Source organism: Anopheles marshallii, chromosome 2, assembly GCF_943734725.1.
Source record: "Anopheles marshallii chromosome 2, idAnoMarsDA_429_01, whole genome shotgun sequence".
NCBI lineage: Eukaryota > Metazoa > Arthropoda > Insecta > Diptera > Culicidae > Anopheles > Anopheles marshallii.
This window is the reverse complement of record NC_071326.1, coordinates 7548552-7832761: the sequence shown is the minus strand read 5'-3', so window position 1 is coordinate 7832761 and position 284210 is coordinate 7548552. Positions and strand designations below refer to the sequence as shown.

General features: G+C 44.2%; 29 protein-coding genes and 1 pseudogene across 30 annotated transcripts; 14 read left to right on the top strand and 16 right to left on the bottom strand.

The window, feature by feature from the left end:
• The first annotated feature begins 41714 nt into the window (after positions 1-41714).
• LOC128709073 (uncharacterized) lies at positions 41715-43449 on the top strand. Its single transcript, XM_053804058.1, has 2 exons — positions 41715-41861; positions 41926-43449. The coding sequence occupies exons 1-2, from the start codon at positions 41715-41717 to the stop codon at positions 43447-43449; spliced, it is 1671 nt and encodes a 556-aa protein (XP_053660033.1).
• Positions 43450-65543: 22094 nt separating this feature from the next.
• Positions 65544-66887, bottom strand: LOC128709161 (putative mediator of RNA polymerase II transcription subunit 26; annotated as a pseudogene).
• Positions 66888-67619: 732 nt separating this feature from the next.
• Positions 67620-70040, top strand: LOC128709881 (pseudouridine kinase-like). Its single transcript, XM_053804916.1, has 5 exons — positions 67620-67655; positions 67709-67853; positions 68057-68202; positions 68930-69044; positions 69919-70040. The coding sequence occupies exons 1-5, from the start codon at positions 67620-67622 to the stop codon at positions 70038-70040; spliced, it is 564 nt and encodes a 187-aa protein (XP_053660891.1).
• Positions 70041-70413: 373 nt separating this feature from the next.
• LOC128719847 (uncharacterized) lies at positions 70414-71528 on the bottom strand. The gene is made up of 4 exons (XM_053813486.1): positions 71486-71528; positions 71075-71283; positions 70774-70969; positions 70414-70697 (listed from the first exon to the last, which is right to left on the bottom strand). Exons 1-4 carry the CDS (start codon positions 71526-71528, stop codon positions 70414-70416), a joined length of 732 nt encoding a protein of 243 aa, XP_053669461.1.
• Positions 71529-73161: 1633 nt separating this feature from the next.
• On the bottom strand, positions 73162-81027 carry LOC128706764 (uncharacterized). Its single transcript, XM_053801707.1, has 4 exons — positions 80972-81027; positions 74437-74723; positions 73511-73638; positions 73162-73428 (listed from the first exon to the last, which is right to left on the bottom strand). The coding sequence occupies exons 1-4, from the start codon at positions 81025-81027 to the stop codon at positions 73162-73164; spliced, it is 738 nt and encodes a 245-aa protein (XP_053657682.1).
• A 1151-nt stretch (positions 81028-82178) lies between these two features.
• Positions 82179-83107, bottom strand: LOC128706924 (uncharacterized). The gene is made up of 2 exons (XM_053801866.1): positions 82969-83107; positions 82179-82720 (listed from the first exon to the last, which is right to left on the bottom strand). Exons 1-2 carry the CDS (start codon positions 83105-83107, stop codon positions 82179-82181), a joined length of 681 nt encoding a protein of 226 aa, XP_053657841.1.
• A 466-nt stretch (positions 83108-83573) lies between these two features.
• Positions 83574-84381, top strand: LOC128709246 (uncharacterized). Its single transcript, XM_053804234.1, has 2 exons — positions 83574-83883; positions 83963-84381. Exons 1-2 carry the CDS (start codon positions 83574-83576, stop codon positions 84379-84381), a joined length of 729 nt encoding a protein of 242 aa, XP_053660209.1.
• Positions 84382-84538: 157 nt separating this feature from the next.
• On the bottom strand, positions 84539-86134 carry LOC128709207 (uncharacterized). Its single transcript, XM_053804191.1, has 3 exons — positions 85268-86134; positions 85097-85193; positions 84539-85033 (listed from the first exon to the last, which is right to left on the bottom strand). The coding sequence occupies exons 1-3, from the start codon at positions 86011-86013 to the stop codon at positions 84539-84541; spliced, it is 1338 nt and encodes a 445-aa protein (XP_053660166.1). The 5' UTR covers positions 86014-86134.
• A 358-nt stretch (positions 86135-86492) lies between these two features.
• Positions 86493-87415, top strand: LOC128709204 (uncharacterized). Its single transcript, XM_053804188.1, has 3 exons — positions 86493-86811; positions 86876-86908; positions 86982-87415. Exons 1-3 carry the CDS (start codon positions 86493-86495, stop codon positions 87413-87415), a joined length of 786 nt encoding a protein of 261 aa, XP_053660163.1.
• A 348-nt stretch (positions 87416-87763) lies between these two features.
• On the top strand, positions 87764-88606 carry LOC128719623 (very-long-chain (3R)-3-hydroxyacyl-CoA dehydratase 2). The gene is made up of 3 exons (XM_053813251.1): positions 87764-87834; positions 87918-88038; positions 88106-88606. Exons 1-3 carry the CDS (start codon positions 87764-87766, stop codon positions 88604-88606), a joined length of 693 nt encoding a protein of 230 aa, XP_053669226.1.
• A 418-nt stretch (positions 88607-89024) lies between these two features.
• Positions 89025-89817, bottom strand: LOC128707911 (very-long-chain (3R)-3-hydroxyacyl-CoA dehydratase 2-like). Its single transcript, XM_053802868.1, has 2 exons — positions 89738-89817; positions 89025-89649 (listed from the first exon to the last, which is right to left on the bottom strand). Exons 1-2 carry the CDS (start codon positions 89815-89817, stop codon positions 89025-89027), a joined length of 705 nt encoding a protein of 234 aa, XP_053658843.1.
• A 643-nt stretch (positions 89818-90460) lies between these two features.
• LOC128709480 (60S ribosomal protein L30) lies at positions 90461-91257 on the bottom strand. The gene is made up of 3 exons (XM_053804483.1): positions 91237-91257; positions 91000-91145; positions 90461-90644 (listed from the first exon to the last, which is right to left on the bottom strand). Exons 1-3 carry the CDS (start codon positions 91255-91257, stop codon positions 90461-90463), a joined length of 351 nt encoding a protein of 116 aa, XP_053660458.1.
• Positions 91258-93009: 1752 nt separating this feature from the next.
• Positions 93010-98983, top strand: LOC128707049 (YTH domain-containing family protein). The gene is made up of 7 exons (XM_053801995.1): positions 93010-93030; positions 93121-93145; positions 95734-95861; positions 95946-97270; positions 97335-98080; positions 98150-98511; positions 98891-98983. Exons 1-7 carry the CDS (start codon positions 93010-93012, stop codon positions 98981-98983), a joined length of 2700 nt encoding a protein of 899 aa, XP_053657970.1.
• Positions 98984-105279: 6296 nt separating this feature from the next.
• On the bottom strand, positions 105280-112439 carry LOC128719439 (mucin-5AC-like). The gene is made up of 11 exons (XM_053813064.1): positions 112300-112439; positions 111173-111602; positions 110977-111109; positions 110731-110876; positions 110299-110448; positions 110040-110210; positions 109910-109974; positions 109769-109851; positions 108989-109193; positions 108423-108536; positions 105280-107542 (listed from the first exon to the last, which is right to left on the bottom strand). Exons 1-11 carry the CDS (start codon positions 112437-112439, stop codon positions 105280-105282), a joined length of 3900 nt encoding a protein of 1299 aa, XP_053669039.1.
• Positions 112440-114712: 2273 nt separating this feature from the next.
• Positions 114713-115349, top strand: LOC128707991 (NADH dehydrogenase [ubiquinone] 1 alpha subcomplex assembly factor 3). Its single transcript, XM_053802947.1, has 2 exons — positions 114713-114771; positions 114839-115349. The coding sequence occupies exons 1-2, from the start codon at positions 114713-114715 to the stop codon at positions 115347-115349; spliced, it is 570 nt and encodes a 189-aa protein (XP_053658922.1).
• A 1395-nt stretch (positions 115350-116744) lies between these two features.
• Positions 116745-119370, bottom strand: LOC128707826 (PHAF1 protein CG7083). Of its 2 annotated transcripts, XM_053802785.1 has the most exons (6): positions 119301-119370; positions 118212-118294; positions 117529-118136; positions 117227-117460; positions 116902-117138; positions 116745-116850 (listed from the first exon to the last, which is right to left on the bottom strand). In XM_053802785.1, the coding sequence occupies exons 1-6, from the start codon at positions 119368-119370 to the stop codon at positions 116745-116747; spliced, it is 1338 nt and encodes a 445-aa protein (XP_053658760.1). The 2 variants fall into 2 exon arrangements, with proteins under 2 accessions (XP_053658760.1, XP_053658759.1); XM_053802784.1 differs by having other exon boundaries at positions 116745-117138.
• Positions 119371-121201: 1831 nt separating this feature from the next.
• Positions 121202-126428, top strand: LOC128719844 (ubiquitin carboxyl-terminal hydrolase 20). Its single transcript, XM_053813482.1, has 6 exons — positions 121202-121267; positions 121867-124103; positions 124185-124455; positions 124537-124866; positions 124957-125620; positions 125743-126428. The coding sequence occupies exons 1-6, from the start codon at positions 121202-121204 to the stop codon at positions 126426-126428; spliced, it is 4254 nt and encodes a 1417-aa protein (XP_053669457.1).
• A 13633-nt stretch (positions 126429-140061) lies between these two features.
• LOC128707656 (influenza virus NS1A-binding protein homolog A-like) lies at positions 140062-149824 on the top strand. The gene is made up of 8 exons (XM_053802614.1): positions 140062-140101; positions 146423-146541; positions 146620-146703; positions 146785-146925; positions 147472-147810; positions 147880-148168; positions 148252-149014; positions 149098-149824. The coding sequence occupies exons 1-8, from the start codon at positions 140062-140064 to the stop codon at positions 149774-149776; spliced, it is 2454 nt and encodes an 817-aa protein (XP_053658589.1). The 3' UTR covers positions 149777-149824.
• A 2366-nt stretch (positions 149825-152190) lies between these two features.
• LOC128706769 (DNA repair protein complementing XP-C cells homolog) lies at positions 152191-155630 on the top strand. Its single transcript, XM_053801712.1, has 5 exons — positions 152191-152435; positions 152647-154078; positions 154142-155032; positions 155096-155264; positions 155338-155630. The coding sequence occupies exons 1-5, from the start codon at positions 152191-152193 to the stop codon at positions 155628-155630; spliced, it is 3030 nt and encodes a 1009-aa protein (XP_053657687.1).
• Positions 155631-155992: 362 nt separating this feature from the next.
• LOC128709875 (probable cytochrome P450 28d1) lies at positions 155993-159211 on the bottom strand. Its single transcript, XM_053804911.1, has 4 exons — positions 159024-159211; positions 157214-157457; positions 157032-157139; positions 155993-156967 (listed from the first exon to the last, which is right to left on the bottom strand). Exons 1-4 carry the CDS (start codon positions 159209-159211, stop codon positions 155993-155995), a joined length of 1515 nt encoding a protein of 504 aa, XP_053660886.1.
• LOC128709275 (malignant T-cell-amplified sequence 1 homolog) lies at positions 157852-158635 on the top strand. The gene is made up of 4 exons (XM_053804264.1): positions 157852-157862; positions 157928-158080; positions 158172-158474; positions 158554-158635. Exons 1-4 carry the CDS (start codon positions 157852-157854, stop codon positions 158633-158635), a joined length of 549 nt encoding a protein of 182 aa, XP_053660239.1.
• A 2468-nt stretch (positions 159212-161679) lies between the features above and the next one.
• Positions 161680-163425, bottom strand: LOC128709873 (probable cytochrome P450 28a5). The gene is made up of 4 exons (XM_053804909.1): positions 163241-163425; positions 162906-163152; positions 162200-162830; positions 161680-162119 (listed from the first exon to the last, which is right to left on the bottom strand). The coding sequence occupies exons 1-4, from the start codon at positions 163423-163425 to the stop codon at positions 161680-161682; spliced, it is 1503 nt and encodes a 500-aa protein (XP_053660884.1).
• A 1007-nt stretch (positions 163426-164432) lies between these two features.
• LOC128707995 (DNA repair protein complementing XP-C cells homolog) lies at positions 164433-168363 on the bottom strand. The gene is made up of 4 exons (XM_053802951.1): positions 168122-168363; positions 165506-168044; positions 164800-165433; positions 164433-164725 (listed from the first exon to the last, which is right to left on the bottom strand). Exons 1-4 carry the CDS (start codon positions 168361-168363, stop codon positions 164433-164435), a joined length of 3708 nt encoding a protein of 1235 aa, XP_053658926.1.
• A 4204-nt stretch (positions 168364-172567) lies between these two features.
• Positions 172568-176880, top strand: LOC128708152 (USP6 N-terminal-like protein). The gene is made up of 5 exons (XM_053803112.1): positions 172568-173518; positions 173590-173739; positions 173824-173994; positions 174067-174283; positions 176372-176880. The coding sequence occupies exons 1-5, from the start codon at positions 172568-172570 to the stop codon at positions 176878-176880; spliced, it is 1998 nt and encodes a 665-aa protein (XP_053659087.1).
• Positions 175492-176046, top strand: LOC128708153 (uncharacterized). Its single transcript, XM_053803114.1, has one exon. It carries the CDS (start codon positions 175492-175494, stop codon positions 176044-176046), a length of 555 nt encoding a protein of 184 aa, XP_053659089.1.
• Positions 176881-177193: 313 nt separating the features above from the next.
• Positions 177194-179713, bottom strand: LOC128707472 (EF-hand domain-containing family member C2-like). Its single transcript, XM_053802424.1, has 4 exons — positions 179660-179713; positions 179028-179569; positions 177475-178956; positions 177194-177407 (listed from the first exon to the last, which is right to left on the bottom strand). The coding sequence occupies exons 1-4, from the start codon at positions 179711-179713 to the stop codon at positions 177194-177196; spliced, it is 2292 nt and encodes a 763-aa protein (XP_053658399.1).
• Positions 179714-180495: 782 nt separating this feature from the next.
• LOC128719986 (thioredoxin, mitochondrial) lies at positions 180496-181046 on the bottom strand. The gene is made up of 2 exons (XM_053813631.1): positions 180927-181046; positions 180496-180786 (listed from the first exon to the last, which is right to left on the bottom strand). The coding sequence occupies exons 1-2, from the start codon at positions 181044-181046 to the stop codon at positions 180496-180498; spliced, it is 411 nt and encodes a 136-aa protein (XP_053669606.1).
• A 1446-nt stretch (positions 181047-182492) lies between these two features.
• On the top strand, positions 182493-184305 carry LOC128719860 (persulfide dioxygenase ETHE1, mitochondrial). Its single transcript, XM_053813499.1, has 5 exons — positions 182493-182738; positions 183394-183538; positions 183616-183982; positions 184061-184179; positions 184247-184305. The coding sequence occupies exons 1-5, from the start codon at positions 182493-182495 to the stop codon at positions 184303-184305; spliced, it is 936 nt and encodes a 311-aa protein (XP_053669474.1).
• Positions 184306-184783: 478 nt separating this feature from the next.
• LOC128707093 (tetratricopeptide repeat protein 1) lies at positions 184784-185738 on the bottom strand. Its single transcript, XM_053802040.1, has 2 exons — positions 185146-185738; positions 184784-185075 (listed from the first exon to the last, which is right to left on the bottom strand). The coding sequence occupies exons 1-2, from the start codon at positions 185736-185738 to the stop codon at positions 184784-184786; spliced, it is 885 nt and encodes a 294-aa protein (XP_053658015.1).
• A 10760-nt stretch (positions 185739-196498) lies between these two features.
• Positions 196499-277578, bottom strand: LOC128710211 (neuropeptide SIFamide receptor-like). The gene is made up of 8 exons (XM_053805256.1): positions 277402-277578; positions 269580-269853; positions 235272-235371; positions 198903-199185; positions 198393-198727; positions 198055-198323; positions 197494-197859; positions 196499-196737 (listed from the first exon to the last, which is right to left on the bottom strand). The coding sequence occupies exons 1-8, from the start codon at positions 277576-277578 to the stop codon at positions 196499-196501; spliced, it is 2043 nt and encodes a 680-aa protein (XP_053661231.1).
• Between the last annotated feature and the right edge of the window lie 6632 nt (positions 277579-284210).

Sequence of the window (284210 nt, the reverse complement as noted above, 5' to 3'; positions counted from 1 at the left end):
ACCTCTCTGCCGTCTGTGGCAGCATTTGGTGTTGGTTGGAACTATTTCCGCCATTTCGCTCATTTCACGCTCTCAAGTACGCTCTGATGGGTGTCGTCTGTCAGATTTCAAAGTGCTTTAAGATGGGAGTGTAAACGAAAACCAGAGAGGGTGGCACAACAAAAAACTGTTGCGACACCTAGACGCTGTAATTGTGACAGCTAAAGTCTTTTCAAATGGCACCCAGATGTTGGTGTGTGAAATCTGTGTTGGTTTTTTTGTTATTCGGAATCCAATTGTGTGACAACTTGGAATTTCATTACCGTTATACGAAGTTCCCTTGTAAATTTGACAATGAATGAAAATGTACAAGTTGTTTTGAGAATCACAATTATTATTTGCGATAATTGCAGGAATAGCTTTAGCAGCAGATTAAAAGAATTCGATTTCTATAAAGAAAAGTATTCCATTCATTTTACGAAAATGGTCCTCGTTGTTCGTTCAATATTTTATTTTATATGACTGTTACAGACTTTATGCTAAAGTTTAAACAAACCGTTAAATTCCATAGCGAACAGCACGTCTTCTTAAGTTTCACACTAGAATACACCCAACTGGCCGGTCGACCGAGTTCATTAAAATAATGTATTATTTGTACATGTTACGACCGTGCCGATTATGCAACGTACATAATAAAGGTCAACCATTCATCACCACGCCATCGTCCTTAGTCGTCGGCGCGGTTTATCAGTGCACTCCCGTTTCGTCCGGCCCCACCATATTGTTGCTCTTTGTTGACCCATTTGGCTAATAAACGATTTAACAATCCAAACAGGGGCACCCGGTAAAGATAAATACGCCATGATTAAAGTTACACAAAGCGAACTCAAAATTACATTTCGGTATTATCTGACCCGCAATCCGACTGCTTTCTTGGCGATAGAGCGCCAACTACGACTAGCCTCCCGAACCCACCCAGGGTCTCGCTTAGCTTGCATGGGCCGCTTTTTAGGCGCTTGATTAATGGCTCCTAGACACGGCAGCAGGAAGTAGGCGCAGGCTCTCGAGCCTTGGTACAAAAGCGGTATTATCACGAACGGTACATTTGTCACTGTTGGCGGTTGTGTGGCTTCCGTTTTGCCGACAATCTCTGGAGGAGGTCTGTCTAGGAATCTTGTCTGTTGCGTTGTGTGGCTTTTTTGTTTTGTTTAATCAGCATACTGTACTCCGCATTGAAGGCGGACGTTGTTTTACTGTAACATAATTTGTTCATTAACTGATAAGAAGGAAGAAAAATATATGCATCTGGTTTTGGTAGTTTTCCACATTAATTTGAAATATTACCGCATTTTTAAGAGTGATTAGTAACACAAAAGATATCATAAATTAACTATCAAATTATTCAACTGCTAGAACATGAGTTTTGGTTGAATTGCTTTAAAATTTGGTTAATTCGCTTTCAAATGTATGTCAAAATGAATGAATCAATTTATGTGAAATCCTCGCTGTATTGCGCAAACAGATTGACAGTAGCCAGATGAAGTCATACGATAAGGAAACACTAGCTTCACATGAAAAGGGCAGCGATTAAAGCACTTGAGTGCGATGGGAAATTAAACACCAATTACTTTGCCTTCCGTCCGTGGGATAAGCGGTGATCCCTATCGAAGTACCCAGGCGCTAATAAACGGTAAATCACGCAATTAGACGTCACTTTAGCCCCATGCGAATAATTGAAAATCTGTCACGCCGAGCCACCGTACTGCACTCGGCATTCTCCTCGGAGAATACTGCTTAATGTGCAATATTCGCATTTAATCGCTCGGCTGCAAGTGCTGCTGCTATTAGCTGCACGGGTACGGGTACAACATCACACAGCAGCAGCAGGCTGTCAATCGAAACGAAGGCGACCCGCCATTAGCCGCACTTTAAATTCCCTCGATTTGCAAGCAAATGCAACTCGCTTCTTGATGGTACGGACAGGATGTCCTTTTGGATGAAGTGTGTTTCCTGGCCCGGGTCACACACTCCGGTCACACACACCGATCTTTCCGTATGGTGCATAAGTGTCATTATTAAGTTATTTGGACCTTGGCCACCTTGGACCAACCAGAGCTTTGCCCATAAATAATTCAGTTATTTCCAACCGGCGCTACACTTGCGCCGAGCAAACTTGATGTGCCGGCCGTGTTGTGCAGTGCACCGGAGAGTAAACGTCAACGGTGTAGTATTTAAATGGTACCGTTTATGAAGGACTACTTCAGCATTATGTAAGTATGTATTCTCGGTTGGATGGGCTTTCCTCGGCCGTTCACGACGTGGGGAGACATTTAAATTTATCTAGACACATGACCTTTACGTAACATATTGCTTACTGTGCACAACGTTAAGTAAGGCAAATATTACACATTGCAACATGTCCGCATGCAGGCTTCAAAGTATCGATCTACAACATTTGCCTAAGCTTTCCGTTTATAGAATTCAATTTGCTTCGAGTGGAATAAAGCATTCATATAGCATTATTCCAACTTCCAGCTATCCTCAGCAATATTGTAGTTAGCCTTTTCGAAATGCAATTTCTTGCGCTTCCCTGTAGCGTAATCTGTACCATCCAGACGTCGTCAGCATTGTCAGGCGCGGGAACTTCAGGTCAGCTCATTCTTCCATGAATCTCGTTTGACTTCAAACCCCATCAGCGTATCTCAGGTTACTTCCCTGCCACAATGAAGCGAACCATGCTCTCAGCTCTGTAGCAGTCAATTAGTGTTGAAGTAGCTCCGGATATTTCCATTACCGGGCTACCAGCGGGTATCGTCCGGCACAGGTACTTAGAATTTTCACGGTCGATAGTCTCGCTGGAATCCACCGGTAGCTGTCCCTGTCGGGAAGCTTTACGTTACTCGCCGTGTGCTACCCCGTCAAGCCGAGTGGCAATAGCAACTGCTGCTTGTTAGCTAAGGTAGGTAAGAATTTGCCCCCGAAACGTTCGAAGTTGCTTACCTTTATTTCGGGCAAATGTTCCACGGTCAGGGCACCCACTCGCCGAGGAAGAGGAGATTTGGATAGGCCCCAACAGGCCCGGGCGTTACTCGCCACCGGATGCTACAGTCTGATGCTTCACAACCGATTAACATTATAATACGCTCAATTATCATACAAATTCAAGATATGCTGCTACCGGTGCTTCACGGTTCCGTTAGCACGCGTTAGTTCCGGTCGGATAGTCGTGTTCGTGGCGTTTGCCCGACGGCGTTTTCGTTTCGGGCAAGTGTGAATTGTTTCGTGTCTTGAGGATGCTCGTACCAAACACGAACCATAGCCATCCAAAAAGGGCACACCGAGGTGTGTGTGTGTTAACATCGTTGATCGGGATGATTGCGATAAGGCGGGGAGCTGTCAGTATTGCCATTTGCATTCTTCTAGCGCGTTTGGACGAGGAGCCAAAGGAGTGGACACATTTTTCGATTTTCCCTGATCGTGCCGAAAGGTTGTTTTGGGGAGGTTTTTGAATACATGCATTAGAGGACACAAAAAATAAGCTTTTAGTGGGATGTTGATTGTTTTATTAATATTAGCACTTGTTTACTAATTTCATTTAAATTATAATCGATGGAAATTGTTTTAACAACACTAACAATTTCCTACAATTCCGGCTGAAACATTTGAAAAAAGTACTTTATCTAGTTGATTTGCTCAGTCTTTATTTAACTTGGTATGTATTAGCGGAAATTCATTTAGAGTTATAATATACTTTATGAGAATCTGTTCGTATTTTCAAAAAACATTCAAAAGAAACAGCTGAATCACAATGGTAAACAAAGTCTTGACTATGCTAGATGAACTAATTACAAACAACTTTCCCATCCTAGCACCGTATGAGGCTTAATTCAAACAGCAGCATAATCCTACCTCGTACTTCATAGACACGATTTATGCCTCGCCCACCGACCCATACAGTGGAAGGTTATTTACGTCGGCTGTTTGTTATTCAAATACCCCAGCTATCATTATTGCTAATCCTCCTAACTAATTGCGCATGTTTGATAGTTGTAAAGCTGTAGATGGGTTCCAAGTATTCCAAAACCTGAATCGCTTTCGAGACCACTTTGACACGGAGCAAGAAACGGTCATAAATTTGAATTCGTTCATTACAGAGTTCAATTGAGCTTTGATGTTGGGATACCCGTCGAAGATTTCAAGGGCGTTTGCAATGCCCCTATCCCCAGGGCTGTAGAGATCCCGCGGGTCCAGTACCCTTGCTACGGTTTGCGCCGGCTACCAATGTAAGCAAATTTTCCATCGAATGAGCAACCCGAGGAGCCTGGTATAAAGGTATGAGCATGCCGGACGGTTCAACTAGCTGACTAGCGTTCCGCCCACACTCTATTCGAACATTTAGGTACGTTTTCGGGTCGTGCCAGGGGATACATTTGCTGCTAAAAGTTCTTGCACGACCTACGGCCTTCTCCCGAGTGTACAAACCCGGTGGTGACGCGAGAGGAGGCGCCGGAGGAGGACCTGTTAGACAAACTTCATTAATAATGCAACAGCCAATCTGTTCGGAATTTATGCCACTCGCTTGTGAACCTGGCGACCGTCCTGCTGAGTCCAAGGACTATCGCACTCCGCGGTATGGCAACGGTGCAAGAAGAGTTCCTGCTTGATGGGGCTCACTTTCACGAAGTATGATTCTGAAGGAATTTTAATTAGCGCCGCGATCGTTGCAACTTTCCACTATCGGAGATGATCTCTGGTGCGCGAACGGTAAAACTGATCGCTCGGAAGAAAGCTACCAAGATTCCGGAGCAAAACTCGACCACTGGCTATAATTGAGTTCGGTAAGAACGATATTCTTGCACCGAGACGATAAAGTATTGCAAGAAGCTCACTCCCGTCCCGAACCGTACACGTGACAACGTTCGCTGCACTTTTTATGGCTTGTTCCTGGAAATCATCGGTGACATCGGTAACAACAACTGCTATTTCATCCTACCTGCTTACTAGTTCCTACTTGCTGCTGATCGCTTCACGGCAACGAATGTGTGTTACCTGTGAAGCGATCCAGGAACATCTTTAGGAAGAAAAACACCCATAAAACGCCAACAGTCACACTGAGAGCACGGAGCGCAGCCTGACAATCCGCATGATACCGACGCAGGATAGAAAAGAAAGTTTTAATTAGATTTAGCAAATTTATTTCATTCAATTTTTGAAAGCTATCATCGCGTGGAGTGAAAATGTAGCGATAAGCTTTCCTGACGATGCGCTGTATCAGGTTCCCGTGCCTTGAAAGGAACACCTTCGAAACTCTTGGGATGTTTTCCGGGTCTTTCCTGGTTGCGATTCTTCTCGCTACCTAGTGAGGCCAGTTAATATTAGCCTTCCTCTCGCAACGGATAGGTAAACCTGCTCTCAACATGATGTTTTCGATTTGTGCTCTTTTTTGGCCAATTTTGCTTTCGTACAGAAGTTTATGGGCGGCAAATTTGGTGAAATTAAAGGATCATTCATTGAGTTTATGGCGCCAAGTCGTAAGATGTGATTTCGCACACGTGCCCATTGTGGGGCCACGCTCATCAGTAAGAAACTTAATTTGAACAAAGTTTTGCGTCGATTTGCAACAGACATCAGCCAGTTATCGGAGCTAAAAACACTTTGTGTAGAGAATTTTGTAAATTTGTTCGTACATTTTTTCTACAATTCTTGTCGATATTGAACAATTATCACACATGCCGTAGGCGTTATAATCTTAATGGCGCTCTTCAGTATTTAGACGGATGTCTATCCCAGCCTTTATTATTGTCATTCTGTTAGAATAAATGTTTTAAAAACTCTGGATAAAACAGATTATTCCGTTTTTTGCATGACAAAATAATAATCATAATGTTAATGTTCATTTGGCGTGTTTCTATATCTATTTTCATTAAGATCGTATCTCTTACATTTTTTTCCTGTTTTAATTTCTCATTCAAGGTAAGATGCCACGGTGGCCATGCGTACCGATGCTCACATGTCGCACGTAAGTAGTAACGCTTTGCATTTCAATCCATTTATGGTTTACATGCCATTTTTGGCTTATCAACGAAAACGTGCAAAGCCTTTAATTAAATTGTTCCCCACTTAGCTCGCAAATGCACGAAAAGCAGGGGGGGTGGGGCGAAAAAGAGAAAAAAAAACTCCAAGTAATCATTTTATACCACTCGCTCCGAGGAATCCATTCCATTTCCAGAGCACGGTGAACGCACTCGAGCTATGCTAAAAATGTCTCCATTAAATGAAACCAGCAACTGCTGCTAACCTCAAACGGTAGCGAACACCGTCTCGCAGGGAAAGAAAGCCCACCGGCTTGGCCGTGTGCTGGGCAAAGTGCTAAATTCGAACGAAAGTGTCCACCAGTCACTTCAGCAAACACCGAGTGTCGTGCTGTGAGGGGACATCCTACCAAAACCGAGCACTACTAGCTAGTACCCGTCGAGCCGAACGGACCGCTCTAGCCTACGGAAGCCATAGCTTACGATCATAAATCAGCAAGACAGAGAATTAATTTTACGCCAGCATTTTCCCCCCTATTCGCCTGTCCGCATACCCGCCCTTTTGTCCATGTCGATATCCGGACCGGATGTATCCGATTCCAGGCACAGGGCGGGGGATGCGAACGGTCGAAACTATTTGGGGAACGTGGCTCTCGGCGTTTCCTGGGACGTTTCACGAGGTGTTGGCTTAGTGTTGGTCCCCTTCCCAGAATCGATACGGTTGCCCGTACCACGATGTACGCGAGTGTGTGCATGTAAAGCGGTCTTGGTAATTTTACCACAAGCGTGACGAAGTAATTTGTCAGCTTAGCATAAATCTATCTGTTGCCGTGTCAGCCATGCGCGATCGTTATTTAACCTGTGTGGGAAGGAAAAAAGCCAGGCGGGTAGTGCATCACGTTTGGCGCCTTCAAACATTCCCGGATATAATTCTTAATCAACCGCCCATTTAGAGGGCGTTACTCACCCTGCGAAACAATAATTCCGAAAATCACTTCACAGATACAGCAAACAATCGAGATTCGGGGGTTTCGCCGTGCTGTAGGTGTGAAAATTGCATCTTAAACGTCAACCTTCACTCTGCTTAATTAACCTGCCAATGGGGCACAAGATGCAATTTACTGTTATGGTATTTTTTTGTCGATTAATCATTTTGACAGATTCCCGTGGAAGGAAGCATTCAGGCTGTCACTCGTCTGACCATCCTTCTACCTCGATCGCTTTTAAGCTAAATGGACCATTGAAGTAGACAGTTTTTTCGTCGCCTTCACCTTACCACCACACTCGCACACGTTACTTTTTCCTCCAGTCCCCGCAATGCAGGGCGAAGGTCGCGGTCGGGAATCATTAATCAATATTTAGTTTTCGTACACACCCGATTTAGCTTATCGCCGGGTGAGGCAGGTCAGCAAATGGAGGCAATATATCACGTTAGCTAACTTGATGACTTCCACTTTACGATCAGATTAGATTTCTGCCGGTGTGTTGGAACATTTCGTCGTGGTTTTGCTTCGTTTTGGCTCCGATTTTTTGTTCGAAGCATAGCATAAAAGTGAGCATAATTAATTGGCCAATTCTGGCACACGGGGTGTGGTTTACGGTGGAATGCATACGCATGGACGTATGCTCGGGAGCTATGGTTTGAATTTATTTGTTGTGTGTATCATTAAACAATCGAGCGCTCTGCGCTATTCTGCATTACAAACGAGCAAGATCACTAATTCTTGCTCACAAAAAAGGAGTTCCCGACAGAATTGAAATCGAAAAGGCATCAAGAGTTTTGACATTAGAAGGTAGTGTTGAGCATTTTGAGGAAAATTGCAAACTTATTTGAAATCTTCTGTTTCTTCGTCGAACTCTCCAAGTTTTCAACACGAGCTCTCGAACTTCTATAGTTTTTTATTCATGAAGAATGGCCAGGTCATATTGCTTGAATCGAATGGAATTCTAATCTAAAGTACAATTCACATTATTTTGGAGAAATTCCCTTCTCCGAACAGTGAAAGAGCGTTGTGGCCTAGTGTACTCGGCCAACTTTCGAGAGCTTTATACCTTTCCGTCCTACGGGGGACTTAGGATAACTCCCACAATCTCTCGACTCTTCTTTCAACCGTTAAAAACAAACAATATTGCTAGATTTTTTTCTCGAATAAAAATACAAGTAACTTAACCACAACAAAACAAAGCATAAAACGAATCAGTAATATGTTTAACATGGTTGTTCAACAACAGTTCCACACAAATTGTACGCAAGCTGGGTAGATTTATACCTACGTATAAATCACTTGACACTTCACGCTAGCTTTAATCTTAATCCTCGTGGCTCCGGCAAAAACGTGACTTGGGTCGTTAAAAATACTGTCTAGCGAAAGGATCAGAATTAATGAAGCAAGGCTCTAATTTGAGGTAAAGCTGTGACGGTCTGTGGTGGATGTCGTGAAATGATTGATTTTGTTTTTTTGCTGTTGTTCTCGTTCCTGCAGCTGAAACTTGATATTGCTTGGTAAATAGACTCATTTGATGTTTACTGCAGCTGCTTCATGTTACTAATTGCGCGCTGTTTTTATTCATTTACCATGCAAGCTAAACGAGTGACATCTATTTCAATTTCCGTGATAAATTTATTCACTGCAGCGATTTTCTTCATTTTCTGCCCTAGAGAGGCTCGTCCGGGTTGTGAAGGACGCTAAAAAAAATCTGTTTGACCACTTAAGCAAATTGTGTCTTCCACGAGCGGCGGTGGTAGACTTTGCAACGGAGGCCGTAATTGTTTGCACCTCGTGGTACATTGATATTCATTTTTATTCTCTACCTTGTCTGACCTCCGATGTCCAGCCCCGGTACAAGGGTGGAGGACCAATCTAACCACAGCCGAGAACCGGCACACCGTCTGCGCAAATACGCGCCGGACACGCGAAAGGATATTGCAATTAAGTTTTAATCAAGAAACATTACTCCAACTGTTGGCCGAACGTGCTCGAACGTAATTTTATCGGTTTTATACAGCAACCTTTCGCCCGTTGCACGTGCTGCACGCCGTCAACGCGGCCGTCGGTGGTTGTGGAAAGTGACAAACGAACGATGGCAGTCCTTCCGCTTCCTTTTTGCAAACCGGAACATTCCAACATCTGCTGACAATGTGTCATTTTGGCAGCAGATCGCACCAGAAATAAGGAACTGAACGACTGGACGCAACACTTGAGGCAGTATTGTGAGGTAAAATCAACAACTCACAGTGAAATAAGACACATTTTCTTTACATAAAGAGAGCGAAAACGATTCACACGCCAAACACGGCGTTTTACGCGGGTTTGCGTTTCTTTTTCGTGTTTTGTTTCCCATTTTTTCTGGCCACTCGTGAAAGGGACATTCTCGGAGAATTTGTCGATGGTCGAATTTCAATTATCATTTCCGACTAATTTATTACTTCCAGTGACGACAGGAAGAAGGGCCAAAGTTAGAAACTCAAACCCGACGACTCAGCGCCACAAAACGATCCTGTTGCCACCATCAACCCCCAAAGCCTGGGGGTTTTCACACAGCGCTCTTTTTTTTCTTCTTTCCTGGTTCCTTTTCCCCGCATCGTAAGGGTGCAAATGGTTAAAATTTCTCCACGTAAGAGGACAAACCGTGCGAACCCGGGAACGCACGGGGTACGGCTGTCGTCATCTTTTCCCCCGATAGCTAATTTTCTCATCAGTATTCACGCGTAAAAGCTGGCTTTTCATTTTATGCCCACCGGTTTTTGCCCATTTCGTTCATTTTTTGCCCTTTCTGTGTGTTGCTGCTACGGAAAGAAGGGCTATGCGAACATTATGTCCATTATTATGGGGCTGGGCTAGAATTTTTCCAACCACCGGCAGTACGGCGAGTCTGACCGGCGCGTCATTTGGGTAACATACGCGTGCGAAAAAGAAAGCACCATTAATATGGGGAGGTGGGAGGCGACCAGCATGTTCCAGTCTCCAGCCTTTCCACTGTGGATTTGAACAATCGAGCAAACGGATAGCGCACAGACGGAAAACAAAAACCTTCCCCGGTGATCCACAAGATGGATGTGTCCGAATGTGACAGTGCTAAGGAAAACTGCCTCGTTTCTTTTAGCCATTTTCCACCGTCCTCCTTTTATTTGTGTGTGTATGTTTTATTCTTTTTCGCGCCCAAAAGCTTCTTCGGGAAAGCGGCGTTTTTTTTTCCCTCCTTTAGGGTGGTGCTCATTTTTTTTCCTTGTGTTCTGCTCAAATGAAGCATATTTACAGGGCAGAAGGAAATATACGCGCTGGTACGTAAAGACGAAAATTAAGTCAAAAGTCAGTTTTTAGCCAGCAGGGAATTGTTAGGGAATTGCTCTTGGGTACGGGTGTTGTACGGGTTTTGGGTTTGTGCTGCCTTCACTTTCGTAAACGTCACTACGTGTCGTAACGTTTTGTGGATAAATTGGCAAAAGTTTGTCGAGAACCTAGCGGAACCAGAACAATCCGGCCCGAAAGCCGTTTTTCGTTCACTTTTGAAAACAATTTGTTGTGCTGTGTGTTTGTGCGCTTTTCTATTCAATGCCATTGTTTTGCGCGCTGTCTTTAAAATGGCATGAATGCACCAATTTTCTGTTTTGTTTCCCTATTTGCCACTGCCATTGTCCATTGTCTTTTCAAACGAAAACATTAGCTAGACAAATGAAATTGCTGGAATTGGTTTTAAATGGATCTTCGAAAGCTTAATTAAACAAACCCATTATTTATTTATCTAGAACTATGCTGTGCTGAAACACAGCAAAATTAAGTCGAATTTCTTCTGCCCACAGTCACGAATTCTAAGCAAATCGTTGTTTGTCAGTCACATTTCCTTCTATGGTGTGTGTCTAAGCAAATTCTCTATAAAAAATCGTTCAGTATTGTTGATTAATGATTGCAAAAATACCTTCAACAAATCAGCTTCCTTTTTAGTATTTAATTCCCAATCATATCTCCATCGTCGACACTCGAAGCCGTGCCGTGGTGTGCAGCTGAAACTACAATAACTCACCTGAAAGGAAAGGAAGAAAAGGCCAACATTACATTAAGCTCATTAAAGAAACATAAACTTGCGCGTTTCCTCATCGATTCGTACACGTTAGAAAACTTCATGGCGGCGCCGTTGACGGTACCAAAAACTCAATGGAAATATATCATCAAAAATTCTCCCATAACGCGACACAATCGCATTTTCATTGTTTGCATGCCATTTCCATGTGCAAGCAGCCCCAAACTGGTACGGAAAGCGGTACTGTGGATATACGAGTTTGCTATAGGGAAAAATCCTTCCGAAATACCCTTGTTTCCCGAGCACAAGCCTTAACTTGCTACCACATCGACGACACATTCCCCCGTTCCGACATGTCCCGAAGCGGAGACCGAGAACGTAGAAGCTGGGGGATTTACCGAATGGTATTCAAATTCAATTTCCCGCTTACATGCACATCAGCCCGTCGACATTGACTGGTTTCCGGCGGATCCATCGTTTGGCATCAACTTTCTCTCCCTCCCCTTCGCCGGACGGAGATGAAAAATCACTAATCGAAACACGAACTTGAACGTCATCTGTGTGTGTTAGTCTGCATGGGTCATAGGTGTGCGTACGTGTGTGTATTTTGATTTTTCCACCCTTTAGTGACTGCATCCTGTAGCCCTGTTGCCAGAGAATTGAAAATTTCAAAATGAGAAAATGGAAATAAAAACAACAAGCACACATGCATACGATTCCCCGTGATTTTGTGTCATTTGCATTCAAACAAAGGTCGTTTTATTTGGAATCGGTGACAGTTTTCAGCGAAACGTAACTGAGAAAAGAACTGTCGTTACGTTTATGTGATGATTGCATTTGCATGAATCTCACCTAGCGTATCGAGAGTGAACGTTAATATGTAAGACAGTGAAGAATACGAGACATGATTTTATTAAATATGGTAACATCGAGAATCATAATACGCGCAATCATCGTTTGGTTTTCAGACTGATTTGTTCATCATGTTCTGGGAAATGACATTATTGAATTTGTTTTATTTGATCTCCAATGTGCATTTTGTTTATTGTCAAGCACGATTTGCCAAGAATTGATGATGAATGGATTTTTGCCTCTAATGGCCGCAATGATTACCATGATATTTTCATGGAAATTCTTCAATAAATACTTCGGCACAGCTATTAGACATAACAGCAGATTGAAAAACTCGTACCAAAACCCGAGAAATCCCTCTGCATGATACAATGTGATTTAAAATCACCGTTCAATATTAGTATCATTGTTTGACGGATGCCGTCTTAAAGTTTAATTTTCTAATTTAAGCCATCAAAACACCCCACTCCGATGTAGCGTTGTTGTTGCATATTCGAATGGCCTGAAAGTTCGTGCTAAAGCAAACAATTAAATAATCATTAAGCCATGTCCAAGCTAAATCTCGTCTGTGTCTTTAATGCCGTTGTATTAAAATAAATCTTCGCAGAACCCAAATCAGGATCTCGGAGGGTGAGTGTTCCCTTAGTTCTGTCTTATAATTCCAATACAGCACCGGCTTATGATGTTATTGCTACGGTCCGCCGTTCGCGTAAATCGACGAATCAGATCCTTCAAATGCTTTCGCGCTCATACCATCATGGGCGGAAAATTTGATCGTTTTCACCAGGCCACAATCCCCAGCAAGTGGAAGGGGTGAATTTTCCATCCCGTCCAGTAACTGGAAACCAGCTGGCTACAACAATTAGGTTCATTCGCTCAGTTCATTATTCTGTGTCTCAATAATCCTTTTCCGACGCATCAGTGGGCGATTGAAAATGAGCAACCTTCCCGTGTTCGCGACGCCCCGGTGGACTGGTGGAACTGTCTCACATTCCATTTCATCCGCAGCTACGACCAATCCACCCACGACACCCACTAAAAAGTTGATTTGTCAACTTTTCTTTGCCATGGCTACATCATTGTCGCCTTGCCAACGCCGAATCGCTAGACGCGCTATTTATCTCACGTTGCGATGGTGTTGCATTCTGAGAAATATTCAATCAAAATGCGCACGTGTTATGCCTGCTGTGTATCGAACCGGTTGGGAGGGTTCGCTTTTGTTCGGTGGAAAATTGTGCTACTTTCGCTACCGGGAGCTACCGGGAGATGGTCTAGTACGTAGGTTGTACCCATGAGCTTTCAGGGGGGTTTGGGGGAACACGCGCGGGGGAATTGAAGTAGCTGAATTGGGGCAATGGGTTGGTCGGGCGGGTGCGGAAGACCGAGGCAGGGAAGGAGCGCAGAGTATCGTCACAAGGTCGTCACTCAGTGTACGCCATTCGAGTCGATGGTAATTTGATTCGTGAATAATGAATGTGGAAACGAATTCGGGAAAGGAAATGGGTAGAGCATAAACTCTAACGAGGGTCACACTGCGGGCACACTGGGCCAGATGTGTAGTAGTGTGCAGGACATAGCAAACATGGGACAGAAATGGAAGGGAATATCGGTTCGACGAATGGAAGGACGAAAAAAGTTTTGTAAGCTTGTTTTAAAGCAGTTCCTATCAGCTGATACGATCGACAGAATTATAATAAAAATGCAAAGTTCAATCTTGACACTCTTTACCTTTGTTCCACATGACCTTTGTTTTGTGATTTATAACAAGGTTTTACGTTTTATTTTTCTTTTTAAAATAAGGTATGCAATGTCACCAATAAGGCATATCAATTTTGACGTAAATGTCAAAATATGGAAATGAATATTTTTATTAAAGTATTATACAAGTAAAATTATTTTAGACAATCACTATGGGGGCAACAAATTATTCATAAACTTCACTTACATACACATTGACACATTGCAGTTCAGCTACAGACCGTTACATCTTATCAACTCTCAAGGGCACCCAGCTGAAAAGCTGTACTTTAAAAATTAAAGAAAAAATAAAGAACAACATTAAGCAAAATCCTTCCCTTTCTAATCGCGAAATGCCCATCTAAATAGTAGCTCATTTAAGCATAGCAAAGGCCGCAAACTCGTCAGCATTAAACCGGCTACAATGAGCTTTATCGAGAGCTTCTCATCGGTGGGGTATTTCCCCATTTCAACACAGTCGGCAAAAACCGAACTCCCCAAACGCGCTTGAAACCTTTGATCATGGTGGATCGACAACAAACACGCAGGGAAGAAAAATGCCACAATCTTTTCCGTTGTAATCCTGTACCGACTTTAGTAGAATAAAGCAGATCACAGGCGCGCTCGGTCGCTTTCGACTGCTGTCGGAATGAAAAATCGATTTCAATTAATTCCGCGCCGCAAACGTCATTAGGCCGCGAGAGTACCTACCGCGAGTGTTGTGACCGCTGCCCGTTCCGGCAAGGACGCAAAGTTAGCATCACGAAGCCAACGACGATTATGCCCGGTATTGATTTTCATTCTTCGTTTGCGCTGGTCCGCCAGCCCACGGTCATGGATAATCGGTGCTGGTTTGCCGTTTGAATGAATCGGCTCGTATAATTTCCTATTTCGTCGGTATTATTTCTGTCCGCTTCGTGATTTGAGTTCGAGTTCGATCATTGGTGTAATTGGGTGTCTTTAAATTACAGCACCAAAGATCAATGAAGCGTACTGTTGCTAAACCGTTTGCCCCCAGTGATTGACTGTTAATGAACCCGAAGAAGGGATGATCAATATAGTTCACTGCTTAGCAAATTTATGTATCATATCAATGGTGATATTAGGGTGCTCAATGTATACAAAACATAGAGCTGTTACGCTGTTGATCACAGAGTCCTGCGTTAAACATTTTCCATGCGGCCATTTTTTTTCTTTTTCCAACATCCGGATTGGGGGTAACATCAGGATGTTGAAAGGGAAAACCAAACTTTCCGTGCTTGAAGCATCTCACACCGTGAAATATTAAGCAGCAATTGATTATAAACATGAGCGCGAAGAACAAACATCTCTGCACCGCGAACGCGCCGGGTGCATTGGAAAGCTTCATAAATTATGCCAAACGAAAATGGTTCATTATAAACGAACGGAGCGGCAGCGTTCGCTACTTGCAAGGCATTAGCCTGTGTTGCGCGCGTACTAGAGTCTATTAAGGAGCAAATAAATATTGATCATCTCGCTATATTCTTCAACACCCGAGTACAAACAGAACCTGCTAATAAACAATGTGGTGTCTAAGGCAGAAAACCCCCGCTACCGTAACCCTAACTGTGGAAACCGTACTGCTGTTGGGGAGGTCTTATTTGAATTCATATGTTTGGGTTTTATTACGTGCAGTTATCGTAAACTGTTCATCGGCCAACTTCTAATAAAGAGTTGTCTATTTGAAATACTAATTTGACGCTTATTGCAGCATAGGAATATTTTAAGTTATCATGGTTTTAGTTTCTAGCGTGGAAAATATCTTCCTAATCAATGTTTGTTTTTCTGTACACCCTAACTATCACACAATTCCTATAAAATGAAAAAAAAAATCACTACTCTCGCTTACCCAAACGGATACAATCGTGGGTTGTTGGTTGTTGGAATATGTTTGCGTTTCCTGTTAGAAAATGCACTATCAACATATTCAACGCGCTACGCTCCCGTAAGCCTGGCACCAGCCGTGCTTTTCTTTCCGTATTTCCAGCACTAACAGCGGTTTGTACTTAGCTGACTATGGTCTGCTCACAGCTGGACGCGAACAACTACCGCACAGGAAGTTCGGTCGAATTATTCTGGAACCGCCGCCAGCTTCATCATCATCATCATCATCAATATTGACGGTTCCGGTGCCGGGCTCTGTGTGCCATTGGATTTATTTTTCACTAGACCGCGCACCGCTTCTTTTAACCACTTCCAAACGAGCGTCCACTGCCATGGAGACGCCTGGTCGCTTTCGTAAGTTGGTGGAGGCGCCTGGTAGCTCGTCGTTTGCTGATGGAGGCGCCTGGTGCCGTGTAATATTCGCAACACAATATTTTAACCGACAATTGTGATTGCTCTCAATTTGATTTCCTCGTTCGCCGATTGACGTCGCTTTTCTGTGTAGTTTTATCATCAGCACCGTAGCACCGTGGTTTGTTTCTGTTTTACTATTGTTTTTGCCCATTTTTTTTTGCTTCTTTTGCAGCCAGGTTTCATGTTTCACCACTAAATGGTGTGGCATAAATTTTCAGCAACCGCAATCCAGCACAAGCGCTCTCCAATGAACGAAAGTGTTGTGCAGTAGTTCAGCTGAGTGCACGTGCTCGTTGTGGTTGTGTATGAAAACATTTTCTTTTGAAGCGCAATCGAAGGTTGATTATTGGGCGCAACGCTCGCACTATCTTCTGCCGCATCGGGTGAATCGCGAATGGGTCATTTTTTTTTTCGATCCCGATCAAAACAGATCACGTAAGCGATGCAAACGGCGCATTTCGATGATGGCATAAATCTTCTGCCTCATTGAGTACGGCTTTGGCCGGTGCTGGAAGCGTATGTTTGACGCCCTGGGACATTCCCTAGCGCCTTTGCTGCATGGTGCCCTGGTGGAAGGCATCCACAGCAGCTTCGCCATAAAGACAAGGCTGCTAATGAAACGTGTCACGCCGAGGAGTCGATATAATAAATCAAACGAGAACGTGTCACCCCGAAAATGTAAACGCACTCACGTATCGAAAACACGTAGACACCATCTCACTGGTGCCATTCGAACAAAACCAACCAGGGTTGACGTTTTTCTTTCCATGTTTTCGTACGCTTGCCTCCCGCTAGGCATCTTTACTTAGCGCATTACCATTAGAGCCTTTTTTGTCTGCTAGAAAGTAGCCCGCTGACCAGTACATCGTAAAATAGGCAACACGATTCTGCCGAATGTTGTTGGCACAGCCAAGTCAAGCGGCACACACACAAAAAAGTAAAATCAGTATCATCCCATTTTGGTGCTGCTTCCACCTTTTTTCTTCTTGTCTAACTGGCAAAGGCTCACCGTACCGCTAAAACCTGCTGGAGCCAGTACTTTAACAAATCATACTGCGACACAATGATGTAACCAAATATCAAACAACATTTTCATCCCATGTTTTTTTTCCTCCGTGGCTTCATCCCGCTTTGCCTCTTTTAGCAAAATCTCCGCAGGCGGTTGTGTTGTTCGATTTTGTTATTTATTTATGCGAAAGATGTGAAGAGTTTGTTTTTGCCTTCTCGTTTTATTTTCGTTTCTTGTGTTTTTGTCCACTGCAGAAACTGTCCCTCAAGTGTAATGGCGTAACATCGGAGCGGAAAAAACGGTTTTGAAAATTTATGTTTCATTTTTACTTTTTTTAACTCAATTTATTTTATACCCACTTCAGTTGCGGGGAAAAGAGCTCAAAAGTGAAAAAGTTGAGTGCACATAATTATATTCAACTGGGATTGAGCGTCGAGCACCGCGGCAAGTAATGATGTACCAGTCGGTACAGTAATGTAATTTCTTTATATTTTTGTTACATGACAAAATATGTATTTTAGTTGTAAAAGGTCAACCGTGAACGTAAACATATTGTTCGTCGAAGCCGTTTTATTTCACGCACCATTTACTCGTTGGTTTATTTATTCAAACAGATTGACAGTGCGATCGCATTGATTGGGTGCTGTTTGAGCCATTGATTTATAAGATTCACCATTCTATCCTGCACGATACATTAATCAAAATGACAACGATTTTGTGCGTTTTGTTCCTTTGGAATCGAATGCAATCGCCTAATTGAATTGAAAATTGAGAATTTGTATTTCGAAGATCAATAAACATAATTGGATTCACAAAACTAGCTTTTTAACGTATTGTCTACATTTTCAACAAATGAAACTAACTGTAGCACAATGGCCCAAATGTTATCATGAAGGCAAAAATATTGGTTTAAAAATATGCGTCTGCTTATTTAACGTAAATTAGGCTAAAACATGCTTCTAATTGCTTACTGCTTGCAGGGTTATTAGTAGCTGGCAGTTACTGATCAGTGATAAAACTTCAAAGGAATATCAAAACATTAGCCCAACATTTTCAGTCTCCTTATAATCTGTGTCGAAATACTTCAAAGCAAATAGTGATTGATAAGATCCTTGCCCCAGAGGATTCGTGCCCCGGTACCGGAACAATGTGTAGACCACAAGAATCTGCTGTTCCGACCATCTGTTTGCATCATTCGGCTAGCTCCGCCGAAAGCAAGAGGGAAGCTACTGATCCAACCTTCCAACGCGATGGTGATGCGAGAAAAGCTTTGCGTAGACAATAATTAATCGTCAACCGAGATTGGAAGTAATTTATAATCATCCCCGCTTGCTGATGGTTCAGTTTCGCAGCAATCCAAAATTCCAAGCAGAAGGCTGAGCAACGAACTTCCTACCAGTGCGCTTTATTTGTCTTCATTAGCTCGATTCTGGGTTAGAGCGAGCAATGAGCTCACAGCTTCTTATCATGCGATTTAATGAAGCTAAAAATATTACCATATTTCGTGTGCTGCGTTAAGTAGGACGCTCTGCGTGCTTTCCTCTGATTAGGGTTAAGTGAAGTTTGCGCCACACGACGACGAAAACGCATTTTACTGGAGGTAAATGACTCGAAATTGCGATACATTGTTACTTCTTAGCATTAATTAGCGTGGGGAAATGAGGAATTTTATTGTTGTTATAAAGCAGTACCATGTCCTAGCCTATGAAAAAAGGTTCTCTGATCTTTCGTCTGTCAGTTCGTGATTCCATTTACGGACCAAAGAAATGATTAAAAAATTTTAAGTTGCAAATTCAGCAAAAGGTGTCACTAAAATGAACTGTTTATTGCAAGGCTCATTCATTTGAAAATGATGCTCAAACTGTCATATCTTTTACCACGATCATCACTATGTTCAACGTAGCACCGTATACGATACGTCTTATTCGAATTCTGTCATTTGCGTAAACAACCATTACTAAAAATCCACAAGCAAAGCCATTCGCTTCCGTATGCACACACACACATGCTGTACGTTTATAGACACCACGTGCAACCCATAAAACTTTGTTGTCGTCTACAGATACTTCCCCAAACATTCCAGCTCATCGTCACCCAAATAAACCCGATAGTAGGAAGCAGGGCATTCGCGAAATAGTTCTACCAATCACCCGCCACACCAAACCGACATTATTCCCCAGCATTCGAACCGCTGTGCTTCGCGATGGCGTCTGTTTTTGCCCTCGTTTGACGCAAAAATATAAATGTATTGTTATTTCGCAAATAAAATTTCCTGAATCGACGGTTGGCCGATGAATATCTTGGGGGGAGGGCACCGTTTCTATGGAGCGTAATAAATTTATCCCTGGCGATGTGCCAACGCACCCGCGTGTCAGCCTCATCGGTCAGTGACGCGTTTGGTAAGAAGCGTGAGATTGAGCTCATATTGGCATTTTGTTGATTTTGAGAATTTTTCGGTGGGGATTTTGGGCGCATAAACAAAAAAGATCTCAACTACCAACGTTGAACCGGTTCGACATTGTAGTTTGATTAAGAAGAGCTTTGCATTCTGGAATCGATTTATGGGAGATGGCACGAACAATAAAACGGTTCAAACTAGTTTCAAGGTATGAAATGTGTAGTTTTTAATTAAAAATTTAAGTGTTTGTTTTAGTAGTATGATAAAAATATCAATGACCAGCAAATGGTTGTTAACTTCACACGTGTTTTAGTATTTCTATGTTATATTTATGAGTTAGAAATGGAAAAGTTCTATCAACCGCTTCATAGCTAATGATGTATATATACGTCTATTATATCGATACCTAATGATCATTGCATCGAATGATCTACAACTTAACAATATACAATATCTTATTGGATGTCATTGTCTGGTGATCGTTAGGTCAAATAAGAATTACAAACGGTTTAAAAATTGAAAATTTTTAATTTCGACGCAATTATCATTTCAATGATAATTTTTAATTTGTTATTCAAACTTTATCACGTAAATTAAAAGTCATCATACAATATTTATATAAGTTCCAGTATCTTATGATTCATACTCCGATCTCTCTTGAGTTATCAAATTTCCATGCGTTCATTGGAGAGTAATTTTTCAGAGTTATTAATAACAATTAAGACTCTTTTCCCCAAAGCGCTTGTTTTGTGCCTTCGAGCTAAATGCTAGAAGGCATGAAAAAGTTACTAAAGCCTTGAATCATTATGACATTGATCGAATATTATGCCGGTCGGAAGGAGGCGACAGCAAAACAAAAAACACACCCAATTCATGCACGTGAAAGATTTTGTGCTCATGGCACAAAACATTAGCCTCATTAGGTGTGAAAGAAAAGAAACTCATTCGATTACATTTTTTTTCTGATATTATGTATTCAGCACCTTGGTACGAGAGATGGAAGAAACTGTCGCCAGAATCCGCATTTCAACTTTGTCCCGATTATCAATTCCCCCGGCGCACTGGAGAACGGACCCTCTTTCTCCTTTTGCTGGTAATCGTACTGCTGCTACCGGCGATAAAATGCCGGCCACAAAACTGTCCCTTTATACAACCCCCGTTCCCGTTTATTTTCCTCCCGACCGCACGGAACACGAACTGAATGAAATCTAATCTCAATCATCATTTAGAAACTCACCATCAAAAAGTCGGACGAGCCTTTTTGTTCCTTTCTTTATAACTCTACTTCCATGCCGCCATTATGCCTCACAACATAATGCAAGCATATCAAGGAACGAGGGATGGGCTGGGAAAGCGTAAGAAATTGACGACTTCTCGGAGAAAGGAAGAACGCAAAACTTGTTCCATGCTGCCGACATTCCGTTCCGATGTCTCCGGTTCGAACAAGACGCGGAACTGATACCTGGGGGATGGAAGTTGTCGATCGAACCATCTCAACAGTCTGTCAATTTCTTGCCCCAATGAACAAAAACCCGACCAATCCCCGACATTTTCCCGATGTGATGCGGGCTACGATCGGAAACCGACTGGAAGAAAGATATTGATGGGTCCTTTCGCTCTTTGTTGCTGGGTAAGTTTTCCCACCCATTCGACCCCATTCCAACAACAGTGGCAAATCATAATTTCGGAAGCAAAGAAAACCACACGAAAGTACCGACCAAAAAGAAAGACCTCAATGAACACAGTCGATAGCGTCGCTTCGAATGCGAACGGAAACGGCATTCGTGTACGCTATATAGAGACATCATGTCTTTTTACACTTGCTTGATGTTTGTTGTGTGCGCGAGTGTTGAATATTAACGCCCATTATAGTACTGCCTGCTCCTGTCGGACGTTCCCGCTTCTCTACACAAGGAAGTGATGGGTTTTTATTTTATTTCTACATTTACTCATTGTTTGGGTTTCATCGCGGGAAGGTTATACGTTTGAAAAACCCTGCTCTAAGTACATGCGGTGCTGCAGATGACATTGGACGAAATGTCTACGAATCGTTTTTTTTTTAAACGAGTCTAACAATTTTCCAGCCAAAAATAAACTTTTTCTCACACTGCTCTTTTCTGGAGCAATAAAAAAAATCTTCACACTACCCAAACAAAGCAAGATTAACGTACCGGAACGAAGGTGTACAGGCAGGTGGCCACTTTGCACCATGTACTATTAGCACGCAGCAGTAAAATACTCTCCCTTACCCTCGTTGTCCATGTTTTGGTATGTGCTTGAACGGTCAGGACACATCAGCAGTGAGAAAAAACGCAATGTGGTTTTGTCAAGAACCACTCGCATGAAGATAAGCTGAGGCTATTTTGAGGAGGTGAGGTAGAGCAGAAGATGATTGTAGGGGGGAAGGATGGCAGCAAAAGGAAATCATCACTCCCGCGCCTACCGTGGTTTTATTTTTGACACTTGACAGAACGAAACAGCACGCAAAACACCAAAAGTCCCCAACTGCTGATAAAGCTCTCGCTGAATGCTTCCTTCCGGTTTTATGGCCATCGGTTTTTATAAGGTGGATGTGTGTGTGTGATTGTTCAGACGTGCATGACAAGTTCAAAAGCTATGTGTACTTGGTGAAAGAACAGCCTGCTTGTTCTTTCCACTGGGTCTACAAACTTTTATTCATAATTTAGTACGGTCTGATGTTGTTTGAACTTACTTCACTAACACGGTGCAGAGCAAACAAAATGCGTTCACCACTTTACGCAGCGAGTTGGAATGTGGGCTATAAAAAAGAAGATACACCACACCCACACACACACGCATTGCTCTTCTTTTTTAAGACCAGAATCTTCTACGGAATGGGTTACGGATGCGGAGAGCGGGGGCACTGGAATGTTGCTCAACCCATAAACTAGTTTGCGGAACATCAAAACACTGATAAAATCTTGCCTGGAGGGTTCTTTCCTTGCCTTTTATTTTTGTTTCCCTTCTCTCCACAACGACGGCTGAGAGCAAACATTTCTTTGGGAAGCAAATTGATTTTCAGCCGTGTGCAACACTATCACACGCGCATAACATAATTTCCTCGCGTAAAAAAAAATTGTAACCATAATATTGCGAAACTTTGCCGTTTTTCCATGCTTCCGTCCCAGTGAGTGGCACTTCCCATCGTTTACCACCCTCTATTACTTTACCCAGCACGGAGCAGGAAGCACCAAATTTAAAAATTGATAAGACACTTTTTACTTGCGCGCACTCTCCGAAAAGCGGAACGTTAGCAACGTGAAAGGTACGCTCGACGTTTGGCACGCTTTTGCTCAATCAACTTACGACCGCGCGGAATCGTTAAACGAGGAGCGACAGTTAACAAACAAATGTACAAACAAAAAAGATTAGACAGGAGCCTCCCAACAATCCGACTTCCTCTTCTGTGGATGTGCTTCTTCACCCTCCGAAACGAAGAAAGCTCAGGTGCGCCCACAAGGCCTGATGCCCCTGCGGGCAGACCTCCTGTCCGAGCATGTCGGTAAATTGAAGCCGTTATTAGTGCGCGAAACAAACGCAACTGTTCCCGGCGCGGAGTGTATGTGTTGTGCGTTGTGAAATGAAAACCACTTGCTCTCGTTTTCCTTTTTGTGTCTTTGTTTTCAGCTTTCTGCCTTTGGGTTTGCGGGGAGGGCGATGCAACGTTGCTGTAAAATTACGTGCCAAATTGAGTGACTTTACGGATTGCGTTGCCCTTTGCTCGCTTCATCTGCTGCTCGTCGCTTGTCATCAGTACCCCGTTTGTGCGAATGTCTGAATGTTTACTTTCGTGCTTTGATCAAAAGTTTGAGAAGGGAAGGGCTTTTTTCGACTCTGTGCAGTGTGCACGAGAACAAAGAAGGTTCATGCTCTCCCCCCGTGCGCTCACGGTCGTGTTCGAGGAGGGACCGTCCTGATGATGCGCGAGAAATGATAGCGAAAGTTGGTAACACGCGGTCATGATTGGGCAAGGGTGTGTGGGGGAAGGGAGAAGGGAGGGGGGTCGGGTCGGTGTATTATTATTAACTTTCGCGCTTTTTCAGGGTGATGAAGCTTTACGATTGAATCTTGATGGCTGATGTCGTGATATCGTGTTGCATATGGATGGGTAATTGTGAGATGTGTTTCTTTTTCGTTACGACAAGGACAAAGTGCTGTACCTATAAAATGGCAACTTTCGTGCATCGATGATAATTTCGAGGCTGATAAAAAAACGCATTGTTTGATATGCATTTTTGCTACATTAGAAAACACTGTACGACGATGGTGATTGGAATGAAATTTTATCTTGGGTGAGAGAGCAAAAAGAAACGGTCTAACGATCGTTCTATTGTTTATCAAAATTTCCAATTTAGGTGATGTAATCAGAGGAATATATTTTCTTCTTCTATTTTTTTCTTGATTTTAATATAAGTTTGATTATTGCGGTTCAAACTGTGCAAGTCATGAAGGATACTAATATATATTCTTTGATAATAAAATTTGATTTTTTTATGTTTTATGGACGACCTAAAAGGACTTTACGGGCTGGGTTTTCCGGTGTCATTCTCATAACGTGACCAGCCCACCGGTACCTAGCGAGTCTAATCCGCTGTACGACAGTGAGTTTGCCGAACAGCTCATAGGAGCTCGTGATTATTGCGGCTCCTACATTGTTCCTCCACACATACGGGGCCAAAAATCCTTCTGAGCATCTTCCTCTCGAACGCGGCTAAGAAGGTTTCGCAGTTTTGGCCAAGTCAATGTCACAGAGGCGTTTTTGAGTACTGGAACTATAGAAGTTCTGTATAGTCCCAGCTTGTTTTATCGTGACAGGTGTTTTGAGTGGAGAAGTTTCTTCGGACTGTAGAAAAAAACTTGCACGAACTTACCAGCTTGCATAAATCATGTTACAAAGGCACTAAACCCGGCTAACTACAGATTATCAACTTTCGACAGATGTGAATGCGACAGAATAAAGCTTAACCCCTTCGATTGATTGAGGTATCCACCGACTGATAGACCTATTACACAGGGAAACTTCGCCAAACGATGAAAATTGCATTATCTCAATCCATTCACCACACATCAGTCACGCAGCTAAACACTCATCCTCGGGGCCGATGCCGACCAATATAATGCGATCAGCCAAGAATTTCGCCACCGACCGCAAATATCGCTAGCGGACTCTTCCGTCCACTGGTTGACCGTTCATCACACAAACAAACAAATCACTTTGGCCTTGCTTTGTGCTCAGGAAATGATCCGAAAGGTTGGGAAGAAGAGAACATGCTAAATCTTTTGCTCATCTCATCTATTCCCAAAACATTCGTTCAGAATTTAGTAGATATTTTAATCCGAAATGGATATTTGCGTCAGAATTACTTTCTAATAACACCTAGCAATTTAAAGTTGATTTTCGAGCTGTTATTTGATTAACTTTAATTTATTGCTTAAATGGGACCATTTTTGGGAAAAAGACGTACAAACACTGTACAAAAAACAAAACGTTTTCCTCTAGCCGGAGATCGATTTGATTGGATAGTATTCGATTAAAGTTGTGTGCAAAAACATAGCACAAAACAATCATACAATAACATAACCGTCAATCTTCTGGGAGTGCCGTATCACGCATGTGACAAACGATGCAAAAAGGTGACATTCGCCAAACAATTGACATGCATTCCCGCCCCCCACCATGTCAACACGGGCACCCGAAAGTTGTTTTGTTCTGTTTGTTTGCCGAACATATTTTATGAGGCTAGTTTTTCGTTCATTTTCAGAATCATGGAGAGATCAGGAAACAGTTTTGTTCACTGTATGATACACACGTGTTCGATTTATCACAAACAATTTGGACGATCATCGTGTTATTATGCTTCACTTTTTGTTCCCTTTTGTTCCAAATACTTCGTACTCGCCTGAACATTCCGGCGGTACACAGATTTTGATTGCTTTTCCTCGCTTTATCAACTAGAATGCTGGCCAGAAGTGTGACTGCAGAGTCATTTCGCCATATAGGACATTCCTTGGTAAACAGATTTGTTTGTGACGAGATAAAAATAATTATTTTTAGCTCGGCCGTTCAGTCAAAATGAAGAGGAACAGCCCCATTTCCAATTTCCGTCCGCAGCGTCGTTCATCTTTTTGACACTATTCGTGCAATTGGGGCAATTATTGCACAGCCCAACCCTATCGGACTCCATGTGACGGCCGAACACAAATTTCAGCACTTTTTAGCACTCTCCCTTGAGGATGGGATGGAATCAGGGCTTCGTTTATCTAGCATTCCATTCGCTACAGCAAAAGCAAACAGTAGAAAAGAAAACGTCCACACATCCACCATTTCATATGGCAAGTATTAGTAGTTCGCCCCATTGTTTACCCAATGTCCCAGCGGAACCTGCAAACGTCAAACATGTGAAGCATAAATTAAATCAACACAACACCATCAGCGCGAGAGAGAGAGAGATAGAAAGCGAGAATGGAAAGGACGGTAAGTGCTGAAGCTAGTCAGCAGAGGATAGAAGGGAACCAAAATGGTAGACAACAGGGCACAGATGACAGACAATGGTGACGATGATCGAGCGAAATACAAATGCGTCAGTCTTGTACCTCATCACATCTAATCCTTTCGGCCGAGCGGTCTCTAGCTGGCGAAGGGAAGCGCAACTTTTTGCGAGTGTAAGTGCTGGAGGTTACGGGATTAGTGAGCACACAGTACCATTGTGAGAGCAGATAACGCTGACGACGGTGATGAAGATTGCGATAATGATGATGTCACAGACCGCCGCGATGAGGCCGGCACGCGATGCATGGTGGCGGGAGATCAAGTTTCATGAAATGATGGATAAGTTGCCACCAGCAATAGCATATACGTAATAGCGTGGCCACTGAATAGAGCAGCGCTGGATAAACTGGAAAACACTAGCTTCATTCCAGGAAGTATCCGACCCAAAGTTTACTTTGTATCGGGCGTGCTACGGAATTAAATTAAAAATTTATATTCTTACTTCAGTGGTTGGTGCATTTTTTTTGGGCATTTTTTTGGTTATTGGGGCATTGCAATTGGGCTACAGAGTATAATTAATGTTAATAATCCAAATATGGAGCTTTCTATGCTCCAAAACAACGGCACAAACAATACATTTTAATGCAACCGTAATCTTCGTTTACAAATTTAGCAAATATGCAATCAAAATGTCTACCAAATCAACAAATTCTGATCAAAATCCACAGAAAGCTAAAACGTTCTTTCCCGTGTTCATAAACAAGTGAATAATAGAAAATCGGGTTTCCTTTCGAATTGCGGTTTTTATGTAAATATTCGCCTCTTCAAATCGCTTTTGTTGCGATGTTCCTTCCTTTCCTGTTTGTGGCGAGAAGCCGAAAAATCTCCGTACCCAAATTGACCAACCCTGCAGCATCTTTTTTGCTAACTCTCAAAACAACCATCAAAACTAGCCAACGATTCCAAAGTTCCATGAGTTTGACTGTGCTAAAAATAACCGTCCTACATTCTCGCTCCACCAGAACCCTCTTATCAAGCGAATAAAAGAAGAACCGAGAAGGTACTTTCCGCCGGTTACAAAGGCATTCGGTGATCCTTCGAGATGATTCGGTATCATTACCATGCGGCCCGACACCTTCCACGGCAGCACTCTGGTTCGAACTTTCGAATCCCAAGAACGGTACGGCAACTCATGCTCATGCCTTCGGCGCTGTCCGGAATCTCATTCTCCCATCAAACTGTAGCCCGGCACAGCGGCCTACTCGCTGTTGACCTTTTGCCGTTTTTCCAGGCAACATTGAAAGCGATGTTGCACCTAACCTCGTTACGCCATGAGATGAAGCTATCGATCCGGTCCGAGTCGTCCATGCTACTTCGCCCGAAAACGAAAACCCCTTTGTGTACATGTGAAACTCCCGGACGTTGGAGCAGTGTCTTTATGCTGTTGGTACCAACCAAAGCGTACTGGAGAGGCACACAGTCGTGTAAGGGTAAGGGTGGTCGATGGAACTCTTAAAGTCGTATGGTGGCGTGTGCTCTAGTACAGAGTCCCTTGAAACATGCCTAATCTTCGCCAGAACCTACGGCAATCGCAGCAAATTCGTCCCCGCTCCTATATCCAGTTGCCTGTGTGTTTTCACTACTTTTTTGTCCCTGCTGGATCATCAATGAGATGGGGTGGTTCGGCAACAACCTCATGGTCAATAACCGAAACTCTTCGATTGCGTCAATTGCGAATCAGAACCGGCTATTCTGTGGACTTCCATGCATGAAGCAAAATGGCATCAATAATGAACGTACTTTTCCGTACCGGACAATCTGAAAACCCGGCGCGGGAAAAAAAAGCTGCAAGAAATAGATAACCCATGGAAAAAATCCGTCCATTTTCGAACTCGTTTGGACACGGTGCCACCGTTTCCAGGATGTTTCTTTGTCGGGCAAGGAAGTTGCTTTGTGGGATTGTCGCATGTAGTTGCCTGAAGCGTTTGCAAAGCGTCTTTGTTGCGATCTTTCGAATTCGATTTACGGTTTTGCTTCTGCTGTTACGCTATCGGGGGATTATTTTTGTGTCTTTCTTTCTAACTCTACTCTCTGTCCCAATGTCGTTTCGGTCGCGTTTGCATTATTCATACCGAAACGGTGTAGTCGGTATGTCTCGTGCGCGAGATTGGTTCTGCGCTAATCAAGACGTACGATGGTGCCAGCGGTGGTTCGTATAGCGAAACGGGGGAGACATTTAACCAGCGTACATTGTTGATGCTGCTGTCTCTTTACTTTTGTCCGTAGACGATATTGCGAAGGTTATTACGAATCGTTCCAAATTAACTACACACATATAAAACCAACTAACTTCACCACGCTTTTGGGAGGTGAAATAGTGGTGTTTTCCCCAATTGGACCGCTACCCCCTCCCATGTGACCCCAAATTGTTGGTCCTACGCTGTGTGCGCAAAGACCTCGGTTAACCATTGGCTCTTGGCGGCTCACTTGAAACACTGCCGTTTGCTGAGAAATAAATAACTTCCCGGTCAACAATTCCCCCTGCGATGGAAGGGAACGTGTTGGCTGAGTATGAAAGATACGACTTTACCCGCGTGACTCCCGATGGGAATTTTTCTATGCTTGTTCCTATCCACTCTTTGCCCTGTCCTCAACCCGATACACACACACATTTCCCATCCCTTGTTCAATGGTTTACAGCGAACTGTTTTTCACCACCACCCAACCCGGAAAGAATGGAAGAAAAGTGCCACCTCATTAGCTGAGCAAAATTGGAAGATAAAAAGGAGCAGCAAACAAAAAAAAGGACGCTGACTTCCTTTTCGCCCATCCCAAAAAAAAGGTGGCATCACGGTAATTGGAATGGTAATAAAATATCCATCCGACGGAGGGACCTTCCGAGGAAAGCAGTTCCTGCTGCTGCCTGTCGGTTGTCTCGTAACGAAACGTGGCATAAATTTGGCCTGGGTGAGTGAAGCATTTTCTGAAGCTCTGGTGTTTCTGACAATAGTGTCGCTGGTTAGTTATTCTTATACCGTTCCCGCACAACGGTTCGTTTGGGTGGGGGCGAAACAAAAAATTATGCCAAGGACACACGCGCCAGGAAGATGAGATTGTTTTCGATTCGGGTGCGATTCACCGGGCCCACCATGACCTGACAATTTGGGTAGGATGCAACTGTTTATGGGGTCTATTTAATTTGTTTAATTGGTAATCATAAAGTGTACGGAATGCGGTAATTGTATAACAACAAACTATTCTTCACTCTCGTAAAGTAGCGTTGTGTGCTGTTGTTGCTGCTGAATTCAATTTAGTTCTGAACAAATGTTTTACACAGTACCAATAAATCGAACTTATTGGGTTTGTATTAAAATTTTTAAATCAAATCGCCGAAATATATGCAATTCGCATTACATATCAGGCATGTTAACGATATTCAACAGTAAAAGAAAGTTTATTGTTTAAATCCCTGTTATTTGCAAAGTACTTTCAATGAAACCTTTTTTCGTTATACTATATATAAATTTATTAAAACCTTCATGCTAGTCGACTTTTGTTGAAACTTATGAAACAAATAAACGAATTCACAGTGGAAACTTTACCCTACCTAAAGAAAATCGAATCGATGAGTGTAGTCAGTAGTCTGCAGCTGTAACGAAAGATAAGAATACTATTAGAACCAGAAACAGCACAAATGAATGATTTAGATCATGGTTGACAACAACAAGAAGGTGCAATTATTGTGCAAACGAAACGATGCTAAGCCACCTTCGTTGCAACTGCATTCTACGTAATCCCTGTGTGGGCTTTGTCTATTGATGTTTCCTCCAGTGTAACGTTTGGCTAACTTTATTCTCACCACCACCACCACCCATACCGGATGAAGCATCTGCACAGATACCGAACTTTGTACGGTGCGAGGGGGAAAAAACCACAACCACCAAAACCTTCCACGAGAAGCACCACAATGAACTATTGCACATAGAAGTTGGTGTGGCTTCCGGTTGGTGGTTCCTGCTTTTGTCGGAAAAGTGCAACCGTGTGGAGATTGATGCCGCACGTCATATTGTGCTTGCTTCCACATTCTATCCTAGGTTTGCGTGTCAAAATGATGAATCTATTTACTAACACAACGTACTGGGGCGGTACTGTGTTGGTGCGCTTTGGTGTGTCAGCTTTGCTAGCGTATGTTCATTCTCTCTCGAGGGTGAAATGAAGTTTTACCATGGAGAGATTCGACAAACCAGTCAACCATTTTTTTTCGTTTTTTGGCACGAAATAAAACATTTGAATTGTCGAATAAAAGTTGTTACAGAGCCATTAGTCCTCGAAAAGGCAGTGGTTAATCCATTACAACTGCCTGGAGAATAGAATTCAGGGACGATATAACTATTCCCTCGACGATTTGACACATATATCTACGTTGTTATGATTTACCAGTCTGTAGTACTGGCCGTAACGTGCGTTAAAGCGATCTTTTAACACATTGTACATTTTGAAAAATGATCCCCAAAACGAGAGATTACTTATGGACATCGACTATCGACAGAATTAGTTCATTGTTGTCAAGATTCATCTGTTGTCAAGTGCTTATTGTCTAATAATAAAACAGTACATATCTTTTTTTTTATTTTAATGATCTAACTAATGACGAATAAAAAAGATGCCTTGACCAACCTTTCATTTCACCGCATTGAATCGTACGTACTCAGCCGATACACAAAATATTATTTCCCAATAAATCAAACAAAGCTTCCGAAATGGTATGGAATTGGAATTTTTCAGGTATAAGTTTCACCAACTTCCACCTCTCCCATCACCTAATCCTCTTCACCGTCAATAGCACTCTTCATCGACTTTGTGTCCGAGAAATCCATTTTCCCGGGATTATTTTCTCATCCACATGACATTCTAAGGGATCTCCCCGATCGCCTGACTCACCTGGCTCTCCGTGCGTTAAACGCCCCGTCTCCATTGCACAGATGGAAACAATTTTTCCAACAATGTCCCACCAGAAGCACCAGCCGGGTATCCATTAAAAATATCCCAAAGCTTCATTGTGCCGGGCGTACCACCACGTCCCGAACGAGGGGGGATATCTATTACGCCCGCTGCAATTACCGTCGCGCAAAAACACAAACCCCCCTGTACCCCATGGTTTCACCGCTCGTGTCGTTTTCCGCCCGCTGAAGCGATTCAATTCCAAAATAATCCTCATGCTCACAAGCGTAACTCTCTTTTTCAATGGCTGGATTCTTTCCGCTCGCTTACACTGCGCCTTACCGGTTGGACTCACTCACTCGCCAAGGTTCACGGTGAATTCACTAGATTGATATCGGTTGGGGTGGGGTGTATCGATTGGGGAAAAAAAAAGAAATAGACAAACCCAAATCTCCCGCCTGCCAGAACACCGTGTGTACGCTAAGCCACAGTGTCACTGGTACAGTTTGACAACATACTCACGGTGCAGTATCCCAACACGCACACACACACACTGTTGAGAAGATTGTGCATAGTATGGGATAAAAAAGAATCATTTCATCACCCGGATCACATCAACCGTAAAAGGTGTGCGAATGTGCGGTTCCGGCAGTGTACAGCAATGGTACTGTGGGAAGGAGGTAGGATGGGGTAACCCATGTACACCTGTTTTTCTTTGGGGTGTGGAATGTTCTGAATTTTCCCCGCGCTGAAAAACGATCGAATGTGGACGACAACCGTGTGTGCGAGGTACGGATCTCGTGTACCTTTCGGGTGTAACTTGACCGACCGCGTGGAATCCCCACCGAGGGAAAATCGGCTCCACCCGGGTTGACTGGAACCGCAGACCCGCTTAACGGTATCACCAGTAGAATGCGCGGGTCTATCAGTTGATGAGTGTATTATTTTTAACCAGCTTCACGCAACGACTCGACAGACGTCTCTGCGGAACGTAGAGAGAGAGAGAGAGAGCGCGGAGGGGAACGGATCGGAAAAAGAAAGCGAAGCGAAGAAAAGGTACGCGTGTACGTGTGAGTGTGTGTGTGTGTGTGTGTGTTTGGGAAAGTCATCCGTCGCTGGTGTGGCTAGAGGTAAGAGGCCATGGAAAGAGTTTTATTTAGTGCTAAAAATAAAGTCTAATGGGGGTTTGATCTTTTTATAGGCCGTTTCTTCTAGTACCGTAGTGCGTCCATGTGCCGTGTACCGTACGGTCTTTACTTATCCATTTTCTTTTTTCTTTTTTTGCGATCCTTCCCGTCGTCTCCCGTTCTACAGACACCATTTCATTAGGGCTGGCGTCTCAAATGGGATAACAATTGATCGATATTTCCAGCGCGCCAAATAATCAATCGGAGTGAATATTTTTGGATGATTCCTCTTCCTCTGAGCTATTCGGTCTTCAAGTGAAATTTTGAAGAATTCGTACCCTTCATCAAGTGTCTGACAACTTTGGTTTTCCCGAATAACCCCACTGTTCTAGCAAACAACGGACCCAAATACGCCTTATGTCTTGCCAATTGAACTCGCGTACACGTTGCCGTTAGTGGACTAGATCGATGCTACTCTATCGATCGCAAATCGTGTCTGTGTAGTTCCGCAGATCCCTTTACCTAGCGAAGCACTTTCAAGCATCTTCACTCAAAGTTCACCACTTGAATTTTGTTCTTAGCCGTTTTGCGAGATTGAGGCCACGGAAGGTTAAATTACCGAAGGTTTGTCGTTATTTTTGCGCTGCAACGCAAAAACACAACTCCTTTGTATGATCCTGGGTGATAGGAGGGCAAGGGGGGGGGGGGGGGGGGAGAGATAGCGGACAAGATGAACTATTGAGATTGGAGCAAAATGTGAACGACGGGGGCGAAGATGCTCAGCTGATAAACACAGCGATGTTCGATGCCCGTGGTATAATGGATGGGTGACTCGCTCGCAAACCCTCCCCAAATACAGCATGGAAAGATGCCACTCATTTGCATCGGAACCGGGCGTGGCGGTTCTTACAATGCTCTTGCTCTTGGAAAGATAAGACATTGACTTTCATTGATTTATGCCACCCCGTGGTCTGCTGGGCGTTGAGTGTTACGGACGACGACGGTCACACGACCCCGTAGGGCGTTGGAGATGAGTGGGTACGATAAATATGCTAATATTACTACTTTCCAACACTTACTTATCACCGAGCGCGTTGAGGTTTTTTTCTATACATATTACTGAAAGGTAGCTGACTTGTCAAATGCTAGTGCTTTAAATTCTTGATAAATCGTGAACTTTTACTTACCGAACGGCAATCGTCCGGAATGTGATACAGTTTTTATGCTTCATGCTTTACTGCATGCTTCATTGAGGGAAATGGTTGAATAACTTTGGTTTTACTATTTGGAGTACATTTACATGCGCAAGAGTAGGATTTGAGCCACAAGGCAAATGATGTACAACCTCATACGAAGGGTCTCAAGCAAGAAATCCGTTTACCCCGTACAATGTTTATTGTCGAAGGATTAGATGTCTTTCCCTTCATATCCAAAACTTACGAAAGGCAAATGGAACAAACAGCCAGGAGAAGGCAAAACTAAGAGGCTTCATGTTTGTTCTTTGCATCATCACAGATATCATCTCGCACGGGAATTGTTAGACTCGGGTGCCTTCAACGGTATTGGCGAAAAAGGATTATTTTGAAGAAGATGAAGCATCGCACAGAAGGTTACATCTCTCTCTATGTTTGGTATACAGATAAATTGCACCTTCACCATTACGCTCTAGCAAGAATGACAGATGGTGACCGGATCTAAACGAAAGAGCTCGTAGTCGTAACAGCACGAACGACTGGTCCAATCGCGACAGGAAACCGACTTTTGATGAGGGACAACACTAAGCAAAAGGTCGCCCCGGTGTCATTCATAGTCTCGTTCCTTCTTCATATCCCTTTTTTTCGGAATGGAAGGAAAAATAGTGCAAAACCGTTCGGATGTTGTCTCGTGAGAAACAAAAGATCCACAGCCAGCCAACAGCAAACTAATTTGCTCGGGAATCTTTCACCCCGGTTGTCGACACCGTCCGGTTGAGGTGCTTTCTCTGTATCTGCCCACCGGTAGACTGTGGGCTTTCATCGGGTTTTCGTCTAAGGGACGGCACAGATTATCATAATAATGATGGGTGCTTTTTCCCCCGGAATGGATTTGTGCCCATCGAGCAGAGCGAAAATCAAAAACGAACAACTTCCACACGACACATCCGATCCGAGCTAACGATGACACCCTTGACAATGCTGATTTTGGGAAAGACACCGGGGTGATGATGAACGACGGACCGTGCCGTCCGAAGTGTCCTCTCCGTGGAAGTGCACTAACGAAGATGTTGTTGACAAACTCGTTCAGATTGTGCCGTGCCGTGGGTGTCTGGCAGACCCGCAGGCGGGTTGTGGGCAGCCATTCGATATATTTTCCGTAATGATTTTCGGTCTTCCAAAAACGGAAGCTTTGTGTCGTAAGAAAGGGCGATGTCTTGTCGAACTATTATCCACAAACAGCTCGCTAAGAACCCAAAGCCGGCCGGAAATGTTTCTATATTTGCTTCGGATCTGTAAGGAAAGCGAAAGCAACAAAAAAATATCGACATCCAGCAGGATGTCGAAACGGGTCGAGTCAGTTCCGATATGATTGTGTTTAACCTTTACGAACCGATCGCTTAGGAAACATTGGGTCCCATCGATGAGTTGCCGTTGGAAATTGATATTTCCGAAGGATTTTGTAGGCTTTTGGCTGGTTATTTTTGGAAGCACACGTAAACGTTCCCCAATAGTTGCGTGAAGGTGTGATGAAGACAGCTCCTTTCCCGAAGACATCGGTACCGCAGGACACCGTGCACTAAAAGCAGCTATCGTTACTGATCATTATCGAACTAGAATTATTACCGATTCGTAATCCTGCAATTAATTCCAGAAGCCGCACATGTTTACTACCATACGGCATTAAACGATCACATTGACCTGGTTTCAAACCGACCACATGCACGGTACAATAATAATCGTAATCATGATCATCACCATCATCATCATCATCAGCTTCCAGGCCACGTACACGTACAGTGGCCAAGCTGCTGTTTGCTCAGCTCACTGAATAAACTAATCGAATATGAACCCATCGCTGTCTCTGCTGGTGGGCACTATAAACCTTTGTAAATAAATTTACGATTGCAGCAAACTTTTATGCACCACATCGATGCAGCTTACGATGCGCTCTCTCGGTATCATTGACCGAGTGCCAAAAGTAATAACAACGGTGGTAATCAAATCAAACACCCGTACGCGTAGATTATTTACCGGCTAAAAGGCATGTGTATAGTACCTGTCGGAAAGAACTTTGAGTTTATAGAAAATACTTTCTAATTCGAAATCAAACATGTTTGAAATATTTTTTTTCCTGGGCTTTTATAAATTATGATTTGTCTTGAAACTTTCCAACTATTTTATTTTGATAAAGTTAAATAGGTATTGTAAACTGTTGCAAAACCAAGCATTACTCGACTTAATGTGCGTGTCAATTTTATAGTATGACATTTTAAAATGCAACTTACTCGATTTAAACCTGCCTCGAAGCTGTCTCTGACAAACAACAATCAATAAATCAATCAAAACCGCACCCCACAGTCCGACCGGAGCTTTAAACAAATGGTTTGTGTCGAATGGACGTAAGCGCTAGACACCAGCACACTGCTCCATGCTGTGCTGTCCTTCCGTCAAGTTTGCCCTTTGCCACGCGTCCTGCAGATTGTCATAATCCATCATCGTAAAAATATTGTGTAATAAACATAACCTGCTGCCACTTAATGGCTTACAGTTTCTTCCCGTGTTGGTTTCGCCGTTTTCCTGCCGGTTCTCGCGTTTCTCGCTTGGTCAAGCTCGAAAATATTCCGAAGTGTGCGCGACGCAACGCAACGAAGCGGTCGATTTCCAGCTAGCGCGGTTGTGTCCTGTTCAATTTGACGTTCGCAATCATCGATGGATGGATGCGCCCGCTTCCCCTTCGACCACCTGTGTACCGCGCGCAAACGTGCAGGTCACGACATCTTTTTCTAAGTCTGTTGGTTTTATTTTTGCTTCACTATTTCTCTACCCGCAGCAAATTGTGCTCGAGCGACAGCGCATTTTTTATGGCAGTCCGCTACCTAAGCCCATCATCGAAACGACTTGTTTAACGAAGGGGAAAAAGCTGTTCGATCTACTGATAAGCGATAGTGCCGATTGGTTGACAAGGAAAAACTACTATCTTCCCTTCTTTTAGCGCAATACGGAGTTGTGTTTTTTTCTTTAAATGTTCTCATGGTGACCTAACGAGCCACCTTGTTTTGGCTGGAGAATATTATTATCATAATTTTCTAATGTTCCTTTTTTGTCCATCTTCGTGTCGTTTTTTTGTTCTCTTGGTTATTCAATTACATCACTTCCAATGGGATGGGATGATGAGGAAACATTTAGAATCGACGTAACAAAGACGTGAAATTACATTGATTAACAACAAAAGAAACAAACTAATCGTTGAGATTGGAACGCAAATATAGCAGTCTTTTCGTGCACAAGTAAGAAAGTAGTATAGGTGCTTGAATTTGTTAAAGAGTAGGCGCCTCCATCAAAATGAGTATTCTACACCAGGCGTCTCCATCACAAAGCGTATGCGTTACCAGGCGCATACCTGAAACGTGTGCGTTACTAGGCGTCTCCATCGTTAGTCAGGTGTAAGCTATATTATAAACATTTTTTAACAGGTACAGAGTTGTGAAGTTAAGTTTTCTATAAGCTTTAAGAAGTGTTATTATTATCCGTCCCAACGGCGTAACGTAATTAGTTCAACGTATTTTCAAGCATATGTCTGCCATCCCGTTCGCCAGCAATCATAAAAAGTAGTAGTAATTATCCAGCAAGCCTGAGTAAACTGCACTAACTAAGGGTCACACCGCGAATCCACTCATAAAGTCTTTCATTCACTTAATCAATAACTTTGCGACATTGTGCAGCAATCCCAGCTGCTGCCGGTCACATGGAGCCATTTTCCCATATTATTTTCCAACCTGGGCGGCACAAAACTTGCTCCTACTAACAGGAGAAACTCTTTTGAAGTGCAACGTTGCAGTTGGTTCACTGTTGCCCACGCTCCTCAGTGCAGCGCACAGACAAAAATTGCGAAACTGTTTGCTTCTTGAACACTGCTGCAATCGTTCTTATGTCATCTTCTTGCCAAAGTTTCACCGAGAGTTTTTGCTATGTTTTTTGTTTTCTGGTAAACATTTCTCGTTTTTACTTCGTGCTATGATCTCTCTCACGGTGGAACCAATAAACTTTAGATTAATACCATTAGCTAAGGTCAGTTCTAAAGAGGCACGGTTGGAAGGAGAAAGCAACACTGAAGAACAGCTTTTGCTGCGTGCAACGAAGAAAATATGATAAACTGAATAGCTGGTGTGGCTCAGCAGGAAGTTGGATACTTTGTGTTTAGTTCATTCAACATACTTCACTGTTGCAACTGATTCAAATTGAAGTTTCTAGGCCATATAACTATTTCCCAATTATTTTGTTTATTTCTTGTTTCTGAACGAATATTGTAGAGTTACCATTTGTTACTAACTGTATTAAATATAATAGCTCTAAATGATGAAACAATTACACCAGCTTTTTAGTGTTCAGTTCATAATGAAATGTTCAACATAATTTATCGAAATGACAATCAATTTTCAGATATACTTTACGACTCTTTGCGATGATTCGATTTGATAAATGAATTAGATAAACACACAACTTTTCGATCCCGTACCCAAATTACGTCCATTAAAATGAATCCATCGATGGAGCGGTGTTTAGTGTATTACCATTAGCAAATGGTCGTTGATCTTGCATTGAAGAAACATTCGTTTTCAATCATGTCACGCTTTATAGGATCAATTTAATGAGCTACATAATAGCGATGGGATGATTAAATAAAACGAGTTTCAATTTAATGGTTCCCTGTTATCTTCAATCTGTTCCAGATCAATTCTGCTGTTTCATGATTCATTAACATGGTCTAAATAGTTCACAAAGTTAGTTCAGGGCTGGCAGTAAGAAAAAAAATGTACAAACAAAATGGCTTTTTTGGATATATTTAGCTTCAAGTTATATTAAAATAGTAATAACATCAACATCTCGTAAAGTGTGTGTATTCGCATCGTATCAGTATTCACACTGGGGCAGGGTACAGATTTGCTCCGAAAAATACAAATCACCTTATTACTGGGCCAATGCATACAGGCATCGTAAGCATCCCGACCACCATCCCAGCCAAATCACCACAACAAACATCAAGACAGATCGTTACGATACGTCCCGAGGCGGCATCCACAGTTTGACCTTGTTTCGACATCTCGCCCATCTAGCCCTCCAGTGGGGTAAGGCAGGACCAGCAGCGTACGACCGTCCCCATCCCCATTATCAATGTCTTTATCGTCCAATGCTGCCAAGTGCTTCATTTGCGCAGTACTGCCTTTTTGCAAGCGCAAAGCGAACCACGGGTGCATGCCCCAGAGGGGCATTGGTTGACCATCCAACAGCATTTTCCCGGTGGCAAACTGGAGCAACCACACCCCTTTCAGGAGGAGCAGTAGGTGGAGCATGATGGTAGATAATGACCGACGCGATTTAACCCCCGATAGCTTGCTGCTTTCCGACTGGCTGTTGTGTTGCGCTTTTGTTTCTTTTCATTTCACTATCAGCTGATCACAGTCGGTGTAAGTATCCGACCGCACGATCTAATCCGATGGGTGGAAACGATGCGAAGAGACTTCCATTTTTAGAAACATGTCCAAAAATTTCCGAACCCGAAACAACGGCCATCGCGGTCGGTAGAGGATGGACAGCGGGTACGAAATCAACGGAGCGTTACTGAAGCGCTATTCCTTTCGATTAACCACGCTGCCTTCGTGCTGGACATAGAGCAGATCACCGCCGAACCGCTGCTCACTGCTGGGGGTGCTTGGGATTTGTGAAGTTTTCGCATCAAAATCGCTTCCAATGCCACTTACAGCGCGCCCGTCAAGACACTTAAGTTGGCAAGATAATGAAAATGCTCAACGCGAAAGTTGTTGAGCATTGCCTGGCCGCGGCCAATCCCATACATGCACGCGTGTGTCGGTCTGCTAATTGTAACACGAAACTTAAGCAACCATATCTCAAGCTGCCTGCTCACTGTCCCTCACATCCAGCGCAGTGGAACGATGAAGATGTTGAACGTAAAGACGGTGCTTTGATATTGTATCCCAACAAAACATACCCTTGTGTGTGTGTGTGTGTGGAATGGGGATTTGTGGTTGGTTCGCTTTGAAAGGTGGAAAAGGTAGTGTTAAGTCGTGGATGGCGCATGAAACATCCCTTTAAAGTTCGCCCTACCGTTATCTTACGTAGGGATACACGATTAGTATCCCATTTCCGGTTCCATGAATGTTACACCATCTTTATCAAGCTGTTTTTTTTTTTTTTGCTTTGGTTTGCTTCCACAAGCGTTACCTGCGTTTTTGCGTGAAAAGTTCATATCGCTCCCAGAGACCCTTTGAAGAAAACCCCTTTTTCCAACATAATCCCCCAAAGATCCTTAACATATCTTCTTGGGGGTCTCGACGTAAATGTGTGTGCGTAGAACCCACATCGTACCGGTGTAAACCTTATTAGTGGACGAAGAAAATCACCTTTTTTGCTGGTTACGGTTGAGGAATCCTTTCGTTTTAGCGGTGTCGTTGAAGTTAACGGCTTCACAGGCGCGTGTACTGTTTCACGTTGTGTTCTTACACTGAACCATAGCCGTTCATCTGTCACGCACGCACAAAACCCACAATACAGTAGCGGGAACGATGCGGGTGTTGCCAACTTTTTTGGGGGGGGATTTTTGGTCGATAATTGTTGAATATTTGATTAGATTATTTTATTCACCTACACCACTCACTCTATCCTTCGCACGATGCTTTTTGCCAGGGTAACAAAGGGTGTGGCAAAGGGCGTTTACACTCTTCGGGCGTGTACCCTTTTACATCCGATCGTTACACTAATTACGCACTGCCCCCGAACAGCACAATCACTTCATTTCTTCATGACACAACACTCGCCACTCGGGCAGATGAGAATTGAGTAATTTTCCATTCGATCTATCAACGCCTACAAGCCATTTTTCGTCTGAAACAAATATTAAACATTCGACATATTACTCACAATTTAAATTTCTCAATTATTACAAGCACACACACACGCACACAGCCACGCCACTACACGCACGGAATAGCATTCAAAATAAAAGCACGCCTACCCTTTTCACGCGTTATCGTTTTGCGCGCATCAGTTGAACTCGGTGCTGCAAGTTTTCTTTCAACCACCTTCTCCTCAACCTCACCTCTCCCTCACCGCCTGCACCACCACATGCACACGCACACGAACTTCTTCACCATTTTTCCGGCTTTCCTATGTGGTTAATTTTGTTTTCATAATGAAAGGATGAAGCAATATTGCAACTTGCACTACCGAGCAATGTTGTTTGCCGTAATTTGTTAAGTATACGTGTGTATGTACATTTGGGTAATTTTAATCAGCTGATGGAAAACACTTCACTTCACGCACACATACACACGCGCCGCCAAGAGTTTCCACCCAATTCCTTGACTATTTTCGTTGAAATGTTTAAATCCATTCAGGGACGAGATGAAGTTAGTTGCAAAAATGTCACTTTCTCATCTCACAAGCGTGTGCAGATGTGTGAGTGTTTAGTTTTTTTTGCCTTCCTCTGCTGTGAGTAGATATTTTTTATCTCGTCCTTTTTTCACGACCGCTCGCGACCGCTCGACGACGAACCGAAACTGAACGTCACTGAAATCGAACTGATGATGGTGAGCTGCAACACGATTTGGTTCGCGTGCCACACCGTACGGCGCGCGCCAGTTCGTAACGCGAGCGAGATTCGCGATATCGTTACTCGGTCGGGTTCTCCCGCACTTTGCTCTAGTGAGACCGATGGGAGAAAGTAGTGAACTGCAGGAGACTATTCCGATTGCGCTACTATGAAACGGTGTGAGAATGTGGATGAGCGTATGAGAGCGATGTTGATTTGGTTCGCAACGTTTGACGCTCTCGCAGTTACATTTACTGCTCGAATATTTACTCTCACTCCGCAACAAAAACTGCTCGAAATTTAAGGATACCGGTGTTTTCTCCGGACGGCTTACCACTACTACCAAAAACCCCAAACAGATGAACAGGACAATTGGTAGGCAAGCAGAAGTTCCTCAACAAACGTACAGCGGCGGTCCAAGAACTGTTCCTTCTCTTCCCCTCTTGGACGGCGTGCTACTACACCGGGTGACTGCTGCCGAATTTTACACGCGTTTGTCTCCGTTCGCTGAAGTGGGTTGACCACTCGAGGGTAAGTGCCGTTGTCAGATTGCTTTCAAAACAATTGTTTGCCAAAGTGCTGGGAGGAAAATTGTCCAACCATTTGTGCTCTCTTGCTCTCCCACACCAAAGGGAGTTATCGTACTTCTTTTACCTTATGAATGTTTTTTCGTGGCAGAAGCACTTGTTTTTAAAGCACAATGGCAGACATTCTTTACGGCACAATAACTCAAACCGACGGAAATCGTTTGTGCCGTAGTGATGGCATACGGGCATGTTTTAAATTCAAAAGCTCAAGAAAACATTTTCACCCTAAAGCGCGCACTTAGCAGGCGGTGCGAATTACATACGCTCTTGCTGAACCCGAGCTCTAAGTAGGCTATATTTAGGTATTGTCTCGACCACGCAAAACAATCCCACACACACACAGACACAAAAACACGCACACCATAAATGCCTAATGCATCTGGCATCTGGTTTTGTCGGGAATGGGAAGACTTTCGGCAGTGTTTTCCCGGAAAAGGTTAACCTCCGCAAAAACGCGCTTGCTCGTGGATCAGCTTAAAACGTCCTGCGGAATATTTTTGGATCCCACCATACGCTCACCCAACATCCAAGAGACCAGAGCATTACAGGTAAGCGTCATGTTGCCCGCCCAACCCACAACCCACCTCACTGAGCATCCTTTTGGCAGCGCAGATCCTGCGAAAAATCGTTACCAGATCCCACCGACACATTATCCAGTACGTACCGGAATGGGCAGCCATACTCGAATGCTCGCTAGTACTGGTGCAGAACTATGTGGCTCATTTGCAGTTAAGGCCTAGTCCGCTTAAACGCTTCCAGCGGAAACCGTTTGCTAATGCGAAGATGCTTTTTCAGGCCGCCATCGATCTCCTAATACCGGAGCTCCTGAACGAAGTAATTGACACGATCCTGAGGTTCCTGCAAACAGAAAACCTCTGGCATGTGGAGTTCATCTGCGTGGAAATACTGTTGTCGGTGCTTGAGTGTCGGTCACCCTCAGCATTACTGCTGTCGAAGCTCATCGATCGTGTTGAACGCTTTCTGCAACTTTCCGACATCGCACAGGTACGGCACGTTCTTTCCGTACTGCAGAGCGTCATCATATCACAGCGCTGGGATCTGATCGAATATTCCGATCTGGCGAAGCTGCTCCGCTTCTACCACGCCAGCGTAATGATCGGGACAAGCCGGAACCAAATTTACGAACTCCGCCGTGGGTTCGAAAAGTGTCTCAAGAATCTCGTCCCACTCCTATCCGTAGCTGACCGGTGTGGGTTCTTCATCATGATGCTGCCACTCGTGTTCGACACCGACATGTCGGACGAGGCACGGATCGAGTTTGGTTCCACCGTAGAGCATGCCGCTTCCCACATGACGCTGTACGACCCCCGGAATCGATTGCTTGTATCCGAGGTGAGCTCGTACATCGTGGAGTATCTGCTACAGTGCATTGAATCCGAAGACGCCACCATATCCATACTCGCTTGTAAGGTACTGACCAAGTTACTCGACCGCGGCCAACACAACCCCGATCAGTTTCAATCACCCACCATCTTCCATATGGACACGTATTACGAGATTGTGTTGGCCACAGACTTCGGACCCCTGCAGCAGTTGCTCATGGAACAACGGGTACATCTAGAGCAAGCCTTACTCCAAACCATAGAGCGTCACAGTCAACGCAAGATGAACCTGGAGGTGTTCTATCAGTTGCTCTGCACACTACTCGTTGAAGCGCCGAGTGGATTCACCTCGTCCGCCATCTGCTGTCTGCTGCTCAAGGTGCAAAAGATGTTTCTGTACCATTCGATCGATTCGCAGCTACAGATATTGGACGAATCTCAGCACACCAACCGAATACATGCCACCATAATGGCAGTGATGACGCTGATCAACTGGATCCACCGGGCACGATCGATGAATGCGTACATTACACGCGTGCTGCACAACCGCTTCGATCACGCACCGAGCCTTAATCCACCGGTGCGTGAACAGTATCGACATGCGGCACATCACATTTCCTGGTACGACAGCAGGCTGTTCTTCGACACGCTCGAGATTCGGTACAGTCTGTGGAAATGCTTCCGCATCTCGGAGGAGAAAATTCCCAAACCCGTTCGGATGCGGTCTAGATCGTACGGTGATCCTCGGCGACGTCTCAACGATGGTGCGCTTAATGTGTTTGCTGGTATGTGAAGCCCGGTGGCGAAGGAATATTCAAAATTATCCGTGGAATTATTGGCATTTTGAGAGTTCTTATTTTGTAATGAAAGTTGTACTTGAATAATGTGCAAATGTCCAAACTATAAAACAGTGATTTTATTATGTTTGTTTGATGAAGGGCGATTACCAAACTGTTACGGAACACAACAATGAAGTGGCGTCAAACCAAACTTCAAACCACTTTCATCGGGGCAATACAATCCGTGAAATAACCGCACACAAATCGCACTGACAGCAGCAGTATCGATCCAATATGCCAACATCCTCCAATCCCCGCATCGTTAAGCCGCTTGTGTTCATCAATGCTGCTGGCATGTTCCAGCATGGGACAAACGAAGAGATTAAAAATCCCATCAACTTCAGCGCAGCACACGGAAATTGTAAAGCCCTCCGGTCCGGTACAGCTATTCGCCAACAGCGAGACGAAACAATACACCGAATGGAATCAAAAGTGCATAAAAGGACGGAATGCATCCAACCCAACGAAAGGAAGTGGGTCACTTGGAACCACGGAATCCAATGGGAATGAACAGCATTGTATAATAATCATCGAAGTCGGCCAAATTTTTGGGCAAACTAATCTTCACACCAGCCTGTGCTCCGAATGTGGTTTAATTATTTAAAGTAATATCTTTGTTAGCGATTTCTTACGCTAGTTGCATTTTCCTTTCCCAGTCATCGACACGTCGGTTCTGGCGGTCTCAATAATTCACACTAATACGATCTGATAGGATATTACGGATGAATCCGCACCAACGCTCCGGCTGTTCGATGATTGATGTGAAAGCAGGAGGCATTTTCACCTCGTCAAAGGGAAACCATCTTCCTTCCGAGGGAGGTTTATGTTTCATCCTGGTTGCCACATTTATCCTGTGCTACGGAGCAGTTACGAAAGCAGAAGCGATACAGTCCTTGAAGATTTTCATGTCGAATGGTTTGCAAAACTTTTCCACCCCACCAATAGGGAATGGGCACCCGAATGGCCGAACGTTCGCAGGATGTGTGTAAGAGGTTGTGAAATGACTGAGCATAAAATGCACGTCACTGGTCTGGGAAACGGTTTCGCCTTCGATCAAAACGAAGCACCAACCGGCGACGACCGGTGCACAGTGCAATGAGCATGAATCAATCAGTGTATGAATATTTCAGTATGGTATTTCATCGTCTCTCAAGTGAAGGCCGTGGTAACGATGCGGTGAGGTCAGTAAAACCTGGAACCAGGTGGGTGCATCGCGGACGGTACACGGTGGGGATACACTGTTTGTTCTGTCTTTCGGTTTGGATTTCTTATGCTTCGTTGCCGTTACCTGCTGCTTGATGAAAGCCAAATCGCTTGCCAATGCTGGGGGAAAATATACGATTCAAGCGTTGTTAAGAACAAATTGCTAGTTACAGTTCCATTGAGCTGCATTTCTAATGAGATGCAGTTGCAGTTAACGGAAGGCATTTGAAGCTTTTTACTGTCAGTGATAGATGGGAATTCAAAACAGTGGAAATCTGTCCGTGATAGTTGGGCTTTTCTTGACGTTTTTGTATATGAAGTGAAATTGTTCTTTTATTCCTTAACATTAAAGTACATCTGTACATCTTTCATCACAAAAAATATATATCTTTGCACAGCTAGACTTTACTTATAATATGTACAAATTTGTCCAAAAATCTGCCCCTTGTATGCAGTACAGTTCTAGATTTAAATATCATTCTACATTACTTTATTGCGCTAGGAATCTAAGCTAAGATGTTACGAAAGTTCAGGCTCTTGTGATATATTTTCCTCTTGATAATTGCGCACTCCATAAAATCGACTTTTAACTATCGATTTTCCATCATCATCATCGGGCCTGCAACGTTTCCGTGGAACACACAGACATACCGGGAACATGGTTTGGGTGCGCCCAACACAAATCGACCACCGATGTACTTTTCCCACGTTGTTTCTAGGGCAAAGTAACGAGCAAAAGGATTGATGGCAATCGACCAACAATTGCACTTTATCAGCAAGGGGTTGCTCAATGCATCACCAATTCCCATGCCATGGTTGGGCGCTTGTTGGTTTTTTGCTTCCGTTTGGCTACTAACAATTTACAGCCCTACTGGGCGATGCGTTTTACATACCCAGTGGTGGTGGTACTCCAGCCTAATGTGTATGGTTTGGTTGGTTTTGTGCTGCATTTTAAATCCGGCGGTGTTCTTTTACATCGAACATGAATGTGCCACGGGAGAAGTTTTGCCCCGTTTTGGGTTATGTTTTGCCTGAAAACCACACGAATGAAAGGTGAAACAGGCATCAACTGTGGTTAGTGGAATTAATAACAGAAGAACGGGGAACGAACAACATTCGTTTTGCATGTGATCGTTCATTCTTTTGTTATTCTAACTGAAAAATGTTCACTTTTCCGAGTATCCGAGGCTTATGTGTTGTGTACCTCCCTTCAACTGGAGAATAACATTCATGCAATTCAACCATGTTGTGAACTGCCAACCATTTTCGGTGCCATCAATCGTTTGTTTTTTTCTATCTATCATGTTCCTCCCTATTATTGCAAGGGGAACAGTGTTTTCGGGCACATTTAGTACCATCATTAATCATAGTGTCAACACACGATTCATGCGCCAAAACGGCACCGTAGTAAATGCATTCCTCCTGTGATCGCCGATGCACCGGGTGTGCTGCTCGGCGGTGATTCGCCAGGAGAGAAGGGTATTAATAAAATCACGGCGATGCTAATTAAATCGTTAGCTCGGTCACACAGCGCTGGCACGTCGGGCAGCATGGGAGAAGGAAGGTTGCGTCCAATTTGCTTACGATGGTTCACTAGTTCCCGCACTACTTCTTACCGATCGCTACCGATGCGACGACGAGTGCAGCTAGCCTGACTAACAAACGCTTCCCATATATTCTCGCACCCGATCGGTGCCATTGTGCTGCAATGGGGGAGATTTAGGGACTTTCGAAATTTCGGTTATAAATAAGAGCTCGTAACGGAGCTACCAGCTACGGGTACGGGACAAAAGGGTTTTATGCACCGTCCGTATGCTCGGTCGTATTGTGCGGCATCGAATGTTGTTTCGCTGCGACCATGTCAAGATAACATGTGCGAAGGTACGTGTGTTTTAGCACCTGATGAAGGCAGAACCGGATTAATACAGATTTGCGCCACAGCATAAAACACGCCGTTGTGCTGTGCAATAAATGATGCGGTATGTTTCAGCAATCAGACTAAATTCATTCCTTCCGATAACTTTTTAATTCAAATTTTAACACTTTCAACGAGCACAAAGTACTTCGATTTTGGCTGTCCAAGGAATCATTTGCTTCGATACTTTAGTTTAGTAATTAGTAATTTAAACTATTATTGGGTGAATTGTTGAATTTGCATGAATCTTTAAAGAAAGTGATTGCCACTGAATCTCTATTCCGAAGATATTTAAATCTCTGAACTATAAGAATTTTGAAAATACTCTATTTTATCCATTATATATTACAGGACAGAAAATGTCTTCAAACTAATGTGAATTATATCCTAGATTTAGTTCAGTTACCAGTTTTAAGCCATGTTGTGTGTAATGAACCTTTTGAATCATTCATATTAATGGTTGAAAAAAGTCACTTATATGAATCTTTAGAGAAGAATGATTCATATGAATCTTTTATAAAATCATTCGTATGAATCTTTTATGAATAGTAATTTGTATGAATTTTCTATGAAAACTCATTCATACTAATCTTATGCAAAGAGTCATTCGAATTATGAGTCGATGCTCAAAATATTCACAAATCCTTAAAGATTGATACATTCATTCATACTTATACATTCAAAGACCCATCCCCTCAAGGGTTAATGAATCCCCAAAGATAAATAAGTCCTCAACGATTCACGAATCGTCGAAATTTTTAGTTCATGATTCGTAGCTCACGTAGCGTTCGTTTATAATTTGTAGGGATTTGCAAGATCACAACACTTTAATAAGCGAACTAACTAACTAACTATACTGAGCTAGCTGTAATATTCTAACTTCAATCAGTCTCATCAGTATAATCATCTAATTGGCAATAAAACGTAATGAAAGCGTTAAACCACAAATAAAAACACACAATCTCTAAAAGACACCACACATTTAAACGATTCATTTAAGATTCAATTTGTACCACAAACAACTCGCTTCGTCCACGCACCGCTGGGCCGCTGTGGGTTTGACTTTTTTGTTGCTTCTCTGTAACAAAGCACACACACACACAAATATGCTGCGCAACATAGCAAAAGGCAAGCCCTCCCGTTGTGATCGTAATTAAGCTTGGTGTAAATATTTACCGGTTCGAGATTTTAGTGGCTTTTTCCCGTGGGATTGCGTTTTGGATTTACGCTTCTTTCTTTACGTGACTTTGTTACCCCCGTGTCCATTGCCACGTGTACCAACCCTCGCTGGTATCGTCATGATGTTGGCGTTTTCCCCAGCTCAAAACGCATGCTGTGCAGGATTGAGCGATAGCAGGTACATACAAACACACAGACACTCACCGCTTTACGATGATCCGATGAGACGTCAATCTCTCGATACCGTGGCGCGGACAAGGGCGTAAACTAAACACACGGACCGCCGGCGTGTGAAAACCTCCCCAAACCTTCATTACTACAGTACAGGTTTTCGTGTTTTTTTTTCATTATTTATCTGATTGCACACGAACTGGGTGTGCCTGTGTGTGCATGTACACCGGGCCAGAAGCAGAACGAACCAAACAAGCTAACGCAGGGAAAGTATTGCCATAACAACCATCCACGGACTACTCGATGGTGGTGTGAATGTCGGGCAGAGGAAAACGTGTACCAACACGATCGCCTGCAAAGGCAAGCGAGACGCCTGACACCGTTGCGTTCGTTTCATGGTTTTACTGCACCCTGTGCACAGTACCAATTTACACATTGTTGGTCAACTGGTTTCGTTCACGGTGGATGAAAAAAACTTTTTGCTCTCATTTTCTTTCCATTTAGTTTAATTTCTTCTCGATCCACCTCCGCGCTCCACCTCCGTGTCGGGCTGCTAATTTGTGTGCGGTTTCACTGTGTATCTTTTGCTGAATCGGGAAGAAAGGACGGAAAAAACACAAAACCTTCGCCCGATCCTGACTGCTGATTACGGCATTGGCAGAAGAAGACGTTTCGGGTTTTATAATACTGTCGTTACAACAAATTGTAAATTAATTCAACACAACCGCACATCGCCTCTCGCTTTCCACTAGTTTTCCGCCGCCAAAGTAAGCTATTTCCCGGCTGCGCGCCATCCATTGCCATGTCTCGCACGGTGAGGAAAAAGTGGACATGACAAACTTTTCCAACCGTCGATCGTTTCCGCATCATTCACTTCTGGGGTTGGGATGATGGTTGCTCTCGTTACTACCTTCCTTCTCGTGCCAGCTGGAATCAATGGATCAAGTTGGAAACCATTTTTATGAATGTTTCCCACACATACACTCCCATCACTTCCATCCTGGATGGAGACGCCTGGTGTGTCGTGTTTATGTTGTACTGTTTTCGTTCGTTTTTTTTTTTTTGTACTTCAATTTCCCGCTTCTTGTTACCCCATCGTTTACCCTCACCTCGCATGCTCGTCAATTGATGATGACCATACCAGTCTGGTGGTATGTACTTGTTCTTTTTTTACGAACCAAAATGAAAAAAAAAACCTTTACCAAACAAACGCAATCGAACGGGGAAGGCGGATGGTAAAAGTGTGTGCGGAAAAACGTGCTCGCCCAGCGGCGCATCGCGAACGTGTCAATAAATCAATCGAAGTGAAACGAAAATTACCGACCACCGGATGTTCGCCAGGCCAGGACGACCAACCAATTGCTGCACCTGGGTTTACTGTTTGGGTTTCGGTTGCCCTCAAAACTGTGATGGTTCAAACCACTTCGGGTCGGTTTCCGCTTGGTAAAATGTATCGATTTTTAGCTAATGAGAGCACTTTACGTGGCTTTGTAGTTGCAGCCGGTAGCATACGGGGTGTTTTTGCGTAGGGCGTCTGTATTAATTAGTCACATTTTTTTGTTCTTCTCTTTGCAAATGTCACCGATGTACGGTCGCTATGTATAATTCTGAATTGAAACTTTGAAAAACGTCAAGCGGTAAGTTAATTGTACATTTCCCCTTTTGCACCAAACTAAATGGACCATTTTAAGGTTCCAGTAACCCTCGCCCTTTTAAAGGTCACTGTATGGTGTGTTAAAAACATGCTCATGTACCAAAATAGCTACCACCTGCGTTTTGCCACAACTCACTCACTTACAAGCCCTTCCCCGTGCGCCTCCGTGCCGTTTCACTTCACTTGCGTTCGCTTACACACGAACGGTTCAATAACAATTTTTTGCACAACCCCATTTTATAGGTGGTCGGGAAACAAACACGTGGTTCACCTATCATGTCACATTGAACGCGTCAGTTCAGCCTCGCAGGACAGACATTTCACTTTTCCCCACAGCTCTATCCAACACAATCCCAACGGAGACAAACTCTGGAAATGAGCAGTTCGGCTTCGGATGGTGCAGTGTGTGGGGCATGTTGGTATTCTTGTTTTGAATTGACTATAACTTCTCGTTCGGTACCATGATTTGAAACTTGCCCATTCATCAACGAACTTCCTGTGAACCAAATTAAATGACAAGTGGTTTGATTTGTCTTATTTTGCAGCCGTCCATTTCTGTTGGTTCGTCTTATTGTTTTTGTTACTGTCTTTGTATTAGCATATCGTCGTGGAACTCTTTAACGAATGGCAAAAGAATTGTTCTGCTTCGCGGGATTTGTGCAAACAGCAAGCAAACTTCTTCGCGTATGCATCCAAACGTGAAATTGAAACCAGATTGTGCTATTCCAGCGTTGTTTTTATTTATTCATGCGTTTATATTCCCTTCTTTGTATCTTGTGCTTTACGCAGCACCGTGTTGTGACCATACAAAATGCAAAAATGAAATTGAAAACAGTTAACAGTAGTGAATCTTATTTGTGAGCCATAAACAAACAGTAACAAAGAGTGGTTGTTTTCTCAGCCCAATTTCGAACCCTATCGCAATAAAATCTTATTCCAAATTCGTTTTTTTCTTTTTATGATATCAATAACTCATTTTTGTAATTGTTCATTTAACTACGCAATATCTCACCGAAAAAAACCCTTCATGTAATTTAAATGAGCTATGCTTACGAGTGGTAAATGTCGGTTTAGTCACAATATTACAGCACATAACTTCCAAATTCATCTCACGTCTATGCTAAAAACCTGAATATAGCGAGAGATCGGAAAAACGAAGTGAGCGAAATTAAACTGCGTGTCTGTCGTTTCGGACAAAAGGAGAGAGAGTTAGTGAGCGAGTGAGTGATAGGAGTGGCACAACACAAACAGCTGTTCCACTGAAAACCGGTCTCTTCATTCTGCCACCATCTAGTTGTCTCTGCCGGTAGTGAGTTTTCCCGTGTATATGAGAAGTAAACTAGAGAAGTAGAGAAGTGCTTCTCATAAATATTATGAGAGTAAATGAGAGTGATTGTGCTGCCCCGCCGAATCCTTTCTCATGTGTTGTATGTGTGCGGTTGTATTGGGTTTCAATGATATGGGAATAATAAAGAGAAAGAGAGTGAGAGAAAAGCTGGAATGTTCCATGCAAAACCTTACCAACACAACCCGGCACGGATGATGATGATGGATGGAAGGGAAGGAATTTCATGGCCAAGGGCTTTGAAAACGGTGGCACCCGTGCGGTTCTCTATTATTGATTGAAAACCACAATATCCGTGTGTCCTACAGACGAATTCGAACGCAGCAGGCGATGAGTGAACTGAAATTTACGAGTTCGGAAGAAATTCGTCCAAATTCCGTTCCTCGCTGCGTAGCGCACACCAAAGTTTGTTGGCGACACAAAACGACGATTCCCTTCGCAATGGAGCACACGCAACAGGTGGTTTTCCGTGCTGTATCGAATGCGAAAGATATGCGACGCCGATGATTTTTCCTACCTAGAAATTGAGGGTTTTAAAGTAATTTAAAACTCATCGCTTTCATATTTAACGCTCATCGGCAGTTAATAAAAAGAATCAATTACATCGGCCGAAATGATGATTTGTTTATGACATCATGCATTGGTGCTGTGGGTCGAAATCAGGAGATCGGGTGGTTTGGAAATCATAATAATTAATTGTTTTATGCACCACTTACGCTTCCCGCATCTTCTTGAACAGTATCCAGTATCACAATACCCGACCATAAGTAAGCAATGTACTGTCTCACTGCGAAAGACAGCCTTTGTAGCCGTATACTGCCCAGAACTCTTGGCAAAGGAACGATGGCCACGGGAAGGGTAAGCCATCGACATAAAACGAAACATTCCCAAACTCATCAATAGCACCTGCCGCCACCCGGCAAACCAGGAATATTGTTGGGAACCCTCCATTTCTGGATGCATTCGCCACTCAATCATAGCGTAGCTCCCATTCCTCCCATCGCGGTATATAAATATATGGCACATAAAAGTGATGTAGGTCAAACAGGCAAGCTGATCCAATTACTTTAATGAACCATAAAAACTGCCCTGCCCCCCCTGCCCTGCTTTGTAGTGTTTATCACGAGAGTGTGTGGGAACCCTTAAACGGTACGAGCTAACATTTATCGCCGCCAACAAAACAGTTCCACTACCCGAATCAAATGCCCCTTCCCACCCGGCTGGCTGCTACCGTCCCGGGGATGTTCCTGGATGTGCTATAAAATACAGCCTGGACGTGTACTGCAGGCCGTCTGGAAGACATGTCGGCATGAGGTCAGGATGCTAATTTGAACATAAGACGGCACACAAACGGAATATTTTCCAACCACCGACACCCTTGGGGGAAAAGATTTTGGGAAGCGAAGACTATTGCCTAGAATGTGTACCAGTTGCTTGGCCTTTCTCCAACCAATCCGTTTGTCATTAGGGATTGGACATGGGAAAACAAACAAAATTCGGAAGAATTCCGGGGGATATCCTTTATTTTGGGTCCCAAGAGTTTATAACAGAAAATAGAAAATAATTATCCCCTTCACGATGCGGAGCTCGATCCAATCCTCCCATCCTTCTGTAGGAAACTTAATATTATATCCTATAAAAGGGGCATGAAAATAAATTGAAAAAGAAGGGGAGAGAGAGAGAGAGAGAAAAAGAGAAGAAACTTCCAATCCTTTTTTTTCGGAGCAGCCGTTGGGGGCTTTTTTCTGGAAGAGTACGGATTTCTTGAAGGACGTGTCCTTATTTTATTTATGGCACTAATTCATCGCATCGTTCAGCTGATTTGAGCTATTCGCTTTCCCAGCCCCAGTACAAAGAATCCGACTACAACAAAAATGCCTTTTCCCACGCACCCTTTCACACACACACACTTGACGAAACGAATCATCGGATTTAATCCTTCTGGCCACTGTTGGACCGGTCCAGCCAACCGGTCCCCATTCGACGGACGATAATGGGTGGTTTATTTATAGTAGCGCTCGGTTGCCTACTTTTGTTTGCTTTCCTTTTTTTTTTTGGTTTCCTCTTCTCCGCCCTGAACCTGGACAAGAAATTGGCCGATTACTTACATCGATATCCACACACACACACGCGCGCGCATGGATTCAAACCCATTAAATAATCGGATAGAATAGGGGGGACAAAAAACATCACCACAGCTCCAGGAATATCATCGAACCCCCGTAATACACAGTAATGGGGGATTGATTACTTTGAGTCAATTTTTGTTCGATCATGCTATTTGTGGAATGTGGTACATGCAGGTGCCGATGGGGACTTTTTCTCCGTTCCTTCACCGTACGTTGATTTGTTAGTAATTGATAGGATAGGTGGACATCGACGGACGCAGAGGGTTGTTTGTTTATTTCCCATACAGGTTTTTTCTGTCTTTAGAGGAGTTTTTCTTGCGATGGACATCAAAGTTGCAAGGATGTTTTACATATAATGAGGAGTATGTAGAGAGTCCTTTTAGGTGCACTGTACAACCACAAGACCATCATCCTGTGACGAAATCGTCCTTCTCAGGGAATGTGGCTGTAATTTGTTATTTTAAACATCTCGCTTCTCGCTTGGAATTACATTTAAATACACACTAATTGAAAGCGATTTTCAGTCGTGGATTGCATGCACCATTCTATGCCATTAGTGTATTTACCATCTCAAATTGCATCCTTAGCCAAAACCGCCTTTTGATCCGAACTGGGTGCTCCACCAACCAGCGACGAATACACAACTTTACTGCTCCCTTCTCAATAATTATCAGCACCGATGTTGGCACACAAGGCTCTTGCATTAACGATCTAAATTGAATTTTCCTTTTACATCCCGCCAGTACGAAAAGCGTTCTGGCGAAAAGAAAACATTTACGTTTTCCCATGAAACACTGATACACTGCCGCAAAAGCTTTTGGGAGCCCTGCTGCTGCTGCTGCTCCAAGCGGGAATTATCCTTGGATCTCGGACAATCGGTTGCATCCTTGAACTTGTGTTGCGGTCCACATTGGCCGACAGCCAACGTGTCCGTGCAGCGAGCGATAGTGCCGGTGCACACTTTTGGGAGCTTTGGGAAGTTGCAAGTGCACTCCGGCGATTGTCGGTGTCGGTGGGCATGGAATTATATATATTTTTCCTGCCGCACTTTACTGCCCGTGCTAGTGTAGACGGGAACTCGACAAGGCTAACACATACGGACGAGAAAAGTATGCAAATTAATTTTGCTTCAACATTTGTGAACCATCTTCCGATGGAAATCGCTTGGAAATGGTTTGTGCATGTTGATGCGAGTGGTTTTGGGGATGGGTAAAAATTTATCATAAATCAATATCACTTATTGTAAAAGCAAATCAGTGACCAGAAGCTGTTAGCAGAACGAGACACGTGTTTTTGTAGAATGGAAAGTTATGATACCTCTTCATTGATTAATTCTTTGTACTTTTTTAACCAAAATGATGTGTTTAATTTATATTAAAAACACTAATATTTCAAATTATCATTCACATTTTAAACCATTTTAAAACTTAGTCTCAAGATGCTATTCCCAAATCGTAATAAGCCTGTCACTCCATCATGAAGTTATCAATGTAGCAATTTAATCAGTAATGTAGCAATCAATAAATTTATTTAGGAGGCCTAATGTAATCTTTAAATCTGGGTAATGATTTAAAATAATTACGAATTACCATCCGGTGGAGCATTTTGCATTGTTACACTCAAGGTACCCAAGAATTTAAACAGCAAATAAAAGATTTCCCATGTACGTATCACATTAGATCATGAAGTGATTTTGCAGTACTTGTATCCTCTTTATGTCGACTAAGTAGACTGCTGTCAGATGTTCTAAACGCTCCCTGTACATGTTGGCCAACTGACAGCTGTCAACCGTCAAATGTTTGCTATTTGACACTATTCTCCCACGTTGTCGACTAATTAGTTGTGCACCGAAAACAAGTCGAAAAAGCGAAATAAATTTAATTAATCACCTAGTGAAACATCGTAACAGAGCTAATACCTTAAGGTCTAACGAAACTTATTTATGCTATGCGTTTGTTGTTGAATATTCGTCTAGAAACGTAATTGTTTAGCACTTATAATCAATACTTGAATTGTAGGAGTACCAACGGGCAGTCGCATGCTTGATAAAAACATTCAAAAAGATAAATTTATACACGATGCACCAAATGCTTTCACTAATCCCCGGTGCCAATATGTGCTACTATTCGCTGCAGATCGTTCCCGTTCCGCTTAACCTTAGTCAGTCAGCGCTGGAAAAACCATCCCTTTGTTAGCTTTATCTATTATCGTTAATGAGAAAACTTGTCCACCTCGGTACGTGCCCGTTATTGGTGCTCGCCTGCAAAACATAAATTGAGTAAAATACTAAATACGGTACGATGTGCCGTCACACCTTCCAACCCTGTTGTACGGCCTGTCACTTATCCAACGGTCCCTATCGGATCGGCATCTCGTTCAAGCATTTCACCATAAAATACTTTACAGACTATTTCTGAAGCGACAGTCCACAGCCCCTCCATGCATGGGTGTGTGTGTGTGTTGCTTTTCCTCAAAATGGCACACATTTTGCGGTAGATGCATCGTGGCACTGGGAAACTAAACAAAAAAAAGGGATGAATGGTGTCAGTAGACAGAGGATGATCCTGTGACGCAAGATGCAAACCCTGTTAGCCCGGGGTCCGCTTGACCTGCTGGCCATACCCGCGGAAAAGCGATGACATTTCGTGCCCTCCGTCAATCTTGCTGCCATTCTGTGCTGTCGGTTTACGCTCCTTCCAGTCACCGGTTGTCCTTCCCTAATGGTGGTCATTCGCCGGGCAGTTTCTGGTGGCTCCGGTGCGCACCAAAGAAAGGCAAAAAACAACCTCCATCATTCATCGATCCGTATCACCAGAGCCATCGCCATCGAACGCGTAGCTCCACGGTACCATGGCATGGTGCCAAACGCAAACGGGAGCTTTGCTGCTCGTGACTCCATCTTGATGCAACCTTCCTTCCCCGACCTCAAGGGGTTGTCGCGTTTGTGTGGCGATGCTCTCAACGGTCACGCAAGCGTTAGAGGATCACGCAGAAATGTCCAACATTCTTGACAAAGTTCGTTCTAATTTCCGGCCCATCACTCGTCTGGGCCTCCGCCCGGTCGATGCTATTCACTCAGCAACATGGTGCAACAACGGCCAACGTTCGTTCGTATCTTGTTTATTATATTGATTGATACTGTTTTGTTTGATTTTTATGTTCGTCTCTTACACACGATGGTATTTCCCCCTTCGTTCGGTGGGCAGTCTGTACGGTTTGACGTCTGGCTGTGGACACCTGGCCATCTCGTGGGATTATCGGCTGAAATGGATGCCGTTAGACATTCACACTGCACAAGAAAAAAACACCCAAGATGAGTCAACAATTCGTGATAAAATAGGATAAAAAATAACTCACGGTCTTCACATCGTGTTGCTAGCGAAGCGGACTCTTGTTTTTATTTTTGGAGACCGTTATTTTTCTCACGTCCTGGACCGCTCCCACTCACATCCTGATGAACGATTTACGAACGACCCGGTAATAGTTTGGCAGTTTGATAAATGACCGATCGGGGTTACTTTCTTTGCAGGGGACGATAATACCGGCACTGTCGCAAAAAAAAAACACATCACTCTCCTTCTCTCTTTTCAACAACAGCACGCCCCATTAAACACCTTGAGCACGGCTTACTTTGTGAACATGACCACAGGATGGACCTTTTTTTTTGGTTGATTATTTTAATGTCGCCGAACCGATTATCATTTCTATCTGTTCATTGAGCGCTCATTAAACAGAAAACAAGCCTCACATATGTTTCATTGTTTAACATGGAATGATACATCATTTTTCGATCCTTGTATCATTAATCATCCATTAAGATAATGATCAGTGAGTGTATTTCAAAATAGTTTATTCTGATGTAGAATACGTTCAATAATGCATCATCGCCAATTTCATTCACCGTGCTGGTAGCTCAGCTTGCAATGGTGAATTAATTTTCCCAGTAATTCTTACATCCGACGCAGACAAGCATTCGCTCCGTGCCTTATTCAAATGCCAATTCTGCTGGAGGGCTTGCGGAACAAATATAACTCTCATATCCTTTCAAAAGCTATCCTTCCGAAACTTCCTCAAAATCCTCCCTGCTCCATGTGTCCACTTACTCGGCAGTTTAAACTCATTCACCATTGAGCACCGTTGAACAGATCCGGACTGGTAAGAACAGAAACTGATCAAATTACAGCATAAATTACTTCCGCTCGTTGACAATTAGTGAAATGTGCGCTTGAAGTGATGGCGTCCCGGCCTATCGTCCCTGCTCAGCGCACAGCATCCATCCCTGTCCAGGAGGACTTTATGGACGGAAGGAGGGGAGCGAAAATGAGAGCGGGTGACGGAGAGTGAACATTTTGACGATTGGTCCGATTTGGCCCATTGCCAGCAGTGTGACGGTTGGGTTTATTTATGAAAAACTTCTAGAATGAGTTTCGCACATTTTCATTAAAATATAAACAACCGGCACGCGAGCTCTAGCTTACGGGGAAAAGGGCAAACGGAACAGCTGTACAAAAGTTTTACCGAAGCTTCGTTTTCCCTACGGAAGATAAAATGAGCGTAGCAACAGCAACGCCAACTACGACGAGTGGACTCGATAGCCAGACCCGTTGCAACTTGGACCGCATTTGTCCTTCATACGATGGTCGATGGGTCAGCTCACGGGACCGGACATTACTGCCGCCTTATGAGTTTACGAAAGTTTTTGCTCCGTTTTGCTCCGTGTCCGCTGTTTATGGCCCCGGGGAGGGAGGTCCGTGTGCAATTATTTCAAACGACTCCCAAGATTAATTTTCACCCCATAGACCCAGTCCGTTAACGAGCAGTTGACACTTTGACTAGTGAACGACCAGTACCATTCTCGGTTTAAAATGTGTTACATTTTATCACAAGCCTAGCAAAATGTGTGTGTGTGTGTCTTCTTGTTTCCGTTTGTCGATCTATTAAAACTTACTAGAATCTGCTAGAATATTGGTTGATTGGATTTCTAATTCGTCTCGTTTTACAACCATGGGAGGTGGCCTCCAAATATAGTCGAATTCACAGCTTGTGAAGCATTAGGCCAGATTATCAAATCGATAATCACATGATTTATGTGCCAGTCAGGCTAGAATACACGACTCAAACTCTTCTAATCGAGCTTGAAATTTCGTCTATATCTAGGCGAGACTATTTACAGGGTTTTTTAGATGACAGAACAACGCAAGGGCCTATCACAGACAGTTCATCACATGACATTTCAGCGGCCCTATGAAAAACACCGCAACTCCATCAAGCATTCTTAAATGCAAGCACATGATATCATAATGGCAGCGTACTTTATCATAAATTCGTACGGTATCAGCCAAGTACAATCCGACCAACAAACGCGCTCGAAATTTCGTTAGTTTTTTATTATAGTAGATACTTAAATTTCTAGTTAAGCATCTTCAAGTTAACGAATTAGCACATAAAACAATCATATAATCGCTTGAAAACTCATTAAACTACGTTATCTCTTTTGAAATCATGTAAATAATTATGCAAAATGCATTTAAAAGAGGTTAAAACTAAACTAATTTCTTCAGACACTAAAAGGAACCTTTAAAATCCCTAGGACATATATTTCAAAACATTTTATCTACGATGGTGGGAAGGGGTGTGAAGGATTAGCAACGGGACATATTGAAAGCCACAAGACTCGAATGTTTTATTAAAAAGATAGCAAAACATAATCTCATTTTCATACTCCACCAGGGAAGCAAAAAGGGCTGAGTTGAAAGTAATAAAAATCAAACTTCACAGCAGAACTAAAGCCAAAGACTTCCACCCAATACGTCAAGTTAATGGAAAACAATTCGTGCCGTTTCTTGGCATGGTTTTTTTATGTTATTACCCTCAAACCCGTTTTCCCCGTATCTGGACGATCGTAAAGAGCGGTATTGAAATCCCAGCTCCAAGAGTCTGCAGTCTGCATCATTAAAAGCAGTTTGCCAGCTCGTTTGACCCGGCGAAGCACGGCAACGGCCAACCTTACATACAAGCACACCACCCTCTCGTGGATGAAACGAAAAGCCTGTAGCCAGCTGTAAATGTTCGATATTTCACAACCACCCTGGACGGTATAGATGTTGTTGAGGGCATGTTTTTGTGTCCCATCGGATGCAACTCTGGGGGCGGACGACTTTCCTCGAACAGTTTTCGGCTGCTGTTAACGGCTGTATGCAATTTTGCCTCCATGTTTTTCCTTTCTGTTCATTTTCTTCCTTCTTTTGTACCTACAGAAACTGAGAAGAAAATCAATTTTTCATTTCATCATCCCTGTAGTTTACCATTTCCCGGTTTCCATGTCTTCAAACGTTTTTTTTTTTGCTTCTTGACGACAATTCCCTTTATCTACACGTTGCCAGTAGCAATGATCTAGTCGTCCTATTTTTTTCTTAACCATACTTATACGGCTTTTTACCCCTCAGACAAACACACACACACACTGGAAAGAACGGATGATTCATCTGTTTTCTTACGATCGTCCCCAGCTCTCCGGATGCAGGCCATGTTCGGATCTAACAGCCGAGTCAAGTTTTATGTTCCACACAAACGGTTCACATAGTAATCAATATTAATGCCACCGTATGTTTTATACATCATCGTGTTTTACCCATGCACTGGAAAAAGCGAAGGCCTGTGAAGCGTCCACACGATCACAGACGCGGAACGGCGTGGGCCGCCTGGGAAACTTGCAACCGTGTGTGGATTGATCAGCTCACCGGCCCGTTCCCCTTGGTGGACCTCGTACATTTTCCACCTGCAATAATACCCCCATCCCGGTTCGACAGATAAGGACGTGAGGCTGAAGAAGAAATAAAAAAAGGAACAGTCAAGTGCGCAAGTGGCAAAAAAAACTGGAAGAAAGTGATACTTATAAATCGTTTCCATCCTTTACGAGCGCGTGCCTTAGTGCTGGATGGATGGATTTTCCACCCGGTCCGGTTCTCTGCATAGTTTTGCATGCTCAAGCACGCCCGTCTTTAGTCCGTTTTGTGTTGCATCAGAGCTTTTTAATTCCCCCATCGTCGTCGTCACCCCCCGGAGCCACGTTCGCATACAACCGTTCACCATCTGGTATTTACTGGGCACTCCGTTTACTGGGCCAGAAAAACGACGACTTACCACGACGCACAGGACGGAAGTTGTCGTGTATTTCAATTACTGAAATTAGCACTATCGATGTTAACGAAGATAATGACGATAATGGTGTCGCGAATGAGAGACACTACGGTCGGTTGAAAATGGACGATGATATGCAATTTTCAACCGTCTCCCGGGGGTCTCGGCTGTCTCGTATTATCGCGAAGATCCGGACGGAAATTGAGCAAAACTGCCGAAGCAAAATGGCAAGCCAAGCCAGCCCGGACTGCATCGGTTGCGTCGGAATGGTCGAGCAGTGCAAGATAATGCCTTTTCGTAAATGATGCACTCATGTTTCCAAGTCCCGGGTGGGGTGATTGCATACAGCTTACTTTCCTTCTCTGGGTGGGTGTTTGCTATTTGATTCCAATTATAATAAATGAGCACAACACAATTTTTCTGTTTCAGGGTATAGATCTTATCAAATTAGCAAGATGTGCATGCAGAAAAGAATTAAGTCGTGTTTATTATTATACATGCCCAAGTATCAAAATCTCATACTAAGTGCTTCAGGCAATATTGATGAATTAAAGATCCAGCTTGAGATATCGTAGAATTATCTTAGAACCCAATATTGTCGAATTAAATATCCAGTTTGAAACACCATACCACGGGAAATCTGCGTCTCTTTACGATGCGTGGACGATCTTTAAGATTTTCAATTGAAAGATTTAATAAAACACACTGCCCAAGGGGAGAGCAATGTTAGCGCCTAGGAAGTCCTGGATCTCTAAACACCTTTAAGATTTTTCATTGCAAAATTTTACTAATATTTCTTACTGTTTTTTTTTAATAAAACACACTACCTATGTACGGAACAGCGCCGATACAGCGGAATAATTACATTTTCCCTTGCTAATCAAAACATCAAACACGGATCCTATTCATACTGGGCGATCCCTTATTTAAAAAAAAACGTACCTTTAATCCTTCCAATCCGCTTTTAAGCACTCAGATAGCACGGTAGAAGCTAGAAATGGGAACAGCCGTGCAATAACAACAGCGGAACAAAAAGAAGCTTTGAATAAAATTTCCTCCCCTCCAATGTGGAACAAGAGTTCGCGTTCGATGGAAGATTCGAAAATTACTACCAAACAAACGCGTCAGCGTGACGCGTTTCGCAGCTTTCCACGTGGTGGTATTAAACGTTAAAGCTCTGCGGTTCATGGCGGCAAAATCCCTCGTTGGTACACGTTCCATTAAGGCTAGCTTCGTTCGTGGCGAGTTCTTCGCCATGGTGCTTTATGTACACCGTGCTGCGTACGACACGTGTGTGTACACGTGGGGCCTTTTTTTGTTGTGTGTCTCTTCCTTCTTACCGCCAAGGATTTACGAAGCAGGGCGAACGAATTTCGAACTTTAATTTATGCGTAAAATCTATCCCCCATCCGTCTGGTGCAACCGGAAGCTTTGCACAGTACCGTAACCGTTAGTAACGACCTGCTCGATCCCGTCAATACAGCAGCTATGCGTGTCGAGTAAAAGGTGTTGGTAAAGTAATCTTCATCCATGGTCGGTACATTTTTTGTTTGTTTGGCCAAGGTGTCTATGTTACCCGCACGAATCTTTGCTTGCTTTGTTTGCTCGGGTATAAAATTTAAATCCTATCTGATAGCATCTTTTGAGTGCGTTTTATAAGGATGTTGATCACCCGACAACTCGCAATGTATTTTAGAACGTTTGTAACATTTTCTAAACATATTGCGAAGCTTTCACTTTGTAGAGTGTGTCTGTTTACTTAATATTTTCCATTCGATCGAATTGAGTCGTATTGTACTGTATTATAATATTTTTCAAGCATAACTATGCAATATTAATGTACTTACTTCTTTAAACTTTATAACCTTACCCTGACAACTAATGCACCACTACCACACCTTAACAGCTCCATTTTTATCATCTAAAATCCATTCATGCAGACACTCAAAGTGGAAAACATACTTCATCAAAGCTTATAATACTCGCACAAACCTTAGTAATGCACCCTGCCTCATATGCAACTCATCACAACTCACAGCATAATCTGTCGCTCTGAGCATTGGAAAGCTATCCCATACATTTACGCATATGCCGATCGTATGCAGTAGTGCATTTTTTACACATCTGCCAAAGATCGACAGTGAAATATTCAGCAGAAGGGCTGAAAAACTTTTCATTTATGAACACATCACCACATTGCTAGCACGCGAACGCAACGAGGGTGGCATAAAGTTGTTAGCGCCTAAGAACGGTGCTATAGAGCATCACTAGGCGTGTAGAAAAAAAAAACCCGTATGGGGCTGTGTTCATAGCAACACATCACCTAGCAACCGGAAAACAGTGCTCCGAGTGCCGTATCCTGTTTCTGCGTGCTAGCAACAACTGTCCCAGTATAGCATGTGATAGGATTTATTCATATTTGAGAGAGCTTTAGCGTTGGGGGTTGCATTGTTTAAAAGCTTCCCCCACGTACGCAGCAGTTTCCGTTGGAGGCATATGTTTGAGATGGTGAAATCGTGAGTTTTTCGTTAAATTATTGCAGTGTATAATATAAAAAAGCCAGTAGGTCACACAATACCACTTAAAAATGTACTCAAACTTCAGTTTCAAACAGTATACGCTTTATACTTTTTCCCAGTTTCCCTACAGAGTTTCATAATAAATTTTAAATACTCAAATAAAGTCACTTAATCGTGGCCGCAATTTCTGAAAACATAATAATTTTCCCACTAAACACAACGCATACGTTTAGGTAGATAACATTCATCATAAGAAATAATGCTTTGTTGTCCCAAGCACCCAACCTAAACATGCTGCTGTTTTGCCAGGAATTTTAATAACATTTCCCCAAAGCATACATGCCAAACATCTCAATACGTTGCTGGTGATGCGCACCCATATTCCGCAGCACAGAGCATGAAACACACAAGCGTCGCTGCGACCCATCGGATTGGACTCATTAGAACCTCGTGGGCAATGCGGCCATAATTTCAAGATGTCCGCATTTTCCCCATCCCGGCGCACGAAACAACAATTAAAGCCTACACTTGTGCCCGCGCGCCCAAGTTGGTAAAACGCGGGCACAAACAAAACATCCGGAACCAAGTATTTATGTACAATTTACTGGAGAGGATTTGCTCTCGGGTGAGGGCCGACTTACGGCTGCACTTTACAGCACAATTTATTTGTGTTTTTTTTTCTGTTTTACACCGTTCTGCTCCGGCAGAACTTCATTTCATCCGGCCGAACTGGACTGGTTTGTTGCAACTGTGGGGAGTTTACGGGGTTTGTTGCCTTTGTTCATTATGTGTACCATTTGTTTGGTCTTTGTTTCGTGCCTTTTATACACTCTTGTGATTCTGAAAACAAAAACTCCTCTTGTCAACATTCTTTTCTGCTTCTTTGCGGTATTTTTTGCTTGCATCTCTCGGAACAAATCCATTTAAGACATTTCGCAGCGTTCTTGTGTATTTATCCTGCTTGTTTGGTTATTAGCTTTGTTAATTTAATAATATTTCATGGTAGCTTTACTTTCTGCCATGAAAATGGAAAAGGGGTAAGCAAGTAAGCAAGCTTTTATGTACCTTAAACTCAAAAACGTCCATGTTCCCTTGCCTTTGTTTTCTCGACAAAGTGCTTTTCTAACATTTACCAAACCATGGTTCGAATATGCCTGGGATAATACTAACAACTTCACCTGCATTACTATTGAGATGCATGTTTTCCATTGTCTCCGGTCATCTTTTTGTGTTTGTGCTCATGCTTTTTCTGGTCTAATTTTCGGAACTTTAATAAATCATCCCTCGATTCCAGTGAAGGGTAAGGACTGGAAAAAGGATGGCAATAGTGAAAGGGCAACATACCAGCGACAGGGAACGAGTGCTCCGATATGTCCAAGCTTGTTTCAAGTGCTTGTGTAAGCGAAAACTAAAAATCCTACCAAATTCAAAGGTGCATTCGTTCGGTTCTGATTACACTGGCACAGCTGAAATCGAGTACACGATTGCGAACAAGTGCCTTCGCTTGTATGAAACACATAATCATGAACAATAATAAAGCTAACTTTTTGAATATGCAGATTTTTGCTTCGGAAGCTTTTGCCAAAGGGTTCATTTGCATGGCGAATAGTCGGTGCCCCTGTTACAACGGCTAGACGACGTGCTGGAATAATTTTCTGGTGAACTTTCGCACTATTGTGCTTAGCTACGATTTCAACTCGAAACAGCACCATTGAATGTGGCAAGGTTGAATTTGAATAGAATTTTATTTTTAATATTTTTGTCATATTATATCCATTATTACCTGTACTACATATGAACACTTGTATACGTGTTGAAAATTGTTAGAATGCTTCCATCGCATTATCGTCCTATTATTGCTAATTCGAATCAACTAAATAATTCGAATCAGGCGTTATTTTTGTATGAATTGTCTATTTTATTAGTTCTTTAATTTATTGACCTAAAAATAGATCTATAATTGGTAAAAGTATCTGATACAGAAAGACGACCTGGCTGTTTATAAAGTAACAAAAATAAATTATAGTTCCGTGTATAATACTACACTTTAATCTAGTATCGAGTATGTAGTTTAATTTTAGCTCGTATTGTCTTTAAGGAACCTTTTCAACCAAAGTTTGAAAATCCTGAAAAAGAACGCACTGGTGGCCCTCTCCTGTGTCACTCCCAGAAGAATATGTAAGACGAAATCAATCACAGTGTCATCAAAAACATTAACATCACTGTTTCCCCCCAACATCCGGCTGCCATTTTTTTTAAGACGAGCCATCTTACATGAACGTTTTAGCCACACATGCGAAAAGGATTTGTAGGATCAAAAACCCCATAACGGATTGATTGATTGTTTTGCGGGGTAGGCATGAAATTGGGAAGGCCATAAAGAACGTATTTTTTGTTGCCGAAAGTCTACCATCATGCAGCGAAAAACTGTACCAGCAAGCTTCTGCCACCATCGCAGGAAAATGCAACCCACAAACGCCACACGAAGTCAGTTGACGGTGTTCCCGGGTCGTTTTTAAAATTAACATAAGCATGACATCGGATCGACACTTCCGGGTCGGTGAACTCCCATTAGAATCGTTTAGGTGTAGTATGGAAAGTAAGGACGTACCCTCGACATGTGTAAAGAACAGCCTCTGCTACAGTAAAATCACATACGCTAAATATGACACAACAAAACTGCAACCAGCCATGGCCGTGCTCCGGGGAACACTAATGTCTTCTGCTAGGAACACAATTTTATTCTCGATCCCCATTGTTCCACTTCAGCTTTTTCGATCAACCTCACCGGTGTTAGTTGCGCTTTAAGGATTTACAGCTCGTACACGTGGGGTTCCTGCATCCGGTCGCCGTCGACGGTGTTTGCTGTTGTACGACTGGCATCGTGCAGTTTGCGTCTTGGACGATAATAAAAATCCGCAGTAACGATGTCGTTCACATGCAAAAGCACGAGTTGTTTGAAACACACACCGTCGGGTAGATGGGAAGAAAGGGAAAAGAATAAATCACCATGTCATGCCATTGATTGGTAACGAGAGGGGGGGAAGCGAAAGGGCACAAAACTCACCCTTGCCTCCCGCACTCAATGGAAAATGTTTAATTTTGCCTACCGAAGAAATACTGAGCTTCCGTCGTCGGTCCTTCCGGGTGAAGGGACGATTGCATGTGCACCGGATACGAGCTGGTGGGCGCTTCTTCATACGATTGCAATGGCTGTGCCTGTTGTCGGTGTGGTTGCTGTTTGTACGGTTGATGCGCACCGGAAAACCCACCAGGTGCAGCACTAGCAGCCACAAAGTCGGCCACGGTCTGCTGATAGTCTGGACGCTGCTGTACCTGCAACATCGATGGCTGGTGATGTTGTACGGTTTGCAGATATCCTGCCGGTGGTTGTTGGACCGAAGTTGTAAAGCCGGCCGGTGCGGCTTGTTGAGCTGTTTGCTGACCCATGGCCGTACCGCCGCCGACATACATGGGAGCCATCGGTGTTGCTACGTTTCCAAGTTGTCCTCGCTGCTGGGGCAAGTAAGTGTGTTGCGGTTGTTGGGGCATCGTTGTAGATGGTAGCATAATGCACCCTGCCGGATGTTGTTGAAGAAGATGCGGCTGCTGAGCTGGTAGTGCCTGGTACGATGGTTGTTGTTGCTGGTGGTACATTACTGCCGCAGGCTGCTGCATCTGCTGTTGGTGCATGGGCGTCTGCTGTCGATGGTGATGTCCATGTTGCATCGATGGTACTTTTCCCGCTAGTAACAAGGATATAACACTGAAATATCAATGCACCATCCAATCCCATCTCTTGGGAACGACAAAAATCACAACTAGTTTTTTTGTGGAAAACCCCATCCAAGGTATCCTTGGCAAAGCCTCCCGGATAAAATAATCAGATTAATTAACTCATCGGTCCACTTACCCTTCGATGGCATCGCTGCCGTTGTGGGCTTTGTGGAATTTTGTTTCATGATGAATTTAGAGTTGGGTTTTTTTCAGAAAGGAATTCACTGGGATATAAAAAAAACTAATGGATTGACGGTGTTCCGAATGTCACAAGCTTTCACCAATGTACGACCGAACGTAGCGAGATCTGATATTGCAATGTTCTCGTCTATACCGTGCTAAGCCTACTACGAAACGCATTCGTCGAAGTTTGTGATTGGTTGTGATGGTGGTGGTAGTCGCAGGTGCAAAGCCGATTTGTAGTTAAAAGGTGCAGGTTTTATTGAAAGCAAAGCTTTTTAGTAGAATATTTTATATTGTTACGGATAGGATAAAACTAACCATTTTTTAGGTAAAAGTTGCAAGGTCACAAGTTTGGAGTTCCTGATGATTCTGTAATTTCTCACCCCACCAAAACACATCTTCACAAGTCGTCAAATGTTGGTGCAAATCTCGGCTGGACCTTTTACCTTTAACTACTAAAATTACGTACTCAAATTAAAGTTCTCATATTAACTCATATAGTTCTCATATTAACTCATAACTTTACTCATATTATTAGGACCACCAATAGTTAGTCCTTTAAAAGTCTAAGTTTATATTAGAAAATTACTTGAATTACATGACTAACCCAAGTTCAACAATTACAACGTACTGTTCCATTTCTCGCAAACCATCATACACATCCCACTGTCCGGGACAGAATGGCAATTATTAAGACATTTATTTAGACGATTTATTTCCGTGACCTCTACAAGCTCCAAGGCTCCCACACAAGCATTGCTGGCACGACAAAAACATCATCATTCATGAAGATGGCGCTACTGTGCGCGTGTGTGTGTGTTAACATGCAGCAGTACGCTCGTGTGTGCCGAGACCACTTGTGGTCGAGTAGTGGTGTCACTTTTTTAAGGCCATTTCCAAACCTCGGAAATGATACAACCATTCTCGTGTTCGTTTGTCAAAGCTGTGTGTTCTAGCGCTCGCTATCTTCATATCTTTTCTCTCTTTCCTACCTCCAGCTCGATGGGGCCACGTACCATGCCAAACAGGACACATCGGCCGGCGGCGTGGCCCGGAACATCGCCGAAGGGATTTACAAAATTTATGGTAACGTTAATCTGATTTCGGCGGTTGGCAACGATCAAGTGAGTAGTGGCGTATCCAGTAGTAGCCTTCCGATGCTTAACGGCCAGAACAGACAAGGCAACAGCGTGTCATCCCAAAGACATCATCCTCAAAATAATAAAACTAATTGCACTTGCTATCTGACTGCTCTTGTCCGTTGCTGCGGGATTGTCTCGATTTCCCATGGTGTATCTGTAAAATCCTTGTTTTTTTCCGCCTCCAGAATGGTGTCCACATTCGAGGGCTTCTGCCAGAACATTGCGCATCATCGATTGTCACGCTTGGCAACTGCCCAACGGCCAGCTTTACGGTGTTGCTCGATCGGACGGGCGATTGTCGGGTGGTTGTGGGTGATATGGAGGCCCACCAAGCCATAACACCGGACTGGGTAAGTACTTTTCAGGGTCAATCGTATCATACGATGCAGGACATTTGTTTCAACCAGAACATCCGTTTGCATAATAACAGAAAAAAAAGGATACATTAATTTCACACGTCTTGTTAAAATTGGATCAATCAATCTAATCTAAAATAAAATCTGTGACCGTACAGGAAACTATCATTAATTATTCAATAGTACCCATTGCCTTCGGGGTTTGTGAACAAACGCAGGAAATCCATTTCGAAAATATCAATCAAAATCATTAAAATGCAACGACGTATTTCTGCTGGGTGAAGGAACTACACTACAAAACAAAAAATTGCATTCGAACCGAACTCGATGTCCCAATCAACCGCACCATTCTTCCAAGAGTGCATCATCCAGACTATTATTTACCTTTGTTAATATTTGCTTAATAATGCTCAACTTCGGTAATATTGCCGTACTTTCGCGGATCACGTGTTTGCTTTGTACATGCATTGAGATCAAATGCAATTTCAAACGAAAAAGGGCATATTCATTACATTGAAAATTAAACGCACTTTTCAAAGGATTCAAACGAATCGTTGGATTTAAGCGAAAAATAAAGATACGCTTGAAAGCTTCATAACATCGTCTTTGAAACATTATTACATTAAATGGTATTTGAAAACTACTTCACTTCACTTTACATTCACTAATTCATTTTTACCATTACTGTTTTTATTTCATGCACATTGTTTGATTAAACAAGATCAAATCACATACCAATTTGATACAGCAATCGCCGATGACTGTTATTGATGCAAATATTAGTGAAGCAGCTATGATAACCGTGTTTGAAGAATGTATTCGTTACAACAGACCAGGTGAGTGTCCCTACTTGTCTTCTTTATTTCTATTGTATTATAATCGATACATTATCCATTTTTTTTAATGTTGCTAATGTTGACTTCTTCTGATAAAGAGTCTGTTCAGATTTAATTGAACGTTCACAACACTTGGCTGTGGATCACATTCGGTGTGACAGTTTGGCAAGATATTGGACGAGTTGGCAGGAATTTTTGAAGCTTTTAATTAAATCTTTGGATCAAAGTAATTTCATACAAGGCTATTGATTCTTTGGTTGTATTGTAATACAGTTGTTCCTCATTGCTTAATCGCTATTAAACTTTTACGTGAACCATCGATGGAAAAACACCGTAATAACTCTTTCTTCTGTCGTATCGTTCTCATACTTTACCACCATGAAATGAAAAATCCACCTCGTAGTACATTTATTTATCAAAGTTTTATTACTTGAATACAACAATCATATTACCCTGGCTGTTGAACGTACACGTTCGATGTGCTGTGTTACAATTTAAATCGAGCATTTAGTTTCAATGCATGTGCGCGCATGAACAAAATTAAACTGAAACATTTATATCGCGAAACATTTACGTCTTCTTGTAACTGTGAATGGAATGTCGGTTATTTGTATTTTTTCTACTAAACTAAAGATATTAAAATTAAATTGGACGGAAAAAAGTCTACAGAGTTATAGAAAATTGAGATTGCTTGTCTTTACTACAAACGATATCCCTGTTAATTGTAGAAATAACCAAGAAAAGGGCAAACTGTTCACCCATACAGAATACTTTTTCGATTACGCCTAAGCAACTGCGAGCTGTTGCGTTTCTATATAACAAAAAATTGTAGTCAATAAAATGTAAAATCATCAAAAATTCCTAAACTCTACAGCGACGCGGATAGATCTACGGACGGACGGATATACCGATAGCTACGCTTACAAGCATACGTACTTCTACCTGTACGGGGTTGTGTTTAATTTAACGTATAATTACGAGTTACAGCTATATTAGACGATGCACAATTGTTTTTCTGTTTTCGTATTACATTGAGGCACTTTTTTCCTCTTCAGCGCAATTCATTAGGTGCTTCGAGTTTTGCGAAAAAGACATTTAATATAATAAGGCCACGCGCGTGTTCGATGATGCTTTGAAGTATACCAATTATTCGGGCACTTGTTGAGAGATTACTACATAAATCCAATATCGGTGTGCAACACATACGGAAGCGTCGCTATGTGCGATCCGGTGTATGGTTCAGTATTACAGAAATACACAGTGTATAAACGTTGATATGATGTTGTGGGGAACTCCGTTTTGCGTTTACCGGAGAGGTAGAATACAGATTGGATATGGGTGGATATGTAATTTACGAAGCCCGCATTGTTTAGATATAACCACCACTGTGCAGACTTCGGCTAGTATGGTGCGATGGATGATATCCCGGTTCGTGCATTTGCATCTGCATGACCAAATTCTTTGCCTCGCGACGCATTTCGTACGATTTGCGGGATTCCTTGTACAGCAGTAAAGAAGCGAGCGCCTGAATCATGAATGAAACCACGGCCAGCTCATATGACCACGAAAGCACATTGAATTTCGGGTACATCAGCCAATCGCGTCGGTATGCATTTCCACCAAAGACGGCCACAGCTAAGAATAAGAAAAAGGCTACAAAAGAGAAACCGAAAAGCTCCGATTATTGTGGAATCGATCGAAGTAGGCACAATAGAGATCCTAAACTCACATGATGATGCTATCCCGGTAAAGGAAATGCTGCTTAGCATCCACTCGTAACGCAACACAAACTTTAGTGGCCATCTTACAATCTCACAGGCCATGATAATCAGCGAGGTGAATGTGCACAGAAAGGAAATCGTTACAAATCCTTGCACCACCATCAACCATCCCGGCAGCAGGTACTCCCTGATGACGTAGTACTCCTAAACACACCGAAGAGCATAACGAAATTGTTAATTAGCAGGCCACGGCACAACATGTCATTAGCTTGCGATGGTTTGGGCACCGTCTCTCATTAGACCTCTTACCTCGCTGAAAATGTGATGGCAGCCGTTGAATTGCTTGGGAAACTGGTAGTACGGGTAGGTAAAGTCACGGAAGCAGTACTCCCACAGGCCCATGTTTTTGAAACTGCTGAATGACTCCGGATACGATACGATCCAATAGGGTGAGCAAAAGCTCATCAGTAAAAATACACCCGCGACGTACGACAATACTGCCCCGATTACCAATGCATCTATAAAAAGGAATGAGCAAAACGTTTTATGTACTTTCCGCTGAAACTTTTGTCATGTTGCACAAACAACGTCGGCCCAGCTATACACGGTGCATTTCATTTGTTTACAGTAGGCGTTGTATTGCATAGCGTAATGGGTCAAACCCAAAGTAGACACGCGAATTCCTTTGGATCAGTGCACCAATCGAAACGACATACTTACTGGATGCTTTGGGGTATTCATTCTTTTCTACCGTCGAAGACATCGCGGCAGAAGGCACTAGATTGTGGATTAAACAGGAATATGTGCAAAAAAGCTGGCTAAATTAAATAAAACACTGGACAACAGAACCACCCGACAAACACAACGAAAACCAAGCAATGAATGATCAACAGTGAGAAGCTCCTCCCTTTCGAGTGAGCAGTTTGGCTCACCGTTGGCTCACCTGCTGTCAGTGGAATGTATTGTCAAAACAAAAGCTACAGTGCAGCCAACTTGGCGACGTGTGTGGAAACATTTGCAAATTCAAATGTAACGTTTTCAAACAGCTATTGTTCAGGGGCTTTGAGTGTAATAGATAATACTACATTTATCGTTTGTGGTTTCTTATGTTAAAAAATAAATTATTCAACTTTTGATATTCTTTTGCAAACCGTAAAAAGTGAAAAAAAAACAATAATGCGTACACTTCCAAAAATGTTTTAAAAAATGGATCATGAAGCGATTAATTCATTTCGTTGTTGTATCTAAGCTGAGTTCAGTAAAGAGGTAATAAGCACATATCATATTTGTATAGAAGAAAAACAATTTGAAGTGTTTATATATATATATATATATATATATATATATATATCAATTTAATTATTCCGTCTTGAAACATTTTATTCTCAGTAAATTTGATTGTTTCTTAAAAACCGCTCTCCTGCCTGCCCTGAACACATTTTACATATTTTTGTTGCTTATTTCACACTGTCGAGCATGATGATTGTATAAAACATTGTGCAAGCTTTGTATATATAGCTCTAATCCACATTTTTCGTAAGGCTCGCTTCGTGATTCGTTGTAACATATAAAAATTTGATAATCATTAATTTAGAATTTTTTGTGTATGGTTAATGGAATGTCGATTTGAGCTGATATTATGGTTGTAAGCTGGAATTGTTGTGTACCAAGTCGGGCCAGGTATAACTGTTGGCAAGGCAGCATTTGGAAGCAATTTCCATGATTATGCCTGTGTCGGTGTAGATTATGAATGTGTGGATATGCTAACTTTTATCAAATGCAATCAAACTACAAACAACAAGGCAAGCATTCCACAGCAAGCACACCTTTTGTTCGTAGCTTTTATAATCTTTTTTACACATAAAAACCTTTTTTCCTACCTCGCTCTATTGGCAACCGTGATTCGAGCATAGAGTTGTTTAAAAAAAACTGTTAAAATAGAGATGTGTATAATACTAAAATTGGACGGACGAGTTCCATGAAACGTAAAATTAAGACATATACTACGAAAACATAGCTTTTCCTTAATAAAAAGTAGAAGACACTTGTATAGCATCGGCTTGGACGGTATGCTGATTGAGATTGCCCTACAACGACAGACTAATCTTTGCTAAACTAGTACATTTTCCATATCCTCTCACTAGGGACAGAAAACGCAAACCTTTTCCGCTTTTTCGTCAGCAGCTAAAGTCAAAACCGAACCGGTACCCCATTGTTAACTGTTGTACTTTGCGATGATGAATGCGATTGATCGATGGGATTATGGAATATGATTCGTTTTCGTTCGGGGGCACTTAGTTACGCTATGCGAAGCCGCAAGTCGTTTGTGCATCAAAGAGACTTTACAGATGTGCGTTTTTCCACTGCAGCCCTTAACGAAAGTGTGACCGCCCGCTTTAGGCCTTCGACTCGCTGTCCATCTGGAATTGCGTTTGTGATTCCTTCAGCTGTCGTCGTTTACGGGCCTGGACGTGTGCCTCGGTAAAGAACAGCGAGGACGAAACGGCACACGCAACAACACCGATGCAGGCTAGGATGAACGACCATCCGAACCAATTGTTCGCGTGTTCCGGCATCCACTTGTCCTTGTTGCCGAAGCAGGCAAATACGATCACACCAATGCTGCCGCAGATCGATGCCGCCAGCGTTATGTAACTGATTGCCTGTAACACAAACGGACAGAAAGATACCAGTTATTTCGCGTGTGAAGAGAATGTTAGGCCGGAAAATGGCCGGATACACTACCTTGATGAGTTTGACAAAGAACTTTTGATCCGGACCGGCACAAAGGAAGTACAGTAGCACCAACACCATCGCCAATATAACACCTATGGCACAGAGCGTGTAAAAGAACTGCGTGGCAACCATGAAAGCTGAAATGGAGAAACAATATGTCATTATACTAACTGCAAAGAACAACAAAAAACCCTTTCCAAAGCATGTTGTGCGTAGCAAGTTTAGTCGTAAATCATACAAACGTGCGCTATCCAAGTAGAGAAGTTTTGCTTCGGGAGATACATTGACAAGAATAGAGTACATTGGTAATAAAAAATATTTCAAGTTAAAAAAAAAGTATTGAAAAGTCTAAACAAGTCAAATAATTGCAAGACATTGCGTGTTTCACCACCAAACTGATAGTGGCATACAGTTCACGCCTCGTTCCATTCATTCATAGACCACACCAGCGATTGGGGTCGCTTGTGTAATGGAGAACAGAGCAGAACCTTCATGAAACCCTGCCAGAACAAAACAATACCGCGTGTGGTTAACCATTACAATAGGTTTTCTAAACCACAATTTAGAACGCCAGCCAATCGTTGGAGATACTTCACCATCCCGTGACACGCGTCCCTAAGGTTCGTGACGGGAGTTGTACAATTTCACGTACGAACACCTTTACCACTAGGATGTAAAAACTAAACACTAGCCTAGTAGAACACGAACATAACCCCACTTTAAACCATTCCTCATGTTGTGCAAAACGACACGGGAAATTGTACACACGTTGTGACTCATGAGACTGCCCATCGATGACAACATTCTAGTCAGCTAACCACGCGGAACCCGCTACCATTAATTAGTTCAATTAAAGCGTCGTTCAATGGTCGATCGAGTGCTCTCTGCTGCTGGAGTCACGCGCACCGATCGCGCTTCCCTTGTTTCCTACTTACGTGGGATGAGAAATCCGCGGATCTCGTCGTATCCGGTCGTGAACGGGTCGTACACCCAGCGGCAACCGACGAAAAAGCGACGCTGATAGTCATCGTTCACGTCTGGCAACGAACGGAAACAGTGCGTCCACAGGCCCAGCCGGTCCAGCTTGGCACCGGTAATGCGATAGTCGCTCACCAACCAGCTCGGTGTGGCAAACGCGACCAGTATCGTCACCAGTGCGACCACGAACACTCCAACACCGCAGTTGCCCGACAGGGAGCGTCGTTTCATGGTGGCTAAATCACTGCAAAAAAAAGGGAACGGGAAGAGAAATTCGCAACAGAGGCGGTTATTTATTAAATCACTATAAAAATCAATAGTCTAATGGAATGTACTACGGAAGCAGATGATGAGAAGCATTGAAGAAGCCACCATGGAAGCTTGTTTGTTGAGCAGCGAATGACGCTCGTCCACCGTGCTCAGTCGATTGTGGCCAAAACAGGTAGATTGAGCAGGTAATACCTTAAACAATAAGAACCTTAAACTACCACCCAGAAAAGAATCCCTTTTCGCGCTGTGTCGCTGCACTTCAAGTGCTTCAATTCCCTACCCTAACAGTTAAAGTTCGTGCAAAAATGTTTTCCCCGTCTTTCTTTTGGGGGAGCGACTTCCTGCAGAACGCGCTAACTACCGAACCGTAAACTCCGTCTAAAGAGCAACCTGTTGCCTTGCGATCGACACGCTAAAGGCAACGTTGTACAGCCCTTTGGTTTCACATGCACGTTCTGGAGCTGCACACACAAGTGAAAGTTTTCAATAATTGCTCACTTTTTTTGCCGAAGCCGGTATGTGAGGGGATGATAACACCTTAACCTAGCTGGAAGTCAAAAGCAAACGGTACGCTGAAGGGTGAAATAAACAGGACAGGGCAGTCGGCAAAAAGTTTGCCCCAAACAAGCGTACATTCAATTAAATGCAAACGTATACGAGTGTATCAGAAGCGAACAAGAACGCCGGACCGCAAAATCATTAAAGTAGAACAAATGGCCCATCCACTTACTCGCTGTCGCTCTCTATGTTTCTCTATTTGGTTCAATATCTTGGGGAGTTGAATTTGAATGTTGGCCAATTAAAGGATAAGCGTTGCAAAGGTCAGTGAAACAGAAAGGTATATTAGAAAGGAGGTTTAGATAACAGACTAGTGTTGGGTGAATCTGACTCAGATTCATGATTCTTTGAACTGATTGAAGAATCTGACTCTCTATTCCAAACATTGATGGATCCTCAAAGATTTACAAATCCACAGACTAAATCTTGAGGATTCTTGAATATTGAAGCTTTGAATCATTGAAGACTCTTTAATCTTTTGAGCGTCGATTCCTGATTTGAATGACTCCTCACTAAAGAGTTGCCTCTTTTCAAAAGATTCATTCAGCACAACACTCAAACCCTATAACTAGGCTGAAAGTTTACTACAACAATTAATCGGCAGATCATGTAATCTTCGTAATGACCCTTCACCCTCTATGTCTATGTTGAAATGTTTGATAAAGGAGCAAGATTTACAAGAAATACGACAATACTTTCCGAAGCTGCATAAGTTACAATTATCTTGAAGTTTGCACGTACTTCACTTTTGCCCCAGAAGTTTGTCCCCAAAAAGAACAGTGCCAAACGCGGTCCCGCTAATTCTAAAGACCCCCCCAGGACAAGGAACTACCTAACGAAGTGGTAGCGAAAAATACCTCTTGTCACGAACATGTTAACAACGCAAAAGAAAGAATGAACCCTCCCTGGATTCTTGGCTTCGAAAGTACCACAAATTGCTGCACTTTATCCAGTCGACCAGGGAGGAAAAGCACAACAAGAGTGAGTGTGAGGTCTCATTCTGCAGTATTGTCGCACTATAAATAAGCACAATTACTACCACCCTGGCGAAGTGTGGAAATGCAATGGCTGGGAAGGAAATGAGCTCACTGTGGCCGACGATCATTACGCTGAAGTGGTTATAGGGAAGCGTTTTAATAGCAGCAAGTGCAAGCGTTTAACAAATGCGTCTAGTAAATAGGAGCTTTGTAAGTGTGTCAAACAAGCAGATGAGTGTATTACAGAGGGGACATTTTTTGGGTTGGGATCATGAGTGGCATGCATTGTTTTGTTTTCTCCTGTACCGGACGAAACTGAATGTAAAGGAATGCAGCAGTTTACACCATGCAGGCAGCCTTTCAAGTACTCACAACGGTTGGGTATTGAAAACAGTCTCTGTTCTCGCTGTTTTACACCTTTTGCTGGAACCCCCTGGGCCGGGGTGGTCAGTTTACAACCCGGTGTGAAACTCTGAGAGCTAGCACGCTGCACGGCAAATCCTTGAGAGTGTCTTTGAGCGTATGTCTATGCTGCGCAGTACAAAACAAACGCTTATACTAACATTGGGCGGCACCTAAGGAAGGGGAGGAAATCGACGATACGGAGTTAGAGTTGTGCAACGCGACCAACAGAGACTGTTTTGTCCTTGTGGAGGAATGCTTCAAAATCTTGCTTCTATTGTCTTCTAATCACGATCACAATTAACGGCGACAATGCCATATGTGCGTGTGCAGACGTGTGAGACCGATCGTACGAGGATCACGAAGGAATGCCAAGCAAACACACGAAAAGCACGATCGTCCGGTGACACAACGCTGTTCCCGCCACAATAGAGCCAACCGCAAATGACGGTCGGTTCCATGGCCCGCCCGCAGACACTATTGTTTAATGCATCGCTGCATCCGTCCATGACACGGTTCAGCCGGCCGGTTCCTTCAAAGTGTTTAACTTCAGCAAAAGAAATAGCCTTATTTAATACATCAACACCTTCTTTCTCTCCGTTTCGCTTTGTACAGTTTTCTTCGAGCCCACGGATATGCGGATTGCGGCAAGACCATTCCACACCAAAATGGCCAACCTCGCCAAACGGGCGATCAAGTTCATCTCGCCCAACATACACGAGCTGGCCGAAATTGCCCGGGCGCTCCACTATCCCGGTCCGATTCCGACCAAATCCGTGCACGAGTACGGCACGGTCAGCGAGCTGCTGGCGGACATTGGACCGCTTGGGCTGTTTGTGGCTCGGACCATCGATCACGTGCTCGTTACGCTCGGCCAGTACGGAGTGGCGGTGTTTCGGCGTACCTCACCATCGGTTCCATTCTTCGATGCGGTGTCCCACCAGTATCAAACAGCGCCGGAAGATTCGGACGCCCAAGGACGCTTCTATCCCGGGCGCAACCACACCAAAATCGTCAACGTCTCCGGTGCGGGTGATAGTTTCACCAGTGGATTCATTGTGGCCGCACTGGCCGGATGTTCGGAGCCGGTATGCATGAATGTGGCACTCGAGGCGGCCGGGTGTGCACTGCAGGCGCGCGGTGCGGTTGCGAATCAATACTTTAGCCGAACGCATCCCTGCTGGGTGAATGAACAGGGAGCCCCATTTCAACCGCTCTAGACCAATAGGGTACAACATTCGGAGGTTTTTTGTTGACTAGACGAAGGAAAGACGATTCTATATTTTTACCGCACCAAAAGTGTACCAGACGAATCCATAATGAGGGGGTAGTAAGCATCTACAATATAATCTTAGTATAAGAAAAAATGAGTTTCCTCGCTTAGTAGCGACTTCGGTTTTGTGGAGGGGACTTTTAATGTGAACCGACCGTAGTTGGGAGGGACCGAAGTTGGGAGGGACCGTACATCGCAACCCAACATGCCAAACAATTCTGGAACCCTCTTCTCCAACGCTTGCACGGTTGAGACGGTTCTATGCGAGTGGGGCATTGTGTTTTGTTCTAGTGTTATGCAATGCCCTGAAACGAAAAAAAAACCGTATCCAAGTAATCACAGACGATAGTTTCCCACACTGCTTGCGGGTAGTGGTTGGCAGGCAGGTTACAAATTGCGAGATATATTTATGATCCGATGCTAGATAGAATGGCATCAGTGACATGATAACATTCAACGTGACAATCGCGAACAATCCATTAATTCCCAGTTAAATGCTTTGAATGATGTGAAGCAATTTAGGTTTTCCAACAAACAGTACATTTCGTTACTCAGTTACCAGAGGTGCATCAGGTTTAGCAGTACACAGATTACAAAATGGTACAAAATATGTTAATCTACTTGGAAATAAACAGAGGTTCCCCGTTAAAAGCAGCTTCCAGACAAACAAACCCCAACCAATGTTGCCACCAATTAGCTTAACAACTTTAAACGTTCTTCCGTAACTACGGTTACGTTTACTCGCCTCGTAAAGCAAACTATGACTCCTTCTCAACAACGGATCACCTTTATGCCTTTTTTGTGGTCACCATAACGACGTGACACATTTTGCTCACTGCAATGCTGATGAGGAACACAAAGCTTTCACAGTAACAAACCGGAGGCGACAGTTGAAGCGATCTTGAGTTGAAGAGATGCTTGAAATATTTCGCCAATAGAAAAAAACTTTTAACTCCGAGTGGAATCATTGACGGAGTGTCACATAGTAAAGAGCGATTTGCGTTAGTGTTTGTGCATAATGGATCTTTTGAGAACATTTGTTCGTATGTAATCTTCCATAAAAAGTAGGATTGGGTTAATCTTTGAACTTGATGATTGGATCTGAATCTCTATTCCAAAGATTCATCAATCCTCTAAGATTCATCTAAGATTTATTATCGAACAAGGGCTTGTCCGCCATCATTTCTCTTTGGACCTTCAAAGGACTTGATCCATCACTGCTCAGAGAACTCATGAATCTTTTGACAGTCGATTTCAATGACTCCTCGCTAAAGATTCCTATGATTGACTCTTCTCGAGTCATGATTCAGTCGATTCGAGTCGAGTCTAACGGACTTCAGGAATTCTTGGAGGTCTTGAGCGGAACGATACCAATGACCCATAATAGAGTTCGGATGTCCAATTTACTTGGAGATTCATGAATCTTCAAGCCCAAAATCATTCATTTCGATTCATGAATCGGACTTAGAATTCCGCCACGCTAATTTGAGCAATTAATCACTCTCGGCTTACACGGAAAAAGAGTTGCTTATGCTTTCTTTAACACACCGTGGTGGTGATCTCCAACAACCGCAAATAGACGGGCCACATCGGGGGCACCTGTGTTTAAAGTAACGCCAGGAACGGTATCCGCGTGTAATTTCGGGATGACCGTTCAAATAACAACTTTTGTTTTTCCCGCTACACCGGCCCAGGGCTGCTGCCCGAAGTGCCGGAGTGTCTCTGGACAAACAGTCGTCTGGCTCATCACTGTCGGTGTGCGGGGGTTTTCCCACAAAACGAGCGCTCTAAACTATTGGGCCAATGAGGGGCATTTGTTGGTAAACGGGGACCCGATGTTCGCTTCGAGGATCATCCCAACATGGTGAAGGTTTGTTTGCTTGTGGCAAATAAATCGCCCCATTTCAGGCTGTAGCAGAAGGAAAGTACACTTTGGCTGCAACCACCACAACGCAAGGCAGCCACTTCATCGTTGCCACTTGCTGCGATTGCCAACTGTTGCGCTTCCGTTTGCTTCACTGTGGGGCTAGGGATGGCACGGCCTCCTCCTAATGATGATGGGGAACATCTTCCTCGCAGCGATTCGATCGACGCCGGCCTATTAAAAGTACATTTGTCAGGTAATCGAACAGATGTACGATTCGATGATGATTGTGTGTGGCGATAACTATCAACGTGCTAACACCGGTACCACATTTCTTTGACTTGTATCAAACCCTCCAGAGCTTGGAGTGGAACTCCTCCTAATAGTGCCAGCCCCTCCCTGATTCTGATGGTGACGGAACAACGTTGGTACACTGTGACGACGGAACATTCCAAATCTTCGAACTCTCACAGTAGGCCTTGACCGAGAATGGTTGAACAACAGCGAAACAAGTCAGTCGTGAATCCTTCATTGCCGTAGAAGACGAGTTTACGATCGTACTGGATGAGAACGAAAGGGTTCTTTGCTAATTGGCTCAAAATGAGTCACACTCGACGGTGATCACGGCGACAAAACAGCACCTCGAATAACACCACACACGCTTTCCAGTCACACAGAAGCGTTCCATCGCCGATGCCTTTGGAACGTACGGAATCTTGGAGGGCAAGGCATTCCCGTATGTATGGCAACGACCCAGAACATCACACAAATGATTTGCTGCCTCCGGAACCAAACTAACCCACTGAACCGAAATGCACAAAACACGAAGACAGCGCCTACTATTGCTGGAACAGGTCACTCTCCGCTTCGTCCACGTCTTCTAGCTTCAATCCGCGCGCGCGTTAGTATCGTGTCACCGTACACCATACACTGTTGGTTTGGGGTGTTGGTTCCGCGTAACTGATGACTGCATCTATGAAGCCGAGATGGAAACGCACATTTCGTCTGTCTGGCCGAACTGCATAAACAGCAACACGGACGGTTCACACACTACGCACTGTTTTCACGCTAAACGCAGCACACCTCGCCCGATTGTTGGGATAATAAAGTAGCGGGTTTTTATCAAACACCCCTTGCGGACAACTTACACTGTGGTGGTGGTGGTCTTGGCACGCCCAGATAGAAGCTCCGAATTTTGTTGCATTACTTCGCCACACTGCGCGTGAGAATGAGAAGAAAATGCCGTCGTCGTTGTCGTCGTCGTCTTCGCAGCCGTATGCGAGTGCGTGAGTTAATACGCGCGTCGTTGTGAGATACAAACTGGCTGGAGTAAAAAAAAAAACCTGTCCGCGCCCGTATTCGTTTGCGGTGTTGGCTGTGTGTTTGTACAACGGGGGTTGAAAACCAGCAAGCGCTGACTGCTTGAAAGCGTGCGTGCGCGGGTGTGGAGAGTTGGGGGCAGCGAGGGAAGTTATGTTGCAACGCTACCACACACAACCAACGACGCTGCTTGCTTTGTTTCACCTTCTTCGGTGGTGAGAATGAACTATTATACACCTGAGCGGTGGAAAAGAAAACACCAACACATAAATGCGGGGTTCGGCATTTGTGTAGGGTGAGAAAGTGGAAAAGTGTGTGGAATTTTTATGACTGTGACAATAATTTCTATAAAATTGGAACAGGGTAAAAACTCTTCGTGAACTGAATAATAGTTCTGATAATTATTTTAAATGCCACCTGTTATATTTATTATTTCGGAGCAGAACGATTTAGCTTGAGAAACACTGCTCTGTGTAACCAAATACACCACTCTGTGTTAGGCAGTGGTCCTTGTTACATGCTTGTTAATAAGAAATTTTAAATTATTACTTTTAATTAATCTATTTTTTATTTCGTTATCAAAAAGTGACAGGTAAAATGTTACTGCACCCGATGTACAAATAAACGTTTTGATTCTTATCGCGTTTTGTGGTGTGGCGGTTACAGCAGGCACAGCAAATCCTCGACACACTAATGGACTCCTGTACAGTCTGCCGACTCGATAATGAACATTTAATGAGTCGGTCATGTACTGTATATGAAGCAAACGCTTCCATGCTTTATTCCCTATTTTGGACGGAATTCTTTTCTTCTTGAGATTGTTGTGCTAATGTTACTGTTCCACTTTTTGTGACATTGCGGTGAAAAGTTTTGTTTCCCTCACTTAAAACTTGAATTATTTGAGTTATGTGGGTGTAAAAAAAATCTTTCCTAAAGCTACTCTCTTATAAGGCAATTGGTTCATTCCGAGCAAGATGAGTATGTGTGTGGAGTGCAACTCCTCCTGCGGAATGTGGAATGTCGATATGTCTACCTCTAGATATCGGTATGGCCTCCGCGATATTTACGCTCGTCCATCGTGTACGCGGCGGCCATTTCCGTGTTGGCAATGTTGTTCAGCCTCCGGTATGTGGCACGGCGGGCCTCCACGATGAACAGTATGCCGGCCGGGAACAGCGCAAACGTGCCGACGACACCCAACGCGAATGACCACCCCATATCGTTGTGCTCCCAGTTTGGCATCCAATCACGGCTATCACCATAGCAACCGAAAGTCGCGACCGCTATCAAACCGCAAAATGCAGACAACAGCAGCACCGTACCGTTTGTGAGCAGCAGCATGATGTAGCGATCGTTGTCCCGGGAGCAGCTCAGGTACATCAGCGTCATGATCACGCCCATCAGGAGCAGCGTGAAGCAGAGCGTGAAGAAGAACTGTACTGCTATGAAGAACCCGGGCAGAATGTAGTCATGGATGATGTAGTACTCCTCCTCGAATATCCACATGCATCCATTGAACGGGTAGTCATACCATCGGTGAATATCTTGAAAGTTTCTAAGGCACAGCTCCCAGAGTCCTGAAACGCAAGGCAAGCATTAGTTAATCCGCTCCACCGTAAACAATAACAGCATTATAGTTGTGCGCCAAGTGTTTGTTTACACAGTTCTTCTATTCCACAATCCACCCAAACCCCTCTCGCCGTACTACGTCCTCCACCGTTACCATCAATGAACAGGCGTTGCAATTGATGACACACCCCAAATGGAACTCCCGTGTAGACTTGGGAACCTTCACGGAATCGCAACGAAAGATTCGCGCCCTTACCTAGGTTGGTGAACTTTGGATGCTTAAGTTTGCCATCTGTTTGTAACCAGTAGGGCGAGCAGAACGCGATCAGAATAAACAAAAATGCAAAAGCCGTAAATCCGATGGCAAACTTTCCCGTTCTTGTGCTTGCGCCCATTTTGACGTTTCTGTGCAGACTGAATCAAGCTGCATGAATGGAAGCGTTGGATTGCAGGTCCATGGAATGGGCAACGGATGGGTGATGTTGTTCCATTTACAAACCCCTTGTTCATTATTGAGTGCTTTCACTATGTTTTTTTCTAAAACTGACGTTAATCCTGCCTTTTCTTGATAGGATTGTACAAATGGATTTATTACCCTTTTGTAGAGTTTTCGTATTTTATTACTTCTGTTCAAATTTGCTTAAAACTCAACACGCGTCCACAACCCAGCTGTGTGTGTATATACACCTTATGTGCTGCTCGAATGCCCCTGCAGCAAAAGTAGGCGATTTGACAGCGGCCCAAAGCACCAACACCAACAATTAAATAGCGCTTCTTTGTAAACAAACGAATGGTTCAAGTGCGTCGCTTTGCTGGAGTGCATTTGCTGAAGCTACATTTACCACACTTGACCGCGGTAAAATGGCACGTAGAAATGTATGGACCATGGAGGAAACGCGTGAGCTACTTTCCATCATCAAGGAGCTGGATTTGATGAAGCTTTTCGGCGAAGAGCGCAACAGCAAGCTGTACCAAACTGCGGAGAATCATATGAAGCAGCGAGGATTCTTCTATAAGGACGCTTTCCAGATTGAGCACAAATGGAAAAATCTCAAGCGGACGTATCACAAAACGAAGCGAGAAAACTACCTGACGGAGTCGTGTGAATTTTACGAAGAACTTGACGAACTTATGGCCTTGAAACCAGCGAGTTCCAAAACAAAAGGTAAGCGCCGAGGACAGCTTCATAACTCGCATTAGATATAATTGGCCGAGCTCTCCCTTATCTTCACTCTCTCGTCCCATCACAGAAGTCAGCGATCGACCGAAACGACCGAGAGCCGTGTTGGAAAACTTTGACCTTCTGCTAACCAAGCTCGCCAAGGTGGAACGTGAAAACAATGACGAATTCTTCAAAAAACAAAAAGATCTCGTAGACTACGAGTTTGATCTGTACACGCATGACGAGCGGCAGTACACGACCAAAGTATCCCAGATGCTTAATCGAAACATGAACGATTTCTGTGCCAAAGCGAATCAGATTCTGCTCCAGGAAGGAATCGTGGAGAAGATTGTCGACGAGGAGGAGGAAGCAAATCTTGGAGAGTCGAAGTCTATAGAAGAATTGACCACCACCGAGCAGCTGGTGGTGTTGGATGAACAACCGGTCGTGAAGAAGGAGATTGTGAAAGAATTTTACCAAACGTGGCGAGAAGAAGAACCGTTTTAAAGGACTTGGCGAATAGAATAGAGCCTTCGATGAAAACATGTAACGCGAACATATGCGTAATGCACTCAATTTATTCTATTTTTTGTTTGTAGTTTAACAAATTCGTCATGCTCTTCGGCTTACAATATTCATAGATAGTTCGGGAAATGGTTAGTAATTAATTTGTCCCTCCGCTGATGAAATATACCTGGTTGTATTCAATCGACCGGAAAAGCACGTATTTCGATTGCAGGTGTTCCTTGAGCGCATCCCTTACGGTCTCTCCCTCGACCGTGGTCGTATAGTTCGTGCTGGTCGAACCATCCGGTTGTGGATACTTTCCGCCCAATTCTAGCAGCGATTCCTTCCACTCTTCCAAATATGGTGTTTGGTTCTTTTCGAGAATGTTATGCAAGATGCAGCAGGTAAGCAGAATCTGCGGCACAAAGTTGATATCGATGTCGATTTTCCGTTGCAGTATGCGGAACCGTACCCGAAGCTTTTCGAACGCTTCATCCACGAATATGCGTGCTTTGTTTAGATGTTCGTTGAACGTTTCTTCTTCGGTCGTTTGCGGTGTCACGTAAGCGTGTTGCAGCCAAGGAAGCAACGGGTAGGAGGATTCGGACACGATGAACGACTTTATTGTGGTGCCATTGACACTCTGAGTAGGCTGTGAAGACAGCAACGAGTACAATCAATCATGCTGAAGAGTTGAGAGCAAAGCGTATCTTACCAATTCTGCACCTTCAAAGTGTTGGTACAGGCCAGAATCGCTCAACACGACACTGTCCTCTGTTGCACCGACATGTCCACATGTAATGTGCCTAAAACTAGTAAAACAACATAAAAAAAACATGAGACCTTGTTCTTCGCCCTGAGGCTCGGCCTTCTTTGATTAGCATACCAATGATTGTTATCGACGACCGCTTGCAGAATCAAAGAAGGCCATTTCCTTCCGTTGAGATAATTTTTAGAATCAGCCAGCGAGGGCGTAATGGGAATGTGTATACGACCCATCGCACCAATAATCAACGGAATGTCGCTCTTCTCCTCAAATGCTTTACCGATATCGCCCATCTCATCGTGGTCGGGCAGATAGATCTCCGTGTCCATGGCGTTCTTTACTATCGATTTGCAAAACTGATGGACACAGTTCTTGACCGTCGCTTTGTGCACGCCAAATAGGTTTCCGATGGTGGCGTAATCGGCACCGGTCGTCAGCTTGTACAACCCGATTCCAATCTTTTTCTCGGCACTACAAGACTGGGCCGCCAGCAATGGATGCGGTGCCAGATCTTGGTTAAGCATCTCCACCAAGGTATCGAACATTCCACGATCCATACGGAAATGTTGCAACAGCTCCTGATCGTTGTTGTCATGCTGGAACAGTTCGCGGAACCATCGATCGTTGCGGGTCAACTTCCAGATCTTACGCGTCGGTATGCTGTCCAGCAGTTCCGTCTCCAGCTTGCTGCTCCATTCTTTCCGATGGGCCTCACCGTTGCGTTTCAGCTGGTAGCGTAGCCGCTGGAGGAAAATCTTGGACCGCTTCTTCCTGTTCGCATCGTACTGTTTGAACAGCTCCGCCTGTTTTGTTGCGAACGTTAGGAACAGATTCTCCACCACTTGCCGTTTATGAGCTGGGTCCATAGTTTTCCAAACCAAATTACCCCGTATAAACGTACACCGGATTGGTCTGCCGAGTTGGGTTGATGAAAGGACGCGCACTTCGAGCAGGGCTCTTAACTTCCCCGATGAGGTGACTGGGTGAAACGTCACACGCACAACCAATCTCACCACAGCACTTTCTGCAGCGAAATGGTAAGCTTGAAATGCTATGGGCTACGTAAAACTTGCATCAATCGGTACAAAATAAAACTTTCGACTGCGACAGAGCATATTCTGTGCCTAAATCAAATGACGACCGTGTAAGCAAGAGATTCGAAGAGAAAAGGTCTGTATATACAGAAACACAGGCAAGATTCGTAGATGGTGTATCGAAGTGGTGAATATGGATGTCAAACGTTGACAACCCCTGCACAAACCAAACCACAACAAATCACCAACAGTAGGTCGGGAATGGCGTCGGGACCCGTTTGTAAACAGTAGCTAAGGAAAAAGGACCAACAATGGCTCGCCGAAATGTCTGGAGCGGAGAAGAAACGATGGAACTGCTGGAGATAATCAAGGAACAGAACTTTATGAATCTGTTCGCAACGGCTAGCCGTGGCCAGAAAGACTACGATGTGTACCGGATGATAGAAGAGGAACTACAGAAGAACGGCTTTCATGGGAAGGACGCGGGACAAATTTATCACAAGTGGAAGAATCTCAAGCGAGCATTCTACCAATCGAAGAAGCTAAACAAAGGCCGTGCCATCTGTGAGTTTGCCGAAGAGCTAGCCGACATACTGGAGAAACCTTGTGCGCTAAAGCGTCGTGAACCTGGTATGTAGAAGTGGGGGAAAACAATTACCGTATCGTTGCGTTAATATATTTCTTCCTGTTTTAGATCCTCCTGTAGAGCCAGTTGAGGGAGAACCAGGTAATTGGATATAGCCCCTAACGGGAATAAGTTCTCATCACGGACTTACGTGCGTTTGTTTCCCTACTTGTAGCTCCAGTGAAGAAACGCAACAACTCGCAGCTTAAAACCATTCGCAGCCAGATTGTGGCAAAGCTTGCCAAAGCGCAGAACGATAACAGTGACGAGTTTGCCAAAAAGTGGAACGATCTGAACGATTACGAGTTTAAGCTGTACAAGCGCAAGGAAAAGGAACAGACGGTCATCATGAACCGCTTGCTGGACGATAGCAAAACGACGCTCATGAGCCGATGCCGGGATATACTGGCCGGACGAACATTACTGATAGCTAAAGAAGGTGACATGGACGAGGAGGAGGAGGAGGAAGATGAGGTAGAGGTGGACATAGATCGTTTAAATGTAATCGAAATAGTTACTACCGACCTGGAGATCGCACCGGGCGAGGAAGCGACCGTGAAAGACTTTCAAATGCAATCCGGTTCAAGTGAGCTGATGGAGTTTATTTAGAATACCATACTACAATACATTCACAATTGCAAACCGCATTTCCGCGGAAGTTCTTGTTTGTAACTCCGAAATGAATTCCACCAATCGTGTCCAAAGGCCTTCAAGTTCCGAATGAAAACAATCGGCATAACTGTCAGCACACCTTGTCATTCCACACCTTGGCCGTTGTTGTCAAAGGTGAATCGAATCGAGCGTGTGTGCGTGGTGGTAGAATACATTATTTACCTTTCCACTTTGTGGTCAAAGATCGCACCGTTTCAGTTCGCACTTTTTGTCGATCAGCTTGAGGAATAGGAGTTTTTAGCATACTCTACACGTAGCTACGTTACGTAAGCACAACACGGAACCATGGCTCCTAAAGAACCGTCTCCGATCGTCAAATCGTATCTAATTCTTTACAACGCCGCCCAAGTGCTCGGGTAAGTAATCAAGTTTGGGCCGTGCGCCAACACAACAGATGCGTAACTTTCTCTTTTCTAATCGTATCGTTCATTTGGAACAGCTGGTGTTACATGCTATATCAACTGATAGCTTACTACACCGTCGACAAAGGCACGGAACAAACACTGTGGGAGTATCTCGGATTTACCGTCATACTGTTCCAAAATGCAGCCCTGCTTGAGGTATGAAATCTACAGCTTTCGTGTATGGTTCTTCTTGCCAAAATTGCCCAATGTGTCCCTCTTTCAGATTGTCCACGCATTTACGCGTATCGTGCCCAGCAATCCCATCCTCACCACGTTCCAGGTGTTGTCCCGCGTGATGGTTGTCTGCGGTGTTGTGATGGCAACTCCCACCGGCAAAGTTTCGCCCGGACTTCCGCTGGCCATCTTAGCCTGGTCGGTGACGGAGATCATCCGATACGCGTACTATGCCCTTAATCTGATCGACGCCGTACCGCAGTTGCTTATCTTTCTGCGCTACACCACCTTCATTGTGCTCTACCCGACCGGAGTGACCGGTGAGCTGCTGTGCTTTTACTGGGCCCAATCACACGTCGCCCAAACGAAACAGTGGAGCATCGAAATGCCCAACACGTACAACTTTACCTTCTCGTACCTTTACTTCCTGTGGGCGGTGATGCTGCTCTACATCCCACTGTTTCCCCAGCTGTACATGCACATGTTTGCCCAGCGCCGAAAGATTCTTGGATCCAGCTCGTCCAGCGCAGGCAAGCAGAAAAGCAATTGACTAGCGGCATTCGGCTTTCCGGCTTGAACACCACTTTGAGCCAAAACAGAAAAAGCCAGCATGGGCGCGCGTGAATCCTATTAAATTATTGCATCTTTCCCACAACTCTACCAAGTCTTCGCGAATATTTAGGTTGGGTTTTTGGTTGTTTCATTTCGCGTCGGCAGGGATTTTCATAGACTGATAAGTTAAATAAGTTTCGGTGCAAAACGAAATATTCGTTTACTGTTTAAGGTTTATTTCGATTATTTCATTCCAATTTACGGTGATTGAACGGTAAGAAACTCTTAAGCGCACGTGTGCAATTTTGGGCGTGGGTTGTTGAACGAACAAATAAAAAATCGTATTAACATAAACTTTTCTGTGAATATTACTCGACCTATGTATGGATTGCGGGTTTAGTAAAAAATGTCATGATTTAGTGTGTTTTTGCCGCTTTTTGCTGACCACTTCCACGGCCAAGCACCTTCCGTCGCTGGGCAAACATGTGTAGGTACATTTGCGGGAAAAGCGGCATATAGCAAATGGCCATAATCCACATGAAGTAGTAAAATGAAAAACTAAAGTTGAACCGATTCGGTAACTCCACGCTCCATTTTCCCGTGTCACGGATGTAGCTTTGGGCCCAGTAACTGCACAACAGCTCGCCCAAAAATCCGCACGGATACATCGGGATGAAAATCGTGTACCGTACCCAGACGAGCAACGATGGTACACTCGGAAGCAGCAGATGGGCCACATAATAGCTGTACCGGAAGATTTCGGTCACACTCCAGCAGAACACTGCTAGCGGCAGGCCCGGCGATTTCTGACCGGTCGGTGTGCCTTCGATTGCAGCGGCTACGATCATGCTGCGTCCAAACACCTGCAGGAACGTCATCGACACGTTGCTCGGTACGATACCGGCCATCGCATGCACCACCTCGAGAATGGCCAACATTTGGAAGAAGAAGGTCGCCTGCCCTACACGACCCCATAGCGTATCCAGCGAATGGCCATGCACGAAAAAGTGCCGCATAAACTGCACGAAAATGTACGTCCAGCTGAGGGCGAGGGCAAAGGGCGAAATCGCAAAAAAATAGAAAAGATTACATGAGCAAGTCCTACCGGCGAGCGCTTGAGATAACTTACCCGGCAAATTGGGCTGTATTATACAGCGCGAGGTATGCTTTTACAAGAAACGAAGGTTTGTCCTTCTTGTCCTGCGCCATTTAGAGATTATGCTGCACAAATAATTCCCCGAACGCTAGCAGATGCTTTTTATTGGAATAATTCGATCGAACTGGCTAGCCGGTGACCGACGGCAATAGTGGGAAGTTTGGTACTGCACGCACACGGAAGAAGCAAAACAACACACACTCGATGCGTCTTATCACTGTTTACGTTCAGTGAAGGAGTGAACTTATCCGATGAACTGTCGTGAACGGAGACTTGTGGACGATTTCAAATGTCGAATAATTTATATTATTCACGACTACCTAAATCAATTTGAAGACGATTTTTAAAGGAAAACAATTATTTTTCTATCCTATTATCTTGCTTAATGGATACTGTACACGGTATAGAATAGAACCTATTCGACCTCCAAAAATAGAGAACAGTGAAATAGAGCTATATTAGAATACTGGAGTTTCTGGAACTCTAATATACTTAAAATTTAAAAAGGAAAGAATTGCCCTGACTAAGCGATGTCATCATGTGTTATCTTACATTAAAAAATAGACCTACTTTCGTCAGATCCTATGCGTGCGCACAGACTCTCATTGGCTTTATTTTAATGACGACCCGTAAAACAGCACTTCCCATACGATGGGAGCCCGTCAACAGGTGGAATATATACATCCGCATCACCAATTACTGTCCACCAGCTTGGGCTTCCGGCAGGCTACGAATGATATCCGAGTCTCCAGCATCGGTAATCGAGAGGGTGCACACACGGAAGTATTTACCGCAAGCCGTACCCAGCTCGATGTTGTTGCCATTGTAGTGATGTACACCAGTCTTGGCCAACATAGCGTAGTACTCGATTTCCGATTTGCTAAACCACCACGAGGAATCGTGAAGTAATCGCGATTAGTGATAATAATCCTTACCTGAGAGTGAGAGTTTACCTTGGCGCTTCAATTGAGGACTGGGGTCGCTTTTACAGACGTCGATACAGTAGTTCCAAGGGACCTGATCACACAAGCAACCTCCCCACAATGATCACTCCATAGGTTTTCCAATGGGAGGGCCACACATTTGGGCAGCTGAGTGAGAGTCAGCTTGGAAACATACGTCTCAGTCACAATCGACTCCATATGATTCCACAAAACGTAGCATCCACGAAAGGAAAACTCTACTTCTCAGTAATCGACCGCTGCATCGCGGACTCGAAGAATATCGCTACTTACCGGAGGTGGGGCGTGTTGTTGGCAATGATGACCAGTTTGGCCTTGCCTTGCCGGAGAGTTCGCAACGTCTGCTTGTAACCAAGGCAAGATTTGCCCGATTTCATTACCAGCGCCAGGCGAGAGTTGATGCTCTCCAAAGCTTTTTTCTGTCAAAAACAACAGGAACAGACGAAAGTTAGGTTATGGGAACATGCTGGGCTGGAATTGCGAACGCATTCCAGAGTAATTCACACTTACCTGCTTCTTGGCGGTAACCATCTTGCGCAAAGGACAAAGATTGACGGAACTGGAACCTGTAAGAACCGGTGGAAGTTTAGTTAATTACCATTTCCCGACACGTGGAATAGGGAATAGGGCAGCTGCACGTCCTACCTGATCAAATGCTACAGCGAAAAGGAAATTGACAGCAATTGACAGCGGCTTGCGAGATTGACGTGAACACACGCACAGTGGCTCTTCGCAGTTTCAAACTAGGGACAGTTTATGAAACTTGTTTTCCAAACGATTTTACCACTCAATGTGCAATAGAAACTCAAAGCTGAAAATATATATAATATGGTACAATTTGTTTAGCGATTCAATTAAAATATGTTTTCGTTTATTGAAATCGAACCGCTCGAATGGATTGTCACAGCCCACTCAGCAAAAAGCGTTATCAGTAAATTGAAATATTTCACACTGGAATGGTAAAAGAGGATAGGACAACGCTTTGTGTGCCCTTTTTCTTTTGCCAAAAAGCACTTTACTTCATATTACAGGTAGAATTGCGTTTTATGTGGAAATATTCCACGAAAAATGAACTTACTGCAGAATGACCGTGTTCAAGTGAACTGTATGTTGTAAACGATATCAGCTCGAATTCGATCGCGTCCCGTTGTCTCGTTCACTCCACGGGCGATCAAAAGCTAGCCATCTCACGCGTCGTTAGCGAGCGGCCGCCATATTGTGAAACGTCGTCGCCGGAAAAAAGAAACGCATCGGACAGTGGCAGTGCCGTGAAGAAAGAGATCATTTTCAGCGATTCATTGCGCGTTTGCAAAAAGACACTACCCCCAAATCACTACCGACTGGACGCTTAAAGATCCCCGAATCGTTTCGACGCCCAGCAGGGAAGAAAAACGGGGTGAAAGTGAATAGCCTAGTGTGTGTTTCCCCCCGTGTATGTGCGTACGTGAAAAGTGTGTTTTCTCAGTCGCCCTCCCCCTGGTTCCGATTCTGAGTTCCGTACCGATTTCTCCCGTGTTTCGCGTGTGCGGAGTTTGCAAAAAAGAAAAGCAACCCTGGGGGAAAGTGTAGAGGAGCAGCAGCTAGGAAAGGAGCAGTTGTGTGTTGGCAGCGCAGCGGAAAATCGTTTCTACTTCCCGTCTTGCCCGAGGACGGCTCGTGGTTTGTTAATTAGGCGTTGGGTAGAAGCGAAGCGATAGTGCAAGTGCTGAAATAGTGCAAAATCGAAATATAACCATCCGCCATAATCGTTACACACGCATACACACCTACGCTTTACGGAAGTGGTTAGCTACCATCCGACAAGTTTGTCGTTTTGTTCCTCGAACGCTTGTGTCCGGTTTCGTTCATACTTGCCCTGAGCGAAGGTTCTTGGAGTTGCAAGTGCCAGTGTGTCTGACCAGACGAAGAAGCCAAACCATCTAGACCACCGACAAGCGAAATAGTATTGCAGCCCTATTCAATCTTTAAGTTCTCCCCCATTCCTACCGGGAGGGACTTTGGAAAAAAACCCATCTTTGTCGCCCCTCTGTAGCTTGCCCATATCCGCAAAAAAAAACCATTGAAGCGATCTCTTCTGCATCCACCACACCGGTTCAGTAAGTTCGGGAGGGAGAAAACGCAAAAAGTGCGACTTGACGCGCGAGTGTGTGTGCGCGTAGATTGTGGAGGAGGACTAACAAGAGCGATCCAAGTGTACGGTGCATTCGCAAGTGCTGCTTTGTCGTCGGTGTTCAGCTTTTTTAGAACTTTCAGCAACAGCAGCAGCAGTAACAACAACTACCAATGTCAACCGTGTCAGATCAGGTAAGGCCAACTTTCGAAACAACCACCCTATGGGCTCAATAATTAATGTAACTTTTCGTGCTTCTTTTTCTCCAAAAAATCTCTTTACAGCGGATGAAAGGACAAGGAACTCATGGTAAATAATTTCTTCTTGTTGAACTTGAGTTAAAACGAGTAAAACTGGCCCACTAACTAGTTGTCGGCTGCTATATGAGAACTATAGCTCCACCATCTCCACGTCGATATGCTGCGGTCGACATCGGTGACGGCGACGCATTGGGAGTGTAGAATAGGAGTATTGCGAGATTTGCAACAGTTGACACAATTCAAACACAGCGCAGAAGCGCAATTCGCCAGTGACCCAAAAAACCGGCTAGAAATGATAACAACTGTGCTACCTTCCTGTTAGAGCTCTCTCCTCTTGAAGGCTATTTGTTGTTTGTGTGGCACGTTATCTCAAGCCCAGCCAATATGTTAGATAGGGTCGTAAGGGACAACGGGTAAGAAGGGATAGAGAACTGCCACGAGAGACGATTTTCGATAGAAGTAATTGCGAAATTAAACATATGCGCGAAATGGTTTGCTTCCGATTGACGACGCAGTCTCTACTCCGTACGTTGCGTCGTTGAACTTTAAGCGAACGTATGTGATCTGTCCCTAGGACGTATCTAGTGACGATCCCCATACACGGCAACGGTGCTGAAGGGCTGAAGAAGAGGATGAGCAAAGATCCATTCGAGTCGCGCAATGCCGCCCTGTTAAAGGTGGTAGTCCGCGACGTATGACGAAGAGACGAGTGCGCGGTTCATCGCAAGCTCTATTTGTTTGGTTGGCTCTAGTCGCGAATGGCTATCTCGTTTTATGGCATCTCTTTCTCTCTCTGGCTGGCTGCTGGCTCACTATCCATACGTCCGTGTTGTTTGTAGATCGATAGCGCTCTTTGTCGCTTAATATAAACGAATGTACCGTTTGTTGTTGGTAGTACGACAATGAAAACAACCAGATGCGTGGTGGTGGCAGGCGCGTGGGTTATGATTTGCGGCCACTATTCACCGCACACAATCCATGGATGAGGGAAAGAAAACAGCATTGCAGTGGCTCGAAGCTCATGTTGGAGCTGAAACCTCCCTGACTGCATTGGCAACACTGTACGGACTGCCGGTTTGTTGATCAGATGAAAGAAGAGGGGATATTGCAAAGAGAAGAGAAGAGCCGGGAGGAACCAGATCAACGCCAAGAACGTAAAAAATAAACATGCCTTGCCCCCATCGCGTCGTAGTGTGCGAACAGACGCAAATATGTTCGCAAGCTTATGGTATACCGATCCCCTCTACACGCGTAACACTACGAAGGTAAACTGCGAGATGAAGATGAAAAACTAACGGAAAGGCACCAGAAAAGGGATGTACCCTTTTGATTGGAATGAGCGAAGAAACGAATACCGGGTGATGGTGCGTATGTAGTTGTGCTCCGTAGCATGCGCCAGAGTAACAACAGGCATCCCTCGATCGAGAGGTTTTTCTGCTGGATGAATGTCGCCGCATTATTTTCCTAAATCATCACCCGCCCCTTGTTTCCTGTTTCCTATGTTCCCTCCCTAAAAGGCGTAAGTCGGAATAGTTAATCCACCTCCCCATAAAGTGTGTTTGTGTGTGTAAGTAGCGTTCTGCGTCGATCGGTTGTTTATGTGTGTGCAATGGTTACGCTGCTACGGGGTGTAGATGGCAGCGCTTAAGCGATGTTGCTGCTGCTGGCTGCGGATCATCCAGTCGCAGAGTTTGGACGGGGGTGACGCAGCAACGGCAGCAAAGGGCGTCCGTGGTGGGAAAAATGAAAAAGTACAATGAACTTGGGGATGTGTGAACCAGTTTTTGAGACCTTGGCATAGACTGAATGCGACGCTCTCTCTTTCTCTCTCTGTGAAATGGTGGCTCCCCATTGAGTATTGGAATACAAGCGTGCGATGTATAGCTGTGAGTTGGGGATTTTTTTTTACAACCTGCATATCATCCACATATCTACTTAATTGTTATAATAATTCAAGAACATTACACAACTTGTGTTCGAAACCTTTCAAACGTGGCATATTTGTTCTAGGTGTATCAGAATATCTGTGAATTGATTGGGTCATCTTCCCATTATTATTTATTATTTAAGGATGCAGTTAACCATTATACTATAATAGTCAAACTGTTCCGGGTCTACATAGAACTTATATAGTGTTGAATCGTATAGGATTCATTAATCTTTGGGAAAAAAAGATTCATATTCATTCATTCAAATTTGTATCAGTTTTGGCCAACATCACGCGAATCGATTATAGCGCCATATAACCATCCTTATAAACAATACGCAATATCGAATCGCAATATGACTAAAATTATGTAATTAAGTTTTGAATTCTCTTCTTAAATAGATTATCCTTGTGCTTAGGATATTTCTTTTTGCTTCTGAGGGATACCTCTTGCAGGAATTGTTTTTGGAAGGAAAATTTCTTAATATATATACACATGATATTTTTTTATGTTACTGTAGCTGACAAAATTAGGAAGGTTTATCATTAGATGTAATGGGAATTTAGCAGCCGTTACAAAAGAAATGCACGTACCGCATTGTTAGTAGTTTGAAATATTACTGGATTATTAAGTGTGAAGTGGCAATACGTACAAGATAATTTATCAACAATGCAAAAGTTATTCAAGGACAATTATTCTCCCGTAATAGGAAATGGCGATTATAATTCTTGGAGTGCGCAAGTGAATCACGGTCCAGGAGGTGCAGGACATCAGAAAAAATCGGACGATGGCTACTACCGAAATCATGGAGCTTACCAGAGTCATGATAGTGTCAGGGTAAGTTTCAATTAACGCAATTTCAATTGGATTAGAAGCAACAATAAAGCTAAAAAATATGTTCCCCCGATGGTATCCTTGCAGAATGTCGAAAAAGGTATGCAAGGACTTGGGCTTGGTTCCGCGGCACGTAGCGGTAACAGCGACGGCAATTCCGGTGTATCGAAATACTATCAGCAACAGCAGCAGCAAAAGGAAGCTCCCAAAAAGATGACCTGGGCCACGATCGCTTCGCAGCCGGCTAAACCGCAAGTGAACACCACCAGTACGACGGTGAAGAAGAAGGGCCCTGGCATGCCGCCGCCACCGATGATTCCTGGCAAGCACAACATGGACATAGGTACCTGGGATTCGCCGTCGAAGAACGGTCCAAGCGTAATCGTACCGACGCCGCCGCCGATTATTCCACCGCCGGTCATCGAACCGTCTCCACTGGCCGATCCTATACCGTCCAAGTCGGGCGGGGGTCGCGAATCGGTGGGCGGTGCCACATCGCAGCACCACAGAAACAACTCGCAGAACATGGGACCGGCCGGCATTCAAAGCTCCAGATGGCCAACGCCGGGCCAGGCTCAGATTCAACAGCAACAACTGACTGCACCACCGCCAAGTACCACCGACAGGAACAATGGTCCTTCGGCGGGAGGCAACGCTGACCAAGCGGGAAGCGGCAGTAACGCTGGGTCTGGTGGTAGTTCCATGTCATCTGGTCCCCATCATCAAAACCAGCAGCATCACCAGCATCAGCAAGGTCCACTTGCGCGCAACCACTCGTCGCATTATCAGCCACAGCAGCAGCAGCATCCTCATAATCAGGACAGGCCCGGATCAAACTACGATCGGGCACCGCACCATCATCAGCAAGGTACTTCGCAACATGGTAACAGCTACAGTCAATCTCGCAACCACAATGCTGCCTACTCTTCGTCCGGTCCTAGTGGATCGGCCAGTACTGGACCGTCATCCGCAATGATTGATCGCCAAAACAGTGGAGGTTCCGGAGCGGGTAGCTTCCGGCAGCAGAATGATGGACATGGTGGGTCGCATCCACAGCATGGTTCGCATCATTCGCAGCAACAGTCGGAAAGACCGGCGTTCCATCAGCAGCGTCCATCGAATCACCATAGCGATCGTGGAATGGGCAGTAGCAGCTACCATCCATCTGCCGATCGAGGACATTATGGATCCAACAGTGGTTCGGACGCGGTGGCGCACAACAGCAACTCGTCCGTACCGCCAGTTGCTACGAGTGGTCCAACGATAAAGGCACGTTCACCATCGCCGTCTATCTCGGACAGCGAAATGGCACTCAAGCTGGCCGAGTCGCAAAAAATTCTTGACCAACTGAAGACTAAGAACAACTACAATCCAGCTTCGTTGGATCTGTTGAAAACGGTCGAATTAGCAAGGTAAGTACATCGATTGTATGATTATGTGGTGGGATTGCAACGGCTCATTCAAAATTGTTTCCAGATTCTTCGTCATCAAATCGTACTCGGAGGACGATATTCATCGAAGTATTAAGTACGAAATATGGTGCTCTACCGAACATGGCAACCAGCGTCTGGATCAGGCATTCCGCGAGCGTGAAGAGAAGGGCGGCACAGTGTATCTGTTCTTCTCCGTGAACGGTTCGGGACACTTCTGTGGAGTGGCGCAAATGATGACGGCTGTCGATTACAACTCCAATTCAAGCGTCTGGTCACAGGACAAATGGAAGGGAACATTCAAGGTGCGCTGGATCTACGTGAAGGACGTACCAAACTCTAATCTGCGCCACATTCGGCTGGAAAATAACGAAAACAAATCGATGACAAATTCGCGCGACACGCAGGAGGTGCCGAATGCGAAGGGCATTCAGGTGCTGCAGATCATCCACAGCTTCGAGCACCAATCATCGATATTCGATGATTTCCAGCACTACGAGAAGCGCCAGATGGAGGAGGACACACGCAAGCACGAGGCGCCACCACCGTCGAACCATTCGTATCACAACCAGCGTGATCGACGGGAAAATCAGGCGGCAGGTGGTCACTACTATGATGGACCCGGTGGTGGTGGTAAGTATCACGGCGCTGGAGGTGGTGGCTACAACAACAAATACAATGACCGTAGTGGTGATGACGGTTACGACGGATACGGTAGCCGGGCTGGTGGCGGCGGCAGTAGCGGTGGTTATCATGGAGGATATAACAAAGGAGGTAGCAGCGGTGGTTACGGTAAGACAGAACATGGCTACAGCTTGATTATGGTCACTTGAAGTAAACTATTTTATTCTTTACATGTAGGAGGTTATAATAATCGCAGCAGCTACAACAATCGGGACGACGCGGGACGCGGATATCCGAGTTTTGACCGGCGTAACAACAATGGCAACAGTGGCGGTAGCAACAATAATGGTGAAGATCATCATGATGCATCCGCTCCCGGAGGAGGAGCTGGCGGTGGATATCACTCGCGCGGCGGTGGCGGTGGTGGTTACAACAATCGCTCTCGAGACTATTATCGCGATGAACGCCGCGGACCGAACGACTACGGACGCTCGCGAGGCAGCGACTACGACAATGGTCGTGATAGTGATGGTGGCGGTATCTACCGAAGCGGAGACCGTGGTGATCGAGATCGAGGTTCCTCGCGGGATCACTTCCGGGTAAGCACATGCTTTTAAGATAAATATCAATTAAATCAAATGTGATGTGAAATGCAAAGAATATTTAGTAAAAGGAAGAATTAATTAATTTCGCTTTAATCGTGATTGTTCTTTTTGGAAAGCTTGGGTCATGACATACCGTAACTTTCAATTTACATAAATGATGCCTGTAACCTGGAAACGGGCTCGAAGGTGTAACAATATTAAAATATTACAAAATATCAAAAAATATTCTTTTTCCTATGCTGTAGTAATTTATGTTGACTCTAAAACCTTCAGGCGTTCTATTAGCTATGAACGGAAGAATTGGAACCCTGTTATTACTGAATTGTCAATTTTTTTTTATCAATCTTAATTTTAATTATATTGCTATTTCTAGGACCGCAACGATCGCATGATGGGTCCTAGTAACAGCCGTGGCGGTCCTGGCAGTAACGGCAGCGGTTCCAACATCTATAGAACCCCGAACTAAAGGGTAAATGTTTGCCACCGTGTAAACAGGGTGAAACAATACCGAATGATGGACAAAAAGCGTATCATCACCACTGCCAGTGGTCTCAACGAATGTATAGTTGGAACATTGCGAAGCACCCGATTATAATCGTTGGTTCCTTTTCACGAACATTCTGATGGTACATGAAGCAGAGAACATCGGTATGTAGGAATGGAACAAGCAAACTGAAACCCACATTTGTAAGTGAATGGGCAATGTTTGTTCACAAACATTACTGAGTAAGGGAAATGTGAGTTAGCAACAAAGAAAATAAACTAGAAACACAGACCATTCTATGCTCGGAACCCAATTATCCTAAAGTGATTGAAAAAAGGGCCAGAGCCAGCACGGATAAAAGCAGAGTAAAAACCGGACAAGGGATACAAGATACAAAGCCACGGGAAAATCTCGCACCTTAAACCCACAAAAGCTGCCCACTCTAACCCGCACCAACCAGACCACAGACAGATATGGAAGCAAAAAAGCATATAGTAATGCTTCATGTAGCATGTAAGTGCAACAGAAACTCAAAACAACAGAACATTGTTGATAAAACAGTCCTATACCGCCTGTGTGTTGAACGTTTATGAACAGCAACTACAGCATCTATAAAGCCTACCCATGCAAACAAAAGCAAAACAACAAATGTGTACAGATGAAACGATGCGATGGATGGATTGTCCATGAAAGGAAGCTCTTACAAAAGTATGTTTTATCAATGAAAGTATGTTTTTAAATAGTAGGAAAATGTAAACGTATAACAAACTAAACCCGAATAAGGTAAAAAGTGAAACAAAAAGAATAAGCAAGAGAAACAAACAAGCAAAAATCACAAACACACATACGAATGATAACAAGATTGCGAGGCAAACACGCGCATTAATGCAAACAAGCAAGTATAAACGAACGAGCAAACCTTTGCTATATATAACGTATATTGTATTCTATAAATATTGTTAAGTTGTAACTTAAATTATATAATTTAAGTGTGATGTCGTGTCGTGATGTGTGTGAGGCGGCATGAAACATGAATTCAAACGATGCATGACGCGTAGGGAATGGAGGCGATGGTGGATGCATCGAGGACAAAGATATGAGTGGCAGGCGAACGGATGCGATGCCGCGCCGCGGACGCATAGGACACATGTAACGCAAATACATTGCCACGATGATTCGAAATGGACTGAAACACGTGAATGATGATTCTTTCTATCCCTCATTGTTCTAACTGATAATAGAGTATGATTTTAAAGAAGCGTGCGAACACCACGAACAGGGGTTTCGCCGTATGGCCGTATTTTGAAAGTTTAGCAAGTTTCACTTGGTTGAAGATGGACGATCATACGATGAGCGCTCCATGAAGAAAGCGTGATGTTTTGTTTTTACCCCCGGATATGAACTAATACTGATTCTGTATATGATGCAATTGATGCTGAGTACTACTAATCTAGGTATCACCCCTACACAGTGCATTGAAGGACACATATATGATGCACTACTCTTATGGTTTCTATTGTGCTTTATACGGTAGAAAAGGTCTCTCGGTATCACCAACTTTAAGTTTGAGATTATCGTAGATTCTTCACTGTAGATCATACGCAAAACTCGATCAATCGTAATCGTAATAAACCGCAGAAGAGGTGTTCAATCGCTGAGCGTGTGTGTGGGCATATTTTGGGATGCGCACTTCTGATGCTCTGAACCAAAAGTGGCGCGCCCCCATTCAAAAACGTGACTAGATAATTAAATTATTCAGCGAAATGCAAAAAAACACAACCAACAACACACAATAACATGAATTCTGAATTAAAAGTGCACATTATGAAGGAAAAAACAAACTCACGATACTTTTGTGACATGTTTTGAAGAAGTTCAGAAACTATAGCGACATTGTGGCGTTTGAAACGATGAAAACAACTACGGTGGAGCTTGTGGTGCCCCCGGGTTAGGCTAGTAAATGACACCATTTCGATTATGCGGGGCGCATACACAGACATCACTGTTAGCATGGTTCCTTGTACGCACATGGAGGAAGCAAATCATTAATGTCACTAAAAGGACGATAAAAATGTACGAAAAGGAGGAAACCAATCTTTCCCACACGCCACTTTATCTTTGGGAACCCTTTGGTAAAAAAAAAATAAAAATGCATATAGACGCAAAAGTAACACGAAATGAGATGATTAGTACGATGGACAGTAACAAAAGAAAGAAGGAAAATTTTAGCTTAATCGTCAAGGATATTCGGAATGCCGTTTCCGTTTCCATCTGTGTATTGAACGTTTACATCTAAATCTGTGCGGATCGTGAATGGTTCGCGTAAATGGTCGTCGCACACACTAATTATAAATATTGTCAACAGTGAAACACCGTCTATCACGATAGGATGAAACTATTCCCTGGGTTTGTCAAAGAAGAGACACGTACGCACCGGGGGAAGAACAACCTTAAAGTGCTTTTCGGTGAAGTGAATTGTACGTGTGTGAGATTTTGTGTGTAATTGTGCATGTGCATAGCAAACTGCACTCGCTAGAAGAAAAATAGTATTGAAATTTTGTAGTTTCGATCATACAGTGTAGCAGTGAAACCAATTGGTAGCAACAGTAGACAAAAAAGAGCAAATAAACAAAACACTCACAAAACTAAGTTTGTACGAACTAGCTAACAATTTTCTGTGTTCGCGTGTATTCATTACGAAACACGGAGCGAATCAGCGCAACAGGTGAACATCAAAATCAATCAAAATTGCGTAAAAAGGGTACATTTGTACAACCCCGAATAATCGAATCCTTGCGTGTGACGATGATGGTTTTGAAGGGTTTTCAACTGCACTGGGGTGCATCTGATGATTTGAACTGACTTTACCATTGTGAGCGAGTCCACCAGGAAACTTTTCGTGTAAAGCACCCTTTGCCGAAGTTCCTGTCGTGTCTAGTAAGCTTCACGTTCATCTCCCCTGAAGGAGATCAAGACACCGTTTGCTTAGATTTACAGGAAGAATCAATAGCACCCATATTTATAACAAGCATGGAAAAGCAGGCAGGCTCGCCCGCGGTGTGCTAGTTAAAATACTTCCTATTTCTGTAATTTTGCAGTATAAAAGATTGCCGTATTCGTGTCGATTACGAAGCACCCGGGGTTTGTGCTTTATCTGAAGGACAAATTAAAGTCATTACGCATACCTAAGCAAATCACACTAGTGTGTTGCATAAAAAACTAAACAGTTTTTAACAGTACATAAAATATTCCAAACGACGCAACAAATAAACATGAAACCACCATGAACGCGCCTCGTACATTACAGAGCAAAACAGCAAAGCAAAGAAGTTCTTGAATGGCGTACCGGCGTACCATTGATGAGAATCGAAATTGTTGACGCTCGATATAAAATTTACAAAAAAAAACAAGACATGCATGCCGCAAAACCAAAAACCGATGCAAGAAATGAAATGGAAAAGTAGTACACGAAAATAAGAAATCACCATTTACGCTAGATGTGAAATGAGAAGTGATAGTTAAAATGAAAAAATGATGATTAAAAGAAAAACAAACCCACATAAAATGCAAAAGGATACTGATAGGAAAGCAAATAGATCGGTAAATCATTGCACTAAACGTAATCCCACGTATGATTACAGAACAAATTAACAAATCCTACCCATATAACACAAAAAAAAACGAGGAAAGGATGGGAAAATTATGAACTGACGATGATGAAAAATGAACTCAAATCTCTTCACTTAGGTAACAACAGAACAACAAAACTACTAAGAAAAAAAATCTGACGAGAAAGAAAGAAAGAATACGTGTGAAATAATGAAAACTATTACAAACCATTTACTAGAGAGAATGAAACATAGTAAACGAGCATGCCAGTAAACATATTCACAGTACGATGGTATGTGTACACTACTGGTGTGTATATATATACAAAAAAGAAGGAAGAAACAAACAAAAACATGGTAACAAAGTTGACCAACAAGCGGACGCACATGTATTTGCATGTGCGAGAGTGACCAGAGTGATGAAATGATCTCTCTTAAGGAAAAGGGATTAATACAAAGATGGGAAATACAAATGCCAGCAGAGAAAAAACGCAATGAAAATTGTGAAGAAGCAGAACAAGAGGTTCATCACATGCAACAAATGTGCAGCGCATACTATTGTCCGCCGGCTAGAGCAGAAAATACTAATTTGATGAAATGCACTGAAAAAGAATGTAACAACATTAAAAGAGAATGAACAAAAAATCGTAATAAACCTTATTAATAATAAAACCAAACCGTAGAGTCTTTTGTTATGGGTTAAGTCTGCAAGTGGAGCTGCATTTTTGCAACACAAAGTCCACACCACCAGTCGCTTGGTTTGTATTATGTTTTATTTAAAAAAACCTGCGCTTCAGTACAACTTTATTCTTATTACATACATACACAACACACATACACACATACACATACATTCAGTGTAAAGTTTTTGATTTTTGCATCGAACCGTATGCGCGCGCGGGTATGTCAAGTGAAGCAGCTGATAATTAAGCAACAACCATGCAGAAAGATGGGAAAAAAACCATATATGTGAACGATCATAAACCCGTATCCGTTGTGTGTTGTTGGTCTGTGTTTTGGTTTCCGGTTTAGTGTATGCACTATCAAAAATGGGATCAGCTAAGTAAGCTAAACGAATGTTCAAATCAAATCAACACAACGACGGTACGATGTGCTTCGTGAAAGTGGAATGTTCCTTTTCTTTCTACCTTTATTTGGATGTTAAAATATTCTCTCTTTTGTTTGGAATTACGATTTGGTACATTCTCGACACGCTTCATTTAATTCGTCAAACTTCAAAGGAAAAAAATCTACTTCGGGCTCGCAAAGGATTCATTCTGCTTCTGTAACTAGAAACTAACTTAGAAGCAATCAGAATATCAACCTTTGGTAGTGAGTAGATTTTTCGGGTTTGCAACAACTCATTCGATTCGGCATTTCGATTCCATTTAGCTCGATATTATGTTGCTATTTAGATGTGTATATGTGGAGAGCAGTTATTATATATATATATATAATAGCATCTGTTTAGTTTTTCGCGTTGTTGTTGTCCACCCCGCACCTAAGGCAAAAGGATGGATCAGAATGAACCAACGGCGGCACGATTTCCTTGCCTAACGATTTATAAACTACCAACACGCACATACGCATACACGCAAAATCCCGCCGCCGATTCGTATCTTACAATCTAAACAACTATTGGCGGTTCTGTAACGATTGTTTCTGTATGTTGTTTACGAGCGCTAACATTAAATGCATAGTTTAACTGAATCGAATTGTATTCGATATTTCGATTGGGCGTTTAATCGTATAATTTGGAACGGTTTCGATTGTTGTGCCCCTCTTCGAACTAATAACCCTATTGGTCATCTACTGGCGAAGAACCTGCCATGTGCATCATCCATAATGTTTTTTTTTTTGTTTTTTGGAAAAGCGTATTGAGAGTTGGGGACTAATTGAATTAAAAAACAAACTGATGATAAACTGATAAACCTGCTTTTAAAAGGCCTGCGGCCCTGTTTCCAATAATAATCTTGTCATTATTTATTATCGATCGATTGATCATCGCGCACTGTAAGTATATGTTACAATATTGTCCGCCTTGTAGCTTGTACCTTTCCCTTCTGATTCCGTGCACTTAATGCCTTTCTTTGCTTAGCTGCAAATATGCTGTAAACTTGCGAAATGAAACAATCGCCCTTCTAAATACGATTCCTTTTGCAACTGTAAAGGGGTAAAAACGATGCACATATATATTAGGCTCATTTGCCATTCGTTATTGCTTTGCAAACGACAAACATTGATGAGTGAGTTACTTGGATCTCAATTGCATTGCGTGAGCAAAAGTTAATAATCCTATAACGATGCTGCAAGACGCAGCTAGTGAAGGAGTAAAGGTACGATAATTCATGATCATGTTGCGAATGATCACATGGAATGCATTCAGCGAGTCGGTTAAGCAGTATCGAACAAAAACGGGTTCGATTCGAGATTGAAGCAATACTTATATGCAGAACAATACTAATCAGGGAATAGATTTCGGTCATCGTGTTGGAATAATTGGATGCCGCATGGGATTAGAAAAAATCCCTTTCTCCTCTTACTGCTAAAGCTCTCATTTCACCTTGTCCGCGGGAACTCGGCCAATTGGTGTGCCTATTGTTTAATTTAAAAAAATCATAAAATATTGCTTCGCTATTCGATTAGCGTACTACGAGTAGAACATCCAATTTAACCACCCGTTGTACTGCTGCTGCTGTACGATTGTGATGGATTAATTTGGATGCGAATCTTATTCGAGTCTCGATCCGGCTGTATTTGATGCGCGGACCGGGACGATCCTAACCGATTGCTCGAGTATACGCCCGATCCGGCCGATCCTTGTGTGGGTCCGGCCCTTTGAAACGACGAAGCCGGTGGCGACAGTGCTAACGATGCAGGCCCGGAAGCCGTACCGTACTGGTACTGGGGCAAACGTTCGGCAACGTCCGGTGCTTTAGATGTGGGCAGCCGGGAGGACTTTTGTGTGGGTATGCCGGAGCGGAACGAACCCTGCAGCGAACCGGTGGGCGATGTAGGCGATTTCATACCAATCGGAATGCGCGAATTAACCCCGACCGGTGGAGACATCGCGCTGGCCGATGCGTTCGAACCACGACGCCGTGTACCGGTTGGAGTGCTGGTAGTGGACGAACCGGTCACCGGTATGTGTGAAGACGATTCGGTAGAATACTTGCGTTTCACACTACTGACAGGAATGGATGACGATGGCCCCGCCAGCGGTGATGTGGTACCGTCAGAGTGCATCATCAGGACAGGGTAACCCTTCCTACCGGACATTGTGCTCGATGGGGACACCGGTAAAAGCGGAACCATTTCGTTGGTTGGCGTGGTTCCATTTTGATGCTGTTTGTGGGACGGGCTTGTTGACGGAGGTTGTCTTTGGCGGGGTCGTTGCCGTTGGTGACTACCCGTACTGGAACTCGAACCCACTTGTTGCCGTTGATATTGAGGCAACTGTGAAGGACGGCCGGATGATGCTGGCGGCGGGGGACTTGTGGAAGAATCGTCAGACGATTTCGCCAACAGCTTGTCTTCATCTTCCCGATGACGATAAGGGGTCGCCACCGAAACACCGTTCAAAGTGTCTCGCTCAAGCCCAAAATTTTCATCATCCTCTTCATCATTGTTAAAGAATCGATTGTACCGTTCCGTGGATACATTCATCGGACCGTCCGACGAACCGCCATCCGTTGGCAATGGATCGTAATCGAATAGTGAGCTATCGTTGCCACTGTTTTGCCTGGATGACGACTTAAACGGACGATATTCAACGTATTCGCCTCCACCGTCACTCAGCGGTGAAGTGGGACCACCGGTACCGGTGGCTCCCTGCAGCGACAGGTTACGGTACTGTATATTGTAGTCACTCTTATGGCCGCGTGAGCTTTTGTGCATTGAACCAACGGTGGTGCCATCGTTACGATCGGAAGACGAATCGGTTAGCTGTTGTCGATGACGCGGACTATCATAGTGTGATTCTTCCCTGCTCTCGATCGACTCATAGATTTCACTGCGCGCCATACGATTGTGTGTGGAGGAGGATGCCACCTTCGTTATCGACACCGTTTGTCGTACGGCGTAATAGTCCTCGGTGCCACTTCTTAATAAACTACTACTACTACCAGTGATTGCTCCACTTCCACCGCTTCCCGACAGGTGGTGTTGCAGTTTCGCCTTAGCCAATTCCTCGAACGATGTCATCCGGTGAATGTTGGACTCCGATCCGTTGCGGCTGCCGTACGGCGGTATACCACCGCCAACGCTTAGCACCAAACTGTTGTGGCTGCTATGATGATCCGGTGGTGGCACGTATTTTCGATTCTTCAAGTGACTACACTCGATGATAAATTCACTGTCGAGCGTTGGAGCTGGCGACTTCCGTGACATACTGCCACGCCGGGACGACGAGGTGGAACGCCCATTCGATGCGTAATTGGTTTGGGACGCGGAAGGAGACAAAGGTACCGATGGAGGGAGTGACGGTTGCTGATGGCTCTGAAAATCACCACTGGTAAATTCGGAGTATCTTCCACCACCATACCCGGACGCCGGTACATTGCCATTGCCCAACACAGTGCCGGACGATGCCCTATGTATCGATTGCTGAAGGTACAGATCGATTTCACTGTTGCGGCGCGTTTTCGATTCGTCATCCTCATCGTCGTCGTTGTAGCTCGTGCGTGAGGAACGATTACGACGACGCTGTCCCGTTCCATTTACACCAGCCACGTCCGAGTGGCTTGTCGTCCGATCGTGATTGTTTGCAACAGCGGATGTTCTTGAGAGGCCTACTGTTGGCTTTTGTACCTCTTCAGGTGGGGCCGGTGGTACATAAATGCGGACTACATCTTGCGGAGACATCGCTCGTGGAGTCATTAATTGCTGGGCCGAAGGACTGCGTTCTACCACACTCGTTGCACCGATTGCGGATCTTAAAAGGAGGAAACAGTAAGGAGCATAAGTAACCAGCATGTCGAAGGATATATAAGCGGTCAGGTAAGTAAATGCAGTTAGTAAATACATAACAATGTGAGATTTTGACGAAAAAATCATCAGATTACAGTGCCCAGTGCATTTCATACAGTTATGTTTCCCTAGAAACGATTCTGTAAGTTGCGCTATGACAGCCTTTAAGGTGTTGTTTTGTGATGTTGTACATTTGTTAAGCAAAAAAAATCCTCTTCTTCCTTCGTGGAATTCAACAAACCACAGTAAAACATGTGAAATAAATGCTAAATGCTAATAACAAAAAAGTAACTAACATATAACTAATACATAATATAATAGCACATACTATGTAACTGCTAACGAAAAGTATAGACTGTTTACAAATTTATTTAAATTACTATAATGTGTATGTACAGAAACTATCTTCATGTGGTATATTATTTCATACAAGAAATTTTTGATCGTCCAAAACGCGAATGATATTCCAAGCCGAGCTCGTGCCCTTCTTACACTGTGTATATTGAACTAATTTTTATACATTAATATAACATAAAGGTTCCGTAAACCTTTAAACAAAAAAAAAGCATAAAAATGCTCTAACGGCAGCAACATTAAACCAACAGGTGACAATGGGAAAACAAACAACAGTAACTTATGTACAATGGTCAACGTGAACCAAACGAAGCATCGCTAACATCATCAAACGTTTTCTGTACATTGTTCGAGCAATATCCCGTGCGGAAAGGATTACCAATTACCGATCACAGAATGATTATCTTACGCTCCTCCTGACCCTATGGTACAACAGTGGTAGCTTGCATGCACGACGCACACTACCAACAACACACACAGACTTCACTTACGTTGCACTTCTAAACCTGACCGGCCTCGTCGTGGAGGTGGAGGCGGTGGCGTACGTGGTACCATTTGCGGTACCAGGCGACGCCGATGGCACTGTCGACTGTTTTCGCTTTGATCTGAAACAAAACCAGGTCTTAGGAAGAGGAAGGAAAACCGGGTACAAAGAATAGGCATATTATTACACTCCTTAGGCGACTGAAACGTTAAGTTTCATCAACACGAAACTACAACACAACTGCGCTTTCGTAGCGAACTATCAGACGCCATACATCGACTAATCTACCATTTAGTCGATATAAAAAAGGGTAGCGTCTTTTGTAAAGCGCGTACATAAAAACACATACACGTACACACTACGATGATGTGAAAACATAAAAGAAAACCATGATCGTCTAAGGAATGAATAATAGCTAAACATGATCTACGAGCTGATACATATCGCGAAAGGGTCGGGCGAATTGCTCTAGCGGTTAGGCTATTGGCAGGTAATGATGTTGCGACTAACTGTTCAAACGGATCAAACACAAATGGACAGAAGAATCGAACCGAAATACAAGGAATTACTTACACCGGGCTACTTTCACCGTCGCCTTCATCCTCGCTTGGGATCACGTTCTGATCGTCGACGCAGAAATCGAACGCTTGCTGGGAACGTTGGCTTTGAGCGCCGGAAAGCACACTCAAATCAGCGGTAGATGTAACCGACGTATCGGCAAGTGATTTGCGAGAGCTACCCAGAGGTGATCCACCATCCTCCGATTCTGGAACGTGTACTGTAGTAAAGAAAGGACGTGCAAGAAAATGGGTGTTAGTAATTGTGCTATCTCATCGAGAATGCCTTCATCTTCATCTGTGTCCCAAACAGTGCAGGCAGTAAAAACAGTTTCGGTTGAGGTTCGCTTCAATTTCTCTGTTTTGCTTTAAAGCTTTGGTGCAGAGTGCAGCTACACACTATCATATGCTCAGCTATCATAGATTCAGCTGACTAATGCATTTGACAGATGCTCTTCTTAAACACGTGAAATAAAATATAAAAGCAACGCAATTGAAACATTCTTGTTACACACCTCTCCAGGTCTATCATGGCCCTCAAATAGGAATCTGATAGGCACGAACAGAGACACACAAGAAGAGATCGTAATGCAACGCTCCTCAAATGCAAACCCGAGGTAATACTGCGCGTGTGTTGTGGAGGGAAATGAAACAAAAAAACGCACGCTTGTTACTATTGCGTGAATACTCCATCAAAGATATTCAGCTATTCGTGTAAAGCATTGTAAATGGTGTACAGTTTGGCAAACGTGTCCAAACAAGACTATTTTCATCGGGACATGTCGAGAATGCATACCTTTGTTTAATTGTTTGGTGGAGCCTCCAGGAGTGTTTGCGATTCGGTTGTGATTGGCAATTTCCAGTTCTGTGATTTCTCTCCTAAAACGAAAATACATTAGTATACCATCGAAAGAGTGGTGATATTTGAGACACTTACTTTAATTTGACTGTTTCCGTCACGTCCTTCTCTGTTTCTGAAAACTCTTGCTTTCGTCGACCAATCTAAAAGGATAATGGATGGTACGTTAGTAGAATGTCGAGGATGTATAAATCTCCTATGGAAATACCTGCGCAGCAGGTGTAGGTTCCACGAATATACCGAACTTCTTTTTCGGAAGTTCAATTTCGCTCGGTGGCGGTGGCAACTCTAAGCCAGCTTTGCGTAGCTCCTCCATGCACTGTTCGAGACTTTTAATCACCGCATCGTCATCGTATCCAAAGTCATCACATAGTCGCGTCTGACATAAAGTAAAATATGTAAATATAGAAAAATGGTAACAATTGAATAAAAAAAAATCAATCCTCAGCAGAGAAGCAACAGTTTACCTGGATGTACTGCACAATTTGGTCCATATCGCGTAGCTTAAGAATACTATGTCTGTGCATACGTAGTATGTTATAGGCCATGGCCGTGACCACCTTTTCCCCATCGAGCAGATAAATGTCCCAGACGCGTAAGCATAAGCTGAACGGTATCTGCATGGCGGCAATATAACCGCCGATGCCAAACAAGTAACAAAACAGTAGCAATGGGGCAAAACACACACACACATGGAACACATGTTATTGCATAGATAGTGCGTGAAAAACAGTTTGGGTGGTACAATCAGTACAGTTTCCGTTGGAATCGGTACATCCAGCATACCCGACGACACAGAAGCAGCGAGAGAGAGGGAGAAACAAACATGAAACAGAGACATATAATTAGATGCTGAAGCGTACAGAGACGCGGCCGCACACCACTAACCACACACCTACCCTTTCGATAAACACAACAAAGAACCATTTCAACGAGTACAGGATCGAGTCAAGATTGCACTGGTCGAAGTGTTTCTTAAGCTTTGGTATGAATTTGGTTATGATTTTGTCGTGATGTGCTAGAAAACGGGTCAGTTTTGGGAAGCCTGCAAAAAAAAACGATGTCCATGTGCAACAATTAGCTCGCAGAAACAAACGATCAAAGCCCGCCGCCACCGGGATGAAATACGAATGAATGGAACATACCTTCAATGAACAAGCCGTGCATGGCGAACTTAGCATCGGCCAGAAGGACGCTTAGCGCCCAGAACGCTTGCTCTTCTTCCATGTACATCAGCAGCACACCGGCCAAACCAGACATTCCTTGGCAGTAGCCGACCTACGAGAAGGGTAACAGTTTTAATCTACACATTTCTTAAAATCCTAGCCGATCGTTCCATACCTCTGAATTGTACATACTGTACGCTACCAGTACATTGAACAGACTCCTCTGCCTGTCACTGTAACGCTCGCGATAAAAAATATGATCCCGGAACTGTCGATTCACGTCCTTGTCAATTTGCCGTGCCTCCGTGCTCCAGTTCCGTGCAAGCTTGAGCATCTCCTTGTACTTGTTCTCCCCGGTCTGCATCACATGCTCGATATTGAGCAACTTGCACCAGATCTTGCCACGTAACTTCTCTGGTATTCCTTTGAACACACGTTTGCGGACCTTCGCCTGTACCACTTTATCGTTCCAAGGTCGTTTGCTTGGCTGTGAAAGGCCAAGCAGCTTCACCCACTTCTTCTCCCGTCCCTGTTCGATTTGCAAAGCTTTCGATTCTTGGGGTCTCCGTTTATCCGGTAACTGTTCGTTATGGATGAATCCGTACCTGGGAAACAGTGCGGGAAAGGTATTAGCTCGAATTCAATATACGAAAAAAATAACTTGTAAAAGTGTGTACCAGATAAAGATAACATGTATTACTATCACTTTCTCTCGGTGCCTTCATATGGAGAAAGTGCAATGACCAACATTTCCGTACTAGAATGTCGTCTACATCAATTACTACATCCTACAGGAATGTAGACATTCTAAACTCTATTCTACAACATCATGCACATCGTATGTAAAGAAAAATCTTCATCTTGCTGAAGGCGGATTATGAAATGTAACTGTGTCATTTTGGGACACAAATCAATTCTGGAGGCAGTAAGACTGTTGCATAAGGTACGTATTCTTGTGGTTTCCTCTATGCTGCTATATTTATACTACAGGCTTTACCAAGGCAATCAACTCAGCCCACGCGTTCTGCCCTCTTCTCCCACAGATGTTTATTCAACCTCCCCGTGGGAGTTGTGGGTAAATGGGTATTACTGTTCACCAAATACAGACCGAGCATATATCAAAACGCCTCTGTGTGGCGTTGAACGCCTCTGTACTCTGTCGAAACCATTTCCCAACCATCTCTCTTGTGCCTCACACAGCACAAAAACGTTACAATATACGATGAAATAGGCATTGATGTAAAGCGTTAGTTGCCATGATTATTTGCATTTGCCAAAACCGGAAACTCTTTCTGTGCTTACCTGTCCGTCTGTTGGTACACTTCAAATTCGGGATCCTCCCACGGATCAATCTCGGCTCCCGGTTCCCGGCCCTTATCGTAGCGCTGGAATATCTTCTCCCGTTCCTCCTTTGCCCGGGCTATCAGTGCTTCTTCGTCCATGTTTGGCAATTAGAGATGTGTTTCCTTCGCTAAAGAGCTTCCTTTCTGAACTTCAAATTCCAATCGAATCGGAGTTCTTTCTCCCTGGACCGAAAGAATTGAAGTTGCACACGATTTGTACACTGTCGTCACTGTACTCGTTGCTGAGTTTGTTGATAAAACTGGAAAGATGCCATCATTGAGCAATGTTTTGCGTACGATCAACAGTCTGGTATGAATTGGAGCTAGCAACTCAAGTGACGACCAGGCGTTAGCTGATTTCCGTCCGTTAATTTATTATTATTCATAGTACGATGCTTCCTCCCGGACGTCATTCCGTACGGCTTCCGCAGACGCCTCCTTAGATCCGCCGTATAAGGGAACCATACCCACAACTGCTTTTAATCACCCTTCGGCTGATGAAGTTTCGACTCACACCCGACGAGCACGCATAATTGTTTCACTTAACATTTTGACCAACGGATTGGGAGGGGGCATCGCCACATTCGGATGATGTGTGTATATATTTCAACTTTTTTTTTATAATCAAAACTGTTTACGGTGATGCTGCTCCTGTTTTGCACTGCAAACTCTACATCACATCAATTCACAAAACACCTTTCTCCCGCTTGCGCTGTCTTTAGTTTATGCAGTTGGAATGCTGTTTGGTAGGAAGATGATTATATTTTCACTAGTTACCACCCCGTTTTATTCATCGCAGACGGCGAAAGGTCGCCGTTGAGTAATTTGTCGTGAAAGAGAGCGGTTTGCACCGATTAATTCCACTCCACACGACCACGGCCTGCCTGGAAACGTTAATGAAAGCAATGCTGTGCTACTTTGCTGCCAAGAACAGGACGTATAGGCGATAGGCGCTTGATGGTAATAGTAGGCGTCGCCAATATAGATATGTATTACTACAGAGGAAGGAAGTCATCCACTATCAGCATCCACTATCAAACAAATCACTCTCACCAATCGCATGCACTAGTAAACGGGAGTCTTATCTTATGTTGCTTGACTTCCTAATGTCATATACGCCACTTCTGTTGCTTGCTGCTCATGCACCTGTCATCGTTTTTTTATTACAATCTTTTATCAGCAACATTAAAAGAGATGTCGTTTCGTCTGCATCGCCTTTCTCATTGGTGTTTTCCACGTTTGTACACGTTTTTCACCTTCAACTACCCCCGTCGTTCCCTAAGCCCTACTTTTACAACTCATCTGACCCACATTGCCTCTTCCCGGGAGCCCGGAAGCATGCCACATTCATTAACCATCTTCCACCGGGGCGAGAAAACGAAGAACTCTCCGGGGGCAGCAATGGAAAACGCCGTTCGAGCTTTTCTGGAGCACCGACCTTTTCGTTGCCCACGACACATCACACTCAACCAACCATCAATCGGATTTTGTGAATGAGGCCCATGATCGATGGCGTTCACGTTTTCACGTCCTTTCACTCGTTCCGAATATGGTGTGCAATAAAATCAATGTTTATCGCTCTTCGAGCGCCCCTTTTCCCGGATGCTTACACCAGTTGGGAGCACCTGTTTTACACACGGGTTTTACTCGGGTTTCAAGATGAAGAAATAAACAATAGTAGGCTGCTTTTACTTTGCCGCACTGCACCGAGTCGTATGATTTACTACTACTTTACTTGGAACAGTTAAGTGCTGGTGTATTCACTTCGTTTTTCCAGCACACACGCACTTGCAATCGATTTGTCATTTTGGTAGCACGACAGCAAAGCACTAGCCGTGTACCGAACTACACTGCCTAAGTTTCACTAACATCACACGCGTTCGTTTTTCTTTTCAGGGCAAACGTGCAAACGGTGACGACCAGGCAGAAAGAAGCGGTATTTGCCAGGAAAAACGTAGAAAAACACCTATATGCGCTGCTACCTACTCTGCTTTCTTGCACGCGTACTCTTTTGACCGCATACACACGCACACAACGATTCGAATTTGAAGCCGCAAGTTGTCAAAACGAGCTGTCAGATTCAAATGAAATTTTAGTTTTTATTCAGCCTTTTTTCACCTGGCAAAAAAAAACTTAGCTAGGCACAAGTCCACTAAAATTATGGAATCAATTTGTGTAGTAAAATAGCCATAATGTGTGGTTTTTACATTGAAATATTCCTTCCAAACCCAACACAATGACAATTCGAGAATAAAAACATCAGCTGACTTTACATTGACAGTCCACAACAATTTGTAAACATTTCCTAAATCAACACAATCGTGTACGGTGCGTTTTGTTCAATAGTACTTGCTTAAAATACTATTCCAACCATGAACGTCCTTCAGGGACTGGGCAGAATTGCTCATCAATCGTTGCGAAGAAATATCTGGTAAGTGGACGAAAAGAACAAAGTGTACCGAAGTGGTTTATGTAATGATCTCTGTACTTTGGAATAGCACATCACTGGCACGCCGGTCAACATATGAAGGCGATGGCAAAACATCGGTAACGATCCTGAACAAGGAGGCAGATGCCGGGCTCATGATCAACTCCTACAGCCAGTTTGGGTTCCGGCTTAACAACGATATGGTAGTGATCGGTCCGATGGCCATCTTCTCCCGCACGGTGCTATCGTGGAACGTTGAAAGTCACGAGGACATAAACGACCAATCGTTAAGTTTGTTCTGTGCGATTGAGCCGAAAATTGACGTGCTCGTGGTGGGAATTGGCGATAATACGATAACGCCCTCGTTTTCCAAAAAGATCATCGACTTCATGAAGCGCTACAAGATTAATGTGGAAGTGCTCGGCACAGAGCAGGCCTGTTCGACGTTTAATTTCCTTAACGCAGAGAATCGTGTCGTTGGCGCGGCACTCATCCCTCCGATGACGATGCGTTTAAATGAGGATGATTTAATGCGCAAACAGATGTCGATTAGCCCATCGTTTGAGCTAACGGACAAATAGGTTATTCCCTGTTAGGGCCAAACACTCAAGGATGGGAAAGTGCATGCACGTGTTTCTGTACATAATAAAGATAGTACCATTTCCAGCGTAGAGACCACATAATGCATTCTTGTATCCATTAGTTTTCGTATCACAGAACAAAACAAAACAACAACCCCGTATTTAAGAGTCCTTACTTATAATAAATCTATTTTTTATTTTCTTTCTTTTTTAATGTTTTTATGGTATCTTCTTACACATTCATAAAAAGATATTTTAAATCACAATTATCGCTTTCCGGCGGTTCGGTGTTTTTTGTATTCGTTTCTAATGTTTCGCACCCATGTACCTTTTACAGGACGGCTTTAACCGCACTGTACTACCGACGATGGCTTAATCATGAAGAAGCAATCTGCGGTGCCAGCCTAGGTATTGTACTCTTTCTTTGCTTCCGTCTTACACAGCACTAGAAACGTTGTTTTTACACTGTTTACGTACATTTTTGGTAGTATAGTTGATGTTTTTTTTTTGTTTTGATTCCTCGTTTTTTTGCTGTTTTTGTCTGCCATTTTTACATGCTTTATCACCCCTTAGCTTATGTTTTTTCCAGTTTTCTTTTTAACTTTTTTTGTTGTTGTGGTTGTTTTTGTTATGCAGCAACGGGTCTTAAAGCTATTCGATAAATTGGAATTAGTAATCAACTAGATCCGCTCGTACATTCTACCTAGGTGTAAGACTCGTGTAAAACAAACGCACGCGTTCACGACCTACAACAGATACCCCCCCGTCCCTTTCCCTAATTGAATACAAGCAACGCATCATGACACAGTTGCAGCGCAGGTGTAACGAACAAAAACCGCTTGAAACTTCTTCATTGCATTCGTTCTGATGTATCCTAACCTTTATATATATATATATATATATATATCTATATTTGTATATGCATTTAGAAAAAAAATAATTAACCAAAAACAATGACAAAGAGGGAGAAAAGAATAATTAGGAAGCAATTGATCACTCTTCACTGTGATCCCACTTTCCTTTCAACCCACCACGAGGGTAACGAAAAACAATAACCCCAAAAAGGAAGAGAGGAGCATTTACTTAGTGATTACAGCGGATGCAGTGGGAGGGATTATGCGATGCAATAATGAAGGGTGATTTAAATACACGTTATTAATATTATGCCCATAATCTGGTGCTTTCGATTGAATTCGCCTTTTTAAGTTCCATGTTTTTTTTTTTGTTCTTACTCGTACTATAAGGGATGAGCGTGAGAGCGAGAGGTGATGCCATGCTGAATGGTCGGTGGCGATTCTAAAGCCGATGTATGATAAAACGGTGAACAACAACTTACAGGCCAGTTTATCGGTGGTCGCCACCGGGTTTTCTTTCACCGCTTCGGCTCGACATCGGTCATGCGGTGATGCGAATGTTGGCCTGATTTGGCTTGGCATCATGCAGCAAAACATTACGACCGCTGCTACTGCTGGGTGCTGTGCTGCTGCCGGCGCTACTGCTGCTACCGATGTGCCCCGTGATGGTGGTGGTGTTCCAATCGGCCACATGGAACGGGGTGGCCGGTTGGTAGAGCGTTACCGAGGCGATATAATTGTTTGGCATCACCTCGAAAATGATATCCTGGTACCCGTAGCTGAACGTCGAACCGAACACGTTCGCCGTATTGGTCGAACCGACGCGATGCAACACTACTGGCCGTTCGGCTGGTGCTAACCGGGACGCTATTGAGTCCCACTTGGTGTAGGCCGTTATCGTAACAGGTGCATCCAGTGGGGCATCTTCAGTGACTCTAAAAAGTGCACCCAAACAATCCATTAGAACACACACACATATGCACGATAAGCCAAAAGCTAGTTAACTGTAACATGCCCACTTACTTGTCCGCTGCCAGCTCCAGCTGAAACTCGCACCGATGGTACATGTTGAAATTGTAATGGCCCGGGAAATTCGTGTGCATGATGATTTTCTTCGTTTTGTGCGTGCGCGCATCGAACAGCACGTCGATGCCGAGGGTAAAGTAGTTGAAGAAGAAGTCACTCCGCTTCGACTGAACACGTCGGTGGGCGCTCGGGGAATGGATTTTCATTTTATCTTCGCTTTTGAAAAATACCCTAAAATTAAACGAGCGTTAGGAAGCGTATTTGGAAAATTGTGCCGTCAAAAATCCCAACTCGCATACCTCGACGGTGCACCAAGATTGCTCGCCACATCCTGGCAACTGTCGCCGAACAGAATTTCCCGCGTTAGGCACTGTTTCCTTGGTTCCAGCGTTCGGATCGATCCTTCGGTGTACAGCTGCAACCGGAGCCCGCGCGTGCCGTGTGCACTGCGCAGCACGGTTGTCGCCTCGAGGTATAGCTGCTGATGGTAGCAGGAGAGCGGAAGTGGCGGCGGACGACTGTCGATCACGTTCACCCCCGAGTAGATGGCCATTTTGGAAACGACCGGTGATTCACCGCTGGGAAAATGCAGCGAACCAAGTCCGTGCGCATAACCGGGCTGCAGCTTGCTGTCGACCGGGAAATAAAAGCTCAACCCTCGGAAGTGTAACGCAAACAGCTGCTTGGCGGCATCGTACACACCCGGATGTGTGGCACCGAACGAATGTTCGATCTCCTCGATCGATGGCACAACTTCCGGCGAGTTGAACGGCATTGAGCAGTACTTTAGCTTGACCAGCTTCATGTTAAACACCTCGATCGTCTTCAGCCGCTGCTGTACCGGGTCGAATATTAGACGGATACCATCCTGCGGCATATTTATGATTATGTCTACGTTGAGCGGATTCTAAAAAACCGGAAAGCAGTACAATTGTGTGTTAATTGTGATCAGGCGATAGATCAAGCACAGCACAGCACTTACCGTATCGGAATAAAGCACCTGTACACCCTTTATTATTCCTACTTGAGACTGTATGATGGCAACTGCTTGAGAAAAATGCATTCCTGAAAGTAAGAATCGTAGTAAAATTAAATTCTCCACTTAATAATAATTAATTCAAAAATATTCTAAGCGCATAGAAGGCAAACATCCTTCATTTATACTTAAACCCGATAAGAATGGACTTCCGCGATGAAACAAACAGAAAACAAGATGAAAAAACTGAGAATACAAAAAAAACTAGCTAACGCGATATCGCGCAGCTGTGTTGTTTATTTTGCTTCTTGTGTTCATCACGCAATCTCAAACATACTGTCAGCTGATTCCATTTCCTAGTGTTGGTGTGAAGCAACACATTCAACGTGCATGTTTCACCACTACACCCGAAACGGTTCCATCTGATGGATGCGTATGACGCGCTTTCACACAGTGTAGGAGGGAGCTTTTTCAGCATACACACGCGCGATCACACCACTCTTCCCCCCACTCATACACACACACATACGACATGTCCCAACCCAACAACAGCCTACTAAGTAAAAGAAGAAACAACACACAACAAAAGGAATCGCATTCGAATACGCTGTGGGTATACGCATACGGATGGAAAAATGGGAAAATGCGAACTGCGAAGCAAATGGTTTTACTTTCGCGAATGATCGAATGGGTCAATTTGGGGACGCAGTTGAATATTTTTGCTGTTCGCCTTCCCTTCCCAAGGTCACTCTCCTTGGGACGGAGGAGAGTGGATCGCAAAATGGATGGTGTACTACGCTTTTGGTGTCAACAAAAGCTGCGTAAGGAGGTGAGGTCTTTCATATCGCATCTGGTTTATTGGAGGACATTTCATTTTATTTTTTCTCTTTGTTGTCCATTTGATAACTCGCACGTATCGGGAAAATCAAATTATTCATAATGCAAGAACGGCTGACCAAACAATGCAAACAACATTTGCAATCCACAAAACGAATTGAGTTTGTATCACACACCCGTCCGCACACACACACACAATTTTGGGTTTCATCATTCGCTCAGATGCAGGGAGTTCTGTTGCTTTGGGGGGGTGCTTACCGAGAACAAATTCCCAATTCTCGGTGGTCGAACCGAGCGAACGCTCAGGAGTAACTTCCAGATCGAGCATCGTACTGTGAGGGATGTAAGTAAACAGCAAAACAACAGATTGTAGAAGTAGAAAACACTATTCTTTTCACGACTGGCACGAAGAAAACACAGCAAAACGGATTTTTTCACACTTCGTAACTCTTTTACGCAGTTTTCTTTGTTTTTAATGCTACACACTCAAACAAGGTCTCGTGCGCAGTTCGGTTCAGGCTGGAACGATGTGACAAGCCAATCACCAACTGAAAGCATCACCAACTGACGTTTGGGTTGTGAATCGACGTTTTCTGCTGGGCCAAGGTGTGTATAGCATCCCCAAAAGGATTGCAGGATGTTGCACCTATTTTATATTCGATTTAATGTTGATGATGACGTGAAATGAGGGAATACTATTCTTTTGTCAGAGTACCATAGAACTGAAATATAAACATAAAAGAATATTTTATCCGGTATGATACAAACCGCCCGTTGGTCTCGCAACAACGTATGCCTGTCAGAAATGCGCGTTGGGCATCGTGGTGCATCTGTCAGTGAGCGAATTGTCAACGAAGAAAATGGTGCAGAAGGGATTGGTGTAAAAGTGTATCTCATCATAATTTACCAATTTTGCACGGTCAGCTTGATAGTCTACCATATTCATGTGGTCTCTTTGAGTGATTCTAGTGTCCTTTCTGTAGCCTAACGCATCCGAGCAGAACTGAGCCCGTGAATGTAGTGTCCAAGTGCTTCAACAAGACCTCCCCCACTTGAAGAACAGCAGTAGCAGTCTGTTTGCGCAATAAATTTCAAGCATTTCGCAGCAAAAAGTGCATGCAGACCGCCCCATCGACAACCGATCGATGATGGCACATATTGATCGGAGTTTAAAGACAGTGATTTGAGTTTTGTTTGTGCTTTTAACTTCTTGCTCAGCACCAATCGTCACCGCTGATACGGCAAACACGATCGTCGACAACGTAAACATCGCCGTCAGCTAGGTGAGCTGCAAACGTCACATTCCTCAGCGAGCTTCTTTTCGAAAACGAAAAGACTAGTAAATACCACCATAAAGACTCATAGGAAAGTTGTTCGCGTTTTAAAAATATTCGGTGCGTATCAAAATCGATCGTATCAGAATTTTTCCCTAGGCTGATTCGTTCGTATCATCAAGGTGGTATCCAAAAATCCCGCAGAGATACGAGCGCGATAATCCCATCGTGGCTGTTTTTTGTGTGCTTCTGTGAGCTTGAGAAATAGCCGACCCCACTAGATCCGATAAAACAGACAACATCATCGCCATATATTGGGACTCGATAAACCTATTCTAATTGCGTTTGCACGTGAAACGAGATTAGCAACCGAAAGAAGGCAAATTGGCAGGCGAAGAAATCCATCAAGTGCTGCCGCACTCTGTCTCCATACGTCGTGAATAATGTTCTATCAATGCTGCACCGTGTTATGTTATGTTTCGTAAGTCCACCTCCTCCGCAGGATCGCATATATCGTGACTCGTGCACCGTGCGTACACGTAGTAGAAGAAAGTAGTAGGACCACCAGCTGCATTACATAAGCCGATACGTTTGAACCGAGTCGACCAGAGCACCAGCTCCGGGCCCACCTGATACCTTCAACCGCAAGGCACTAAACCAAGACCGTCCGGATGAAACGGTGCTAATAATCAGCGACAGCGTTTAAAACAAGGTGTGCATTAAGTGGTCGGTCGACAGGAAGAATTATTCATCTGTCTTCGCTTGTGAACGTTCGCATGCTGAACCTCGTACAGAGACGCTAAAGACGGTGCGGTACTCTTGGTACCTTCGGATACTGCAACGAGCATTGCAAGGGCTCACCAGCGTGGCCCCAAAACTGCAGCGATGAAATGCGCTCACCTGCACAACATCGTGCAGCTCTCGCTGGTGGAGTTGTGCAAGCTGAAAAAGGTATGTTACGATCCCCACCCTTATGCACGGCTATAATTTTGCAGCGACTTGTGTCAAGAGATCGTTTTTGTTGTCGTTTCGATATAAACAAAGAAGTCCTACTTGGATGAAAAATGCTAGCTGAACCCCCATCTCGGGTTGATTCAAAACAACTTTTTTAATAAAAAAAAATTCAATAAGGCAAAACGAAGTCTGTTTTTATCGGATTTCGTGCAGGAAATAAGTGTCGCAATGTGGTGTTTATCCTGTGCTCAGTCGCCTTTGAAGGGTCATGTTGAGGAGCTTCATTGGTAGATTAGCACAAAAAATATGCAAAACAGGCTCGATTCATGTGCTCCTTTGTGCATTACTAATTTGACGATTCATTGCCTTTTGTACAATGGTGGTCGTCGTTATTCATTTGCCTGTGCGCGGATTGTCTTGTGCTTGTTTTTTTGTGATTGTAAGTTTTTAGCCTTCAATTAGACAAAACGCTCCTAACTTGTGGCTTATGAATGTAATAGGAAGTTTATGCAAAATCACATCACAAACACTTGTAAATTAAATATAGGTCATGTACATCAACCCCTGTCTAATATGATTTCCTGTTTTAATTTTAGGATGAATCATGTACGGATTGCGAAACCAATGGACCAAATCTATGGATATGTTTGCAAAAGAACTGTCTCCATATTGGATGCTCGGAACAGTACAAAGACCACAGTACAATCCACTTCCAATCGAACCGCACGCACTGCATCCATATGAACCTCTCTTCCCAGCGTGTCTGGTGTTATCTGTGCGAATCCGAATTGTTCCTCACAAAGCAACCACATCCACACCAACAGCAACAGCAGCACCAGCAACAACAACACCATCACCACTACCACCATCGGCGAACGTCCGTTGTAAGCAACGATTCGAGCGATACTAGTCGCTATTCGTCCGTTAACAATGATAAGTTGATCGTGCACGCGGACAAGCTAGTATCGGGTGCGACAGCAACGTCCGGTTACGGTGGCACCACGACTGGTGATTCCTGTGATAGTAGCGGCGAAGAGGATGATTTCGAACGGCACGGCAAGTGGAACGGATTGGTTGGGTTGCAAAACCTGGCCAACACATGCTACATGAATGCGGCCCTGCAAGCCCTAAGCAACAGTCCACCGCTGACGGGATACTTCCTCGACTGTGGCGCTATTCTCGAGACGGATCTGCTTGGCGGTACGAATCCGGCCGTCACGAAACCTGGGTTGGCGAAACATTACCACAAACTGATCCGAGAAATGTGGTGCAAGAACCGACGGTATGTCATACCGAGTGGCATACTGTGCGGCATACGGATCGTACATCCAATGTTCCGTGGGTACCAGCAGCACGACACGCAGGAGTTTTTGCGATGCTTTATGGATCAGTTGCACGAGGAGCTGAAGGAAGTTACTGCTCCTCCACCGCCGGATGTGCTTTCGCGAGAAACGGTGGATGAGATCGATGAGCATTCTGATGGGCATCCTTCGCCCTGTTCGTCACCGTCGCCTTCGCAATCCGAGGGAGAGTACGAAACGTGTGACAGTGGTGTATCGGAACGATCGAGCCTGTCCGATGATCAACTGTCCCCGACCAAGCTATCTACCAGCAACAAACGTTTCCGTAAGCTGTCATCGCGTTCGCCGAGTCCACCCGGAACGGCCGTAGATGGTCAAGTAAACCAAAGAATGGCAGCAGCAGCACGGATTCATACCAGTTCCATCCGGCAACAGTCGCCAGTAGGGAGCAATCGTTCGAACGCGAGTAGCGTTTCAACCGCTAGTATCACCATTGGAGCTGTGGGCAACGCGGGAATTGGTGCCGGTGGTGGAGGTGGTAGCGGTGATCCTTCGGACGGTGGAACAACAAAGGACAAGTTGCCCCAACGGTCGATCATTAGTGATATTTTCGATGGCAAGCTGCTGTCGTCGGTGCAATGTCTCACGTGCGATCGTGTGTCGACGCGTGAGGAAACATTCCAAGATCTTTCATTACCGATCCCTGGCAAGGACCATCTGGCGGTGCTGCATCAAACCCACCAAGGCATGGGATCGTCTGGTTCAGGTTCGGGTGTTTCATCCGTTTCGGTTGGTAGTGGGGGTAGTGGGTCGAGCGGTAGTGGTATGGGAGCGGGACCGAGTGGTGGCACGAGTGGTAGCTCGAGCAGTGGCATTACGTGCTCGGATGCCGTCTATCCAGTGAATGGAGATAGTTGGCTTTGGTGGTTCTGGAACTCACCCTTCTGGAGCTGGGTACGTTCGTGGTTCTGGGGACCGGCCGTTACACTGCACGATTGTATGGCAGCGTTCTTCAGTGCGGATGAACTGAAGGGTGACAACATGTACAGCTGCGAACGATGCAACAAACTGCGCAATGGTGTAAAGTACTCGCGCGTGCTTGCCCTGCCGGAGATGCTTTGCGTGCATTTGAAGCGGTTCCGGCACGACCTGTCGTACAGCTCGAAAATTTCCAGCCCGGTGCTTTTCCCACTGTACGGTCTCGATATGAGACCGTACCTGCACAAAGATTGTCGCTCGGAAGTGACCACGTACGATCTGTGTGCGGTCATCTGTCACCACGGCACGGTGGGTGGTGGACACTATACAAGCTTCGCGAAACACGATCCAACCGGGAAGTGGTTCGAGTTTGACGATCAACTCGTCACGCAGGTTACGCCGGAACACGTGCAGGGTTGTGAAGCGTATGTGCTGTTCTATCGGAAAAACAACTCGAAGATGGCCACGGTGCGTGCCCAAGCGAGCAATTTACTGACCATGCAAGAACACGCATCCGATATTCGATTTTACGTATCGCGCAACTGGCTTCACCGGTATGTATCGATCAGCCAACCAGCTTCCTGCGAGGGATCTCATGGAATTATTTATCCCGGTTTTATTTATCGTTTTGATAGTTTCAACACGTTCGCTGAACCGGGACCAATTGACAACTGGACGTTACTTTGTCCGCACGGTGCTTTTCCACCGAACAAGGCGTCGCACTTCTCCAAGCTGGTCGTGCCATTCCCGCAGGCCCTGTGGGACTTTTTGTACAAAAAATTTGGCGGTGGACCGGTGTGCAATCACATTTTCCCGTGTCACATCTGTAAGAAGGCTGCCGAAACGCTGTCCCGGAGGCAACATTACGAGCTTGAAACATTCACAGCATACAATGACGATTTTCAGGTATGGTATTATGAAGGAGAAAATTCTTGTAAACTGGCTGATTTGTTTTTTTTTCTACGTTGGTTCTCTCCTTTTTTTCAGTTCAACGATACACCGACGACCATCTACGCGATATCCATGGCGTGGTTCCGGCAATGGCAGCTGTTTGCCCGTGGTCTTACTACCGATGATCCGGGACCGATCCAAAACAAGTCAATCGCCATACAGGGTGACACTAGTGTGCCGCTTCGAAGTGTTCGTCCATTCTCGGACTATGCGCAGATCAATGCTAACCTGTGGCACTTTTTCCACGGTATATATGGCGGTGGTCCGGAAATTGTGTTACAGGGCAATCCGGTTCCTCCACCGGCATCGCATCAGGCCGCTTCACAACAGGAAGAACAAGCAAGGCAGCAACAACAGCTACCAAAGGTATTATAACCAACCGATGCAGAAGGTGTTGGAAATGGCAACTAAGAAAGGTATTTTATCACGTATTTTGTGGTGTGTTATCTTCTTCAGGAGCAGGTCTCAGAATCCATGGATGTATCGGAACAAGGATATTCAACAACGGATTCACGAACGAGCGCCGTTCCCAAACAAACGGATCAAGATTCTGCAATTGAAGTGACCATCACTGAACCGCCGCCACCACCACCACAACAACAGCCGCACCATTCAGTGTTATCGAGCACAGTGGCCACATCCAGTGCAGGAATCACAAGTCCTCGGCCCCAGAAAAGCGTCTCGTTTGAGGATACAGATGCGTACCATGATGAGGACAGCAGCGATGGTGAAATGGCTGATGAGAATAATGGACATAGCGCCACAAAGCAGCAAACATTCCCTTTCTCGTCCGGAACAGCCGGAAATGCTCACGGTTCAAAGCGGAAATCACACCCAAAGTCTGGTGCGACCGCGTTGCGGCGTCATGAACCTGGCGTGAAATCAACTACAGCATCGGAACCACCTCCAACGGGTTTCAAACGAAAGCAGCACACAGTGAGCAGTGGTAAGTCGGATACAATACCCGCGGCGATGATGAATGGCGATTGTTCAGGAAACCCGGCGACGGCCGCTGTTTCGGTCGCCGTACACGGTGTAGAACATCTGGAAATAGGCACCAAAAAGGATCGACGACATAGGGTTAGCATGATGAAGGCGAACGGTTTCTTTGGCCCGGAAGGTAAGAAAAGGAGGATGAAATGTAACAATCAAAAACAAAATTAAACTCGTCCAATACAGCGACTTTATTCATTCGTGCTGGTGTTGTTTGCAATTCTAATATGTCCTTACTTTATATTTTAGGCAAATATCAAAGTTCATCAAACGATTACTCCAATGGAGGCGACAGTATGAATGACGTTAATCCGACAATTACGCGGACAGAGTCGTTATCCTTTCATACGATGTTGGGTTCCTCTACGGGTGTGAATGGAGTTCGTTCCATGGCCAGCTCCTCCTCTGTTCCAACGTTCACCGGACAGTCGACCGATACGGCCCCGATCCCTGCCGATGGGAGCAAAACTACTGTGGACGAAAGCACGTCACTACTATCACTGTCACAACCGCACGCTCTGGATCACACGGGAACCAACAGTACAAGCTTGCACGAGTCAAATGAATTTCTTCAAGACGACAATGACAGTAAAACTGGCAGCAGTTCGTTGCCATCGACAACTTCCAGTGCCAAAATGTCATCCCGCCAAAAGGGATCACATCATCGCCATCAGGCCCAGACTGTTTCCGACGCACTAACAGCATCGGTGACAGAGAGGATTGCCGGTGGAGTTTCTTTCGGTCGACGGAAGCTAAAGATGAAGTACATGAAAAAGTTAGCCGGTCGCAAGACAGGTAGCAGTGGGGGGCGTGGGCGCAATGGGACGATGGCCGACGGGGATGATGGTAGCATCGAGGACGGTGCTTCGGTGATACCGCTAACCATTAATGGCGTCGGTGAGCATGTCGCGGGCGATGGCGAAGGTGTCAAATGAGAACGGTTGCGTCGTTTCCGCTTTCCCTCGCTACGATGAAGCGAAGAAAGGTGGAACTGGGAGGGAGGAAAGGATTTGCATTTCTTGTTAGTAGACGAATGAGGTGTTACTTTTTACGATTCATTTCCAGTTCTTGGTTCTAGGTGATCTGGTGGAAGCCGAATGTCCCTGTGGTGTTTGCGTATCGTGTAATGATTCCATTTTATTCGCTCATCTTATACTGCCCTCCGTCTTTACGATTGTTAGATTAACCGTTTTACTTGAAACGTATTTGGGGGCTCCCTTATGGATGGTGCTTAAGCTGATAAGTAAACAGAGAGGGATTTGTTTTCATACTGATATTTATTTAAACAACCATTTATGTTCGTTGGACGATTGTTAGACAAGGGATTATGTTTAAAATGAACTTTTCAAACTACGCAAGCATACGCGTGTATGCACAATAGTTTCGTAGCTGTGCACTGTTTGTTTGGCAATAAGTTAGTTATATTACCCGTTTTGTTTTTTACTATCTCCACGTGTTCTGTCTCGTTTGTTGTGTTCTGTTTTTGTGAGGTCCAATCTAAAGGGGTTTGTTAGGTAAGCCCTCGTGGACCAAGAACCCGTGTGCGAAGATCATTTCTTGTATGGGAGACAATATTGAAACCAAAAATAGGATGAAACCCATCAGATGCAATCGCAGAAAATTTACAAAAGCAATTAGTAGTGCACACACCTTAACAATAATACACCTGGATAGCACACCATTTAATCAGAAGTTGATGAGAATTGAAGCAAATATTGAACCAATTATCGTAAACCGTAACTTTTTTCCTTCTGAGCCACGAAGTCGACTGGCGATTGTGTTTGGTGGAAGGGAATTTCTGAAGAAAAAAAACCCTTCCCACCCGTTTCGAATGTGGTACGTGGTAGGTGGTAGAAAGTGCGTAAAGCATCAAACGAACTGCGTGTAGTGGATTAGATCGAAAATTCGATGCCAAGAAAAGGAACCATTAAGGTTTAGATGTTCTATTAGTTAAAACTTGTGATTTAAAACTTCTTTTTGCAAAAACGGGTTCGAATGTTCTACTTCAACATCGGCGGCACGTTAAGAGTCACGTTTGTAAGTTCTTATCCGGGTGATTGAGCGCTAGGAAGTGATACGCATTTCTGGGATGGTATTTCTGTAAATCTATGGTTGAGGTATAGCCGTATAGTGTAGAGTTTAAGCTAAAGGCACGCGTTTCATGATCGAATAGTACGTACGTGGTTAGTGCAGCAAATTCGTGCTACGAATAAATGGGATAAGAGGCAATTTGCTGCCGGCTGAGAGCCGTGTTAATGCTGTAGCGTTTTGGGTTCCAATCGCATGCACTTATTGAAATATGAATAAAACAACTACAAAGTTTACCAATTCCAAAGAAAACTTAAAACGCTGGTGCGTGTTATCGTTATTTTTCCGAATTGTCGAGCACCGGTATCGGGAGTACAATAAAATGCTATCAAAGAATTGCATTTTTTTAAATTTTGTAATGCAATATAACTGTAAAAGAAAATGTTTAACCATTGGCTCAAGGTTTGCCAACACATTGGTGGCCGATTTGATTAGATTGGTCCACATGTGCACTTCAAATTATCAATTAATGGCACTTGTTGGAGTACGGCAAAGGACAGTTATGTGCTTAATAATAAGCTTTTGAAGGTTATATTTACTATCAACAACAGTGAGTAGATTAACCATAGCCCAGAAATGTAATTTTAATGGATGTTTTTCATGTCATTTGCCGAAATCAGCTCAGTAAGATTAGAATGGTGCTTTTGGATGAATATAACACAAATTTGTTTCGTTAAAACGGTTAAGAACACCTTTCATACGTTTCGGCGATACCGGGACCATTTCTTGCCTCTCTTTTTCGCTTCCATATTCATCATGTTGCCCTACATCCGAGCTAGAAATAGGAGCACGTTTCGCACACCACGCTGCATGGCTCAAGTCACGTAGTCACGCTTCTACAAATTTTAGAATGTTTTAGGAAGAGCTGGACATGAAAACAATATGATTAATCTGGAAATCATTAGCCTGCTAGGGGTTTTTTTACAGACAGTTATAATTTTGAAAAAAATGCCATCACAAATTAGAATTGATGCAAAAATGCACCCCCATAAACAAACATCTTTTGACATTTGCTCCATCCCATTTGACAGCTGCTGTTCCCGCATCAACCTCACTAGACCAGCGCCTCACACATTGAAGTTGTCGTCCGTCGCAGCCGGAGGTTCTGCTTAGCAGTGGCACGGTCTCGCCTCGTACGCATTTTCCGTGGTAGTGGTTCGGTGTTGGTTGCTGTTGCACGTCTCCATAGTGTGGCAAAACCCGAGGCTAACTCGCTAGGCGTTGCTAATTACTTCCGGTTTTAAGTGATTGTGTAGTGAATCATCTTCTGGTTCGGTACGGATGCAGTTTGCAACCGAACAGCAAGGTGCAGTTGCAGGAAACCTCTGCGAATAAAACCGGCAAAGCTACGCGGTCCGGTGTCGGAAATTCAGTGCAAATTGGCCCAACTTCACTCCAAAATGATTCGCGTTTTGTGACGTCGCCAAAAAGCCCATCACGGTTGCTTTGCTGATTTCGGAAGTGTGTCGCTGCGTACATATCTTATCATCTTTAGCGGCCAACAGGTAGGTTCTTAAATGCCGGCTTCTTGTTGTAAACGTAGAAGCAGTAGGAAGTTGTTTCGATTCCCGGCGAACTTTTGGAAGCAACGCAAGATGGATGACGTGCCACATAATACGCGCGATCCCCGTCTTATTATTATTCCACTTCCAGCCATTTCTTCCACATCTTTCTGGATGGTGCTCGAGGTCGTTGGAGGCCGTTCGTGCGACCGAGAACGTGTTTGCTACGCTGCATGTAAATTTACCGTTTCCGCCGTTCTTGGTGTGTTGGTGTTGGAATATGCGTGCTTTTGTTGTGTGTGTGCTTAGATATTCCCGAGTCTGAGCCAATGCACGCACTTGCGGATAAAACACGCATCGTTTTGCAAATTGTTTAATTAATCGCCATTTGCTCACCACACGGACAAATTTGGGCGATATCTTTGATCCAACAAACATATTTGCCTCGTCCATTGGTACGAGTTATCAATACAATCGATTGCTGAAGGTTATTCATCAAGCCAGTTGGAACCGGCTGTATTAATTACGCACTTGACGCCAATATGCTCCTCAGGCAAGTATGCGTCGAGAAGGCTGAAGTTGAAGCATACACGTGAAACAACAGCAAAAATCTTTCCAATTATCTTTTCTACTAGACAATCCGTTTTACTTCCTTCCATTCCTTGGAGAAGTGTCGTCGTACGCTAAAAAATGATAACTTCCTAATATTTACGCTATTGGTTGTCATGGATACACACTCGCACAGCTTTCACTTTATTACCAACGAGGTGCAGCAACTAATAAAAAAAACCTACGGAATATGCCAAATGTAACAAATGGCCTTTCCAAAAAATTATTCAACCGTTCCTTCCTTAAATGCAGCCCATGGTCAAATTGATTAAATCTGCCTGCTTAGTTTGTGTCCGTTTGAAGCAATCTGTCTGTCGGCCGGTGTCACTCGGCAAGCGACATCCCGTTGTGGATTTTGTGCACAAAATTTCGAGACCCCCTGATGTACACTCCCCGCAATCGTGGTTTCTCCCCGTTTCTTCGTTGCCATAGCCAGTGGAAGCGTCGGGAAGTATGTCAGCGGCTGACCTTTCTGTCAACCCTCGGGTCTGCCTGGTTCGCCGCCGTCAGGGAGCGCCGTTCACGCGTCCCTCAAAAACTGGTCCAGACTTGTCGTTCAATGACCTAAAACAGGGGTGTGTAGACAGATTGCTGCGGTCACGTTTTGACTGATGAAGCTAGTTATACTTCTTTGCATAAATGTGAGAAAGCTTTTTTTTGCATACTGCACCGACTTTCTGCAATGACACCACTCTGTCAAGACATAGGAGTTGTGGTTTCATCACAAATTTTTAGCGTGTACGAGGCACAATTATGAATCTCCAAGAAAAATATCATTCCCCACAACCCAAATGTTGGTGTTATTTATGAACGCTAAAATTACGGTAAACTGCAATAAAACGGCATTTTAATCACCTGTTGAAAGGTTCAAAGAGCATCGTCAAAATACGCTCCAACACAACGCATGTTATTCACGAGCCGTCTAAAATAAAACATCGCATAATATTGCAGAAAGAAATAGGAAAACCAAAATGAACCAAACAACGCTGACTGAGACACATGAGATCCATCCACCTACGCATCCGCCCCACCAAAATGCCCACAAACGGTGAAAGTCGTTTTCCACTTTTTTCCGGATTCATGTGCAAAAAAAAAGTGTTGTAAAAAAGACCATTTGTGAGATGACCAGAGTATTAGGCGAGCGATATTTTCTCAACCCAACTCTGCGACTGCTCTCGTTTGATCTCATTTTTGATGCGTTTGAGCTTCTTTCATTCATTACCTTGCTGGTCACTCTTTGTTTGGGTTAGAGTTGTACCGAAACGGCGGTTGCGGTCCGTGCTACGAATCGATTTTACACGATAGTGGGTGTTTTTCTTTTTTTTCACTGTTAGTGCCCGAATCGTTCACAGTGGTGGTACACTTTAGAAGCTTACCAATAATAAACACTTGATATGAATTTTGCAATATGCAATGAGTGTTCAAATATTCTTGTATAACTAGTTTAATGTTGAAACAAAAAGTCTGTACAAACAAAAAGTATACAAATAATATTGTAGCCGAGTAGTAACGAGATTGATATAAATTTCCAAAAAAATCATTACTTTTCTGTTACTAATTTTTTTTTAATTTTCAAAAAAAGTTGTTAAAAAAATTGATTAAGTGTAAATTAACATTAAAAATGTTGATAAAATTATTAAAAACGCTTATAACTTAATCGTTCGTTTGATTTGTGACTAGCCGTCCTTTCACATTTGTGGAGATCATATAAATATCAGCAACACTGTATCAACCACACTGAGATCGATCTATGGTTCAGTAGTTCACAGACTTGTTTTTTTTTATTATCTCTCTTGTTTGGGTTCACCTTCCAATAACTGAGAGCGCTTTTATGGATTAGAAAGAGAATGTTAGATTACGGGAAAAGGCAGAGAAAATGAAAGCAAATGATAAACATTGCGATAGAAGATGACAGCGAGTAAGGGAAAATCAACCATTCTCTCTCTCTCTCTCTCCCTCTCATCTGTTCAACAAACCTAAAACAAGCGAGAGCACATCGGTTGAGTAGGTTTCCCTCTTTGAGTCATACTTTTTCCACTCCCTTAATCACCCCCCCTCTCCCCCTTCGATTCCACATTACACGATTAGTGTATCATATATTGGACGGTTGCTACTCTCCTTGCGTTTGTGCGAAGAGGTCGAATTGAATTCGTTGGTGCTCCGTACACTTTTACCCTCAGTTGTGTTGGCAGCCGTTTTTCGCGAATGTGTCGATTGTGTTCAATCCGTGACGCTAGGTGCAACCTCATTTCTGCTGCCAGATGCGTTCTGCTATCGATTGACTCGAAAAGGAGTAAAACAGCGTGTTTAAAGGACGAGTTGCTGTGTGCTGTGGCGGTGGAGTCGCCTGGTGTTTTATGGTTGACCCGCAAAGTGTGATGGCGCATGAATGAATGGAAATCGACAGGAAGCGAGCTTAAAATCGGGGAATAAGCATAGGAAGCGAGACTTCGTACGCTAGAGTTGTCACAAAAGTGTTTGAATCGCTAAAGCTAATGCTAATGCTGAGAGTAAATACACTCAGTGACGCCGTACTGTTGTTGCAGGTGGTACAGACGAAGTTGTCGTGCTGTGTGAGACTTTTCCGACCAAGTTTGTGAGCGTTTGTGATAGGAAGTTTTGTTCCAACGGCGACAGGTCAGGCTCAGGGGCTTAGTTTAGTGTTCGTCATCAAAAGCACTTCACGCCTGAATGTATAGCAAAGTGCAGAAACAATCCTGTTTAATAGGTTCAACCTCTGTCCGGCAACTCGAAATCGTCCTGAATGGATTCAAGGCAAGGCATTATTATACTTGTGTGTGTGTGTCGAGAGCGTCTGTCAGTGGGTGTTTCTTGTATCCAACAGAACGGGGCCTGTGCAACGCACTGTACCGGGCCTTCGAAGCTATATTCATCGATTCCAAGTCGAACAATGGCGTGTCCAATGTGGTTTTCCCCCTTTTAGAGTCCATTCTTTGCAACTGTGAACTCAATCATTCTGCTCTATTTTTAGTGTGCCTGCACGGAACCGCACCGTTCAATACAATATTTCATCCAATTTCCGAACCATAAATCAATATGCACTGGCATTTTCATAAATGCCTCTGGGTAGAAAGATACATTCTTTGCAGCAGCTTGGCCGAACCATTTCCGGCGTTGTTTTGCAACGCCACTTTCCTTAAATGAAGCCGCCCTCCCCCAGGGGAGGGGACATCTTCCAGCCATGACGACCCATATTTTTGTCCCTCGTTTAAATTAGAACAAACGGAAGCCATTTTCTTTTGCGGTGTAACCTTGTTGCTTACATTAACTTTGCAATGAAAGGACGCGCAACGGTTTCTCTTTGTTGAAGTTTGCTACCCGTTCACAATATGGGAGTATTTTGAGCACTTGTTCCCAACAGGAAAATGTGCCATGTAAACTCTTTCAAAACATTAGAAAGAGTGTCAATTATAAAGAGATGTATTAAAACCGGAGTATAAACTCTTTCGTAGAATAGCAATGTTTGTAACAGTGGCTTCATAACTTCACAACTTGTTTTACTCAAGAGTTGTGTTCCAGTCCTATTTTGCTGTAGCCTTTTTGATATAAATTGCGCCGTACCTTGGCCCCATGAAAGAGTCATTTCATTAGCGATGCTTTGTAAATTAGTTCCCCAAACATTATATGTTTCGTTTTCTCACCTTCCTATGGTAGGTTGCACTGGATTTCTCTTGATTTATGTATTTACCTTTTACTGCTTTGCTTTATTTCCTGCTTCCAGGGGTCAACATTTTAGCGCCTTCGAGCACTACAGTCTGCTGACACCGTCAGTTCCATCGTCGGCCGGGTCGCACTCGAGCAAATCATCGTCCCTCAACGGTCTATCGCCAAACTCCCGAAGGATGAGGCCACGCATTGAGAATTCCATTGGCGGTAAGTGTCTTTACTTGTTGGGAAGCATAAGTTTATTGAGGTGTACGATAACTTAGGTTGGGCAGCTCAAATCTTTAGACGATATCTGAGAAACTATTAGTCTTATTTCACACTCAGAATTGATTCCAGAATGTTTTGTTTGATTCGAAACCTCTGAGCTACTGTTATGTTCGACGAACGCAAAGGAGTATTTTTTTGAAGAATTTTCCTAGAAGTGTCAAAACCCATACAAGAACTACGCAAGCTTAGCTGAAGAATATTGTCCCCACTGTGATTGATCAGCAGAGAAACACACAAGCTTCACTTGGAGGTGTGTCAAAATTGTTCCCATCTTTCGTAATGCCCAGTGGCCGTTCAGCATGCCTGTGGCAACCTACTATCGTTTGTTGCAATTTGTAGCGACCCGTTTCGGCAAAATGTTAGATCACTCCCAGAACGTAAATTTGGGAGCAAAAACAAAACAAAATGCTTGCTCGTCCCGTGCTATTTCCGTCCCGACCGTGCGCCAGAAAAGATGCCCCGAAGCAGTTGATCACTTGATCGTACGGTTTTTTTTTTTTCTGGTGGCTGTCGAACAAATTACAATGCGGAGTAAAATAGTAAATTTAGCAGGGCTATTGTCTCTTCGAACCACGCGTCGAACGTGACTTTACGATATTTTTAGACACACCGTAGCAGTCCCTCTTTCGTCCGTCGTAATGTACTGTATTGCTGTCTCGGCTGATAAATAGTGAACAGAATGGGACCGTAGCTTTCTTTGCGCGTCACTTTCCGTACAGCCCCGAGGGCGACAAAAGAATGACACACACACACAAAATCCTGTCCGCAATTTCGCCAAGTCAGGAAGAAACATTTAGTTAAACCGGGTGATCGTTGGGGCAAGATCTTGCTGTCTTGCTGTCCTTGGTCGGTCAATCAAGCAATTTGGAGATGTTTATTTACAGTAGGAATTGGCTTGCGGTGGTTTGCATTTTGTTTCAGCATTTCTCGAGTGGTTCTTGTTAATGCTTCTTGGCGGTGAAAAAAAAAAACATGGAGTTTTGATCACAAACAGTGACCTCGTTGACGCATTTGTCGGATTCGTTTAAAATATTTGCTTAAAAAAGAAAAGGTTCTTACTGTATCATATTATGGTTGCAGTCTGATGATCTCATTTTCATTCGATTGGATATTCACAACTGATTTGTAGAAGGTTTCTGTACCTTGAAATTCTCATGAAATCCAAGGGCGTGATCGTGTCATTGGTGAAGGTTGTGTAATGGAGATCTGTTTTTTTTAGACGACGCCTCAATGAACATTAACCGAGCTGTTCGCAATGCCGACCATACCGCCACAACCTACGAGCGTCATCAGTTTTATCAATATGACACAGTTACCAAGCGCGTATTCTGAGTTTGCTATTTCAGCCGGAATGTACAAGATCTACACGCGATCTTAGTTGCTAAGGCGAACGATCGGTGTCTCCACACACACAGATCATTTTACCAATTGTTCGTCCATTCATCATTCCGATAAGAATTTCTGAGAAAAAAAAGAAAGCAAAAGCAAAAGGGAAAAGGAATAAAATTTCAACAAATTAAGTGCGGCAGTGTGTGCGCTCGTTTCGAGGGGACGGATTTAACGACGACGGCCCACAATCAGGTGACAACCGACAACTATTACGCGCACAATTTAACACCCCAACGTTAAGAGCTGTATAATGAGAGCTAGAAGAATAAAGAGCTCGCACACGTGCTATCGCAAGCACAAAAAAACGGATCATCTTGACGTGAACGATGGGACCACCCAGTCTTGTGAGGGGTACCACGCGCTTACTCTAAACCCAGAGACACATTCCAAGCGTCGTGTGTGTTTGTGCGCCAAAAAGTGATGAACCGTTCAATTTCTCACTCAATCTCCATGACAGCCGCGTTGGTGACAACGTGATTTTTCGACGAACGCCACGCGGTTGTTCCCATGCCCAGCCGAGTATGTGGGGCTTCGGGCCGTTTACGTTGTCCGGACCGTGCTCGTTATGAAACAGGCAAGGAGATTCCGTTCGATCGCAATCCAATTATTGGTTGGACGCATCGTAACGCCAGGTGCAAGTGTGTCTGATTTGCCGATTACTCATCATTGCAAGCTTATGTTCCAAACGGCATCTAGACCTTAGGTAGACGGAGCAATAGTGAATCTGGATTAGTAGGGCACAATTCCATTTAAGTAATAAATACAGTGAATCGCCTACAATACCTATATTCTCACCGTGAAAAATCATCCGAATCCGGATTCTTGTTTTGGATTTCGATCCCGAACTCCCGTCATGATAGGGTCATCGGTTCCTGAAGGATGCGACGATTCTAGGTTTATGCTTGAATCTGGATTGATCGAGTTCCGATCCGGACGCTATGGTCCGAACTATGGTATCCGAGTCCAACGCTATGGGATGAATGTACAGCAGTTTGATATCGCATGTCATCATATTGAATGATCCAGGTTGAAAAAAAAACATACTTTATAGCCAGAATCCGACAGAATAAGTCCTCTAACAAACCACTGTCAATCCATTATCCCAGCCTTTCTGGCATCAACGACATCACTCCATCTCAATTTGGGCCTACCACGCCACTTCTGTCCATGCGAACGACTTAAAAGGACTTTATGGGCTGGGTCGTCCGGTGTCATTCTCATGACGTGACCAGCTCACCGGAGCATGGCGAGTCTAATCTACCGTACGACAGTGAGTTCCTCGAACAGCTCGTGAAGCTCGTTATTGTAGCGACTCCTCCATTGTCCTTCCACACATACGCGACCAAGAATCCTTCTGAGTATCTTCCTCTCGAACGCAGCTAAAGAACGATTACCTATTTGTTCGTCACCTGAGCGTAACTTAGGTTTTGTTAGCAACTAGGTTTTAACCTCGTTAATCTCCAACCCGAGGTTTTCTGCCGCCTTCTCAATCCTTTATTAAGCATCCACTACGTAGGACAGCCATAAACCAATAATGTCTATGTCGTATCAGCGTATGCCAGGATCTAGGATTGATTTATAGAAAATGGATCCTATATTTGTCACACATTTATAGTTATCTACGAAAAAGTCAGAATGTACTGTCCCCTTCAATAAATCGCTTAGACATAGGAAATGGTTAATCTTAAAGATAACTTTCTGCACGTAAGCGGCAATTCCGTTTGACCTACTTTGCCATTTCACAACATGTCATTTGTGTGTGATTTCCGCACTGTGTCCTTCCCTATGTCAACGCAAAGCTTTTCCGAACTGATTACAATGTAATGAACTTCTTCATACTACCTCATGTCAAAGAGTGCATGTGTCCTGTCCGATAAAGTACGCAATAACCGAGCTTATTGCACGACATTGGTGTCCGGTGAAGCGAATTCTATTCCACCGTTAGTTTTTGAAGGCTGCAGCGATATGTCGATGAAGTGAAAGATTGCGGATTATGGTTGTACTAACGAATCATGTCTGGCGTAACCGGTGCCGGATTATTTATATCAAGCATGTAACAAATATACAATGCCGAAAGCTTTGAAGTTTGTGTCACTATTTTCCTAGCGTTGGGTGAGATTGCACTACCGGCACTTCCTGCTTGCACTGGCCCTTAATCCGCGTAATCCACCCACAATTCACACCCGCCCCGTGCAGGAGGAAAGGCCAGTGATGGGTGCGTGATTTGCGTCATGAAGTGTATGCAAACAGCAGCAAGGAAACGTCCTCTTGATGTTGACGGATAAGCGGGCTGAGATACGCAATGGCCGTTGAAAGTGGCAAGTGGAAATGGCAAGCATAAGTGTTGAATTGTATGACTGGTGAAGAAATAACGACAACGGCTCAACTAGCGAGAATTACGACAAACGAACGGGTTTAGTGCGTAATTTTCTAACGGAGACCTTTTCGCTCGTCTAAAACCACTCACTGGCATTGGAAAATTCTGTGGAGATAGTTTTAGGGGGTTTATTTTTACTCCTGTTGGGAAACGCTTGGTGTGTCTGATCACCTATTGCAGAAATTTGACGAAATTAGTGTGCTTTTATCTCCACTTTTTATTGCCATCGTTTACACATTACTAATCGTTTTTCTTTTCTAGAAATATCCCGCTAAAAGCAGTTTGATCTCTTTTAATCGCCACCTTGATAAGTGAAGCGAATTTGCGGCTCTTTCTGACGCCACTGAGCGAGTTCGTTGCTTTTTCACGAACTGCTGCACGTGGTGCGTTTTTGATAGAGATACGCTAACCACTCTATCTGCCCAATGTTATCGCTGTGATAAAATTTCGCTTATTTTTCGGATCGGAGTGTAAATTTGCATTCGCAATGCGTGATTGATATATTCACGGCGAGGCCGGTGCCAACTTTCGTGCCGTCGTTCGGAATGTTTTCCCTAAACGTGGCAAAACCTGGAAGTGATGCAAACTGCGTGCGACGCGCAATGTTAATTTATGGATGTAATTTAGTACAGAATTTTCTACCACTGACTCATAAGCTGGTTTGTGTGCAGTGCACACGTGAAGTAGCAACAAAAAAAAAAGATCTCCACACTTCGTTTTTTTTGTTGTTGTTTGCTTTAATTAAGTTAGCCACAAAGCACTTGACCTCCATGCGGTTGTTTACGGATTCCTTATTACACTGTGCAGCGTCTTATGCATCGTTGCTGATCGTATTTTGTCCCGTTCAGGGGTATAAAACCGTTGCTTAGTTAGCTTAGTTGTTTGAAATAAAAGGAAAGCTTTGATCGACTGACGTCTTCTTGCCGGATATTGATTATAGCTTGCAGTGATGATGATGGATGACTGACTGGTTGCAATTCAGCATCGTTTTTCATCATACCACTGTACCGTTTGCACTCGATCGACCGGCCAGCAAAACTCCTCAAACTTCGTCGGAGGTCAAAAAGTTGACAGGTTTTCTCCCTAGCTTCCACCGGTCTCCTGAACCTGCGAAGGAGTAGTGCGTTGTTGATTCTATTTGTGGGTCCAGCTGGCGTTCGCGTGTTCTTGACCTCGCTCAAGTACTAAAGGCAAGTTTGTATACTTGGGGTGGGCCAATGCCGCTGGTATGCATTATCAGCAGTAGCCATAATCGGTCCCGCTCTCCCGATCCATAATCGATCGGATGATACGGAGGCTACTACTACTGTGGCAGCTGCGTACTACGTAGTCGTCTCTCAGCACTACTACGCCATTTGCAACCGACAAATCGACATCGTTCACGCGCAACAGCCTGTGTATGGGTGTCGATATACCGAAAGGATGATAAACAACACACACGGACAGTGGCGTGTCATGGACTACCACCAATACCACAACCACCGGCCGGGCTACACGCGCGCTATCGATGGAGGCGAGAAGCGTGCCTTCCAAATTGTGTAGTAAATACATGCAACAGCCAGAAGGTGGTCGTGTTTCTTTTTTCTGTTTTTTTTGCAAGATAGCCGGCAGTGCGTCTCCCGGTGTCTCTCCCCAACCCTTGACTGCTGCACGGTCGATGGACAGGTTTCCCGCTGCGTCAGCGTCAGAAGAAGGCCTCCCCCGATCGAAACCTGAACCAGCAGGCAAGTGTTTGTCAGTCGATTGGTAGTACTTGCCGCACATAGATCCAGGTCTTGTGTGACACTAGTAGCGATACCGCCGCAGTAAGGCAACTTGTAGGCTTCACCTTTCGGACGTCCTTTGGGAAATTTTTAAAGTGTAGTACCACAGGGAATACGTCGTTACAGCCGGCGCTATGCGGTTCTACCGGCAGCTCTGGTGAAGTTGTGCGCTACGTGAAAATTGTTGCGTTAAGTTTACTGAGGCCCTCTGTGCCCTCTGCTCAACTAGAATGTCAGACAACTGTGTATTTGTCGCGAAACTGTGTCAAATATAGGCAAGCCTGTACAACTGTACCAAGACAAAAAGAGGCAAAGAGTTTACGCAATTGACGTGCACATGGAGCAAGTGGACCACTGCTCGGAAGGATGTACCTTTTCGGTCGAATTCGCTAATGCACCCGTGCTTCTAGACGGTGTACCGAAGCACGTTAAAAGCAGAACATTAGACGTCGACATCACGCGGTCTGACCGGGTGGGTGACAAATTCCAGTGCGCGTTCCAGTAGTTTGTAAACTATTTGGTCACCAAGATAATCACCCTGTTCATCCCCATTCGCGATGGAACGGCGTTGCTGAACTCCGGATGCTGGATGCTGTGGAAATGTGTACGGTGCACATATGTGGGAAAAAAGGCCGTGCCTTATCTGCGATCTGTGATAGCTAAAAGCGGGTTGCAACCGCTAACCAAAACCTTTTTGCGGGTGTGATATCAGTGTGTTTACTTCCGTCCTTGTCCACGCGACCAACGCGCTTCTCAGTGAAATTGACTGAAGTGCGCAGAGAACGTGACCTCGGAAAGGCAGGCAATTAAAACCAACACCATCCAACGGCCGTTTCGCGTTCATATGCTTTGCAATTTGAAGAGTTACCGATTTGGGCGATTCAAAATGACCAGAAAAAATACGATAAAATTTTCGTACGATAGTGGTAAGTAACTGAACTATTGATGCTGCATTGGGAGTATTGGGAGAGACGTTATGACGGCAACCGTAAACCTTGGTTTTGATCGAATTGTTTTAGCTTTGGCGTGTGACGTGTGTGAGATGTGTTATGAACAGTCTTGAAGGGCATCCAATATTACGGCCACTCGCCCCCTTGATACTTTTGCGACGAAGGACGAACAATTAGTCCTAATTGCATTACGGGACGATATACATTTTTCCGCTCCCCACTGGAACTCACCGTTCATTGCGCCGATTCTCCCTATTGACGTCAGGATCGGATACTCCCCCCTTTGCGAATGGTAGTTGGTGGGATGCTCTTACTTTCTGGAATGTTTTCAACGCGCGCAAAATAATATTCAAAACGGACCGAATGATCTCACATACCCCGGGTTTGGTGTGCCGCGGTAGCGAGATGCACCGGTCAGTGCGGAAACCTTTCGGCCGATGTTCGGTTTTGTATTTGTAAACAAATATCGAAATGTTCGCATCTCGGGCCTAAAGTCGACGTATTTAAGTAAGTCTGGACATGTAATGAGCTCGGCAGTTCGGTGGTACTGGTCCACACAAACACATAAAATCACTTCGGGTTAATATGAGGCGGTGATTTATGGTGTCTAATGGGTTGCTCAGTAACAAACACCTGAAACTGCCCAATGAAGCGCATTTCCGTTGTTAATTTGAGTGAGTATGTGGCGGATCTATAGCACATAGTTGATGGTATCACTTTGAGTACATTTATCACAATACACTTCTCCTAAGAATTAGTGTCACCCAACGCCATGTTGCGCGTTAGGAAAAACGAAAGGTATGCATCTCGCATTATCAAACCGCTTGCAAATGTTCATCCACGTGTGTGCGCTCCAATTCTTTCGAGGTGTTATTATTTCATTATCCCCTAACGCGCCCTTCGGTCACTACGCGAGACGCATTCCCATCCGGGGAACTCGGCCTTCTCCTTCGCCTTATGGGCTCTCCTCCTAGTCGCTGCAAGTGTCCACGGGGAAGGTGACTGGTAATTGTAGATATTTATGATTGCCTTGCCGGTCGGATTACATCGCGGCCCCAACGAACTGTTGTCCGGTTGCATTATAATGGATTTGTCTTTTATTTTTTTTACGAGCCTGTAATAGCTGGCCACCTTGGTGGCAAGGAAACCGTTTGTGGTTAATAGTGGTGAAAGATGATTGGTGTGAAAGTGATTGCAAAATAAAAGAGACAACCAACAACAAGTCTGTGTTCAAAACATTGGCACACATGCTTGGAATTTCCCAGCTTGACCGTTCACCCAGATCTGCATCTTTCGTCCCGCGGGTGTGCACGGCGTCGGGCAATGAACGGTGGCTTATTTAACCGAACAGCAGCCACGTGCCAATGAAGCGAATTGTTTATAATTAACGTATTGGCTTTTATTTTTAGTTTATTATGAACGTCTTACCAGTCGTATGCAAACAATCGTCTAACACCATGGCGATTTCATTGCGGTAACTTTCGCACATGTGAGAAGGATACATGTTGGGAGTGAATGAATATTTCGCACAATATATTTTCCTTTTTTCCACACCGATATAAGAGAACCGTATATCATTTTTTTATTATTTATTATATTTTGTAATTGTGTTTATGCTGTGAATGATTTTGTTTGTTTAAGAAAGGAAATATTTCAGGGATTATTGAAATTTTTGATGTCTTTTGTCCAGTGAATAGCATTTCCTGGACGATTAATATATAGCTTAACGACAGATTCGGTTCTAATGAGAATGGAATTCATGATCAACTATTCTTCCATTTCGATCCATTGAAGAGAAATAGACGTGTCTGGGGAAATTGAACATTTTTAGTGCATTTTCCTGAAATATTAAAATGTTAGAAATAGGTGACTAATTCATAACAACAACAATTCAATAATAGCAGTGCAATAAAAGCAGTGGTAATTGAAAAATAGCGAAGTTAATAGTCAATAAGACATACTCATCCTTTTTCAGAAATCCTCGAATTTCCCAATAGAAACCTGCAGTACTATTACTTTTCTGCTTATGGAGATACTGACGAATTTTAAGTCCAAAATTGCTTTTTCAACTTCAAACTTCCGCGAACTCGTCAAAAGTAAATATTTTTAATTCCCTTAGTTTCGGATGCTTTTCGACGAAACAGCGGTGGGTACAGTAAGCTCAGGAGAACAACACTAAAATGTCTAATATAATTTAAATATTTTTATTTTAAAATTTATTTTTGTATTATATAACATTCCTTCAATTTAAATATCTTACTTCACATCAAAATTATCCTATCAAAAAAAAAATCTCCAAAAATCTTTTTTATCCCCCTTTTTTTAAATTTATATCTCCTCTGTCGCAATTACGGACAACCTGCCGTATTTTTATAATTTCTCGTAGGCAATTAAAAGATGTAGGTAATTCCGTTATAGGTCTTTTTATAGATACCGGGCAACAAACGCCAACCTTTCCGCACATATTATAAATTTTGGCAATGCTCCAGCTTCCCAAATGGTGCGCAAAAAAGAAAATCTCATCTGGCAGACCATCGCTAGTGACATCTGATTCACTCTCTGTACATACAAAATAAGAACGAACGAAACCATGAAACCATTCCGCACTCATGCATCGTCTGGGAAACACCGGCTAGACTTTGAACCACCGAGTAAACCCCCCGGCCATGTTCTGTGACGGACAAAACACACAAACATTTGAAACAAATGGTTTTTCCGGCTCAATTGATGCAGTTTGGCACTGCTACTTACCGCCAGCAGTTGGTGGGGTAATGCATATTCTTGCGCTACATTCGAGTAGTGCCGGCAGGTCGATGACCGTGCGTCAACACGTGTGCCAAAAAAAAAAAAAGACACACGTCGGGCCAGTAAGAACAGCAACAACAAAAAAACTCCCCAAATTGCATTCGACAGTCTCACGCTGCCAGTTGGGTGCATGTGTCGTAATTAACGCAGCGAGATTTGAAGAATGTGCTGCGCTGGTCATTGGCCCAGGATCGCGGGAAATAGTAGCACGCGATGTGTCCTGCTGGTCGGGAGTTAATTTTAGCATTTATAATGTGCATTCGCACAATCCAACGAAGTGAAAGTAACAGTCATCACACGGTTCGCTTGTTGTGCCGTACCAATGCGGAAGTTGTTCAATGAGATTGCCGGCGCAGATGACCCATTTATGGAGCAGCAGCACTGCCTTTGCGCTCGCATCTAATATTCTAAATTGCGATCGCGCTAAATATGGTCGTCATCGCTGGGAGGTATCTTTGCGATCGTTTTTTTTTTTACAATTTTGATAAGCACCTAATGATGTAGGGTAGTATCACCTTCATTTATTGCCTCCCCCTTCACACACACACACACACAGACGACAATCGGCACGCGGTTTGTCGGTGGTCACGCGCTAAATAGGCGATTCACTGTCAAATTGCGCTCCACTTATTGAGCTTCTTCCACAGTGGTTCGAGTTCTACACCCCCCACCTGCCCCTAACAGTGATGACCAGCAACGTACCGGGAACGTGACTTTCTTGTGACTGTTTCAGTTGCAAGTGAGTCGGTGGTTTTTTTCCTTCCTTCGCGTGATGGTAATAACCACACTATGGGGCGGTAATAAATGCGCCTATCTCGCTTATTGTATCGGGGCGTTTGTTTCGTTTTCGACGAGAAGTCTTCAATTACTGTGACGGGGCGAGAATAGCTTCCTGATTGTTCGGTATCTGTTCGCCATTATCAACCACAAACAGTCTTGCTGTGCACAGGCTGCTTTCAATTAATCAGGCATGATAGCCATTTTGTCACTAAATATCAGCTTGTAAGGTATCTTTAATTGCCTCAAATTGGAAATACCTTGTGATAAGGATACTCCGAAGCTAAAATCACTACGCCCACTACTCGATTACTCATTGTTTCAATAACTTTTCGAGTGGACAGGCTTAGGCTTTAGGTGGTTTTGCTTTCTATTCAATCAATAATTAATCTTTAATTATGCATCTGATCGTGCTGTACACTAGTGATGGGACCCAGATTCAACTCCAGGAATAATAAGGAGTTAGTTCAGGAACTCCGTAATATGCCGAAATTTACTCCGGATTAATCCGAAGTTGGCTCCGGAATAATCCGGAGTCGACTCCGCATGTTACTCCGGAGTATTAATGGTTATGAGAAATGTTCTCCTTTCATTGTCAAAGCGACTTAAAAATCAATTTTAAAGTAAAAATGCACAGTTGTCACGCGATCGTTGGTACAAAACATTAAACTGCAATCGGTATAATCGTCGTATGAACGTTCGGCGCTCTTGTGCCTTCGGTTAAGGGAAATTGTTTGACGCGCAAAAAAGTAGACGCCACGCCTCGTTAAGATTCGCAAACTTGCTCCCTCTCCCCGTGATACATATCCGGTGCCTGTGTTTCATCCAGTTTTACACTGTTTAATCGATAGGCATTCAATGTAGCTGCAGCAGCGCGTTGCAAAATAAGCAAAAGTTTTGCCGGGTTTTTTTTTTATCAATACATGACACCACCAACACCCCATACCCTGTGGGTATCTTGATCTTCTGCTAAAAAGACTCCCTTACGTATAAATCACCTTAGGCAACTAGAGAGAGGGAGAGGGAGAGGGAGAGGAAGAGGAAGAGGAAGACGGTAGAAGTTATCTAATCAAGGTTTTGCCGACCAAAATAAACTTCCGTTCAGGGCCATTGCAACTCGCGTTGCAGAAGGTGGTTTAGTAAGCAACTACCGTGTCGTTTATCTACAAATAATGAACTTAAAGCCCAATGTCGATCAAACGATCTTTGAGGTTTACGGACAAACATCCCTTATCCCTTGGTACTGAGTACCGGAGTTCGGTTTGATACAAAATGTTGCTCATAGCCGGTTTATGCATCAACAGTTTCGAACAACAACCTGGGTCTCTTGGATACCACTGTTTATGTTGCCCAGTTCTTTGTACACCCGCTCGCCCCCGCCCCCCTCCCCCAGTCGCTTCATCTTTCGCCCGTGTTCGGTTTGCTGCTGCTGGTACGCGAGTCATGTGTTGTAAACAAACATTTGCCCGGAACTATGCCGAACTCCTCAACCATTCCGCGGGGTGTGTTTTACCTTGGAATCTTCTTACCTTTCCACCCACATTACACCCTCACCATCACCAGCTTTTTTCCCTGCTGTTTACGCGCTCAAAATCATGTGGTGCGCGTGTATTGTGTTTTGCTGACGTTAGCTTAACCCGTGCCCATCTTCAACCGCGTTCGCGCTGTGGGACGATCCAGTATTTCGGGGTTGCTACGCGAATGGTCGATGTTCATAAAGCGCGTAGAATTTCGAGGTCAACTGTCAATACCGTGTGACAACCGGCACCAACCCCCTGTTCCCTTCGCGTGACAATAGATTATTTGCGACCATTTTTGTCGCTTATTGTTTTTGCACGGAACGCGGTGCAGTTTCGTGGCATGTTTTTTTTTTTGCGCACTGGGCATTTATTGCAGCAAAACCTTTAAAATTATGAACACTTTTCCTGTGGGGCATGCTCTAAGCACTGCACTGGGATTGGGACTGGGAATTGAAAGTACACGTGCTTCCACTGAGCTTAGCCACGTGCGCGCCAATCTGGAGGAACAGACATTTTACTTTAAGTGCCCGCCCATATAATAAATGTGACAAATGGGGCGGTGGGTGCGTCATCCTCATCGGTGTACAATCGTGCATTTACACGTTGCCCAACGAATGGCACCCCACATACAAACACAGATATTCGCGAATGCAACGGATTTCCCGACGAACCGTTCTTCGCAAATGTGTGCGCATCGTGAATCGCGTGATTCGCATAAATCAACGACCTGTTCGCCGCGTGCGCATTGTGGGAGCGCGGTTATGTGTGGAGGTGTGCGGTCTTACTCACAGCAGATAAACGTTTATCATTTCGCCTACGTAGGACTTATGGGGAGGATGTTTTTCTTCTTGCTGTTGTCTGATAACATCCCGCCGACGTGTGCTAAATTATCCGCAATGATAACAAATCTTAAACGATAAAGAGCACATGAGTGAGGAACCCAGGTTGTCTTCCTGCTAAATGGCGTGTTTGTTTGATGTTTATTTTTACATAGACTATGGCCTTAAAGGACAAGACAACCCGCAGATAGCCAGGATTATCCTGTAAAGATAAAGAACTGATATACACTCTAGGAGATATTTCGTAATCGTTAGGGAACGATGTATCTTTTGCAAATAATAATAAAATGATAATAAAACTGTCTTAATAATCCTTCTATTAAACTATCTATTTTTGTAAACTAATATTTTTCCAGACGATGCCATGGAAAGCTGCGGTTATCTGAAGTTCACCGACGATAACATGAAGTCGAACTTTTTGCAGAGTCTTAGCACGATGCGCAAAAATCGTCTGTTCTGTGACGTGGTTTTGCTGGTAAGCATGATGCAATTGCATATAAGACTTAAACAAGAAATGATTAATCAAATCTTTATTTCACTCGACATTTTGCAGGTGGAAAACACGGAAATTCATGCGCATCGGAATGTGCTGGCTTGTGTGTCGCCACAGCTGATGGAACTGTTCAGCACGGATGCGGTAAACATCACACGATCATGAAGATTTAGTGTACACAATGTATATGTATTATTTTGTGCTTGCTCATCTGGCTTATTTCAGGGTACACTGAACGGTGGACCAACCGCTGCCAGTGACGCCAAGCTGCCCTGCTTTCGGCTGAACGGACAGATCACCAAGCACGGTCTGATGTATCTGGTCGAGTATGCCTACACCGGATCATTGGAAGTGCCCGATGAGATGGTGAGTGCTAGTATGCGTTCGCATCTAAGACAAGCCAGCAAATTGTTTCCGTTCGCGAGCGGCTAGTTAGGAAAAAGAATCCTTACACAGTTGTACGGAAAAAAGAGCAGAAGAACACCCACGTGCGTGTTGTTCGTGTGGCTATGCATCTCATAGCTTACAGACCGTGCATCACAGCGACTAGTGACCGTAGTTGGCAGATATTGCTGTTGTGACTGTTCCCAACTGCTATACCGCGGAACAGGAACAGTGACAAGCGAAAGTATTTGCCAACAACAGTGTCTACTACGTTTTCCATCTCGCCATTGCTCCACTTGGCCCGATGCCCGGCTTCTCCGGTCGAGGGTTTTTTTTTGTTTGTTCGGAGGCACGGCAAACGGAAACAACGGCACACTCTTCCCAACCCCTTCATTTTACCGCCTCCTCCCGGCGGACCCTCAGAAACATACACGCACACAACCGACTCGCCGCGTGTGGCACGATACCGCTCGGAAGGGAGAACTCGTGAAAAGACACAGGCACTGTTACGCACAAAACATTTTCTAGATCCGCGATGTCTATCTCGCTGCCTGGCAGCTGAAGATCGATAGTGTGGTGAAGGAGTGCGCCCGTCATCTTGTGAGCGAGCTGGAGCCGGACATCTGCATCGAGACCCGTTCGCTGCCGGGCATAGAGCGTAACCAGCGCTTCGTGCAGGAAGTGGATGCGTACATCTCGAAAAACTTTCATCTCGTGTCGGAAACGGCTGGCTTCCTACAGCTGCCCTGCGTCCTGATCGAGGTGCTGTACCAAACGCGCCAGGAGATGTCGCTGGTGGCGGAATGTTCCCTCGGTCGGCTTGTTATCGATTGGATTCGTCGGCAAATGATGGAGGATGAAATATCGGTATGTACCATGCTGGATGTGTGTTAGTTGGTGCAAAATTCATTGCGAACATCAATGCTCTCGCTACAGGTGTCATCTCTGCTGGAACGCTCCCATATGCTGTACTTGGCGCTGGACAACTCGCTGCAGGATTGTGCCGATCTGCCACCGGGACAGGAATCGGAGAGCGATTTGGTACAGGATTACAAGCGGCTAGTGCTAAAGTGTCCAAGCAATAAGAAACATCGCAAAGCGCTGAAAACTCCAGGCCGGCCACGGATGATACTGTACAGTCGTGACATCGGTGATCGCAGCGAGGCTACAGATGCGGCCGCGACCGAAATGGATTGGAGTTTGGTTGGCTGCAGTAAGCTTTCCGGTAAGTTTGGACTAACCTTTCGCTTCAGTTGGAAGGTAATTCAAGAGCAGCAACAATTTATTTTTAAATATGCTTCCCCACAGACCACTCATACGTTGCGCTTGTTACGCTAAATGGCAACCTGGCCCGACTTTCCATTCAGCTACGGTTGAATATTCCCACGACACCGTCACCAATCAATACGCCGGATGTGATGAGTACCAGTGTGAGCCGGGATGAAGATCTGGACGAGTGCCAACAGCCGGAACTGTTTTGCGAGGTAGCAACCATGTCCGGGCCGAAATGTGGTCTCGGTGTAGCCGAGCTCGAGGGAAAGCTGCTCGTTTGCGGTGGATACGATCGGGCCGAATGTCTACGGTCGGTAGAATCCTACTGTCCGGAAACGAACTGCTGGACACAGCAGTCGAACATGGGCGAGGCACGTGGACGCGTACAGATCGCGGTTATCGATGGCACGGTGTACGCAGTCGGCGGTTGTAACGGAACGACGGAGCTTGATTCGGTCGAGTATCTTTCGAAGGCGGAACGAAAGTGGAAGAAGATGTGTAAACTACCTCTCGCTCGGAGCAATGCAGGCGTGTGTGCGTTGAATGGTAAAATCTATTGCATCGGTGGCTGGAACGGACAGAGCGGTATCAAGCAGTGCGATGTGCTGAAACCGGACGAAAATCGCTGGTTCTCGGTTGCCCCGTTGCATACGGGACGGTATCAGGCTGGCGTTACGGCATACGGTGGCAAGCTGTGGGTGGTCGGTGGAAGTGATGCTTGGAATTGCCTCGGTTCGGTGGAGATGTACGATGTGGAAGCAAATCAATGGACGCTGGGACCTTCGCTTTCAACGGCTAGGTATGACATTGTGGACCATTTGGTTGTCCCAATCATGTTCTGGTGATATTTCTAAATTCCCTTGTCTCTTTTTTTCTTTTTAGACGTGGTTGTGGATTGGCCGAGTACAATGGCAAACTGTACGCCGTTGGTGGTAGTGATGGTACACATTCGCTCAATACGACCGAGTGCTACGACGAAGAGAGCAAATGTTGGGTCGCCGGACCCAACCTAACTTCCCCTCGTTCTAACGTGTCTGTCGCGGTGGTTCAGAATCGGTTGTACGCAATCGGTGGGTTCTCCGGTAAGACGTTCCTCAGCACGGTTGAATATCTCGACGCAGCTACAAACGAATGGACCACCTTCGTGCCACAAACGAGCGCCAACATTGATTCGCTGCTCGAGAACTCGCTGCGAGCAGCTTTGCAGAACGTGAGGTCCTCATCGTCGACATCCTCGTCACCGGATCACCTGAGCGGTAACGGAGGTGCTAATGAGAGCACCTTCAAACCGATACACACTGCGCTAAATAACGAATACAACCGACAGCAGCATTCGCCAAAGGCAACGGCAGGTGCAAAACAAGATATTCTGTTCACCTCGGTGCAGAATAGCGCCAAAACGGCACTGCTAGATGATGAGCAGGACGACCATGACAACGGGGACCTGAGCAAGAGCAATACCGCGACCAAGACAGCCCAGGAGAACAGTATTAGTCTGCTGCAGCAACTGGCGGCTAACAAGTGTACGGAGATAGCGACCGCCGGCAATCATTCCAGCTAACCGACGCTGGCAGCCACCGATTTGAGTGCGGTTTCGATTGACACAAGTAACGCTGACCTAATTGACTGTAACAACGGTGATGAGGTAGATTAATCTTGTGCAGCCTGTCTATACAGAATTCCAGCCTAATTGTTTGCAAAATCTATAAACGTCTTTCGTACTGGTTATTTTTTCTAATGAGCGAATGGGAAGATGTTTTTTACAGACCCCTGATCACAGAATATCTATTTCGAAAACTATTACACCGAAGGCCCGATTAAGGTCAGACAGACACACGTGTGCGTAAAGTAAGCAAACAGCGCTAATTTTTAAAACGTTGCAAAGGGCTGAACTAGGCGATAGGCAGCACAGTGAGAATTATTGCAAACTATATGTAAAATGTTCTAGATAATAAGCGAAATAAGTGAGTACGGACTTCTTTAAAAAAAAAGCAGTGCTGATGTTTCTGCGGGAAGTAATTGAACAGCATATTCATTAAATTATAAGAAGAGGAAACACGATTAAAAAAGCAACTTGTTGGCTGGGAGCACGAACATTCATTATTACATCCTGTTTTACGTGTGTGAGCTGTAAATTTGTTTTTATAGCAAAGCAGTAATGATCTTGGCTTAAATGTAAGCATCTATCTTAATGGTAATAATACAAAGGTGATTGAGTTTGCCTACCTTGCCTTCTCACCCATCCCGTCTTATAAACGATGCAGGGCACAACGTGAAACATGCGATCCTTTTTACAAATTATTAAAAGACGGTCGTTAACCGTACACGTTTTTCTATGCACCGCGTATGGCACCACATTCTCAGTTCCGACAACATTCTTGGCCTCGGTTGAAGTTTGAGATTTTCAATAGATCATGAGGCCACATCGACCACACTGTGAGGGACCCGATCATGCGCTATTTGAGTGTATGTGGTTGGTATAGCCCTCGCGGTCAAACTCATTAGAAGCACTTTGAACATACATATACGAGCGCTCTGCACATCCCCCTAAATGCTCATTCCTGGTGTGTTTATGAAAATTCATCGAATTGCATTGCTCTTGGAAGCGCTCAAATAACGCGCCAGCACAGGGTTATTCTAAACTATTTGAATAATTATACTACACAACATTTAGGCGTACGATCATCACCGTTTAGGGTGAAGGGAGTAGCAGCGGAGGTCCATTTTATATGTCGGAAAATAACACTGAATGTGTGTGTGTGTGAAAAAAAATCATCCACTACATAGGGGTACTGCAGAAAGACAAGGGGTGTTATTAAAAACGAAAAGTTCTTGAACACAGAGAGAAAAACACACAGGAATGATAAACCTAAACGGTTTGTTTGCTAGTGAAGGCGTTAAGTTTCACTCATCTTTAAATATTAAACTATTCAATTACACATAAAAACAAAACAGATGGAAGTACTGTAGTTCGTAAGCTTTACTCTGCACGGAATTATTATTCGTAAAGAATTTTTTATCGGTATAGGCCGAAAAAAGACGTCTTCTTTCAGTTGGGTGTTGAGAAAATTTGAAGAATTTAGTAAAACCGAACAGACAGAAAGAATGGTTGGTTTGTGTTGCGGTAAGTGCACACCTTCACTGTACTTTCGTCTATGTACCGTAACAATTTTGTATGTTTACCCTTAATCATTTTCACCCAATATTCACTACACATATCACTCTTTGACTATGTTTTCACCACTTTGTAGACTCTTCTTAGATTCAATTCCGGTCTCATTTCAAAATCCTGTAAATATTTATTGGAGGTTTCCGTTTTTCTTATGTTACTAGTGCTGTTATATTATAGATGTCCTCAATTGTATATTCAACGATTGTAATAGAACAAATGTAATAGATTCCAACTAATTTTGTTCGTCGAGCAATGTTCTTGGATTTTAATATTTAAAATACTATATGATTTAATAATAATTGAAGCCACGCTAGATAGGATGGACCAATGTATCAACGTGGACGGTCGAATTTAAAAAGTCTCCAAAGTTCCCGCGCGCCCAAGACACATTTGACCGGTTGTCTGAAGTTTGAAGAGCCCTGGTTTATCAAATTGAAGAACCGTCCTGCTCTATCATCTAGTGTAAGTTTGAAATCTATTATTTTCTCAAATAAATGTTTATTATAGCAAGGTGTGTTCTCAAATTTGAGCTCGAAATTTGCGTAGAAATTGCAAATAGTTTCGAAACATTGCAGCATATTCGCTATGCTGCGAAGTTATGTTTCGACAGCTTGATGTTGTTATGAGATCGATGTTTTGTTGTTGACAGCTCAAACTGTTTACATCCCCGAACGCGTTCTCGTTGAGCGAAACAGGTTGTGGTGTGTGTTTCGCAATCTGCAGCGCAGGAAATATGTTGCATTAATTTCCCTCGAAAGCATAGGACAGGACAGAGTGTTTGTTGGTATTCGATATTGGTGGAAATGAGTGATACGTTCATGTCGGACAGTGAAGAAGATGGGGGTGATTTCTCAGCCAGTGAAGATGAATGGTTGCCGGGCAAATCGGACGGCAAGAACAGTCGCAGTGCGAAAGATTCTTCCGGAGCCGATTCTGATAGCTCCGACCATTCTGATGCGCTTTCAGAAAATGGTATTCGTTCCGGTAACACCGGCAAAGGCAAGGGAAGAAAATTAGCCTGGAACGCTAAGAACGGATCTTGCAATAGGTAAGCGTGAACCGCTGTTCAACTACCATGTGCATTCGGTGTTTGTGACCTTGAACCTATATGATTTGAAACTGTTGTGGATAGCGCGCTTTACCTGCTTCGAAAAAAGGTCCAAATTCCTTCAATATTAAAAAAAAACCTGTTATTAACACACTACTACAAAAATATGAAGGCTTAGCGATCTTGACGTGTTTCTTTTTCTTTTTTTTAGCAACTCAAAAAGTAAACGACCATCAAACCGTCCCGGTAAAACAACTGGGGTGCGTGGAAAAGAATCATTAAAACGAACACACCAAGATTCGGAAAGTAGCGGTGATGAACATCTTGTCGATCCGACTAAGCTTGATCTGAAATCCAAATTTTTTGACGCCATTTCATCGAATTCGCTGGCTCGCAATCTCCCCGCAAATGAAGCTCCTATCTTTGACTGTAATGCTGGCATTGGAAAGCTCTCCGACAGCTCTGAAGATGAGAACGATTTGGAACAGAATGTCGAAAAAGATGCCAGGGGTGCACGGAAGTTGATTACGAAAATTAACGAAACGTCACAAGCGTATGTAAATTTCCAACACTTTACTAAAACTCTGGAAACAGCAAAGAACCAGTTGGAGAGCGTTTCGAAAAAGCAACATCAACACAACTCTTCCGACGTTTCGCAGCTGCTTGCTTTGGGTGAGCTGGGTTCAAATGCTGCACCAAAGAACGCTCCCACTAGCGGAACAAAGGCTCGAAAAGCTACGAAAAAACAGCAGGAATCGGATTCCGATTGGGAGGAGGTCGAAGAAGCCACACAGCCCTGTACATCCCGCACAGATGGACAGGGCACGGTACAGATTACCCTGAAATCGGAAGTGGCGCCACAGAAGAAGAAAAAATGCACTGAAATCGATGTGGAAGCTTACATAACGCGTATGATCAATCGGGAGAAGCGTGATGCACAGTTGGTACTGCACAAGGTGACAATCATTATGGGAATTGCGCATGGTAATTTAACGAACTCAGTGCTGAACGCGCCCGCTTTGTTGGCCATCGGAAATGCGCTCATTCCGTCGGAACGCTGCTACCCGAAGGGTTGTACAAATGTCCAATACTTTCAGCAGATAATGCAATACTACCGCGAGATTGTAGACCTCAAGGACAGACGGATATTTGTGAACAAATGGAAAAAGCTTACGCTGGAGAAATCCCTCCGCCTGCAGCTACTGTCACAGATGGCTAATTGTAAGCGAGATTATGTTTTGCTCTTTATCATACTGCTCCGCTCTATAGGCATTCAGTGTCGGATGGTAACATCGCTTCAGGTGGTGCCGAAGGTATTGTCAAATGCAGACTTGCTTAAGGTGGTGCCGTGTAAAGAGAAGGTGAAAGTAACACAGGATACCACAAAGAACGTAGCAAGTGACCATGATTACGGTGAAGAAAAAAAGAAAAAATCAACCATACCCAAGAAACGGAAAGTCACGCCCGTAGAAATACCCCAGCTGGACGGAGCAGAAGACGTTGTAAAGCCTGGTGGTAAGCGCTCGAAACAAATACGAACATCAACCGCTAAAGAAACCCCCAAACCGGTCAGTATTTCTCCGAGAAAAACGCGAAACCAGCGTTTAGGCGAAGCAAAGTCTGAAGAAAATAACAAAGAAAAGGTACACTTTTGCTCATCAACAAAATTTGCAAGGTTTACATTATTTTTTTGTTGTAATTTTTAGCCGAAAAAGGAAAACGGTAAACGTTCTAGAGAGAGTAAGAAAACTGCTGAAAAATCGACGACAGAGTTCGATAGCGCTTCTAAGGACAAACAAGAAGAGTCATCCTCTAAAATGATACGACGCGATTATAGCCAAAATAAGAACGACACCAATACAAAACCACCTGCTAAATGTTCCCCAGTAAAGCCCACCCCAAGTACTCCATCCTCCAGCAAAAAGATCGTCAAGATTGAGCGGTTCAATCCCAAAACTCGAAAGTTGCTTAATAATCCGGTTCTTTCCACGGATGATGAATGCAGTTCTAAAAGCTCGTGTAGCAAACTAAATCTTTGGATTGAAGCATTTGCCGAGGAGGAGAAACGCTGGGTGCCATTGGACGTTACACGTGGGCTACTGGACAGTGTTCCCGAAATTGTTCAGCTAGTTTCCACTCCGATGCTTTACGTACTCGCCTGGAATAATGATGGTACGATCAAGGACGTTTCCGCCCGGTACTGTGCCGATTACCTGACGGTAGCGATTAAGCATCGGATCATGCAACAGTGGATGGACAATATACTGTTCCCGTACAGTGGTGATCGCCGTAACGATCGAAACATTGCAGAAGACAATGAACTGAGTCGCATACTGGAAGAGCGTCCCTTACCACGAACAATTTCGGAGTACAAAAATCATCCCTACTTCGCACTGAAGCGCCATCTGTTGAAGTTCGAAGCAATTTATCCACCGGATGCGCCAACACTTGGTTTTACCTCGGGCAAGGAACCCGTTTATGCTCGCGAATGTGTCCATACCTTGCACGCTCGTGAAATTTGGCTAAAGCAGGCACGCACTGTAAAAATGTTCGAGACACCGTATAAAGTTGTTTCTGGCCGGCCCAAATACGACAGAGTGAGTAAAGAATGAGTTCATATTGTGGTGGAGGAACACTCACTGAATGTTTTACAATTTTAGTCATCCAGTCAAATGTTACCAGCACAACCGCTGGAACTATTTGGCTACTGGCAGACCGAGGAATACGAACCACCGACGGCCGAAAACGGAGTTGTACCCCGGAATGCTTACGGTAATGTGGAGCTTTTCAAACCATGTATGCTGCCAAAGAAAACGGTTCATCTGCAATGTAAGTGAACAGTTTGCCCATTCGCATACAAACGTTACTCACGCTATCTATCTTGCTTCCTATTTTGTTGCAGTGCCGGGTTTGAATCGTGTATGCAAAAAATTGCGCATCGACTGCGCTCAAGCAGTAACCGGGTTTGATTTTCACAGTGGCAGTAGCCACCCGGTGTACGATGGGTTTGTCGTTTGTGAAGAGTTTCGTGATGTAGTCGTTGACGCTTGGCACGAGGAACAGGCGGCGGAAGAGCAAAGAGCGCGAGAAAAGTATGAAAAGCGTGTCTACGGTAACTGGAAAAAGCTAATCAAGGGGCTATTGATACGCCGCAAACTTCAACACAAGTACAACTTCGATAATCTCAACCAGTAGCAACAGGCGGCACACACGTTTAAGCAGTTCCTCTGTGAACAATCTATTACGTATCTCATTTACCTGCTGTTTACTCGTTTATTTTTCGTTCGTGTTAATAATTTTACAATTTTCTTACCGTTGTTTATTTTGTTCTTAGTGCGGCAGAATGGTTAAACTTTTTGTTGCACTTAAAAATTATCTGTTGAAAAGTAGTGTTTGCATCGTTTCAGTGAATTTTTCATCTGTCTTTAGTGCTTACATTTGATGTACTTATTAGTATTAATATTACAGATACAAATTCCATTCCAAATTGTGCTTCGTAACGAGTAATGCGTTTTTTTAGGAATAGCTTTTTTGTTATTTAGAAAACGGTTTCCAATTTATGCAACAGGTTTGAAATCCAACCAAATACTACCTTTGGGCATCAACATGAACTGGTCCGCATCCATTTCAAACGGTTCGATTGTTTTGCTACTTACAGAAATGGCAAAGTGTTCCACGATCTCCACTATAGCTCTTTTAACCTGTGTGAGAGCAAATCGCATACCCAAGCACATGCGCGGCCCATCACCGAAGGGGAAGTAAACGCCTCGATCGCGATATAGCTTACTGCCCCCGTTTTCAGCTGAAAAACGGCTCGGTTCGTATTTCTGAGGATCAGAGAAATGTTCCGGATCGAAACTAATCGAATAGTACGGCAGCACAACCGTGGTACCCTTTTTGACGAATATTTTGCGATCCTTCGGACCAACCAGCGTAGTATCGACGGTGCACCGTTTGGACATAACGGCAATGAGCGGATGGATACGCATTGTTTCGCACAGTATTTGCTCCAACAAGGGCATCTCCACCAACTGTTCGTACGACATGCTTCCGCCCCCGTTCTCCTTTGCCTTCCGGATTTCATCACGTAGCTCCTGTTGGATGGCCGAATGTTTGGCGAGATCGTACAGAGTGTACGTGAGCACAATGCTTGAAGTTTCAAATCCATCAGCAAAGAACGACACACCATGGCCAGCTATATCAATATCCGTGATCTGCTTACGCTCCTGCAGTTGCAACAGATGGTCTAGGAAGTCGGTTCGGTTAATTTTGTTCTCCCTGCGGTAGCGGATCGCGTCCTGCATGATGCGAATGAAGAATTCTTCCGTGTCTTTCGGGATGAAGGTGAACTTGTAGAAATTCTTCACCGATGGACAGAAAGTCGTAACAAGCAGCACAAGCTGAACGACAAAGTTAAAGTTCATAATACGCTTGCCCATTTGGCGAATTTCCGGATTTTCTCTCTCGAATGATTGTGCGTCAATGGCGAAGATGCAGCTGGCAACTACATCAGTGGTGTACTTCGCCATTAGCTGAACAGGATTGAAGTAAATCAATGAAAATTGTACATATGTGCCTCCATGCTCAAGCTCTCACCTCTTTGGCGTCCAAGGTTACTACTCCAGCACTGGAATTGGCCTGGGTTTTTACGTATTTAGTCATACGTTCGCAAACTTCGTCCATCAAATGGGCCATGGCTTTAATCTGGATATGGGACAAATAATAAAATTCTGCAAAAAACGGTAAAACACGGCTATTGCAAAAAAAATGAAACTTACCCGATTGTTGGTAAAGCCAGGCGTAATCTCTGCCCGTCGATTTTTCCATTTTTCGCCGCTCAAACTGAACGGATTGCGAGCCAACAGTGGGTCGGACTTTTCATCGACGGTGTCGGAGAAATCGTTGGCGGCAAAATTATAGAAACTCTTGCTCAACACCTCTTTGATTAGCTCCGGATCTCTCACCATCAGTTGTGGTGTTCTAATGCTGTAGTACCCAACAGCTGGTTCGTTTTTGTAGTCACTAAAAGTAGTAGAACAAAAGCAGGCCGCATTATGCATGTCAGCTAGGGGAATTGTGGGGTCATCGCTGACATATACGAAAGAACATATTACGAAGATTTGCAAGCAAAATGCCAACCGCTCAAAGTGCAATTCGGAACTGAATTCATATGCCATTGAAACTATTGCCAAACAATATTGGAATTCATAGAGAAATTAAACAAAAACGATATAATGTAAAGGTGTTCGTACTGGTTTTTATACATGTTCAAAAAAAATCAAATTCGAGAGCGAAGTCGACATGTTTGGCAGCACGGAATTTGTCAGCGGTGTAGCTGTCATATCTGACAACACCAATCGTCAAAAAGCCGAATCGTCCAAAACAACGACACACGACGCTGAATTTGTGCAGCACGATGTTCAAAAAGTAAGTAATTGTGCCCTTGTTCGAAAAAGATATAAAAAACTAAGAACAATTTCGACCATTCACAGATTCGACGAAAAGGAAAGTGTCTCGGGAGTTCAACAATTGAAGTCCTCGGTCCAGAAGGGTATTCGGGCGAAGCTTATAGAGCAGTTTCCCACCATCGAAAACCACATCGATCTAGTGTTGCCGAAGAAGGATGCTTTCCGGATAGTTAAATGGTAAGTACGTTCGGTAAAGGCATACATTCGTTAGGCCAAACTTCCTTGTCAATTGAACTTAACTAGAACTGTTTTACGTCGACGGTTTCAGTCACGATCATATTGAACTGTTAATCAATGGCGCAGGCGAGCAAGTTTTCTTCCGGCACAGAGATGGCCCATGGATGCCGACGCTGAAGCTGTTCCATCGGTTTCCATTCTTTCTACCCATGGAGCAGGTGGACAAGGGTGCTATCCGGTTTGTGCTGAGTGGGGCTAACATTATGTGTCCGGGTCTGACGTCACCAGGCGCCTGCATGACCAAGGTGGACAAGGGAACGGTAGTGGCAATAATGGCCGAAGGCAAGCAGCACGCATTAGCTATTGGGCTGACTGCACTGTCGACAGATGATATGTAAGTTTTAGTTAAATATATTTCAATTCTCATCGTATCTTGTGCACTAATTTGCTACTTTTTATGTCTCTTTTGACAGTGCCAAAGTAAACAAGGGCGTCGGCGTGGAAAATTGCCACTATCTCAACGACGGGCTATGGCAGATGAAACCGATTAAATAAATCACGTCCTAAGGGCGTTTCTTCCTTGCTGTGTTGTACTACGCGAACGTGTTGGTGAGTGTTTTGTAGATCATATTACGATCAATATAATTTCGTATTTGAAAGAACAATTTTTATTATATCATATTAACCGTATAAAACCGCATCTTCAAATCGAACGATTGATGAAGTCTTCCAAAATCAGTAGATAATAAGTTCCGGTGCCAACTTAATTAATTAAAAATTTCCAAGTTTATCGTCACATTTTTCTACACATTGTTCTGGCCTCATAGTCCAGCAGGATCTTTACACCAACGTGCACACAATTCTGTCTCACATAATAACTTATCACTTAGAATGAAGTTCATGTATTGCGCTGGCGAAGAATTCTTCTCGCATAGGTACTCACTTGTAAATTTGATCATAATTGTACACGATGTGTCGCTTCTTCGTTAACAGATACGGTATATTGCCGAAAAGTAGTCTCGGTTTCGGTCCCTTGACGCCGTACTTTTCCCAAAATCCAAACTCCCACGCCAGGAACACATACACCAGCGCGACGAATGCCACAACGGTGCCGAACAGAATGAGCAACATCTCTGCAGAAATGAAAACGTTTTTTCTAATGCCACAGTGAACTAACCGCCAAGCCGCGCACTTTGCTATCGAATGCTTCCGATCGACACGATTGACTGATCAGAACTGGTCCGGTTTGCAGTAGTGTTGCCTTTGAAGTAGCGACCCCATTTGAATTTCTCGCTCGTTTTGGTCCATAGAAATTTATGTGAATTTGCGCAGCCTATCCGTTTGTCCAATACTTGCGAAGGCGATAACACATTATTTGAATGCTTACATTCGGTCGGTGCCGCCATGTGTTGGTGGACAAACAGTCTCACTACATTGTGGACTGAAAGTGTGAGTTTAAATTAGTATTAACAGATGCATTTGCCGATGCAGTACGCACTCTAACGGAGAAACATGCAGATGCAGTCATGTACCGAGAATTCCCGGAACTTCCAATCCGTTCAAATGTAAATATTTATTCTTCTCATACGAATTTGAAGACGTTTCTTGTAATCATAATACGAACTATCAGCTTCATCAAACTAAATGGGCATTGAATCTTAATCAATGCTGTTATTATTACAGCTTCTTTCTTTCGATGAACAACACCGTTTCTAATTGAAAATTATTCGGCCATGCAAATTATGTGCGAGATGCTGTGAAGGTTCGGTTCGCGATAGTACACGCGCTCTTTCGTAAAGGTGATAAATTACTCAATTCGTAGATTGTATTCTTCTATTTTCCGACCCCAAACCACCCCGAATACTGCGCGTTTTGTGTGATATGCTCACGAATCAAGGTCATATTTATACGTGGTTTGATTTTGTGCCGCCTATGACGCCACCCTATCTCGCCTCTGTACCAGCGGATCCAAAATAAAACAAACCGAACTGGGAGATTTCTTTACTGGGCATGGCATAATAATCTTACCGACCGTATGTTTGCGTTCTGTTGCTGTATTTAACTTACTTCTCCGCTCTTTCGCGTACTTCTCATCTGGAGTCAACCGAATTTGGCTGCAAATGTGTTAGTAAATGTGCTTCAAAAATGGATCGAAACCATATGTTTGCTTCAGACGAACGGCTGGGGATTAAGCATGGCAAAAAGGGTGATTATTAGCGGATGGCACTAGACAACGACGCCAACGAATAAAGCGAATCGATACAAAATCGAACATTATAGCACGTTTCTTACTGTGGAAACGTTTGTGGATATGAATTTCTGTACATATAAAGGGCAAAAAACCGCTTCTGCCCAGACAACAAACACACAAGATAACCGATTTCGAGTAGGTCCTCCAGCCAGTTCCTGGAGAGATAGTGAAATAAACGAGAAGCAAATCAGTTTCACTGCAAAATTTGCCCATACGCCGAGTTCGGGTAGCGAAACTGCAATCTCATCGCCAGGCAAACGCAATTGAGTTCAATTGATGCGACACCATGCGACGCCAGTTCATTCGTATCGTGGGCCCGGGTGCATTAGACGAGCAATTGAGATGAACAAGTAAACATTCACCTAGCGCGAACTTGAATGTACTTTATGTAATCATAATTCTGAATCGTTTAGCAGTACTGGCCCTTCGTGGAACACTACGTGTCTTCCTACCTATTGTATACAAGAACCATCTCGGCTGAAACATTTGTAGTGGTATAGAGCAAGCATTGTAGTACGCATCGACAGTTCCCTAGAAGAACAAGTTTACCCTTTGAATTCTCATCATTATTTGGGGAAGTTAAGCTCAGCTTGCTACAACATGTGGTACGGAATAGAAATGGTGTTTATACGAGAGTGCCACAGCTGCAGAATCAAGGTTTTCAGAGGTATGGTTCTTCTATGTAATATGGTACTCTGCTTAATAAATCTGTTGAGAAGAGTCATGCAAATGAATCGATTCCTAAAAGATTCATGAATCCTCTGAGCACGGTGGTGGACGCGTGCCGCGTAAGGCCTTCAGCGAAATGACAGTTGGGTCCATCTTTGGCAAGTACGGACCGGGGATTCATGTAATAGAGATTCAGATCCAAGCCAATCAGTTTAAAGATTCAATTAACCTTTATGAATCTGAATCGGATTCACCCGAACATTAATCTCATGCGGATGTGCTTGTTTCGAAGGGTTCGTTGTGATTAGTTTGAAATTTAACGATATAAATCCGCCGGTGTTCCCGTTGATCGTCCGTTCGCTGTCCGCTGTTTTATGATCGTTATGGGAATTTAGCAAACATCAGTACAACGCCACAGAAGGAATGAGTAACATTTTAATTGATGTCGACCTTAATTAACATCAGACAAATTGCCAAATTCGGATTTGAATGGGATGGCCATTGATGATGAGAAGTGTGCTCTCAATGGAAGAAATAATGTTGAAAGTAAACGAACAATGTTTTGCTTTAGTTTTGGGGATGAATTACTGTCCGATTTATACCGTACATTTTTTTATCTGGTATTATTTAAACCACTCTGTTATCGATCCAACTCACTCACTTACGCGTAGGCGTTATCTTATGCCGTGATCGATTTATAATCCAACCAGATACCGCCCAGCGGGCAGACAATGAACGTTTTCGGGTCCAGCTGCAGTGGTTGCTTCGTCTTGGCGTTGAGGGAAATTTCATACTTGGTGATCACTTCGAACAGGCCACGCTTAACCTGCATCAGCGCGAATCGCATACCGAGACACTGCCGCGGTCCGTCACCGAATGGGAAAAAGCATCCCTTCTCACGGTACACCTTGGTGCCACCGTTCGCCGGAGAGAACCGGTCCGGATTGAAGCGCTCGGGTTCCTCGAAATATTCTCCGTCGCGCTGGACAGGCCATAGGGGCAACATGACCGGAATGCCACGTTCGATCAGTACCGTCTTGCCCTCGGTTACTTCAACCTCCGTCGGCACGGTGCACACCTTCGACAGGAAGGCAGCCGGTGGCCAAATGCGGAGCGCCTCTGTTAGAAAGAGGGGAGAACGTATCGAAAATATGTCACACATTCGTGTAATATCGAATACGTCGCCAGCTAAAACTCACCTTGCAACACCTGTTCGAGATAGGGCAGTTCGAGCAAGGAATCGTAATCGATCGTACCGTCCTCGTTGCTGGCGGCCATCAGTTCTTCCCGCAGCGTTGTTTGACAATCAGGATTCTTGGCCAGCTCGTACAGCGTGAAGGTCATCGCCAGGCTGGACGTTTCAAACCCATCGATGAAGAAGGTCACACCGTGAGCAGCCATATCGAGCGAGCTGAGTTGCTTCTTCGTGCGCAAACTGATCAGATGATCGAGATAGTCGACACGCTTCACATTGTTCTGCTCCCGGTAGGCAACGGCGTTTTCCATCAGGTTCGTGAAGAATTGCTCGATCTCCTTCGACACGAACGAGATCTTGATGATCTTCTTGAGCACAGGTGCTACACCGATCAGTATGAACATTAGAAGTATTTGGAAGTTCGGTTCCAACAACTTGCGACCCATTTCACGTATTTCAGCCTTCTCTTTGGTGAACGATTGAGCGTCCGCCGCGAAAATGCAACTGGACACGACGTCTGTCGTGTACTTGGCGCACAGTTCACGCGTCTCGATCGCTCCCTTGGAGGTTTGCTGCGAAATGTACTGCTTCATCCGGTGTGCCACATCTTCCACGAACGGAAACAGAGCCTTCATCTGTGGAATAAGGGAGGGATTAACACTACACCCGGTGCCGGAAATGGTCCGGTGCTTGGTCAGTATGCGACGTACCCGCGATGTGGTGAATGCCGGTGTCACTTCGGCACGCTTCTCCTTCCACTCTTCGCCCTTGAGCATGAAGGGATTGCGTCCGAAGATGGGATCACTCTCCTTGCTGATCGAGTCGGCAAACTCGTTGTCTTGGAAATTTTTAAAGTTCTTCATCAGCACATCCTTGATGAGCTCTGGCTTCAATACTAGCACCGCCGGTTGCCGATTGTTGAAGACTCCGACCAGGTTGGCCTTTGAGCGGTATTTACTGAGTGTGGGAAGTATGCGATACATTAAAGGGAAGTACCAACACATTGTTGGTGTCCACGGAGCGAGGACCACACAGTCACACTTACTCGTATATTTCTTGAAAGTCTTCGACGAACGACCGATGGCGCAGAATGAAGCTGGGGAAGCTACCGAGCAGCAGTCGCGGAGCAGGCCCTGGAACGTTCCGCTTTGTCCAGTAGTTGCTGTGCCAGGCCAAATATACGTACACGAACGTAACGGCCGTCACCAGCAATGTGACGGTGAGCAACATCTTAACGTACGATCAGATTGTAACGCCTTGTAAATCCCGAAGTATCGCCGGACACTACTTCCACGCACCGTGGTCTGGAAGCTAATAATGAGCTTGAGCAGCGTTGCGGTGCGTTTGAGCGCAAAGGTCCACCATTGGTTGCGCACACACATTTTAGTTTATCTGTATGTGCGGGATGTCATCATCGGTCCCCGTGTTCTCCGGGTGTTAGTGTAAATGCTGGTGAACGGTTAATGGAGATAACTTCTTTTTTTTCTTTTGAATTCGCACTCAAACGATGCGAGTAGCAAGGGGAACACGCGTGGTAGGCTAAAAATAAACGGAAACCGTCCGTTTCCGAAACAGAGGGAGGGAAAAAATGCCACCCAGTGGCACACAACCATACCTTGGCTTTAACCAATCAATTTGACTATCTTGATGGAATTTTTTATCGTAACGTTGTTTTGTCAACTTATCAGCACGCTCGAGAGGCGAACAAAATATGGCTATCAGTGAAAATGGGCTTTAAGCACAAAGGGTAAACAACTAGCAACAAGCCTTACGTTACTCGGATGTACCTGTAAGTACATGACTAATGTGGTGTATGAAGTGATAAAATTAAGATTTTCTTCCAAATTATTTATAACATCTTAATTATTAATACGGGAACGAAGTCTTAAACTCCGGGAAACTATGACAATAGGCCAATGACTCATGACACATAACGCTGTTTAAAGGCGTTGAGTTACTTCCTAATGTTGGAATTCACACCGGATTGCGGAAAACGGGTACTAGAACAGGATTGTTTAAACTCACTCAACATATTTCGTGCAGACCGATTAGAATTTAATTATCCCCTCTTACATCCTCAAATAAATTTACTAAATGACCTTTTTTTTTAATGTATATTTAAGATCATAATAAAGAATTACAACAAAAAAAAACATAAAATTCGTTAATACTATGAATAAGGTACATTGGTAAAAGATTTGTAAAATTGTACGTGGTATTTAACATAGTAAATGCTGTTACAGCGCTAAACTATCGAAATTGTACTTGTGCTGAAGCTTCCGTCGCACCAACAATCCCTTAATCAATCGCTTCCAATTACCGTATACGCGTTTTTCCAGCTTTTCCTGCTCGCGGATTTCTTCCTTTTCCATGTCCTTGTACCATTCTTCGACTGCTTGCTCCGCGTACTCCTTGCACACGACAAACCCATCGTACACCGGTATCATGCGCATCTTGGCCATTTCGAACCCAGTCACCGCGGGGGCACAATCAATTCGAAGGCGTTTGCAAACTTTGTTCAATCCCGGCACTGTTAGCGGAAGAGACAAGGAATAATGAGAAGGAACAAAAACACAACACCACTAGACAGAACATGATACGTACGCTTCAGATGGACCGTTCCCTTCGGAAGCATCTTTTCGGTGAACAGTTCCACGTTGCCGTACTCGTTCCGGGGCACCAGTCCATTTTCGGCCGTTGGTGGATCGTATTCGTCCGTCTGCCAAAACCCGAAGATGTCACACGGTTGGTTCGGTAGCCAGGTATTGGTCGGGCGATCGTACCTCCAGCATTTGACCACCTTGTACGCTTTTTCAAATGCACGCACAACTCGACCCTGCTTGTGCCATTTCTCGCGTGTCTGCAGCGTATGAACGCACTCGCGTGGATATATTGCCTCGCCACGGACGAACCCAAGCGTCGGTGGTTCTGCTGGGTAGAGTGCTTGGAATTTGAGCAGATGGCGCCGCAACGCGTACAGTGGATGATTTTTCAGCTCGTTGATCGTCGTCGGCAGTGGTTTGTCGCCGTCCAGCTTGTTTAGTTCCTTTTCTTCCAGCAGATCCGATTCGGACTTTTCGTACGCGAACGGACGCAGCGCGTTATCAAGCCAGGCCTGTTCGACCCGCAGCATCCGACAAGCCGTATTCCAATTTTTGACGTAGCGAGCACTTACGTCCTTCAGGTGGCCTTCATTGTCCCAGGCAAACACGTAAGATATTGGGCTTGTTGCGTTTCGCTGAAGAGTACCAAGACAAAAGGATTGGATCACTGTAACACCCACATATTGCAACGTTCTTTAATGCCTTACCTTAATCAAATCCAAACAATCGATCTGTTCGGTGGCGAGATCGAATGTGATCCATCGTTTCAACTTATTGTTGTAGAATTCAATCCAAAGATCCGTATTTCGCAGATTGTCCTGCTGACCGGTGGACTTTTGGCGACTGGCGCATGGAGATTTCTTCGTCGTTTTGGCCGTTGCAGAAATGGACCTTTTCTTGGCTTCCTTGGAAGATGCTCTGCTCGCCTCGAAGTCACTATCGTCGGATGGATCCGACGTTACGTTGTAGCTTTTCTTCTGTGCTGCTGCACGTCGCTTCGTTACGGCCGTTTTTGGCTTTTTACCCGAACCGATTACTTCCGCTTTAGGAGACAGGCTTGCAAGAAGTTCTTTGCCTTCGGGAGATTTTTCAATGTCGCTCAACACAATCCTTGGAACTTTCTTGATTTTGCCTTCCTGTTCAACTGGAATGCTATTACCGGGGGCTTTCTTAACGGTTTTGTTGCCCTTTGGTTTGTTCTTCAGCTCAAACGCATCATCATCGTTATCGGACGGTGGATCGCGACGCATCGTTCTTCGCTTAACAGTTGGTTCTTTTTCCTCCTTCTGAATCGGTGCTTGCTTTCCGGCTTTTCTCGCTGATGTGCGTGTTGTTACCACCGCCGGTTCCGATACTACTTCTGGCTGAGCAGTAAACAGTTTCCTCTTGCGTGTTGGATTAGTTTGCGATTTTGGTCCACCAGCAGTTCCCACCGTGGTTTTTGTGTTTGATTTTCGCTTTGCGAATGGTGACGATCCGGGTGATGGTGTTAGAGTTTTTGCTACAGATCTGGAACGTAAGGAACGAGCCACGGGAAGGTTGTTTTCGCTAGCCACAATTCGATCGTCACCACCATCCAACTGTGGAATGTTTAGTGTGGACAGTGCCTTCCTTCTTGTTGTGGGCATCTTTGCCAGTTCTTTGCCGGGTTGTTGTGCGGTACTGTCGTGTCGTAAGGAGCGTCTCGCTGGTGCAGGATTTTCTTTGGCCGCTATCGATACAGCAGACTTTTCTTTTTTTCCTTCACTTTCAGCTGAAATCGGAGTTATGTCTGGTTTCGGTACGTAAGCTTCGTCCAATACCTTGCTTTGATTTTGTACTGTGCCGGCAGGTGCTTCATCGCGAACACCTTTTTGCGGTGCATCTGCGTTCCCGCTCGAAAGGCGCTTCTCAAACTTTTCCTTTATCTGACGCTCGGACATAGGACAAAGGTCACTCATCGCCGGTCTTTTCGGTGGTACGTTGGCGCATAGAACGAGGCGTGCCGGTACGCCAGCTATGCGGAGACACGCCAAAAAGAGCAGTATGTAATCATGGCGACAGGATACTTGACGCGTGTATACAGCCAACGAAAGCACAAAGCTTAAGTGGCACCCATTCCGGGGCGCTATAAAATCATTCGAAACGAGCACAAACTGCTCCTTGAACCACTTGGCTAAACTCTTCATCTGCTTGTCGTCCCATTTTACTTTCGACTCGGCACATTTGGTCTGCATTAACGACATCAGTAGGCAGCGCAATTGACTCCCGCCAAGGATGCTATTTAAACGTTGCCCAATGCAGATAGCACCCAACACACTGCTTTTGTGATAGTTTAGCTGTTGTTTCCGCTTCACTCGATTAATTTCTCTCTTTATGTACAGTTCCATTTCCATCTCTTCTCGACGCTTTCTTTTGCTTTGTGCTGTTTCCATCTCGATCGTCACTTGCCACCCACCGGTAGAATCCTTGGGAGGATTCATATCGTCCTTCTTTTCCGCCGCTTTATCATCGCAGGTTTGTACTTCTTCCCATTCCGAGTCCGTGCTATCGCCAGCACACTCCGGACCGGATACTTGCTGGTTTACTTCTGCTAATCTCTCCGCATCCTTCTCACCCATTGCCAACAAACTGGACACGTTCTCCTGCGGTACGCTGGTTGGCTGGATGTCCCCGGACGACTCTTTACCGACGTTTTCCCGTTGCTGGTAGCTTTTCAGCAACTTCTTTGCCTCCTCCACCTTTGCCGTGAACTGGTCGAGATTAGTAAAATTCATGAATTCACTCGATTGATGATTGAGATGGCTGATCAATTTGTCAGCAGCCCGCTTCTGGATTGAGGCTGGCAATGATTCTTCGCCAACATTTTCCTCACCTTCCGAGCTATCCGACAGTCGCATTCCGGCGTTCACGTCGAACTGTGGCGGTCCGGCTGTGCTACCCGATGGTTTGCTTGATTCATCCTTTTTAAAGAACGTTGCACCTAGATCCAACTTTTCCGGATCAACCAAATGGTCGTCGCCGCTACTGTCTGAATCGTCACCCACAGATTGCGAACCGCCCGAGGATTTCCGTTGGTACTGGCACTTCTGCAAAATATCGCTAACGCTACTGTTAAGGGGAGGCTTTGTGGGAGCTATTTCTTTAAGCAAATCCTTTTTATACTGCTGATAGAGTCGATCCCGCAATCCTGGAGCCAAACGTTTTCTTTTGTTGCCCGACAACAATTGCCCCTTTTGGGTTGGAGTAGCCTTGCCGGTCGCGGGTCTGTATGTGTGCAATAAAATGATTCAAAACAAAACATGTGCATTACGCGGACAAATCATGGACCGAGGCATACAAACCTTTTCCTGGATGATGAATGTTTTCCTTTGTTCTTTGGCCGATTGCTATCAAAATCTTCCAGGTCGCTGTCCTCCAGGGACGAGGAACCGTCATCCTCATCCTCATCGGAGCTACTTTCGGCCTTGGACTTTTTGCCGGCCTTACTCTTCTTGGTATCTTTTGTTGGTAGCCATTCGTCTTCACTTGCAGAAAAGTCGGCATCTTCCTCACTGGCGGTAGAAACATCCTCTTCATCACTCATGGTTTTAATTGGCGTGAAAATGTAGCCAAACAATTAACACTAAACAAGAACACTACACAAGAACGAAAGCACAACTGCGAAGGAACAAAATTTACGCAATGTGTGCTAAACTACCAAAGCCCGCCAAATAATGACAACCGCGTGCATGTCAATTGGCGAGCTTAGGCGGTGTTCTAGCAAATATCGAAATCCTGGGCAAAACTAAGGTATTTATAGGAAGGTAGAACAGTCTAGTTTTGATTTCTTGCAGCAATTTAAAAATAACTTAATAATTTTTCGTGGGTTTTTTCACATTATTACTACGGAATTTTTATCATGCTTGTTTAGTGGCTTACTATGCATAAATGTGTGTAATTTTATCAATTTATTCGTTAAAATGCCGTTTGCATTCGACTGTATTTACCTTTGTCCCAACGAATGACAACAGTCTACGAAGCAACCGTGATGTGCGAATATCCGGGGAAGCTGAAATGAAAGAGCACGGATGAACGAGGTTGAGTTGTGTGTTGTAAACTTTTTCGTACGTCGGACGCGTATTGTTGTGTTGCTGTTTGTACAAATTTTGCAGTGTTTGTGCTGTGAAAGTGGAGTGGAACTAGTGAAAAAGAAGTGTTTGGTAAGTGAGTGTTGTGATTGAATGATAATTTCTCACCTCAGATGAAAGGGAGCGTTTGAAAAAGTTCTTTTAATAATACGCAAAGTTGTTCTACGAAAGTGTTTCACCCCAAAACAAACGCGGGAGAAAAAGGCATTCTGCGTGTCGTGTAGATAAGAAACAAAGCATGTTAGCTGGTGTATCCCGTGTGTGTTTTTCGTGCATTTGATCTTTGACTATCTTTGACGTCTTGCCGCATACGTGTTTTAGGCTCGCCAAAATTCGATAACGCCTACACGTCGGAAACTGCGCGCCATGAAACACAAATGATCCACGGTCGGTCAGAAGCAGTGCGGAACGGATGCGGAACGCGGTGGACGGGAAAGAATTTCGCAAACCATCATCACCGTTGTGCTACCCTTATCGTAAAAGTTCGTTGCTAGTGGCAACGCCTGCCACACATACTACGCCAGCCAAGCGCCCTTTGGATGGTGATACCTGGTAGCAATAATTACCGGTCCACAGATGTCCATTATCTTGCCTGGAACGGCCGTGTGTACGTAGTGTACATATTGTTGGTGTATCGCAATCGCATTTCATAGAAATATCCAGTTCTGTTACCAAACCAACCCGCTATTGGGTTCGAATAGTGTTACCGATACCAGACTAATACTTTGCATAACCGGAATTTTGATGCTGTAAGCAATAGTTGTGAAAACGATGCCACGAGTACGTCATCGGCCAAGCACCCAGCAGCAAAATGCGGTGCTGCTTTAACCTTTCACGACTGTTTGTGCCCCGCCAGTTCCGCATTCTTTCCGCGTTCGTTCACTTGCTCGCGATTTTTGACGCTAATGTGATTGCGGCCAAGTGATAGATAAGATAAACAGCTGCTGTTTGTGAAAATATCACAAATAAGATGCTGGGTTGCAGTGCCAGACAAAGAAATGTAGCGTGTTTGTGGTATGCCAGCTAACCGTGTATGTGTGATTCCTGGTGTTTGTTTGCTTTCATACCACCCTACACCGGTCATCTCTCGCAGCCAACAACGCCCGGGTTGTGGATTTTGCACCTGCTGTTGAAGAAAAGGTGTAAAAAGCCAGACACCATAAGCGTACGCATTACTTCCCAGCAGGGAAGCCTTATGCCGTCGAAAACCTCCGTAATGGTCGTTAATAACTCCCCAGGAACAGCTGCTCCTGAGCAGTTCTGAGCCTTCTGCAGAAAAGGGTCTTTCGTTACTATATTTCGCTTTACACCGTACGCCGGACAAATGTGGGAGCCCAAACGGGCAACACAGCATAAACTATTCGCGGTAGCGTTATAAACGACAAAACCAATCAAGGATAAAGTGCAGCTGCGGTCACTTTTCGTTGACCGGCATTTATGGCCAGTAACCGATGCGTGCAACATCGTGGCTACACCGTGGTGAAGAAACTTTCACGTGCCATCTTACTACCTTGATAGTGTTGTGTTTTGCTGTTTGGCTCGATATTGCTCCATATGCCCTCGGTTTGGACAAGCAGATGACCCTTAAAAGATGATCGATGTGTATGCGTTGTTGATGAGCATGAGTGGTGTAATGGGTTGTTGCTCATTTTCAGAAGAGTGTCGCATCTCTGAGAAGCTTTTTTTGTCACTTTTTATCGATGATTTTCGTGTTTATTCCAATATTGATCTTTGTTTTAGCGCAACATTTGCAAAAGCCCATGCTTTGTTCCAATTCTCTCACAAGCAACACACATTACATGCTCTTTCATAAATAGCTTCGACCAAAGTAGGCATTGCATAATGGAATCTGGTCAACCGGCCCAGCGGTTCGGGTCTGGAAATTTATGTTTTCCCGCACCGTGGCGGCAGTCAAGGTTACTGCTGCATGATAATGCAACAGCTAACCAGCAATTCGCCACCATCGACCGCTGGCAGGCCGCGCGGAGTTTCGCACAATTCGTGCCTCATCCACGAACTAATACTAAAATATCACATCGTATCGCAAAACAAAGCAGCGTCGCCGGGCAGTCACGTCGGCCCATGGCAAAATCTCTCACGGTTCGCCGGCTTTTGAATTCGAGACAAATTAAAGCGCAAACGAAATGGAATAAACGTGCGAATTGTGCACAAGCGTTTGCCCGGGACACGTAACGCTTTGACGAGCGTCGTACCGCAGTCAGTTGGATTAAAGATACGGAAGCGAAAGTGTTACGGCCAGCAGCAACACAGACGACGCAGAGCATACATAATGTTGGCATGGTGCCATACTGCTTTAGAGCAATGCATCATGCGAGGGATATAGAGAAAAAAACCCAACGATGCAACTGGTCATAGGATGCCGTGGATTGTTTTCCATTCGCCGACACCCTAGCGACGAGATCGATGCGATCGATGAGCATTGAAAAGTTACTTATAATCGATATTGCATCCGGGTTAAGGGGAGATGTACAATCAGCTCAGTTCGAAAAGATCCAACACTACACTGAAAAAATCATTTTTATTGCAATGCAAATCACGAAGTTGCGGCCGAAAGAGTACCTTGCACTTTCTAAAAATATCTTTTGTTTCCGGACAAATTGTCTGTCAAAAATCCCTTTTAGAACTTTTCACTTTCGCGAATTCGTCAAAGATTGGAATTTTCGAAATAAGCTACGACTAGTACAAGATCTTCAGTATCTTTTCTCGAAATATTTTTAGATTTCAATTAGTTTTGACAAAACGCCAGACGAAACGAAATTCGGGTTTATTCAGAAGATGAAGAAGCGGAAATAAATGCTAAAATTTTATTGTTTTATCCTGTAATTTATTTTTTAAAGTACTCTTGATTGAATACAATTTCAAATGAGAATACTGCTCGGACACTAGCTTTTCTTTTAAATAAATTGGAATGACCTTTCTAAAAGCACGTGAGTGTCTACCTGATATTTTCACAATAAATGCAACGAGAGAAGGTCAGCCTCCGCTAACGTGTATGCTTGCTTTTCAAGCAGCTTGTTTAACTGTTCGTTAAACTGTAACGAAGAACGAAATCGATTGTGCACCCGGCTTGGCCAATGGGCAGCTCATTATTTACGCCCCTTTGCACGTGATAAGTGCAGCTTTAGCTTATGAATTATGAATGATTTTTCCCGCTACCAAAAACGGGATAATAATCATTTAACATTTTAAATGGCATAAGGAATAAAATATATGGGCTCATGGGTTTTTTTTATCATTTTTGGGTACACAACACAATTCACGACGAATGAATCATCAAATAAGATTCTACCAACAGCCAAATAGATCGATTAATGCTCGGTTAATTCATGAATTCCAGAGTAATAATGTCTGTTTTACTCTACCGTTTTAGCTCACTTCAGATAAGGCGGAGCTCGTACCATTTGGCTAGTGTCCCTCCCGGCAGGGCCTAAACTTCACCGTGTGTGTCGATAAAACGCGACACCCAGGGTGGTCCAGCTGCGTCCTGTAGCATCTGGACGGTGTATGGAAAAATGTGCCAGCGAGCAATGCTGATCTTGCCAGAACACATCGCGCCACAGATAATCCTTCCAGCCAGTATTACCGTACCTCAGCAACAGCAGCAATCGGTGGGACGGGATTGCATACGGCCATCCGTCCATGACCAGGTACGATCGGTACGGCTTGTCGTCAGACCAGCAACAGAAACAGCGGGAAGCGCCCACCGCAGCAACGACAGAACAGTGTCAGATCCGGGACGCAGTCGTCGTTGGATGCACGGCGATGACTGACGAGGAGTTGCTGCTGCTAGAGCGTGCTAACGCGGAACGGGATGAGATATTCCTGCGCTATGACCAGGGACGTAAGTGTGACAATATCGATGCGTGGGAGGATCCGTTGTTTGAGGTGTACACACAGGCCGATCGGTACGGCTTTCTGCATCCGGTCGCACCGAAACAGTCAAAGGAGACGGAGCAGCTACAGCACAAGATCGAGATGGAGCGTGTAAAGAAGTGGGTAAAGATGAACAAAAACTGGACCAGCGCTGCCACGAAGGAAAATCTTCGCCGCCGCGTCATGAAAGGCATCCCGGATCGGATGCGTTCCCCAATCTGGCGCAAACTGCTCGAACTTGATCGTCAGATAAAAGAGAACATGGGCATGTACGAGCAGATGCTGGAATGTGCCCGTCGGCATAGCCCGGACATACGGCAAATCGATTTCGACGTGAACCGGCAGTTCCGGAACCACCTGTTCTATCGCGAACGGTACAGTGTGAAGCAACAAAGTTTATTTCGCGTACTGGCCGCGTACAGTATGTACAATACCGAAATCGGCTACTGTCAGGGTATGTCGACAGTAGCAGCGGTACTGCTGATGTACTTCGACGAGGAAGATACGTTCTGGGCGTTGGATGTGCTGATGACCCATCCACGGTACGCTATGCATGGCCTGTACATTGTGGGCTTCCCGAAGTTGATGCGATTTTTGGCGCATCACGATAAAATCCTCACCAAGTGTTTGCCTAAGCTGAAGAAACACCTGGACAAGCACGAGGTACATTCCGTACTGTATTCACTGAAATGGTTTTTTGTTATCTTTATCGAACGGGTATGTATTACCAGTCCGGGGGAGTAGTCTACTGTATACTGTACTATAATGGCTGTATTTTACATTTTCAGATACCTTTCAGTCTCTGTTTGCGTGTGTGGGATATTTATATGATGTTTGGTGAACGTGTACTTACCGCAATGGCTTACACTATACTGAAAATTCACAAAAACAAGATTATTCGAATGAAAGACATGGATCAGGTGACGGATTTCCTGCAGGTTGGTATAAATACACAATTTTATCGTATGTTTAATTACCAGAAGGATTCTCCATTATATTTATCTCCTGTATTTATCTCGTAGACATCGTTACACAAACAGTTCGGCTATGACGATGACTCTGTGATAAAGGTTCTTCAGAATTCGATGGATGAGCTGAAGAAGCTAAAGCTGCTTAACATGCCCCCAGCTTCCGCTAACGAGCTTCCCACCTTGCCACGGGGACAGACGGTTGAACCATCGGCAAAGGCGAGGGTAAACAGAGATTGAGCTCATTTTTTCAAACGTAACTATTTACTAACAGTACAAACAAACGCTCATTCACAGATTGGTCACCGTAATGAGCAGTTTTCGGAGCGAGAAATAACACTGAAAGAAACGGTGCTGTATCGCACGGAATCGAAAAACGAAGAGGACGAACAGTACAATAATGGGGAGGTTGTAAGGGATCGGACCGCAACGGCACCGGAGGAGGAGGATGACGAACGCACGGAGAAAGATTACGATGATATTACGGAAGACACCGTGAGCCAACTGCAAACAGGTTAGTGTGCAGCGTTCTGCTATCGGTGGCATGTGCGAATTGCTTATTTGCTTTGGCTTTTTTGTTTGTTCATGGTTTAGATTAGCGCATGCAAAAGGTATTTTGAACGCGTTTCAAATAGTTAATTCGTTTCTGTTAACGCTTTCATTTAAAGCTTCGTAGTTTTCATGTTAGAATCTTTTATTTGCATATCGATAACTAGTATTGCTGCATGTTGTCATTTTTGCATAGTAACGAAATTGTTCAATCCGGTTATTGAAAAATTGTTTAACATTTGAAAATAATACATCCAAAGTAAAAGTGCTTCTGCGCGGTGTGATCCGTATAAAACGTGGTTTTGGAAGTAAAAAGCTAGAAAGCAACCGCAATGCCCAACACACAGTGGAAAAGCTTCGACTAACGTAATTGTATTTTTCTTCTAACATCACACCTGTATTGCTCTGCCGCTAACCATGCAGGGTTGCAAAGGTTGCCAAAGAACTCGCGAATAGTCAAAGGTAATGGTGTATATGTGTACTCGCAGTCTAACCATCGAATGATGCTAGAGAACCTACATGCGGCGGTCTATGTTGGACTACATTATCATCCAATTGTAACCTTTTTTTTCATTTATTTTTATGTTTCACCCATTTCCCTACCTCAAACTGTTCTGTGGCCCTTCGTGATGTGCTCAGGCGTTAGTACCAGCTCCCTGCGTACAATTCAGAGTTTCACCACGTTCGACACAGGTACCTCGTTGGCGACCAGCTTAAATTCCCTCGTCATCATTGATTCGTTTGATGACTATTGTGATAACGATAGAATTATCGAAGAAAGTACACGCTTGTAAGGCACTAACGTTTAGCAGTTGTGTTCGATGCTCCTGGTAGCTTTGCTAATATAGGAGAATATAGGGAGGCAACAGATGCGATACAAACTCGCTACAAATACTCAAAATAAACCCTTGCGTTGTGCACATACTTGGCACACCTTCAAATCTAACCAAACTCATTTTTACGTTTCCATCTTAGCAGCCATCGACAATTACAGCTTCTGCAGCCTAATTCGCTAGTGTGTTCATTCGATTTCAGTTCGTTGCAAGTGGCGAGAGCAAAATTTAAAGTCTACATTAACCAAATTCTTAGTGAACCCATCTATATTCACGGCCACGGAAATTGCAGAAAATTCCTCTAGTTTTGTTTTGTTCAGTCGGATTTGAATTGTGAAAAATGTACCGCTTCGTAAAGGAAATCATCGGCCACCTGGGTATGTTGCCTAAAGCACGACCAATGTCGTCGAGAGTTCCATCAAAAGCTGCTGCCACAAGCGAAAAGTGCAAGCAGAAAATATGCGAAGATCGTGCGCGTGATTTGGGGATATTCGAAGAAACGACCCCGAAACGGTTGCAGGTGTTGAGTCCGCAGATGTGGCGCCCGTGTCCAGATCCGCCGAAACCGCGCCAATTCAGCTGCGACGATGTCGCGCTGTTGAACATCCCACGCCGTAAGCGAGAACCGGTTCTGAAGAAAACAAGTTGTACGACACCGGCACCCAGCATCGAGGCACCGGAGTGCATCAAAATCAAGGAAGATCTGTGCATGCGTGTCCAGGTGCCCGGCTGTGGCAAGGTAAAGTTTCCACCGAAATGTGAGGCCGCATTGCCGGTGCGCGATTGTGTGAAACCGGAACCACCGGTACCGTCGTTTTCTGAGGCGTATAAAAATCCGTTTCCGCCGCTACCGATCTCCGAATGCTTGTGTTACGACGCGAGGAAAGTGTGCTAAAACGCTACGTAACGATGCTAGGAAATAAAGCATAATTCTATTCGACAGAGTCGTTCGAACCGGTTTAGTTGAAGTATTTTTATTTGTTTTTTTTTTGTTTTATTGCTAGTAAGCAGGCATTAGAAGTTGTAGTTAAAAGTATTGCATGAATTATCCTTTTTTTTTTGTTGGGACTCAACCCATTTTATCATGTGAGCTGCTTTTGTTCCATGAATATTCTGATTATATTAGCGTTTTCAAGTGTTTTGCAGCAGAGGCAAGTAGAATCGGAATAAACCCTGCATATGTACCACAGACTAATCAACCATAATCCATTTCCTTGCAGTATCAGACATGGATGGTGGAAGCATAACAAAGCATTCGCTGACCGGAACATCCGTAACCTCAACAAACGACATCAGCCTAACGTCGTACGACCGTACCTGTGATATATTCCGGTTGCAAACATCGGGACAGCAGCAAAGTGGTCGCGATCTGCCACCCGCCGGGACAGCATCGGCCGTCCTGATGCTTGACCAGTTAGCCGCCCAGCTGTCGGACGAGGAACTTTCCTCTTATGGAGCAGCCGTCGAGCTGATGTTGGACGATGATGATGATAATGAAGTTGACCCCAATCTATCAGTGAAGATGATGGTCGATAAAGATGCGGGAGATAATACGTCCAACGGTCACGTCGAAGAGTTAGCGGAGGAGTTGGAACCAATGTTACTCCAATCTTTAGCTGATCCGGCACAAAATGGTCAAACAGACCCGCTGATATTGCAATCGTCCGACCAGCAAACCATTGACGAGGAAGATGAAGACGAACTAACCGAAAAGCAGCTGTCTTTCTAAAACAATCTGCTGCTGGTAATAGTAATGCTCACACTGCCAGAAAACTGCTGCAGGGAGGAAACATACTCTTCTTAACTTCTTTATTCCGGTTTAAGGAGCAAACTGTGTAAGATAACTATACCCAGTAGTAGCGTTTGCGTAGTGGTGAATTGCGGAATGTTTCCAACTTTACACGGTGTGAATAAAACGTACATTTGTGAATGAAGATTTAGCAAGTGAAGTATGTATTTTTCAGTTACAAAAATCAAAAATGCACACACACACACAAACACGTACGCACACAAATAATTTAGTGAAGAGGTTAAGATATGGTTTAGGATGTTTGGTTCGTCAGTGTCCGTTCCAGGTCGATGTGTGCCAAGAGTTCATCCCAGTTGACCAGCTTCCCAGTTACACGATACGGGGTGAAGTGGCACACATCGTGCTTTATATTAAGTGGTTGTATCGGTTTGCTGGAAATGGCGGACGGATCCAGCATCGTGAGAAAATCTGCCGTCGAAATGTGGCCTTCATCATTTTTGTTTAATCTGCAAATGGAAACAAAAAGAAAAAAGTCTATAATTTACGAAGGGAATTCTCTTTAAAGCCTCTTACACTAGCAGCATCTTATCGACTAGCACACTATCCAGCGGTATCTTGCAGGCCTTCACGATGGTACGCATGCGCTGCGGTGTCAACCATTCGGCATTGATTGGTTCCAGATGGTAGATGTGTTCCTTCGTGCGGTCCAGATCACTCCACAGGGCACGGTTCAGCTCGGCATGTACCGCCGACCGGACCAGTTCCCGGTCGCACGGGTCAGGTTGTTCCGACTCGGCGGAAAACAACCGACACAGCGTCACGATCTCCTGATCGACGATACGATCACCGAGCAGCTCGATCAGTATTTCCCGCAGTCCCTCGTACGGGATCGTGCTAACCGTACGGCCGTCAATTTTCATCTGCGTTACCTTCGCCATATGCTTGGCCACGTACTGTTTGTACTGCGGTTGCATCGCATCGCGCAGCTTACGCACAATCTTGCCCAAGTTCGACAGCGGGAACTCTTCGCAGTGGAGCTCCATGAAGCGCAGCGCATAAATATCAGCATTCGTAATGTGGAACTGATGATCCTGGAGACGTACGTTCGCGCCCAGATAGAAATGTTCTGGCCCGTAACAGGCGGGCCGTTCAGCGCAGTAGGGATCCTGTGCGGGAAGGAACAGCCTGCGCCGTTTGATGAATTCCCCGCCCAGAAAGCCAGAGTTGCGAATAGGAATTTCGTACACCGAAATCGTATCATCGCTGAGATAGTAATTGATCACGAAGAACCGATCATTATTCTCCCGTATGTTCGATATCATGCGGGCACCAAACCGCAAACTGCACCGATCGTACACGACAAACTTACGGAAGTTAATTTTGGGTGGTTTTGGTTCGAGCGTTAGACAGTTGCCCTCGGAATCTTCGTGTGTACCCCAACCATTAAACGGTGGCAGTTCGCGTTCCATGCGCCGGCTATGCACAAACTGTTCCCGGGGTGCACTGTACCCGTACAGGGGTGTGAAATCTTCCAACCCGTACATCTCGCGGTAGTAACTCTCGGTGAATCGATCGCACCCGGTTAGGAGCACCATCCGGCCGTACACATTAATTCGCGCCCCAATGCGCAGATCGGTATCACGGTAGTAATTCCCATCCGATTTGCCAATGCCAACACAATCGGTTAAGTAACGACCCCCTTTTAAGCCCCCACCGACAACATTGAGCACCATTACCGGCGTACTTTCGCCCATCGATGGTAGATGGTCGAAGGTTTTCGGCAATCGGCCCCGTCGCAGAAACATTCCGTTCGAATCACGGCCCGAGTTGACAGGCAGCTTCTCCTTAATTTCGCACGTATCGTCACTGAGATGATACAGCACGTCCAGCTCGTGTACGTCCCCGAACACGCTGCCACGATCGTCCCAAACACCCTTGAACCGGAGGACCTTCCGGTCGTACTGGAGAAATTTGCCCAACGTATCAATTTTGTATGCGGGCCGTCTGGCCATCTTCGCCGAATCTTGCTGCTTTCGAAGGTCGGTGGCGGGATCGCTAGGATTCGATGGGAGAATTTGTTAGTAACAGAAGAATTTCGGCAATTCACTCTTCCAACACCTACTTACCACGGCTGTTCAATTGCTCCCGGTACGGCGACACCCAACCGGTTGAGGAACCGGCGCGTAAACTCATCACACCCAGTGATGGTGTAGACCCGATCGAACAGCTGCACCGTATGGTTGATGTTTAGGTCAAGCAGCGAGGTGAACTCACTGTCATACGGCGGAGGTCTTGGTATGCGTTGGCGTGTTACCAGGCAACCTTGCGGTATGCCGGAGTTAAGAGTTCGCGGTTCGCTTACCTGCATCGTTTCGTCCTCGAGATAGTACAGGATGCGCACCTTCCGGATCTGGTACGGTATGCGGTCCACGTTACCGAGCGTTTCCTGAAAGTATCCATAGAAACACAACACCTGCCGATCGTACTCTAACCAACCCGGACGGGCTGGGCCATATGATGGTGGGTAAAGCGAAGGCAGCGTGTATTCAGGCGTGTCGGTCGCAAGCAGCGGTGTTCCACCGATACCGGGCCGTTTGGCATCGACCAGAATGCACACCTGATTGCGCTGATCAAAGTGGTGTGATTTGTGAAACTTGGAGCGACCAATCTTTAGCGGCAATGCAGTGTGTTGCGTAAATCGAGATTAGATGAGCTAATTGTGACGTCAGTGGCCAATGTGCAGAATTGGTGAACTCACGTCCTGAAATGTGTTACCGGGCAGAAATGGCAATCCAGAGCACCGCAGCATCATTGTACCAAAGCGGCTTGGAAGATCTTTCGGGAATTCAAGAAAAGACGGACCTCTCTACCGACCGTGTGATAGCGAACTAGATGTGGTAGCATTTTGACGATAAATAATCGTTGCTAGTAGTAACTGTTGGTAACGTTCGGTTACTCAGCGTCGCGAGGGGCATGCGTAGCAACGCACAGGAATGTGTAGGAGCGAATCTAGTAGCAGTGATACAATGGCACACAAACAATGCAAGAAATATGGAAACAATTTCATCTCAGCAGCGAAGGGAATAACAACTCGAAATAGAGAATTGAATGTAACTGATTGAAAAATAGAAAACGTGTGCTTTTCGTTTCGTTTTCCCGTATATTTTCGATCGTAAATTAAAAAATAAAATCGTTTCACCAGGTGGACACTTACAGAAAACAATAAAATCGATCACTGTACATCACAATGCCTATCGTAGTAGAGAAGAGTGCTAAAATGGAGAGTGGCTTGAACCACCACCCGAACCCTCGAATGCACACGTTCTTTTGTCACTATTTCCCCAATTCCGTTTACCATGCTAGGGTCATTCTTTTTGTTGGTGTTGTATCCTATGTGGTTAGTAGCTATCCGCGCGTAAATCTAACGAAACGCCGTACACGCCTCTCGTAGTCGTTTTGTGCCATCCTTAAAACAAGCTAACTGTTTTGTAATGCATCTTCTTTTTAAAATGGACCCACTTTCGTAACACAAACACGTGTGTGTTGGCACTCACTCCACGCAGTCTGTCCGATAGCTTTCTAACAGGTCGCGATTTAGGTGGCCTTTTTTTTGGTCAATTTACCAATCAAATTCTCAATCATATTCGCATCTACGAGACCGATAAATTTGTCTACCACCACACCGTTTCGGAAGGCAAGAATTGCTGGAACCGCTTTCACCTCGAACGTATGTACCAGTTCCGCATTATCGTCCACATCCACGATTGCCAGATCGATCTCGTCTGATGGTTCCAGCAGTTCGGTCATTTTTGGCGTAAGTATTTTACACGGATCGCACCATTCAGCATGAAAGTTTACGATCACCGGGTTGTCACTGTTTATTACCTGTCGAGAGTAAAGAAACGGCAAGGGTTAAGCTAAAGGTAAATAAACCACTCAAGGTCGGACATTGGCTTGTAGACTATCAGCTGTTTGTTTGTGACCTTCGCAAGCAGAAATCTCCTCCCACCCCGTGGTGTGTTTACCTTCTGATCGAACTCGTAGTGATCTTTTATGACGTAGCGCTTGGCCGCAACAGCCGAGAAGGAGAACGTCTTGCGGGTGATGCGTTTGTCCAGTATGGCATTGCGAAAGATACGGAGCATTGTGTTTTGTTATCTCTCGCCGCTAGGAAGGAACCGAAAAAGGAAAGATAGTGAATGCCATGGCACATGCGTTATACAGCGCACGGTCTTCTGTTACACACATTTGTCGAACGATGTGTATGCTAATCACGCAGTATCTTTTTATAATAGCTGCATTACATAAAACAAGGCAATGGTTAGATTTTAGTATCCCATCCGCAAAACAGAACACCGTTTGCTCTGTTTCGTTGAAGCTAAAACGACTCAGTTCTTCCGGATCCGGCAATGTTAAGTACCTTTTATTTCACTGTAGTGCTGGCTTCGTTTTTCTGCTTACTGTAGACCGCCTTACTGTAGACTCATAGAACGGGAGTGTGCGTTGCAATACAAGAACAACAGGAAACAAAAACAAATGCTTAATCACTAGCTAACAACAGCGAAATAGAAATTAGAATGAACTCAGATAAAGATGAAACGTTTAGGACAGCTAAACAATCTACACACAGGCACCGAACGAAGAGTAGTTTTGGTAGCACTACGATATATTTTTTTGTTATTGCAGACTGGAACAGCGCGTTTGGCAGTTCGTTTCAGCGAGTTGCGTCAAAGCTGTCAATCGAATTTATTTGAAGAACTTTTATCGACTACAGTGAATTGTACATGAAACTCAATCTTTAATTAAAGTAATATAGTATCCTAAAATTGTAACTAGTACATTGGGCATTAATTTCAATGGTAATTCTCCCCAAAAACCGCCTCAAAATTGGATGACAAATTGAGGCACGCGATTGTTGAAGAATCGCACGAAACCAGCACGGAGATTCTGCTGGCTTGATGATGTCAGATCCGCCCGTTATTTGTAAATAGAAATGTATTTATCGTAATCAGCTGTTTCTGGGCGGAGGTGCGTTCCATTTTTTCTATGTTATCACCGTGCAGATAAATGCATTTGCCGGATTAGATCACCAGTTATAATGGTGGTCTAGTGCATCTAGGATTCAGTTACATAGCTGCAATTAATCTAGCGACTTCGTGTTTCGACCGTAAACAATCGAAAGGTTGACTTTAGCGCGATATTTTTTGGTGGGTTGGAAAGCTCCGGTACAAAGAACAAGCCAATTGAAACAATTGCCTTTAATTTCGAGGTTCCAATTACGGTTGCAGTTTCATTCGCTCGTGTTTCGCCAGGGTGAAGAGATAAACACACGTCTGCTTCTCTAATTCCCATGTTTCGCTTATCAACTTTCGATTGGGTTTGTCGCTGAGATGTGTTGTTTTGTGGATGAAATCAATATTTTTTCTTATCAGTGCCTAAAACACCTGATACGGCGTATCGCCTAAATAATGGTTTAATTTTCGGCTGCATGCAATGCGTACTGAAATGGACTGTTGTGCTCCTATTCCCTCCCGTTTTTCCGATCAGCGTTCGTGCTCGTCGTGTGCCGCATTTATTAAAAAAGGTAAACTATGAGACAGCTCATCATTGGATTCCGACGAGCAGCAGCAGCAACGGGCACGGCTGGGACGGCAAGTGTATTTGTGCTACCCTGTCAGCAGCATACAAGGCTTGTCTCGCGCACGATCGCCAACAGTGCAGCGGCATACATAAAGTCGTCGACAACCTGTTCCTTTGCTCAGACCGCAATATTGACGCAGGGTGTAAAAATGTTGGGCTCACGTAAAACCTTCACAGAAGATTTCTTCTTCAGACAGGTGAGTTAGCTTTTGTTCTTTAATATTTATCATCCTGATGCAAGAGTATCTTGTTGTAGTATTTAGTTGAATCGAAATAATTTCGGTGGACAGTAAGTTTTTAGTAGTTAAATTTCATCAGCCTAGTGGAAGGGGTATCATTGAGTAGAATCAAAATTAGCGTGTTGTTTTGCTGTGTCATGATTGGAATAGGCTCCAAACAGTATATGATGCTTCTCATCTGCATTTCTGAAGGATTGTGCTCTACGTACATACATATGGAAGTCTACTGTGTATGCTTTTGAAATAACCATGGCAACAGATCTTGAATGTTGCACATTGCATGGCTAATTGGTTCGATATAAACGCGACAAGTAAGTGAATTAATTGCTTTATGCTATTAATAGCACTTTCCGATAGGAGCGCATCACAAAACGACATTGCTCTTATCGTTTGCTGCGCTTTCATAAAGCTGATGCAATAGATAAAATCTCCTCATCCAAGCAAACGACAGCAGAATACGTGCTGAGACATGTTATTAATATAAAACCGCCCCTGAAGATGTTTTAATTTTGCTTATCATTTCCTTTACGACGATGATAGTTTGAGCATATCACTGGAAGATGCACGATAATAACTATTTAAACAACACTGTGCTTCGATTCGATTGTTTCAGTTGTTTGATGAACAATCACATACCTACTCTTACTTGTTGGCGGATATCACGACAAAGGAGGCCATTCTGATCGATCCCGTATTGGAGCAAGCAAAGCGAGACGCTCAGTTGATCAAGGAGCTTGGATTCACGCTAAAGTATGCGCGTAAGTAAACAAAGCTGTATAGAACGAAACATTCACTTTGATGGAAAATTAATAAAATTATGACCTTTTGCTTGCAGTGAATACTCATATGCACGCGGATCATATAACTGGCACCGGATACTTGAAGCAACTGCTACCAGGGACGGTAAGCGTAATATCGCAAAATAGTGGTGCCAAGGCGGACAAGCATCTGGTGGATGATGAAACGGTTCAATTCGGACGGCATGTGCTCAAGGCAATGTGTACACCCGGACACACGAACGGTTGCATGACGTTCGTGGTGCAGGAACAAGGCATCGCGTTTACCGGAGATACGTTGCTAATACGGGGTTGTGGTCGCACGGACTTCCAGGAAGGTGATTCTCGAAACCTGTACCGTTCCGTGCACGAGCGCATCTTTACATTGCCGGAAAATTTCCGCCTTTTCCCAGCACACGATTACAAGTAAAGTGGATGAACTATGTCCCTTGGGTCGTGTGCAGGATTAATTTCATTTTTATGTTGTCGTTTTTTACGTTTTAGAGGTAACATGGAAACTACTGTTGCGGAAGAAAAGCGTTACAATCCCCGGCTTACCAAGGATGTGGAAGCCTTTGTGGAGTTGATGAACAACCTAAACCTGCCTTATCCCAAAATGATTGGTAAGTTTTCTGTTTCTGTGTAACGCCCTGACTTTGACGGCTTTGGTTCGATTATCATCAAACACAGATAAAGCGGTCCCAGCCAATCGGGAATGTGGCCTGTACGATATACCGAAGGAGGCATGAGATAAAACCGATACAGGTGTTGGTGCCATCTAACACCCCAAACGCCTACAGTATCATCACTTTTGATTGTACATTGCTCAGGGAATTGCCCCAGTTTTTTCACGTATAGTGTCCTTTTTTGTCTCCCAAGGAAAATATGTTGATAAGAAGATAAGGAAGGACTGGTTAACAAACCACAACACACGACAAAGTACGATATTAATGAGTATTGAAAGGAATTTATGAAGAAGACAACAATAAATCAACGATGTTTTTCATTGCAGTTAGGATGTTCCTTTCTTCTTTGATGCTTTATATTTGCTTTATTTATATACCCTCATGAAATAAAGTTAATGAAAAATAGACTCACAGAAATGTGTCATAATTTTAACCTCCTTCTCACAACGAACAAGAGGATTATTTACAGCGTCACAAACAAGCGCCTTAAGCAACTTACACCATTTATCACCATCAAAACCGTATTCCACTGTGTGGCGCATTATTGTTTGGCGCCCTGGTTAAAGTTTATCGAGTACGAACCCGTTTGTGGATCTTGCTTCATTTCAAAGTTTTGCGTCGATAGACCGAATGGTCGCAGAATCATGTTGCCCAGGTCCTTTAGTTTGCCCATCATTTCTTCCTTTAGTCGTTCGTTCCGTTCCGATATTTTCGGAGGCAATCGCGTTTGGGCGGCCTGTGCCTCACTATTGCTCGGTTCCAGCTCCAGGACCTTTCGATAGTCCTCTAAACTTTCGTCCAACTTGTCAGTCTCTTCGTATAAATTCGCCCGTCTGGAAAAGGGAACGTGCAGAAAGGTTTAATATGGCCCTTGCCAGAAATCAATGGTTTTTGTCAATTTACCTAAGCAATGCTTTTACATAATTTGGATTGTATTCTAGCGCTTTGGTGCAGTCATCCAGAGCGGACTTTTTGCGATCAAGCTTCGTTTTGGCTGCGGCCCGATTCGCGTAAAGTATGGCCCGAGTTTCTGTACGATCCAGCGGACACAATCGAAGTGCCCGCGTGTACAGATCCAGCGACTGCAAATGTTCGCCCTGTTTAAACAGCTCGTTTCCCTGCTGCTTCAGCTCATCCGCTTTGGTTTTGTTTTCGTCCTTTTCCTCCTCGGATAAACCACACTCATAATCCCGCTGCGAGTCTTCATCTACTAGATCATCATCCTCGAACGGTTCCACCGCACTGTCACATTCACGCTGCGGGACTGATTCTTTCGTTTCTGTCGTACCTTTCGTTTCTTCCGTCCCGGGATGGGTAACACAGTCGACAAACTCGTCCGCATCTGTATCGGGTGGTTTCCGTGTGGACAATCCGGTCACCTTTTCGATAACTTCATCGACCGTTCGTTCGTTAAAATCTTCCTTGCCTTGTTGTGCATCTTCGAACTGTTCGTCATCGCTTCTCGATGTGTCTGGTGCTGGTACCTTATCGCCCATTTAACTTACTAAGGGACTGAATGTAGTGTGTTTGGGGGAAATTTTTGCTCTGAAACTGGAGGAGTTTTCTGGAACTTGCACGTACGTATGGTTACGATCTGGTATTTACTGTTTTCCCTTCGTGGAGTGCTACAAATGTTTATCTTTTTCTTTGGTCAGCACTGTGTATGTGTGTGTGTGGTGTTGTCGTTGGTTGTCAAACGGCTTAGAGGATAAGATTGATTACTTGAACGGTTTGTGTAGACTCAAGGTGAATTCAGGTTGCACAGTTAACCTATGAACCTTGGCAATAATTTCAAATTTTAGCTGTAATTTTTAACGAAAGAATACCGTTTCCATTTGACGACATTTTCCTTTTTATATAATATTTTGTCTTTTGAAAGGATGTATGGTAGATGAAAGCGAAAAAGCGCAAACGCTTATATTACGGAATGAATAAAAAACAACTGTTGCTTCATTTACTTACTTACTAACTTACCCACATCAGGAGAAATTTTGAACCACTTCAATGGAGGTCGAACGAATGCTTCAAAAGGCCATACAATTTATACTTCCCTGTTCCAACCGTCACATATAAACAAACACATTTACCGCACTTCGCAGCTGTTGTTTAAAGATTTTGAGATTTTTTTTCTCTTTTTATTGTTCACTTTTTGTATTACATTTATAAACATTTTCTCGGCAACTCGCCACTGTCGAACAATTCCAATCCACGGTTGCTCCAACTCCTTGCCAACCGTTTTCCAAACTTTCGCCACCTTCAACGCGATTCAAACCAACTTCTTAAATTTGTTTTCTCTGCGTGTGTGTGTTTATTTTTCTCGTTTAAAATCTACCCATCCGGCGCATCCCGGCGTGAAAAGCGATCCAACAGCCTGTTTTCTGTATTTTTCTAGTGTTCGTGTGGGTGTCCTTAGCGTGTCCTTCTCTGTGGCCATTAGTGGCCATTGGTCGCTACAAATGCGTTCTGAGTTTTCTTCTCTAGTTTTTCACACACGCCCACACACAAGTTTCTTGTGCATCATATGCTTAGTGTAGTTTTGTTTCTAGATGCAGTAGTCTTCCTTCAATATCCAGCTGAATACCACCGATCAAGTACTCGCCTGTAAAGCTTCTGTCACATCCCATTCCATGCCAGTTCCACGTGTACGGTTGGCACCGCTGTTTAGCTATCCCAGTTGTGCAGTTTTCTTTTTAATTATTATTATTTTATTATTATTGTACGAAGTACATTCTTTATGTTTGTTAAGCTGCAAAATGATACCTTGGTTAACCATTCCATGCGTGCGCCGGCCGTCACTTACCGGAAACGGTCCTGCGGAGAACGTCCTTGTGAACGTGCGGCTCGGTTCGGTTCATCTCCGAGACGGCGATCAGTCTAAAGTCTATATATGGACACACTATTTGCTTGATGATAGTGTTCGATTTCGTTGTTCCTTGTGCTTTCTAACCATCCTCTCTTTGCTCTTCCTTCCCAACAGCCACCTTCATTCGATATAATATGTATATATATATATATATATATATTTATGTATGCGTGTGTCTGTATGTATAGTATATATATCTAAGTATTCCTTTCCTTGTTTGTTTATTTGTTTGTTTTGTTGTTGGTTTACTTTAAATAACTGGCTCGAATATGATATCGATCGGGATTTGCTGCATCCGGTACGTAGGTATGCATTTGATGCGATTAAAATATGAACATGAACCTGTCATTTGTAACTGTACCATGCGCTGCATTAGCCCTTTATTTGTTTCTATCCTTTCAAACCTCCGTAGAAGCGTTACGGTTCTAGTATAGTAACGCTCTCTAGCATTGTACCGCATTGCCTGAAGGATGGTACTTTGTAGTCAATTCACCCGTGGAGCAGTTTAAAAACGTTCAATTCGTCGGCAAATCTCTAATCCCAGCCCTAGCCAGTACTCTTTCAGGTTGTAGGTGCTGCAGGCACTGAGCGCTGCTGCTTTGTTTTGTTGTACATTTGAGACTGTGGTTTTATGTTTGTACACCATATCGTCGCGGATAGCATACGTACAGTGGGTAACAGCGCCGAAATTCAATGACATATTGGGGCTATTGGACAGCCAGAGGAATAAGTTGCTAAGCGATTATGCTCCCTTGCACGTGTCGGAGACGAAGTCACATTTTCACCCCGTGAGGTATGCAATCCGTATGACAAAAGTATCTGGTTTGAATGTTTGTTTTGTCAGGCTTTTGCAACATCGTAACATTGTACTGTAGTGCAAAAAAGAAGTTAGAAAATAGGATAAACTAAAGACAATAGACACACAGATAGCAACACTAATGTAAAGTTTCCTGTTATTGTTGTGTTTCATTTAACACCGCTCAACACGTGTCTGTCAGCATCTACTAATACATAGAAGTACTAAGTAACAAAAGCAACAGAACCTGGTATTGAATGAATTGATAAGCTCCATTTGCACGATATAATCTCAACTCGTTTACACTACTTGATCGACGAGCTTAGCGTGAGTTTATAGCATGTGCTCAAAGAGTTAACCAATTCATTTAACGAGTAGACTAAACAACAATCTGTCATTTTATTTCTGCCTTTATAAACTAACGATTGAGTTGAGTACATGATGGTAACAGACGCACACAGACACACACACACATGCATGCTAAGAGTTACGTCCATCTTGATTATGTTTGCTTGTTTTATTGTTTGCAGATTACAAACAAGTGGTTTGTAGCTTTTATTCTCCTGCATCATGCACACACATACATACACAACACATTGAATGCACACATACAAACAGATCTCTCGCTTATCATTCTCTCACACTCTATCTCCCATTCATGCTAGACACTTACACACGCACACATACACACCGCGGGTGGGCGTGTTTGTTTAGTAAATCATCTTTGCCCTAATGCCGGTGGGATTACGCTAAGAAGGCATGTACAGAAGTTGGTTTTATTTAGGAACCGGGAATCGGGTTGCAAAATCGGGCCCACATACATACGCAGCTATTACCAATATACTACTACTACAAAGTCGTCACACACAACACTGAACGGGAAAGGGAAAGCGGAGGAAGGAAGAGGGAAACATGCACACATACAAACGTACATACATTAAATGGGGGTTGGGTTTGAGTTTCGGCTTTATGGATTAGTTTAGTATACAATACTTATCGTTTTGTTTTTGTTTGCATGGCTTTGTATGTTGGTGGCAGTCTGCCAACACTGTCTGTTCAATGTTACCGCCAGTATTACTACAGCTACTAAGCTACAACTACTATGTCTATTGCTACTACTAGCGTCGGTATTTTCGGCCTCAACTGCTAGAGAAAAGTGCAGCTCGTTAGTGCACTTTTCTCATCGGCAGATATATTTTTTTTTGTTTTAAACATATTTGTACAGTGGCGATCAATGTTTTGAATGTACGTTATTAGTTTTTGTCTTTCAGTTTTCCTTTTACCGCTCCATTTATTGTAATGTCACCGCAGCGAACTATTGCACTGGGGCGGTGTGGATGCTGATGATGATGATGATGATGATGGGTGGTAAATGCTAATTATTTTCACTTTTTATACATGTAACTGCTGTTTTTTTTCTCTCTAGCGTTATCATTAAATTAGTAATGTAAATAGAAATTATTTTCTTGTTTGCTTTGTAACATCCACACATACACACAAACACGAACACACAGATACATCGAACTATATGCAACGGAAATAGTTTTGTTTTGTTGAACTTAAATGCAACGGTTACTACATTTGACATTAATAGTTGTGTTGGGGTGTTGAATGAAGGTTTGAAGACAAAATGAATGAAACAAAGCAGCCTGCTACTTTGCGTTTTAGCAACGCGCCCGCCCGCATCTCGGTTCGCAGTTTGCTGAGGTTTGGATAGTTTTCTTCGTTTTCACAGACTACTGCGACTACTAACTGGTTGGCTTGCGATGGTTTTTTTTTGTACCATTCGTTGCCCTAGAATGAGAGGCGGTGCAGAACATTTGCAGCCCTCAACTATAGCGTGTAGTGTCTGCAATCGGATCGATTACGGTTTGACAGCATACCCCTTCTTCATGCCTTCTATTTACCCTCCTTCTCTTCGTCTTCTTCTTCTATCTCTTCCTTCATTACTCCTACAGAAGGGGTTGTGTCAGCCGGTCGCGATTGCAGTCCTACCTACCATTTCCCGTACTGTTCCTATTTGTGTTTCCATTTTGTTGTTTATGTTTGTTTGTTTTAGGTTGTTTGTAGCTACACTTTGTATAGTATGATTTTCCTCGGTATGTGCTGCCACACTGTACGTTTCAAAACTGTGCGTGGTGAATCAACAACGGGTGAGGGTGGTGATAGGTGTATGGTTGGTTTGTAATAGAGCAAACTTTATACTTCGTATATTTGCTCGTGTTTCTTAAGCCTGTGGCTAGGTGTTTATGTTTCATGTTTATTTACTACACCGTTACTGTAAGCGTATGGTACATTTAATGTTTAAACACAGATCGCCAGAAGGTTTGGTACAGCTTCTCTCCATTAGAGCGTTAGTTCAATTTGAACGTTATTTGTTGGTTTGGTTTGTCTATTTGCAAAATTCCATACAATACCTATCGCTTATGCACCAAAGATGTTACCAATTGTAAGGAAAACAAGAAAGCGTTCAGCAAACTGGTCAAATTGTTCTCTCACACACACACTACCGTTGCGCACCACTACAATTTTACTCATATTCTAATTAGTTATTCTAAATGCCCTATTCAGTTCGGCAGCACCAACATAGATCGTTATGATGCGATTTATCACCAAACGCATGTGTGGTGTAAGTAATTTGGTTCCTAATTAAAGCTAACACTAACTTTCACTCAAATTGCCCCCTTGCACGGGCAGCGATCGCGGTGGTGTTGCTGTGTGCGTTGTTCTTGTTGCTTCTTTATTTGCTTTCAAGCACCATCCATACGATGCTCACAATCGTGTAAAATGAGACACTTTACATGGTACACGCTGGACCAAGAAAACCGTTAATGTATTTGCCCCTGCTGCATCGTGGTTGTCCGGATCGTACCGAGGCGAGTTCGATTTGTTTTTCGAATCTCGGCACTTAAATTGAACCGTCCCCACGGCAAGCGGTGTATTGCTTTACTTCTTTTATTATACTGTCGTTAGCAGTATTGCACAAGAGCAAAGAGAGAGAGAATGAGAGAGAGTAAGGGAGAGAAAAAGAGAGTTTAGAGAATGTGCAAAATTTATCTTTCCTCGTTCAAAGTTGTTTCCATATTGCGTGGAAAGTTTGACAAGAAAATATGTCAGCAGCGTCATAGAAGCTGCCGTAAGAATGGAAATACCCTGCAGTAAGCAATTAGCAAACCCTATAAACGGTTTGAACTGTATTAAAACACATTGCTTTTCATTGTTCAGTACTTGATACAGCCATTTTGGAGGCTGTTGTTGATGTATCGCAATAGTAAGCCTCCTGTAAACTGTATGTGAGATTTGTCTATTTGATTTAAAATGAAATATTATTTCCAATTTCCATACACCATAAGAAAATAATACAATCGTTCAAATCATACTCAGAAGATAAGATAATATAAAAAAATAAAAATAGTCAAACGAAAAATTTCATAGGCGACTAACCGCTTCCGTCCTTCGCCTTCAACAAACGTTACATAAAAAACTGGGCTTCGCTAACATACTTTTAATTTTCTATAATGCACTACATACATTACAAGTTGAAAGAAATAGTTTGAAATACACCCAAAAGCTAGAAAAAGTAGGAAAATAATACACAATTATTGATTTGAAACGAAAGACTTCACAAGCGACGAACCCTTTCTGAGTAACGCTTCGTCCTAAACAAGCGTTACAATCATAAACATTTGTTCGTTCAGGGTTGCGATGCATCTTTTTCTTGCATTATTGGTAATTTTCTAAATTCTCAGCACGACACCCAGGCAGTGTCTAAAAACTGTGTGCCCTCAAAAATCGTGTCCAATGGTGTGAACCAACTTTGCACTACAAGAAAAAATTTTCTTATTGTATGTTTTTGAAAAGGTATCTTGTTTGCTTATTTTTTCGTCATACAGAGGTGAAAAAATGGTTTCCATTAGCTCGTTCCCGGTAACGAACGATTTGATATTGCTTCGTCTTTGCTTTTATTTGCTAAATACAAACACACACACACACACTATGTACGTAATAGAAGCGTTGCTAATTTATTGCATAAAGTGCAACAAGAAATGCACGCCTTGCCAATATGTTCTCGAGTCAACCGCAAAAAAGAGGGTCCCATTAGGAGCAATAAATCTTGTTGTTTTATGTTTGATGAGTTAGTGATGAAGTTTTCAAATCGGGTTTGCATTTGTTTTGAATACGATCGTATTCACCAATGCATTGGTGCCTGCACCGTTGCACAACAACCGGGATCAAACGATTTTTGCGATCCTCTGTATAAGCAAGTGTGAGTGTGAAAGTGCAACGACGGGGTGAGTGCATTACGATCGTCGTCGTACTTGGCAGCCATTTTTATTGACAACTTGTGGTTTATGTGTCGTTGGTTTTTTTGTCTATTTGGTTTTCCACTGCAATCATCGCCCAAAACAATCGAACCACGCTCATTGTGAAAATGGTCGAAAAGGGAAGCTTTTGCTATTAAGATTTTTTCGAAGGTGAGGACAACTGTTGGAAAAAATGACAATAAAATGGTGGCAAAGAAGTGTCGTCAAGTTTGTACAATAATTTTAGTTGGTAAAATTAAACAATAGAGGAACTTATTTTCTTGTAATATTTCAGCTCAGTTACGTGAGAAAGAGATAGATCGAGTTTGAAAATGTGTGCGACTCACAAGGAAACATACGAATTATGCAAGCGCACTAACGTGATACAAGTTGAGTTCTAATGCTTGATGTGTTGTGGTATAAATGCTAAAACCTGTATTATTTCCATCTTACCGCTGTACACGCACAATGGACAATTTTTAAAGGGTTTCTGTTTACGTTTTCGGTTTGGTTATGCGGTACTGCAGGTCACACAAACCACTGATCTGGTACGATAGCACTTACAAAACCGTTTGGGATGCGACAAACCGCCCGGTTTTGTGTAGGTAAATGTAGATTACGTTACTTTGCTTGTATTGTTGCCTTACGCCTTACGATTAGTTATGCATATGTTAGCTTACTTCGGTATGATTTATTTCCCCCTGCGGTATAAAACTTGTAGTTTATTCGTATTGCTCTCACACACAACTACACAGCATGCCGAATTTACCATCCCACCGAATTGCAAATGGCAGCGATTGCTTTCATTCAGCTTAGCGGGGAAGAGATGATTTAAAATGCTTTGCATGTCTGGCGCAACTTTGTGTCGCCCGGCACCGGACACACGCGCCATCTGTATTTTTCGCTTCGGGTTATCGGAACGAAACGATGCTTTTTTTTCAGTACATTATTTCACCCCCTTTTCCTCCGAGTAACGTTAATGGTCTATCGCTTATCACAATTATGAGTTGCTCGTACATTTGTGTATCAGTTTTGCTCACACTAACGATCACAACGAAATGTATGAAACCAAAGTCGGCAGAACAGATAATAATAACAAAACCAAGTCACATCCTCGTTGCTCCTACCACTCCTTACCACTAGTTACTCTAAACAACAAGACTTACGATACGGCATTTACTAGACTAAACCCACAGTAGTGATCCCGCCCTTTGCTTAATACCACGTTCACTTAGTAGGCGCTGCCATTTTGACTCAGGTTTGCAAGACATTTTATAGAACCGTCTTCGCTTGTTCTGCTAAACTGATATTTGTTTTCGTGTGTTTAATGCTATTTGTTTTACTTTCCTCATTTCCCTAGGTTTTATTTCTGTTTTGCTGTTTGAAGCACCATCATTTCGCAAACGTTTGAGTTTGCGTTTCAAACATCAGTTTGGCGCTGCTAGTGCTAGATCGCATACAAAAATATATGATAGTATGTATTTGCTTCTGCTCCTGCTCACGCACTCTCCATACTGTGCCTGCTGGTCAAACCTTATCCATTTCCACCTGCATGCCTGTTGCCCACCATTTAAATAAAGTTTCGTTTCAACCTCCGAGGGAAGGTTACTTTTAGTGCCGCATCCAACTTTGAGTCAGATCGGAGCACTAACACGACACTGAAGAGGGCCTGAATGTGGGAAACCCTGTACCACAGCACAGCTCGGTACGGCTTTGTTTTGTTCGCTGTTTACTTCATTTTAACACTGGTCCTTTAGGTTGGGAGTTGGTTTTGTTTTGTCGCGTGTGCTGCATGTGTCTACCATGAATGGTTAGTTTAAATTTAAAACTGTTATCTGTTTATCGGTACGTAGCAGATCGTTTCGAGTTTTGTCTCGTGATGATTATTTTTTATTTCGTTTTGTTTCATTTTTTTTCGATTTAACACCTTTTTTTCTTGGGGGAGATAAAACGGTTGAACGGGTAGCGTGAGCCACACGGTACAGATTTCTAATTCCATTTTGCACTCTTAAAAAATACATTCAAATATTGTTTGGTTTATCGATTATGCCATTACTTAATAACTGCATAAATTAGTTCTTGTTTTGTTTTACTTTTAAATCTGGAAATAACATTATCTCTTTTGTTTTGTTTGTATGTTTTTGTTTTGTTTCTTCTTGCACTTCTACTTCTTCTGCATCGGTAAAACAGCCATCGTCATCGTTATTAATGCGTTTGTGCTTCTTTGTTATTGCCTCTTCAATAGTTCTGTGTTTTGTTTTTCTTTTGACGTTTTGACAATTTGATAGGTATATAATATATTCTGATATATGTATATAATGACTATGTTGAGTTTGCAATTTCCATGCAAAGTGGCCAAATGGAGTGGCCACCGTTTGCCAAGGGTTAAAAATTTGTTCACATCTTTTTGTTTTTTATTTGTTTTTTTTTTTTATCTTCTGCTAAATAAGTTTGCAAAATAGTGATACGTTTGTTTTGTTTGCGCGTGTTTGTGTCAGTTTTTGTTTCTTATATTTGCAAGCTCTATGCAGCCACAATCGCTTACTTTCGGCCACAGACAGCACCATTAGATTGAGACCCCACTCGGTAAAAGGTAACATTTTCAATAAGCTGTTGTTTTTTTTTTGTTTGGTTTGCAATGCCACTGTTTCGTTTGGTAAACACAGGTAGGCTTTTATTTGTGGTTTCGGTACCATTTTGTGTTTGGTTGTTGGGAGCTTCAACGGGAGGTGGGTGGTCAGTAAGGGAGTAATCATAGCTGAGTGTATGAAGGCTAGTGATATGCAGCCTCGTCGGGATTCAGGACGATCGAACATGGGTAAATGCGTTAAGGACACTTTGAATGATGGATTGAGGAGCAATTGGTGTCCTGCCAGCAAAGTTGACCTATTGGAGTGGGTGGTTGGGACAAGTTAAATGAAACTCGCCATAAACTCGTTCTAAAAGACTTATGAATGATAAGGATGCATTTGCATTCGAAATTATAGTCTGGTAGGTAAAAATCTACAAGGTATACCGATATCGTTTGATGGTACTATCAGTAAAATAGTGCTCGAAGGATTGTTGATATTACAAGTTTCACTTATAACCGAAATAGTGGGACAACGGGATCAGACATTCTTCCATTTCTGGAGCAGTCGAATTCCGGCCTCTGGACATCAGATGTAATCGTACAGTGCAGTAAAAGACCATGATGAATACTGAGAGCAAAGGGAGCTCGTGGCTTCTCTGGGAAGTCGGAACTACAGTGATGTTGATCTTGAAGTCGCGATCTTGAAGGATGGCAAGATCTACATGACACTGGATTACTAACAAACGACATGGGAGCCCAGATATTTTACATCCCCCAACCCAGGAGATAATCGACGGAGACCCCCAAACCAAGTACACGAAGCTGATTCTACTGCAGTTGACGATCAGTGATCTTTCCTTTAGGGTTTTACAGAGAAATGGCGTACAGTTGTAAAACGTCTTCCAGAAGTTCCAGCCTTCATCAAGAAGCATCACATGAAGAAGTATATAATCTTTTGCTCTCATCTGATCTCGGTTCAGATTAACGGGCTAAGGATAAACGGTTTTTTTCCGAAAATAGACGATTTTCCAAAGATCTCTCAGAATTGTCCGATAGAACTTTTTTTTTTAATCTTAAACGGAGCACCAGCATTTGCAATAAATACAAGACCAAAACAAAGGGGTAGTTCATAACCAAGGCCACCAGAATGGCTTAACCATTCATTAATTCGAATTTTCGCAAGTACACTTTACTTGTAATCTTCAACATAAAGACTGTCTCACCCCATCAAATTGTAATAGACTGCTCTCAAGGGGCACTGGAACAATATACGTAGGTGCCTTGTGCACGATAAATAATCAATTGTAGATCAGCTAACTTGCCACATAGATGTATAACAGTTTGGGTAGAGCGACTGTTATACAAACAACAAAACTCTTTTCATGCTGCAGAATGTTCCCTTGTTATCTCCCATTTAAACAGCACTCTGGCAGGGCTGTAAAATTGCGGTTGTATGAAATCTTGCCCAAAGTCAAACGCGGCTGAAGGACATTTGCCAATGGTCCACGGTCAGTTCCAAAAACCACCTCTAACAAGGTAAGGACTGAATGGAAACGGTTACACTGCAGGTGTGTGGGTAAGGACAGGTGAAGAAAATGGGGAATTGTTCTTGTCGACGGTCAGGGGCTACGCCCAACCACTTCGCTTTGTCCCGAAAACACCCGCCTAACGTCACTAAAAATCGATCTCTCTCTCGCGCTCAGTTCGTCGGAATCGGTTGCTTAGCCGTCGAAAAATCCGATATTCTTGCGTACCGGCGATGCGGAACTGCACTGCGAATCGGTCTTCTTCAGGATGGAGGAAATGTACGGACCTTCGCCATTGCCCGCCCGGTGGATGGTCGTGACGGAGTCCTGCTTGGTCAGGCTGCCGCCCCGCTTCTGATCCGCGAACGATATGACCGAGTGCTGCTTGACGAGCTGGTGCCGCTTGAACGGTGCCGGTGTGGCACTTTCGTACACTACAATAAGCAAAAACAACAAGGGATGTCGCGAATTAGTGGCGCTTGGCGGCTGAAGCTCGCGACCGGCGCTCGCGACTTTGCCGCGGTCGCTCGTGCCGAACGGAAACCAGCGGCGCCGTCGTCGGTGGTTCCAGCGACCGGCGGGTGGGTTTGCGGTGCTGCCGCCGGTATTACATGCTTGACACACACTATCGTGATGGGCTATGCTACTGGGGCGGGGAATGTGTTCGGCGCTCGATTCCGGTATGGTACCGAGCGTGCAGTGGGTCCGGTCCGGCATCGTCCGGTGCGCTACTACGGGAGCGTGCGGTGAACCCGCAGCACTGCGGCCGGAGGTGGTGGTGGTGACCGTCGGTGACCGTGCGGGAAGGATATCGCTACAAACACTCACATCGACATTCGCATTCACATCAACATTGACATTCACATTCACGTTAACATTTACATTCATGTCGGACAGCCGTGCGTCCGTCGGACGTTGGCCCTCCGGCGGGTGAGGGCGCAGCTCACCGTGCGGGTCGGTCGCCGACACGGTAGAGTGCGTGCGTGGGGCGGTCATGGTGGGGAATGCCGTGAAAGGGTGCGTGCATGGGTGCGTTCGTGCAATGATTGGCTCGGCGGCGGGCATGCCTACATCACTAGCTGATGGTGAGGTCGTGGTACGTGCAGGAGGTAGTGATGGGTGATGGGCAGCGCATGCCGATGGGTGACCGGCGTACCGGAGGCGGAAGCGCAGGGCGCTAAGCGGCTTACCTGATTTCGGCTCGTTGAAGGAAAAGATCGAGTCCTGCTTTACCAGCTTGTGGCGCTTGTGCTCGATAATGGACAGTACGCTGTCCTGGGAGGACAGCGATGCCGAGTACTTCTTGCTGGCCGGAGTACCAACACCATTGCTGGCCAGCATACCACCCGGTCCGGTATGCTCGATGTACGAGATTTGGGTGTCCTGCTTGCAGAGGATGCCCTTGCGCGGTGGATCGATGTAGGAGATCTGCGAGTCTTGGCGCGATATCGAATCCGAGGCGGAACACTGCTTCGACAGCATGTCTCGCGAGCTGTTGCTGTCCTGCTTTAGCAGCATCTGTCGCGAATTGTCACTGTCCTGCCGGTACAGGATCGCTACGGAGGGAGAACAAGAATTCGTGTAAGTTATCGCAGTCATGTGATGCAGAGTGATGAACACAGCTGTATGCTGTGTTGTGCTGTGCTAAAGAGTCCGTATAACACGTCGTATAACACATCGTATAACTCATCTTCTAAATTAAGTCAATCGCTGCGAATGGTCTCTCGAATTATTTCGTCCGCACTACTTACCCGACCGTGACGCAACACTATCCTGCTTCAGCAGTAGCGACTGTCGTGAAATACTGCTGTCCTGCTTCAGCAGCATATGCCGCGAGAGGTCGCTGTTCTGCTTCGAGATGGCATGATGTTTGCGGCCACCCTTCTCCTCGTAGATGTACGAAACCACATCAGCCGATTTGACCGATGGACTGCCGCCGGCCCGTTTAGTGCTGTTGTGGTAGTGCGACGACTTCCGTGTGCTGGTCGAGGAGGAAGCAATCGCAACCGTCTCGTAGTACCTACGGAGACAACAACCAAACGCAGCGTGATTCATTGCTGTTATACCGCAAGCCGGATGCTGCTCTTACCGTAGCCGTCCGCAGCACTTGCGCGAGCGTATGATCGCCGCAAACCCTTTCCGGTACTTTTTATTGAAGAACGCGTACAGGATCGGATTGATGCACGAGTTGGATGCACCGAGCCACTGGGCAATCGGTGTGGCGATCTGCAGCAGCTCTTCTTCGCTGCTTTCGAGCGCCCCGCCCAGCTTAATGCGGGCGAAGATAACATACAGAGGTAACCAGGAAAGAACGAACAGTATAACAACTACAACAAGCATTTTAACAACTTTGATTTTGGACTTTTGCTGCATCCGGTCCATCTGGGCGTCCTTCGAATCGCCCGGAATCGAGCGGCGCCAGACCTGGAAAACAGAATATCGTTAGTATCCAAACTGAGCCGTATGTCAATTTTGACATTTGACAGCTGTCACTGAGTCACACTTCTGTCACACTTGTGACTGAGTTAGTACCATAGACATAGTAAACACAGCCAGTCCGAGTGTGGAAGGCATCGAACCTAGGCCTAGTTATCCTTACCTTGATCCAGATCAGTATATAACAGATGGTGATAAGCGTCATCGGCAACAGATAACAGGCAACAAGATTCGCTAACAGAAAGTAGAGCGCCCCATCCGTCCCCGGAGGCCACACCTCGACGCACAGCTTGATGTCGGGCGCCTCCGGTATGATGGGCACGAGCTCGAAAAATAGCGCCCACGGTACGGTCGAGCCGAGCGCAATGATCCAGATACAGACGATCATAAACCGTGCCCGGCGTTTCGTGATCTGCAGCTTCAGCGGCCACCAGATGGCAAGGAATCTAATGGAGTTTGACGAGTAAGAGAGAGAGAGAGAGAAATGAAAACAGATTAGATATAACATGTTAGTTTAGTTCAGCTGTTCAGCTAATGCGTATAAAGTATATCCTTCATCTTGAAATACCACTCCCGGAACCATTAGCGACTTCTCTATTTGCCGTTCGAACGTGTGACGTCTGACGTGTTGCTGTATGTAAGCGATGTATGTTAAAAAAAAAAGATTCTCATCCATTTCTGCTACCTCTCTATCGGTTTTCCGACATATATTGAAGTGCATTAGCTTCAAGTGTGTTTGATAGTGTAGTCGATTTTAGTCGATAAGGACTTCGTTTGTAAGTGACAGTTAACTGACGGTCGATACATTCGGGCAAATTAGTTGTTATCAATTTTGAAATCATTTAAAATATCTTGCAACCTCTTTTTAACGACCTCGATTGGAGGTAGTTGCAATACGGATGCACTTTGTACTAACTTCCGACGAGCAGGATGCCAATGGATTAAAAAATAAATAATCCAAAGATTCACTGTGGCTTACCACTGTGCAACCGGATAACTTTCCCCAACTGCGTACACGATTCCGACGGTGAGTTGTGGGCACCGGTCGCATGAAGATGAAAATGTGTAAAGCTTTTCCACCACTAACAATGCGGTACTATTGTGGCCAGTGTCGGGACCGATGGTTCCGGTTCGCTTCGGTTCCGTCCATCCGTGCCTCCCACCCGTGGGCACATCGGGACAAACGCTCCGAGATTCATGTGACAGAGTGAAAGACGACGGCAGCAAAACTAACTATCAACTTTTCTAAAATTTGCACCATAACAGGAACCGGAGCGACACCGTACCGTGTGGTCTGATTGTTCGGTTTTCGGGAGTTTTAGACAGTGGTCTGTGCGAACAGAGAGACGTTGGTCCGTTGAAATGGGGGATTTACCAGGGACAAGGTTGGGTACAGCGTGTCGGGGGTTTTTCCGGTCGAGCCCTCGCCAGCGTGTGTGTCTCTGTCGCAGACAGACTCGTTACGCTTGCGGCCGTTTTCATGTGGCCCACAGGCGTAAATTTGCTGCACGGACATAAAGAGGCCGCTACTGGCTCGGTAACGAATTGAGATGGGAGGTGCGGATTGGTGCGGGATATTTGAAACTCGAAACTCATTGAAAATGGTTCACATTTTTTGTTTCCCATCTTACACACTGAGAGAGAGAAAGCACACTTACCAGTTCAGTGGGGGGAAGTTAGAATTTAAATCAGGTTTTCGGAGGTCTGGTCGCGCAAAATATGCCTGCAGTAATAATTATGTCAGTAAGCACCAAACGTGCTATAGCGGCTCGATAAAGGTAAAAGGAATAGACCTTTTTTATCGAAATAGAGGAAAGTATTTGCAAATTTTAGTAATTACCATGTAATACGTTTTGGAAAAGATAGTACTCAGAAACTTTAAAGTACGCCTGCTGATATGCAATTTACACGGCTTATAGTAACTAATGGTATACAATCATCATATGGTGGTGATTGGGATCATAAGGACAACTTCATGTCCACTATTGCTTATACTTTTATGGTACATCAGAGAAAAGAGTGGGTCTAAAGTGTTGATTACAACAGTTATATCAATGCAGATACCGTTAATTCAAAGAGACTAATTCTCAAAGGTAGGAGAGGAGCAGTTCGTACAGAAGCTCCTGTGGAAGGCATTAGAACCAAAAAGAAAAATGTATGCAGTTATGCATTGTTTGTTTGTTTAGAATTAATTGTTGGTTAACCATTCAACGTCGTATTGAATAGGAACGGATAAAACTTCCAAATACTTCCAAATGGTTACCGACTACGATAACTTAGTATCGTCATCATCACTTGAAGGTCACAAAGAATATTTTGCTTTAAGAGTAATTGACAATATAAGACCGCCAGGCGGATTAGTTTTACGATCATAACCGATCGCAGAACCTTCACCACAGTCACCTTGATGTCAAACTGTTCATTCACTTTGATTCCAGGTTGAACTTGTAGTTTAAGAGTTGACCATGAAATAAACCGTGATCTGTAACCTCCAAATGAACACTTTGGTGATGAAGGTCCACGACGAGCTTGAACAGATGTAACCCCGTACCGTATGTCTCTTAATTAATATTGTTCCAAGATTCCAGCCAAATGCTTTTTGATTTGGGAGTCATACACCAACATATGATTTTAATAATATTTAAACGCAGCTTATAACTCGGAATTTTTATCATAATTGCCTCAAAACCTCAGGAGTTTTGATATGTTTTTCCCTCGTCACAGCGTGGTAGTTTGAATTCAATAAGACCAACACATCCAATGAGCCATGTACGAAATGTATGTCTCTGTTACAACCAACCATTGCGAATCGTTCATCTTCATGAAGCCGCACATTCTGTCACTGAATAGACAAACTCTGTTAAGCTGCGAAAGCAAATAATGCAAAATATTCATCCTCACCACCGTCGATCGTTGTTTAGGTGATAGTGATACCTTCTTAAAATCGCGCTCCCAGTCCTTCTGCTTGCCCAAGCGGCTAGGACCGATAAAAGATGTTTCTAAAAGGGCACCGCACACGTACGGTACCACCGATGGTAAACACGCGCGGTAAACGTTCATCGCACTCCGTAGCGTCGTAAAACGTCACGCGTGACGAATGCGATTCCGATTACGTACCGCGCATTACCATCTCCGGTTGGTGGTGGTGCGAATTGAACGTCAGCGAAGGATGAATCGTCTTGGGCGGTGGGTGCGACCCGTCTCGTTGGAAACGAATTGCATTCTGAGCGGTATTATGCATTATTCCATGTTCTGGGGGAACCATCGTACCGCGGGGTTGCGATTTTTCTTTGGTTTCTCACAACGCCAATGCATAAAATATGTTTATTGAACTTGATTTACCAATCCCTTCCCAACGCTCATCCTTTCGCGCATGAAATTGCTGAAATTTATCGCTCGCTGGCAATGAAATCCGTTCCGTTTCCCGACCGAGCGACAAACTCCCAAAGCGCTGACCAATAACATGGCCGTAAAATTGTTCACCGTAAAGTCAGCGTGTCGTAAAACGGGGGAAAAGATGCATCGTATTCGCGCGATGCATCACTTTAGTAGCGAATTGCATGTTTTTTCTGCTTGTTGTTCCACTCGCTGCGGCGCAGCGTAGTGAAAGAATCGAACTCGCAAGCGCACGCAAGGATATCAGTACGGTGTGTGTGTGATAATGCAATCGTCCCTTTGGCTGGCCGATTTGAAGCACGTTGTTAAGCAATATAATTTGCTTTACAGCCCCCCATTGGCGGACAGGAGGCGCCAGATGGATGAATTGCGCTAGAAAATCGGTTGACAGTTAATAGACGATAGCTCAGCCATAATGGACGGATCGATCAGTAGAAGCGATGGAGAAGCAAAAGCGATTTAGAATTACATCTTCCCAGGCGGTGGGAAGGATTGCGAGCCATTCCGGTTCGGTGATTTGACAACGGGAAAAGGAAACACCAAGCAAGGTTTAACTTTTTCAACAAAGTTGTATTGATATGTTCATAGCTCTTTTAATCTCTCTCACACACTCACTTTCGATTGACTCAAATTTGTTCGCCTGATGAAGGTTTGGACGTTGTGTGTCTTCTGTTTTCGATGCGCTACATATTTACATGACCCACTCGGGGTGTACGGAGCGGTGTTGGGAGGTGTTGGTGGTTGCTGTGTAGAAAAAGTTACTGAGTTCCAAGGGGTCTCCAAGTGTTACAGACGGAGTGGACGGTTTAGTGATGGAGGACGACCGGGCTGGCAACGACGCTCTTGACGACTGGGACCGGGTGCACGGAGTGGACCACCGGGGAGTGGTGCACGACGGTCTTGACGACCGGGGCGTGGTGGACGAGCGGGGCATGGTGGACGACCGGAGCGTGGTGCACAACCGGGAGAGCCTTCACGACTGGGGTGTGGTGGACGGCAACCACCGGAGCGGCGTGGACGGCAACGGTCTTAACCACCGGGGCATGGTGCACAACGTGCCTGTGAAGAAAGGTTCAGTACGGCGGGGTCAGTACGATTGGCACCATTTGGTGGGAGCTTTCTTTCCGGTCACTTGTTCGACGGGAAGCTTTTTCCCTGGACAGTTGCGGCAACTTGGACACTTACGACGAGGAGTGGCTCACGGCAACTGGGGCAGCGTGGACCAGCGGGGCAGCGTGCACTACGGCCGGGGCGGCAACGTAGCCTGGGGCGGCGGCAGCGACAGCCAGGACGCAAGCGAGAACGAACTGTAACCAATGACAAAACACATAGTAAATGCAGCTCTCACACTCAAGCTCCCCCAACAGTTGGCTAGGTGGCCGTCCGGGAGCTCATCCCGACTCGGGACGACCTGCCGAAGGTAACTGTGGGGCACCTTGCACCGCAGACTCTACGCACCAGCTTGTACATTTTGTTGGGTTTTGGGTTGTTGTCGACGGGTAAACGACGAAAAAAGCGTCTTTTTTTAAAGGGGAAGCGTTTGTAACACTTAGGAGCTGTAGCACACACAGTTGACTGACGATCTTTCGCAGCCTGCCGGCAGCTTTTATAGTCAATGTTCGAGCATTGCCACAACCCGTACCCGCTCTTATGCTAACCACGCGAGAACACGAGAGTGCCACACTTAAGGTCTCCCCCACCTTGCCGCTCTGCCCGGTTTTGAACTCTGCCGTCCGTCTGCGGGTCGAATCGTAAGCGAGCCTCGAGCGGGTGCCCCTTCTACCCTTTGACTTTACGACTGGAGGACTCGAACGAACGAAGGTATCTCCACCATCACCACCATCACCACGACTCCAGCATCTCAAGTTCGCACCCTCGCTATCCCCCACTACCGTCCCCGATCGCACCGTCGCGATCTACACGCTGGCAACACAGGAAAGGTTCTACCTGTGCGCGACATATCCGCAACATCATAAACCTCCCTCCATCCATTGTCCTCCGGATCGGCGTTCCCCACTCGATCAGGCTCGATTTAAGGTATTGCTGTTGCTTCATGTTTTCGCTTTGTCTCTCTCTCTCTCACTCTCGCCCTATGGATGAGGCCGAAAAAGGAGTAACTCTTGCAGGAGGATTATACCAACTCCCTGCTGTTTTGATTTCGCGACGTTCAGAAGAAGTTGTGCGAGCGTGTTTTGTTTTGTTTTTTTTTCTGTTTCTTCATGTCATCCTACTCTTCGCCTGTTCGTTGTCCGCATTGCTTAATCATGGCGAAGATACACACCTCATCTCATCGCAAGTTCTCATGGGCAGTGTGTGTGTGGTGGGTTTTGATCGTATCGCGAGATGCACTTGCCACCAACCACCAACTTGAAGGGAAGCTTATGTGTGTGTCACAATCAAGGAACAGGCCGTCTTGAACCGATCGACACGACATCATGCGGGGTTGCGTTGTGGAGGGAGGGAGGGTTAACATTACCGTGGCCAATGTTTCATGCGTTTCCCTTTCGTTCGCCACGTACACATAGCCGCAAACACGCTGTCTAAACGATCATTTAGCGCGAAGGGTAAACGCACATAGTGCGTGAAACAAAAATAACGTACACAAAAAAAAACCGTAGTTATGAGTTACTGCCAGATTATTTCCGCGTTCTTTTGGCAACACATGGCAGAGACGGTTGAAATTGATTTTCATTCTGGTTGTGCTTTGGCGAGGAAAACGGAATAGATCACCCAACCGTAAAGCTCGCCACAATCCAATCGAGATGGCAACAAGGGGCCCCGTGTAAATTGATTTAAAAGTCGTAAAAGTTAGGTTAGGCCAATGCCGGCCAAATGGCGTTTTAATCGGTAACGGGTGGTGAATAAAAGTCATTCTATTGCGTCGTCGTCTACGGATCAATGGAGCTGAGGTATGGCATGATGTAGAGCCAATAATCGGCAATTATTAAAGATCTAGGTTTAAAATGCAAACTTATTATAGCAAATTTATAGCATAGATCTGATTATTTATAGTAAGATTGTATATCAATTGCCATAGACGATATTTATTAATAAATATCAAACATTAGATTGATAACTCCATTAGTAACTAGTAGTAGTAACTCAAAGTAATTAGTAATCAGCAGTAGTAACTGAAAAACAGACAACATAGACTTAGATGTCAGCAGAAAAACACCACAAATTGGAACTCAAATAAAGATGTGATGACATCGTGAAGTGTAAAGATTGATTTAAATGTTAATAAGATCGTTGGCAAATCCAACCCTATCGGTGGTGACCTTCATATCTCCGTGAGGAATTCAACGGAATAATAAAACCCTACGATCGCTTCAAGCTTGGAATACAATTTTCCGATTCATTTTCACTCATTTAAGCGACTGTTCCGTTTGCTGTGGGAATATCTTAGCAGTGGGACACATATTGTATTAGAAAAACCCTTGAGCGAAGGACCACTCTGCTTGGAGGCCCTTTTAAGAAGCCAAATGTTTCGTTTGATGATCGACCTCGATCGGCCAATGGGTAACGCTAACCGTACCTTGCATGCCCGTGTGCGTACCCCGCTCAACAATTCAATCATAATAATCAACGCAATAGCTCATTATTGTGGCCAGAGACCCTTTGGGACGGAAGGGACGGGGGGTGGCCCTTCCTTTAGGGCGGAGGATGATGGACCAACAAACGAAAAAAAAAAACGCACAAACCTGTCCGCTAGCTCGTGGTGGCGCACGGTTCGATCAATCGTCAACTCAGTCAGCTGATTGATTACTGCTAAGCACTGCCAGGAGGTCCTCCGTGCCACGCCATGCCCAACACCTCTCACCCCGACTAAGGCACAAACAAGTTTTCTTGCCGTGTCGGTGTGGCTTATAATTTTTATTGCTCTTGACGCCATAACTGCTCATTTCGTGTCGTATCGGGTCCGTGTCTGGACCTGTGGTTCGATGTTAGACGCACGACTCAAGCGCCCGCTCAAGAGATCTTACCGGTATACCGAGTGGTTCAATGTCACCGGCCACCAATGGGCCAGTGTGGGCTACCGGGCACCGTGATTGGCAGGTTGTTCGATGTAGGCTGTCGCTGTTCCAGCGATAAGCTGCTGCATTGCAAAAGCCACTCAGAACAACAGAACACGCATTAAGCCAGCTCCAAAAACCGGTGTCCTATCCGTCGTCTCCCTGGACACCTTTTGACCCAATAGATTTACCACGGGAAATGCAAAGCACCGCAGCGTAATATTTATTTATAACTCGTTCCGCACGAGTTGACCCCCAGATGAAGTGTGAAGCAAACTCGCAGCAGAGAAGCGACCAAACACATAAACAAACAACACAACACATAAAACGGAGACGTCCAATTAGAGTTTGAGTCTCGAGAGCGAATGGTTGGCCAAATTGGCAATGCTCGCGGAACGCCGGTTGGCATTGACGCGTTGCGCTATCCTTCCTTGAAGGAGGCGAGACTTGAGATCTATCTTTCGTATCACACATTGATACTTCCCGTGAGATATTGGACGGATAGTTGCCTTTTTTCTGTTGGTTTTGTTTTTGGCAAACCTTCACCATGCCCGGAACTGAAGGACCGAGAAAAGAGCACAATATGAAGATTGTGCGGGTTACGGTGGATCATCAAGCAGTAAAAATCGGCAGATATTTCAAGGTATTTTAGGGTGATTGGATCTTGAAGGAGCTAAGCGGTTTCAATAATATAAATCTCAAGAGGAAATCTCAACCAATTAATGCGATCTGCATCTTGCATCCTTGAGTGGGATTGAATGTTTGAACTTTAGCGTGTGCAACGCAACAATGTTTAGAACCTTAGCGATATTAGGTGTGTAATTAAGTTCTTCGTTTGCTTAAAAGTTGAGAAACTCCTATCACATCTAGATTTTACCTTCCTTTGATTCTAATAACTCTTAAAAGCTAAGTTTTGGAGCAATACCCATTCGCGAGATGAATACAAATTGAGGAGAAAGCAGCTTCATTGCAATACTAAATTGCAATGCTTGCGCCATCTACCGTCAAACTGAGGGAACTGTTTTTGTGCATCTATTTAGCATCCATAAAACATCCCCGTTATGAGCGCGGTAATGCATTTGGTTTGATTTGAAGGCCCATAATAATAAACGTACAATAATTCACCATCATCCGCTAACCGCCATCGACGGGGATATGGACATGGCCGGGAATAGGTGGTCACTTTCCGGCTGCACAAAAATAAAACCCCGGCTCCGGTGGCAAAAATAATTAAATCACATAAACAATTTAAATTGGCCACAACTCAGGGAGTCACTAGCACGGAGGAATCGTGCGTGTACTGGACGTGTACTGGATGTGGTACGAGGTTAAAGTGCCCAAACATGCCACATTTTTACGCGTGCGTACGATATAATTGAGCGATTAAATTAATTGTTAAATGCTTTTCTGTTCTCCCAACTCGTCACGCCTTCGCGTTGCCCGGATTACACCGGGTAGGGATGGGATTGTTGTGTTTTAATGGCGCATCAGGTGTGGCTAATTGATTGGGAGCTTTAATCGAGCACTGTACATATCGATCCGATCTTGGGTTTTTGGACACAACTATCATTGAAGTAATGCTACAAAAGGGTATTTGGTTGTGTTGAGTAGGGTTTCGAAAAAAAAATGCCTTTGCTCTCCTCGGGTCCGGAATTCTTCTCAGGCTGGACGAATCATAAGAATGATGGCCATCTGGGAGAATAATGTTGAACTATGCAAATTTATGTGCTCGGTTGGACGGATCGATCGTATCGGATCTACAATTAATTGTAACAACAAAGATCGTTGCGATGTTCTATGGAAATTTCTCGATACACCCAGCATCCCATCCCAAGGGCTCCGACGGTGGAGCACGTGCACTGCTCTGCCCAACTCGACGTGGAACGGCCGGTAAGCAGACGACTGGAATTCTGGTACACATAAGGGTCCGCCTTTGCAAAGTGCCGTCACGATGCTGTTGGCCCAGCGTCTTCTTGTTTGCGGGTCATCACGTGGGTCAACGCGTTTGAGGTCATGGCTGTACGGAGTCAAGTGATGACGGTGGCAGCCGGGGTGAAGACGCCAGCCCGGAGAGGGGATAATTGGAATTGGATGGATATTGCAACGCAGCATAGCGGAAGCTCCGGGTGAACTGATGGGCCGGAAGGCGGAACCGAGGGCGACCTGTGCGACCCCATGTTGCGGTGTATGTGTGAGTGTGTGTGTGTTGTAGATTCGTTGGCTTGCCGCTGACACTGCATCGGTCGGAGGTTGTCGGGGATCGTGGCCACGCGAGATGCGAGCGAGCGCGCGCACAACGTTTCAATGCTTTCCTCTTGTCAAATCTGGCCAACGCGGTACGCACCGAGGGTTATCCAGTGCTGGGACGGGTTTTTTTTTGTTGTAGTTTCGTCGTGCTTGACTTTTATTCTCCTATTCCCTTTCTACCTGATTTCGTACCTCGTTCCTAGCCGGGCGCCTTTTAGACCTTACTTCGGCACGACACCGCACATGATAGTGGTGACGAGTGTTGTGCAGTGCTAAATGATCTACATGTTTACTAGCTTGTTTAATCTGGTTATGGGCTGTTTTGAGTACCTTGTTTTATCCGTATTCTAAAACACGACTTCCTTCATTATGCTGTTGAAGCACTGTTGACACGACTTGGTGGATTTCACTCTTCAACAATGTTGTTAATGTTACGTAAAAGCAGCTCCAGCTTTTCCTCAAAAACCTATTAATTCCTTTGATAACATATCTGTCAGAGATTGGTGGACTCTTCTGACTATTCGGGAACTCTTCACCCCTGGGTAGGGATGGTTTGGAAACTCGAAACCCCGTCACACATGCACCCACAAATGCCACCGTGTAATCGATCGGTGGGCAAACGGATCCTTCAGGCCAAGGTGGGCGATGCTGATTTGTGACACTTTGTGGCCTTACAATGGAGCCGAATTGCTCAACACATCATGAGTTAACGTTGGCCCAGATTTACCATTTGTCTGGGATCTGCAGCGTGCGTACCGCAGCATAGGATCGTATTACGGCTGCACTGTGTGTCCAATGTGTCACACGCAAAGAAGCGATCTCGTGCGGTGCGTGATATCTCATTACGCGCAATGGTAGCATTAATCAGTGCTGGTTGCGGCCGTTGTTTGTTTCGTCGCCGTCCAAGACCTTGAGACACTTGAGCGATCCTCGCTGGAAGGAGAGCAAGCCACCGACGACTAGTAGCCAAGTGCTTCCGTTGAGGACCCATCTTGTGACCTTCCAATGTTCGGGGTCCCTCTATGCCACCCTCCCAGATCGGTCACTTGTTGCTTATCGGTTTGGGAAGCGTCTTTCCTGATCCACATTTACGGCAAGTTGCCTGGAGGGCATCACATTTTATCGCATCTGGTCCCAGGGTCAAAGGCCCAAACGCAGTGGAATTGCTGCGTCTGATTTGCGCGTCCTGCGCCACTTGCACCTGAATGGAAGCGCTGGCCGCAACTCAGCTCAACGAGATTATTATTACGGCAATAATCGTAAAACAGTATGAGCCCGCACGACGCACGCTTGTCGTCGTCGTTGTCATCGTTGACGATCACTTCACCGCTCGCCGGACTGTGCGATCGTTGCGGGTGCGAAAGGAAGCAACACGATGAAGCACCGACGACAGTGGGCTAGTCGTTGCTTCGGCGTAGGCTCCGTCTTCCAGCGGCACGGAATGCAGTCCGGCCAAGTGCGGCCGAAGCTGCAGTCGCAGATTATGCAACGCAGCCCACCAGCGCTTTCGCTTTCGTTGACAGCGGCACCAATAAGTTCGTGACTGGGCCGCAGCTCAAGATCATGCGGCCGGACGGATCGTCTCGCATGTACGTGCCACCGTCCAGGCAAAACGGTAAGTAGCGGCAAGTTCATGAGCATCGCACTCTCCGTTCGGTTTGAGTAGGATTAGAATTTTAAATTCAATTAAACGCGTAAGATAAATGTTTACCGTCGACTGGCCCGACCTAATGAGCGGGTAAATAAGACGTGACGGAAAGCACATCGACGACACTGCGGGTTGCCACCTGTCAGCTCTAGGGGTTGCACGTCGTGAGAGTGTAATTGAAAATTAATTACCGAAGAATATCGTAAATTTTAAGTGTTGGAAAGGTTTTTTACACGAAAAGCCAAAAAAACAGGGCGGTTGTGTGAAGGTGTCTTAGAATCTGTCTCATAAATATGTTAGGACCTAGCAGTAGTAAAGACCTTCTTGAATAAAGAGCCATCATACATTCTTTTACAGGGGTCTTCTGAGCAAATTATATTCCAATTCTTATTCTACGTGAGCTATCCAATGGACAGCAGCAGCACTTGTTCTGATTCTGTCCATACATATGCTTCTATCCATCTTTATTGGCACATTGTGAAGTCGGTTTGATACGAACACGTGTAGAAGATATACAAACTTTACACATTCTGATATCAAAACTATTTGGAACAAATTATCTAATAATCCATGCTGGTGCTCTTCGGTAGTGGGTTGAAGTTGATGTCACGAAGCAGAAATTCATCCATAATGTTCGTTTTTCAAACCCAACAAAACGGATACAAATTGACAGGAGCGAGTGTTGCACACACGAGCAACTTCTGTAACGGCCCAACATCACAAACCGGACCTGTCCCTAAACACCCCAAATTCCTAAAGCCCTTAAAGATGCTAACCCATCCCTAATCGGAGCTCAGAGCGCAGATTTAAGATTGTAATTAAAAAGTTCGATAAAGTGGTTCTAATTCTTCCCCGACCGTGGTAAAGTTCATCCAACCCAAAACCCATCCGATTGATCGGCAACTAAAACAGGAACGTCTCCGCCAAGGCGTGAAGGTCTTCTCACAGCCAACTGTGCAGGCAACTGTTCGAACGGCCACCAGCCACAAGTCGCGGAAGTGTAACGCGTTTTGTTGAAGGCGGTCGACGGCACTCCGGCACGCCATCAAACATTTTCAGCTCTGCTTCGTGCTTCTTCTGCTGTCATTTTTTTTTCTTGTCTCTCCCCTTTTTCCGTGATGATGATGATGGGTTTATTTATGGTTTGGTGGATGGTGGATTTTTTTTTTTGGTGTGTGCCGTCCACCCAAGATATCTCCGAAGATCTAGGTGACCTTGGCGGGGGTTCGCTTGCTGGTGCTTGGGCTGTATTTTGTTTTGATCGGCAATTCGATGCGATGATTGAATGATGACTGTCCAACTGTGGTTAAAGCAGCTAATCGTGTGTGTAAGTGTGTTGGAGCATTTTATGCGGAGGTGTTTTGGGCTCGCATCAAGTTCCGTTTGGTTGTTGGTGTCTTCCCCGAGCAAAACTTGTTCCATCAATCACGTCGCCAAGGGTGTGCCAATAATAATCGCTTGACCCGTCTAATATCTCAACGAAGCCTAAAACTACCTTTGATTTGTTAAAAGTTATCGAATTATTTTGCCGCAGATGGTGCTTAGATACTGGTAATCAGCCAAAGCGCTCGCAAAGAAATGTTCACAAACATTTCCACTTGTAAAATGCATGCAGAAACTTTTCGACGAAATCTTTCGGTGCTCAGAAAGCGATACAGCTCTGCTTACACAGAATACCCGGGTTTGGTACGATTTGAAATTGTAAATGTTTTGTATGTCAAACAGTTTCAAATAGTTCGCAACGAACTTTGCACACCGTAGCACTGACTGGGGCAAAGCTATATAGATCAAACACCGGAATTGGTACACGATATCCGTGAAAGGTGCTCGCAGTGGAAGCAAAATATTGTAAAAACTTTTTATTTGACTTTGACACACGTTCCACCAGTGTGGCAGCAGGGAAGCAAACCTCGCAACCTGCATGTATGATTTTGTTTGTTTGTATGCCAACACGAAAACTATTACTTTCAGGCTTCCGGATCAAAAGCGATATTAAGAAAGTACAATTGATTTCTAGTGCTGTGTAGTGCTTCCATGGGCGATGTGGGTGCCAAATGGTGCCCACATAACGTTAAAAGCTTAAACACTTATTGGGCATTATTTTGCTATGGACAATCGAACCATGAAATCGTGGCCACAAAACTGCTCTGCATGGAGTACGGAGCCTCAATCTGATGGAACAATCGAACAAATTCCCCAAACGGGCTACAATTAACACAAGAAAAGGACTCCATTTTTATTGAGTTTTCGTATTTTTCGTTAATATAATTACAAACAAATCTGTTTAAGAACTTTTGAATGATTGTTTGATGGCTGGAATTGATTTTAATAGTGGTTTAGCAATTGAATCCATGGTAGCGACATTACTGCCCTCTGTGTTAAATGAGCTCAAGCAAGATCAGGTGTGTCTAGCACTGTGAGTTCTACTATTTACTATTATGTCTACTCTTGAGCATTAAGTTTTACAAAATTACCATCTGTTTTGTAAAGAAAGATATTGAAAATACATTAACAAATCATTTGAATATTCCTATAGTAGATATTAATGGGGGTGATCTCACGATATGTTATCAAGTTAGGCGTATAGGTTAACGCACTACTGTCGTGGTATAGTATCAGATCAACTACTTGTTTCAACAACACCACCAGAAGTTTACTAGAGGAGTCCTTATACTGTACTGTATGTCCAGTCCTTGATATAGTAAATTAATTGGAACAATCCGATTTATTGACGTTTATCACAGATTTCATTGTTCAGGTCTGATATTTGAAGGTTAGAGCTGTCCAAAACCGACTAATTTTGGTTTCCTGTTCCCGTGTCTAAGTGTTTCTTGAGGAAAAATATCGAGTTTTATACTGTGTTTGCCAATTATAGTACTTTAAACAAATTGTAACAGTTAAACATAATTTTTCTTAGGCGCCTGGTTAAAGCCACTTTAATGCAAATGGAATGTTGGCTACACCAGCACCAGCAGCATCTTTCAGCAAGGGGGAAATTCTACCAAACAGAAACATCGGAAACACGGTGCAGATAGGCAAACTTTAGCACGAATTGTTTACCCGTGTGGCGTTATCTCATCTCCATCGGCAAACGGCCACTACAGCGACACGAGATGGAGTTGCAATCGACACGAGATTGCACCGTTTACCGGTACATCGGTTTACCGGCTACCGTTCGCAGGCCCTCGGTCCGGATGGTGCCCTTTCCCAGAAGACATATTGCTTATGTAGCTGCTGTTCCGGATCGAAACACTGTTTATTTGCTCGTCGTAACCGATGACAAATCAAATGCATAACGAGTGTTCCCACGGGATGTCATCTCGTCTTTTGCTTTGAAGACGATGGTGCTGGGTGGAGAAGTAAAAAAAAAATGGTTCGTACTCAGCACTCGCCTGGGGACGACGTTTTCTACCATCTTCGAATGCCTTCCAGCATTCCGGTCGTTGAGGTTGCCGGAATGTAGCTTCACTGGTTTGCTTCTTTCCTTTCGTTTCTTTGGCTTCTTCCATCCCATCCATGCCGGAAGGATGTGCCGGGTGAAATAGAAATGGATGGGAAAATGCATGGTGCACACTACAAAGACGAGAGATGCTAAATGCAGTTGTAGGGTGGGAAGCAGAACCTCCCTGGCGTTTTTTTTGTCCTCTTCTTTCCGCTCTGCCTCGGTTGAACACATCAAAATGGGAAAACGGAGGCTTAAAGTGCGAAATAGAGTTGCAAACATGGTAAGAAGCGGGTGAATTGCAATTTTACTTGTCACAAAAGTACGCCTCACCGAACGCAACGATGGAACGCGTGCTCGGCAGCCAAGGAGGTACGGTGCCGTAAAGTGGCGCAGAAAATGATATTGAACTTGAAAAGCAGCCAAGTTGTGACGGAGGATCTCGTGCAGTGATGAAGGCGGAGACAGAGACTGTAGCAATCTAAGGTTTATGTGCAACGGCAAAGACAGCCTAAGGCGGTGGTGAGCCTTTCACCGCACCGGGGGCGAACCGGTTGCAGGTTGGATCTTCAGCCGGCGAGAAGAATGGATCGCACGTTGGCCACACTTCGTTGTTAGGAAACGCTGTGGCTTCCCGTACTGGTAAACGGTTGTTCCCATGAACTCCCTCGTACACTTCTGCCAACGCTCCAGCACCATGTCCTTAATGCCACAAAACTGTTGAGTGTAAGTGAGTGCGGAACGATTTTGCGAGTCTGCCATCTAAATGACCCTTGCTGGATGGGTTTGTACCAGTGTCCTGGTGGGCTCGAGTGTTGCAGCTTTGAAGGGAAAAACTGTTCTCCCCCAAACCATTCCGTTCCATACGATTTCGATTGTCCGCAAAACTTCCGGCCAGACAGAGAAGTGGTAAAGCTTTTGTGGGTAAATTATCCGCTTTTCGGGATAATGCTACTCAAAATGACAGCAACACGATGGCGACAACGGTGACGATGAAGGTCCCTCTTTATCATCACAATCACCAGCCATATGTTAGAAGGTACAACAAGTTTGAAGTTTACGCCATGTTTGCTGCTCATCCTGCTTTGTTAACTGTTTTTAAGAAGAATTACTTCCATTGCGTTCTTGTACAACCTCTGGTCTTGTTAAATTGATTAATTATTGATTTGAACAGAAATCATCTTTGAGCATCAAACATTTCAATGTAAACAACTCATTTCAATATTTCTTTCTTTGTGACAGCGCACTCTGTTGTCAATACTGACTACTACGATCGTTTTCAACCCTTGGTGCTAGGATCTCGTCGATTATTCTTCTGTGATTATTTGCGAATCGTTAATATGGCTTGAGTGCCATTTGAAAGACTTCATTCACCAATTATCATTTCATCGCCCATCACGCACTAATCACTCCAGTGGCTCCATCTGCTTCAATGCCGCCAATCAAAGCAATCCAACGCGCGCGTTCCAACAGTCCAACATTATCGCCACCATTAGAACTCAGGTGTTTGCTTTGCAATATTAGATCAGCGACTGTTATAAATCAACACTTTGCGTTTCTTGTTCACTCGTTCTCTTTCTCTCTTATTGCCATTTCGATTTCCACGGCGTAAAGGTCCCGCGTGAGGGTTTCCTGTCGTGCCAAATGATCATTCCATTGGCAAGGCAATTGGCGATCCAATGACAACATGTTTTGCGACATATCATATGGACCGCCGATGCCTATCATTGTCCCCGTTTCCGGTGTGTAATTTAAAAACTCCTCCCAAACCCCCACTCCCCCCCCCCCCCCCTTTTGTTCGCCAGTGCGCACAGAGTAGTTCACCGTTAAATTTTACAGCCCCAATCCTCACGCGGTTCTACGCAACTACGCAACACCACACGCCAGTTACATCAGATTAGGAAGCGTTACAAGCAGCGTTAGTGGATCGTGTACCGCAGCTTAAAGTGTTTACGCCGTGTGACGTTATTTTAATTTTTATGCGAATAAAATAGCAGTGCACGATTGAACGGTAGGATGGATGTCGTTGTTTCTTGCAATGGGTTTGATAGGAGATGTAGACGAGGGACGGGCGATGTGAGCGAGTAGAGCGGTTGCTATTAATTTGCAAAACGATCAAATTAAAACGGCATAACACTTTGCCATAAAACTTCCTCCCCTGAGCGTCGTGCGTGCACACGCACAGTCGCATTTCACGATCCCAAGTCCTTGAACTTTAGCACTCCGTTAATGCTGGCAGCACTGCTTGGCGATGGTCTCCTATTGCAGACCAAATTCGAGTGCAGTGCCGATGGGGAAACATGAGAAAGGTATAGTCGTGTACCGGTAATGCCATACCTTACGTTGGCAAGCAACGCAGTTCTGATCCTCGCGCCTCTTGCGCGTTCCCCTTCATACCCGACTGCCTGTCTCATATTTTACCGGCGAAAGCCATTTGACGATACGTCGTGTGCATCCTTTGCAGATTGCCTTAATGAATGTCAACTGCACACCGGGTGCATCGGGCCAATCCTCGGCTTTCGGTCCCCGAGAACACAACTGTTACCGGTCGAAAGACGAACGTCTACGCTCGTAAGGAAAGGTTTACCGGTGTACGTCCGGAATTTGCCGGCTGACGGCAACTAATGAAGATGTAACCTTTACCCACCGAAGTATGTGTGTGTGTGTAGGAAGGATCAGGTTGTTCGATTGACAGTTTGTTACTTTGAGGTACTGTTGGGAACATGGGTTATGTAATTTCAACATGTGCACTAGCGGCGGTTTCATACGTCTTCAACTTACTAAACCTCCAGGGCACTTACTCACGAAACAATACAATATTTATTTGTGCTACAGCTTTAACATTACACCTACTTTAACGATTCTTGGGACGGCCCGGTGGAGTATTGTATCTTCGAAGTGGCAATTCTTTCATGATACTTCTTCACATACAGTCCCAAAAAGCCTTCTGAGCTTTGGTGTCGAACAAACATTATAGACCAAAAAGATCTCACCAGCGAATCTCCTGGAGATCGTTCCTTAGCGCAAGGTTATCGTACTGGGATATAAGTCCATTCTCTGAGAACAGACCCTTGGGGGTAGCATTAGGCCTTTGTCGTTGTTTGCCAGCTCATTATTATGTCTTGGCTTAATTGTAAATGAAATGTTGGAGATGAGTAGTTGGTTTTCCGAATTGGAATATTCCCTTAGATTTTCTGACTAACAAACAAGGGGCAAGTCGGTCTTAAAGTATATTGAAGCAAGACATTTTAGGCGATAGACTGTTAAAGCTCGTTCGTTACATTACTATAATTTATCTCCATTCTAGGATGTGGGATGGACGATATGTTGTATGCTCAGTAACCAATTGATTGGTAAGATAACAATGCAGGGTTCCTCGTTACTTACTCGTTGCTACCCAGTTATTCTTAGTCTTTTAATATATTTAAATATTTGAGTTTGACCCTAGACCCTTTTGAGGATATTTCACATTGCGGCATCGTACTTGTAATAATGTTTAATGTCTAAAACATGAGGCTCTCAGACGATTATCTGCACTATCAACGAGTTGTGGTGGATCAATTTCATCCAGGCCATTTAGCTTAAATCCATTGGAATCTTAATCTAAACTACAATTCACCATAGTTTAGTAACATTTTTTTCCTTCAACCAGTAATAGGGCACCTTATCCCGGATATACTCGGCCGAACGAGTTACATTGGGATGATTATAAGTAGAAATGAAATAACAATAAACGAAGCAATCAAATTGATTTAATGGGAAAAAAAACTATCGAACAATTTTCCAGCCCGTCATCTTTATTCGCACGTAGGATATAGAAGCAAGCAGATATAACTGTAGAGTCAACACCAAACGCTGGTCAACATTGTCGGACGATGTAATTGAAAATGTCCACTTAGAGTGTTGTGGTTTCGGTATTGGAAAACTTTTGACAACAGCCAACACAAATATTGAAACAAACAAAGAAGAAGGAGTAAAAAATACACACACACACAAACACCGAAAGGATGTAAGAAAAGGCTCCAAATGCCACCAGCAACCAGAAAGCATTGGCAGAAAGAAAGGCAAGTGCGATATAACTTTAAAAATTTGGTCACCACCGGATCTTACCGGACAAGCGTACCGAGAAGCAAACGTGCACCGTTGCCATTGCCAACACCGGTATATGACAGCGATGATAGAGTGATTTCATGATTGCATCCAGCTGCATCAAACTGCAACAGTGCGTTCGGGAAGCATTCTTCAACCCTCCGGCAGCACAAGCAGGGCGCAGTGGAGTATGTAGGGGTAGTGAGAGAGAGGGGAAGAAAGAGCGAGAGAGAAAAATATTCCGATGAAAGGAACAAATAGAAAATAACCAAACAGCAAACAAACGAACTAAAGAGGGAGGCAAAAAAAACAATGACTTTTCGTGCTTGAGAAAACTGTTATCAAATTCCTTGCTTGCTCAAAGCCTTACCAGCTTTATGAACGCGTCCAAGGCGCCTCCGCTGATGCGCTTGGTTGAAATAAGTGTGTTCGGGGATCTTGTCGTTTCGTCTTGTTGTTTTTTTTTCTGCTCCTTTTTTGGTTTCGGTTGATGGCTGCGTCTTGCGTGAGTGCCTCATGTTTCTGCGAATTTCCATCCACGGTTCGTGTTTTTCCTTATGGGTGTTGCTGGCCCACCGCTTCTTATCGCCGTCAGTGGCCACATTCTCTTGTGGATAGCCCGGAACATGATACGCTTTCGTTCAGTACAGCGGGTGCGAAACGAAACGATAACAAGCCGGACGAAAAACTAGCAACATTAGCAGAAGAAACTGCAAGCGTGCCGCACATACCGCAACATTATGCTACGCGACGAAAGCAAGCACGGGGAAAAGTCGCTGTTGTTGCAGCTTCTACAACCGATACAGCAGCAAAAAGGCGCATTTAAAGAAACAAGCTGCCGGGCTTCTGTCTTTGGCAGCGCTGTGCCGTTTTCCACTTTCTTCACGTGGTGCCGGATGCGCTGGGGGTGAGCCCGACAAGTGCGTGCAACAATTTGCAGCAAATCTGCAATCCAATTAGAAAGCGAGTCGGCGGACGAAGGCTTAACAGTGAGGACGCAAATGCAAAGATGATGATGATGCGTACCGTATCGCGGCGGTCGGTTCCTTTGTTCGCCAGCTTGTATCTGTCACTTTATATAAAGTCTGCCTTCGGTACGGCACCGACATGGCTCGGGCGAAGCTCGAACGCGAACAAATCAAAACGGGCAATAAATGTTTTTCCAATCTTTTGCAATCTTAGTGATGAGTGTGCTGAGCTCCATACTCCGTGTTCCGTAGGGGATGCACAGCACAGGGAAGGATAAACAATCACGGACCACCACCACCATTTCACGGAGAAACGTTGCGTTTTAATTTTTGTTTGTCATCGCTTCGTTCGGCGCCACAGTTTGTGCTTTCCGGTTGCATCACGATACACCGGCACATGGCACTTGGGGTACCTTATCAAAGGTGTATGTTCGTGCCGGCATCTTCAGCGGAATGGCAATGACAATGCCGGGCGAAAAACTGCAAAGCATGCAAAGAATGCACCCAACAGCACGATCAATCTTACTCACGCCCAGGTGATTGGTTTTTCTTTCCCCCGTAACTGGCGCAGCTTTGATCAAACGTTAATATTGCAACGGGGCGTGAACGAAGCTTTGCTTGAGACACATCATGCGACTATCTTATCACAAGCGCAGTTGTAAAACAGTAATATAACATGAGGGCTTTTTTTGTCGTTTAAAAAGAAAGAGCAGGTATTCGTTTTTTCTTTTAAATTTCTGACAATCTAGCAAATATTTTCACCTATTAACATAGTATTGAGTACTTTGTTATACTTTATAACTTAAACACTTCTTAATAACTATTTATATACACAAATCATATTGTGGATGAAGTGTTTATTAAAAAGATGTTTGTTAACTTAATTAGTCTTTTTTAATAATATATTGCTTAAAATTTGATATGTTTTTTTTTTTATATCTAAAAATCAATCATCTTTGAACAAACGTGTTATAATGGTCTTGTTCTTACTTCCCAAACATTATAGCTACATCTTTTCCATGTCAGAAATATTTGCTATAAACTGGAGGCGCCCAGTACTTGACTGAAACTGGTGCTAAAATCTCGAAGAATTGTTGTACTAAAATATTATATGCATCGCTACATGAATACCAAGAAGAAAATTGGCAGTATTTTTGCTTGCCGTAATGCCGAATGCTCGTTGATCATGCCTTTGTATAATGAAGCATGAAGCTAAGAGGTTCAACTACTGTGCCGTTCAACTACACAGCCGGAATAATGATCGAATATCATTAACCACACAAAATTTTGCATCATCAAAGAACGTTACCTTAGTAATAGCAAAAAATCTTTAATTTATAGCATTCAAAAAATTAAAGCAATTGTAATGAATTACGATAGCCATAAAGATAGTGCTGTAGAGAACAACTGGAAGTGCAGATGTTGTATAAGTGCAAAGTCTATTTTCGCACTTACATTACCTTTACTAATACATTATAGCAAAAATGATTTCTTAGGCGTTCAAACGTCAGAATGCAATGAATGCGTATGCGATGCACGAGCTTAAAATTCCGACCATTTTCGCCATTGCACATTCCAGCAGCGAGCTGGCTGGGAAAATATGTTGGTCAGTCTTTTGTAAATTCCCCAGCCATTAATAAACCCCAGGAACGCAGACAAGATTATCACGCGGCCACTAAATTATACGACAAAGTAAGTGATTTCTCCGTACAAAACGGTGCGTTCCTTCTTGCACGGTGCATTTGCCATTTGCCCGTTGGCAACTAGTCGACCGACCCGGTGCCCGGTGGTTGCATTAAAGCAAGACAGATAAGAGTGCTTTCAATAATCACTGCCGACGTGAATCGTGCGGAAATAAAACCTCTCGCCGACCGTAAGCGTGGAGTGGATGAAGATGAGAAGCAATTGCCCGAAGCCACCGATTGTCACGGCAAGCCATCCAGGTTGACCTTGCGAATAAGTGGAGCATCCCCGCTCTCTCTCATGGTGGGTTGGGGTAGGATGGGAGGAGGGGCGAGGGGGGTTTAAGGGGGAGAAAATAGATTATTGAGCAAACCGTCGTCGTTTGAGTAGTGTTTGCTGCTTGGAAGCGTGGAAGAAGATGGAGCAGTGAAGGCAAAAAAAAAGTCCTCTTCCGACCAGGACCAGGAAGTGCAAAGTATCTTCCGCACGCTGGGAATGTTCCGCGCGAACCGCGGATGCTGCGTGACGTACGTGCCACGGCGTATCCCGGAGGACATAAATAATGTGCTTATCGGCTCACGCCATCACCGGCCGCGGAAGTGGGAAAATTGTCGTTTCCAAAGCCAACCGTTCGGAAAAGTGGTCGACCTGACCACAGACCCCGACCAATTTGTTGCTGTCCTACCAAGCCCCCCACCCTCCTCCCCCCTTTCCTGCAGCTGCAATAACAAAAACGCATCGAAAAGAAAAAGCCACGCAATAATGAAGAAGAGCAAATCGGATTGGAATTGCTGCGTACGGTACGGTGGGAACGGGATATTGAATTTCTTTCCGATTTTTCCTGCACAAAATGCGCGCGGCACGCCAGCGCCGGCATTTTCCCGGAACGGAATCGGTCCGTGATTTGAAAAATGTGCACCAACAACTGCGTCCTATTAAGCCCGGCTGCAGGTGGAAAACGAGCATCCAAAGGAGGAGCGGCTCGAAAGGGAGCAAGAAAGTCCGGAAAGGGGTGGTGCACGACAAAGCATCCAGCAAGATGGTCAAGTTCAAGGTCCAGACTATCCGATTGTGCCGCATCGCCGTATCCTATCGCCGCAGTTGCATTTTGCAGCCGATGTACAGCGTTCGTCCGATTGCGCTTCGATTATGTGCTCGGAAAAGTGGAAAACCACATTTTGTAAGCGGTGTTGATTCGATTTTCTTAATTGTACACGGTTCCGGCAGTGATAAAGATGAGCCGGAAAGAGGAATTACGAGGCGCGCATTATGGATGGAATCGTTGTGGTTTCTGGGAAAAAAGAAGCGAAGCGTTTGAAATATTTCCTTTTTGTTGGGATGATATTTCACTGGAACAGTATTTAATTTCTGCTTCGGCAGGTAAATTGAACGATATTTTCGCATTAATTGAATGTAGCGTACACAACTTGAAAAATATTAGCAGAAGGATGGCTTTCTTTGAACAGCATTTGCTTTTGATTTATATAAATTTCCAGAGATTTGTACAATACCCACGTCACTTTTCAGGGGTAAAATGAAGGGCAACTTTTATTTGCAGTTTATTCATGGTTGTAATTTTTTTATAAACGTAAGCTAAGAAATAAAAGTGAGTGACTTTCTTTGCAGTGCATCTATATTTAAACATTTCTGACACATTTCACATCGTTAATAAGTTACAGAAACTCCAACAGTAGTCCAACTCCAACTTTGAGTCGAAGTTTCATATTTCATCTCTTAAGCAACTGTTTTGCTCTTGTTTATTCTGCCCACAAGTTATATGCTTCTATTTTTATTGTTATAACACTTTAACCTCAGGAAGTCACCCGAAACAAATAGTTGCCTTATTTTAAAAAGCTACTAGTGACTTGCTTGCGCCTTTTTGCAGGCAATCCGCAGTTCACAAGAGGTTAATGGGACGTTAAGACAAGAAATACTAATGATTAATAGAATTTGATCTGAAACGATTAAAGCAATTTATACTATAGTATGTAAAAGGATATTGCACATATCCGATAGGGTTTATAGCATTCAAGACCGGTTCTAAGATTTCCCAGGAATATTGGTTGAAGTTGAATAATATTGAACTAAGATGAGAACCTAGCTCAACCTAGTCATAAACACCTGCAAGGACCTAGTGAACAGATCACGTCATGAGAAAGACATCGAACCAACATTTCCACGTAGACAGATAGTAATAATCTAAGTCACAGACAGAACAGATCTCGGATAAGTTAAAATAAGTTGTATTTTGCAATTTTGACATCTGTCATTTGCCATACATTACCATTGTGTCATGCATTTGTCAATTGACGAGACTGAGCAGTGATTTAAAACCATGTTTATTTTTTTGTGGATGTAGCTGTGTTGACGACCCACTCAACCGTGTAGAAAACGCAAACTAAATAACATTCAGAGCAATCTTTTTATCTTGCTTTCCACCTAGTCCGTGAGTACCTAGGAGTTACAACCTGTTTACAACCTCGAGACTTACCTGCACTCAACTACATAAGCAGAAAGCGATGTTTCTTAACAAGGACAACTGCACATGTCTATTCCTGAGTGAGAGTTTCGGTTTGTGTGTGTGTGTGTGTGTGTGTGTGTGTGTATCTGTGCTGAACCAACCGGCACAGCCATCTTGGATAGTTACGACCAGACAGCACACGAGGAACTATATTACAAATTTAATATTGCAACTAAATTTAATCAGCATGGTGCACCGGTTCCACCGTCGTACGGTTCGGGCCCCGGCACCACAAACCTCAACCACGAACGAGTTTTCCTATGGGCAACTTACCCTGTCACCGTGCGACAATGTTGAGTCGACGTTGAAGGAAAAGAGATTTAAACCCATCCACTCATCGAAAACGTTGCAACAAACATCAGCATGCCAAACTACTTCCTGAACGATCTCGTTTGCCGCATCGACTGGATTCGTTTCAGCTGTCATTGGGTTATCATATTGAGGAAGTGTTTTTCGGCTTGATTTACGATGAAAATTGTGTTCGAATTTATTTCGGAAGTATTTTGTATGCTATCCGTATTAGGTACCAACTGCTCAAGAACACATCAACGCTAATTAGCTAAGTTGCTGCAGCAGAGGTTGAGTCTCGTGCGCTCTCTTGCTTTAATACAAAGTAAAGATGAAGGAAATCAATTGCCATTTTTTTCCTGCACAACCCACCTTATTAACTTCTTGGCACATGGAAGAACTAGAAAATGTTTCCACAAAATCATTCAAAAAAAAAACTCCATTACTATTGGCAAGGTAGCTCGGTGGAAGATGAAAGAAAAAAAGGCACTCCGCCCGATATTACTCTTCCAAGGGCATGCGATAGTGTGGAAAAGGTTTGCGAACCGGTGCGCCCTCTTTCCTTTCGCACAAACTTTAACATCTTATAACGAATTCCTGTCCGATGGCGTTCATTCCGCAAGGACGACAGTGTACGGGGATCATAAATCTTTTTCAATTTCACCACCCCACCCCACCTTGGTTCCCACCCCCACATGTCCGGCGTGCGGTGTCAAGTGCAGCATGACCGATCGGGGGTATACGTCTGCGAAAGGTTCGCCGCTAGTGACAGATGCCGACCGTGCACCGTTGCAGTGTCACTTCCACTGGCTGGATGTGTAACGATCGGGTTGTAAACTCTCTTTCGCTCTGTCATTGTACGAGCAGGACGGGAACAAATTATAATTAAGACTATTTTTAACGGTAAGACACTGTGCATGCCCTTGACGTGTTGGGATGGTTTTTGGAGGAAAATTCACCATGACGCAGAAGACGATTGTTCGAAAAAGGGTCCACACTTTCACATAGTGTCGTTGGTGCACTGTTTTTTCCTGCTTCGTTAGCGACAGATTTGATATTTTTTCCTCCGCTCCAACTTCCCATTGAAAACCCACCACCATATCCACCACGGGAAATGGTTCATCCTTGCAAAACGGGGGGAAAAGTGGTTGTTTGAAGCTGTTGGAAAGTTTACATCTGTACACCGAATTCACGATGGGAAGTTAAGCGGCAGAACTTGGCGACAGCATTTGCCAGCAGTACGAGTGGTGTGTCGGTTGTGTCGTTTAGTGTCCTCAGTGTCAAGGTCGTGGTGAACTTGACGATCAACGATGTTACGAAAAATTATCCTTTCGTACCCCCAGAAAAGGGGAAAAAACTCGCTGGATGATTTCTTGTGCAACAATTTTGAAGGAGTTTTTTTTTCATTATTGTTACTCAACTGCATGGGAAAATTGCACTTTGCTTCGGCGAGGAAAATAGATTGTTAGTTCGTGGTAAAAATTAGTAATCCATTGTAGGAAGTTTAACGCTGGAAAGCATGGTGCAGTTTAGTCACACATATTGTGGTATGAATGTGATTGATAGCAGAAACGTGCCAAACAGGCTTTACCCTTTGAAATATCACGAGTAAGCCCCATTCGGAGGAGTGATTTATGACTTATAAGAAATTATGGAATGATGAAAATTACATGTCAAATATTTTCATAGTTCTTCTGCACCTTTAGAATTGCAGCGCCAACATCCAGCACTCGGTTATATAAGTCTTGCTTAAGGTTACATCTGTCTCTTTTTGAATGATCGCACAATTTCCCCAATTTGCAATATTAAATGAACCAAAAGCCCAGGTGAAGCAGTTACCAATGGCTGTGCTAAGATCTTGAGAGTTTTTCTTGAAGTATTCTGAAGGTACCTTCCAAGGTTTCCATATATTGAGGATGGGCACTTATCGTAAGACGAGTATATCTATGCCTAAACAACTGCCAAAGCAAAGTGCATTTCTCGCCGATGCCAAGTAGAAAGTCTGTCGAACTGATGTTCTCTGAGATAGGCTTAGGTCCCATCAGGAAAGGCCATTCCGAAGAACCTTTAATTGTAATGATACAACCAACATAATCGGTATTCTGGAAACTAGACCAATAGAGCGCCATTTCTTTCACAATATGATTCTCAGTCTTATTTCTTTCTCTTTCAGAAGTGTTTTAACAATTTAAAATCTGGCTTAGGATTTATTCGATCCTCTTTATGGGAGAGTTCCCCAAACTTAACCACGCCCCCTAACCTAAACAGCTTGGATGAGTCCCGTAAAGCATTTAAATAACTTTGATCTATTCTCCAACAATTATTTTTCGTAAATCGATTAGTTGCATTTGCATTAATTAACTTACACGTCTCGTTTTATTCACGTTACCATCTTCACTCCCGTTCATTCCTACCAAACCATCGTGCGGGTGGCAGGAAAGAAATGCAAGAATTAGGATGCATAATTTGCTTGAAAATTGTTACCCGACGGGATGGAAAGTTTCACCGAATGGATCTCTTAATATGTCACCGACAGATTGCCTCAACTTTTCAACCCGCAACTTTCACACAACCGGCCACCAAGGCAAGCGGCAGAGTTACAGTTGCACACCAATTACTTCTGCCGGGGCTCGTGTTGGCTTTCCAGGCACCATTCCGCGTCTTAGACCGGCGTCAGACAAAGTTTGACAAAGATCTCGGGCAGTGCAGCGGTTCTTTTAAATTTGTTTATTCATCAGTGTGCCCAGCCGCATCGGCAGACGGCTAGCGGGGTGGCATACGGCGGGAGGGGGCAAATAATTTCATTTCGGAAACAGTGATGTCAACCGTCACCGGACGCGTATCCTGTCGCGTCACGAAACCGGGTGACGAATGATGGTTGCGAGTGCCAAGGTTAACGCAGCCAATGGTGCCTGTCGAACCGTGTGGATGAAAATGTCACTTCCCCATCCTTGGGTTGGAAAACACACGGCCAACAGCCACTGGGGAAAATCGCAAGTAAGCCAATCCTTTCCAAAAGCGGGATCCTTCAGCCATCCTGTCAGCGACTCTTTGTAGCAGCTTCCAGCGCTGGTTCCCGCTGGCATCAAACTGCATCCATCGCCCCGTGCATCGCGCTGGCAGTGAATCTTTCTTCGGTACCATCTTAAATCAAGGCCACATCGACTTTGAAGCATTCTCTCAAGATTCTGGAACCGGCAAAGATAAAGAAGGAAGCACAACGTCTTTGCAATCCACCATCCGACCCATCTTCAACTCGATGGACCCGACGAAAGTGGCGCCTTTGCTGGCAGGCAACAAAGGAATGGACGATAGAGTCCATGCAAGGCGCTAAACAATGGCCAACAATATTCACCCCCATCGTTCCTCTCTCTGTCTCTCTCTCTCTTGCTTACCCAAGGTAGGCAAAGCGGACTTGCAAAGGGCCACCCACTGACGGGTTACGTTTAGTGTGGCGCTGCTGATGGATGGATGGTCCGCGGATGCTGCTAGGATTGGAAAGCAGATGTACCAACTACCGGTCCACCGGTCCTCTACGGGTAATGCATATTCATAGTCATGGTCGGTTCATTATGCGCACCAGCCGTAGCTTTTCAATTATGCTTATTCCGTGGTGCAATTCTGAGACTTAACCTTACTTGTCGCTTTTCTCACCATTTCTCTTTTGCTCCAGCTGGATTTTGTTTTTTTTTCGCGAATGCACTTTCCTTGGCTTGTTCATCCACAGTGGGAGATCTTTGTGTCTCGGATTTTCCGGAAAAACAAACAAAAACCAAACGATCGTATCACACATTTGCCAACGTGCTGCACGGGACGAGAAACTAAGGTCTCCGGTCCGTTGGCAACGTTGGCATCGCGCCCAAATCGAAATAAAATGCTAAATAATAATGCCTCACCCTATAAACATTCCGCTTTTCGGTAACAGAATTGAAACGGCCACGTGCCAATTAAGCCCGAGAGAGTCGCAGCACTTCTGTCCCTTATGGGTCGTGTACTGCATTTGGTTTGCGTGTCGAGCGGTGGAAAGCATAAGCAATACACTAAACATAAGCATAGCGTCCGAAGGGAAGGAAACAACAGTGTTGCATTTCCTGGCCATCAGCTTACCAAAATCACACTCACAACCTCGCATAGCTTTTTGCTAAATGTTTCATCTGTACCGATGTCCCATCGCTGGAAGGATTGTTACAAGAGTCCCATTCATTTCGTTCATTCATGAAATTCATGAGCTGTAAGTAGCAATTAAAATGATTGCAAAATTGTATGGTGGTTGGAACGATTGTAAATGGAAATGGCCTGTTGCAAACAAAATAAAAACAAGCTGTGGGATTTTTGTACTGCTGGTGTCTACTAAAATTAACGTTTGATATTGGATTGAATTTAGTTGAAACAAGGGCTTGATGCGGTCCAGCATAACTAGGTTTTGATGTTATGGAGAAAGATATGAAGGTCTTCAAACACTCGTGAATCATTTATTTCATTTCCTCAATGACCCATCGAACTTTCGAACCTCTAGGTGAGATCTTTTCCTTGCTAAGTTCTCTCAACTCAAAGATTTTTTAGTTTGAAACAGTTTTGCACAGAAACTATTCCATTTTCAATCTACAGACAGCTTCCAGATCGAGTTAGTTTTTAACTTACTCCGGATGGATTGTCAATTTATTCTTTTGTATGATATCCTTTCCCCCCAAGATCACCAAAACCTTAGATGATCTGCTGCAGAAATAGAGAATAACAGAATATGCAAAGTATGCTCCGCAACACTACTCAACATATGTGTCACGGCGGTCTTCTGCAACAGTTTCAGTATTTGCATGCGACTCATACTTACTTACTTATCCGGCGCTACAACCGCTTCGAGTTCTTGGGTTGCTGCAGAAATCCTCTTAACTGCTCACGGTCGAGCGCCTTCGTCTACCAATTGATTATCCAGGCCTTTCTGGCGAACGCATCAACGCCATCACTCCATCTCAATTTGGGCCTACTACGCCTCCTCTGTCCACGAGCACGACCTAAAAGGACTTTACGGACTGGGTCGTCCGGTCCCTATTCTCATGACGTGACCAGCCCACCGGCGTCTGGCGAGTCTAATCTGCCCTATGACAGTGAGTTCGTCGAACAGCTCGTGAAGCTCGTCATAGTAGCGACTCCTTTTGTCATTTTTGAACAAAGTCCATGTCTCAGAGGCGTGCATGCGAATTATAGACGATCCAAAATTAATGGACCAGGACAATAGAGTAGAAGTTGGAGAAGAAGTGGAGTTGAAGGGAGCACTCACTAAAGTACAACGAGTTGTGCCAGGCTCTAGATGAGCTGATCTCGTCATTAGAATTACAACGGACGACCAGGCTCGTAAAGTCTTTTTTAATCCATCCACTTATTCAGGCATACTTTATGATCGATAAAATTCGACACTAAACTGGGTTAGTTGTTAAAACCCATACCCTTTCAATTCCTTCTTCACAGTTATCAGATAAAAAAGAGGTAAAATACAATATATGTAGCCAAAATTAAATACTTTCGCTCGACGTTCGTTTCGTAGTTCTTTAGCAGTCGTTAGTCTCCCCACTACCTTAGAAACACAAGATTAAGATTACATACTAAGCTCGCGTTGCGATTTTAAACCCGTTTACAAAAGAATTATTCGTTACGACTCAACACCCTCAACTGTGTGGGAGACGATCATCTCTAGCGCAACACCACCATTATGTGCAGCTGCCGGCTGGCAAGCCTCCAAAAGATAGTCGATTTATCTTCCTTTCTAAGGTCGTTCTTTTGCGTCGAACACTCGATACCCAAAAAAAAAAACCATTATTTGAACCCATTGAAAGCAAACAAACCCGTTCCTGATGCTGGTGCGACGAATCGAGAGGCAAAAACCAAAACAAAACGAAAAAGTACAACACCGATTATGTTATGGTGCACTTTTTTTTCTCCCTCTTCTCATTTGTGTCATAATCTCGGCACGTTTGATTGATGGACGGCTGTCGTTTGCCGCACCTTGGCGAGAGCCTCTTCAACACTCCAGACCCTCCCAATCGGTCCGGTGAAGGTTTCCAAAACGGTACTTCAACCTTGATGCGGCATCGCAACGAAAACCATCACGCAAAGACGCTTTTGGTGTGAAGAATTAGCTGAACCGCTCACCGATTCATGAAATAAGAACAAACCTAAACTTATTAGATGGCTCGTCCTATGCGACAGATCGAACTAAACTTTGGTGTATTTCATTTCACCAAAACAAACCGAACCGAACCAAACCGAAGCCAGACAGGGCGGCTTTAATGCTTCTTGGCGCGTGAACCAGTTCGACCTATATTTGCGTGACGCTTGATCAATCGTAGCCCTTCAATTCACTAACGGCTTGGAAGCTCAAGGCTCCGGGGCCACAGTTTACGCGGGGGTTGTGATTAATAATTCCCACACAAAGGGAACGAGCCCTTCGATCATAAACCGCCGGTATGTGTGTGTGTCAGAGAACTTGCCGTACATGGTTTCGTACCGGGTTTGTACTGTAAGATGACGAAAGTTGACCCTGTTTATGGACCCTAAAAACCCTAAAACCCTTCCAGATGGTCGCTGCGGTGCGGTGTGTGTGTTTCGGAGTTTTAAGTTGAAAATGGTGCGTGTCTTTTGGGGGCCCCAACTCGGCGGTCGCGCTCGCATGTCAATAAGTTTTTGGACCGCTCTTAAAACACTCTTAACTCGATGTCGAATGTCTAGCCATTGGCAAAGCTTGGGGATTGCTGCTCTGCGCCCAGTGAGCGCCCTTTTGTTCGCAATGTGCAAGGGATGGGTTCCACTTCCAACCGTTGCCATAGTGCAAAGGTTAGCTTTAAGAAGAATAGATCGTATCTTTAATGCTCACTGCACAGCAGGAACCATTCTGCCGCTAGTGCACGCTGCGCACATGTACGGTAGAGGAGTTCTTTTTCCAATATTTTTGCATAGAATGACTTCTTTGGGTTGGGGCGCATGACGCTTTTCGAGGGTACGGTTGAGGGCCCATGCAACGTCCAGAGCCGTGGTAAGATGAGCTTTGCAGGTTGATGTTTATTCAAAATATTAACCCAGCACCGCCGTGATACCGGAGAAGCTTTTCATCTGTCGTTGAAGTGCATTTCAAATATGGAGACGACGCTGTGTGCCATATCCGTTGCTTTTTTTCAAGCCAATGTTGGTTGGCCGAGCTCACCAAAGCACCTTACACGAAAAAAGAATTCTTCAGCATTTATATCAACTTCCATATGTACTAAGAATACGTCCTGAAAGGTGATACATCTTGAGAGCAAGCAGATTTAAAGAGGAAATTTTTAAACTAAATGAAGTGCCATCCCCGGGAAGATTCTCAATGCTTTGTAATAAATGGATGGATATTCTATGGTAAACTTTTGATGCAACACTTCATAATTCCAAAGTTATTTAAATCAACACTTGCCTCGTACTTCGTCCCACCATTTCAAGCAGGAAAGCTCCACACTCACACGATGAGTAGTGGAAAAATAATCGCAGTTTTTCAACAATCTTTCCACTTCTTACACATACCGCTGATGATCGCATAGCGTCGGCAGCATCAACATGGGACACCGAAACAAAAGGCAAACATGCATACAAACCGTCCTCCACGCGATCTATCCTTTCTTCCTTCCACCTTCTAGTGGAGTGGTGTGTGTGTGTGTTTGTGTGATATGTATGTGTCGCATACCAATTCTTTCGGAATCCATGAAGAAGAACTCGCTCACCTCACTCGTCAACCTGCCGGCATACCGTGTATGTGTATGTGTGTACACCCTTCTTGGTGCAATGTAAAACATACCATCAACAACCTACCCCGGCATCCGGCACCGACTGTACAGAATGTACCAGAAGCCGATTTCAGCCGGGGGAAAAAGCATAAAAGCTCCCCGACCAGCACTATTCCATTCGGGCGATTGCAATGCGCTCGGGGTTTAGGGGGTGGGCGCGTTGGGTGAAAAATAAATACGAATAAACATTCCACATATCGCCGAGGGAAACGGTCCGGGTGGGGTGGAAAATGTGCCGGGTTAGGGAATGCATCGCAATGGGAAAAAGCTCCGTCTTTTGCTTTTCTTTCCCAACGGTTTGGCCCGCTGTTTTGCTAGCATTCAATCCACGGATCCAGCGCATTGATGTGGATATGGTCTCAATTTGACAACCGTGCCCGTCAGTTGTTTGCTTCGCCACACTGGCACATTATTTCGATGGCAACGGGTTTACCCGGACGAACCGAACATTGTTGAAGGGTTGATTGGTGGATTGTTGCATAATGTTGCTTCGCTCCTCCATTGAGAGTTGGTTCAACAGTTGGGTTGTGCGTATTAAACACAATATTCATATGCAATTCTCACGTTATAACAGTTTCTTGCACACTATCTTACGCAAAATGCAATTGTTGGCGAGAAAGAACTCAATACAAACTTACACCAAGCTGATACACTAACACCAATTACAATTCCTCTACGTTATATTGAGGCAACAACAACAAACCAGTACCAGTAAGTACCAGTTATTAATTGAAGTTAGCTTCAGGTTAAATCTAAACAAGCTGTATAATATAAAATAATTAAATGTATTTAATGGAGTTTGTAGATTGCTATAGAATTACTCTTTTAAAAAGAATAACGATCCAATTATTTTAATCACAATAAATGTCAGCAAATTTTCCAACAAATCCTTTGAGATATTATTAATCGCTCCTATCTGTAGTTATCACTGAATAAATCCACGATTTGTAACTGAAAGAACGTCACACATTCAGAGCACTAGAGAACTATCTGTATGATAGCGCCCTCTTTTGCCAAATAATGAAACTATCTTAACGGAAGACTGTGTCAAAAGTTTTTAACAAGCAAGCTATTAGACAGCTTGACCGCATAAAATATGAACGCGAAATAGAATAAATGAGAATATGTCCAACGAATGAAACAGTGATTAACTAACTTGCGATATGGTGATTAATATGTGTAAATAACTAAACCGACAATCGACCTACATACATTTTAGTACATTTATTGGTTGGTTGGTACGGAATTGAGTTGGTTGTTGGCTTTGAGCAATTAATTTTGTTAATGAAAGCATTTTAAATATCTGTAAATATCTGTAAACTTGTTGCATCAATTTAAGTAATTTTTTTTATATGAAACTTTTTAGAGTTTAGTTTTTGAAAACTTATTACATCTACATATTGATTACATTTTTTGTTTTAGAACAAGAAAAAAAACTAGCGTCCTGCATTTGCAATGGCAGAAACAATCGTGACGAATGCAATGCAGGCAAAAAACAAAATCAATTTTCCACCCCGAGATGCCGCACCGTGGGCACCGTTTGCATGGGCAACAGCGATGGCCAATTTAGAGCCGATCGATTAAAATCCCGTAATTGACTTAATATCGCGCAGTGGCGTTACCGATGCATCGATGTTGCACAACGACCATCCTGGGTTGGCCCCTACACCGATACGCCGGCTGTCGAAGTTCAACGATGCAAGGAATTAGAGACATTTTGCAATATAGCGCTGAAATTGATTGGTGCTGATTGAATTCCGGCGCGAAGGAGACACACGTTGTTTCGGGGGACACGATCGGCATGAGTGTATCGATACTTGAAGCTGCGCAGAGGATTACACTAATTAGCCTGTAAATAATAAATTGATAGCATTTGCGTGGTCGGGTCTGCAACAGGGCGCGAGCGCGCGTGTCGATTAAACGATTAAGTGGAAAGTAATGCAATCATTCACTTGTTTCATGCTGCAGCATGGTAAGTACACGCAATCTGTTAGGGGCGATACCCTCGCGTATCACGCTGGATGTGGGAGAGTTATTAAAATAATTCTCTCGGAATCAAATACCAAATCGCATTAAACACGTGCACGGGGGGGTAGGTGTGAGCCTGAACCAATTTTTCCTAAGAATTTGTCCGTTTACTTTGAAGCTTTCGTTGAAAAGCAGTGGGCTACTCTGGGCCACGCTTGGCTAACCGTAAGCGATATCAAATCACATCATCATTACCATCACCAAAGCTACCACAGTTTAATGAGAAATTTAATCAACCGTATAATCGATTACTAAAGTTGATTGTAAGTGGTACAATATGGTTCCCACAGCTGTCCACTGACACGCGACTACATTTTATCCGACCACTGTTGATGTTAGTGGGTGTGCTACAAGCGACCACCATTGCACCATAATTACTCATATAAAGTATAATTTGGTGAATTATAGACAGGAACAGAACAGGGTCATCGTGCATTACGCTATTCGGTTAATTAATGAAACCGATGCTTTTTAAATGTTCGTAGAAGAAAATACAGTAACCTATCGAAAAAAAACATTGCAGCTAGGATAGAAATAATAAGTTTGCAACTAAATTGACACTATGGTGAAGATTTATTCAAAACACAGCGACTCTTGCAGGTAATAATTTCGACAGCTGAGCTAGTTTATAGCACAACATTGAGCTAAAGATGTGAAATTAATGGTTAAAAATGCCTTCGATTTGAAACATTTGTTTTTGTTAAAGTTTTTTCCTTCATCGCGTCAAAAAGTCGCCTTGAATGCTAGATAGGTAAACAGCAACGAAAAAAGTCGATTCTTCAACATTGAAGTATAAACGATATTGGATCAGGATTCGACACACGCATATTATAGCAGTGCGCTATAATAGTATATATTGGGAACATGCCTTCCACATACTATTAATGTCATTCTCATATGTTGGAGATCCTAAACGCCTAAAGGTATGCAATTAAAGTTTACAACCTATTAATAGTCCATAAGGATTGTTTAACTGCTTTGGTTCAGTGTTTCTCACTCATCTTTCACTGACTTCAATTCCTTTCAAAGTTCTTCCTAAAAAAACTCCATTATTGCACCTGGAAAGCAATAATAGAGCACGGTCGAATTGTTTGTTTGCTCAAGATATTTTGATATCTAATTGGAACACTTCCAACAGAATCTGATTAGATGCCATGGAATTGAAACAATTCTTTAGCATTCAACACTCCAAGCGAAGTGCCTTGTGCTGAAACCGAAAGTCACAGTGCGAAAAAAGAGGTACACACTAATATATGCACGGACACAATTCAAATCGTGCCTGCCGCGTCATCGTCTGGTGAATGGACAGCGGCAAGCTTTGGAACGGCAAGGAAAAGTAGATTAACTGTATGTTCATAAACATTGCTCACACTTTCCGTCCCGTTCCGGCTCATTCAATCGTGCCTGCGATTGTAATCATCCATCCAGTGCTCCGGTGCATTGGTAATGTGCCTAAATTCAATAGAACCTGCGACTACTATTGTTGATAGCCGTGTTCTGGGGCGCGTGCTTCCTCCAGCCCGTCCAGTCGACGGTCCGAAATGGAATTGAATATGTATAAGGCACTGTCGGGGGATTGTTGGCGTACGCCTGACTGGTAGCACAATGGTATTATGCCATTGCATTGATGGGCACTTCCTTGCCATCCACGGCTCCTTCTCCTTCTGGTGAAGCAGCATCACATTACATCCACCCGGCATATGCAACAGATTACTATGCAGCTGCTTTTTCTGCCAACACACAACCCCAACCTACAACCCCTTACACTACCCGGCTACCCCTTACGAAACCAGACGCTCGACTCGCCCCCGATGTGTGGCGTATGTTCCATTGGGAACTATTTATCTGTCAGTCAGAGCAAGGCGTACCTTTCACGCATGCAGTAGCAGTCACCGGCCATAACCCCGGTCGGGTTTGAAGCTTCTCAGGAAACACTCCCGAGCCAAGCGTGCCAACGAAGCGTACCGATGAGATACGTCCAAATTAGCATTCATCTCAGCACGCCCGAGCGGCGTTAATTTGCCCGATAGATTCCGGAGCAGGACTTCTTACCGGCTTACCTCGGAGGCTCGTCCATTCCCGTGAGACGGCAACCAGTGTCGGACTGCTGCTTGCGCTCAGCGCCGGGATCAATTTCGAAACTTTACCTAAGCGTCCATCTTGCACATGAAACGTTCGTTGACAAAAACGCCCCCACCATCATCGGTGCGGCATGCATGTGTATGGGTCCGAAAGGTTGATAATAAGTGTTCACATTCGCGATGGAGCAGCCCGGTGCTTCACCGGACGGATTGTACGCGAGCCGTTGCATAATGTTGCAACTGGCCGGGTACCATCAGGTATATCACCGGCTTTGCATAGAACTTTCTTTTTTCCATTTCACTTCTCGCTACTCGCTACTTACCGGTCGAGCGAAACGGCTATCAAACTGTAGACGGATGCTGCCACGGATACGCCCTGTATGTAGGGTACGGTTTTGCACATCAACCAACCGAGCATCCACGCTGCAATGGAAGAAAAGGTGAGAGAAGAAGAAACGTAGTTAGGCACCAGGTACGATCCCGCGTAAAGCTCGTTGTCTTGCCAACCGAGAGCAGCAGAACCAAACAGCATATTTTCCTGGAAAGTTTGATTAGAATTCTTCCGTTCCTTGGTGGCGCTGCTCCACGATGGAGTTTGGAATGAAATTCGGCATAAAAACTCACAACTCGTTTCATTGTTGATGTGTTCTGTGTGTATGTTAAACGAGCAAGGAAATTGATAGGATCATTGTCTGACATTTTCGCTCGATTTATATTTATAGCTCCGTACAACACTTACAAGGCAAAGCTGTGTCCAGTTCAGTCATAGTTTAATTAAAAGCTAATGATTATTTCATGTTTTCTGTAACTACCATCGCAGATAAATCTTCCGTTTTGATTGTATGACTGCAAGTAATTGCAAAATGTCAATCAGCGTTCGTATTATGTAGTTTATATACAAGCTCTTGTCCCACTCACCGAGAGAGAGAGAAGAGGAGAGGAGAGGGAGCCTATTTATCTGTGATAACTGTGAGGGTATTTTTCATGTTGTTGGTTCGCTCTTTATCTACCACTTCAAACCTTTTTCCGCATCAAAATGCGGCACTCCAAAAATAGATACCGAAGATACCGTGCGGCTTGGTTGCAACCGGAGCGCAGCTGTTCTATCGTACCCGAACCAGATGAAACCTCAAAGTCACCTGACTTTTGACCTTTACCTTGCGATGCACTCGCTCGTTCGACAACGGACTCGAACAGAATGGTTGCCCCCGACTGCAGTGCCCCATGCCCGGCGTCCTGCCTCGTCGTGACGTTGAGGAAGTGCCACAAAAAAAAAACAAGCAAACCCATTCCCCTTCTGCACCACTCAACCGGTGGTGCGCGGTTGACCCGGTGATTCCGACGAGGGCACAAATGTCACGGGGTCATACACGGGAAGGTGCAACGTACCACTCGGCTCGTAACCTTTCACCAATCGAAATGCAGTTGCGGCTTCTTCGGGCTCGTAGATTACGTTTACGCTATACGGAGTGGCGTCTCCAGCAGCCGCGTCAAGTGCAACCGCAAACGCTCAGCGAAGAACGCCAGCGTCCCAGGCGGGCTCTTTTCATTAGAGATATTCGTTATGCTTTCGACCAAACCCCACGTTTTGTTTGCGCTTTTCCGCGAACGGAGAGTGAAAGATCTCATTAACGGGGAAGGATGCAAAATAATGGGATGGAGGCAGAGTTCGTATGGAATGGGTAGAGGGGGCGGGGGGGGGGGGAGGTAAGGGTTCATATCACGGTAGGCCATTGCGTCATTAATGTCATGCTCGCGTTATGCACTAATGTAACTGCACCATTTAATGCGTATGGTGAACTGACTGCCAAGCAAAACCCATCTGCCGCATTGAGATGCAATACGTTCCGTAGCATAAAATGTCATTTGCATGTTTCAACCGCACAGCAGAGTGCACACGCTGTTTTGTGACGCAATGGATAAAAATGTTATCAGTCGGAATGATATTCAAATAAGGGAAAAGGATACAAAAACTACTGCTGCTGTCAAAATTTGTGAATTGCCCGTTACCCAACAAACGCTGGAAAGAGTAGGAATAGCATACATCCCTCAACTAACGCACAGTTTAAACATCACAAATCGTCGACCACAGAACCGACTTACTGCACAAAACTTTGCCTTCTGCTGCTGGCAGAGTTCATGTGCCTTTTACTAACCGTTCACGAGAGATGGAGCCCGGGCAAAACGTTCGCTAAATTTTGTCTTTACATCACACATAACTAACGCGTTACTAATAATTACCGTGGAAGGTGTGGAAACTTGCCACATACCTCCCACGTAACATAAGCGGCTAAAGCGGAAAGTTTGCCCAAAGTTTGTCCCAAACCCGCTACGGGAAGTTGGAAACAAATAATGGCACCTTAAATTGGACTTACAGCTAGTGAAACTTATGTGGATTTGTAGCGGCATTGATGGTGGTTTGTGATTAATAAATGATCCTTCAAGGAGGTATCGGGGCAGTGGAAATGATTTGCAATAATTTCACGTCCCCTACCTCCATTGGTTGTGAAGAATATTACATACAGTTGAAATTTATTAAGTAGTTGTCGATTGGGTGAATTTGAAATGGCAAATGGAAACAAAGATCAAGCGACGTGACGTTGATGTTACAGGGTTTTTCGAGCATTGTAATGACAGAACTATTGAGCAATCACCGAATGATATTGCTGGCAACACTGCTGCTAGCAAAGTGCACTACGGCTGCTGTCAAATCCATAGCAACCGCATTCTACCATCGCTCAAAAGTTCTGGCAACCTTTGGTTAAAAAAAAAAGACTTTTTCTCCGAGACTTTTTGAATTAGCTCAATCCAGCAAAAAAGTTCATTTCTCCGAGGCATTTCTGCGCTCATTTGTTTGTTTACATGCCATTAGTGGGTGTTTATTATTTTATGTATGCATTTAATATTAATTTTATTTTAAGCTTGAAATGATTTGTTTTTGTGGATAAAACTTGTATTTTTGAACTAATGACAACAGAACACCAGCCAAAATAGAGCCACTTCATACACGCGATGTAAATGGGAAGTCGTTTTTTATATATAGACTTTTGCGTACGGAGGATTGATACGGATGGGATTTTGGACCGGTCCTGTCGTGTGGAGACTGGCGCCTAAAGAAATTTCAACACCATCAGGCTCGTCCACGATGTTACAATTTCTGATTTGAATCTAAGGACGTAAATATCACGAGAGCACAAACACGAACGATCTGATCTTCCACATGCAGTAAGTAGATAGATTTTTAGTAGTTAAACTCCTTTTGAGTTCAATTGGTTTGTTCAATCGAAAACAATCTTTTCAGTGGCCAGTAATACCAACCTGCTGCTTTGTGCATCATTAATAGTGCTTTTAGGTAAATTAATCCTCGCCCAGCCTGTCATTACAATGAAACGTACTCTGCGTGTATTATCGTCCACATCAGAGCTGCATGTGAATATATTTTGCCGCGAGCTTTTCTTATTGGTTACCTAGAATCCATTGTTTTTTGTAGTCATACTTCTTGTATTCAGTCAAAAGACAAAGGAAACAGAGAGGAATTGAAAAAAAGGCATGTACTAACGTACACTAACACTTTTTACCAATTGTTTCCAGCGTAATTCTGATGCACTCTGATATCGTTGCAAGTTGGTGGTCCTTTTTCCTATCTCCAATACACCTTCAAGCCAGAAACCAGAAACTCACCACTCACGTTGAATTAACACATGGAACCGCCTAGTAGTATGCATGGCTCCTTTAAAAGTCACTCACCACCATTATCCACCGCTACATCCACATTCGTAACAGTTGGACCAACAACAGACAGAAGGGTGTGTAGGGTGTCCAACAACTCATCTTGCACCAGTCAAAAGAGGCAACAGTGAGACGAAGTGATTAATCAATCTCGCCACCGGAGGACGATAAATCAAATTTGCAAAGTGCAAAAGTGCAGCAATTACAATTATCACCATTTAACCACACGTCAAACACTTTCCGACCGTAACCGCTTCCCATGCAATCCCATGTTGGTGTGTGTGCGGGTGTGTGTGATATTACTTGTCTTTAGCTTTTCTTTTGCCCCCATTAAGCTCCGTTCGCCACTCACCGAGCACATTCAACGGCCGATCTCGCAAACATCTCATAATGGTTCGCTTCCTGCACGAGTCGTTTTGCCTACATGTGGCCGTTCCTGGGCGCACATACATGTGCAGGCATTAAATTAATGGCGTTTACAGGTTCGGTGCACATGCACAATGGTTTCTAATTCTCCATGGACACGGTTTTACTTCAATGCCATCTTCGCTGGAAGGTTCCAGGCTTCTTGGCAGGATCATTTGTGTGTGTTTTTTTGTGTTCTTCTTTCATTCACAACAGCATTGTGTTCTCGCTGTGCCACCACGGTGGAGCTCTTGTTTTACAAAGGTGGGTCAGCTTCTGGTGGGTGTGCGCAAAATCCAACAACCATATATGCTTGAACGGTCGGCACGATTCTATTGTTCTCCACACGTTTATGAGATGAGTTGCAGTGAAATGCTCCTTCGCTTCTAGGCGTTTGTAACATGGGGCCTCCATGTAAGCGAACGATAAGTTATGCGTAATGTTGAGGGAATTGAAAGTCAGCGCTGTAGATACGTCAATCACCAAACATTTCGTTATCTTCGTTGAACGTAAATACTCTGCTTTGTGAAAGAGCTACACCGATTTCTACTTTTGTTGCTTTCCAAACGTTTTTGTGTACATTAGACTTATCAATTCACAACATACCGCCATGTAACTTTGCAGGCCTAGTCCACAGCCTGGAGAAAATTATTTCCGTCATCACCATAAAGATTTCCGTGGCAGTGCTGATTATGAACTTCACATGTTCCCATGGCACCACCATGATGCTTAATACACATTTGGCCTTTTCTGGTAGTTCTATGTTACTTGGAATACAAATTTTATGCAGCTTAAAAGATACGGCATTTCACACTAAGATGTGATATTTGATACATGGTTTAGTATGACTATGCGTTAGTGAAAATTCTATGCCATAATTACATTTTTTCGCGTAATTGTCTGTCACACGCAGCGCCTGAAAGTATGCAATCGCCATGTTACATACATAGAAAAGCTCATCTACTTTTCTACGTTTCTACGCATTATTAGGAGCAAAAGGACGGGTTTTGGCATGTTTACTGCCCATAAAACTCGAATGAGCTCTAACTCCCGTGATATTGTGTTTGAAAAGCATTTGCATACCTTTAGGGGCAATAGTAAATAAAAACGAATAAGCCGAGTGAGTTCATCCACATCTCAGATCTGTCAACAAACCAATCCCAAATATACATCAATGACGTAAGTTTACAATTAAATATCTAAGTATAAGCTAAAAAATAAAAAATTAAGAAAAAGTCCAAACTCGAGCGGTACCGCTGAGTGTCAAAGAACATAAAACGAAACTATATTCACAATCAAAACCAGCTTCAACTAAAGCTGTTTGTCACTTTCAATTAGTGTCGGAGGACTTTTACACGGCATGCCATAATATTTCAAAATCATTATTTTATACTGCAATTCCTTTCCCAAAAATCCACCGCCAAGGGCGTTCTATTTCGGGGATTTTCGGTGGATCAGAGAAGGTCACACTAATCCCTGGAAGGCTACCCGTTCGCTTCATCACAAGGCAACAAACAAAAAATGAACTGAAACCACCAGCGCCAGGTGCAACAACTGTGGGAGAGGAATTCATTTATTACAAACAGTAAGCCTCCACCATTGGAGGCTAAAATTCCTGCTACACTACTCCACAAATACCATCACCAGAAGACCTTGACTGAAATCATCTCTGGCACTGGAATGGGGGAATCTTTGGGGTAGGTCATGAATATTCATTACATGATTCCCTCCTTTTACATGCCTCTTATTCCGCTGTTCCCTTTCGGTTGGGAGGCACACTACAAAAAAGGCACACCTGTCAAAGGACTGGGACTGCGGCCTGCCCACTCAAGGATAATCAATTCCAATTAGAACAATTCCTGGTCACTTCTCTTTTGCGTAATAGGTTGTTCCAGCCCATCCAGACTACACACCGGAATACATAGTGGCAGGAAAATGGCTGATCATGTGTTTTTCTTTGTGATGTCAAATACACATTAGTAGATTTTCTTAGGAATGCAGCCATTCACGCTGTTCTAAAACGCATCTCCATCTCGCATCGGCTGAAGAATGGAATACTGAAAATGAGGTCTATTGGATTGGACTGATTGAATTATTTAAAGCTCACAGCTATTAAAGACCATTTTTCAACTAAACATTAAGTGAATTTGGCCTACGGTGTGCCATCCATAGATTTAACATCATTAACCGAATGCTAAATGTCCCCACGAGGGGCGCAATGGATGTAGTTTCTGTGTTGCTGAGCTTCTCGGTACACGCTTCTCATTGGATGGGAACTGCTGCTAATCCCCGCCGGACTAGCCGCGAGCCGTGCGGAAGATGTTCTCTGCTCGAGAAGGAAAACCCCGGTCTTTCTAGTTGGGATTAAGGTTTAATGCTTTCCGGGTTTGCATCAAGCATCGTGTGTCTCCGTACCTGCTCCTGTGTCATCAACAGTTACCGCGCCGCTTATGGATTGCATTGAAGTGTAAATATTTGACTCGTCCTGTGCAATGTGAAGGCATCTCGTTCGGCCCATTCCCGCCAATCCGTTAGCACTTTGTGCTCGTGGAACAATTTCAAGGCCAAGCGATCTGCGGCTGTGGTGGTTGATGTCGTTGCGTCACCCTGCTATTTGTCTCATACCGATGTTCTGTGCATTTTCCTCCTTGATGACACTCTATTAAGGATTGCCCCAAGCTACACATTTGTCGAAACGATGGGTGGGGGAGGTTTGCATTTTTTCTTCTCCCACAAACACCAGGGGGGGAAGGGGAGAGGACAAAGTCCGCAGAAGATGCTTGACGGGTGTCGACGATAAGCTCCCTCCCGGGAGAAAGATGTGCACACGAAGCGACCGTAGAAGTGTTTTCGAGGTCGATCCTTCATCGTTTGTGGGAACCGAACCGGTTCAATCTACCGGAAGCGGACAACTCCCACGCGATTCGACGTCCAATGTAGAATGTTCGATGGAAGTCATAAATCGACAATTCTTACGGCGTGCCGGATGGACGGATTGCGATACCCGTCCCGCAGGGTTTGTAGGATGGGGACGATCTTTCTTTCAATTTTCCCGCATCATCACTATAACAGCGGCAAGCATTGAAATGAACGCCTTCGCCTCATCAACGTATGTTTGGTGGGCGTACAAATGCAGTCATATGAAGCATTCTGTGGTTTACCCTTGTCCTACACACAGACACACACCGAGAGTCGAGAGGACTTTCGAGCACCGTACTAGATGATCACGGTTCGACGCCTTGAGAGCCAACAGACGCCATTGGTAAGAGGGAAAAGATGGTAGAAATTAAATTACCCACAAAAAAACGGAACGAATACACATCCTTTCGCTTGCATCGAGTGCATCGCCCACACACGATGCCGTCACGCTATGCATCTTGACATACTTTACTTGCAGCTGCCGGACACAATAGGGATGGTTTCGTCGCTTTTCGCACTCAATCTTTTGCGAACAGCGCATACATCCGTCGCCCTTTATCGGTTTTGTTTCAATCGGCAGCGATAACCTCTGTTGCCGATTGTCCCCACACCCTCCCGAGCCGAGGGCAAACTCATTTGCGAGAGATTACATCGAGATAATGATCGTTTATGGATGCTTCCGACGAATTGAACCATTAATATTGAAGTTTTGGATGAGTGAAACGCCACATACACACAGCCACCCACACATTCTTGCGGTCGATTCAATGGGAAGATGCCGAAGCCGAATGAAAATGTCACGTTCGACGTGTGCGAAGTGTGCTGAAAAATGGATATTAATATCTCTTCCTTGTAATTGAGTATTGATCGGGGATGCGAACGGAAAAACGCAACTCATGTGAAGAGAACTATTCTCGGCCATTAGACAATTTTTCGATAATGCTCAATAGATATATTGCTTGTTTTGCCAAAAAAAAAACTATCTACTCCATTAATGGAATTCGTCAATTATTTTCTTGGCAATTGTTTATTAGATACTACTCCACGTTACATACTATTGGGAGCGCCAAAAAGTATGCAATGTTTAGACAAATTGTGAACTCACGGACCGAATCCGTGCCGAATTTTTCAAAATCCAAACTCACACTCTGACCTATGATCCAAAGAGCAGAGTAATGTGTTGCAACCATTACAATAAGACGAGAAAGATATTAAATTTATGTATAAATTATATAGTATTGAATATTATTCGTATGGATTCTATTTTTCTTTTATTTTCTTTTATTTCGTAAGTATTCATTTTCGGACTTATATTTAACTAACCTTTTTACAACTTTTCTTGGTTGCCCTGTTAGTCAAATCGAATGAAGTCAGACATGTTGGCAATTCCCACTATAAGTCGTTAAATGTTCTGGGCTTTGTAGCGCCTGAAAGTATGCCTTAATTATTTACTTTTGATGTAGATTTACTCAGCAGCAAATTCCATTTTTCCGGGGTTCTTTAAATTAACCTTTGGCTGAGGCTGAGTGATATAAAATAAACAGCACCTATATATACATAATATGTTCAGCAAAAAACATAAAAATGACAAATAAGTATTACATACATGCAGGCGCTATAATAAGTGAACTGTAGCCGGGCAGCAGTACACTTAAACATGTACCACAATTTACTATGCGCACTAGTCTCTGGAGCCACATAATTGTTTATTACCTGTCACAATACCAAATGATACCGTTTTGTTTGAAATTTCTCGGAAAAGTAAAACGACACGACGCATTCAGCAACGCGAAGGTAATTCTTGGTACTGCTTCATTCAGCGCAAAAATCTTCAGAATGTTTAAGTGTACCTTTTTTGTTGTTGTTTACCTTAAGTGGCGTTACATAAGAGTAACTAAACCATCAAAGCAAATGCTCGCTACAGGCGGAAGTCATGGCATGCCAGCAGTAAAGTGTGTGTGCTCTGGTGAAGGTCATGAGGCCAAGCCAAGCAGTATACCGAGGCTAAACAAAGGTAATAAAATTCGGTGAGTTAGTCCTCGAAACGGAAGAATCTAGTAGAAAAAAACCGGGTCCAAGGCAATGGGCATTCAGCAAGGTTAGAAGTCGTCGCCTTTGGGGGAAACTTAATGGTTGCGGGAAACACAAACATTGTGGGAAGAGCAGATTGATGAATATTGGAGAAATTTATCCCAACAAATATTATTTCATGGCAAATATTTTTCACAATAAACTTTGGAGAAAATTTAATCTATGACCCCGTAACGATCCAACGAATTCGTTCCGTTGTGGTAAAACCAGGTCAAACACCCTGGTACTTGTATTTGGTTGTTTTTCAAAGGTTCTCGTAGGCATCTCGGGTCTCCCTCTTGCGTGTGGGTGCATTTGGGTGCGTTGGTTTGATGCACTTTCCCAAACGGCAGGAAACAACGCACCAGTAACAGGGCAACTCCTTTGGGTATGCCGTACTAGGGAAAAGCCAGTCGTGCCCTCATCACGGCAGGACACCCAACATGGGAATGATTTACCCGGTCGGTTTCGAAAAGGTTTCACACACCTGCGACGACCAGCTTCGGGTTTTCGAACAACCGACGATGTGGATCCCGTTGGGTTTCGGCTCCATTTCGGTCAGTGCATTTTTCCCCTTGGTTGGAAAAGCTGGAGAAAGTTGGATAATTCTCTCCCGCTAGTACATTACCAGGAAATGGCAATATTGCACTCGGTTTGAATGCATCTAGTTTATCTCACTCCCTCTCTCTCTCTTTCTCTGCCACTACTTCCCCTGCCGCCTTTTCTCTTCCGGTGCCTTTCTCTTTTAAGTTTTCGGAGAAATTTCGGAAGTGCATCTCAATGTTACAGAGACACATTTTTCCCGAGTGCATCGCCATTTGCCGATCGGGACCGATGTTCACAGCCCGCTGTTCGACTGCCCTACACACACACACGACCCCAGTGTGATGGTGTGCGTTTGGCCTGGTTTCTGACTCGGGCCGTCTCGGCTGTCTGGGCAGGAAAATTTATGGGTTCAACTGCTCGACGTGTAGCTGTTGCAGACGAACCCAGTGCCCGATTTTCCGGCGAAAGTCGCAATCGGGTAGGACGAACTGGGTGAGTGGAAACACCATGGATGCATTTTCACTTCGCGGCGAAAGCTCTATATCTCTTACTCTCTCTCACACACACGCTAGCTGGAGCACTAGAGCGGCCTGTATATCCCGTGCCCATTTGCCTGCTGTGGCACGTTGCTGTAAAATGTTTGTGTTTAGACTACTAATCCAAACACTGAGGGTGAGAATCCTTCCATGGATTCCATGGAGTTTGAGGTGTGCCTCGGCCTTGCATCAGTACCGAACAGTGCCGAATAATGACCCAACAGACAGTGCCGGAGCCTTTTCTTTGAATTGGTTTCCCTGGCTGCGTTGGGACGGATCGACGTGGAACAACATTACAAGGCAGCGAGGAGGGCAGGGGGGGGGGGGGGGCTGGATTTCCTTGCTAGGTTTGAAGTTTGGTCACGTTTGGCGGAAACCCTCAAACGGAAGAGACTCCAACCAAACGCCCGGACAGGATCGACTGTAGCGTACGTGAGCCATTTATGGATGGTGCAGCGCGAAAACACCAGACACGGGGCGCATCGCACGTAAATCCGGAATACCATTGTCCGGCCAGCATGACAATAGCTTTCACTATTCTTCCATCCTAGCCGCAAACAAATGTTTGGCGAACAGGAAAAAAGGGTGGATCGAGCAGATGACAGTGGATAAGAAATAGAATTAAACTAGCGAAAGCTTTGGCTTTACGGTGAGGTTTTCGTTTGTGCTTTCCACCTCCGGTTTTTGCTTAGTGTTTAAGAAAGTGGATCATAGTGGATCACCAGCCTTTTTGAATATTTTGAAGTTTATTTAATCACTCGTGTCGTTTTGCGCTTAATGATGTCTTAAGGAAATTTTTGAACTATCACAAATAGGGAATAGTCAGAGTGAATGTTATAGCAGCTTTACGAATTATTTATAGCATTTCTTAGTTTTTAGTTTATATGGTCACTATTTGGAGAGCTTTTCTGCTGTGTCTACATTAAATGTTGATAGAATTATGATGTAAATCATGTAAAAATACACATTACTCAATAAATCATTCCTCAAATATTGTCAATACCCGCTGCAAAGTGCTTGGGCTATAAAAATTCCTTGATAAATTGAGTGGTCACAACCACAACGAAATACAATAATAGAAATCAAGAATTCCTTGGAAGACTCTTAAAGGTATTCTCAGTAATATTACAAAGCAGATTAGTTTAGCAGGGCCCATTAGTAGATTGCAATACAATATATTATAAACGAAAGAAACATAGCCTCAAGTTCTTGAAAAAATGTGAGAAATGTTTTCGAAAAATACACGGTCCTATGGTGAGATGAACGAGTTACATGGGATTTATAAGAGCTCTGCAGATTCAAATGTCAGCTTATCTGAGAAAGGTATAATAAAACTACTTATCCTCTCATTTTTGTTCTTCATAAGAATGGCCGGGCTGTATCTACTTATTTTACCACGTCGTCGGATAGTCAGTCCTTACTACGGGGGACTCGTCCGGATGGGATTTAGGTCCGGTCCGTTCGTGTAAAGATCGGCGCAGCTACCATCATGCCACCGGGCATACCATTACTCTTATAACTTTGTCAAAAATTTGTTGGAGGGGTAAGCCACATAAATTATGCCTTGAAACAACACAAACAATCGTTATTTACTGGTTTATTAGACACAGGTAACTGTAGTTAAATTGTGCAAAGTGGGTTCACCTTTAACGGGCGTACAACTAAGCGATAATTAAACCGGCATTAAACTGTACATGGTGGTGCGATTTGAGCGCTGCCGGGCACCACTTTTAATGGTTTCGTATGGTAACAGTCGCCTAGCTATTAGTTTACAGTTTGCAAATGACTTTTCAACCGTACCAAATCATACCACACTGCTGCTGCACACATGCGCTGGTGTTCGAGCGGTAACCAGAAGTTGAACTTGAACCTTTCATCCGGTACCGTACCGTACGCAGACACCAAAACCGCACCAGGCGCTGTAATTATTGCCAATTCCAATGAACTTGGCCCTGATGAACGAGCTGATAGAAGTGCTTCCCCTCTCCCTGTGCGCTGCCGTGTAATTGAAGATGAGTTTTCTGATTGATGCATCCCACCAGCATCCTTTCTGCGCCATTTAGCTTAGTTCTTCCTTCTCTGGATCGCTTACCATGCTCCGGGATGACTCCCTAGAAAAGACTCGTATCGAGAAACAGATAAGCGAAAACGGGGCCGTTACGTTGCAGTTTACAACCAACCTGTTAACGCCCGGTCTGTGTAATGGCACCGAGCGCTGGTCATTCCTATCGGCAACGATTGAGAGCTGCTGGGAACCGAAAGCACGCAAGCGATACACACATAAAACTTGGTCATCAAATCATCATACAGGCTACGGCTATCTCATGCTATCTCGTTGTCTAATGGTCTCCCATTCGTTCCGGGTGTTTTTTTTTGCCCTAATGCTACTGATCTAATAGAATGCTACGGCTCTCGTGTGGCGTCCCCAAACCAGCATAATGCTGCTGCTCCAAAACAACATGCTGAAAGTTCATTCTCCCACCGTTGGACCTCGACGGCGCGTTCGAGTGCGGACGTTTTCCGCAGGTGCGGTGCCACCGTGTTGGTGTGGTGGTGTGTTTCTGTGTGCGTCCCGCTTTGCGCCTGTGTAGCAGTGGGCACGGTCTCATCCCCTCAACCCTCCCCTACGCAAAAGGCCCACCTAAAACGGCCGCTTATGTACAGCGTGGTGAGGCTTTGCGATGACCTATTTATTTTATTCCCACTCATATCCGAATTGATTTTCCTTCTTTTCCGCTTTTCCGGGGTGGCTGAACCGCCCGGCCCGATGAAGGATTCGCGATAAACGCCCCAGCATGCCTTACCCGCGTTTGGTATTCGCGTTCTTACCACTTCACTTACCCTCCCCTTCCCTTCCTCAGCCCGCCCGCACCTTGAGTCACTTTACGGTCCGCCATCAACCCAAAAGCTGCATCGGCAAAAAAAATACGAAAACTGCGGACGAAACCGAAAATGTCATTTAAAGAGGCCTTGGCATTATGGTGGGAATGCGCATCCGTGCCGAAAAATTGGCCACCATATACAGATACAGGAGCGTACAGGAATTGATGTTTGTGTTAAACGGGGGGAAAGAGAGAAAAACAGGGGAGGGAAAGGCAAAAAGGGCAAAACAATGATGGTACAAACATCCCGACACGCATGACTTTCGCATCTTCTGCTCGCGAGTGATACGCATTTCTGGGAATTTGGTAAGAAGCAGAAGAAACCCATCCATTCACATATACCGAGCACATACCGAGCCGTGCACAACGAACCACTCTGCCAAACGATGAGTACAATTGGGCGAAAAGAATGTTCCGGATTAGCTCCGGTTTGGTGGGCCGACCGGGAACGGTATGGGAGAGGGTGGAACTGAGGAGGGAATGCTTCCAGCATGGAAGGGCAGCTTGTTTTTCTCTGCTGTGTTACTACGATTGACCTCGGCTGAATCTCGGCCCTGTGATATAATCCACGCTTCTTAATACGTTTGAGTAGTCAACAAGATCCGCCGAGAGATTCCGTCTACTTTGCGGATTGCTTTCGATTCCGTTCCCTTACTTCCTCACACATTCCCGCTCCGGCTACTACGAGCAAGGCGCACAGGGAACCAGCTATCGGACAGGTGTAACATCAAACGGGCGGATGGGTTGACCGTGCGGTTGATATTCTGACGGTTGTTTCGGGTGCCATTCCGTTTTTTTATGGTACACTTGATAGGAATGAATGGAATTTTGAAGGTACTAGGTTGGCCGCAATGTTCAGCTGTTGGAAAAGTGTGCCACATTCCTTTCTTTATGATATTAATACAAACCCACTTCCTTGTATATTATTCAAATGTAACATATTTACACTCTGATCTCGAAGATAGATGAAGTCATTTACAAGCTGTTTCTTAGCTTCAGTGTGCAACGCCTAACTTTATGCAATTACCCGACATGGTTCAAGGGATTTACCCACGGTACTCAAACTGGCCCAATCTTGTAAAGGACCGAAAACAATTTTATAGCATCACTTCCGGCGATAGAAAAGGACCAAAAAACAAGTGATTGCATAAGATCAGGCACAGCATACCTTTGCGTCTTAGGGGGATTAACACATTTATGGCCAATGTACATATGTTATACGTAATTAAATATTATAAAATTGTAATTCAGTCCATAAGGCTGTTTTGAGGATAAAGTGAGCATCAATACGGAAGCACATATGACTTTACCAATACGTTACACAGATCTATTCTTACATAGCTTAAAAACGAAACCATATAAAAAATACTGTTGCTACATAAATTGCATACTTTTAGGCTTTTTTAAAGCATACAATTATTGCTTGTTGGACGATTGCTGAGGTTTGGGATATTACTAACGTCGCGGTTGTGTACAAACTTAATCCCATAATTAAAACTTCTTTTGTCACACAAATTGCATGAATTTGGGCGTTTTTTTTACAAACTCCATGAGCAAAACATTAATCCAATAACTCATATCGTGCAGTTGAACGTTATTTCTTGCACTAATGACACATTTTCGTTACCAATCGTGTGCACAATAGCTAAAATGCTTTTGTCTTCTTTATTTCCATTTTTAAACATCAAACGAAACGTGTCCAGCATCGACTTTTGGTTTGTTTTTCTAATGCTGCTAAAGCGAAACGAAATCGTCTCTTCAAGCATCGAGCTTCTGTATGGCTCCATCCTCCTATACGCCGATCCATTTGTGCTGCGCACAGACCAGCATAAACGGAAAGGGGAGCAAAATGGAAGATCCGTTTTTCGCTGTCTCAGCATGGGGCTCGTCTAGTTTGCTTCCCGCAGCGTTACCGCTGTTTCTTGGAGATTGTTTCCTAATGCGATTGTTGAGTGTCGAGGATGATGTTCCCATTCCGTTCGAAGGCAATGAGCAACAATAAACGCAACAAGAAATACGCCCCCGTAAGCGGATGATAATAACCATCGAATCCATTGATGAGGATGATGAAGATGCTCGCTGGGACAGCGAACACGCAAATCGAAACTCCCCGGATGTTGCCGGAAGGAAGCAAACTCTTTCTTCATATATTTCTTCCTTTTCTTTGATCCGTTCTGCAGCTGGCTCCGATACAGAATTTTGATCTCTAACAGGTTGTGATGAAGGCTAAAACGAAACCGTCCCTCGGCTCGGTGGGGAGAAAGCGTGTGGGTGGCATAGCTTCGAAATGAAATGTTACAAATATTGCCACACGGAACGCCTGGGACTGGGTGGGTGCAGCTTGCGAAACGCCGTAATCTGGCATGCGAAGCGCGAACGTAACAAGGATAATCAGTGTTTACTGCACGTAATACGTTTTTCCTATTCTGACTGTCAAGCGATTGCATCCTTCGCTCGTTCGTTTCATTTCGTTTTCGTTCCGGCGTGAAATGATCCTAGACGTGCCGAGTGGTGGCACGAGTCGGATGATTGCTGCAATCGGAAGCTACGCTCCGGCGGCGAGAGCATGAAAGCCGGAAGCTGTTGGTGTACAAGATCACAAATAAACAGTGGCTATGGATTACACTGAAGCTGTTACAATGTGTACAATACGGGGAAAGCAAACAGTAGTTTGATGTTCTCGCCAATCCCTGGACGCTTGGGCTGTTATGAAGCAGTTTAATTAATTGCGAATAGTAAAATAAAGCAGTGCAGCTTTACATGTGCTGATTCATGCATATTTCTCCATATTTGTGCTTCTGTATGTTGTAATACAAAATAAAATACAACAGAAGAACGTATCCTTTCCCGTCAGTACTATTGATTAAGGCTTTTATTTCGAGACGATTTGACAAAAAACTAGACTATCTAGAATCGCCTATCTAGAAAGCACCCAACATTAAAATGAAAAATGCATACTTTTAGGCGCTGTACATCTTTTGGCTTATTATTTTATTCATACTTTATCTTTTTTTTACCTACATGCACTATTGCTTCTCAGTACAGTACTCAGAGATAAACGACATGAATTGTTTGTTGTTTTATGTAGCATGTGGCGTACACAGCGCTGAATTTGCAAAAACCTCCACAAATCGATGTATCGTACCGAAGTTTGTAGGATATGGATCTTCACGAACAGATGATTGAATAAATCGCACGCAGACACGACCATATCATACATCTTCTGCGCCAGCGATAGGATACAAGAAGCAACAACAACAGCAAAGCAAAAAAGGACGACCAGCGTCAAACATCACGTACCATCTGGTTCGAGCACGATCCAGCAACCCAGCACGTGTCACACGGCAGAAACACATAATACGGTCGGAACCACCGCTTAGCGTATGAGCGTTCGCGTAAGTTGGCAGACACATTTGATTGACTAATAGACCTATCGATAGAAAATAGACGAGTATGGTGGCGTAGGAACTATGCCAGTGGTATGATGCTAACCGTCGATCTCCGAACCAAGTCCTGGGATGAAAGTATCGGTCTCGGTTTTTGTTACACTTTTGCGCACCCCGTCGCACAACGCCTCCGAACGCGAATGCCTGCGAACTATTTTGTGCGAATTTCTTGTGATGTTATTTTGCTTGCGCTAAGCGTTCACTCAACGATCTAGCCACGCTTTGATGATGGCATGATTCATGGTGGCGAAGTAGTTTTTGCTTTATGGGTTTGTTTTCCTTGTTTTTTTTTTGTTGCTTTCATTGTCAACTCGTTATCGATGGATGAAAGACGGCTATTGAAATGCTTTTTTTTATTACGATGCCAAGCAACACGCTACAATGTCTTCATTAGTATGTTTTCTGCTATGTTTTATCTGGTATGGTATAGTAGACAGAAGCGATGTAAAGTTAATTTAAGGAAAAAATGCTTTGAAAACGGTGGAACGTTAATTAAAATTTACGCCACGTTTGGGGTGCATTCAACGCCTAAAGGTAGGCAAAGCAGGTACAAAATTTTAGATGAAAAACTATCATTGCCTAACGATCGGCTCGGTTTAATTTCAATATGTTTAAACTAGCTACAATAAATATTTACGATTTATTGCTCAATAATCAGTTTATAGCACTACTTCCCACGATTTTTTTATTACATTTCGAATGTATTGCCAAACTATTCATTATAAACGCTGTCAGTTAAATTCTTCTTCCTAAGAACAGGTATAAAATAAGACAACAACTTGTGCTTGAACTACCTTATATCTGTCTGCCCTAGCAAAAAAGCCTAAAGGTGTAAAATAAACGTTTTCTTCAGGGAAGTTTCCCTCGCCTGATAGTAGGCAATCATTAATCAAAACATCACTTTATGGGTCAGTTTGTGCGAGGTTTAGGATACAAATGTTTTTTTTTTGTAGCTAATACAAAGTATATTGAACAATATACTTCTACTAATACAAAGTGTGTTGTAAAGAACACTTATAACCATTTTAGCTTTGATCTTAACATGAATAAAAATGAAGGATTTTTTAATATGTCACCGGTTGTCACCGGCCATGCCAATGCACTTATCTATTCGTTGACACATCATTGCTACAAGAAGAAACACCGTCAAAGAAATCAATACGACGCGAAGCATAAATCAACATAATCAAGTGGACCGGAATTGAGTTGAGCAATTATCGCCACGAGTCCGGTTGTTACCATAGCGACGGCAGGTGCGAGCTCCATAAGCGTCGTACTTTATATATATATATATATATATATATATATATATACATATTATTTCTGCATCTCTTGCACAGGCCACCTTCAACTTTTGCCTCCGTTTACCAGCAAAAAAAAAGCATGCATCGGCAAGAACCGGAGCACACATCTTCCTACATGTATTTCAAATGCATTTATTCAACGTCATCCCGTAAGTTGTTAGGTTAATTTAAAATACGTACTTTATTTAAATGCATCAAACTCAACGAGATGGTGTCGCTTGTTCATCAGTTCACCAGAAAATATGATGATTATCTCCGTACGATGATAATGTTCCAAAGAAAGAATTTCAAGATTTAATGATATTCAATATCATGATCACTATCTTTTCACTACTAGCATTTCGCTTCAAGATCGTCATTGCACAACGCTCAGCTTCAGGGAAATTATGCTCGTACTAAGACGGCTTGAAACAATGTCCGGTCCGGTGCATGACACCGAATCAAACGCTACTGCTACATTCGACCGTTTGGGAACATAAAAGGTAAAGACCATAATCGTACACGATACGTTCGTGTTGTGGCTTTAGCTGGCTATAGCTTTCATGCAGCAAAACCTACGCTCTGTTCATTTGCCTCAGGACATGCAAAGATACCGGGAACTCGTTCCAAAAGAAAAGTTGTGTGATAGTTGAACACTATTCTGTCATGGTGGCAGCTTCCCAGGATCTTTATTTCATGGCACTACAAGTTTCTAAAATGTAGATAAAATAATACAAATACACATATTAAGCCATAAAAGTTTGCAATTTTCGAAGCCGCATGATCGAAATTCTCCTTTATTAAGGAGCACACTATTTTTTACTAACTTCACCTGTCTAATTACATTAAGTCCCGCTGATTTATTTCGTGCTTAAACCACTCTATGAAAGGTACACAAATTGTCGCCCTAGTGTTAATGATGTCCCAAAGATTTGGTGCTCCATCTTAGCATCTGGCTAAGGTTTTTCCTCGCTCAATTTAGCCTGCAGTTTAGACCAGTACGAACAGGCACCATTGCCACGTGGAATCATGGTGGTCCAGTGCGCCCCGAAGCACTTTAGCACGCCGTCTTACGGCAGAGGATGATGATGGATGCGACTGTAGAAAGTATCCCCGAGCGCATGTTAAGTTCTGCCGAATGCATGCTTCGGGACTGACTGGTTTTGCGCTTTGCCGGTTCTGTGGTTGGAGCTTTGCGTAAGGTACTCGCAATTTATCGCACTCGCTTTCGTCTTTCGCTCTGACCTATGCAACCTCGCTACCACGTATTCGGCACGAAATGCCGGTGGTGTGAATATTTTGATAAATAGACAAATATTTCAAGCTTCACATTGCTGGGTCGAGGAACGCAAAAGGGCACTTCCCGTGCACGACCAGGCACTGGCTGCATCGTTTTGCCAAGATCTTCATGTACCGTGGTCCATGCAGCCCAGCACAGGCCCAACTCGGCCAAACAGGGCTCACCCTCATGCAGTTCCCATTGCAAAGATGATGATGATGATGTGTCGATTGGCCCAGTTCCTATCTGTGCATACCGTACTCGAAAACGGACGAACGTGCGGACAGCAGCTGGGGAGTATCTCTGGAGGGGGAGTACACTGTGTTCACCTGCCGCTGCTGGTAGCGATGGAACACAACTATGTCAAGGTTGACAAAAAGGGGCAACCGACTGGAAGTCGACCTAACGTCGAGGCACCGACGGCAGGCCGCGGGTTGGAGGGCATAAAAAATGGCACTTCAAAGCTCTGCTGCCGGTTGGCAGGATGGCTTTGCCCACGCCACACAGTGCACAGTGCTGGCACTTGAACCGTAAGGGTGGCGCTGCAAATAGTGCAGCGCATGTTACGTATGGGGCAATGCTGGAGCAATAAAATCAAGCCGTTTAATGCTCCAATGACTGCTACCAAACGGAAACCCAGTTTTGTTCCGGCAGCGGCGGTAAATTCTTATTACTTCCTTCCCAAGCCTACCCTACACCCTAAGCCGTCCTTTGCCGTTTTTTCCCACCCAGGCAGCATAGACGGAAAGCTTTTCTTTAGGAATGGAAACATTGCGGCATGGTCATTCAAGGTATGGAGCAAAGTTTCTAACTTTGCGGTGAATCAAATTTTAATGCACTCAATAAACTGGGTTGAGTTTTGGAATGGTTTGCTTACTTCACTTCGTATAAGCCAGCAGCTCTCTTTATTCCCTTCACATAGCATATACAGGTATTTAATACGTCAATTTACTAACTTTTGAAGATGTCCACCATGGTACCAGCCTGTATACTATATGGCAACGCATTCTACAACTGAAATAAAGAAAAATGCTGAGTATTGAATAAATCATATCTTAAAGGAAATAGACTGAGTCGACTATGTTTATGAACCTGGACTGACATCCTCATAACATGAACTGACTGACTTTGGTTTTGCGGAAAACACAAGTTTGATAACCTCACATAGAGCACACCTGACTTAACTACTAACTGCAATTACTAATGAAGCTCTGGCGCATGAGTACTAAAATTCTTTTATTTATTTATTTATTTCAAGTATTACGGTCTGTGCCGTATTGTATTAAAATTCTTTTAGTACTGTGTTTTTGCCTTCCTAACAGCTTAATGTGAGGTAAATTAGTTAGCAATACTGACTTATAATGGGTGTTTATATACAAGGAATACAAAACGATTTTTTGCTTGATTGATTTGGTGATTACTATTATGCTTACTTTATTAGTTGAAATTTATGGCAAATTAACTAGATCTTATGGCACACTAATGCTCTTCATTTGTAATGTTTATATTCAAGTTCATGTTTTATACTTTTGCTTTAAATCATTTTTTAAACACACAAATTCAATTCTAGGAATACTTTGCAAGATTTTCGTTGTTTAATAATACATTGCAAAATTTTATTAACACGTTTAAATATACCACTAGATGTATTTAGTACAAAAAATCGATCAATAATGTATGTTATTCAAGCCCTTAAAGTGCCTTCCTGCACATGTTTTGAAAGATAAATTATTAAATGAATCTAAAGTCATTGTTCCTTCATTGTCATTTGTTCATATTTGACATCCAAATCCGGTCCACAAACTGGTAAACCTCTTACTCTTTGGAGACCTTTGTCCTTCGATATCAAATATGTTCAAAGTTTTAATATAGACATCCTTCTGCTTAATACCATTTTTTTCTGACAAACAAGATGCATCAAAAGGGAAGAAAAATTCTTTCCAATATGTAGAATATATTTTGTTTGAAACATTTTTCTCTAATGGATTGTAGGAATAACCGCAATTAGTCCTGGTTTTTTTAAAGTAGCAGTTTATTGAAAACAACTCTGAAATATCCTTCCTCCCGTTTGAACAATGTAGAAAATGTTTCCCCGCGCTGATGCGTGACAGTGTGTCGGTAAACTTTGAAGTGATGCTTTAACAGCTTCAAACACCTTTCCACCTTTATCGCCATCGCCAAAGTAAGTGTCGTTGCGGAACTAGTATCATCCAACGGGTACGTGATTGGATCGCAGAAAACTGCATCGATATCCTTCCGCCGTTGGACCGGCGAGCGTAGCAATCGCACCCGTTACAGGTCGTTGGCTCGTCTACGATACACTGCGAGGGCGTTTCGATTGGCATGCGATCCATCATGCGGCTCTCGCCTCATTCGCCTCTTTCCGTCATCCACGGTCATGTTTTCCGATGCGTCCTTCAGTGCGAAAGTGAGCTTTTGTTTTCTTCACACTTCACACAATGCCATGCGGCACGTACAAAACCCTCCCCCGGCGGACACCGATGGACGGCACAATCGCGACAAGCGACACCAACCCAGCGAACGACTTCGGTTAGGTAAAGCAGAATAGGTGTGCAAAATACTATAAAAATATTGATCCTCACCTCCAAACGGTGGAGACTGGAAGGAAGTGAAAAATATACACACCCACCCACACCCGCCCAAAACGCGCACACAGATACACACAAACGGACACACTGCGTGTGGTTCGGTGGAATGGCAGAATCGTGCCTACCATCCCGGAACAGCCCACGCCATAGCGTAACAGCTAACCATCGTGGTCGTAGTAGCATCGCCTTCCGGGGGTTTCGAAACCCAACGTTTGGGACGGTTCACTACGCGCTTTGCACCCGAGCGACGGCCATGACCAGGTGAAGAAGCAGTAGCAGTAGTAGTAGTCGTCGTAGTAGTAGTAGCTACATGGTTTATTGACCGTTCGACCTAGTTTAAAGTCGTCGCTCGGTGCAAGAACCTTCCTGCAAGGATACGTTCACTACTTCCGGTTCGCCAACACATTCGGACAACCCGATTCGGTGCACGAGTTATCTGCTCGCTCTTCATCCTTTCTCTCGCACGTTCTCCAACATGGCACTGCAGTTGCCACCGGTGGCAGTCAGTGCTCTGTTCTGTCCGCTGCCAAAGCTTTTGCACAAGGAAAGCTTCCACTCCTGGTGGCTCTGTTTGGTACGCTCTTAGCGAACTCTGCTGCCAATTTCTCACACTCTTCCCACTCTCAGCAAACCAGCTTTTGCTCTGTCACAACACAAAAAGCGAATTCGGTTCCCGGGCTGTTTTGCACCTTTGCGAACGAAACTTCAATGTCTCTCGGTCAGTCCGTTAGCGAAACGGGTACGATGCACACAGAGATGCATGCTAAACCTCGTGCTGCACAGCATGCATATGCAGCACCATCGTTGGCTACGAATGGCATAATGCAAAAACCGTTCCCGAAATGGCCGAAACGATATACCGGAACCTAAAGGACTTCTTCATTACCCTTTGTTGCACGAGCCGAAAAGTGGCCAAGAAATCCATCAACTGATCCATCTGTCTGCTCCTGTGTTTCACATCGACCCAGACGGGCAGATACATTGCATTGTACACGCACCAACGAAAAAGCAAACAGAACAACACATATCACTATCGCAACGTGATCCACGCAGAGCCCGTCTCTGCCTACTTGTTTCGGCCACGCACCGGTGCGAACGGAACGATTCGATTAAAGCGTCAATCGATCGCCTAATTGGAATGGATTTTCTTCGGCTTTGGTTCGGCTAAAGCTGCCAGCACGACGGTAACGCTGCACAGCAATGGGAAATCGGTTTCCCGTCGCGATGCAACTTGCTATTTGCCGTACGTGGCACTCGTCTGCCTAGTGCCTCTAATGCTGCAACAAGCGAAGCAATGTTATGTAATTCCGTTTCGGTCTTAAGCAGAACTGCTGCTTTGTAGGTGGAACGATTTGGGTGGAATTGTTTTAGTATCTGGACGGTTTTTACCGCTGTAAACGGTAGCCAAACAAATTGATTTTGAGAGTCGTTTACTTTTTGCTGCTTGTTTTGGAATGCTGCGAAGTTGTTTAGAATTTAAATCTTCAGCGCAGTTGAATGCCTTTTTACACCTCTTAATACCTCTATTGCTTTATTCAATTTGACTCTCATTCTGTTCAATGTACTGTTTGTTTTATATACAATTCAGAAGCTAGTATTACATCACAACAGGCTGATCCAACCAAGAACATGAAGGACATGATCAGCAGAAGTGTTTATAATATTGGAGTAATAAAGTAGTGAGGTAAATGAGCAATGCAACTCTTCTAAAAATCCCAATTTCAAGTACTAAAATAATATCTTTAGAAGTATACCGAAAGTTAATTGTTTACACATCAGCGAAACGAAACATTTTGTAGGAAAGGCTTATGATGATATTCTAAATGTAGAGTATTGCTACAAAAATAAATACAGGCAGTTCCTGAGATACGATATTATAGTGGACCGCTATAATCCGGCAATGATCCGCATAAGTCAAATCCTGGAGTAAAATCGTTTATACTACAAAATTACATAGTTGACTTCTTTCTCTCCACTATGCTTATTACGCAATTCAGACGACTTTTTAATTGCATACGTTAAAATAAAGATTTTATACGACAATGGAAGCTTTGCTTTTTTTTGCTATAAAAAACTGTCAAACTTTTAAAACCGCGTATCTCCGAATCCGCGTATAACCATCCCTATCTGCCTGTAAGTAATAAACTAGCAGCGACATCTGTGGTCAAATATTGCACCTAAAATGAAATATAAATTTGCCAATCCTATTGCTACACCATCGGTTGCAACCTTTACGCTGTCATTAATCAACATCAAACCCAGACAATACAGAACGCATCACATGTAAACACATTGTTTGTGGCGCATTAGCACAATTAATGCAAAACTCCCTTGCCCAATGTGCTGTAGCCATCCGTCTGCAGTGATGTTGACAATCATTTGTTTCTATTTCAATTTGAAAACCCTCACACCGAAGGTCGACAGTGTAACATGGCATTTAACACGAAACAACAAACATGTGGACAAGTAGGATGGACCTCTTCCACCCTTTCGCACCCAATCCATCCGACCGTCTCTCGACCATATCAGTCTCAAGTGGGTTGACTTGGCCTGGGCGAGTAGCGTCCGAACCATTTCCCACTCAAGCTGCACGATAATGCTCACTCGCCAATATATCTGCATGTAGTGCAATCACAGCGAGTGGATGTACTTGATGTAAAAATTCTTCCACACTCCAAATGACTGTGCTCAGATGCTCAGATTGCGGGATTGTTCATTTGGAACAGAAATCATCGTACTGGCCGTATCAGTCTGGCCCAACTGAGCCAGTGTCGGTGCAGGCAGTTGCAGGACACTCTTTACAGCTGTAGCGCAATCCACACGAATCACGAACGTGGTCATTTACGGAGTGTCACAAATCAAAGCAAACGATCGTTGCAACAGCTCACACATGTGCCGGCACCCTTCAACGATCAAGAAGCCTGGCTCTAGCTCGTGAATGTGGTCGGCGCTTACCTTTGAATGATATTGTTGTGTTTTTTTCTTCCCCACAACTATTCCTGAATCCTTATCACGTCCGTCACCGTTGACCGTTGGTCCGTGGTGCACCCGTTCCGTCGCACAGTCACTCGCCCACTCGCGACACAAGTGTACTTGGGCGCCCGAGGGCTAAACTCAAGCATTCATCCTACCGTACGCGCTTTCACTTCGGACGCTTCAGGAGTTGTCCATCGCAATTTAATGTCCCACGTAGTAAACCATTTTCCGGCCGGCCGGTCCAGTTCGATAGTGATGATAAGCTACCGACAGTACGGGGCAGCGCCAACCATGCACAAAACGGCACGTTCCTGCATTGCCCTCTCCATGGCGCTGGCGAAGTGGACGTGAATGGTGGATAAAATTGTTGCGAACATTGTAACATCGTGTTCGCTACAGCGTGTGACTTCGGTGCCGTTTCTAATTTGCATTGTACACCCGAATCCTGAAATTTTACCGAAGCACGAGGAATTAAACTCTAGAACGGTTCAACCATGGAGCTGTAGGGAGAAAAGGTAGCTCCATGCTATTGTCGAGAGCACAGCATAATGATCATCATCCGCCTAGACACAGACCGTTGACAAACTTTGTGCAATAAGTGTTTACATTACGGCTTGCGTTATGTTTTTTTCCACACACCTTGTATAGCTGTTCAAAACAATTCCCTGGTCATGATTGTTTGCATGTTTACATACTAAGAAGATTGATTACAGCAATCTTGCCAAGGAACTTTGACCGTGCGCTGCACGCCTAAAGGTATGCAATACATGTTTAACTTTATTGATGGTTTTAAAAAAAAGTACATAGAAATTTTATGACTACCAATCCAGAACTAGAAGATTTCTTTCCTACATTTTGTAGACTATACAAAATAATAATTAAAATAATTATAGCATACTTTGAGGCGCTGTCAACTCTGCACGCCATATAAAGGGTGGATAAACACTCAGATGGTTTTTGAGAAAACAGGAAAACAGATGGTTTTTGAGATTAGTTTTAAAGAAAAGCTTTTCCATATATTGGCATATGAAAGAAGACCCTTAAATATATTATTTGTCGTAGTAGATTTGATGTTTTTTCTATTGATGGAGTGGCTGGTTTACCTCGTTGATGGCACTGAAGAAGGAAAATTGGAGTAACTATTGACAATAATGTGATGCATAGACCCATAATGCAATAGAATGCAATCCAAAGCCAACAAAAACCCATCGCCATCTCTTCTTAAGCTCACACAATAATCTCATCCAAACAAAACGCCTGGTGATATGCAATCTCACCAGCGCATTCAAACAAAAATGCTCGTCTCCTTGACAACAAGCCCCATGCCTCCGTGTCGTGTCACGTTGTTTAGCACCCGGTTTGATGTGATTCTGCTAGCACGTTGATGCAATCCGTAAATCACACTTTGTTCTAGCTTAATCTAATATATCCCGGTTCGGGCCGGTCAAATTTGGGCACAACAACCAATAAAGCCGACTGTCGACGAAAAAGAGGATGATAAAAAGAGAGCAAAATGTAGTGATATTGTGAAGAAAAAACAACAACCCTCTCCCGCCGGATAGCGCCAACAGGATGCAAATATTTTTTGTTGTCTTCGTTCGCGTCAAATCGTGAACCAAAACGACGGTCAAACGTAAAGTGGCCTTCCAGAATCATCCCACCTTTGGTGTGGAGTAGGGCGGAGAGGTTATGTGTGCGGGAACAAAAGGAACAATATGAAGAACAATCTTATATTCAGTGCCAATGGAACGAATGGTTCCGGCAGTAAGGCTTCCCATATTCCCGGGAACTCGGCGGAGCGGACGCACGTTTGCCGCGGACAGGAACGGGTTCGGCTTCCGTTTCCATGCCACTCACTCATTGTACGGCAAAACCGATAAAGACCGGTAATACGTACACGGTGCAGTTTGCAGCTATAAGCCTGCCAGTGACATCGCTAAGCTAAACCTGCCAGAAAGCTTAGACCCTTATATGTACGTGTATGTGATCGCAAAAAAAACAAGCTGCCGCTCGTGTTGGCGGGCGAGCGGGAAGGAAAAAAAAACAAAATGTCCTCTTACATTAGAGCACCGCTCTTATCGAAAAGTGTAGGCACATATTCGTAGCATGTGATTCGCTTTATGACCCTTGGTGGGTAGAAGTTTTTCCTATGTATTTCCTCTATCGGTCGGGAAACATTTTTCATCAGGCAGTAAAAAACGACAAACAACAAACTGCTTCATGTCTGTGTCGGGTATGCTAGTGGTTTTGCAGTAGGGCAAATGTTTTCAAAAAATAACAAAATTTAAAGTAAAATATTTCACTTATTTAAACTTTTGCAACATTATTGATACAAATGAAAACACCATCGTTGTATCAACCAAACAACCGTACTTATCTTGACGGTAACTACTCTTTGCTGCTCTAGCACACATATTAATTCGTTGGAGTTTACGGTCTCGAAGCGGAAGTGCACTTTAACTGCACTTGACATCCCAATTCAGCGACACTTTGACAGCCGTCTTTAGCTCGTACTCGGCACCGGCACCGTGGTGACACTCTTACTCCGATGCTACGACTTTTTGGCTATTGCCTTGCCAAAAGTTGTCAAACGATCGAACAGTGTACGCAATCTGTGTGTGCATGTGTATGTGTGTGTGTGGGTTTTGAAATCGAAGCAAAAAAATGTCACTCCAAACGAAGCTCAAACAGCGAAGTGCACAGCTAACACTTCCAGGATGGAAATGTTGTTTCGGGAATCATTTCCGCCGCACAGACACACACACACACATGGTACACAAATACAAACCTAGCAATGTACTAGAGTCAACCATTCACTGTCAGAAGGCACTTCATTAATGCTTACTTTATGTGTGCTTGTGCGATGCTTTACGGCCGAAGCTACAATAGACCAAAACTGCAGGGTAGGTTCGCATCTGAGTGCTGTGGATAGAATTGTATTGTTTACTTCCGCACTGATTCGTCGTGCTAGGTAAGTAGCTTTTATCTTTATTTCTTTTCCATCCGACAACTCTCCATTAGGAAGTTCGGTAATGGAAATCATGTTACATTATTAGCACAATTACGTTATGTCATTGAATCGAAAATTTGCCTTGCGGGAAATAAATTGGTGCTAAAATAATGCCGTGGGAAGGAGTAAGCCCAAACATATCATAAAAGCAGACGATAAAGTCGTTGAAAAGCAGACTTCAATATGTCTGAAATGTTGGTAAAATCAGAGTTGAAAACGGAGTAAATCAATTAAATTACTCCCGTAATCGAAACAACAGTTCCTACATCTTGCTGGTTAAAACTCCTTAAAGTATGCAATCATTTAGCAGCAATCGCCGACACAGCGGAGTTATGAACAACATATTGAATACTGACAGGCGTTTAATTAGGACTTTTATTCAAATGTTTAAATTTTTAAATCTCCAAACGCAGACAGAACTTATCTGTCTGCTATACTCAATCCAAACTGCTACATATTCTATATTACTCATCCCGTCCACCAAAACATACGATTTAATCTCAATCGTTTGAATGAGAACATCAAACCTGATAACTCAGCACTTACACGCAATTAACGGACATAGTAATTAATTCCATTACGGATGAACAATAGCGAAGCAAAAACTAGCTTCGGTGTAACGCGAGCTCACCCCAATGCAAGCTGACATTGTCAATCGTTCGCTCATCAATCCGTTCGGGTATAAATATTCATATGTTGATCTTTCCCACCACCCAGCCAGTCCCATCTGCCGATGCTATCATTTTGCCTGCGCGAGTGAAACGAATCTCACGGAGCCTAGCCGGGCATTATCCGATCAAAATAAATTACGAATTTTGCAACGTGACCTTACTTCACCACCGTGACCTACTCCATCCGCTGGCTCGACTCCTATCCGTCCCGACTCGGTTTTGGTTCCGTTTTCGATATATTTTTTTAAACAGCCGACCGTCGATGCGCTGACCGAAAAATGATTTCCATATTTATTTCCTCCTTCGCCTGGCTGCCACCGCGTCCCGATTTGATCTATTTGCTAAAACCGCACTGTTCTCGTTTTGAATTTTGCTGAATTCCGGATCCACACTTGCCCGGCCGGGCTAACAAACAGCCCGGATGTACGGAAATGCTTTGGCCAAACAGGACACGCCGGTTCACCAACCAATCGGCTTACATGATTAGTGCATATTTCGATACCATGTTTACGTTTTGCGGTCCCGGGCTGATGATCGTTTGCGATACCAGGGTTCGGCCAGCCGCTGAGTGGAATGTCTAGTCCGAGGTTGGGGTTTGGCTAGCGAAGCACCTTCGCCACGGTACGCATCACGCAATGGTACATCTGGTGCAATTTTCAGCAGAAACCTCATCAACCGGCAACAGCGAACCCAGCGCTGAGGCAATATCAATCAGTGTGCTTCACGAGTTCATTAATTGCATCCTGCATAGCAGTTTACTCGGGGCCAGCATGGAACATATGTGGTCGCGCCCGGACGTCCTCCGGCCGTCTTGTAGATCCACGCCGAGCGACAGTGGTTGGGGGATGGGTGACACACCCCTGGAACAGCTGCAGCAAATTACCGTTGGCCAACTACACGAAGGCGTTGTTTTTGTTGACGATCCTGCACCGATTTTATCCGGCCACAAAGCCGATGTAATGTGAAAACGTTCCATCAAACCGTTGTCCGATCGGTGCACAATTATAATGGAATGGGGAAGGAAAATGCATCTCACACTTTTTTAGGTTTAAAAATAAAATAAAAATGGTGAGTGGAATAAGAATCCCTCTCTACCATATCCCAGCAGCGTGTGCCATTCTGCAAAAAAGAAACCCCCCCACACATACACAAGGAACCGTACCACAATGTGCTGCTATTGAGATTAATGATACGAAATGCGATGAAAAATCACTCACTCCGTAGTGGGAAGTTTTCAAATTAATTTGATAGTTAAATGGTCTTTCCACGGTCGGTGGTGCGGATTCGTTCAGAGCTTGTCGAAACGGGCCCAATACAATCCTCAATCCGTTGATCGAATTTAAGGTACAAACAAAAACAAAAACCCCAATATTCCCAGTTGCCCCACACGGCACTACCACCGTGATGATGATCATGATGATGACGATGATGCTAGTGGTGCTGGTGCTCGGGTGATGAAATTCGAACCAGCTTTAAAAGCTCGTATTGCAGCAAACTAATTACGCTCGCCTGCAACGAAAGCTGATTCCCCGCTCGGGAACATGCAACGGAAGGATACATCAAAGCAAAAGGGTAACGATATCGACTGACAAAAGCAAATGGAACACTGGCATCGGTTGAAGGAATAGGACATAAAAAATATGTTAATTTAATAAGGAATTTATTTATTTATTTTATATAATTATAACGGCTCTTAGTCGTAGCATGAAATTTAGTAATGTACTAAATTTGAAAAAAACGATGCCAAGATGGGTTCAATGTTAAACATATTTATTTTAAACAAAAAAACACCCATAAATATTTCCAATATTCGGAAAATTTCAACTAATAGCCTTACATATTTTTATGATTATTTCAAGTGTACTACCGAGAGTTGTGCAGCCTTTTTTCCTCAACTACAAATTTATTCACTACAGCTACTAGGCGTCTCCATTGATACAAAATTATTACTTATTTGTTTCAAAATGTACCAAACAATCACAAGGGCTCGCTATTATAGATCTTAAACTGTATAAAGGTCACTCTGCCGGCAAAACATTTTCTTTGAAGCCGATTTTTTTTTTTGCCAAAATTTGTACCCAAACTGCCCACTGTGCGAAGCCATATTGCTAGCTGCTTTTTTATGTAGCCTACTAAACACGATCCGATTTCATTCCGTGCCCTATTGTTTATTGGTGTGGGGCTAACCATTTTTTATATTTAGCAAACAGTTTTATAATTAGCCTTTCTGAACATTTGCTTCGATTATGCATAATTAATAAATAATTTTTAGAATAAAATATTTTTTTCATTTAGATATTTTAAAATATTACGATCCTGAAATTATTGTTCTATTTAGTTAAAGCTTAACTGAGCAAACTAATACATCGAATTAAAGGATTTGAGCTTGAACTGAGCTTGTTGTCAAGTCATGTCAAGTCATTATAATCTTACGGAAGACATTTTATTGCCCACAATATCATAGGACTTGTGAACAACACAGAAAGAATTTAAAAATGTACATTATTTTTCATATTTTATTGATTATTGAACCTTTGACAAATCACTCTCAGAGCGTGTTAATATCTCAACTATCAATCCTGTCGGTAAATAGAACTTGGGAGTTGGATCAATCCGAAAGAAAGTTGCACTTTCTTCCTTGCAAATACATTCAATACAATCAACTTCACTCCACAGTACGATCCAGATGGTGATACACCATCTCCCACATGGTTATTTCCCTTATCTTTCATCGCTCACTAATGCCGCCAGTACATCATAACCAGCATTCCTTCGTTATCGTGCACACACTATTCAAAAGTCAATCTTCCCCCATCGTAACCCACCGTGCCGGCACTTCGAAATCATATCCGGTTCACTCTAAGCGCCACACACAACCACGCCAAAAAGGTGAAATAATTGAATTTTACTATTCATCACCCATGCTCACTGGTAGGGTGTATGCAAAAGTCTCCACATTGCACCACCATCTCCACCGTGGAAGCCAAGAAGTTGCACCCAACGTTACAGGAAGTTCGTTTACATGTTGGCAAATGGTTTTTCGGCGGTGGAAAAGCGATAGAAAAGAAAACCAGACACATCCGACACCTTACACCTGGTGTGCGGCACAGTGTGCAAGCAAGTGTATCTTACAATGCACTTCCTGCACAGCTGACGATTGCTCCGGATCGTGTCCGGTAGGCGGTGGAGATGAAGAAACACAGAAAACGCAAAAAACCTGACGCTCGCTGCAGCAACCATCACACGGAGCCACCGGAGACGGAAATGTGCGATTTTAGTCGTGTGAACGCAAAGATGAATATTTGACATTCTTCCACAAAGTGACCTATCGCCAGGCAACACGATCGACACCGATCGCTCGCATCGGATGCATTCGATTGGCTTGACAAAAGAGCCCGCCCTGCAAAGCGGCACACGAGGCGGGGAACAAAAGATTACAAACGGCCATCGCCACCGGAGCACCGGACGCACTGGCGCAATCAAGCCAACCGAGCGCATGGTTGTGCATTGCACCTTTTGCGTTGCAGTCTACCTTTTTTTCGTGCGTTGTTTGCTGGCATTACTCGTGCATGTTGGGCACCGTGTAACATGATGTTTCAATATTTACACTACGATGGTTCGAAAAGTGATCCCATTGCGATTTTTCCCGGCTGCCTACGCTTGTCTTTGCTCGAGGTAGATCGGTGCATTGACAGGATGACATCCGCTGTGGAGTGGAAGAAGCGTGTTTTGCTGCCAAGATGTGCATTTCATCTGCAACAGTAAATATTACCTTGAGCAACTTGACACGAACCATTCACGGACACGAAATTATAGAACACACGGATGGTCATTACTCGAGTGATTGTGCACCGTGGTGTGTATGGGTTCACGTGCGCCATACGTGAAGGTGGTTATTTATTGGTACATTTTGAAATTAATAGTTACAAAACCACAACACCCAAGCGGTGCTCACCTTTCCCTGGCATTTGGCAGTAGGAAACTCATCAGTATGGTTCGATTCGGTTCCAGGCCGGTAGACACTAATGCCGATACATACAACCACCCCTAAACTCGAGTATCTCGGGAGCAGAGATGGACGGGATGGAGAGGCGCATCGGTTGATAAGGACGAGGTTAGTGGAGAATGGAACCAATAAAAAATAAAAAACTTTCCAAAGCATCCGGCTACATCAAGGTCGTAACGAATTTGCTTGCATCTGAAGGGCAAACACCAGACAGGACACTGATTTATAGAATTTAATTAGTTTTTGTTTAGCCCCATTGCACGCCGGAGCTGAGTAAGGGATTAGCGAGGAGACTTGAAAAAAAAAACAGTCAAAGTTCCACCCACTCTCTCGACCCATTTGCCCCGTTTCTCATTCACCACCCCTTTCGCAGTGAGTTTAATGTCTTTTTAATTGGTTGCAATGTCGGGCATTGAAATTGTTTTGCAACGCCAATGTGTTGTCCACAAAAATCATCAACACAGCACTCGACACGGACCGATGGCCAAAACCACACTACGAAACGAAACTGTCTGCTGGCCAGCAGTGTTACTTGCCATGCATCACGATGGTGGAACGGGAACGGGGGTTGGGTAAGCATTTGAATGAGGGAAAAAAAGTTTGCACCAACAACCTTCTAAAAACTTTTTCCACCGCCGGAACGTAAATCAGACTGGCGGGTAGTTTATCTCACTATACCGAAGGCAGTTCAGGAACAGACGAGGGGTTTGTGCATGAGAGATACAGAGATAAAAAACACCCCGGATCCACACTGCCACAACCCATCAAATAGCCACGATTTTCCAATATTCAGATGGACAACTGTAATGGATTTTGTGCAGTTGTTTTCTTCTTTTTTCGTCACTGCCCTCCACAGCCGTTACCATCGTGCACGTGCAAAAGGTCAAACAATTACTTGCGTTCGAATTCGAACTCGGCGAACTGCTGCCATTGTCACGAATCGCGGTCGCGTTTGATTCTGTTTCGCCAAGTACCGAATGGTCGTCGAGTGTGAATTGTTTTTTTAAGGATGAAATAATGCATTAGATAGACCAATGCATACAGAATTTATCGGTTGTTTATTGCTTTTGTCTAATAAAAGTAAGGAAAATTTAAAAGTTTTCACATAAAGATTAGAAAAATCACAAAAGTAGAAATAAATAAACTTCAAGTATAAACCAAAAGGATAGTTAAGGATTACAACAATAGTAGAAAGCTAAAAACTTAATAACGTAGGTTAATATTGGAAGCTTCGTGCTATGATGCACAGAAACAGTAGAAAACTAAGATGAAAAAAATCTGAAGTACTGGGCGCCTCCATCCAAGATTGTTTTTCATTTATTATTAACAATTAATACAATGTTAATCCAAGCAAGAAAAGCCGTATCGCAAATATGAAATCAAGTACGATGTTTCATTTTAATACACCTCTTTTTTTAAATTCATCTTTAAAATCACATACAACACCCGTTTAAATCAGCCTTCGTAAAGATAAATATTTTACAATCGGCATAAATTAATAACTCGTTGTACAGCCGGAAGACTTAGCACCTTGAACGCTTTATACGCCATCACGATGTGCGGGGTAAAAGTCCTTGCCACGGGTCAGTTGATTTTGTACGTTGACCGAAACAGTAATAACAGGCATGAGGTGTCAATACGCTGCAACGGCCCTAAGGACAGGAGCTGGTGCATTTTATCGATCGATCAATATTGTGCTCATCAATATTGACTTCTGGCATGGTAGCGCCATAATAAGGAAGCAGATACTTTGTAGAAACCAATTAGAAAATTGCATACATCGCTCGATACGGTTGGCGATAGAACAGTAGTGGCGTGAGAATCATGTGTTATGCTCACTGATACACCGCTGATAGAATGGACAAAAACGTTATGAAAACAATCACCCATTTACGGAACCATTCTGTTCTGTCCATTCCTCGACTAGGAGAAAGCAAAGCACAATCTTCCGTGCTGTGTACACTTTCCAGTCCGCACACGCTCGATAATTAAATAAATAACATGATGAAATTAAATACAACACGTACCACCGCCGAAAGTAATAATAAATTTACAGTTTTGCACATCGATAACAATGGCATTTTAGGAAGCTCTTGTCGCGAAGGTTGTAGAGAGCAAATAGTGATTGTCATTATTGTTTAATAAAACAGTTTAAAATTGCATATTGCCATCGATCCCATGTGTATTACTTCTGGTACTTAAACGAAGTTATTATCGTGCAAAAATTGCTCATCTGGCTCTGTCCACCCTATGGATATACTTACGCACAAAAATGTTGCTCATCAGTGTCGCGGGCAGGCAGAACACTATCACCAGCACGTCCGCCAGTGCCAGGTTCACGATGAAGAAGTTCGTCACCGTTCGCATTCGCGGGGCGCGAAACACGACCGCGATCACGAAACTATTGCCGACCAGGCCAACGATGAAGACGATAAAGTACGCGACACAGTAGACGGCGGTCATCGTGTAGGAGTGCCGGTAGAACAGTTCGTACTCCTCGAACGGGCCGGCCGTATTGTTGCCCGCAACATCCGGACCCTGGAAAGAGAAACACAAGCGCAGAGAGATTAGCCGACAAATCCGTCACGTAGCGGGCCCCCGTACCGATAGGTGGACAAGCGATGCTAAAATTAGATTTCCCAAAACACACTCTGCTTGGAGCAGTCAAACCCGGCAAACGGGGAGAAAAGAAGCGAAGAAAAAAAACCGGCCATCAGCAAACAGCATACCAGACTTCCGGGAAACGGTGGAAATGAACCAGAGCCGGAAAGGCCGATTTTAGAACAATCCCATAAATCATTTACTGTCCTCGGCTTTCGTTCTTTTTTTTTTTCGTTGCAAAAAACGCTCGTTGCGCTTGTTTTCCAAGTTTATTTTTCATCATATTCGAGCGAGTTATCTGGTTTTTAACGCTCACACACGTGCTCAGATTCCATTTTTACAGTTTTCCACTTTGCCGACTTGTTTGGAGCACCAGCCAAGCAGAAGGAATCCTTCCGCCCTTCGCTACGGGATGCCAGGCGTCTCCATCACATCTCCATGCCATTTCTGCTGTCAGTATCGGCAACGTAAAAGTAAACTTTGTGCCACATTCTCAGCCAACCGGTGGACCGTTGCTCCTTCCCACCCAGCGAGGACAACGGGACGCAAGGAGCGCAACTGCAGCCGAAAAACCGGGACACAGCTCCAGGAAACGGCACGGGCGCAGAGACGTTTCGTTCGTTTCGAACGCCGGCCGACCGGTGATGGATTAAAATCCCGTGCAAGTACCACGATCGTGAGACGATCGAGCACACCAGACGTAACATGACGGACGATGGCCCATGGCAGGGTGTGTAAAGCGGGGTTGGGTGCGGGCCCGCGGAAGTGCAAGTTACAATTTCACAGCCAAGGTCACAGCCAGCGACTGGTTGGCAAATTCAGAGATTATAAAAGTCCATTTGGATCTCCGGGACCGGGCGGAAGGGACGGGAAAAACGCCACCCGGAAGCGAAGCTTTACGACGGAACGGGGTAAAAGTCGTTCCGAACTAGGAATAAACGATGAGAAGCTTCTTAGTTCGTTATAGTTCTGCTACATCGCAAAATGAATGCACTCAAAACGAAAAAAAAAAACAACAAGAAACAAAATACAAGACTCGCTTACACCGACCGGCCGGCGTGGGGTAAGACCACAAGAAGTACGGAAGAAGCACAACCAGAAGCGCCTGAAGCAATAAAAAATACTCTTTGATTCACTCGGCCTCGGTGGAGCGACAAAACCCGGGATGAAAAGTTTACAGTTTCGCTCGCCCCAAACACAGATCTTTCCCCAAAACGGCAAAATGGGAACCTGGGTGGCAAGGGCAGGGTACAGAAGGGGGGGGGGGGGAGACAGAAGCAAAAAAAAACTCATCCACAGATTGGATCGGAAACTTTCGTCCAGCTCAAACGCTCGTTACATCGTTTCCAGCCATCGGTTGCGTGCTAAATGAACAACTACGGTCAGATTGCCGGATCGGAATATGAGCTTCGCTTCGGGAAAATGCATGCGAATTGCATGTACATTCCATCCATCAGACGGGCAGGAAAATGCACCCCATTTCATGGATGTTTTGTAAACAAAATTGATGTTTAATATGAAAAGCGTACATTTTCTGATTTTTAATTATCCAGAACTGCAAAATGAAGAACTTCAATTGGTTGAAAAACCAATACCAATTACCGGTCAGTTTCAAGTAGAATTGAACTAAAGCTTGTTTGACTGTAGTTGATGACTGTCTGACTGCCTGATGACTGATTGACGTTGAATCTGTCATGATAATTACACCAACCGATTGAAGTCTTGAAGTTTGAAATTAGAAGAATTATTTTGGAAACTTCTTAGGTATGTCCATGTTGTTTGATAATTGCAATAGTTGATATTGAGATAATTGTGCATTTTAAGAACGTAAGTATTGAAATCGTGATCCAAAAACTAAAAACGTATTATTTAATTTTTATTAAAAAAAATTCGCTTCACATAAATCAGGTGCATCTTTAGAACTGTCTTCGCAGCCCAAGATAAATAGCCAGACAGTATTAACGTTGAAGGATGGCTAAAACACGCTAGTAACGTCGTCTTTCGCATTTTTCCCCTAATTCTTACGGTGGTACATACACTGTTAAGAACATAGTGGCTATTAAGACACTTCCATGCTTTGACCTGGCCAGATCCAGCAACGACCATTATCAGATCACTTCCATTTACCACAATTCATTGTAGCCAAACAACAATTAGATACTATCGCCCAGCCGTCACATTGCCTTACACAATGGCGACACTTCTACGAGCGAGACAAAGATGTGAATTGTGTAAGCCTCCAGCGGGAGCATAAAACACAGGGAAAAAAAGGATAAAATTATGCCACTATCATCTCTGCGGCCATTTCTATCCGTTGCGAGTGGTCTATCGCCCGATGGATCAGAATCCCCCACAGGGAAGTACGTCCATTACTCCGACCGGCTGCAGCACTTATCGCGTACAAATTATCTCTGGCATCGTCCTACGGTTGGGCTTTGGCTCAACTGGCGTCAACTTCGAGCTCGATTACGGATCGATTCAGATTTACTTCGCACAAACGGCAGGCAACAAAACGTACCACCACCCACGAAACCAGCACGATAAAATCGGACACAAACTGCAAACATCCTTCTCGAGCGGGGTGGGGAAGGAAAACAAATGACCTCACGAGTTGCATTTTCCTACACGCTTTTACGCATTCCAAATGAGGATCGATAAACGTTCCAAAGTACTACTTTGGACCATGTTCGATCTGCATTATATACTGCTTGCAGAACTACACACACACACACACACGCCCACGTACGGCAAAGGATTTCTTCGATTGCTACACACCTTCCGGGACTGCTGCTTGTTCGGGAATTCCGATTGCCCGTGAACGGAACATCCCGTAATAGTCCGCTCCGCAGTGCGAATGATACCGCATAAATTTTGCATAATTCTCCCATCAATCCCATCCCTTCCATCTGCACCGAATCCTCTGTTTTTTCCCCGGGAAGAAAAAGGGCTTAAGGAAGGGAATCGGAATCGCTATCGAGTGTCCGGTATTTCGATACGAATTCGTTTCCGAATACTTTCAGCACACCGAATGAGACGGCGGTCGTCCTTCAGAAATATGCAATTTTCGGACGGAAAGAAAAAGGGCCTGCATGTGAGGAGCCCCCGATCGATCAACAATGACTGCAGCGAGATCTGCTGATGAGTGTTGAATTTTAAAATTCAATAACAGACATCGATCTTGAGGTTGAATAAAGCATACCGTTCGACCATATCTTTGTGGCTCTTCGTCTTTCGTTCCGCAAAAAATAGACTTAAAGTGAAGCTTCATAAAACTCAAGCGAAAAGATCTAACCGTCGGTTTTTGTTTAACTTTGGAATTCTTCTGTTGGAACTATTTCCAAAGCTACATCTACAACCGACTAAAATACCAAACCACTTCTTATCAATTTTGTTACGAGCTGCAAACACAATGCGTATCATATTTCTTGGATTAATCTTAAGCTGTGGTAGCTTGGGACGGCCCGGTGGTGTATTAGTAGCGGCGCCGGTCTTTACAGGACAGGACCGGTCCAAAATCTCATCTATAAAAATCCTTCCTCCGCAGGACTGACTATCCAGCTACGGATGAATAAAGTCACAGAAAGTCAGAATAGTTGAAGTCAGAAAGAGTTGGCGATAAAGAAGAGAAGAGACAGCGAAAATGCAATAGAATTTCGCTATAAGGTCCCTAACTTCGGTAGGTAAACGCTGAGAAGTTCATGTGATTGGTTGTATGTAAAACATTTTATTAGGGCAACGACCATCATACGCATGTTTGAGACTTATCAAAAAGCGTTTCTTTATTTGGAGGCCAAGTAGATTGAAAAACGTTTCCCGATGCTCAGTAGAGTGTAGAGTGAAGTGTTCTCACGAATATCAATTGCATACTTTCAGGCGTTTTGCACATCAACGATGCGTTTGATGAAATTTCCTCAAGCAAGCAAATTTACTCAACCAAACAAGTAAATCTCATTTCACCGAAGTAATTTTAGGAAATAGGACCTACAATTTCAAACATTTCACAGTTTACTAATCAAATGTTCCGCACAACCACTGCTGCTACATCGAGCTATCTGAACTTCTGACCTGCACTGTTCCCTACGTCCAGCTATTACCTTTTCCAATTATACACAATCTTACAACCAAAATGTGAAATGTGTGCTAAAAATAGACACGTCCTAATATTTAAACCGCGAGACACGAGAGGGACGTGAGCGTCGTGTTGCAACGAGTGCGAGCAAAGACAACATACTACCTTACATCTTGCCCCCAATACCAGTGAGCTCCACGTACAAAAAAGGGCAAACATTCACCTCCGCTGCCTGCGCGTGTCCGGGGGATTGCGCGAAAACCACCGTTCCCAGCATAGCGCGCGGGCCCAGAGATTTCCATCGAAAACTGCCAACTGATTTCCACGAACTCGGCAAACGTTGCTGCCGGCCCGCGTGAACGACGCCGAACAGTGCAGTTGCATAAAGAATCATTATTTAATCGTTAGTTTCGCCTCGTCGGTCTGCATTTCCGGTAATTGACAGAGCGATGCCGGTCCGGGGACGTGTGTTCGCCGGGCTTGTGTCTGTGCCGTGTGGCTTGATATATGCACGGGCACGGGTTTTGCACCTGTCCGGGCGTTGCCCAGCGCACCTGGGCCGCGGTTCACCTTCCCGCCAGGAACAACCAGTAAATGATGGATAAATGGTGGCGGGTGGTTAGTTAACGCGCTTTGACGTTTGCCTCACACACACACGCTGGTGCGCGCTCACACACACACACACATACGTAACTAAGGAAGGATCGGTCGTTCGCGTCCCGGTTGATCGTTATGTAACCTGCCAACAATGTTACCATTTCCCAACCATTTTGCAGCAGGCAATGTGTTCGGCCCGTTTGACGCGCGACAGTGATATGTGTGCGTACCGTTTCGTGTGTCACTTGGGTAAAGCAGTGCAACCGGGGCAAAGTTTTCCCACTAGCGTTGGAAAACAGCCGACGGATAGTTTGATAATGATTTCGACCATAATTTGCTGCACTGTTTCGCGCTGTTTCGTGGCAGTTATGGCGTTACCTTTTGCATGTACGTGGTCAATCGAAGGATTTTCAACAATTCCTTACTGGTTTGATTTTCTCTAATTTTCCATCTTAATTTTAAACCCATAACAGAGAGAGAGGGAGAGAAAAAAAGGGGAATAGTTTCTACCATCGCCATGGGCATCTATCCAATCTCCTAGCGCACTGTTAAGACTTTAAGCCTTCCAGTTGTACCATGGACAAATTAGGGTTGCCTCACACAGTGGTAAGATAATTGATTACCACTACTGCTCCATGGAACACCAAATGAAACAAAACATCCATCACCCCCGTTCATCAATCGTTAATTGCTTCGCGCGATCTCAAGCATCCCTCTGGCACACCCGTTGCACAGACCTCCCCCTCCCCCCCAGGGAACCACCCTAAACCATAAAAACGGGATCCTGTAGTTTCCAACCCAAAACAGGGATAAACCGCTTCGGCGCCATAAACCAATCGACTGCCAACCGTTCTAGGCGGTCCCAGCACACGAATGCCGATGACGGGCGTTGCATCGCTTCCCTATCGTGGCCAGGAAATCTGTACGACTTCCCGGGCGGAAATAATAATCGCTTGCCATACAAAAAACAACATCAATTCTTGCCTTTCGCGCGTCGATCCGGTGCCTTGCCTGTCCTTGCCTTGACAAACCCGGTACCGGCAGAGCTTTATCCGTCATTCTTTCCGTGATGGCAATGGCTTAGTATCCTGGTTTAGTTTTCCTTGCTTTTCCGTTTTGTTTCACCCATTACCTTCTTCACAATCACGCGTGGCACATGGCTGCAGGCTCGCAGGCTCGCTTTTCAAGAGGCAATGCGACCGAAACGGGCGAATGGACGCGAATCGGGCGGAGAACACCCGAACCTGGCAATCACAGCCGAATGTCCTTCAAGACGGAAAACTACATTCCAATTAGCGGTGACCTAATTTCGGTTGTGGTCCACCCCTTCCCATGGAGCGTAGGGCAGGGCACGTGATGGGAACGGTACGCTACGTTGTCCCGGTTTTCCCTCCCGCCCCACCAACACGCATTCTACACGATGTCTCCTAAGTTCCAAATAGACATTCGAATAAATTTACCCACAACCCGGAACAAACCCGGGGCTGACAAAGGGTTTTGGGTCGCGGGTGAAGGAACTCAGGTGGTCCACCACGGTTAGCGACCCCTTCACGGGTGGTTTTGCGAACGGTGGTTTCTTCCCATTTTCGCAACAGCATGGCGAAGGGTGTACGGAAGTTTGTTACGCCGTTTTACAGATACTTGCGGTTTCGTGTTCACTTGATTAAGCGCGAACTTTGGCCACTATGGGCTGATGTTTCCATCACTAGCGTGCCCCTGCGTTTGTGGTTTTATGCATATTTACTAGCTTTTGGTTAGCATGCCAAACCACTGGTGTGCTGGAGAAGCGTTTTGTGTCGCTGCGCTGGCAGTGCACTGAAACGGCGCATTCTGAAGATGTGGCATTTAGCAGACTTTGGAGAAATAACCATGAAAGTAATGGGAAACATGTTTTCAGTCGCAGAAGAACCACTAGCCAACAATTGTAGTGAAACATTCTGACAGCAACAGAGCCCGGAAGTAGGAAACCAAAGCACAGAAACGGTGCTACACTGACTGCATACTTTCAGGCGTATACACAAGATATCGATCATCGACATACGGCAGAGGTGTATTTGTACCGATAAAGCGTGATTTATAAATTGGTAAAACAAAACTGATTGTAAATTGGTAAAACAAGAAACCCTGTTACATTTTTTCCCCTTTAAAGGGCCATTATACTCCATGCACTAGCACAACATAAATCAGAACTCTAACAATCTTTTAACCAGGGTTATTACAATCGATACGCTGGAAGAAATTCAATCCTCGCTATGAATATCATATTCATAATTTTCATACTTTGCTCGTGGAGCTCACAGCAGCTCCGTTTTCGTGCAACGTTGAATGCATTTGATGTGCACCGAACCCGGCCAGGGAAGCAGTCACGAAGCGAAACCACCATTAATGAGCACCGCACCGATGAAACCGTCCGTCGGGAGCGGTATTTACCAGGGCCCGGGGTATTCCAAAAGGACCTCCGCCAAACAAACAAAACCCGTGAGCAAACCCGTACACATATACAGCCGCAAACACGGACACAAACATGCGCACGGTATAATGGTGCAACACAGGCGCCTAGATGTATGCTTTTTTTTGCCCAAGCCCGGAGACACACACAGGTACGCTGTTGTGTGCATCGGTATGCATACCATGCGGATGTCGATAATGATTTTCAATCAATAAACTGATAATAATGCATGAACCACACAATTGCATACGATTCGAGGAGCGCAAGACCCATTTGCAGCAAGTGCGTTGGGAACGGCGTATACCAAGCTGGCCCAGTTTAATCGGCAACACTTCAAGACGATGGTGGATCATCGTGGGACCTCACTCACCTGCAAACTGTCCCAGTCGCTGGCGAAGGTGGCAGTGTTGGAGTTTTCCCGGCGGAACTCTGTGAAATCGACCATCGATCCCGGCGGCACCTTCTGCAGCTTGAGGGCCAGCCCCATCGTAAACACTTCGCCACCGAGCTCCATCGGGGCGGTTAGCAAGGGCACTTTATCTCTCATGCACCACCACCAAACTACGGCCAACGCACGGTTACATCTGATGTGAACAAGAGTTTGGTATTTTTGTTTCTGCCAGCAAACCCGATCCGAAAACGCACCCGAATGGCGGAATTGGTATTGGAACACCTGCCGTAGCTAGGCTATTGTGGTGCGAACAGACCAGCTGGTAATGGCATTACAACACGACAGCACTGCGGCTCGCTACGATCGAGCCACGGACTCCGCACCGAAACCGATCTGCAGACGTTCATCTTTACCGCATACAAAAACACGCCACGATGAGTTGGAGCGGAGAAGGAGTAAATCACTAAAAAACACTACTTTTCGAATTCTTTTCCCGATGCTCCACTTGGGTTCACTCGCGGATATTCTAATCGTTCACGTTAATGCTACACCACAATTCGTCCAGTTCTGCTGGTTCGGGGCATTCTATCCACTGCACGTAACTTCACAACAATGCACCACTTTGCACCTGTTTAAACTCTTCCACTGGCTAATCCATAGACATTGAAGATCATTTAATTTCGCTAGACATCCGAGACACGGTGGTCCCCAAGGAAGCAAACGAAACAGTGACCTAATTTTGCTCGATTGTGCTTTGAGCCTGAGCAGAGCCCGAGCGTTTTTAACTCTTCGCCTTTATTCTTGCTTCAAACTTTTGCAGAGTGTTTGTTTGAACCAACATTGGACACTCGGCACACTGGACGTGGGGACACTGTCTCAACAGACGCGGACGCTTCGTAGACGGATGCTTCCTGCTAGCAATGTGCTGCGATGTGTGACGATGGCTAAGGACCGGACGTTACTGACCAGCGAACCAAACCGACCGTTGAACTCGGGATCGCGAACCGCGCGAGACTACACCGACTGCCGACGGTGGGCCATGAAGACGCGGCACAATGCTCCGGACCGCACGGCGTGCACGGGAGCGTCCGGTTGGGGCCCAAGCAACAGGAATTGTACGACGGGAGGGAAAAACGAATGCACAAGCCAAACCGAAACCCGGACAGATGGAAACGCGGAACGGGCCTGGCCAAGGGGGTGGGGTAGGCCAGCGTGTCGATTCAGCACGAATGATGATGATGATCTGTGCGCACGATATGGTCACCCTCGCAGCCGTAGACGTAGTGATGGCTCCCGACAGCACCGTCACCGTCCGTGGTGCTAGGCTGGATGCCGTCGTGCTTGCATGCACCACCACTGCACCACCCTCCAAACCCTCCGCCCCACGCGGAAGCGGCGAGAACAAACCCGATCCGGAGCCGATCCCGATTGGGCTCGCGCCTTCACCCTCGGTGGCTCGTACCTCCAGCCCCTCAACAACACCCTCAAAGGTGGGCTCCACACCAAATGTTCCTCCCTACGTTGCCCAGGCCTTTGGTGGTGTTTGTGTGAGGATTTTTCTTCCCTTTCTTTTTCTTCTTCTCCCGTGATTGTTCGAGTTCTTCACCTGCTCCACTGCTGCTCCGGAGATCTTCCCAACGAGGGTAAGGATCGGGTTGACGAACGGCAGATCCTACCGTTTGTTTTCGTCCAGGTTTATCATTCCTTCGGCAATGTTGCTATTGCGTCTGGTTATGGTTTGCCCCGCTTCTGCACTGCCACTGAAAGCCAGGACTCCCTTCCCCCCCTCTCTACGCACCGTGCCTCAGTCCCCTGCCGAACCCTGTCCCAAGCGGAAACCGATTCCAGGCGTGTTGTTTCAGCTTTCCTCCATGTGGTGCCCTTCTGCAATTCTAGCTGCTTACCGAAATCCACAGAATAGGCTTCGGCCCTAGCGGGCCACTAGAAGGGAAACGAACTTCCCAAGCAAGCGGCGAGAAGAGTTCAAAAACCTACAACTGCGTGCGCAATTTTCGAATTTCGAACTTCCGTCCCGATAGAACCCCCTCGGTGTGCTAGTGTTCCCTTTTTTGTCCCGCTCTAATGATGCTGCCTGCTTCTGGCAGCGTATCAGGAAGCTTTCGTGTTTTTCTCTATCTCTCTCTCTTTCTTTTGGACGATATATTTCTTGCTTCCTCTTTAAGTTGTTGAGTGTCATTGCTCTACAAACATCCTGTGAGTTGGAAAATAATTCTCCCCTACCAAAACCGACAGGTCCTTTTATCCTTATTTCTATCTCGCTTGGTTCGAATGGTTCCATTTTGCCTCTCTTTCCTGCACGAAGATATATCCGTCGCACCGAACCAGACACGATGCGAACCGCGAAAGCTTCTCGCAGGACGCAAACCTTGCTCTGGAAATTGAAGTTAACAGTGTTCTAAAGCTTTCAACCGCTCGACATGCTAAGGCTCTTGCCAGATTAGTTTAAATTGTATCCCTGTCTTTCACCTGTCATTTCCCAACTCTTTCCCACACGAGCTGGAGTTCTCTCGCTCTTGCTCGCTCGCACGTTCGCTCTCTCTCTCTCTCGCCATTTGCCGGAATGTTTTGTAGAGCCTACACGGTACGCTTCCAACCGACCGCATGGGGAAATGAACGGATTATTTCCTACCCTTTGGCCCAAGTTTTCCTTGTTCCCCCCCTCTTTGTGTGCTCCTGGATGACGGGAACGGCACGCGACGGACAGGTGAGCAGGAACCGTGAGAAACGCGACCTGAAATTAGGTGAAGGTGAAAACACACCGCGCTGGCCACACGTTTTAGCGCCCGGGTCTGTAATTTAACGACATTCACGGATACTACATAAATATCCCGAACCGTTGTTGCACCCGGCCGTACCGTTTCCACGCTTCCCGCGCACAGTGAAAGCGGTCCCCCACAGTCGTCCTTGAAATGATCAACGAAAATGTTTTCAAATGTACGAGTTCCGTATGATTTTCGTCACGGATTTTGTTTTCTGAAACGAAGGTAGGTTTATCAACCTGGATGCATTGCAATGAGCGAAACGCTAGATGACGTGCAATTCGATTGTTTACACCTTACACCGTAGTGTGTTAGTATGCAAATCGTGATTGGTTAAGGTGCGATTACACGACACGCTGTAACGCTTTGCTGAGTAATGATTGTTTCGAGATGTCCTTAATTTCGATCTGCTCTTAGTGATATACGTAAAACAAACGCTTACACTAGTTACATTTCACGCTTGCAATGATAAATTGTACAAGAACTCTGATAAATTGTACAATTGTCGGCAGAAAAGGGGTAAGAATGCCATCAAAACTTTCCTATCAGCCCTAAAACACCTTCACACCGTACCTGAAACCATTTCCGCACATTGCATATCGATCCGAGAGTGGCATTTTCATATCGTCAAGCATAGAGCATCTACCAGAACAGCAGAAGACGCAAGTCATGGAAAAAATTATTACCATTTTCTTTTTTTCGTTTCCATTTCCTGGGCGCGCACAATTACATACCACGGCCCACTGCCACTGCTTACCCACTGAATTAGTAAACAAACTCGCATTTTATTAATAGTCAGCGGTAGCGGACATCGATTGAATGCTTTAAGTTTTCAAGGTTTCGCTCATTAGGTTGAGCGAAATGGGGTTGTGTGGTGGGAATTAAGGGGTGGTCTGTATGGTTATGAGGTGTGTGCACCTACCAGCAAGCACATGCTCATTCGTACGGGTCGTAATTTACAGTAACCCTCCTCCCGATCTGCAACGGGAGCCCCCGCTGGTCAGATTTGCTGCCAAATGTTACGACCTGTACGTTTGGAGTTTGATTCTATTTTTCCTGCCATCGGACAACCCCCCCCCGCTCGTTGGACGGGCTGGAGCTAATCGATACCAGAGCCATCGTCAGTTCCGGAGCACATTTCCAAGAAAGCGCGGGAACTTTCAACAATCCACAGCACATGTCTTGGTCCGTTTGGTTGTAAAACCACCCTAAAGACGGCAGAATGTTGTTGTCAAGCAGCGGCAGCAGCGGCTCGTCCTGTTGAGGGCTCTATCGCTGCTACTAACTGTGCTGCTACTTCCCCTTCAGCAAAGACCGAATCGCTTCCGATCGGTCCCGGCCATGGGGAAGGCACAAAACTTTTCCGAAGCCACCGGAAAATGACGACCCTCCCCGTGCGGTTGCCTTCTCTCTCTCTCTCTCTCAATCTCTCGCTCCCGTCTCGGACGTTCCCGCCCGTCCTGGGACTGGTTGGTAGGTCACGAGACACACTGCACGCCCGCGAGACTTCGGCTACACACGGATGCACTTTTGGCCTACTTATACCAACGCAAAGCGTCACACGGCCGCTCGGCTCGCGTCGTCTGGCATCGTCGTCCCAAAGCTCTGCCGCACACGCATTCTTCCTGCTTCTGAGCTTTAACACGGCAATAACAGCAGTGAGTACACAAAAAAAAACCTCTCCCCCCGACGACACGCAGGTGCACGATGCGTGAACGTGTGTGCGTCTGTGTTGAGGGGTGGCTCGGACGAGGAAAGGGCTTGTTGGGGAGTGGATTGTTGTTCGGATGAGTTCAGAAGCACGGAAAGAAAAAAGCACACTCAGCACATCGGCCCCGATTCTGGGGGTGGAAAAGCAACATCTTCAGACGGGAAATAACCAGAAGCAATGTTTACATGTTTTATAGCATCAACTCCGCATCAAGGGGTTACTTACTGCGTGATAATGGGGTTTGAAATTTTTCTTCACTTCGGTTATTTGAAACCTTGCGCCATGGCATTTCCCTCGGCTTCACCCCGTAGCGCTCTCGTCCAAATCCACAACTTCCAAAAACTGTCCTTTCTGCTTCACAAAGTTATCCTACAGCTTAAGGTTGTTCTTTACCGTAACGCTTAACGGAGAGTTTTTAGTGTGCAGTGGGAAACTTCATTCCGTACATTCCACCCTTTAAGGGATGAAGAGAAACATTTGCCTCAATCCTTGTAGCACGCTCCCAGGTATCCGCAACCAGCTGGATACGAATGTAGCATTTTGTGGTGAAAGCAACACAGCAGCACCAACAGCAACGAAAAAATGGTTTCTTTCAACTTACCCAAATGATCACCTTGCACGTGGTGGAAAGTGCTGCTAACATTGCTCTTGGGAGTTTGAAGAATAGGCGCTTTCAATTCCGCCATATACCGTACCGTTTTTGTTTTATTCATAAAGCAGTAAGGGTTAGAATGGTGTGTTTATCTTCAAATGTTTGTTTTATTTTCCATGGTGCTTACAATGTTCTTACAGTCACGTGGACTGTTTGGTAAAACAAATGACATATTTTTATAAGAAATTTTAAAAATTCAAAACCACATGTTGTTTACAAAATTTAAAGAAAGTAAACGCCTAAATGTATACAATGAGGTTAATGTTACTTCTTTTATTCAACAAGAACGGTCAGATCGTATTGCTTATTGCTTAAGGTAGCTTAATCTAAGATACAATTTACATTCGTTTGAAGACATTTCCTTATCCAAACAGTGAAAGGTCACTTACTCCAGAGTGTACTCGGCCGTTTTTTGCTACTTCTGATGGATTCTGTGGATTGTTCTAAACACACAAGCTCCCATAAGCAGATTAACAGCAAACTAAATTGCATACATTTAGGCGTATAAAACGCTTCTCTTATTCTTGGCTGACAGGTTATGAGGCAAAAACAATATTAATTACTACTATTATTAATAATGATAACCTATGTACGCACTTTCAAATTATTGGATACTTTTATGCGCTCTAGATATAGTGAATCATGATATAAAGCTATTTTTCAGGGTTGGTTTAAGCTACAGGGCGATTGTATTAGGTACATTTCATGATAATTTATTGTACCAGGAACGTTTCAGAAATAAAAGAACGTCAAGATAATCTCTTCCAGTTTTCCAGTCCGCAGCATTCGCACTGAAGCCCTGTCGCTACTATTTTCTGTTTATACTGTATCAAAAGGGCTTGTAATACCTTTTATACATAAAAAAGTATATTTTCCTTTATAAGAACATTAACACACCGTCTAACTTCTGCTGCATAATACTTTCCCGCGCGTCCTTGCGTCCTATTTCCGGATTATCAAACGTGCTCACAAGTTTTTCTCCTTGTGGAAAACTTCTAAATCCCACCCAAGTGTGTCCGCTGGTGGGGAAAGAATTGAGAAACGGCGTGCCTAATGTGCTATCATAACACGAGGAACCAAGACAGTGACGACCGTCTTGGATATCAAAACAACAACAACAATAACACTGGGAACTTTAACTGTTGTATTTTGCCTGTTTTGTTGTTTTGTTACCCAATGTTTGTCTCAAGGGATTACATTTATTCGATCGAGAGCTACGGAAATGGAGCCCAAATGCCGCTCAACGATGCACCACAAATAATAGCCGCAGAGAATAAAAAATGAAGAGTGGAGGAACACATCATCCCCCGTCTGTATCAGGGCGGTTTTCGATTGGAAACCGGACACGAAACCGGGAGTCCAATTATCTTATCTTGACCTCTACGGAGCGAGACGGATTTTCTTATCGGGTTCAGCACGCCAGCTCAGCTCAGAAGAAACGCCGCCAGTTCGTAGGGGGCTTTAGCGAACGTTTGTGAGGTGATCCCGAATCAAAATCGATAAAGCGGCAGCATTCACCCGCTTTACCACACCCAGATCGGCCACACCGACCAAAGGGCACACCGATAATATGCACATATGCTGGATGGTGGTAGCATCCCTTCCGGTGTCGAGGCAGATGAGGAGGAATATATTTCGGGAGATT

Coding starts and splice junctions, on each gene's coding strand:
- LOC128709073 (XM_053804058.1), top strand. CDS start 41,715: ATGGGAAGACTTTCGGCAGTGTTTTCCCGGAAAAGGTTAACCTCCGCA. Junction 41,862..41,925: donor AAGAGACCAGAGCATTACAG/GTAAGCGTCATG, acceptor TTGGCAGCGCAG/ATCCTGCGAAAAATCGTTAC.
- LOC128709881 (XM_053804916.1), top strand. CDS start 67,620: ATGATACAACCATTCTCGTGTTCGTTTGTCAAAGCT. Junction 68,203..68,929: donor AAGCCATAACACCGGACTGG/GTAAGTACTTTT, acceptor TGATTAAACAAG/ATCAAATCACATACCAATTT. Junction 69,045..69,918: donor TATTCGTTACAACAGACCAG/GTGAGTGTCCCT, acceptor TAAACTCTACAG/CGACGCGGATAGATCTACGG.
- LOC128719847 (XM_053813486.1), bottom strand. CDS start 71,528: ATGTCTTCGACGGTAGAAAAGAATGAATACCCCAAAGCATCCA. Junction 71,284..71,485: donor TGAATACCCCAAAGCATCCA/GTAAGTATGTCG, acceptor TCCTTTTTATAG/ATGCATTGGTAATCGGGGCA. Junction 70,698..70,773: donor TACCGGGATAGCATCATCAT/GTGAGTTTAGGA, acceptor TCTCTTTTGTAG/CCTTTTTCTTATTCTTAGCT.
- LOC128706764 (XM_053801707.1), bottom strand. CDS start 81,027: ATGCAACAAAATTCGGAGCTTCTATCTGGGCGTGCCAAGACCACCACC. Junction 74,724..80,971: donor AAGACCACCACCACCACAGT/GTAAGTTGTCCG, acceptor TTTTTTTTGCAG/TGATTTAGCCACCATGAAAC. Junction 73,639..74,436: donor CCGCGGATTTCTCATCCCAC/GTAAGTAGGAAA, acceptor TCTCCATTTCAG/CTTTCATGGTTGCCACGCAG.
- LOC128706924 (XM_053801866.1), bottom strand. CDS start 83,107: ATGGGCGCAAGCACAAGAACGGGAAAGTTTGCCATCGGATTTACGGCT. Junction 82,721..82,968: donor TCCAAAGTTCACCAACCTAG/GTAAGGGCGCGA, acceptor CTTGCGTTTCAG/GACTCTGGGAGCTGTGCCTT.
- LOC128709246 (XM_053804234.1), top strand. CDS start 83,574: ATGGCACGTAGAAATGTATGGACCATGGAGGAAACGCGTGAGCTACTT. Junction 83,884..83,962: donor TTCCAAAACAAAAGGTAAGC/GCCGAGGACAGC, acceptor GTCCCATCACAG/AAGTCAGCGATCGACCGAAA.
- LOC128709207 (XM_053804191.1), bottom strand. CDS start 86,013: ATGGACCCAGCTCATAAACGGCAAGTGGTGGAGAATCTGTTCCTAACG. Junction 85,194..85,267: donor GTCGTCGATAACAATCATTG/GTATGCTAATCA, acceptor TTGTTTTACTAG/TTTTAGGCACATTACATGTG. Junction 85,034..85,096: donor ACTTTGAAGGTGCAGAATTG/GTAAGATACGCT, acceptor CTGTCTTCACAG/CCTACTCAGAGTGTCAATGG.
- LOC128709204 (XM_053804188.1), top strand. CDS start 86,493: ATGGCTCGCCGAAATGTCTGGAGCGGAGAAGAAACGATGGAACTGCTG. Junction 86,812..86,875: donor GCTAAAGCGTCGTGAACCTG/GTATGTAGAAGT, acceptor TTCCTGTTTTAG/ATCCTCCTGTAGAGCCAGTT. Junction 86,909..86,981: donor GCCAGTTGAGGGAGAACCAG/GTAATTGGATAT, acceptor CCCTACTTGTAG/CTCCAGTGAAGAAACGCAAC.
- LOC128719623 (XM_053813251.1), top strand. CDS start 87,764: ATGGCTCCTAAAGAACCGTCTCCGATCGTCAAATCGTATCTAATTCTT. Junction 87,835..87,917: donor AACGCCGCCCAAGTGCTCGG/GTAAGTAATCAA, acceptor CATTTGGAACAG/CTGGTGTTACATGCTATATC. Junction 88,039..88,105: donor AAAATGCAGCCCTGCTTGAG/GTATGAAATCTA, acceptor TCCCTCTTTCAG/ATTGTCCACGCATTTACGCG.
- LOC128707911 (XM_053802868.1), bottom strand. CDS start 89,817: ATGGCGCAGGACAAGAAGGACAAACCTTCGTTTCTTGTAAAAGCATAC. Junction 89,650..89,737: donor AATACAGCCCAATTTGCCGG/GTAAGTTATCTC, acceptor CCTCGCCCTCAG/CTGGACGTACATTTTCGTGC.
- LOC128709480 (XM_053804483.1), bottom strand. CDS start 91,257: ATGGTTACCGCCAAGAAGCAG. Junction 91,146..91,236: donor TGGTTACCGCCAAGAAGCAG/GTAAGTGTGAAT, acceptor TGTTTTTGACAG/AAAAAAGCTTTGGAGAGCAT. Junction 90,645..90,999: donor AACAACACGCCCCACCTCCG/GTAAGTAGCGAT, acceptor GTGGTGGTTTAG/CAAATCGGAAATCGAGTACT.
- LOC128707049 (XM_053801995.1), top strand. CDS start 93,010: ATGTCAACCGTGTCAGATCAG. Junction 93,031..93,120: donor TGTCAACCGTGTCAGATCAG/GTAAGGCCAACT, acceptor ATCTCTTTACAG/CGGATGAAAGGACAAGGAAC. Junction 93,146..95,733: donor GAAAGGACAAGGAACTCATG/GTAAATAATTTC, acceptor CTCCCGTAATAG/GAAATGGCGATTATAATTCT.
- LOC128719439 (XM_053813064.1), bottom strand. CDS start 112,439: ATGGACGAAGAAGCACTGATAGCCCGGGCAAAGGAGGAACGGGAGAAG. Junction 111,110..111,172: donor ACAGTATGTACAATTCAGAG/GTATGGAACGAT, acceptor CCCTTCTCGTAG/GTCGGCTACTGCCAAGGAAT. Junction 107,543..108,422: donor GTCAGGTTTAGAAGTGCAAC/GTAAGTGAAGTC, acceptor CCTCCTTTTAAG/ATCCGCAATCGGTGCAACGA.
- LOC128707991 (XM_053802947.1), top strand. CDS start 114,713: ATGAACGTCCTTCAGGGACTGGGCAGAATTGCTCATCAATCGTTGCGA. Junction 114,772..114,838: donor TCGTTGCGAAGAAATATCTG/GTAAGTGGACGA, acceptor ACTTTGGAATAG/CACATCACTGGCACGCCGGT.
- LOC128707826 (XM_053802784.1), bottom strand. CDS start 119,370: ATGCTCGATCTGGAAGTTACTCCTGAGCGTTCGCTCGGTTCGACCACC. Junction 118,295..119,300: donor GAATTGGGAATTTGTTCTCG/GTAAGCACCCCC, acceptor TCTTACTTTCAG/GAATGCATTTTTCTCAAGCA. Junction 117,461..117,528: donor AATCTTGGTGCACCGTCGAG/GTATGCGAGTTG, acceptor GTTTAATTTTAG/GGTATTTTTCAAAAGCGAAG.
- LOC128719844 (XM_053813482.1), top strand. CDS start 121,202: ATGAAATGCGCTCACCTGCACAACATCGTGCAGCTCTCGCTGGTGGAG. Junction 124,867..124,956: donor AGCAACAACAGCTACCAAAG/GTATTATAACCA, acceptor TATCTTCTTCAG/GAGCAGGTCTCAGAATCCAT. Junction 125,621..125,742: donor CGGTTTCTTTGGCCCGGAAG/GTAAGAAAAGGA, acceptor TTTATATTTTAG/GCAAATATCAAAGTTCATCA.
- LOC128707656 (XM_053802614.1), top strand. CDS start 140,062: ATGACCAGAAAAAATACGATAAAATTTTCGTACGATAGTG. Junction 146,704..146,784: donor AACTGTTCAGCACGGATGCG/GTAAACATCACA, acceptor GGCTTATTTCAG/GGTACACTGAACGGTGGACC. Junction 148,169..148,251: donor TGGCTGCAGTAAGCTTTCCG/GTAAGTTTGGAC, acceptor GCTTCCCCACAG/ACCACTCATACGTTGCGCTT.
- LOC128706769 (XM_053801712.1), top strand. CDS start 152,191: ATGAGTGATACGTTCATGTCGGACAGTGAAGAAGATGGGGGTGATTTC. Junction 155,033..155,095: donor GCCGGCCCAAATACGACAGA/GTGAGTAAAGAA, acceptor TTACAATTTTAG/TCATCCAGTCAAATGTTACC. Junction 155,265..155,337: donor GAAAACGGTTCATCTGCAAT/GTAAGTGAACAG, acceptor ATTTTGTTGCAG/TGCCGGGTTTGAATCGTGTA.
- LOC128709275 (XM_053804264.1), top strand. Junction 158,081..158,171: donor GCTTTCCGGATAGTTAAATG/GTAAGTACGTTC, acceptor CGACGGTTTCAG/TCACGATCATATTGAACTGT. Junction 158,475..158,553: donor GCACTGTCGACAGATGATAT/GTAAGTTTTAGT, acceptor CTCTTTTGACAG/TGCCAAAGTAAACAAGGGCG.
- LOC128709875 (XM_053804911.1), bottom strand. CDS start 159,211: ATGTTGCTCATTCTGTTCGGCACCGTTGTGGCATTCGTCGCGCTGGTG. Junction 157,458..159,023: donor AATTATGATCAAATTTACAA/GTGAGTACCTAT, acceptor TACTACTTTTAG/TGACTACAAAAACGAACCAG. Junction 156,968..157,031: donor TAACCTTGGACGCCAAAGAG/GTGAGAGCTTGA, acceptor AATCCTGTTCAG/CTAATGGCGAAGTACACCAC.
- LOC128709873 (XM_053804909.1), bottom strand. CDS start 163,425: ATGTTGCTCACCGTCACATTGCTGGTGACGGCCGTTACGTTCGTGTAC. Junction 162,831..162,905: donor CGGCATTCACCACATCGCGG/GTACGTCGCATA, acceptor CTTATTCCACAG/ATGAAGGCTCTGTTTCCGTT. Junction 162,120..162,199: donor TCTCGAACAGGTGTTGCAAG/GTGAGTTTTAGC, acceptor TCTTTCTAACAG/AGGCGCTCCGCATTTGGCCA.
- LOC128707995 (XM_053802951.1), bottom strand. CDS start 168,363: ATGAGTGATGAAGAGGATGTTTCTACCGCCAGTGAGGAAGATGCCGAC. Junction 165,434..165,505: donor ATTGTTTGGATTTGATTAAG/GTAAGGCATTAA, acceptor GGTACTCTTCAG/CGAAACGCAACAAGCCCAAT. Junction 164,726..164,799: donor GGGAACGGTCCATCTGAAGC/GTACGTATCATG, acceptor TTCCGCTAACAG/TGCCGGGATTGAACAAAGTT.
- LOC128708152 (XM_053803112.1), top strand. CDS start 172,568: ATGACCAGGTACGATCGGTACGGCTTGTCGTCAGACCAGCAACAGAAA. Junction 173,995..174,066: donor AACCATCGGCAAAGGCGAGG/GTAAACAGAGAT, acceptor GCTCATTCACAG/ATTGGTCACCGTAATGAGCA. Junction 174,284..176,371: donor CGTGAGCCAACTGCAAACAG/GTTAGTGTGCAG, acceptor ATTTCCTTGCAG/TATCAGACATGGATGGTGGA.
- LOC128708153 (XM_053803114.1), top strand. CDS start 175,492: ATGTACCGCTTCGTAAAGGAAATCATCGGCCACCTGGGTATGTTGCCT.
- LOC128707472 (XM_053802424.1), bottom strand. CDS start 179,713: ATGATGCTGCGGTGCTCTGGATTGCCATTTCTGCCCGGTAACACATTT. Junction 179,570..179,659: donor CCGGTAACACATTTCAGGAC/GTGAGTTCACCA, acceptor TTGCCGCTAAAG/ATTGGTCGCTCCAAGTTTCA. Junction 177,408..177,474: donor GTCGATAAGATGCTGCTAGT/GTAAGAGGCTTT, acceptor TTCCATTTGCAG/ATTAAACAAAAATGATGAAG.
- LOC128719986 (XM_053813631.1), bottom strand. CDS start 181,046: ATGCTCCGTATCTTTCGCAATGCCATACTGGACAAACGCATCACCCGC. Junction 180,787..180,926: donor ACTACGAGTTCGATCAGAAG/GTAAACACACCA, acceptor TACTCTCGACAG/GTAATAAACAGTGACAACCC.
- LOC128719860 (XM_053813499.1), top strand. CDS start 182,493: ATGAGACAGCTCATCATTGGATTCCGACGAGCAGCAGCAGCAACGGGC. Junction 183,539..183,615: donor ATTCACGCTAAAGTATGCGC/GTAAGTAAACAA, acceptor TTTTGCTTGCAG/TGAATACTCATATGCACGCG. Junction 184,180..184,246: donor GCCTTATCCCAAAATGATTG/GTAAGTTTTCTG, acceptor CATCAAACACAG/ATAAAGCGGTCCCAGCCAAT.
- LOC128707093 (XM_053802040.1), bottom strand. CDS start 185,738: ATGGGCGATAAGGTACCAGCACCAGACACATCGAGAAGCGATGACGAA. Junction 185,076..185,145: donor TATGTAAAAGCATTGCTTAG/GTAAATTGACAA, acceptor TCCCTTTTCCAG/ACGGGCGAATTTATACGAAG.
- LOC128710211 (XM_053805256.1), bottom strand. CDS start 277,578: ATGAGAGATAAAGTGCCCTTGCTAACCGCCCCGATGGAGCTCGGTGGC. Junction 269,854..277,401: donor GCGACTGGGACAGTTTGCAG/GTGAGTGAGGTC, acceptor TTCTCTTTCCAG/GGTCCGGATGTTGCGGGCAA. Junction 235,372..269,579: donor GATGAGCAACATTTTTGTGC/GTAAGTATATCC, acceptor CTTCCATTGCAG/CGTGGATGCTCGGTTGGTTG.